This window comes from Macaca fascicularis, chromosome 6 (assembly GCF_037993035.2).
Source record: "Macaca fascicularis isolate 582-1 chromosome 6, T2T-MFA8v1.1".
NCBI lineage: Eukaryota > Metazoa > Chordata > Mammalia > Primates > Cercopithecidae > Macaca > Macaca fascicularis.
In genome coordinates, this window is record NC_088380.1 from 62163596 (window position 1) to 62451953 (window position 288358).

Consider the following 288358-nt stretch of genomic DNA (forward strand, 5'->3'; position numbering starts at 1 on the left):
GTGAAAGAAAAAACGCTAGAGTTGAGACAAATTTCTAGTTTGGAAACAAAAGCGCCACCACCATAATGAAAATTGTTCTGTACCACAGGGGACACCGGCCCAGTGCCCCCAGCTGACAGCCCTAGGACTTCACACAACCACAAGGGGTTAACCTTTGCTGAGTGCTTGCCGGTGCAGACTGAGCACTTATGCACATTCTCTCTTTTGAAAAGCTTTTTGGAGGCCAGGCGCGGTGGCTCAAGCCTGTAATCCCAGCACTTTGGGAGGCCGAGGCGGGCGGATCACAAGGTCAGGAGATCGAGACCACAGTGAAACCCCGTCTCTACTAAAAATACAAAAAATTAGCCGGGCGCGGTGGCGGGCGCCTGTAGTCCCAGCTACTCAGGAGGCTGAGGCAGGAGAATGGCGTGAACCCAGGAGGCGGAGCTTGCAGTGAGCCGAGATCGCGCCACTGCACTCCAGCCTGGGCAACAGCGTGAGACTCCGTCTCAAAAAAAAAAAAAAAAAAAGAAAAGCTTTTTGGAACAAAGATTTGTTACTTTCATGCCTACAGCACAGAATCCATGATAGAGATTATTATTTTTGGAGAAACTATTTCACCAAAATAATTATAGCTACTTCACCAGCTACTTTGTAAGCCCTGATTAACAAAAAGAAAAAATTCTTGGCTCAGAAACAAGCCAAAAGAACATAACACAGTCCTCTAAACCCAACCTTAAAGTTGTCCTTGTCTCAATTTTACACTCTTGTTTGCAAACCCAGCCTTTACATAAGACTCGGACCTCACTGGGTGTGGCTGGCATGCCCAGACAGGAGATGTAAACATCTCTGTTTGGGAATCAGCATTTGGGGCAAACTTAGAGCACTGTCACCATGTGGCTGGAGTCCTGGATCTCAGGAAGAAAGCTGAGGTTCTGAGTAAGTTGAATCAGAGAATATGAGAACAACAACAACAAAAAATGGAGACTCTGACAACTGGTTAATGCGGGGCAATTGTCAGCTTTGGAAGCCCGTTCAGGCTGGAGACAGACCCATCCTCCTAATATGACAGCCATGGGTCATGACAGAGTTAGACCTGGGTTTTCTGGGTGCCTGTTGGTACACCAGGGAAAACCAGGAGAGCCAACAGCAGCTCCACACCAACCCAGCTCAGGAGGGCGGTCCGAGCAGTGGCACAGAAAGCAGCTTGTACAGTCAGCAACCCTGAAACAAACGCTCCTCGCCAATGCAATGCCAATTGGACTCCTTAGCCAGGAGTAAATGTGATTCTTCTTGCGATTAGTTCAGAAACTTGCCTTCCAGAGATTAAAAGAAAGCAGCTTTGGAGAGCTTGGATGCAGCTGTAAAAAGAAAAATGCCTGAGCTTTGCAGAGAAAGCTGAACATGTACTTGACCCAGTTACAATCTTCCTTTCTCTTTTTTCCTGCTGGTTCAGGAGTGTATCTCTTTCCTTACTTGAAAGAAATGTTTCCTTTGCAGTGGGATTTTGATTTTAAAGTTAGGTTATGTTCACTTTAATTTTCTTTTCTTCCGTGTTTTTTCTTTTTAAAAACATTATATGAAAATTAACAGTTGCTCATTATAGAAAACATGGAAAAATACAAAAAAGAAAATTCAAATCACACCTAATTCTACCACTTGGATGATCACTGTTACTATTTTAAGTTTTCTTTATTTTTTTCAAGTCCTTTAAGTTTTCATTATGTGTGTATATGTTCATATGTGTGTGTATGCACACACACACACACGCATATATGTATTTATTGTTATTTTACAAAATTGGGATTTTCCAAAATATCATTTTGTGATCTGCTTTTTTCTACTTATTATAATGGAAACATTCTCAAGCCATTAAATATTCTTTGAAAACCCCCTTTTTTAAATGACTACATAATTGCTATTCTTTTTCAAGCTTTAACAGTCTGAGTGCAGTACATTAAATAATATATGGATATTTTCCATTTTAATATAACTTTAAGCCATTTGTGTTTGATTGTATTCATTTAATGTATTTCTCTATTGTTTTTGCAAGTTTAGACACTTTTAAGTGTAACCAATTAAACTGAAAACACTAAGCACATCAGGAAAGATTTACCGATGGTATAAGCCACTAAAGAAACATAAGCCAGCAGTTATTTCGCAAAACAGCCGTATCTATCTACAGTCAAAGTCCACCTCCTATAAATAAGAGATTGCTTGTTTCTTATGATTTTAGGTGCTACAGTAGGCTGGTTTCATTTTCTGGTGATGGCACTGTGTCTTCCCAAACGTTCAGAAACCTTTTAACCCAACAGATGGCGTTTAATATTAGACCATCTGCCATTTAGAAAAATCTAGGTAATTGACTGCATTATCAGTAGGACTTAACTTTTGAACAGGTACTATTTATTCCCAATGTCTGCTTTCAAGCTTGTTTGGAGCTCTCAGGAAACTTTCTCCCAAAGAAACGAGCTCTAATAGGTGGGCAGCTGACAAGGACCCTGAGGCATCACATGCCATGCAAGGAGTTCCATCCAACAGCGCAGTGATGACACTGGAAGAAAATGAATTCCGAACACTTTGATAGGATAAATGACTCTTTCTCACCTTTCACCCAAGCTGGCTAGCAGCAGGAATGAGGATTCCAGAGGACAATCTTGGAAAACTCAAGAAGCAGAATTAGGAAAGGAAGGTTCCAGGGAAATCTGCCTCCTCCTCTGGACGCTCTTGGTGTCCATCAGCTTGCGGACACTCTTCTCTGAGCACCTCAGGGTGGCTCTACTTGCTTCGACTTTCTGCCATCATCACCTTTTCACATGCCTCATGCTTCACACTCTACTCTGACGCACTTCCCAATCCTCTTAAGCCATCTTTTTCTTAAAGCAAGTTCAAAATATTATTTTAGGCTTTCAAAAAAGCACCTTGCTAGGAAACTGGGAAAAGAAAATTCAAAGCTCCCTCCTGAGTCAACTCATAATTCTAATATTCTACAGGGAAAGACAAGGATGACAGTAGGAAATAAGGCAGGTCTTACAGCACATAGAGGTCTAAAGAAAAACATGCGTCTGCATTTCAGAGGCACACTCCATGTCAATGACCCCTCTGAACATGGAGCCCCAGAAAAAAAGGAAAGAAGAGCCAGACCCTAAAGGCAGAGACTAGGAATTCCTCCTAAGGCCCTCACAGGTAGCAAAAGGAGAAAACCAATGGAAGAATCAACTTCCTGTCTTCTTTTCCTCCGTTTTGCTATTATAATCGCCACCGCCATCTGAATGAAAATGAAGGTACATTAAGAAGGGAATGAACATTTCCCAAGTTCTTGTCATGGATCAGGAATTGAGCTCTTGCAAAAGAGAAAATGAGACTCAGGGAGGTTAAGTAAGAAACAAGGACAAAAGTGGAGCAGTGCGAGGATGCCATTCTTCGCAGGAACAAAGCCAATAACCAATTGGAGGACAGAAGGAAGTCCCAAAGAGTGTCAGCTGCGAGAGGAGAGTAGGTAGCCCTGTTTCCTGACTGCCCGTCCCTGATCCTGAGTAAAATAAGCTTCCATTCCAAAGACTGCCCCTGCATTTGGAATGGTTGTAAGGCATGCATCTCTAAATTGGGGCTGCGATTTGATTTTCATTCAGATGTTTTGGCATCATACACACACCACCAGGGCATGTTTTAGTTTTTACCAAAACAAAAGAAGCTCAGAAGAAGTTCTTTATAATTAAGTCTTTCCAACCAGGCAGCCACTCCTTCTCCAGACTTCACTGTAAAGCTCTGAATTTGGTTCCAGGATCCCACTGAAGCCTACAGTCTAGAAACAAGTCAGGATTTAAACACGAATCCTATTATTCCCAAAAGGAATAGTGCCATGTCTTATTTTCTGTTGTTTTTATGTAAACTTAACAGGAATTTTTTTGTTCTTCTTTCAGGATCACCCAACTGTAAATTTCATAGCTTCTTTCTTTTTCCTTTAGCTGTTTATATCAGTTTTTCAAATGGTTTAAGTTTATGTACTCTAAAGCCTTCCAATAAATCTAAGTTGTAGACACTGATCTCTAGAAAAGTTATATTTTCTATGGTGATTAACTTAGAGTTGTACTGTCTTATTTTAATAAATCATTTAGCACTTGATATTCTCTTTGACAAAGAATATTCATTTAAAAAAATTCCTAAGTAGAAGAGATGGATTAGAAGTTCAGACAAGAATTGAAATCTTAATAAAGATTCCTTCATATTTAGCAGATTACATTGTATTGCTCAGTTTATAAGCTGGCATCCCAAATGTTGTAGAAACAAAAATATGAGTATTCTTGGGATAGTGTTATTTTGAAAGCATAAGAAAACCCTTGACAACTGTACACAAAAGATCCAGACTCGCAACAGTGAATTGGGAGGAGGATGCATTTCCTAACAGCAACAAAGTCAGCAAAAAAAAAAAAAAACACCTCACCTACTTATAAAGCAAAAATTATTTGGGCCTCTTCCTGTGCTCTGTTGTCCCCTCAGCATAGAATATACACAACTGCTTCATTAGCACTACCATCAACTAGAAGTTCTTTGCAGTCTAAACATATTGGACAACTTCATTGTTGAAGGGAAGCAGTGTCCATTTCCCCAGGCTATTGCAATGCCAAATCCCAGAAGCAAAGCAAAACAAGATTTTCTTCATTACTCTGATGGGATGCGAGATGTTCCTAAGGTTTAAAGTTCGACTTTTACAGGCACTTTCCTTTTGCTTTCAGAACTATTTTATACTTACATGGTAGGGTCCTTCAATTTCCACAGGCAAATTTATTTCCTAAAACAGAAGTCAAAAGTCAAAGAAGACTAAAAGACTTCAGTCCAGAGACGTCTGAAGACCTTGGATTTCATTTATATTTTCTCTGCCTTGGGTAACTATTTATGTGGCTTATGCTATTTTGGATAAAGAGGACTTGTTCTTAAAATTAGATGAATGAGAAATCATGACAAATCAATACATTTATAGAATACTGGCATGGAATATGCACTATTGCTTCACTTTCACTATTTAATCACTAATAATTAGATCTTGAAATGATAAACCTTTACCTTTCATCAGTGTTTATTTACAAGGCACAATTATTTTCAATAGCTGTAGTTTTCCTTTCTAAAGCGATTTGTTGTTGTTGTTGTTGTTTTGAGATGGAGTCTTGCTCTGTTACCAGGCTGGAGTGCAGTGGTGCAACCTCGGCTCACTGCAACCTCTGCCTCCCAGGTTCAAGCGATTCCCCTGCCTCAGCCTCCCCAGTAGCTGGGACTATAGGTGTGCACCACTATGCCCAGCTAATTGTATGCATTTTAGTAGAGACAGGGTTTCACCATGTTGGCCAGGATGGTCTTAATCTCCTGACCTCATGATCCGCCCACCTCAGCCTCCCAAAGTGCTGGGATTACAGGCGTGAGCCGCCATGCCCAGCCTCTAAAGTTTTATGTTAATATTTTATACCTGAACCTGTTCTCTTTTTTAGCACTCTGTTCCATTATTATGATTTTCCCTTATTTTCTTACTTTAAACATGTTTATTTTATAGCATTCTACATTTCATATTGCTTAAGTTTTATGGTATAAACTTTTCTGCTTTTTCTATCATTTTGTTCTATGGCATGGGGTGGGGTATATTTTGCATGTTGGGAATTGTAAAAAAGGACTTAGAGAGTGATTTTGAGACTTCATATAAAAGAAGCCCCCGTGTTTTCATCAGGCCATAGTCAGTTTCTACATTAATTTCTCAGCTTGGGATTCCACAACATACCTGTAGGGTAAATTTGAATTCCACACCCATGCATGGCACACTTGTGAAGTTTCCATTTATAATGGAAAGTATTTTTTCCATTGAAACCCAGGGTAGTCATGCATTTCCTGAGAGCTTCCCTGGGCCAGTGGGCAGTTTTCAAATTTCTCTTTTACTGAAGGAGCAGGCATTCCTGACTCTGGGTTTTGCATTTATGGAAGTAAATACAGTAGGAGAATGGTAAATAAACCATGTTATATTACACAGGGGTTAAAAAATAATAATGACTTCCAAGACATAGTTTGAAGTTGCAGCATAATACATATAGTATGATGTATACATGTATATATACGTATAAGAAGCAGTACCAAATATTTTTATAGATGCATATATACATATGTGAGAGCAGAGAAAAGGTATGGATAGATACATGCTATAGTAGTAGTACTATAGGTTGAGCTTAGAATTGGAACTCAGGTCAAGAAATGAGAAGAGGCTACAACTTTATGGATTGCATCTAATTTAGTCAATGAAAATGTAGATGTATATTAGTTATATAACTAAAAATCAATGGTTATATTTAAGTACATTTAAACAGAGATCATGTAACTGAATTCACACTAGCTTCTTTTTCACCTTATGTAATTTCTCAATCAACAGATACTAAAAAGTCATGTTAATTCATGAAAATTGTTGAGGCACAATGGGCCTCACAATGACATTCCTGATGATCTCTGTCCTTAGCCATGTGCCTGTTTATGTAATTAATGGCTATGTTTGTGGGGCTAGAAAAGTAATCTGGCATTATTATGAATCTGTAAATCCAATATGTGTGAAGACCATGACCAAGGCTAGGAGACCATACTAAGGTACATTGAGCAGGAAAGTATCTTACGGACCTGCTGCTGCCACAAAAGTGAATGCAAGAAAGACAACATTTCAGAAGCCCTCACTGTGAAAGCTACTTTACCTGCACTTTGATCTATAAAATGGACCAAATGGAAAGATCAAACAACCAAAAAAAGCCACCTTACCTCTTTCTTTGATATCTGTCACACAGGATTGCCTGTCTTTGGAGATTCTTGCTTAGTATGTGGTACACTTACACAGCGGCATGCCGGATATTCCTATTACCACTGAAATTTAATGCTTGTCTTGTTTCCCTCTTAGATTCTCTGAGTTTTTGTGTTTTTTAAAAAAAGTTAATCCAAACATATTGAGACCTACATCTCCTGGTAGAAATTTCTACAAATATAGAGTGAAGGACTTTTAGATTTAAATCATTTTAGCTATCTACCTTAGACCCTGTGGTGCTCTAGGAAGGCTTATTTTTATGGTGAAGAGGCTCAAGAAGAGACAATAAGGAGAATTAGCAGCCTAAAACAATCACCTGTCAACTGCAAGATGACCATGGAACAGCCTATACACACTGCTGATAAGTTGGCTCAGCCCCCTCCAATCCAACTCATCCTTTACATCACCAAGAATGCAGCTTTGCCAGAAGTGAAAAAGGAACAACAGCCAATATGTACCTTTAAAATGGGAAATGTCACTGTGAATAGTGCTGCAATCAACATACGTGTACATGTGTCTTTATAGTAGAATGATTTATAACCCTTTGGGTATATACCCAGTAATGGGATTGCTGGGTCAAATGGTATTTCTGGTTCTAGATCCTTGAGGTATCGCCACACTGTCTTCCACAATGGTTGAACTAATTTACACTCCCACAAATAGTGTAAAAGTGTTCCTATTTCTCTACATCCTCTCCAGCATCTGTTGTTTCCTGACTTTTTAATGATCACCATTCTAACCGGCGTGAGATAGTATCTCATTGTAGTTTTGATTTGCATTTGTCTAATGACCAGTGATGATGAGCTTTTATTTTTTTTTAATTATACTTTAAGTTCTAGGATACATGTGCACAACGTGCAGGTTTGATACATAGGTATATATGTGACATGTTGGTTTGCTGCACCCATCAACTCATCATTTACATTAGTGTATTTCTTCTAATGCTATCCCTCCCCTAGGCCCCCACCACCTGACAGGCCCTGGTGTGTGATGTTCCCCCCGCTGTGCCCAAGTGATCTCATTGTTCAATTCCCACCTATGAGTGAGAACATGCAGTGTTTGGTTTTCTGTCCTTGTGATAGTTTGCTGAGAATGATAGTTTCCAGCTTCATCCACGTTCCTGCAAAGGACATGAACTGATGATGAACTTTTTTCATATGTTTGTTGGCCACATACAAGTCTTCTTTTGAGAAGTGTCTGTTCATATCCTTCGCCCACATTTTGATGGGGTTGTTTTTTTCTTGTAAATTTATTTAAGTTCCTTGTAGATTCTGGATATTAGCCCTTTGTCCGATGGATAGATTGCAAACATTTTCTCCCATTCTGTAGGTTGTCTGTTCACTCTGATGATCATTTATTTTGCTGTACAGATGCTCTTTAGTTTAATTAGATCGCACTTGTCAATTCTGACTTTTGTTGCCATTGCTTTTGGTGTTTTAGTCATGAAGTCTTTGCCCATGCCTGTGTCCTGAATGGTATTGCCTAGGTTTCCTTCTAGGGTTTTTATGGTTTTAGGTCTTACGTTTAAGTCTTTAATCCAGACTTGGAAAATACCCAAATAAAGAAAATGTGACACATATATACCATGGAATACTATGCAGCCATAAAAAGGGATGAGTTCATGTCCTTTGCAGGGACATGGATGAAGCTGGAAACCATCACTCTCAGCAAACTAACACAGGAACAGAAAACCAAACACCGCATGTTCTCACTCGTAAGTGGGAGTTGAACAATGAGAACACATGGACACAGGGAGGGGAACGTCACACACCAGGGCCTGTCGGTGGGTAGGGTGGTAGGGGAGGGATAGCATTAGGAGAAATACCTAATGTAGGTAACAGGTTGATGGGTGCAGCAAACCATCATGGCACATGTAAACCTATGTAACAAACCTGCACTTTCTGCATATGTATGTGCAGAAAAGCTCAAAAACAGTTAAGGGCTCCACCCAGTTGGCATTTCTAAAGTTAATGTATCTTACCAAAAACAGCTCTCACATTTCCACAATTCTACAAGGTTCTGGAGTCTTTGTATTTTTCACCCAATGTCTGAGAAGTGACTTGCTGTATTTGCAAATTGAATAAAATGATGAAATCTGTGTGCAAATGTTCGTAAGTATAATTTTAAAACTTAAAGTATAACTTTAAAAAATTTAAAAACTTAAAGTATACTTAAAAAAAGAAGAAAAACAGGGAAATGTCTTTAAAATAGAGAGATCACATTCTTCCAAAAGCAAGAACCCATTCATAGATCTGGAATTAGCCAGAAAAAAAGGAGTTCTACAATGCTAAGCCAAAGGAATTGGGACAACTTGACTCTCAGGAATGTTCCTCAAACCGGCATTCTCTTCAGAGTATCAAGAGGCCTCAGGGAGATGCATGAGTCTCGTCTGTCAGACAAAATGTCATGGAGAACCACTTCTCATTTTGAATCAAATCATCTAAAAAGTAAAACAAAACAAAATAATTGTATCATAATGGCAATGAGGAAGTCAAAACACTCATGGTTATCAGTGCCTGGTCAGTGAGGTCTAGACCCATGTTGTTGAGGGAGATTCCAAAACACAGGGTTTAAAGTAGGCACTTTTTATTCAAAAAGAAGAAACACCATCAGAACTCAGGAGAGGAATTCTCCAAATGCTTACTTTAGAAATCAATTTCCCATCACTTTTTCAAAAACACATTTCCTGGTACATGAACATTTGCATACAGATTTCATCATTTTATTCAATTTGCAAATACAGCAAGTCATTTCTCAAACATTGGGTGAAAAATACAAAGACTCCAGAACCTTGTAGGATTGTGGAAATGAGAGCTGTTTTTTAGGTAAGACACATTAACTTTAGAAATGCCAACCGGGTGGAGCCCTTAGCTGTTTTTGAGCTTCCCTATAATAGCACCATTGTACATTTGTCTACTCAAAGTTTAATGAGTTTTAATATTATCCCTTCAAGCAAGGGAGTGTCTTATATCCATAGAAACATCCTTATGAATCTAAGCATAGGAGACTCATTTGCTTTCCCCTACTGGATAAAATCTTGGTTTAAAAGTTGCAGTGAAAAGTTGCATTGCATAGGGAGTTAAACCTAGAGTTATCGTTTATTCAATATAGCTTAGTTGTTTTCAGCTATGCATTAATATCTCCACCTGATGCCAGATGGGTTGGCAGTTTTCACAGGTAAGACTAAGCACAAACAAGGATTGAGAATTAGGTCCAGGATTCCATTAAGAGCACGTGTCATCATACAAGTCAAAGAGTAAGAATAACTGGGGTGTTATTGCTGCAAAGGTTTTTATAAATCTGCTGAATTTTTCCATTTGACAGGAGAGGAAATAAATGATAACAACTATAGTGACCATCAATGGAGCATTTTGCTTTAATGTATTTTCTCATTGAATTCTTAGTGCTACCTTGTGAGGGAGGTACTATCATTATCCCATTTAGAGATAAGGAAACTGAGGCTGGAACATATTAAGAAATTTCTCTGAATGTCTACTCAAATATAACCTTATCTGGGAGGTATTCCCTTTATGAAATAGCAGCACCACCCTGCCACTCCCTCTTCCTCTCATCTGGCTTTGTTTTTCTTCTTGCCACTTGTTTCTATTTGACACACATATATTCACTTTTGTATTGTTATCTCACCCTTCTAGCATATAAGCTTCATGGGGAAACTGATTTTGCTTTGCCCACTGCTATTTTCCCAGCACAGAGAGTACCTGGCATATAGTTGGTGCTCAGTAAATATTTGCTGAATAAAGAAATTATTAAAGAAACTTGCCCAAGGCCAGCTTGTAATTGGTGGACACAGTATTTGCAGCTGGACTGTTGCCCTCAAACCAGACATTTTGGTTACTTGAGGTCACTTAGCGTCTTAGTCCATTTGGGTTGCTATACAAGATACCACGGACTGGGTGACTTATAAACAACAGACATTTACTTCTTACAGTTCTGGAAGCTGGAAAGTCCATGATCAAGGCAGATCAGGTGACTAATGAGGGCCTTCCTTCTGGTTCATAGATGGTATCTTCTTGCTTCTTGATGATAGAAGGGATGAGCAGTCTCTCTGGGGCCTCTGTTATAAGCACTAGTCCCATTCATAAGGGCTCAACCCTCATGGCCTATGTACCTCCAAATTCTCCACTTACTAATACTAGCACTTTGGGGGCTAGGACTTCAACATATACATTTGGGGGAGACACAAAAACTTCAGTCCATTGCACTTAGGCTATTCATTTTCTCTTTCTAAGGAATTGGCTTATTTCACATTAAGATATTTTGCAGGAATTCCAGGCTATCCTTAATTTCTCTGGTTATTTTCCTTGCTGTGATTACATTACAAGGATACTTACTTGAAAGACACAAAAAGGATGCCTGGGGTGGGAATCGTAGATGTAGTTCTAAACCCAGCTAACTGGGTAACTAAGAACAATGCTGTTGCATTGTTCTACATCTCAGCTTCTTTATCAGTAATGTGCCAGCTCTAAGTTCTTACAGCAGATATTTCTAATATGCCAAAAAATCCCCAGTGACTCCAAAGAATGGCAGAAGCCTCCAAACCAATTTTAATTGAATTAAAAATTTTAAATAACTATTTATATCCCACATTCCACTTCATCCCCCCGACAAAAACAGACAAACAAACGAAAGAACTCTTGATAGAAAAGTCTACATGAAAATACACAAAAATACTAATAGAGGTGGTCTTTGGAACCAGGGATGATTTTTTTTCTTTTTACTCTTTTGTAGTTACCATAATACTTTTGCAATGGAAAAAAAAATACACTTTGTTTAAAAAAAATGTTTAAAAACAAAATAAAGGTATACTCCATATAACTTTTAGGGCAAATAGAGTTTTATCGAGAAAGCAACAATTCGTTTGTTCCATAATTTATTAAGTTACATTATGTGATCGGCATTATTCCTCCAAAAAAGATAATAATCTTTATTTTATAAAGTTTAAAAACAGTGGGAATCCTGAATAAAAAGTTTTGTTAGATTTTATGTCACTATAAGAATGGATTAGATTTAATGGTAACATACAAAGAAGAGATACATAGCCACCTGCTCTGACACTTTAACATGTACCTTGTCCCCATAGACATCATATAATTGCTGGGTTTCATTCCAGTTCAGGGGAGTGTATTCATGTAAGAATCAACGTAACATCATTAACATGTAAGCCATGGGTCTTGATCACATGGTAGACACTTTTCTAGTAATACAGGGTGGCAATTCTCAGTTTAGAATTCTCCTTTCCTTTTTCCCATTATATTGGTCCCCCTGGTTCTCTCACTCTCCTGGACCCTGGAGTCTCTGACGCTCATTGCTGTTTTCTTGATCAACCCATGCTCTCGGTCTTATCAGCAGCCAACTCCACTGTGCCCATCTTCTCAGATTTGTCCAAAGCAGAACAACATGCCTAATGAGAGAAGGGGTAAGAGGAAAGCAGCCAGGCTCCTCTGTAGCCCTAATTTATAGACTCATTAATAGTCTTGGGTATCACCTAGTCTTCCAAAAACAATAGGGCAGTAATTAGCTTGGCTTGGCCAGCCAGCCAGCCCATGATAAAAAGCAATGAATGGCAATAAATGGAAAGGCAAAAAAATATATATATATAGGTTTACAAGCAACACACCTTTAAACATTTTATTATCATTTAAAATGAGAAGGTTTAGACTTTCAATTACATAATTAATAGGCCAAGAAGCTACTTGTCTGGACAGAAGGCATACCAACTTCAAGCACCAGAGGAAGGTGCCCAGGAGCAAGTTGGGCACAGGAAGATGCAAATTATAAATTCTTTTACAGACAGCAACAACATCTGAAATCCTCTGAGCTTCCTCATGAATCTGCTTCCAGAGACTAGTGAGTGTTCTGTTATCCCTGAAGGAGTCACCATGACCAGCAGCCCAGAAACCTCCTAGGACAATCTCACCTTCTGTGAAAGGAAGGCTCTTTATTTCTGGACTGGGTGCTTATTACAGAAACACCCTGGTTACATTTTCAGTATATGCCAAACACACATGTCACTTTGGTTTAGCCTCATTTCTGGATTTCAATCTGGGTTTTCAGATTTCTTCTTAATGGTCTTCTTGCAATGTGATGACATGGAACTGAAGAAGCCTTGGGTATTCTAAGCCAGAAGTGAGAAAGTTGGGGTCTTCTCACCACCACTGTCTGGTTTATCTCCAAATCTGTTTCCTCATCAGCAAAAACTAGTGATACCATTGTTATTGAGAAAAGCAGTCATGATGGCATAGTCCCCATGGTTGCATTTGAGCAGATGCTGCCACTGTATTATTTTGGGTGGGGGTAGGAGCAGTGATCTGAGACCTTAATGCCAAGCCAAGGGAAAAGGAGAGAAAACAAGACAGGAAGGAGCCAAGGTGGCCCCATAAGAAAGCAACGCCTAAGAGGAGAGACCAGCAGTCCAAACTACAGTGTGGCCTAACCTCAATGCAGTCCAGTGTATATGGTGGTCTGAGTTGCTGAGTGCACAGAACATCTGGGGACCCCAAATAGATGAGGTTCAGCACGCTAATTCTAGGAGGTCTTGGGTCTAAGCAGGATCATAACCTAAAAAATAAAAGTATCTAGGAAGAATTAAGGAGCTCGCGTAGACTCCAGGTAAGCAGGAGTCTCAGGTATGCTTTAAATCTAGTTCAAAGAGGATAATAAATAATAAGGAAAGAGGAGAAAGACCACTGCTCATGCAGCCATGCTCAGGACCACAGCAATATCAGGTGCATGGAAAGGCAAGTCTAAGGCAGGAAGAAGAAACAGAATTGCTAATACCTCCAAGCCTTGACCAAGATCGGTTCAGGCACCCAATCTATTGGTGGAAATCTCCTCAATATTTTCGTAGAGCTGGAGATACTGAGACAAATCAGGGACTGGCTTGAGATGTATTGACTGGGGAAGAATCTCAGTATGCTGGCATTCAGTAACTGAAAGGCACAGTGGGAAAGAAAATGTATTGAAATATCTGTGAGAGTTATTGAACCTTGGCATCTATCCCAGCCCAAAGACCGGTGGAAAACTGCTTTTAAACACTTTTGTGTTTTCTGAAAGTGAGCACTTGTGTGAAAATCAACACTCAATCCCTCAGTATGTCTTTGCTATCAATAGGTAGAGAAGATAACTTCCTGGGGGCCAGGACTAGATATTGTCTCCTTAGGCATAAAGAATATTAGGGGCCTGGTTCTATGTGAAGGATGCCTTCCAAAGCCAGAAGAGAATACTCAAGACCAGAAATTGTAGCAAGTGGCCATCTTGACACTTTTGGGTGAAGCCAGTGGTTGCATCTGCTTCTGACCAGGAGTTTCCTAACCAGTTCCTGGATAAATGCTTAATTAACATTACTCCAACTCCATCTGAGCCTGTGGCTAAATGGTTCATGGTGTTCTGTTTTACAATGTGAGGGGAATTCAGTGCCTTGGAAACTAGGTGGCTAACCCAGACCATAGGTCAGTGGTTTTCAACTCAGTCTGCACATAGAATTATCTGGAAACTCTTTATAAAAATACCAGTGCCTCAGCAAAAGAAACTACCATCAGAGCGAACAGGCAACCTATAGAATGGGAGAGAATTTTTGCAATCTATCCATCTGACAAAGGGCTAATATCCAGAATCTACAAATAAACAAACTTACAAGAAAAAAACAACCGCATCAAAAAGTGGGCAAAGGATATGAACAAACACTTCTCAAAGAAGACATTTATGCAGCCAACAGACACGTGAAAAAATGCTCATCATCACTGGTCATCAGAGAAATGCAAATCAAAACCACAATGAGATTCCATTTCACGCCAGTTAGAATGGCAATCATTAAAAAGTCAGGAAACAACTGATGTTGGAGAGGATGTGGAGAAATAGAAATGCTTTTACACGGCTGGTGGTAGTGTAAATTAGTTCAACCATTGTGGAAGACAGTGTGGCTATTCCTCAAGGACCTAGAACTAGAATTACCATTTGACCCAACAATTCCATTACTGGGTATATACTCAAAGGATGATAAATCATGCTACTATACAGACACATGCACATGTATGTTTATTGCAGCACTATTTACCATAGCAAAGACTTGGAATCAACCCAAATGTCCATCAATGATAGACTGGATTAAGAAAATGTGGCACATGGCCAGGCACGGTGGCTCAAGCCTGTAATCCCAGCACTTTGGGAGGCCGAGACGGGCGGATCACGAGGTCAGGAGATCGAGACCATCCTGGCTAACACGGTGAAACCCCGTCTCTACTAAAAAATACAAAAAACTAGCCGGGCGAGGTGGCGGGCGCCTATAGTCCCAGCTACTCGGGAGGCTGAGGCAGGAGAATGGCGTGAACCCGGGAGGCGGAGCTTGCAGTGAGCTGAGATCCGGCCACCGCACTCCAGCCTGGGTGACAGAGCGAGACTCCGTCTCAAAAAAAAAAAAAAAAAAAGAAAATGTGGCACATTTATACCATGGAATACTAAGCAGCCATAAAAAAGGATGAGTTCATATTCTTTGTAGGGACATGGGATGCAGCTGGAAACCATCATTCTCAGCAAACTATCACAAGGACAGAAAACCAGACACTGCATATTCTCACTCATAGGTGGGAATTGAACAATGAGAACACTTGGACACAGGGCGGAGAATATCACACACTGGGGCCTGTTGGGGGGTGGGGGACTGGGGGAGGGATAGCATTAGGAGAAATACCTAATGTAAATGATGAGTTGATGGGTACAGCAAACCAACATGGCACACGTATACCTATGTAACAAACCTGCACGTTGTGCACATGTACCCTAGAACTTAAAGTATAATAATAATTATAATAATAAATACCAGTGCCAGGGCTCCACCCTTAGAGATTCTGGCTTAACTTGTCTGGAGTGGGGAATATGTCGGGGAATGTTTTTAGTGCTCCACAGGTGATTCTTCCATCCAGCTAGGTTAAAAGCAGTGCCTCTCAAACTCTAACATGCATATGAATCCCTCCAAATGTGGCATAACATGCAGATCCTGATCTAGTAGGTCTGGGTGGAGATTTTGTATTTTAAACTAGCTCCAGATGATACCCAAGTTATTCGTCTGCAGGCTGTATGTCGAGGTATTAGGGAATGGGAAAAGTGTCAGAGCTCTCGGAAGGTGAGCCCTCCCTTGCCAGGGGAGACCCCACCCACCCCAGAGCTGTGGCTCTGCCTTAGCCTTCCATCAAGTTGAGCAGATGCTTCCAGAGCTCAAAGATGGCCTTCGGAGTTAGCTATGGAAATAAGCAATAGTCCAAATAGTCCAGTAAGGCCTCACATAAATCAGGGTGACACCAATGGGAATACAAGAGTGAGTGAATAAGAGTCAAGCAATGAAGTTCTTTTTCTTTTTTTTTTAAATCAGTGTTTGTTTTGCTTTGGCTCTGTGTTTGTGGGGAAACTCCAATGAGTAGAGGCTCAGCCCTGTTTTCTAGAGTTAACAGGGGCTGTAAGTGAGGAAGAGGGAGGCTGGGGAAGGAAGGCTCCTTACACGCAGACTGGTGCAGAACACACCCCTCGCTCTAAATAAAACCTTTTCAGACCTAAAGCCTTGGCCACTTTGAGATTGGACTGCGAGGTCCTCCTGCAGTGACTGCCACTCTTGTTTTCTTTTATCTTCTTGAGATGCTGCTTTCCTCATCTCCCTGCCCTGATCAGAGATGTCCTGCAAGATGAACTCTACACTCTGTGTGGCCATCAGATCTGTGGATCTGTGTGATCCCTCAGCTTTACCTTCCAGGACCTTCTTTTCTCTCCTCCGAAGCACCGGGGTCAGCTCCTCACCAGGGCTTTCAGCCCAGCATCCCCTTGTCTGGAATAGTCTGTCGTTCACATTTCCAATTACTGAAATTCTCCCACCCTCAGCTCCAGTCTCGTCTTCTCCTTCAAGCCATTCCTGGCCCACCTGCTGCCGTTCTTCCTGGGCACTTCTAGGGCATTTCCTCATTGTCTATGGCTTCAACATGCCATGTTTCTCCCAACTTAGCACCTTTTCATGAGAATATGGTGTCTCTCCCTAATCCCATCATAAACTTCTGGTGGTAGAACTGTACCTTATACTTCCTTGTATCTCCTATACCTAGTGTGGCTCTTTGCAAATAATAGATGCTCAGTAAGATTTGTCACATATTTATCAAAGAGCTCACCACAATTAATGAACCTGAGATTACCATAGGAAAGAGAGGTTCTTAGGAGTTTGTACTCACAGACGTGACTTCCCACCAAAATGTCCCCACCCCCTCACTGCCTTAGGTCCCTCTCTACTCTGGGTGTGTTTTGCCCTTATGTGGCACCCAGAAGTCCCCGTTCTGGATTCCCTCAAGGTCCTGTGTTTTTGCCTCCAACAGCCCTCATGCCTAGACAATCCCTTGTGCTGAACGTGCATATAATTCAACACCCTAGTCTTCAGACCTGTGCAATTTTCACTCCCTGTAAGGAAGTCAAAGTCCTTCCAGAATCAGGTCTTCAGTCTGTTCCTCTGAAGAGAAAAACAATAGGGTGTGGTCAGGAGAAAAATAGAGTCGCAGCCAAACAAATGTCTCCTGGAAAAACTACTCATGCAGCTAGAACAAACAGGTATGGTCACTCCACTAGCTCCGGGCAGAACTCTGCACTGACTCAAGGCTGCAGATAGAGACATTGGAATGCTATCCAATGCCGTCCATCCAGGGACCACCATCGAACATCTCTACAGGGGAAAAACTTGTCCAAAAATAAATAAAAACGATGGAAACTTTGAATGTGATCATTAGAGTGCACCCATGGGAACCCTCCGAAAACAGAACCTTCCTGAGGGGACCTCAGGAATGTCTTAGTGTACTGGCAGCTCCTGACAAACAGCAAAAGAGAAATGAGATGCCTTTGCCACACATTTCTGTTTCTCCCCTGGGCTCCATGCACAAAGGCCCTGCTCCTTTCTCCCCCAGGACACAGCCAAAAATGCTGCCCTTGCTCACACACGACTTGTCTTAGCCAGGTTCTGTATTGGCTTTAGTCACTGAAGGCTGCTCTGATTCCTCCCCCACGCCCCCAAGGTCCTCATTTGTTTATTAAGCTAGATTTCTCCCAGGTCCCATTCCTCTGGCATTACATGGAGGGAAGAGGGTTAAATTCAGTCAAGGTTGAGGAGGGAGGAAAAGACTTTGCAATTAAATTGCTAATTAAGGAAGTACCAACCTGAAGAAGCTAATTTGCACTGACCTATTTAAAATATCTAGCAGCAGATCATGCATGAATTGAGGTACAGCCCTTTTATGCGTCAGCCAACTGGCTTTCTTTCAGAGCAGCAGCTATCAATAATTCCATGCTGAGGACCATCTGATAGGAAATCAACCACTGGCCCCTGGAATGCCAGCATTCCCCACTGCTCTGTTTTCCCAGTTGTCAGCTCTGTTTATAAATTGTCCATTTATAGCAAATCCAGCACCTGCTATGAACACCTCATCCTGCCAAGTGTTGCAGTGCATCTCAGAAAGAGCCACTATAGACTTTTTCAGTTCCTTTTAACCTTTTCTCAACCCGGGAGTTTGAATATTTGCATAGGAATTCTGAAGGAGGACTTTTTCAGTGCAGAAAAGGCTAGATCGTCTATTAAAAGTTAGCATTTTGCTCCACTTTAAAAAGAAAGAGCAAATTATCATTCTCTTGGGAGACACAATGCTCTCTTTCTGAACAAGTCTGACATTGGGACACATTTAAAACAACCTCTGAAAAATTCAGCAGGGTCAAAACGCTCCTGAGAAGACTTAAGGGGGGCTTTCTTTTGAACTTGATTATGCAGCTTTTTAGCTCACTGTCAACACTGAACAGATAATGCAGCCTGCTGCTTAAAACCATTATGTAAAATATATTAAAAGACACTTTCCCAGTGTTGGAAACCCAATATATGACCTAGTTTGAGTTTCTTCTTGCCAATCATCCATTTGCAAACTGCCTAGATTAATTCTCAAAGTTCCTCTCCCAATATGCTTCTGTTCATTTTATTCTTTGCAAAATAAAATAAAATATGGCACACGTGGAATATTCATGGAGTATGGGCTCATGGTTTCTAGAGGATTGTGAAGGTCAAACCAGATGCTATGGCAGACAGAAATTGGCTGAGTGGCCTTGGGAAGATGGCACGAGCCTTGATGCTTCAGTTTACACATTCCCACAGTAATCCTTCTCAAGAATAAGATTGTCACCCTTTTAAAGCCACAGAGGGAGACCCTGATTAAGACCACGTGGCAGAGGCAGCTGAGCTGAGCGGGCAGCATTCCTGATCCCTGGTTCTGCAGTCAGCCAAGTAGGCGGCCCCATATTTTTTGAGAGGAGTCAAGGGCTTTGCATTTCTTTAAAAAAAAAAAAAAAAAAAAAAAAGGTTAAGGTACCTGGATGAAAAAGAATTTGTGAAAGGTTTTTGTTACTAATGGTCCAGTAAAGTCAGGCCATGAGATCAGAAAAAACAGAAGTGATTTAAAAAATAGAATTAGAGGGCACAAAATGAAACACCCTTCACAGACGCTTCACTTTGGGCAGTGTGTTTTCCTCTGCTAGGGCCTGGGTCCTCAGCATTCCAGTCTGGACTGGCTTGTAGCTTTGTGATGCAATTTGTATAGATTAAGCTAATTTTAGATGACATAGGCATCAATTATTCCTTTCCGAAATATAATTGTGCTTAATCAATTACATGTTACTCCAATGCAAATCTTCCTTGCTTACTTTTTGGTCATTTGATGGCCATCTGTTTTACCAACCTGGATTCTTTCACTCATCACACAAGTCAGGCCCCATTACTTGAGATGATCTCTGAGATGCCCCGGCTGGAGAAAGGAATGTGCAAATTAAGAGACTACAAATCAGTTTGAAAACTCAATGACTCCTTCCCATAAATCTATGTCCTTAATATTAAAAATCATTTGGAGGTGCTGAAAAGAAAGAGAACTGATAGCTACAGAAAACAACAGCCCTACTCTCTTTGGGGCACAGATTAGTAGTCAAGAGGGGTTATGCAGATCTAAATCCATATTCTGCTACCAAAAATAGAAAAGAGGAAACCTTTGAAGCCAAAGAAGGCCTAAGAATAACTGTCAGCAAAGAGCTAGAGCCACATGGACAGGAAGCAACACTCAAGTGGCAGTTCTGTGCTGCCTTTTTCTTCCTCCCGAGTAGTTTTTCACATTCATCCTGTTAAAAAGATAGCTTTCAAAGGCTTCCTTCAACATGAACACGTACGCCTGCACAGCCGGCCTTTCCACAGCAGCCTGGGGGCCGGCATTGAGCATCGCTTCCACACAGTCCTTGGGTTTAGTGTTATTTCTCCCCACGGATCATTTCAATCTGTTTAAAGCTGAACAGTGAACTCTTCATAGATCACATTGCACAGAGAACCCTTGATAGGAAATGATCGACTGAGCAAACATTCATTTCCTGTTTTGCTTTTAATAATTTTATGTTTCAACCCAACCTAGCCTTCATCCCTTTTTCAATACTCAGGAAACTGCGACAAACCAATAAAGTTTATTTTATCTCATGTGCCTTAAATGACGCTATAAAAACTTGCATTTGGATATGTCCAAGTTGGGACAGGTTCTTTGGAAACAAAAGGGTGACAGACCTTTGGAATGGCCTATGGGGTGGCTAGAGAGGCACAGAGGGCAAGAAGGGTTACAGGAAAGGGACCAGTTGATGGGTGGTGATGAGGCAATTTGAAGTCCAAATAATGGAAAAGAGGAGATGAAGGATAAAGGAGATAAGAAAGACATTGAGGAAGACAGGGCAGGGCCTCTTCCAGCCCATATAGAACCTTCATACAAGTTAGAAAAAGGCATCACTTCCTCTGAGCACACACAAACCCATGCAAGAGTGCATGGCTAGATTTCAGCCTGTGCTCTTCCCTTCAGCCAGGTAATCTTCTAGAAGGCACACCCTGCGTGATACCATATGTGGGGGCCCAGGAAAAAATGTGGGTAAGAGATTGAAAGGCCCAAATGGGGAACTTTAGGAGTACTGGCAGGAGAAAAAAAAAAAAAAAGTCATGGATGCTTCTGGTAGCATACAGGAAATCCTGTTTGAATCATAGAGCTTTGCTGGTGGATGGGGGGTGGGGAAGGATAGTTAGCAAAATTGGTTTCTCCAAAGTAGCTATCCAGTTGAGCAGTTTATCTTTGTCATATTTCATAGGATGAATGTAATGCTCATTTCAAAAGAACTTTGTGTTAATCATATTAATATCCAATGAATAACTCTCAGGATTAATACAATTTATATTTATTTGTCAGGATCAAGATATGTGCCTAGATACAAACTGCTCTGACTCATTATACTCTGGGCGCAGCCCTTAACTAAGACACAAGAACATCTGAGCTTCATATGATGAACAGTTGGAGATTCTTAACTGCTTTTATCTCAAAATTCTTGCATGTTTTACTGAAACAACTGGTTAAACTTTAGCCAAAAGAAAAAAGATAATAACCCCCATCATTGAGACAGGTTGTTTTTCCAAGGTCATAGCTTCAATTGTACTATAAACCCTTACCGATCTATTCAGGTTAGGTTTATGATTCATATCACAGTTGGCAAAATTGATACGCAAACAACACATATATATTAAATTTGTGGCATGCAAATATTAAAACTATTTGGGGTCAAAACTTCCCCTGGCAAAACTAAAGGTGATGAAATACTAATTGTGTGTTAAGTACCTTTTATTGCATATTAAATTGGAAGTTCTCTGGTAATGGCTGAATAGAAAACCCCACTAAGTACTCCGTCTGAAGTTTGTTTGGGGTTTTTTGTTTGTTTAGTTTTTTTTTTTAACTAAATCTCCCTGCACTGGCTCTGCCAGTGGCTGTCGTTATTAACCATGCTCTTGCTCAGGGTGTGGGCCTTCATTCTATCACTGTTTACGTGACAATTTACAGATTTCACAGTTCCTCAACAACTGTGACATGGACCGCTTCATTAAATTCTCAGAATTGCCCTTTGAAGTAAGTATGGTTTTGTCATCACCCTATGGTAGATGAGGAAATTGAGAATTTAGACAAGTTCAGAGACTCGTCTGAGACTGTCCAAGCAGTGAGTGACAGAACGAGAACTTCATCCCAGGCCTTCTGGCTCAAATCAGTGATCTTGCTAATATAACAGCCCTCTGGTTCAAACGGAGACATCTCAGAGCCTTTTGCATCAGAGACAGGTTTATCTACTTCTGGGATGACAAGTATTCACCCTGACTGGTGAGAGGATGAGCAATGACCTATTCTGAAAACCTCGATGACTTAGCTTTTGAATATCTAGTTTTCCACTCTAAAGATTTTGGTCTATAAAACTATACTCTCTGTTGCAATTGATCCAAAGCATAACAATAATCTTAAAAATTTGATCAAGTTCATGGAATTATAAAAGCCAATAGCAACAGTATCAAAAATCATGTTTTATTTAAATGATAGATTCAGGGATTCTATGTACAGGTTTGTTACATAGGTGTATTGCATAGTTCTGGGGTTGGGCTCTGGTGAACCCAAATAGTAAACCTAGTACCAAATAGGTAGTTTTCCAGCCCTTCTCCCCTTCCTCCTTCTCCCCTTTTGGAGTCCCCAGTGTTTATTGTTTACCTCTTTATGTCCATGTGTACTCATTGTTTAGCTCCCACTTATTAGTGAGAACACATAATACTTGGTTTTCTATTTCTGCATTAATTCACTTAGGATAATGTCCTCCATTTGTACCTATGTTGCTGCAAAGGACATGATTTCACTCTTTTTATGGCTACATAGTATTCCATGGTGTATATATACCACTTTTTTTCTTTTTGAGAGGGAGTCTCACTCTGTCCAGAGCCCAGGCTGGAGTGCCGTGGCACTATCTCAGCTCACTGCAACCACAGCCTCCCGGGTTCAAGGGATTCTCCTGCCTCAGCCTCCTGAGTAGCTGGGATTATAGGAGCTCATCACCATGCCTGGCTAATTTTTGTATTTTAGAAGAGATGGGGTTTTACCATGTTGGGCAGGCTGGTCTCAAACTCCTGACCTCAGAGATCCACCCGCCTCAGCCTCCCAAAGTGCTAGGATTACAGACATGAGCCACTACACTTGGGCTATGTACCACATTTTTAAAATCCAATCCACTGCTGGTGAACACTTACATTGATTCCAAGCCTTTGATATTTTGAATAGTGCTATGATAAACATAAGAATGCAGGTGTCTTTTTGATGAAATGATTTCTTTTCCTCTGGCTAGGTACCTAGTAATGGGATTGCTGGGTTGAATTACTATTCAGTTCTATTTTCAGTTCTTTCAGAAATCTCCATACTATTTTCCATAGGAGTGGAGCTAATTTACATTCTCATCAACAGTGTGTAAGTGTTCCCTAAAAATTATGTTTTAAACAGACCAGGTTTTTTTGTGATTTTATTTTGGTTGTCTTTGGCTGATTTAGGAATGTTAGAAAGTATGATGTTCATTTTAATGTGAAAACACTTAAGTTTAAAGCAGATCTTGCAGAGTACTTATGGTCTAGGCCAGTTCTAAAGGTGCGTCTATAGTTGATCAGTTCTTACTTGTTTGAGCACCAACATCTATGTGACAGGACAGCCTAGTGTGTTGGCTCCCCTTCTAGATCAATAACTTGCACGTTAGAGGCTAAGAATAAGGTCCTTCTTCATGCAGTGCTCCGCCACATACATTTTGGAGAAATAAGACATTAACTGATTTCAGTTAATAATAGCCTCTGAGATATCTGCTTCTATAACAACCTATCTCTCTCAATCCTAATTCAGATTCCCGAATAAAAATGAAAAACTATTTTTAAAAATTAAAAATACCTTCCTATTTGTCATTGCAGATGCCTGAAACCAATTTGATTGGCTCCAGAATGTAATAGTTTCACTGGCAAAACAATTGGAGAACATTTTAAGGCTAAAGCTGGCAATGATCCATCAGAAGGCCTGTTTCCTAGAAATTCAGTCATGTGACCAAATGATGACACTAGACAGTCAAACTCATTCATCATCCAATATTTTTTTACAATAAAAACAGCAGCCCTTAGAATTTATCTAGTGGAAATGAGACATATAGTGTAACCAAGTAACTGGTGATAGTTCCAATAGTAAGCTCCTTGCTACTTATACACCTCAGTCATGTCTAGGTTACACTGTTAAACATTATCATTTTCCAATCCATTCTATGACACCAGCAATTCCACTTCTAGTTTTCTATCCTAGAAAAATGTGTGTGTGAGAGAGAGACATGCACAAAAACATTTGTGGCCATGCTGTTTATTTTTTAAACCTTAGAAACAATTAACTTCTTAAGTAGACAACCTAACTGCCCCTCATTGGAGAAATGGATTTAAATACTGTGAATCAATGTGAATCAGCATATTAAAAAAGAACACCCCTCAGAATGGGAGAATATTTGTAAATCATATATCTGATAAAGGATTACTATCCAGAATATAAAAAGAACTATTACGGCTCAACAGCAAAAATAAAAAATAAATAAATAAATAAACCAAAATAACTCCATAATTTAAAACAGGGCAAACAATTTGAATACGTATCCTCCAAAAAAGATATACATATGAGCAAGAAGCACAGAAAAAGATGCTCAACATCACTAATAATTCAGGAAATACAAATCAGATACCATTTCACACCCACTAGGTTCTGAGAGAGAAAGAACAAGAGAGAGAGAGAAGAAAACAAATGTTAGTGATGATGTAGAAAAATTAGAAATCTTGTGAATTGCTGGTAGGAATGTAAAATGGTGCCCCACTATGGAAGCCGGTATGATGTTTCCTCAAAAAGTTAAGCATATGATTGCTGTATGATTCTGCAACTCCACTCCTAGGTTTATACCCAAAAGTTGAAATCAAGGACTCGAACAGATATTTGTACACCAGCGTTCATAGCAACATTATTGATGACAGCCAAAGTGTGAAGACAACACAAATGCCCATCAATGGATGAATAGATAAACAAAATGTGGCATATGCATGCATGCTTTAGAATTTTATTCAGCCTTTAAAAGGAAGGAAATATTTTGATGCATGCTATATCACAGATAAACCTTGAAAACATTATGCTAAGTGAAATAACTGAGACACAAAAGAACAAATATTGCATTATTCCACTTGTATGGGGTACCTAGAACAGACAAATTTATCAAGAAAGTAAAATAGTGGTTACCAAGGGTTGCTGGAAGGAGGATGAAAAGCAATTGTCTAACAGCTACAGAGTTTCAGTCTGGGATGATTTTAAATACTGTGGAAATAAATAGTGGTGGCCGGGTGCAGTGGCTCGTGCCTGTAATCCTAGAACTTTGGGAAGTCGAGGTGGGTGAACCACTTGAGGTCAGGAGTTCAAGACCAGCCTGGCTAACATGGTGAAATCCCATCTCTACTAAAAGTATAAAAATTAGCTCGGCATGGTGGCAGATGCCTGTAATTCCAGCTACTAGGGAGGCTGAGGCAGGAGAATCGCTTGAATTCAGGAGGCAGAGGTTGCAATGAGCCAAGATCGGACCATTGCACTCCAGCCTGGGTGACAGAGTAAGACTCTGTTTCAAAAAAAAAAAGAAAAAAAAAATAGTGATGATGTTGCACAACAATCTCAATGTACTTGATAGTACTGAATTCTATACTCAAAGAGACTTAAAATGGTCATTTTTCTTATGTATTTTTTGCAATAAAAATATTTTTTCAATCAGTAAAGGGAAAGATAATCAGATATGGTAAAATGTTAACATTAAAATGTCTTTAAACTCAGTAGTAGGTTTACTGATGGTTTATTTTCATCAGTTTTATACTTTTCTATGTGTTTGACATTATCTCCACACACTCTTTATTAATTGTTACAAGGTTTGAAGGAAAGTTTTTCTTAAAATCATCAGACCTTCTCTGTCAGGTAGAATGGTAAGAACATGGGATAAGGTACTGAAGGCTGAAGGTTGTCTCTTTAATGAAAAGATTCATTTCTTGTGGCCTAAAACAGTGCTTCTCACATCTTGTTAAAATGAAGATTCTGATTTCGTTGGTCTGGGGAGGGGCCTGAAGTTCTCTGAAACCTAGGTGATGCAGATGCTACTGGCTCACAGATGCACTGAGTATCGAGGAGCTAAAGATCCACATATATCATCTTTCATCTGAAATTTCTTCAGTTATGTATCACTGGAGGATAAAGGGCTGAAACCAGCCTTGATTACCCTTCAATGAAAAATCTATCATTTTATAACTTGTTTGATAAACACTACAAGGCAAAATTACAAACAAGCCCTAATGATTGTTGAAAATATTTCACAATGACTACATCTCTTTTAAAAATTCTAATGGAAACTTGGGATTCAGCTGTCCATAATAATCCATAATAAATTCACAGTTTGGGACATACTAATTCCACTCCCCCAAATGAATTTTGAAATAGGAATTGCCATAGCACAAATTTCTGCTGAGGAAAAGTTACTTTATTTAATTAATTATATGGTCCTTGAACAGGATCTCCACTCCCCTCCCCTCCCCTCCCTTCGCCTCCCCTCCCCTCTTCCCCTCCTCCCTTCCCCTCCTCTCCCCCTTCTTCCTCCTCCTCCTGCTCTTTCTCCTCCTCCTCCTCCTCTTCTTTCTTTCTTTTCTTTCTTTCTTTCTCTCTCTCTCTCTCTCTCTTTCTTTCTTTCTCTTTCTCTCTCCCCCCCCACCCTCACCCCCTCCTTAATTCTAGAATAATCCGAGGTTGGGAGCTAATAATTTCATCTACTGTAATGTGACTGATTAATTACTTAAAATTGAAAAACCTCCTGGGAGAAGATTTCTTGTCAGAATTGTTTAGAATCTGTTCTGTCTGATGGGCCCCCAAAGTGCCAATCTAGTTCCCTGAATTGAAGATTTCAGGAGGTCTAACGTTCATATAATTGGCTAAATATGACTCACTTAATTGCCACAAAAGGAGAAATCTTTTGTATCACCCAGTTAGCCACCAGACCACCAGACCTCTCTTTAGAATTGAATGGTAGAGTTCTCCAAATGACTATAGTTGATTAAGAGTAAGCGGATTTCAACCATAATTATTCCACTGCTGAACTTGTTTTACTCCAATATCCACGAAAGTTTTAAACAGTATGAGGCTATTTGTAACATTCATTAATCTTTCATCAGCCTGTGATTTCAGTGGCATGAATTGTCTTTAATCCAAACTGAAATTTTATATGAAAAAAAGCTCATCATCACTGGTCATTAGACAAATGCAAATCAAAACCCCAATGAGATACCATCTCATGCCAGTTCGAATGGTGATCATTAAAAAGTCAGGAAACAACAGATGCTGGATAGGATGTGGAGAAATAGGAATGCTTTTACACTGTTTGTGGGAGTGTAAATTAGTTCAACCATTGTGGAAGACAGTGTGGCGATTCCTCAAGGATCTAGAACCAGAAATACGATTTGACCCAACAATCCCATTACTGGATATATACCCAAAGGATTATAAATCATTCTACTATAAAGACATATAGACATGTATGTTTATTGCAGCACTGTTCACAATAGCAAAGACCTGGAGCCGACCCAAATGCCCATCAATGACAGACTCAATAAAAAAAATGTGACACATATACACCATGGAATACTATGCAGCCATAAAAAAGGATGAGTTCATGTCCTTTGCAGGGACATGGATGAAGCTGGAAACAATCATTCTCAGCACACTAACACAGGAACAGAAAACCAAACACCGCATGTTCTCACTCATAAGTGGGAGATGAACAATGAGAACACACAGACACAGGGAGGGGATCATCACACACCAGGGCCTGTCGGTGGGTAGGGGCCTGGGGGAGGGATAGTATTAGGAGAAATACCTAAGGTAGATGACGGGTTGATGGGTCCAGCAAACCACCATGGTACACATATACCTATGTAACAAACCTGCATGTCCGCACATATATCCCAGAACTTAAAGTATAATAAAAAAGAAAGAAAATTTTGACATATGTCCCAGGTCAATGGTTCTTTGGAATCTGTACCCTGTTTTTCCAAACAGAATCATAGTTATAATAATACATACAACTAAACCTTATGGTACCCTAACTCTGTGCTAAGCCCTGTTCTACACATTTTAAATGGATTATCTCATAGAATCCTTACAACAGCCCTGTGAGATAGGTAGTATTATCATCTCCAACTCACAGTAAAAAAAAAAAAAAAAAATGAAGACTCAGAAAATTAAACACATCCAAAGCCACAAAGTGGCAGTTTCTGACTCTAGTGCCCTGTTCTTTGCCATGATGCTCAATTGCTAATTTTAATTATAATTGCTAATTCCAGTCATAAATGGGGTCAAACAGGGCTGCTCTTAACTGCTTGATAGAGCTACAGTAAATTAGGAAGCATGTCCTTTTCTTAGCAAGCATCCTCTTCTATAATATGTCTTTATTCACTCTCACTTGGAGTAGTCATTAGAAACATATGAGCCAGCTAGTTAATTACTGTCAAGAAAAAAGACTTTATATTTGGCAGAGAATCTGCAATATTCAAGTGGAAGAACACTAATGCCTCTATTGAATCCTTCAGTTCATTTTAGCTACTTAGGGGAGTTTATATCAGGAGGACTACAATCTAGGGCTATGCTGAGGTTTCTTTTTGAAGAATAGCTCATTGGAATGCAGGCTTGATTATAAAAAGCTAGGACTTGAATAATATCAGCACATTTTTTATTTCTAAGGCCGTTGAATTCCCTTCCAAATTACTTACATCCCTCAATGAAAATTAGGCTCCTTCTAGGCCTGATACTTCATTAACGAGTAAAAAGGCTCTATGTATGTACAAAATATTAACAGCCCAAAAGGAGCTATTTTCACATGGACTCAAGACTCATCTATCAATTTGCTGTGGCAATGTTGGGAGAGCTCATACTCTGGGTGGGTCAAAGGAGGAAGAGGCTGAAGGATATTGACCATATTGAGTCAGGAAACAGCCCAGTTTATTTCAATCCCATCTGCAGTCTTAAATTACAATTTTTACTGACAACGTCTCTATTTCAAAAAGACATTTCTCAATAAACTGTAATTCAGACACAATTTGCTTGCCAAAGGCCAGATTGCTATCTTGTACCTCTGGATTTGCATAGCACATTTCCATCAGGACCTGAAGGCACTAAAGATACATTTAACTTGAGAAAGATGATCAGAGGCTTCCTAAAGGTAAAAAAAAGTGAGCTTTTTTGATACTATAGCAAAACTCAATAGATAGTAGTTTCCTTAAGATCAGCTGCAATGTGGAATCTAAAACCATATTGACGAACTTTTTATGGTCCCATTAAAATCCATCAGTCTTATGCACTTCTAATGAATCTTTTACCCATGTTGTCCATGTAATGCTATACACACTGTCATTTGGAAAGTGTTTAGTTCACTAGTTACAAAAATCTTCCAAATGTTGATACATTAACAAAAAGTTACATTTGTTGATATATAAAAATAATGCTACCATATAAAACTTGTTAATATAACGTTGATTTCAGAAAAACCTTTAAATATTGGGAAGCTGTCGAACTCATGGTGATGGATGCGAGGTTTTTAAAATTCTAATTTTTGCTTGAAATCTTAGGGTTTAACACTAATAAAAACACTGTGAGTTGTTTTTCCTCAAGTGACAGCCTTCCTTTGTTCATTTTGGAGAAATGTCTGCCAATACCCAAATTTGAATATCTATGCTTTGTCAGTTATTCCTTCAAATAAAAGTGCTGTTCCAAAAATAAAGTTCTAATTCAAACAATTTGCTTACATCCGTTTTTTCAAGACAATATACTTTGATTGACAGCAGAAGTGCTTCATGAAGCAGACTTCCCATATCATTGCACAGAATATTTAAAAATTGCACCAACTGTGTGATAGTGAAAAATACAATGATAACTAGTACAGTTTGGCGCCCCTGCCTTGATTTGCATGAAAGCATTAGCAGCCATACTCATCATTGCTTTTGTTATCAGTAGTGCAAATGACTATACAGTTTAAAAGGTGAGTTGAGTCTTAGTATTATTAGAAACATGGTCTTTCATGTTGTAGACTTCTGGAAGTGGTCTCAGAGATTTAGAGATGGCCCGGGGTTAGTGGGTCACACTTTGAGAACCACTGGAACAGATTATAGTTCACATAAAACTGATTGCATCTAAAATGAGTTCTTTTTGAGACAATAGCTCTGTAATTCTGTAGTATGTGGTAGCCAAGCAGATGGCCTACAAGAAGGAAGACTCTTGACTAAAGATCAAATGTTATGTGTTGAAATGCCATTTTCACTTGAAAAATTGTATTGTTCCTCATGTATGTCATCACATGGTAGATGATACTAACCATCGGTGTGAGGAGAGGGGAGCTGCAGCAGGAGCTCAGGCAGATATGATTGGAAGGACCCAGGAAGTTTCCATGACAGAACTGACTTAGTTGATTGGGAGCCAGTGCCCAATCCCTATACCTGGCAGGCATTAGAAATGCCAGGAGTCACTGGGAGGAAAGAAGGGCCTGGTATCTGGCATTTTAGGTGGCCTGAGGCAAGAGGGAGCTTAAGCAGAGGTTGTTGGCATCTGTGAGTTGGGTATTTCCAATGAGGACATTGTTATGCCAGAGGCCACTGAAGGCCACTCCCTGTCTCTGTGGCTTAGTTGGCAGGACTTCTTTGTCAGCATCTTTCTCTTTCCCCCAGATCCCTTTCAGCACATACCTCCATGCCCCAGTCCCATACTGACCATGGGGTTTCAAGAGAGGCACAAAGTAGCAGCTCGTCCCTTTCCATCCCAAAATCGGACTCCCAGATCTCGAATAAACATCTCATAATTTGGCTCCAAGAATTCATGTTCATAGTATAACCTTGCAATTTTTATTTTTGGTGTGAATCACTTATTTTATATTTTTAAGAACTCTTATTATTGAGAAGTGACATCTCTCTTTCCATTGATTCTGATGAGATCTTTGTTGCTATTTTGGTAACAAGAAGCAACAGCTGAGGTAGGGGTTATACAAAGTCTTTTATGCTGTGTACAAACAATACTTAAGGGACTCTGTGAAAAAATTCTCCTGCATACACTACATGATTTTATCTGTAATGTAATATTATTAATATTTGTAAGTAATTTCACTTTATAGATGAAGAAACTGAGGCAACTAAGGTTTAGGTGACAGCTAAAATCAGTGGACAAATATAAGATTTTAATACTCTCTGCCCAATGTGTTTTTTCCTAGGCCAGCAAGTCTGGGGAATTTGAGGACCTAGGCTCATATCCTACCTTCCTATCTAACACCACCTCCAACCACAGATCCCACAAATAAAAATTAGTCTAATTTTTTTAGTCATATTGCTGATAACATCTGGGATGTTAGTTAAGGAGTGATCGTGACAGTGAATGATGAATAAATTATCAGTCAGCAACAAGAAAGAAAGAAAATAAGTGAAAGTTTACCAGGAAAGCTTTTCCATGGTGCCTTTTAGTTACAGGAGTATATTCTAAATATGCACCGTGTTCTTTTTATAAATATTAAGTATTAGTTGGCTCATCCTATCCTACACGGCAGTCTGTAGATACCACTTTTAATAAATGCCTGGAAGCAGAGCTTTTAATTTCTTCCAATTTGATTGTTGAATCTATATTAGTATTACAGAAACTGCTCTCTAATTTAATACTTATAGAAAAGAATTGCTATTTTGAATTGGTCTGTGACCTCAGTTGCCTTCTTTTCCCTGTCTTTGTTCTGTAAGAAGAGTTTCCCTTGGCTCCTGATTTACAGTACTAAATATACTCTGACAGAACCACAGCCCAAGCCCTAATGTTCTTAAGGCCTAATTCAATTAAAGGTATAAATGATATTAAGAAGCTTCTTGTAGTGCAGAGAACATTTCTGTTGGGTGAAATGTTTTATTGGAACACGAATATTTCTGCCATTGCTTACTGTCATCATTGTTACTGAACCCTCCATTTCTTGCCCAGGTGTTTACCTCATTATGTATATTTGAATTATTGATAATTGATGAGCCCCTCATCACAGCATTGTGATAATGAGGTCAAGATTTCAGATGTATGACTGACATCTCATTGGTTTCACTCCACTAATCCCCAGCCCCAGCTTACCATCTTGCATTAAGCTTTCCACAGACACAGAATCCTCAGCAAGCAGAGTTGACTTGATAAGAATCCAACGCTGCTTTGCCAACTCCCAAAACATTTACTATTGATAGAAAAATCAAAAGTATGATCTAAAGTGCATGTAATTCTTATTATGTCCTGAATTTGTACAGGGTATTTTCACTAAACTCACGCCTATAATCCCAGCACTTTGGGAGGCCAAGGCAGGCGGATCACGAGGTCAGGAGATAGAGACCATCCTGGCTAACGCGATGAAACCCTGTCTCTACTAAAAAAAAATACAAAAAAATTAGCCAGGTGTGGTGGCGGGTGCTTGTAGTCCAAGCTACTCGGGAGTCTCAGGAGAATGGCGTGAACCCGGGAGGCGGAGCTTGACGTGGGCCGAGATCGCGCCACTGCACTCCAGCCTGGGCGACAGAGTGAGATTCCACCTCAAAAAAAAAAAAAAAAAAAAAAAGAAAAGAAAGAAAGAAAGAAAGAAAGAAATTAAAGTACTACTAAAGCTATCGTAAATTATCTTAACCAACATTTATTCAGTGCCTATAATGCTCATGACATTGTGCTCACCACTGTGGGGGATATACAAATGAATATGGCCCTGTCTCTACCTCATGGAAGCCTAAAATAGAAGTGGGAAGATAATAATAATTATAATGTGTATGACATTGTTGAGCCTTATTATGTTGAAGATATTGTTACATTGTCTTATTTTCTCTAAAACATTATTATTATATTATCTCCATTTTACTAACAAAGAAACAAGCTCAAGAAGAGTAAATTATTTACCAAAAGGGACTAATTTACCAAAAGATATTTATGCTATGACTCAAATTCATGCCTTTGATTCTAAACATTTTAACACTTCACTGAATTTCTATAAAGACTTAAAATGGTAAAACAAAAAAGATAAAAATTAATATATTCAAAAGTTCTTATGCTTTCCCAGTACATTAATACAAGAAAAGTCACAGAAACATAGTAATGCACAAATCCTGTTTTTGTTTTACCTGCACCCATAGGGTGTCTCCCTCTGAAGTGTGCACCCCTTTCCAGTCATTTTGAGAATCCATAAAGGGAGGCAGTTTCATATGAGCTTGCAAATCACTCCATGGGCAATAGACCTCAGGAGGCACCTCACTGAGACTTGACGGAACATAAAGAGTTAGAACTAGACATTAAAAGAGTGGGAGTCCCACCCATTCTGACTGATAAGGTCCCTGAGTAGAAGCTCCAGGACTCTTAGCAAATTTCAGTAACCATTTTTTTTCCATTGTCTGTCTTTGATACTTAGAATAATAAGCACCTGGGACTGTGGGAGACACAGAGATTTGCCACCCAAGTACCCTTTGCTACTAAGTTCAGAAGGAGGAAAGAGGCTATACCACAGAGGAGCACCAAGACCAACCTGGCATGTACCAGCAGGATCCAGAGGAGGATGTGCAAATTGACTACTATCATGGCTCCCAAAAGTATGGAAAATGCACTGGGCATACTAAGTGTGAAGTGGACATGCCAGCATTTCCATGATAGATGTTGGACAAAGGGATTAAGAGTCTCGGGGAAGTAGGAATGCTTGAATGGATCTACTATGATATATATGACCAGAAGATAATTGTTCCATAGCAAAGCCCAGAGGACACACCATTTTTCAAGCCATAAGGAATGCACTACCAAGAATAAAATACTTGGTGGTGGCTCCCCTCTGTGGGCCAGGACTGATGGCAGGAGACACCATCATAGAACTGGGCTTATTGATAGCAAAGGGAATAATAGAACTCCAAACCATAAAGTCCAGGTTGTAGCTTTTAACTGCCAGAAGCCAGAGGTTTACAATTAATACAGGAACCAGCAAGGTTGAGTGAGAATCTAGAGTGTCTAGCTCAGAAAACAGCATCCAAAAGGTCAAAAATAATAGATAGCAGAGAAGTGTACTACAGGAAAAAAATACATTACTTTTTCTGTACAGACAGAAAAAGTCAAGACAGATGGTTAAGAGGCTAAGGGCACTCACCCCAGTAAAGAGGAACACTTCTTGCCCAGTTTCTGGACCTGAGTCAGTTTTCAGATCCAGAACCCACTCATTGAAGATGTGATGAGTCCCCAGGAGTAAGGACCATGCTACACCATTAAGAAGAAAGCGCAATACCTGGTGAGCCTCTTGAAGTTCTAGTGACAGCGTATCCCACATCTAGGGTTACTCTGCCAGCCCATATACTGGGTGATAAAAAAGGTTACAAGACTTTTGTATGGTCCAGAAAATAAAAGGACTCTACAGCATATTCAGGCTATAGTATAAGTATCCCTGCCACTTGGGCCGTATTATCTGGCAGTCACGATGGTGTTGAAAGTATCAGCGTCTCAGGCCATTTGTGCTGCTATAATAGAATAACACAGGCTTGGTAATTCATAAAGAGCAGAAGTTTATTTTCTCACAGTTCTGGTGGCTGGGAATCTAAGATCAAGGTGCCAGCAGGTTCAGTTGTCTGGTGAAGGCTGCTCTCTCCTTCCAAGACGGTGCCTTGTTGCCGCATCCACTGAAGGGGAGGAATATCATTTCCTCACATGGTAGAAGGGCAGGATGGCCAAACACCACATAAAGAAGCCTCTTTTATAAAATCTGTAATCCCATTCATGAGGGAGGAGCCTACATAATCATCCCTTAAAGGCCCTACCTCTTAATACCATCACACAAGTCATTGAGTTTCAACACCTGAATTTTGGAAGGGATATATTTAAACCATAGCCATCAGTAATGGGAAAAGATGCCATGTAGAATTTACGGCAAGTCTCAGCGGAAGAATTACACTACAGAGCACTACAGGTGTTAATCCTTCTGTCTCAGTGTCTACCTCCAGACAACCCAACCTGTGATTGGGGTACATGGAATTCTTCCAACATTGCACATGACCAGAATGCAATACAGAAAGAAATTGGGTAAAAATAAAAACTTGATAGGAAGCATACATTGGGTCTATCTACATGATGTTATTTTAAGAAGGGCAATTACCCTCACTAGCAGGCTACTCATTATCTCCCCGTGAAAAATGTTCTGAAGTATACTGTCAATATCCACTCCATGTACTTTTCACAGGAGGAAGCCACTGTTCTTTATCTTTCCAAAGTCAGGTAAGACTCAACACTCAAGTACCAGTGCCAAAGCCTGATTTTTATATTCACTGATGAAGATCATCAAGGAACCATAGAATCATAGCATGTTGGACATGGGAAAGACTTTGCAGGTCTTTGCTCTCACTGGTAGAGTTTGATGCACACAGTGGAGCCTTCAAATGCTTATCATTGTTTTCCTGCCTTCCTCTGGGACTATGGCATGGGACCTTTTCCAGAAAGGTTTCCTCCCCAATAAAAAGATTCACAAGAAAGTAACCCCTCATCTTCTGTGATCTTTTTGATGTCACATTGTCTATTCTTGATAGAACTATGGTAGCCACATGCAACCATGAAGAGAGACATCATGAACATGCTACTACACAGTAAAACAAAAGGGTCTGTGTCCTTTGTTACATCATTGAGCTATTTCTGAACTAATCTCTCAAACAACCCTGAGTCCAGAATTTTTTTATTTTTGTATAACATTCCCTTACTTTTAAGTCATTTTTGTATGGATATTCTGATTTGCAGCCAAAATCTGCTATCTTAGGGATTATCTAATCTACTATCTGTGTTTCACAGATACAGAGTAAATAACTTGCTCTACACTGATTAAGTATCAGAGCTACAACTCAAACGCTAGTGTCCTGATTCTTGCATTAAAGCACTTTCCACCAACCCTTGTAGAACATTCTAGCTGCAATCAAAAGACAGTAATAAGACCAGAAAGAGGCCTGGCAGGCTCTGAGGAGAAGTCACTTCAGGCACTCAGGGAGAGGAGGGCTCCTGCCAGTGAATACAGACCAACAGGACAGGATCCTAATCAATTGTGAGTGACTCTTCTGCCTTGTTCCTGACCTTGTGTCCCCAGAAAGCCAATTAAAAATAAGCATTGACCATGTCACTGTCCTAGATACACAAAAATAACATTACTGTACATGACCAAAAGTGAACCAGATTCTCTGAATTTTTTTCCAACTTCCAAAAATAGTTAGGACTCTCTGCCAAAGAGAGTGGGGCTTGAATTCCCATGAAAAAAAATCAGTCCACGGCATTTGCTCCAGTGTAGAAATAATTAAATACACACTGAAGAATGGAATTCTCAGTGCTCTCTCACCCCATCAGCCTGTTTTCTGAAAGTAAACAACAAAAAAAAATGTTTTCCAATAATGTGGCAACTGCAATGTGGCAACTGCAATGTAATGAAGAAAGCATTAAACTCGGAACCAGGAAAACTGGATTCTAGTCTGTAGGAAACATTTGTTATTCACTTCATATCCCAGCATCTGACCCTTTCTTTACTGGTTTGAAGAATCCCTCATCTTAAAACATAGAATCCATCTTTCATTGTATAGCCTAAATGGCCAGATACTTATTTCTCCCAGCTTCCCTTGCAGCTAGAATTTGGGCATATGGCCTAAACTCCACTGCAATGGCTAATTGTGTGTCAACCTGACTGAATGACAGGTGCCCAGATACTTAGTCAAATGTTATTCTGGATGTGTCTGTGAGGGCATTTCTGGATAAGATTAACTTTCAAATCAGTAGACAGAGTAAAGCAGATTGCCCTCCCCAGGATGAGTGGGTCTCATCCAATCCATCAAAGGCCTGAATAGAACAAAAAGATGTGGTAAGAGAGAATTCACTCTGCCTGACTTTTAACTGGGACATTAGTTTTGTCCTGTCTTCTGACTCAGACTGGAAGTTATACTATAAACTCTCTTGGTTCTCAGGCCTTCAGCTTTGGACTGAAACTATACCATCAGCTCTCCTGGGTCTCCAGCTTACCCACTGCAGATCCTGGAACTTCCTGGCCTCCATAACCATGTGGGCCAATTCTTTACTTAATATTTGTGTGTGTGTGTGTGTGTACACACATATATATATAATTCCTATTGGTTCTGTTTCTCTGGAAAACCTTATCCTCAGAAGTACTATCCTCAGATTCTGAACAGAAAGATCCAGAGAGAGTGGGCTTTGCAAAGAGGGGAGGGGAAATAGAGAGTTGATTAGATACTCCTAGTTGAGGTTTGACCTGGAATCACAGGAAACAATCCTGCCGCTTTACAGAAAAGACAAGGGGTATGAGGCTTTTGTTTTCTCTCTCAGTGCTGAGGGACTGGGCGTTACAGATCCGTAAGTAAGTTTTGACCCTTGGCCAGACAGGAAGCCCCATGAGGAGAGAATCTTCATTGGCCTGTTCATTACCATCTCCCCAGCACCTAGCTCAGTACCTGGAGCCTAGCACCTGTTCATAGCATCCTTTGGATGAATGAAGTCTGCTGTATCTGCGTACACATCAGCTATTTCTTGAAAATAGGATTGTTTTGAGATTTTTATGCTGGCCGAATCAAACCTTCCTCAGTATAGGAATACTAAAGAAACCTCAGGCTAACAGAAGGATAATAATAATTGAAAATAATAATCAAAGAGGTTTGGATTTGGGCTTAACTTTAGGCTTGACATTCATTGGAAGAAGTCACAATATTGAATATTTTCTAATGGTAAAGACTCTAGGGATTGATGCCTTGCTGGGAAAGTGACATCCTCCAGCCATGTACATTCTCATACCAAGATGAACTGAGATCGAGAGTAACAAGACCTACCTGAACCACCTCTAACCAGATACTCTCAGCAGGGGCTCAACTCTTGTTCCAGTCTTGCTTGTGACATTTTGCTGTTCCCATTAAAGAGTGAAGCATGATCCAGTCAGCAAGCAGATTCCCTTTTTACTATTTAGCTTATAACCAAATCTCTAACTCTTTAATTATTTTCTTGATGCATTTATTACAACAGAGCTTTAGTTCAAAGGTAGCAGAAACTTGAAAGTTAGATTTGTACAAAAATTTAAAAAGCAGCTTGTTTTGCCAGAATTATCTATATTTCTTCACACCAGCATGTGGGTGTGGTAGTAGAAAAGGCAGGGCATAAATAGGCCCTCAACAGTCCTTTATTAGAACAGAAACTTCTCTGGGCTGATTCTGTGTGTCCTAATAGGCTTCAGTGTATGACGGAAACAAGAGCTAACACCTGCAAATATTTATTACGTCCCAGTCATTGTCCTAAGCACTTGACCTGTATTAACTGAGAGATTCCTCACAAATTCCTACGAGGTATGTGCCATCATACCTATTTTACAGATGAGGAAAGGCAGACACAGAGAAGTAACTAACTTGCCCAAGTTCACACAGCTAGGAGGGGAGGAACCCAAATTTGAACCCAAGCACCTGGCTCCAGAGTCTGTGCTCTTAGCTGTGGTCAACGTGAACACTAACTGACAAACCCCACACTGCCTGGCATAGACTCCATGGCGCACACTGGCAACAGAGGAACCAGAGCTAAGTATCAATGGGTAAAGAAGGAGCTGAGGAACAGAGAGCAAGTTTAAGGTATTTTTTTAAAACACACACACATATGCATGTGCATGTGTCTTTATAATAGAATGATTTATGTTCCTTTGGGCATATACCCAGTAATGGGATTGCTGAGTCAAATGATATTTCTGTCTTTAGGTCTCCAAGGAATCACCACACTATCTTCAACAATGGTTGAACTAATTTACACTCCCACCAGGAATGTATAGGGGTTCCTTTTTCTCCACAACCTCACCAGCATGTCTTATTTTTTTACTTTTTAATAATATCCATTGTGACTGGTGTGAGATGGCATCTCATTGTGGTTTTGATTTGCATTTTTCTACATGCCTGTGTATGTTCACAATAGTAAAGATATGGGATCATTATTCACAATAGTAAAGATATGGGATCAACCTAAATGTCCATCAGTACTAGACTAAAGAAAATGTGGTACATTTATACCATGGAATGGACATGGATGGAGCTGGAGACCCTTATCCTTAGAAAACTAATGCAGGAATAGAAAACCAAATACTGCATGTTCTTACTTGTAAGTGGGAGCTAAATGATGAGAACACATGGACACATAGAGGGGAACAACACACACTGGGGCCCATTGGAGGTTGAAGCATGGGAAGAGGGAGAGGATCTAATGCGTACTAGGCTTAATACCTGGGTAATGAAATAATCTGCACAACAAACCCCCATGACACATGATTACCTAAGCAAAAAACCTTCACATGTACCCCAAACTTAAAAGCTTAAAACAAATTGTCTTTATTATTTCTGACTATAAAAATAATATGCTCATTGGAGAAAATATAGAAAATACTCAAAAAGTATAAAAAATAAAAATCATAAATCTTACCTGAGTTTGTCTTTTACCCCTACCCACAGGTCTCATTCATTCATTTGCTCACCTCTTCTACCACTAATTCACTATCCATTTGCCAAGTTTCATGCATGGCTCTGTGGAACAAGTAATATTGTACAGGTCACATAAACTAACCCAGCTTGATTAGTTTAAAAGAAGTAATAAAGGATATGTAATAATGTCTTATCTACAATTCAAGGCAAGGCCAGTAATTAAAAGTAATACAAAAGACGATGTTTAGGGCAGCGAAACAAATCTGTCTGATGCTGGAATTGTGGGTGCATGTCATTGTGCATTTGTCCAGACCTATAGAATGTACAACACCAAAAGTGAACCCTAAGGTAAACTATGGATTTGGGTGATAATCATGTGTCACTGTAGGTTCATCAGTTGTAACAAATGTACTACCGGTGCAGGATGCCGATGGTGGGAAAGGCTGTGCTTATGTGTGTATGCAAGTAGGACACATATGGGAAATCTCTGTACTTTCTGCTCAGTTTTGCTGTGATCCTAAGATCATTCTAAAGATAAAGTCTATTGAAACCAAAAAAAAGTTTTCTTTTTTTAAGTAATAGAAAGTTAAAATAATGCTTTGTGAGTGTTTACTGTGGTCCAGAGTTCTAGAAAATTCTACATAATTAACTCATTCAATCCTTACAACAACAGAATGAGGTGAGACTGTATTTAAGTCCCCCTTTTATAGATGAGTGAACCAATATGCAAAGAAGCTAACTAACTAACCAAAAGTCACTCAGAATATGTGGTAAAGCCCGAATCCCAACCTGAACAGTGAGCTCAAAAACCTCACTCCTAATCCTGTCTCCTCAGCCTCTGTGGAGGGTTAGGACAACTAAGGATGGAGGGATCCCTCAGGTGAGGGAAGGTGGGGTGGGAAGTGGAATCTCCAGTGGGGAGGCGGTGGGGGAGTATTTGAGGCGGATGAAGAGTGAGTAGGAGTCCTCCTCTCTCCTGTTACTGAAGCAATACAGAGCCTTGTAATAGCTTGCGTTGGAGTGTCCATGGGGGCAGAATGCTAGATTTCGGGCCACTGGGCCCTTCCCAGAAAGAATAGTAACTTCTGAAGCATGCCCCTCACTGCTAAGCACTGTAGATCCATTGTGTCTTCAAGCCAGAGTTGCAGATTTCTGTGTTCAGTTGGTCACCTCATCCCGCACCTCCCTCTTCCTTCCCCTGACAGCCCTATCTCAAATCACTTCCCAGCAATAACTTGCCCTTCTCCCTCCAGGGCTGTCCCTGCATTCCCCACACCCTCTCGGCTGGCACCTCTGCCCGGGCTGTGGTTTGGCCCTGGAGGTCTGGACAGGACAGGGACAGCCTGAGCTGAACCTCAAGGAACAGGAAAGTTCAGTGTTTGCCTGAGGCATGACGAGTCATTCAGCGGTCAGTAACTCTCCCTCCTTAGCACTCCATCCCTCTGCAGAGACTTTCTCAGGGGACATGGGGACATTTAGGCCGATTGAAAAGACTAGCCTCCATTGGCCTGCTTTCCTCCCTCACACTTCCTTCAAGGGGCTTTAGCAAGATTTATTTCTGACAGAAATGTCTTTCTGTAGACTTTTGTAAACATTCAGTTACTTCACAAGTTTGCTTAAAACTGTACCAAACTATATTTTATTCCATTTGCAAAAATGATCTGTGGTAGCCTGACTTCAAAGATGGCTGCCATCAATTGCTGCCCTCTTGTAGACACATGCCACTCTTCCATGGAGAAGGGAGGCTGCTCCTGCACATCCTTGAAGCTCAGCTGGCCGGTGACTACTCTCGACAGAAGATATGGTGGAAGTGACATTGTGCCAGCTCCAGGCCCTGGTCTGTAAGAGGACTGGCAGTTTCCACTTCTTGCCTCTTGGGTCCCTGAGAGACACAGAAGAAATCCAGCCACTGTACTGGAAAGAGGCCACGTGGAGGAACACAGAGGGATCACTCATGTGCATGAAGAAGCCATGTTGAATGTCCAGCCATCGAAGCTTCCGGATGGCTCAGCCCCAGACTCCCAAATAAGAACTACTGAGCTCAGCTTATTCAACCCACAGAACCATGAAAAACAATAATATATTATCGTTTTAAGTCACCATGTTTTGGATTTTTTTTTTTTACATAGCAATAAATAACTAAATTATGATCATTCACTTTAACCCACTAATTCTAGGAATCTAGAAAATAATCTGAAATATAATCCAATATTCATGATAAAGATATCTAATACACATCATTGTTGATTACCTTAAAAAAGAGAAAAAACATAGGGCAATAGTTAGTATATTGTACATATGATCTATTGTATAACATTTAAATAATGTAAATAATGCTTAAGGCCAGGCAGTGGCTTACGCCTGTAATCCCAGCACTTTGGGAGGCCAAGATGTGCAGATCACATGAGGTTGGGAGTTTGAGACCAGCCTGACCAACATGGAGAAACCCCGTCTCTATTAAAAATACAAAATTAGTAGGGCATGGTGGTGCATGCCTGTAATCATAGCTACTCTGGAGGCTGAGGCAGGAGAATCGCTTGAACCCGGGAGGCGAAGGTTGTGGTGAGCCAAGATCGCACCATTGCACTCCAGCCTGGGCAACAAGAGTGAAACTCCGTCTCAAATAATAATAATAATGCTTAAGAAGAGTCTTTAATATCCTAAAAGTTCTTTTGACTTTTTAAAAAGGAAGAAAAGAAAATGGGTCACCAAATTATGAATTGTAGATGATCTCTGCCACATAATATACATACAAGAAGAGATGATTGGAAGTATATCTGCTAATGTTATCAGCATTCTTAACTGGTGGTAAGATTGTTATTTTCTTCTTTATAGTTTTCTGGGCTTTTCTAAGTTTTCTAAAACAGGATTATGTTTTTAGATTTCTTATCATAAAAGTAATACATGCCCATTATTTTAAAAAATTCAGACAATTCAAAGGGGCAGAAAGGTAAAGTGATAGTCAACCCAAGCCTACCATCATAGAGATAACCACTGTCAACATTTGAATGTTAACATTCAGAATTTAACATTAATATAAATGTGCATTTTTAAATGTTAGGATACTATATTATTTTATATTCTGATTTTTGTACCTGTTTTATAATCAAAAGAAAATACATCTTAATATAGATAATTGTAACTTTTCTCAAAACATCTCATTGCCTTTTATCCCTCCTCTAAGGTTTGCAGAGATGTGTGTATAATGCATAAAAAATGCAACCACAGGAACATACACACCACACTTCAAAATGTATTACACAGTGTAACAACTGTGCCTCTAAGCAGTAATTCATATATTAGGAAAGTTGATATTTAGCAAATTAGAGAAAAAGCTTTCTGGTACTTCCTTTCCTCTTATGATAGCTGGCCTGCCGGGAAGGAATCCTTGAACCTGAGCTCCCAGTCACGGCCTGTGAGGCCTGGTAAGCATAATAGTAACAGGCAGGGCTCGGAGCCAGCCTGCCTGAGTTGGAATCCTCCTTTACTGGTTCTCTGACCTTGGGCAAATGACTGTACGCTCCCATTTCCGTATCTGAAAAACAGAGGTAATTCTACTAACAACCTCAAAAGGATGTGTACAGATTGACTTGGGCAGTCTATATGATGAGCTTAGCATATTCAGTTAATATCTAGGTGGTAATAGTGTCATTAGTCTTTCTTTCCAGAAAAGGCTGTCACATTTGATTTGGCATGAACCCCACCCAGGCAACCAGCATTTAGTCCTTGCCCATATTCTGTATACATTGTATTGAAATACTTGAATTTAGGAAAAAGAAAAAAAAATCAGCAGCCACTATACAGTATATAGTACTGTACCATAGTATAGTAAAACATCAAAATAAGTAATGTCCTACAGTCTATTAATATCCCATGATAAGTATTAACAAAGTTTGGAAATGGAAAAAAAAAAAAAGATTAGCATTTAGGTTTGTACACATTTTATCAGTCATTAGATATAATAGCAGTAAGAACAGGAGGACGAGGGAAGAAATGAAGGGCGGCTCCAATGTTTGCATGCTTTCCATATGCCAAGCAGCACGCTCAGGGCAGCTGCAGAACTGAGTCCTCCCTGTAAGCACTATTACCCGTTTTACAAATGAAGAAACTAGGGCTTAAAGAAATTAAGTAATTTGCTTAAGGACACACAAATGGTCAAATAGACCGAACCAGGATTTGAAGCCAGTGTGTTTGATTCCAAACCTCTGAGCTCAACCATAAGGATAATCTCCCTAACAATTCCATAAAGTAGGTATTACCTTCAACACCACCCAAGTTAACACCTCAGGGGGTTTCCATGTTGGAATTGTCAGTTCATTCCCTTGCACCCCACATATAATTATCTCCCTGCTCAGAAGCTGATTTCATGGCTACTCATTAAAATTACCTGGACAGGTGTTTTAATATACCAATCCTTTCCACAGAGATTCTAATGTACTAAGTCTAGTGGCCAAGGGCCCATTGGGTGTAACGAGCCAGCATGAAGCAGCACTGGCCTCCATGGCGCTGAGGCTCCCATTGCTTCCAAGGACATTCAAGTAGTTTCCCCAGCCCTTTGCCTCCCCAGGGATTCTTTGTCCATCCACCAGCACCTGCAGCTCTGGTCCTAGGTCTGCTCTTATGCTCACCATCGCTGACTCTGCTCTGTCACCAGTGACCTTAAGTCACTTTCCTGAATGATCCGCCCACCCTCCTCCCCGTCTCAAAGCTTCCTAGAAGGCTTTAGTGAAAGCATGTTCCATTCCTTTGTTTCAATGAGCTTGGGAAACCACTCCTTCAGTGATTTAAACAATAGAAAGGAAAACAAAAAAGGAAAAAAAAAGGGACCTCCAAAAATCAAACACTTATTGTTCCTAGGAACCTATCCTATCAGTGAATTTTAAGAATAAAGGAAAACTTAGATACCCCTGCCCCGCAAATTGCCTGGCAGACATTTGTGCTGGCTTTTGAAGAGTGCGTTCTGGAGGGAGGGTCATCCTGTATCTTGGAAGTCCGCTGGCCCTGAGGAACTGAGGCTTTTGTTTTCTGAAAGTTACATTACATTTGATCTGTGGAAGACTTGTATTATGTGGATCTTTTTGCTCAGAGTTCAGTTCCTTAAAAATCTCAAGCACTTTAACTGCTAGAAGGGAAAATCTCGCTGATTTGTTCACTGGTAAAACCACATTAAAATGTAGCCCCCAACTGATGTATCTAGGGTTTTTGCTTAAAATCATGTGTCAGTTATTTCTATTGACTACTCCCCCTTGTGTGTTCTATATTCACGTATGGAATACAATTCTGAAAATACTAACTTCTTTTGACCTATTTAAGTCCTCAACTTCCCATTTTGGTTGTTTGTCCCTACCTCAAATAGCTCACAGAGGCATCAATCAATGCAAAACTTTTACTACTTTTAACTGATAAACCCAGAGAAAAGGGCTGTTGTTTGGGATGAATTGACGGTTCTCTCTTCCTATCTCTGACAGTTTAACGTCAATGTGGCCACAAGGAAAACTTTAAATAGTTCAACCTTCAGCTCTGTCTCTGATGGGAACCAGGAATAAGAATGATGATCTTGTCTGAACAACCTGAAACTGATTCCAGACTCTACAGAACATTTTTGTAGTCTTACATCCCAGAAGAATCCAAGACTTTAAGCAGAATATAAGAGCTGAAACCATGGTATTACTGTTCAGGTTCCTCTTAAAAGAGCTTTGACTCAGTTCATCTGCACCTCATTATTAACTTACCTTTTGCTGCGGCAGAGACGGAGAGAGAAATGCACAAGGACCAAATCTCCTCAGAGAGGACCTCCTGAGCCAAATGGATGGGCCTTCACCTGCTGTTTATGAAAAAGCAGTCCCAAACTAATCCAGAATTATGAACAAATTGTTCCAGCAACACAAGGCTGCTTTTTTCCTAAAGTGGCCCTAAAAAGAATACATAGAAAAATACGGGTCAAACAGGACTTCAGAAAGTTACTAAATGCAGCAAAAGCACTAAAAATTAGATAACTAGTCACTTAGGGGTAACTTACTGATTTGAAAACAATGTGACTGAAATTTTTGAAATCCTCAAACTTTTTATTAGCTATTAAAAATCACCTATAACATTATGTATGAATTATAATTCATTAACATCTTCTGGAGAAGACAGAATAAGACAAATGTGATGTGCTAAGATTTACAGATAAAATAGAATAAATTGGAATCAGAATAAGCAAACCAAGAGGTAGACCAGGTCATTGCATCATTTAATTACACTTGTTTAAAACTCCTCCATGGATATAAATATATCTATCTGTACACAATATTTTCTGGGTTAGTAATATGAACAATGATTATGTTTAGTTTTTATGTTATGCTCAATTGAGCTTATTAATCATATACAAGTGACAGTTTAACATAACAAGTGTTATCTAGGCAGGGAGGGTATAAACCATTTTAATTTTTTCTATTTTTTTATATTAAAAACCTAATATGTCACTTAAAAATTACATATCACCCATTCTATTTTTCCAAAAATTAAGGAAGAGTTCAAAACCCTCTTACTGAAGTCAGAGCTAGTAGAAAAATATTATGCAAGACATTTCTAGAAATCCAGATTTTTTTCCCATTAGCATTTTTACTTCACTATCGATTAATGATGAGATTTAAATTAGTTTTGTCTATGTTTTTGTTCTAGTTGAAAAAAAATCTTGAAATTACAAAGGAAAATAAAAAGCACCTCAAGACCCACCAGAATAGGAAGTTTTCTCAATGCTAAAAAGTTGTCATGTGATCATATTTTAATTAGAACTGTGGTTAGGGGCATCCAGGCATGGTGGCTCATGCCTGTAGTTCCAGCACTTTGGGAGGAGAGGCAGAAGAATCAGGTGAGGTCAGGAGTTCGAGACCAGCCTGGCCAATATGGAAAACCCCATCTCTACTAAAAATACAAAAATTAGCTGGGTGTGGTGGCACACACCTGTAATCTCAGCTACTTGGGAGGCTGACGCAGGAGAGTCCCTTGAACCCGGGAGGCAGAGGTTGCAGTGAGCCAACATTGCGCCACTGCACTCCAGCCTGGGCAACAGCAGCAAGGCTCTGTCTCAAAAACAAAAAAAAAACCCTATAATCCAGAACTGTGGTTAGTGGGGTGGAAATCTAGTTTCATAAACTCTACTGAAGATTTTGAGTATAGTATACTGTTCCTCATAAATATGGGTACTTTTGCATTTTTTTGTTCCTCACAAAGTATTACTGTTTCATTTTTTTTTCTATTGTCTAGCCCCCAAGACCCTTGACTGAAAACCCAGTCAGCAATCTGTGCTAGGTTTGAATTCACCATTAGCACCTGGGGTAACCTCAATCCACAGAATGTAAGAAGACAAGTGAGGCAATGTTTGTGGAGTCCAGCGGCTGAACCCGCTCTGCTCCAGAAGAAATGCCCCAATTGTCTTTCCTAAGCAAAAATTGCCACGACTCCCCATAAACAATCAGTTGTCCATTGACTGTTATAAATAGACTTTAATACACAACCAGCTGTCTGAGGGAGAGTTTATAACTGTTGACCAAAGACACAGTAGGGAAGGGAAATGAGAGATTTCCACATAGCAGGAGAATGACTTGTCTGCAGTCTGCAGTGAATGAGGTTGCACACAGATCTCCCATTTAAAATATGTCAGCATGCCTTGAACTCGAGTGAAAATTATGGGGAGAGAACAATGGGCTTCATGTGGGAGTCTGTTTCAACAGATACTGTATTCTTCTCTCATGGGCACCCTTGAATTCAGGATTGTGAAATAAGTGGCGGTTACCAGCAGATGTCCTGTAAAGTGCTGGTCACAAGAGATATTTTCGATGATACAGAACAAGATGCACTAGTTTAACTGTGATAAGAACTAATCCCTTACCCATTTCTTCTCCATTTCCTGTTGTTTCCCTTTATCTTTTCCAAGGTGACTCTCCTTCTTGCACAACCTCGTTGACAACCTCTCTCTATGAAAGAGTGTTCCTGAGCATCTTATTTTAACTAGAACCAGTCCTTGGGGCGAGGTGGTATCTCAAAGATCTGATCAGGTGTGACGGAGAACAGGTCTCTGGGCAGCCAGCCATGGGCACAGGCCTCTCTGTACTGCAGCAGATCCGCCCACGGCTGCTCTGAGTTCTGACCAGCCAGCCAGAGACAGCTGGATGTGGTGGAGGGTGAAGGTGGATGCAGGCATTGTCGCAAAGCTCAGTAAGACTAAGCTGGGGAGGATAACAGGGGTGAGACACACAGATGTGGGAATAAAGACGGTGGCACAAAAGAAAGGCACAGGGGAGCAGGGATCCATCAGGAAAGATTTAGCAGAATGTTCCTTCACTCTGTAAAATAAATAGAGATGAAGAAAAAGAGAAGGTCAATTTTGATAGAAAATAGTATGTTTCGTGGCCGGGCACAGTGACTCACGCCTGTAATCCCAGCACTTTGGGAGGCTGAGGCAGGAGGATCACCTGGTCAACGTGGTAAAACTGCATCTCTACTAAAAATACAAAAATTAGCCAGACGTTGTGGCACATGCCTGTAATCCCAGCTACGCTGGAGGCTGAGGGAGCAGAATCGCTTGAATCCAGGAGGCAGAGGTTGCAGTGAGCCGAGATTGCACCACTGCACTCCAGCCTGGTGACAGAGTGAGACAAGAAAGAAAAGAAAGAAAAAGGAAAAGAAAGAAAAGGAAAGAAAAGGGCAAGAGTATGGTTAGTGCATGAACTGTGTGAAATATGATTTGGGACACTGAAAAATTTCAAATGCATTCCTAGTTTGATTCCCACACCTTAAATTTTAAAGCTATGATAAATTTTCTTGTTTTTTTGTTTTGAGACACAGTCTCGCTCTATTGCCTGGGCTGGAGTGCAATGGTGTGATCTTGGCTCACTGCAACCTCCACCTCCCGTGTTCATGCGATTCTCCTGCCTCAGCCTCCCAAGTAGCTGGGATTACAGGTGCACACCACCACACCCGGCTAATTTTTTTGTATTTTTAGTAGAGATGGGGTTTCACTATGTTGGCCAGACTGATCTTGAACTCCTGACCTCGTGATCTGCCCATCTTGGCCTCCCAAAGTGCTGGGATTATGGGCGTGAGTCACCATGCCCAGTCTAAATTTTCTTTTAAAAATTTACTTCCAAGATAAAAATAAGCCTATCATGATTGCATTTGAACTATGCAGAGTTAGCGCCCATCCTATGATCTCAGTTTACCCTTAAATTAACATAGGTGAGAAAATTCATTATTCCAGTTCAAATTAGAGAATGTCTTTTTTTTCCTTCTGGCCAAGAGACGTGTAATTTAATGTCAGGGCCTAGTTTTAAGAATTAGAAGTTCTTCTATTTTAAAGATGGAAAAATTTTAAACTGAGTAGGTAATGTTTCTCTAGAGATGTATACAGAAGCATTTGAGATTTCTCCTATTAGGAATCTGTAAATGGCTACTTTTTACCTCAATAAACCACTGTTCCTTGGTTTCCTCTTTTGTAAGACAGCACCTTCCTCATAGTAAGAGAATTAATAGAAGAATGCCTTGCACCAGGCACTCAATAGTGTAACCTATTGCAAATTAATTCACTTTAAATCTTCCCATTGCTTTTTTCTTTCTCTTCGAGGATAACTTTTATTGAAATGTAATATGCATGCAGACGTGCATGTAAGTATACAGTTTAATAAATTTTCACAAACTGAACACACCCTTGAGGCCTCTGCCCAGATTAAGAGTCAGAACATTCCCCCACACTTAAGAGCTCCTTTTATACTTGCACCCCACACCCTACACTCAGCTAACAGTAATGTTAATCTAACAACATTTGCTTTGCCATTTGTAAAACATTTATTGTGGTAAAATATATATACAACTTAGCATCTTAATCTTTTTTTTTTTTTTTTTTTTTTTTTTTTTTTTTGAGACAGAGTCGCTCTGTTGCCAGGCTGGAGTACCATGGCACAATCTTGGCTCACCGCAACCTCCGCCTCCTGGGTTCAAGCGATTCTCCTGCCTCAGCCTCCTGAGTAGCTGGGACTACAGGTGCACGCCACCACACCCAGCTAATTTTTGTATTTTTTGTAGAGACGGGGTTTCACCATGCTGGCCAGGATGGTCTCCATCTCTTGACCTCGTGATCCACCCGCCTTGGCCTCCCAGAGTGCTAGGATTACAGGCATGAGCCACTGCGCCCAGCCCATCTTAACCATTTTTAAGTGTACAGTTCAGTAGAGTACTAAGTGCAGTCCCATTGTTGTGCAACCATCACCAGCATCCGTCTCCAAAACTCTTTTCATCTCACATAACTGAGACTCAATACCCATTCAGCAATATCTCCCTATTCCTCTCTCCCTCTAGCTCCTGGCAACTACTATTTTACTTTGTCTTTATGAATCTTACCACTCTGGATTCTTTACTATAAATGGAATTGAAGTGTTCATCCCACTTTTGTGTGTGTGTGTGTTTTTGAGACGGAGTCTTGCTCTGTCACCCAGGCTGGAGTGCAGTGGCCGGATCTCAGCTCATTGCAAGCTCCGCCTCACAGGTTTACACCATTCTCCTGCCTCAGCCTCCCGAGTAGCTGGGACTACAGGCGCCCGCCACCTCGCCCGGCTAGTTTTTTTTTTTTTTTTTTTTTTGTATTTTTTAGTAGAGACGGGGTTTCCCCGTGTTAGCCAGGATGGTCTCGATCTCCTGACCTCGTGATCCGCCCGTCTCGGCCTCCCAAAGTGCTAGGATTACAGGCTTGAGCCACTGCGCCCGGCCTCATCCCACTTTTGCCCATGTTTGTTCTCTACATAAGTAGAATCATACAGCTATGTTTTCCCCTGTATCTAGCTTCTTTCCCTCAACGTGCCTGTGGGATTTATCAGTTCATTTACAGAGTTCTACTTTATTCCTCCTCATTAAATAGTACTCTCCTGTGTGAGTATGCCACAATTAATGTATTCTACTGGTGATGGGCATTTGGATAGTTTTCAATGTGGAGTTTTTACCTGTAGTGCTGCTATATTTTTTGGTAAAATATGTGGCTAGAAATGAAATTGCTAGAGCATAGGGTATGCATGTATTCAGCTTTAGTAGATATTCCCATTACTTATTAATACATTCAAGTCACCAAAGAGAAGTGATCATTAATACATGATTTATACAATCTCTTTCATGAAGGAAAGCAATTATGTATTTGGATTCACATGAGGCTCTGGACTCTGCCCAGAAGAGTAAAACTGCCTACCCACTCAACTCCTCCCACCACAAACCCCACACACCAGCTCTATTGAGCTTTCTCTGCTTAGCTGAACACCCCTCTCCTACTCTTTCCTCCCTAGGCCATTGTGGGTGCTGCTTCATTCAACCTGTACCCTCTTTCTACCTGGTTTGATGGCTGTTTGTCTCTCAGACCTCAGCCCCTTTGAGAACTGGTACCAAAGCACAAAGCATGCCTCCTCAAAATGCATGTCATCGTGAGTCCCTTCTTGTTGGAATGTAAGTCTGAAGATGAGGCGCTGGCATTCTCCCCTTGCCCAGGTCTTGTCACTTGCTACCTCTATTTCTTTATCTTTTAGAAGTTGTCTGCACATGCAGATTAAATTTATTTTGAGCCTCTATTCTGGGTTCCCACTGACATAAAACATGATGCTTAGAATATATACAAATCCAAACCACTTAGATCGGTATCAGCAACCAGGTTCGATCCACTTTCCAATAGTTGTACATAATACCATTTTACTGTTCTAGATGATGTCAAGTCTAAGGACTCACTAGTATTTAATAACACCTAATTCAAACACAGAACAAAAAAACTACCCAGTAGCACATTCCAAAGACTAAGTACAATGGTAGAAAGCACTAAACTCTGAGTTGGTCTTCCATGTTGGACAAAAAAACAATGCTCTGAATCTACATGGTTTCATTACAGAATGGGAAGAGTAATATGGACTGATGCCATAAAAGTAATTCTAGTTAGCAGTTCCATTTACACTAACAGTAACCTAGATCACCAAGAAATAATCCGAGTAGAAATTGCCATGGCTTAAATGAAATAAAAATGAGAGAACTCATTCAGATCTTTTTCTCCATTAAATGTAAAGTTATATCATGTTCGTGGGTGGGAAGATATAGATATTCAGACATCTTCCATGAGAAAAATGATTTAGTATATGGTACACATTCTCTCAGAATCCTAAGTATCCATTAAAACTATAGGAATTAATATGGATATGAAAATGAACAAAGATTAGTGGATTAGAATAGAATGTTAGAAAAAAACTTATTAGGCTTAAGGAAATTTAACATGTGATCTAAAAAATAGTGCCCAAATCAAGGTGGGGGGAAGTTCAAATAGTCAATAAAAGGTTAGAATAGTGGGCTATTAAAAAAAAAAAAAAAAAAGACTATCAGATAAGAATGTATTTGACTGCAAGTAACCAAAAAACCAAACTAACAGTGGCCTAATTAAATAGAGATACAATTTCTCATAAATTAGAAGTCTCTGCTAGTATTGGCCCACCTGCTCAATCATATTCTAAGGTGGGTTTGACAGTCTACAGCCCATGGGCCAATCACTGCACTTTTGTACAACTCAAAAATGAAGAATGGTCTTTACCTATTGGTTGGGAAAAAGAATATTTTGTGACAAGTTACATTAAGTTTAAATGTTAAGGCCCATGAATAAAGTTTTATTGGAATACAAAGATGCTCGTTTATATTTCCTCAATGGCCATTTCTATGCGTCAACACCAGAGTTGAGTAGACAGAGGTTGTATGGCCTACAAAGCCCAAGATATTTACTATCTGGCCCTTTACAGAAAAAACTTGCCAATCCCTGCCCTAAGGCACCCGTACTCTTTCCAGCTTTGTCATCTTTGTTACATTGCCCCCAGTAATGTAGTACTTTATTACTGCAAACCAGGCCCTCAACTCCGAAGCAGAAGCCTTCCTGGAAACCCTGCAGACTCCCACTTACATTTGACCGGCCAGAGATTGGCACTGTCAGGCCTAGACACAAATGGCCTGGGAGCCTCCAGCTCTCCCTGCCCAGAAGTATTAATGTATAAATAAGACCATGAACACGAGAACTACAAGAGGCAGAATGTGTATTATCTTTTTGTGGGGATGACCAAATATGAAACCTAGAACCAATAAAGTCAGAGATTGACTTATCCCTTTAATACCCCCATGTAGAAAAGAAACTTAAATATATTTGCTATATTTTGTTATATTAAGAGTTTCTATAAGACAAAAAATGCTTGATCCTTGATAAATTCAAAGAATTCAACTGGCTAATTTGATATGTTCAAATTTTCATTTTTAAAGATGTAACTTAACAATGAAATGTATCCCTTATCAAAAGGACTTGCCCTGTGTGGGGAAAATGGTCTCAAATTTTGGGGGAGACCAAATTTCATCTGACATTTTCTTAGCAATTCTACTTGCATATAAGAATCTATATTCAAAGATGATCACAGCACTGTAATAATGAGTAACTTTAAAATGCCCTCTTTGAATGTCCATCAGTAAGGGAATCAGTTGAATGGGTATAGAACTATTAAATACAAGCTAACGTCCATGGGAAAAAAAGGTGTTAGGATTTTGAAATGTCTCCACAACACCTTGTTAAGGAGCTATAGGATTGTTTTAAAGCTATGTTCATATACAAAGAAAGCAGACTGGCAGGGAACATGTCACACCTGACAGTCACTACCTTTGTTTAGGATTGGGGCTGCAAAGTCAGCTTCTCACGTTGCATACTTTGCTATTAAACTTAAAAGCACAAACCACTTGCATAGATTGGTCAGAACTTCCATTGCAGAGATATAAAGAAAGGAATCTAAAAAGACAGAAGTTAGTTCATCCTTATTTCATGAAACCTACTACACAGCCAAGACCGAGCTTGGGAAAGTCTAGAGCCAGGGATGGCTCTCTGCCTCCTTTAGGCTCAGCCCTCACCCTGACCATCATTCTACAGGCATACTCGGCAAGGCGCAGGCTAACGTGAACTATGAATGTCCACTGAGAAAGTTGCATTTTAAAATTGTAAATTTAACTGATATGCTCTTCCTCCCACTAGGACAGATAATATGTTACTAAGGTTCTGAGTGTCATCTAACTTTCAGTTTCTCTTCTGCCTCAAGAAATCTAACAAGTAGTTTTGGTATTAATGTCCGCGTTGGAGTACTTCCTTGTATCTTACTTTGGACCTACGTTTTAGAACCTAAAACTAGAAGTCACTGAGTGAGTGCTATGACTGAATATTGGTTTCAAAGTGCATTGCGTTGCTTCTTTCCTGTGATCCTTGACAATAGGATTTGAAACCCAACATCTATCTACTCATTCTGATTCAGAGGCTCAAGGGCATTAAGTAATAGATATCCAACATAAGAGACCCACAACAATGGTACTGTAGTTTTATTAAAGATAGTAGAAAAACTAGTATCATCAAGTTCCTTAAATGATAGTGAGACAAACTTTCCATGAGGCCAGAGGCCCCCTCCATCAGTCAAGCGACAACCTGCGCTCTCAAGCTCCCATCTGACACCAGGTTGTGAAGGCTTCGGGGCCCTTTACCCATGACTAGCCCATGACAGAATGCTTTCTTGCAGAGTCCTTGCTCACTTTAAAGAGGCCAGGAGTGTTAGGTGAGGAGGAACGTACATGCTGAGGTCAGTTCTGGACCAGCCCCATGCCAATTGTACAGAGAAGGACGATAGCAGCTGAAAAGCTCAGAAGAGTCCGAAGCCAGCTTAACACCGGTAACAATTTTACCCCTACCCCAAGAGCTGACATGCGTCCAATTCCAGTTCCTCTTTCCCCACCTAAATGACCCCAGAGGTGGCACTAAGCCCAGCCCAGTCACAATCTAGGACAGCAACAGTCAGACATCACAATGGGCCCAGCTTCCCAGTAGTAGGAGTGACTGAGAACAGCACTAGGGGTCCCCTGCCCACATCAAAGAGAAGCATCTAAGAGGGGTTACTGCCATAATGCCATCCTTCTTGCTGCACTTTGAGAAACAAACCAAATCCCACCTCCCTTCAAAGAGCTCTAGTTGCTACGAAAACTAATCCCACCCCCTACTAGAGTCCTGAGACTTAGATGGCCCTGAGGCCAGTAGAAGGCTTTGGGGTATCTCAAGAGCAGCCACACTTCTCCACCAAGGAAGTGTTCACATAGTGCACACTCATCTTGTGTTCGTCATCCTGGACCATCAGGGAGAAGAGTCTGACCCTGGTGGGATGGCAGGTCTGGAAGAGCCGGGGACAGGTAGGTACTCCCCTCTGCAGAAACAAATGGCAGAACGGTGAGTGCCTCATAGCCACAGCCTCATACCTAAGGGCATCGGTAGACTTGTCAGGGATAGATGGGAAGGGGGGAGGAGGAGGGCCTGGGGAGAAGCTGCTGGATCAGGGCTGTTTCAGAACAATCTTTAGGAAGCTGTTGTTTCTTATGCAAAGATAAGGGATAAGGTCACAGTGCGGGAAAGATGCTACACACTGCATCAGTGCTGGATTACATAATTGCCAAGTTCAGTGGCTTCCTTGACTCAAAAGGAGCCAGGCCTAGAGAGTTGAGCACTTAGTGCTTTCCCAATATGACCCCAGAAGAGAAAGAACAAGGTTCCATGTTTTACCTTATAGCACTCAAAGCTGGAATGACGGAGCTCACTGTTGAGGGCCAGGCAGGTCCCCTGGCAGTAAGGGAAGCTAAGAGTCTTGGGTGCAACAATACACTCGCCCCAGGCAGCTCTGTGAAGGTTCACCTTGCGATCCTGCAGATGGCAGAGCTTCTCTACAGGAAATGTATTCTGGCCATCGCCTATCTCCCAGTGATTCTGGCATGGGGTGCCCAGGATCAGCTGCTCCACATTAGGGATAAAGGGTTTCTGGACGTAAGGCAGGTGAAACAGAGATGGCTGTGTGTGGGACGAGGTCACGAACAGCAACACTACATCTCGTTTCCTTTCGATGCTGGAACACTTGTTCAGGCTGGCGTCAGCAACATCAGTGGCTGGAATCTTTGTCTCTGCCAAGAGGGTGGGCACCACCTCCATCCAATATGTGAGTAAACAGTAGATCTCCAATAATGACCCTCCCTCTGACTGGTAGGATGAAAAGATAATGGGGAAAGATCCCAACAGGAATCTTTGGAGGCCCCTTTGATGGTCCTCAAACTCTAGAACAAGCTCAGTGGCATGGGGGACAATGGGCACCCAAGCCCACAGGTTTATCAAGGAAACCCCCAAGAAGGGAACTGCCTCAAAACAGAGGAGCCAGTAGCTGTGTAGGAACTGTGAGCCTGTAGGGAAAGAAGAGGGGAAGCTCCAGGAGGCCGCTATCATGGAAAGTCCCACCTCCCTTTCGGCTTCTTACTCCCCACTACCCAGCCTTGCAGGATAGGACAAAGATTTAGCAGTCTCAGCTTGTCAAAGCCAGTGCTTAGTCCACAGCAGCCAGGAATGGGCTGAGGTTTCTCAACTCCCATCACCCTACCCCTAGAATTAAGTCAGACTGACTGCCCTAGTACTGAAAACCATTCCAGTCACCATGACCTAAGACAAGCCACTTGCCCTGTTGTATGTCCTAAAACACTGTAGTTGCCCACCAGCTGTGTACTTCACACTTTGGAGCATCCTTACACAGAGAACTTTAGGGCATCAGCCATAAAGCTTAAAGACATCCTACGTACCAGGCCTGCAGAGCTGAAACCAGGAAGCAGATTCCTCTTCTGCTAGACCAGCTGAGGAGTATTCTGTCCCCAGCTCCTTGCTCTACTCACAAGAGCCCTAAATATCTGTTGTCATTTACACCCTATTCCCCGACCAGTCCCTCAAAATGCTGCCAGGCAGCTTTTGGATCACTCCTTCCCTGGCAAAGACCAGAGCTCCAGATACTTACTTTTGAATGTGAGGGTAAAACCATGTTGCCTGGCAGAAAAGATCTCATTTATGTGGGAAGGCAGCATTGGGTTGCGACAGTCAAATGTCTCTACCGAGCTCAAACACATGCACCAAAGACCCAGAGCCAAGAGCCCAGGAATGAGCCAGGAGCTGCCACTTCTCCCACCGCCACCCTCCATCATACCTGCTCTTAGAAGCGGGGCTTCACCTTCACTGTCTTTAAATATCCATCTGGCCAGGTGTAGTCCCTATTCTAACCCCCAGAGCTTGGGGCTGATCATGCATTCAAGAGAAATTAAATTCAGATGAGAGAAACTCCCACTCCCAGAACAACTTCAATACCTACTCCTGCTTACAGAGTGAAGGTGCAAGAAGTGATAATACAGATTGTGTTTCTCAAACGCAACCTTGAAAACACAAGTACATAATTAGTGAATAGATGCACTTATATGGAAGACATGCTCTGACAGACTGTGTCGGTCCAAATGCTGGAAACAAGGACGGGTATGCACAGTTTGCAAGTTACAAACACTCCATTTAACTCACCTTTGTGTTCTTAGACTTTAGCTAACATCAGAATCACCTAGAGCATTTGTTAAGACATAGATTGCTAGGCCCCATTCCCAGAGTTTCTGATTCAGTAGGTCTTGAATGAGGTCCAAGAATTTACCACTCTAGCAAGTTGCCAGGTGATGCTGATAATGCTGGTTCTGAGACCGCTTTGAAAATCACTCATCCACATTATTTATACCATAACTAGTACATAGAAGATGCCCAATAGGTGTATTTTGATTCATTGATAATATGCTATACCTAGTGTGTTTGTGGCTCTGAAATTTTTTTAAACAGAAACAAACAAACAGCAACAACAACAAAAAAAAACTCCTTCAGAGGCCGGGCGCGGTGGCTCAAGCCTGTAATCCCAGCACTTTGGGAGGCCGAGACGGGTGGATCACGACATCAGGAGATCGAGACCATCCTGGCTAACACGGTGAAACCCCGTCTCTACTAAAAAATACAAAAAAAAAAAAAACTAGCCGGGCGAGGTGGCGGGCGCCTGTAGTCCCAGCTACTCGGGAGGCTGAGGCAGGAGAATGGCGTGAACCCGGGAGGCGGAGCTTGCAGTGAGCTGAGATCCGGCCACTGCACTCCAGCCTGGGTGACAGAGCGAGACTCCGTCTCAAAAAAAACAAAAAAAAAAAACAAAAAAAAAAAACAAAACTCCTTCAGGTTTAAAGGATGAAATTCACTAAATCTGAAAATACCAGATTCTTATGTGGGAAGTACCCACATAAGAAAAGCAATATTTGGGATTCATGCTCCCATCATTCTTTTGTTTTCTTTTCAGAGAGTACAAATCAAGATCTTCAAAAAAATAACAGACATAAGAAGCCAATATAGTCTTCTTCATGTTTCCTAACACTTAACAAATTATTATGAGCATATTATATATATAGTGTAGGAATAATCTGTCAATTAAACATACAGAGTAAGGCATCCTTCATTAACAAATTAACCTGCATTTTATAATATTTGCTTTTCTTAAAAGACCAAATCACATTGACACATACAATAAAAGTTTAGTTTCTCCACTTTGAGAGGCCAAGGTGGGCAGATCACGAGGTCAGGAGTTCAAGACCAGCCTGACCAACATGGTGAAACCCCGTCTCTGCTAAAAATACAAAAATTAGCCAGGTGTGGTGGTGTGCACCAGTAATCCCTGCTACTCAGGAGGCTGAGACAGGAGAAATGCTTGAGCCCCAGAGGCAGAGGCTGCAGTGAGCTGAGATTGCGCTACTGCACTCCCGCCTAGGCGACAGAGTGAGACTCCGTCTGAAAAAAAAAAAAAAAAAAAAGTTTAGTTTCTCTAAACTTGAGGTTCATTTATTCTCATTAAGAAATTCAATGTCCCAAATTATGTAAATAAGTATACCATAAGTAATGGTAATCAGTACAGTCCATCTTTAGAAAGCTTCTGTGTAAATTCATTAGCTAATGTTAGTGAAACAAGCTGATGAGGTAGGTGTGATTATCCTTGGATGGGGAACATCCAAGGATGGGGAAACTGAGGAAAAAGTAGATAATGACCTGCCCACAGCAGGGCTGAGTCAGCTCTCCTTGCAGAGTAGATTCTATGTTAAGACAATTCCTTTGGATTTTTGTTCCTTAAAAATGAAGAAATACAAAACAAAAGCAAAGGACAAAATAATTCAATTTAGAAAAACAAGCTTTGGTAAAAGGAAAAGGAAAAGAAATAGTTTTTTTTTTTTTTAAGTTGAGAATAGAATTCTAAAAGCTAATAATTTGTGTGCCTAAAGTTCCCATTAATTATCCCTATCTTGTCTGTGTTATTTTTCTAATCAATGAGAGGTTGATGATAACTCTCTTTTGAGCTTATATTCTTTGCTTTTTAATGAGCAGATTCTTATGGAACCCCAATTAAATATGTAGTGAGCTTATGGAATTTCTAGCAAATGTGGCTTTCCTTTTTGTTTAGACAAATTAATCTCCAAATTCTCAGCAAGAGGAAAGGAGGCAGCTCCCATCTAATCCCCAGGCCTTCTCTAAATGGCTTCAAGTGTAAATGTGTTAAGTAAAATCCTTCATGAATTTGTAAATTGCTTTAAATAAAACCCTTCAATAATAATCTTGGATGAGAAACTTGTTTTACTAATTTATAGCTAAGCAGCTGTTGTTTTGTTAGCATCTTCAGCTTCATTTACACAAGAAAATCTGAAAATGAATCATGCAGACAGGAGAGACCAGACTGCACTCTATGGTAAACGTTTTTGTATGCTTGTCTCATAGGATGTTGAAAAGTAAACACCAAAAAAGACCATTTATCAACTATCACACTGGAGAAAATGTTGGCCAATGATATGTTCAGCTTATATTGCAAGAGATTTATATTTCATGTGTCATTGCCAAGCTGCAGCTGAGTGAGTATGATGAAAATACATGCTAGCAAAATATGAGCCAACTTATCTGAGGCCCTGCAAAACCTATCAAGTGCCTCATCAGGGAAGAAGGAAGCATTGACTGCTCAAGTCATTGACTCTAGTATGCCTGTAGCCTCACCATTCAGCTCTGTCCATTTAGATGTGGTAAGAATCAGAAGCAGATGAAAAGTATATAGTTGATAATATGCTCAGTGTCTTCTTGGACTTGGGATAATATACATAAAGGTGCTTTATAAACTATAAATTGCAAGTCCTGTCTGTGGATAGGGTATCACATATTTATTTAATACACATATTTATTTAAATAATCTTTAAGTTTTTGGTTGAGGGCCCTAACAGTAGAAAAAAAATAGAATAACATTTATGTATGCTAATATACATATATATTAATGAGATGCACATATATATACATATAAGATACACAAAAATGGAGATTGAAAAAGGATATGAAAATTAAATAGGAATTCATTTTCTAGTATTTCTACTATTTTTTTACTGCTCCCAGCAGATCATCTTGGGAGACTACTCTTTAATGGATAAGTTCATTTTGAAAAGTAGGGGTGATAATTATAATTAACATTTACATAGTGTATGTAAATACTGCTAAATATTACTAATTCCAGTGCTTTACATGTATTACCTAGTTTTATCTTGGTATCAGCCTTATGCAACAGGTATAATTATTATCTCCACTTCACAGATGATGAAATTGAGGTACAGACTGATCACCTAACTTGTCCATGGCCACACAATTACCAAGTATCAGGGATAGGATTTAAACCTAGGCAGTCTAGAGCTAGACTCTAGCTCATCTAAAACCTGAAGGCCTGGCAAGGTATCATCATACTAATCAGTAAGTAATCGGGATGCCTATGCATTAGCTTCTATAATACCTGCATAATGGCATGTATCTTACCATATTGTAATCGTTGCTTTGAATACTTGTCTCCCCTGCTAGACTGAAAATTCCTTTAGAACAAGGACTGAAGTAGTTTTGTATTTACATAACAGTAAATACACACAATTGAGCACAGTGCCTGGTACGTAAAAAGTATATGGTAGGCACTTGTTGGATGGATAGTTGGATGAAAGAAAAAACGATTTTTAAAAATGGATGGATGGATAGATGGATTTATCCCAACTTACTAGATAGCCATTGGAATATGAATGTCCTTGAAATAGGGATGAAAATCTCACCTGCCAATAAAAATATTCACAGACTTGCTGGGCGCGGTGGCTCATGCCTGTAATCCCAGCACTTTGGGAGGCCAAGACAGGCGGATCATAAGGTCAGGAGATCGAGGCCATCCTGGCTAACATGGTGAAACCCCGTCTCTACTAAAAATACAAAAAAAAATTAGCTGGGCGTGGCGGCGAGTGTCTGTAGTCCCAGTTACTTGGGAGGCTGAGGCAGGAGAATGGCATGAACCCAGGAGGCTGAGCTTGCAGTGAACCGAGATTGCGCTACTACACTCCAGCCTGGGTGACAGAGCGAGACTCTGTCTCCAAAAAATAAAAATAAATTCACAGACTTTCTTCTTAATGAGATAATGCTCTGTTGCTAACCAACGTATAGAAAAAAAAATTATCTCTGATGTTATCCAAGCCTTTTCAGGGAGGAAATACTATCCCACTCATGAGCATTTCAAACCCCGCAGAAACCAAAAAAGATGAAAAAGAAAGGAATGTTGTTTATGGAAATAATATGTCTTGTCAGGAATTCGTGTTTTATCTCATAAAAAGAACAAAACAAAAAGAGAATCTGCCTTATGCTCTGGCATCAACAGGAAACCTGGTTCATTACAAATGTGGCCTGGATACCTCCAGGGGAAAAAAAAGATGAGTGAATGAATGAATGAATAATAGATTTGCCTTTTCTGAAGTGGAATCCAGGTTTTAATCCAGTCTTAATCCACTGTATGTGGTAACAGTTGCATTAATAATATGCTTTGTCACAACACAAACTACCCAGACTGTTTGACATTTATACTCAAACCAAGAGTCCATGTTTTATGCATTTTAAGTGGCACAAATCAGCACTGAGATATCGGAACTAAACCTTGAAAAGTTTCCTTCTATATTTGAAGCTGGAAAAACTTCAAGGCACTTTAATTCAAATACACATTCTATTAAAACGTGAGTATCTTGCTTGAGCCCAGGAGGTGGAGGTTGCAGTGAGCAGAGATCATGCCACTGCACTCCAGCACTCCAGCCTGGGCAATAGAGCAAAACTTTGTCTCAAAAAAAAAAAAAAAAAAAAAAAAAAAAGCGTATATCTTTCATACCAATTACTTCTGTATTTAGTGTAGCTTAAGATACAAAAGCCTCTGAATCAAAACAGTGACTGCAAGATTGCTTTTACAAATCTAATGATGTACTTAATGTAATGTGATAGGTTCCATCTAAATAATGTATAATTTTGTCTGTTTTCCATTGCTTTATATTCTTTCAAATGGAAAACAGTTCTATAGAAGTCAAATTCTGGACTTCCTTTGTTATAACTATATTTCAGCTGATTAGTGTTGTTCTTTGGGGCTTTCTTTTAGCAATCAGATACAATTACCATTGTTCTATAACATTGACTACCAAACTTGTTATTTCACTCTGAGAGCTGTGCCTGTCTTGTCTTTATTTTTCTCTCTTCAGGATAATACCCACTGTAGTGTCCATAAATCTTTACTGAAGGGATTCACTATTAAACTACCTAGCAAAGTTAGTATTCTTTAAAGATATTGTTTGTTTTAACAAGTAGATAGGAGAGCAGAGTTCTGCCATGTTAAGTGTAGTTAAGAGGACCCTCAACACAGCAGGGGATCACCTAAGAGCATCTTAGAAATGCAGAATCTCAGAACTTTCGGACTTTAATGTGCATTTGAACCAGCTGAGGATGTTAAAAAGCAGCTGATTCAGGAGGTCTGGGTTGGGGCCTGAGATTCTGCAGTTTGATGAGCTCACAGGTGATGCCTATATAGCTAGTCCTTGAGCCACCTCCTGAGTAGCAAGACCTAGGGAAAGAGCCCATTATGATATTGCACTTGCCACGTATCTAACTAAAACAAAGAGATTTAATAAGATAAGTAGTTAATAAATATTTACTTAGCACAGTCTGTGACTAATCCTTTTATGATTGAATTATTTGACTTTAGATAGATCATAAGACTTTTCTGCTTATTATCCTTTTCTGTTTAATGAAGGTAGTACTTCAATTTGTTTTCTGATAATGTTTATATTCCATCCTTGTATTCATTTTATGCATTCTATATGTCATATTACTAAAGCCAGACAACTGTCATTTGAAATAATTATTTTTAAGAGACAGAACCAAATGCATAAAGATATAATTTCCAAGTAAAAAAAAGGTGTTTTTTTAAAAAATTTAAATCTTGTTATGATTTAATGCTAGTTATATATTGTAGGAACCAAAACCAAGTAAAGAAATCACAGCAGTCTCCAATTATTATTATTATTATTATTTTTGAGACAGAGTCTCACTCTGTCGCCCAGGCTGGCGTGCAATGGCACAACTCAGCTCACCACAACCTCTGCCTCCCAGGTTCAAGCGATTCTCCTGCCTCAGCCTCCGGAATAGCTGGGACTGCAAGTGCGTGCCACCACGCCCAGCTAAATTTTGTATTTTTAGTAGAGATGGGTTTCACCATGTTGGTCAGGCTGCTCTCGAACTCCTGACCTTGTGATCTGCCCTACCTCAGCCTCCCAAAGTTCTGGGATTACAGTGTGCGCCACCGCGCCCGGCCAGCAGTCTCCAATTCTAACTCGTTAGTACAAACCTTGGAAAATCACCTAATTGATTTCCTCACCAGGCTCTTCATCTATAAAATAGGCTTAAATTTCAGTTTCCTCAAGGCATTGATGTCAAGAGATACTAACAAAACATGTTGCCTCCTCTATATAAGTGGTTATGAAAGTATGGTCCTAGGACAAGCAGCATCAGCATCCCTGGGAATTTATTGGAGAAACAAATTCTCAGACCACACCCAAGCCCAAGACCTACTGAATCAAAAACTTGGGGTGGAGCCAAGAAATCTACATTTTTTTAACAAGTCCTCAGGTGACTCTGATGTATGTTACAAAGTTAGAACCACTGCAGCCTCTATAGAGCATAGTAACGATAACCCTCAATCAGTGGAGGCAGGGGTATACTATTCTAACTGGCGATCCATATGGAACAGTAAATTAGGCTGTATTAAGTCAGGAACAATAAATTAGGGCTTACCTCACAACATTACACGTTTAAATCTATGCTGATTGAAAATATAAGTATAGATAGGGCCGGGCGCAGTGGCTCACGCCTGTAATCCCAACACTTTGGGAGACCAAGGCGGGCGGATCACTTGAGGCCAGGATTTGGAGACAAGCCTGGCCAATATGGTGGAACCCCATCTCTACTAAAAATACAAAAATTAGCCAGGCATGATGGCGGGTGCCTGTCATCCCAGCTACTCAGGATGCTGAGGCACCAGAATCGTTTGAACCTGGGAAGCAGAGATTACAGTGAGCCGAGATTGTAGCACTGCACTCCAGCCTGAGTGACAGAGCGAGACTCTGTCTCAAAAAAAAAAAAAAAGATACATAAATATAAATAATAAACTTAAAACATTTGCACTAAAATTAAGTGTCTAGGCAACAAGAGACATCACACAAAAAATTAAAAGACAAATCACATACTAAGAGAACATACATGCAATGTAAAGTTCTCAAAATCTAGTATCCCTAGCATAACTTTCTTAAAATCCTACAAATCAGCTGGAAGACAACAATTTTTTTAAAACAGGCAAAGAGTAAGAACAGATAGTTCACGTGAGAATGGTATGTGAAAAGATTCTGTTTCTCATCAGCAATCAGGGAAATGCAAATGAAAATAACATGAAACACTATTCGATACTTCAACGACAGGCAGAAAAATTAAAGTCTAATGGAGGAGTATGTATAGAAATGAGCATCCCCAATGTTAATTGTAAAATTTGGCAATATCTAGTCAAATAAATTTGCATTCCCTACAAACTAGCAATTCTAATTCTAGGAACTGAGCTAGCGTTCCTGTGGGCATCATCATAGGAAAGCTATCTGAGGATCTTCCCCAGTAGCAGCCTTTGTTTTAGGGAAAAATTAGAAATAACTCAAATGTTAATTGCTATATCAATAGATAAATTAAGTACATTTACACAGTGAAACAATATAGAATCTTAAAACATATGAGATATTACTACTTGCATCAACATAATTAAATCTCAAAATCAATGTTTCAAGATAGATATATACAAATCATAAAGCAATATTTTGCAGTGGGAGCATAATATGTAGTCAGAGCACAAAAGATGTGAACAAGAAGTATATACACCAGCCTCAGGCTGGTGATTACCACTGGGTATCAGGGAAGAGAATAGGAAAGGGAGGCCTTCATCTATATCGATTTTATTTATTCAAAAAATATTGAAGCAAGAGTGGCAAAATAGCACATATTAAAACTAGTTGGATAAATAAAATAAAATAAAATAAAACTAGTTGATATCAAACTCTCTACTACTGCCACCACTTTTTGTAATTTTATATAATTGTAAAATATTAAAAATAAAATATTGGCCAGGTGCCATGGCTCATGCCTGTAATCCCATACTTTGGAAGGCTGAGGCGGGTGGATCATGAGTTCAAGAGATCAAGACCATCCTGGCAAAAGAGTAAAACATCGTCTCTACTAAAAATACAAAACTTAGCTGGGCCTGGTGGCGTGCACCTATAGTCCCAGCTACTTGGGAGGCTGAAGCAGGAGAATCGCTTGAACCCAGGAGGCGGAGGTTGCCGTGAGCTGAGATTGTGCTAGTGCACTTCATCCTGGGTGGTAGAGCAAGACTCCATCTTAAAAAAAAAAAAAAAAAAAAAAAAAAAAAAAAATATATATATATATATATATATATATATATATATGTTTCATTTATTTCTGTGTTCCTAAAATTTTGTTTCAAGTAGTCAACTAAATGTACATTTCCTTAAGCACATATGAGAAAAGCGTTTTTTGTTTTTTTGGTTTTTTTGAGACAGAGACTCACTCTGTCACCCAGGCTGAAGTGCAGTGGCATGATCTCGGCTCACTGCAACCTCCACCTCCTGGGTTCAAGTGATTCTCATGCCTCAGCCTCCTGAGTAGCTGGGATTACAGTTGTGCACCACCACGCTTGCATGATTTTTGTATTTTTAGTAGAGACACGGTTTCACCATGTTGGCCAGGCTGGTCTCAAACTCCTGACCTCAAGTGATCCACCTGCCTTGGCCTCCCAAAGTGCTGGGATTACAGGCGTGAACCACTGCACCTGGCCGAGAAAAGCATTCTTTACAAAATAATAAAAAAAGTAGAAAACTTGATTTTTCTCAACTTTCATTATGATATGAAATATCTATAAAATTATGAAGAAAATGAAAACAAAAAATGTACCAACAAAACCTTTTAGTTGATTATGGATCAGGGTAAACACAAAAGAAGAGAATCTCCTGTATTTTTTTTGGGGGGGTGGGTGAGGGGTGTAGAAATGGATTTAAAGATTATAAAGAAACAAAAGAGGTCAGTAATTTATCCTCCAAAAATCCATGTAGAAGGCACTTCTTGAATAAAGACAGAAGTGGTTGTTCAGCTTTCAGAAACATCTGGGCCTTAATTACAATTGATTTCTTTCTGGTAGAACAAGATCTCCACATGTATACTTCTCATAGTTCCTTTCAGCCTCTGAAACATTATCTTAATTTTAGATAATACCTGCAAAAATTAGATTCAATTTGTGTATTGAGAGTTAAATAATTTTCATGTGACTTTATACATATAGCGTGTGGCTTCTCGTAGCCAGACCCTTGGGAGGTCCTAAATATTGAAAAGATTATGGAGTCCTACCACCCCACCAGTGGTAATTCAACATTTTATTATGATGCAAAATTTCCGTGCATGCTGAAATCAATAGAGTTTCTTCCAACATTTTTTTGTACAAAGTTCTGAACAAATCTGTCAAAGCTAACTTGTTTATTTTTAGGGTGGGGGTGCCCCTGCTTTGCTGGCGCCCTGAACATGTCATAATCTGTTGGGTATCTTGCACTGGCTCAGCTATCATTTAGGGAGCTAAAGCACTCTTTAAAGCAACCAATACTTTTTTTTTTTTTTTGAGACGGAGTCTTGCTGTCCCCCAGGCTGGACTGCAGTGGCTCGGTCTTGGCTCACTGTAAGCTCTACCTCCTGGGTTCACACCATTCTCCTACCTCAACCTCCTGAGTAGCTGGGACTACAGGTGCCCGCCACCATGCCCGGCTAACTTTGTATTTTTAGTAGAGACAGGGTTTCACTGTGTTGGCCAGGATGGTCTCGATCTCCTGACCTCGTGATCCGCCTGCCTCAGCCTCCCAAAGTGCTGGGATTACAGGCATGAGCCACCGTGCCCGGCCGCAACCCATAATTTTCAACCTACCAGGTGACTAGGTGACTAGGAAAGACTACTAAAGGTTGTTAAGTTTTCTCACTGGTTTCAAGACTCAGATTCTAGTCTGAAGCAGCAAACATTCAATTGAGTAATACTACATAGCTGAAGTCTACCATTGAAATGTTCATTCACACTCTTCCACTCTTTGTCACGAGACTAAAATGCAAGACATCAGTGGAATTTTTTTTTTTTCTTTTTTGAGATGGAGTCTTGCTCTGTCCCCCAGGCTAGAGTGCAGTGGCGCACTCTCGGCTCACTGCAACCTCCACCTCCCAGGTTCAAGCGATTCTCCTGCCTCAGCCTCCCAAGTAGATGGGACCACAGGCATGTGACACCATGCTCAGCTAATTTTTGTATATTTAGTAGAGATAGGGTTTCACTATGTTGACCAGGCTGGTCTTGAACTCCTGACCTCAGGTAATCCACCCACCTCAGCCTCCCAAATTTCTGGGATTACAGGCATGAGTCACAGCACCTGGCCGACATCAGTGGAATTTCGAACTGTGACCTTCTGAATATGCTACATGAACCCTTTTTGAAAAAAGAGTATACAGCCTCAGGACTGTCTTTGTTGTGTTTGATAAAATACTAAAGGAAAATTGCTGAAATACTTTTCCCAGCCAATGCTACAAATATCTTTGCAAACAAAAGTCATGTAAGAATATGAACATTTATGTTTCAGAAATAAGGTTAGTTGTACCAGTGGGTATAGCTTTAAACCAAATAATTTTAAGTCTATGCAATCTTACCAAAGGGTTATTTTTATGAACTTGTTTTAAACAAACTTGTTGCAGGCAGAAACTGTCTTTCTATGATATTCTGTGCAATACCTGCCATGGTTTGAATGTGTCTCATCCAAAATTCAAGTGTTGCCAATATAACAGTATTAAGATGTGGGGCCTTTACCATAACTTAAAAATCAAAAAATAATATGTGGTGAAAGGGAACAGCTTTACATTGCTGGTGGGAATGTAAACTAGTACAACCACTATGGAAAACAGTATGGAGATTCCTTAAAGAATTAAAAGTAGATCTACCATTTGATCCATCAATCCCACTATTGGGTATCTACCCAGAGGAAAAGAAGTCATTATACAAAAAAGATACTTGGACTCGTATGTTTATAGCAGCACAATTCGCAATTGCAAAAATGTAGAACCAGCCCAAATGTCCATTAGTCAACGAATGGATAAAGTCAACATATATGTGTATACATATATATGTATATATATACACACCACGTTTATGTGTGTGTATATGTATATGTATGTATATACACACCATGGAATACAGCCATAAAAAGGAAAGAAATAATGGCATTCACAGCAACCTGGATGGAATCAGAGACCATTTTTCTAAGTGAAGTAACTCAGGAATGGAAAACCAAACATCACACGTTCTCACTTATAAGTGGGAGCTAAGCTATGGATAGGCAAAGGCATAAGAGTGACACAATGGACTTTGGGTACTTAGTGGAGAAGGTTGGGAAGGGGGCAAGGGGTAAAAGACTACACATTGGGTACAGTGTACGCTGCTCAGGTGATGGGTGTACCAAAATCTCAGAAATCACCACTAAAGAAATTCTCCATGTAACCGAATGCCACGTATTCCCCAAAAACCTATTTTAAAAAGGGGTGGGGCCTTTAAGAGGTGATAGGTACTCCCTCAAGAATGGGATGAAGGTGCTTATAAAAGAGGCTTCGCACAGCCTTCAGCCCTCTCTTGCCTTCTGCATGGAAGGATGTGGTAAAAAGGCCCCCACCAGATGCTGGCATCTTTATCTTGAACTTCCCAGTCTCCAGAACTGTGAGAAAACACATTCCTATTCTTTATAAATTACCTAGTCTTAGGTGTGTTGTTGTAGCACCACGAATAGATTAATATAGAACCCAAGGAGGTGGCGAGATAAATATTTGGTTGTTACATTGCACATCATAACAAGTCACTTGTTTTCAAGTCAGGTAAAAAATGTTTAAAAGTATATGAGTTGGCTCATGCCTGTAATCCCAGCACTTTGCGAGGCCGAGGCGGGAGGATCACCTCAGGTCAAGAGTTCGAGACCAGCCTGACCAACATGGAGAAACCTGGTCTCTACTAAAAATACAAAATTAGCCCGGCGTGGTGGCACATGCCTATAATCCCAGCTACTTGGGAGGCTGAGGCAGAAGAATCGCTTAAACCCAGGAGGTGGAGGTTGTGGTGAGCTAAGATTGCGCCATTGCACTCCAGCCTGGGCAAGAAGAGCAAAACTCCATCTCCAAAAAAACAAACAAAAAAAAAAAACTGTATGAGTTAAAATTGCATACTCCTAAAAGGTCAATACGCTGATTTTTTAAAAAACGAATCACATTATACTAAATGAAAAATATTCGCTGAGGCCTTTTTTTAAACAGTATTTTCTTTGAGGCTCCAAGATGGTTTGATAAATCCATGAACTGTCAATCAATCAATTTATCAATCTGTGTTATCAGTCCCTGTTGCAGTAGTCCCCCCATATCCTTGAGGGATGCATTTAAGACCTCCAGTAAATGCCTGAAAGCATGGATAGTACCAAATAGTACCCTATGCAGTATATACTGCTTTTTCATATACATATATACCTATGATAAAGTTTAACTTATAAATCAGGCACAGTAAGAGGTTAACAACAATAACTAATAATAAAATAGAGCAATTATAAGAATATATCAGCGTTACTACTCTTGTGCTTTCGGCCATTATGAAGTAAAATAAAGGTGACTTGAACAAAAGAAGCACTGTAATACTGAAACAGCCAATCTGATCAATGAGACAGCTACTAAGTGACTAACGGGTGGGCCTCTACAGAGCGAAACATCCCACATAAGATAGAGCAGGACAGCTTGAGATTTCATTGTGGTACTCAGAATGGTATGCAAGTGAAAACCTGTGAATGGTTTCTGGTATTTTTCATTTAATATTTTTGGACTGCAGTTTACTGTGGATTTAAAAAAAAACACAAAGCAAAAGCGCAGATGAGAAGGAACTACTGTATATGAAAAGAATCATGACAGTTACCGAGGAGAAATATATATATATATATATTTTTTTTTTTGAGATGGAGTTTCACTCTCGTTGCCCGGGCTGGAGTGCCATGGCACGATCTCAGCTCACCGCAACTTCCACCTCCCAGGTTCAAGCGATTCTCCGGCCTCAGCCTCCCGAGTAGCTGGGATTACAGGCATGCACCACCACACCCAGCTAATTTTTTGTATTTTTAGTAGAGATGGGGTTTCTCCATGTTGATCAGGCTGGTCTCAAACTCCCGACCTCAGGCGATCCACCCGCCTCGGCCTCCCAAAATGCTGGGATTACAGGCGTGAGCCACCGTATCTGACTGAGTAGAATATTAAAAAGCATAAGGTATAGGTTTTGCCCTTAGATTTGTAATTTGGTCAGGAAGAAATGCTAAGTACATTAAAACACAAATGGCAACATACAAAAGCAACACAAAAGCAGACAGAAGAAATGGATGACCAGTGGTCAAATCAGTAATGTAAACACTAAGTAAACATAATGTGGCCAGACACGGTGGTTCAGGCCTGTAATCCCAGCACTTTGGGAGGCTAAGGCAGGCGGATCTCTTGATCTCAGGAGTTTGAGACCAGGCCGGGCAATATGATGAAATTCTGTCTCTACAAAAAATACAAAAATTAGCTGGGCACGGTGGCATGTGCTTCCCAGCTACTTGGGAGGTTAAGTGGAGAGGATCGCTTGAGCCCAGGAGGTCAAGGCTGCAGTGAGCAGAGATTGTGCCTCTACACTCCAGCCTGGGTGACAGAGTAAGACCCTGTCTCAAAAACAAAGAAACAAAAATAATAATGCTTTCAGAAGAGAAATCATTGCAGAGCAAAATTGTGTATGTGAAAGTTTCATTATTTAACCAAGAAACACTGAAAGAGGGAAACACAGCAGCCTCACAACAGTTTGGCAAGAGTGTTCCCTTGCTTCAATGTTATGGCCAAATTTGTAGGTCAAAACTATTGGGTATTTACATGTCTTTCAGATAGCAAATTAAGATCATGAATTGAGGAATGATTGGGTGAACAAGCTATGCTTGAAAAACCAAAATGCAGAGAGCACCTTGCACACCTTTCTGAGAACAGGAAATGGGAGGAAGAACAACAGAGAGAGATGAAAACCTAGAGCAGATTAAAGGGTACATCAAAGGATCAGTTTCTGGGGAGACCTAAAGTATCTATCATTTGAAATATTGACAATATGGTGCCATTGAATTCAATGTTTAAAATTTATTTCCTCGCTTTTTAAATACAGGTGTCAAGAGCTGAGCTAATCATGCACCTCAGCTCACCGCACAGTCCTCAGACAGTGGAAGAGCCCTTGTTTCTCTATGTACTCATTTACTTATTCCCTTTTATTCCCACGTGTCACTCACTTTTCCCCCTTTCCTCATAGACAGCCATTCTGCCGTGTTTAATGTGTATGGTGACATTTCCATGTGTTCTTACAAAATGCATATTATTGTTTTGCCTGTATTTTTTGTAGCGGCTTCATCAAGGTATCATTCACATACTACCTGATTCACTCACTTAAAGTGTACAGTTCAGGCCAGGCATGCCAGGTGTGAACCTGTAATCCCAGCACTTTGGGAGGCCAAGGTATGAAGATCACTTGAACCCAGGAGTTCAAGACTACCCTGGGCAAAAGAGGAAGCTGCCATCAATTAAAAAAAAAAAAAGAATTAGTCAGGTATGCTGGTGGGTGCCTGCAGTCCTAGATATTCAGGAGGCTAAGGAGGGAAGATCTTTTGACCCCTGAAGTCAAGGTTTGACCCCAGGAGGTCGAGCCACTGCACTCTAGCCTGGGTGACAGAGTGAGACCCTGTTTCCAAAATTAAATTAAATTAAATTAAAAAGTGTACAATTCAGTGGTTTTAGTCGGTTCCCAGAATTGCACAACCATCACCACAATCCATTTTACAATATTTATATCATTGCCAAAAAAAAAAAAAAAAACCCTTGTGCTCATTAAGGAGCTACTCCCCATTCCCCCCTCTGCCTAAACTCTGATAATCACTAATCTGCTTTCTGGCTCTATGGATTTGCTTATTCTGGACATTTCATATCAGTGGAATCATGTATCATGTGGTCTTTTCTGTCTGTCTCCTTTCACTTAGCAAATTTTCAAGGTTAATCCATGTTATAGCATTTATTAGTACTTCATTCCTTTTAATGGCTGAATAATATTTTATTGTATATATTTATCATATTTTACTTTATCCATTCATCAGTTAATGGACATTTGAGTTGTTTTACCTTTGGACTATTATGAACAATACTTCTATTAACATTCATATATGAGTTTTTGTGTGGGCATATGTTTTCAATTCTCATGGGCATATACCTAGGAGTGGAATTTCTGGGCCATATGGTAACTGTATATTTAATAATTTGAGTAATTGTCAAACTGTTTTCCAAAGTGGCTAGATGATTTACACCAGCAATTTCTTTACATTCTTACTGAGATGGACACTTACTATCTGTCCATTTTATTCTAGCCATCATAGTGGGTGTGGAATGGTATTGCATTGTGCTTTTGTTTTGTATTTGCCTGATAGGTAACAACGTCGGGCATTTTTCACGTGCTCATTTCCATTTGTACATCTTCTTTGGAAAAATGTCCATTTCAATCTTTTGCCCATTTATAAATCGAGTTTGTGTCTTTTTATTATTGACTTGTAAGAATTCTTCGTATATTCTAGATAGAGTGTTTTATCAAGACTGTCTTTTCAATCTCCAAATAGTGTCCTTTGAAACACCAATTATTAAAATTTTGATGAAGTCTAATTTGTCTATTTTGGTGTTGTAGCTTGTGGTTTTAGTGTCAGATATAGGTTTATTTCTGGATTCCCAATTCTATTGCTCTGTATGTCTGTTTTTATGCCAGTACTACACTGTCTCAATTACTGCTTTGAAAGATTGTTTAAGATTTGAAATCAGAAAGTGTGAGTCTTCCACTTTTTTCCTTTTTCAAGATTGTTTGGGTGCATATATTTTGATTTATAACATATTTCATTTTTTAACCACATGTCCTTCTTACAGTTGATTCAAATCAAAGTCCCTGTAATAATTATATATAAAAACTGCCTCTTCCTCTTTGTAGAGAGATTCTGGCCATTTTCTTTTTGGGATTGACATAGACCCGAAGGCCCCCTTGCTAAAGCTGACTCTTGAACAAACCCTTTCTGGGATGGTGGCAGTTCTTACTTCTTCCTCAAAGTCTGTTCTTAGACCAGGTCCCTTCTCTTGGCATTGTTTTTTTTTTATTTTTAATTTTTTTAAATCTTAGACATAGAATTTTGTTAAACCTCTTTAGAACTTCGGGACAATTGCTCTGTCTCTGATCATTCCATTTGAACTGCTCAAACTGAAACTCAGTGAATGCCTTAATAATAGACTTTTTTGGAATATATTAAAATTATATGTATGTATGGACAGGCATTGTGGCTCATGACTGTAATCTCAGCACTTTGGGAGACTGAGGCAGGCGGATCGCTTGAGGCCAGGAGTTTGAGACCAGGCCGGCAACATGGCAAAACCCCATCTCTACTAAAAATATAAAAAATTACCCAGGCATGGTGGTGCTCGCCTGCAATCCCAGCTGCTCGGGAGGCCGAGGGACGAGAATCGCTTGAACCTAGGAGATGGAGGTTGCAGTGAGCTGAGATTACGGCACTGCACTCAAGCCTGGGTGACAGAGAGAGACTCTGTCTCAAAAAAAAAAAAAAATATATATATATATATATACACACACACACACACATATACACACACACACACACTTACACACACACACACACACATAAAAACATGCACACAGAGACAAGAGCACAAATCATAATGATATAGCTATATACATATATATTTAATTTATGCAAATAATATTGTGAGAGACATAAACATATATATGTGTGCATATGTGTTTTCCACATACAACTCCTTTCATAACTGGCAAAATGTAAATTTGATTTTGATCCTCCACAGAGTGTACATTTTAATTTCAAACAAACGGTCCCTCAGCCATTTTTTGGCACTAGGCTATCTCTGTTGACTATTTTTGTGTCTTGTGGAGCACACATTCCCTGGTGCCACCACAAGGTCTGTGCCACCAACGCTAAGACTAGTGGCCAGCTGTTACCTGGTACCATTTGTGACTGTCAGCTAAAATTCTGAAAGCAAAGTAACGTGTGGTGAGTGGATTTACCCGGAATGAGAGACTCTGTTGTTTTCTAAAATTTTAAACTATCCAATATATATCTCAAGAAATTATGTTTTAAAAAATAGTAAAAACACTTTCCAAAAAGCTAAAAAAAGTTACACTTTGCTCACATAAAAATCATGGTGTTTGGAGAGGATCCCTCTGCCTATTTTGAACAGAGTAACAGTGTCCATGCAAGTCACCTGTATCTTTGGTGAATGGGAGTGGCCAAGGCTCTTCAGGTAACAGTGACAGAAAACTGACTTGACATGGCAACGGTCCAAACAAGAGATATGCTATTTATGCCCATAACAAATCACTTGCTTTATAGCACTTATGAATGTCCTTTTAGTATTTTGAAAATAAATTGAGGTATTCAGTTTTTATTAGTATAACACTGATTTTTTTTTACATGCCCACTAGATGAACATTGGCCAAATATTTAGATAATACCTGTTGGGAAAGTACTGAATTACTAGCCTGCCTGATCATCCCACACATTTCAGTCCAAGATAACCTTCCCCAAATTTTCCATCTCCCATCAGAGGAGTTGCAAAAGGGTCTGAAGAAGTTTGGATAGGGAACCGGTGTGAACACAAGCCAAGATTTTCAGAAGGTAGCCACTGTGGCATGTCGTGGAGAGCAGTTTTTCCAGGTTTATGGAAGGGCCAAGAAGAGCACATTCAAGGGGTTGTCTGATGGCAGGGCCATCATGATTTGCAAAGCACCCAATAGGTTTCACCAGTGGACAAAGAAGGACCTTTACAGATACAGACCACCTGGGAATTCTGAGTGTACAAATGCACAGATGAAGTCACTAACTTACTTGATACTTTAGAACAGTGCAAAGCACCAGTCATGAATATTGGAAAGGAAATGTTATGATACAGGGGTAATCTTGATAAATACACATTCCCAAGAACAGAGCTCCTGCTGTGTATAGAGGAGTCAGGAATAAACCCTGGGCTTCTAAGGAGTGAATTAATAACCACAGAGGGGCAGAACTGGATGAAGACTTTTAGAAATTGAAAACATGAAAACAGCAATATCACAGCTAACACTTCAGGGAAAAAATTGTTTCAATGGATGAATAGCGGCCATAAACATGTAAATGCTGATCCCTTACACAACTCAAATTACAATTTAATTCTACTGGAGGATGGGGGGTATATCTTGAGGAGGGAGGGAGGGAGGGAGGGAGGAAAGGGGACTAGATCCTCTTCTACTCTAGTGAGAAGACAACAGAGAATGACTGGAATGAAATAATAAGTGGTAACACAGTACATTAATAGATATGTAAAGATAAACATTAAAAATAAGCAGCCAAAGGAGAGCAGATGACAGCAATCATCTCTTTGGTAGGGGTATGAGGTGGGAATGTGGGAAGGGAAGCAGAAGACCACTACTTTTTATATCAAAACTTACAGAACCATTTGCGTTCTTAAACTACCTTTATTGATAAAACTTTTTAAAAGGAGAAGGAGGAAGAACAAGAGGAGAAGGGAGAGGAATTGAGACAACAAATGAGTAAACTCAATAATCCGGGAACAACTAAACTCTGGTAAAAGGATGGAATGGGGATAAATGGAATTGAAAGGAGTTTCTTAGGAAACATGGAAAAGATTTAGTGCTTGAATGTGGAGGAGAGATACTGAGATGGTTGAAGTCTCAAGCCAGTTTACTGGGAGAGTAGGATATACTTAGAGAAAAATAAACTAACATATTACACACATTGTCAATCTCATGCAATTAGTGCATCACATACTACATTGTTTTCTAATTGTGTAACTGTAGAATTTAGCACTTTATTTGTACAGGGCTATCATTTTCATGAACTACATCATAAACATCATCATTATATAGTATCCATAATTGGCGAATAGCACAGCATACCACAATGGACAGTGCAGTTCAGAGAGAGAATGTGAATGGGATTAGAAAAGAGTCATTATGAATGAAAATGATTGGGAAATAATTTCAAAGGAAAGAACATATGAGCAGGCAATAGGCCTGTTTGTTATAACAGTCAATTTATCAAATAATCAATTTGCCAAATGACAAATTTGCTAAAATTTGTCAGAAAATTCATTTGCAGCAGTGTCACCCCAAGAGACATCCACATAGCCAGGAGCAGAAAGGGACACAGATGTCTAAACTATTGGTAGCCCAAATTGATAGATATTTGAGAAGTCTAACAAATCTCCAGCTACAGTGCTACAATAAAGCTTTAAGGAAACTAAAATGTGGGGAAAGTCTCCAGTTAATGTGATAAATTGATGCCTCAGCAAATCAGTTTGTGGAATAGACTTCTGGTAAACCGGCTTGTGGCAAACTCACTGCCAGTGAATTGATTTTTGCTATGTGGGCCTGCTTCAACATCTAGAACTGAAATGTATAAACACTGATTCCATTCTGCAGCCCCAACCCAATGATTTGAATACTTTTTTACTGCAACCAGAAGTAAGGAATATACTTTACACCATAACTACACACACACGCATGCATGTACGGACACACACACAAAACAAAAGATTCACATTGTCCTTACTTCAGACAATGCACTCTGATATTTTTTATCATATTTCTTTTCTTCTTTTCTTAAAAAAAATACTGGCTTAAACCTGCAGTTTAGAAAACCTTGTAACAGCAAACCTGTTTAAACTTGATTATATAGTGGAAGGCCAATATTCCTATAGAACCAAACAAATACGTTTAACATTTTTGGAGAAAATAATGATTGTAATTCCAACTTTGTGTTCTGTAATACAATTCTCCACTGCAATGGGCTGCGCTGCTCTAAATCCTGCTGTAGGACTTGGGGAGATCTTGCAGCTCCAGATCCCTGGTATGACTGCCATGGCCCGACGAGTGGCTGGTTAAGGAACTAGGAGGGACATGCCTTGATCCTAAGATACCTCACTAATTGTCCTTTTCCTTTTCTACCAAATCTACCTGTTTCACTCTCCACTGCTAGAACTTGCTATCTGCCACCTTTAGGAGCTGCTCTTTTCCTTATTGGACTAATAAGCCAAACACCATCTTAAGCTCCTCACTTCCTCTCCTGTCCTGGAATCAAGTCACCAATCGTTTGAGGTTTCTTAAATTTTTTGCTGTATTTGCATTATCCCTTTTTCTTCTCCCTGGGACCCTGGAGGAAAAGATAGAATTGCACATGGATTCTGGTGGTGGGTTTTCAAGTGCTGTAAAGTTGATTCATCATCATTTCAAGAAAAGCCAGACCTGGGATGTACTGACTTGGCTTTCAGGTCATCTGGCTAAAACCACTATTTTATGATGTAATTTCTAATTCAGTGACATGTTAAGTATCTGAGGGGAAAATGATTTAAAAAACATATGCCAAATGCTATTGTATATCTCTTCATTTCACTATGCATTTAAACAAATTAGATACTGATTGTACTTCAAGTGTAAAATGCTGAAGGCCTATTCTGTCCTTTTGAGTTCAATTAAATTTTTAATTACTCAGTAAAAGGAGACACATGGGGAAGGAGAGGTGACATTTCACCAAGGATTTTCCCAAAATTAAGAGCTGAAGAACAATGAGATTTTCATCTGCTACTGTTCACTAATGATGAAACAATGCTTTTTTATGAGCTCATTTTGTTCCCATATTTTTTCAGTTTTGACCATCTCCATTTGTCCATCTCCAAAGGATTTGTATCAGCCTTACTGGAAACTAATAGCAAAGATTAACATCAAAGACAAAGAATAAGTAAAACCCTTGCCTGTTTTCAGGTATTCACAATTTCTGGGATTATATCCTTTGCAGCTGGAGCTTTCCATATTGGAGTCAGCCCAAAATTTAATTTAGGGAGAAAGTTTGATTAACATTCCTTCGGTTACGAGGCCTTTATAAAGCAAAGTGTTTTCTTGGCACCTTTGTTAGATTTTTTTTTTTCCTTCCTTATCCATGCAAGTATTTTTAGAGGAGGAAAGGATGGAGCCAAACTTTGAAACAGACTTACTAAGAAGGTGAATGTGAAGAACTTAGTTTGCAAAGCTGAGAAAATATAAAAGTGAAAGTATTATATCAGTATTTGAGTACCCTGAATACCTACTATGCATGTTGAATAATTCTAGTGAAATAGGTAAAAATCTGTGTTGAAACTCCAGTGCCCCATTAAAACATAATTCTGATGAGGAGAGATGGCAGTTATGGTCCCTGTTTGAGTTATTCAGGATCATTCAGAGAATTCATTTTTGCCACCAACTAACCTTCTAACCCTAGCAAACTGCTGGGAAATTTTGTGCTACTCCTCGAAATAGGACTGGTTGAAGACTGTGAGTGATTACTAAACTATCGCTATTCAAAAGACCTTCAACTGCGTGGTACCTGATAGGCACTTGATAAATATTTATTGACTGATTAAGCAGTGCCTGATTATAGTACAAAGGATATATTTATTCCTCCTGGAAGCAGCAGTGTGTAGTGACAAAATACTGAATTTAAAGTTAGAAGTCTATCCTATCAATTTGCCAGCTAAGTGATTTGGGAAAATATTTTTAAAATCTAAGGTTCTATTTTCAAGTCTGTAAAATGGGAAGAATTATGTCTACCTTGAAGAAGGGTTGTGGGAGAATTAAATGGGGTGACAGTATGCAAAATGCCTGACACACAGGGGTTCTCAGCAAATGCTAGTTGAATTGAATTCTAGATTACTCATTCTTGGGAAGGAGTTCATCTCTAATTTTAGTCTTTCCATCAATAAGTTTGATACGTTTATTTTGTTCTCTGGATTATTGAGTAGTCCTCCTCCCTTCAAAAATAATCAACTCATTTTGGGCAAAGTATAGACACAAGTAAGAATAAAAGGAATATAAAATATTGCAATAGCAATAAAAATAATTAAAATCTTTGCGATATGAATAAGCTCACAGAGCAGCCCAGACTTTTTGGTGTACATTGTCAAGGAAGGCAGTGAATCCAATAATGTTAATAACTTCCCTATGTAAGGGCAATGGCAGATTTTCACAAAGAACCCAACCCATTGTAATTTTATGCCATCCTCTTATTAAGAATGGCTTCTTGACAGTTACCTAAGCTCATATTATCATTGTTGATTAAATTAATATGAGAAGGATGACAAGTGCTGAGATACTTCCCTTCAAATAAGATGAAAACAGCATCCAAGGAATAAGGAAAAAATACAAGCGAAGAGGGCAAAAATCAGCTGAGTTAGCAGGGGCCACTCTAAACAGATGCTTAGCCTCTCAAGAGACTGACAGCTCCAGTATGTGACGGGCCAGGCAGTTTGGGAGCTGCCCCTTCCTTCTGCCAGACCAGATGATGATTAGCAACTGACACATGAATAGGAATAGCTGGGCCTGGGCCTGAAACTGCAGGGAGGGGCACAGGTCCCAGCCAACAAGCCTGCAAAACAGTTGGAGAATAGAAAAATGCAAATGTCCTAGGTCTCCTCAGCCATCAATTCAGAATCTAAGTACCAGTATATAGTCAGCTGTTTCAGGAAGATAAATAAATGTTTTTAGAAAAAGATAGCCATTTAAAAATCAGCTTAGGATCGTTCTTATATTTCAGAAGCTTTTTATTTCCAAAAACATTCCTATAGAATATCACCCCTGAACATGTTAATATTTGAAAAAAAATTAAAAACCTAAATCTTCCTGGAATTAGGTTCTACTCATTTTGCCAATATCCTACTTCTAATGGAGGCGGTGAATCATTAAGACAAAATTTTGGGAACCTCTAAGATATCAAAAGTGATTTAAAATAACATGAAAATTGTATTTCCATGGTCTTGCTTTGCCTAACCCAATGCTTTCTTTCCTTTAAATGAGTTGGCATCCCAATGTTTTCACATATACTAATGAGCTAACAACAATACTCATGGATTTTATACTAATCTATTTAGAAATAAAGAAGATAGCCTTGTGATTTTACCAGCATTTGAAGCACCTCCTCAAAGAAAAATCATTCTTAGTTTATTTTGCCTCTCTCAGACTGGGATAGGATATGACTTGCTCTGTAGTCCACAAAACAGAGTGAAGAGCTTCTATCTCAGCTTCCACAGATTACCATGTTCTACTACATTTGGCCCAGCAGATTCTCTGCCCACTAAATCATCTGAAGCAACAGATGGATCCCACAATTGCCAATAAATATTTGTGAAAGGGGAGACTTGCTGCAGAGATTTCCTGTGTTTTAGAGCTTTTGCTGCAATGACACTTTTAGTTTTTCATCTTAGAAATGATTTTTCTTTGTAATTTGAGATGGAAGTCAATGATGAGTATCATCTTAGGATGTGCAGAGCAGTACTAAACTAAAATCAAAAACCAAGATTCTCTCATCTCATGTGTTGTTTTCAGTTTGCTTCTTGAGCTTAGCACCTCACATCTTCTTGTTCTACCTTTTACTTCTGCTCTGGCGGCAGCTCACTGTGGCCCCACAGCATCTCACTCCAGCTCCACCCTGCTGCCTCTTATTTCTGCCCCAGGTGAGGGTGCCCGGTAGTAAGCCGATTACCTTCTGCACAGGCACAAAGCTTGACATGTGGAAGGGTAACACCTCCTGGCTCAGCGCTTGTCCACTGAAGACAGGAACTGATGGGTAAATGTTACCCTACCCTCTCCCATTTCTCCAGTGTATAATGTGGAGCTCCCCAGATGGGCCCAGAGGAACCGAGCCCCAACCGCCCATGACGGTGGAAATCAACTGGATAAGGTCACCCAGGCCTGGTTTTCACCTCCCTCACTCCTTTTTCCTCATCTCAGGATCTGCTTTCAAGGGATACAGATTAAACTCCTACCAATGGTGACTGTTTCTTTTTGTCCTTAGCAATACCAGACATTATCTACTTTTTAAAGTGTTTTCAGTCTGGCAGTAAACAAATCTCACTGTTTTAATTTGCATTTGTGATTATTAGTAAGTGAAAGAGAAAACATTTTTAAAAATCACAAGTAAACCGCAATAAAAAATCCGTAGTTCCTCCTAAGATAAAAACCGACACTTTGTTGCCTACTTCAGAAAGTAATGAAGGTATTACTTTCTGATTTTCACACCACAGATATGATGCCAAGGAAACAACATACCAGAAGTCTTTTCCTACTACCTTATAGCTCTTGAAATGTTAACACAGGATCAGGAAATGATTGGTGTTATTTGAATTTGGGCCTTTGTCTACATGTGACGGACTTTCATAAACTGTTAGAGATGGACTAGATGTTAAATATCACCAAATTGAGTATCCTGACTTAGAAAATGGAGACGCTAAGACCCAGTGAAGAGAAGTGATGGAGAGACTCACCATTTGTGACACAGACAGGGGTAGCCCTGGCCTGAAACTCCTGACTCTTTGATGCTTTTCTTGCTAAGTCATGCTGCCCTTTCTTCAGAAATTGATCATTTGGCTTTCCCAAAACATCCTCACTCGTGGTATTTTATAAGACCGCATTTACTATTGAAATAAGAAATGTTATAATTTCACTATAAAGGCATCACAAAGAATGATTTTTTTAAAGAAAAATATCCAGAGACATGATATCTTTGTAGGAAACATTATAATGGTGAGCTCCGGAAAGAGCTTTCTGAAGTGGCCCAAACTGCAATTTATTACTAGAATACTGGGATACCAGTTTAAAGGTGACATAAAATATGAGGTCAGCGTATCTAAAATACACAAAACAAAACTGAGAGTTGCTAATGCAAAATTAAGACCAATAAATAGGCCAGGCACAGTGGCTCATTTCTGTAATCCCAGCACTTTGGGAGGCCGAGGCAGCAGATCACTTGAGATCAGGAGTTCAAGACCAGCTTGGCCAACATGGTGAAGCCCCATCTCTACTAAAAATACAAAAATGATCTGGGTGTGGTGGCACACGCTTGTAATCCCAGCTACTTGGGGGACTGAGGCATGAGAACAGCTTGAACCCGGGAAGCAGAGATTGCAGTGAGCCAAGATCACACCACTGCGTTCCAGCCTGGGTGACAAAGCGAGACTCCATCTCAAAATAAATAAATAAATAAATAAATAAATAGTGTCAGAGATCTTAAATTTTTTAGAAGCCTATACCTACCAGCATAAGGAAGCCTGGACATCTAGATCTCACAAGACTACATTATAGAGTTAACTTTGTCTCTTTGGATACATTAGAGATTTACCTTAAGTTTTCACATGTACAGTTTTTATTTATTATAATAAAACTATTTAAAATAATGAAAGTTAAAAGTCATTGAAGGTGATTCATATATTTAGGATAAGTGATTTTTAAATGCATAATTTAAACTCCTATTATGGTTAGTTAACCTATAATAACTCTGTTGAGTTTGTTTCAGCCATATATTATTTCAGCTAGGGAAGAGCTAATATTTGCAAGGAACCTACTAAATTCTATGCATTTTAGATAATTTCAACTTTATTTATTGCTATCCCCCGTCCTACTTTGAGTTCCTCCAAAAGGGGACCTTCAGATGGGATTCCAGTTCAAATAGTTGACTCAGGAGGTGAAGGAAACACTGGCTACTACTGTGGGTGACTAGAGCCTAACCCTGCTGGAAAATAAAATCCAGAAGTCATTGTAGAACATACCTGAATTGTCCTGCCCAAAGGGCAGGAGAGGTAGTATGTTGGTCAGTTTTTAGCAGCCAGCTCTGGAAGAAGATGGGAAAGCTCTAATTTGTAGCATTTGCCGATTTCTGTAGTGTAAATGCTCCCACCGTGGCCAATTTCAAGCACCAATGCGACATCATTGAACTTAGAGTTTGGAAGAGGTATGCACTCTAGGCTCTCAAGTTGATGCAAGCCACCTCTAGCACGCCATCTGCAACTCGCATCATTGGCTAAGGACCGCTTAGGATCAGCAGCAGAGCCCACTTCCAGCCGGCCATATACTCAGCAAATTGAGTGTCACAAGCCAGACAAATACAGGTGCTGCCGTGGAAATGTGGCTTATGTGCACCAGATAGTGGTAAGGTGAGAAGAAAAGAGCGAGGCCCCAAAAGTGACTACTACATCTCTGTATTAATGATGACTAAAGTGTGTACGGCTTGCCAAAAGTCACACAGTCATGAAAGAGCTGAGATTCAAACACAGACCTGGCTGATAGCAAAGCCTTCTAGTCTGTGTCATGCTGTTCCACCTACAGAAAGCTGTACATCTCACAATGCCTTAGTGAACAAATAAACTGTATTGTGTTACTTAGGGTCAATTAGTCTTCTCTAACAAGTAGATCTAAATAGGCAATGGCTTAAGACGAAGGAACTATATTCCTGGGTGGGAACTCGAGTTATCTAGGGGACGGTCCTCCATCCAGTCATTCAGGGACCCTTTCACTGTTTCTCTGCCATCCTCTGGGCCATGGTAGTCATCTGTATTCAGCTGTGCCATTTCTTGAAATCTATGGATCATATGCCGTTGATGGCAGCTAGTCGCATGGCCATACCTAGCTACAAGGCAGGTTGGAAAACTCAGCCACTGGCTAGGCAAGTGCTTCCCCACTACAGCTGCATGGCAATCGCTGCAGAGAAGGACTCTGGTTGGCAGCTAACCTTCTCTATCACAGTTTCCCATAGAGTCTTTAGGATATTATTGTTTTCTATTTCTTTGTATAATGAATTTTAATATCTATAGTAATTCAAAGGTAAATTTTTATGTCTAGTTTATGAAGATTTTTCAAAAATAAGATTTAAAACAGCTTGGTACTTTGGGTTAAAAAATAATGCAGAGTGTATTATCCCTTTCTGCATTCAAAGGGGTATGTATTGGTGAAGAACTTCATGGTAATATTTTCACTTGAGAAGCTTAAGGCATTAGAGAATGAAAGCTGTATTGAAGCAAGAACACTGAAAGATCTCATAAATAGGTTTCTCACTAAGAAAACAGTAGCTAACCACAGAAAAACAACAAAGATATTTTACATATATTATGTTATCATAATGGATACACATTGCCGCTTTGAGGTTAAAAGAATGGGCGGTGGGACCAGAGTATCTAAGTTCAAATCTCACCTCCACTGCCTCTGAATAGTCTTGGTTAAGTTACTTAACCCCTCTGCTTCAGTTTCTTCATCTGGAAAATGGCGATGATGACAGTGCCTACCTCACAGGGTTATTGTGTAGATTAAATAAGTTAATATATAGGAAACACTTATCACTGTAATGGCACATAGTAAATGTTTAATACATGTTTATATTTAATGATAATTTTAAACACCTTTTGTTCTCCAGAAACTTCCAGGATCCTCTTCCCCAAACTTTTCAGGTTGGTTTTATGTTGCGGTGGTACACACACCTAGAGACATTTTTCTTTCGTTTTATAGGCTTCTATCCAAATACTCAATGCCTTTCGATTGTATGACCCCCAGCACCACCTTGACCACAGTCTACTTCTCCAGGTTCCACCTCCTCCCTTACACTACCACCAATCCCTTCTCCTCACAGAGGCCCTGAAGTGCACTTTCAAGACCTGAGTTTACTACCCCTCGTTTTCCTTAAACTTTCCTGAGTCTTCATTGCAAAACTTTCTGCTTCTTTTCTGCCATTCTATTTTTCTGCCTTTTAGATTCCCAGTTTCCCTGACCCCCATTCCCACCAATTGCCCCCAGTAAGAGGTTCAGAATATAGAGTTAAATTCTTACCTTTTCATAAAATGAAGGCACAATTGAGTTCGCAGATGAGGTAGGTTTATTACAAGGAAGGGGAACTCCCTGTTAGGGAGGGAGCGTTGTGATTAAAGGTCAGATCCTAAGAACTCTTAGACAGTTGGTGTTTCGTAATCATCTAAATCAACTCTTGTTCACTGAGCATCTGCTGCATGCAAGGCATCAAGATAGGGACCCTCTGGAGGTGAGATGATGAAAACGAAATGGTCTCTGCTCCAGGGTCTCATAGAAATTGGAAAATGTGCACACAGACACAAGTGGCTCCAATGCAAGGCAGGCTTTGTAAATATCCAGAGGAAAAGGGCATTGTCTTGTTTTCTCTGCTCTCAGCACCTCTTATTCCTCCCAGAAAAGGGCCTGCCCCTTAGCAGGTGCTTAGCAGTACCTCCCTCGGACCTGGGCAGGAGACTACTCCGGCCCTGTGTTTTAGAGTACATGACATGTCACAAATTTGGAAATTGAAATAGACTCAAGAACACACAGCTGCCCTGATCACTGGGATCTATCTAGTGCACAGCGGTGGCTGGGCAAACATCTGCTCCGGCGATCAAAACTAATGAGCCCCAGAGAAGCGCAGCTTCACATGCCTTGCCCCAGCGCCTTCAAATGTCAAGTTTTGTGGATGCTGATGCTGCCACTGATGTTGGAAACACCACCACTTTGGACACAGGGAAGACCTCACTGGTAGAAGTTTTCAGTAGGAGAAGAGACAAATGCGCTAACTTGTCAAATCTCTTCCCTCACATAACAGAAATGCAATGGATTCCTGAATAACATGTCACATCTTGGTTGTCTGAGAGTCCATGTTCTCGTTTCCCTTTGTGTTCCATTTCATGGATCCCTAACTACTCACAATATATGGGCAATATTAACAACATTTACATACAAACACTAAGGAATATTTTGCAGTATTAAGCATTATGTGTGACTTATATTTGTATTTATATAGATTTCACAAAACATTTAAAGTATGTTGTCCATATTTTAGGAACTATGTGGCTCTTGAATGCTAGAAGTTCAAATAGCTTTATTTTAATAAAATATTTGATAATCGGGCCGGGCGCGGTGGCTCAAGCCTGTAATCCCAGCACTTTGGGAGGCCGAGATGGGTGGATCACGAGGTCAGGAGATCGAGACCATCCTGGCTAACACGGTGAAACCCCATCTCTACTAAAAAATACAAAAAAAAAACCTAGCCGGGCGAGGTGGCGGGCGCCTGTAGTCCCAGCTACTCGGGAGGCTGAGGCAGGAGAATGGCGTGAACCTGGGAGGCGGAGCTTGCAGTGAGCTGAGATCAGGCCACTACACTCCAGCCTGGGCCACAGAGCGAGACTCCGTCTCAAAAAAAAAAAAATTTTTTTTTGATAATCAAATTTTCAAAAGTTTTAAAAGTTCAGCTTTATTTAAATATTTTTATTTAAAATTTTGATGTTTGTCAAATTTGTATTTTGAATTGATTTTTACCTTTTAATAATAATAGATCATTGGATTGTTTCAAATGACTGAACACAAATTATGTGAAATATCTTAATATAACAACATAATTAGTAATTTTGTTGAAATTAAAGATAGAAAATTAATTTCATAAAAAAATTGCAAATTACGTGTCTTTATTCCTCATCCAAACATTGTCAGCCCATTAATGGACTGCAATTAAATACAACTATCTTTGATATTTTGTCATATCAGTCATATAAAAGCCAGAACTTTACATATAATATTCAATTTTGTCTTTATAAAAGTATACTTATCAAAGTGGAACTCTAGAACATATTTTACTTACTGTTAGCTTACAGTTTAACTTGTAAATAATTAAAAATGTTGTAAGGGGCCTCCATCTGTATTCTCACCCTGACCCTGCAAACGTTAGGAAAAGGATTGGCCCAGGGGTGGTGTAGTGAGGGTTTTAGGGGTGAAGTGGATTTAAGGAAGTGTTCTCAGGAGAAGAGGAAAGACAGCACGATATATTCCTAACTAGGGGGAACAGATATTTGTGGCTGGAGCACAGGCCTCAGGATAGAATGTACTATGGTGAGAACTGAACTGTCAATGGTGGAAAGGGAGGTCATAGACTGGGAGTTCCATGAGGGTAAATGTCATACCTACTTTGATCTCTAGGGTATGCACAGTGTATAGCACATAGGAGAAAATGCACTTGATGTTTGTTTAATGAATCAAAGAATGTAGATTCCATACAGTGTGGAACCATTAAAGGGTTTGAGGAGAGAGGACAGAATCAGAACTGTAATTGAGAAAGGTAACTCCAACAGTAGTGGCTAAAATATATTTGAAAAGGTAGCTAGTAGAGGTGGAAAGACTAATTTTCTTAGTTATGTGTAACTACAGTCATGCATCACTTAATGACTGGGATACATTCGATACATTATGAGAATGCATCATTAGGTGATTTTGTCATTGTGTGAACATCATAGAGTGTATGTACACAAATCTAGATAGTATAGCCTACTACACACATAAGCTATATGGTATAGCTTATTGCTCCGAGGCTACAAACCTATATAGCATGTGACTGTACTGAAGACTGTAGGCAGTGTAACACAATGGTAGGTATTTGGGCATCCAAATATATCTAAACATAGAAAATGTACAGTAAAAATATGGCATTATAATCTTCTGGGACCACCATCATATATGTGTCCATCATTATGCAGTACATGACTATAATTTATATCTAATGCATTTCTTCTTTATTTCCTGAACATATACATGTGGATTATTTTTCTTATATGTTAATCCTGACCTAATAAAGCATTTAACAATTCATAAAACTCATTGGTGTTAGGTACTATAGTTCTAGGTCTGCACTGTCCAATATGCCAGCTACCTGCAGCCTTTGAACATTCAAAATGTGGCTACTCTGAATTAAGATGTTAGAAATGTCCTGTCAGTGTAAAACACACACCATATTTCAAAGATCTAGCACCAAAAAAGAGAAACTATCTCATTCGTAATACGTTATTCACTGATTGATTACTCATGAAAATAATTTTTTGGATATGTTACGTAAAATAAAATACATTATTGAAATTAATTTCACCTGGTTTTAAACGTGTCTACTAGAAAATTTAAAATTATATACTTGGATTGCACTATATTTTGTTAGACAGCATTCCTCTAGTGCATGACAATTTTTGAAAATTTGTATTTATTGATTTATTTTTAGAGGCAGGGTGTTGCTCTGTGGCCCAGGCTGGAGTGCAGTGGTGTGATTATGCAGTCTGGATCTCCTGGGCATAGTCCATCTTCCCATCTCAGCCTCCTGAGTATCTGGGAATATAAGCGTGTGCCACCATGCCCAGTTACTTTTTTTTTTTTAATTTTTGTAGAGATGAGGGTCTCACTATGTCACCCAGGCTGGCCTGAAACTCCAGGTCTCAAGTAATTCTACTGTCTCGGTCTTCCAAAGTGCTGGGATTTCAGGCGTGAACCACTGTGCCCAACCCCATGCCAACTTTGTATACCTCTTTATAGCAGCTTTGGCCACAAAACAATGGAAATCAATTGCAAAGTGAAGGTGCAAACGTTGCAAAAGATGCAGAAGTGAACAGAGCCAATGAAAGTGGTCCTGAACTGCTCAGGTCACATGCAAAGCCTTGTGAATGCAGGATTCAGCAGAGTTGTACCAGGAAGTTGGTAAAAGGAAGAAAAAACTGACAAGGACACTAGTCTAAAGAAAGCAATTGAGTATTACAGGAGGATCTTGGGAAAATGTATGAACCCTTCAAATATTGCTTGCAAAAATGATAGCCCTGATTAAGCCACAAAGGTCAAATGGAAAAAGAATATCTCAGTATGCATCAAAAAATAGCAACCACGATGGCCATTCAAAGAATTCAATCAGTGCAGGATTGTAAAGTGAGAAGAATTTTGCTTACTCTGAGGCAAATTAAATTTAATAAGTTATAGTTGTATTCTTAAATATAAAATTCCAATTCAAGTACTTTTCATTATTTATTACAAAAATTAATTTCTAATTTTAAGAACATGCAAATACATGCAAAATGTTTAGAAAGTTTATTAATAAAAGGGAATCATATATATCTCTTAAGTATTTTACTTTAGCTTAAAACATATAAACAACAGTGTTTTGTTTTGGTTGGTTTGGGGTTTTTTTGGTCAATATTTGGCTGTAGGGCCTTAGTCTTTAGAATGTGGGTCCACCGTTTAGAGTTCCATGTATCTTTCACATTGTCTACAATTTTCAGTTTTAGTTTCTTTAAAGCAAAGTGACTTTTGATAGATACCTGCAAAGTAAATTCTAGGCTTGAATGCTTTCTTCCCAATCTTTCACAATGGTCACACCCACAACTAATTTGACAAAGATTTTTTCAGTGCCTTGCCTCCAATACTTCCTACTAACACATGGTAAAGGAAGAACACCCTTTCAATTAAGTATGTCGTCTGATTATTTTTCTCTTAAAAAATCAGTGTGTCCATATGCAAATGCACAATGATAACCTGAATATTCACATAAGTGATTAAAATAAAAATGACTACAAGCATCAAAAACTATTGGAAAGACCGGCACTTAGGTTTCGCCATGGTGATATGTGGTGGCTGGGAAGAAGTTAGAGAATTGTTAAATTGACAGTGTTGCACTGGGTACCGCCTCACTTTGATCCCCAGTTTCAATCATTTTCTCTCAAAGCATTTCACTTCATTTTCACTGGAACTTTTTTTTTGCACACACATACTCATGTTTTATTAATTTAATAATCAATTGTGTATTATTTAATTAAATTTCACAAGGAACATTGTAATAGGTGGACTCGAGTTTGGGAACAAGTACAATGGATTCTCACGGGACCCATAACTCACCTAGTGGGAACAGAAGTATGCAGGTGCACACCAGCCACTGGCCTGAGCATTTATTGTGCTGTGTGATCTGCATGTTGTACACCACACAGTAATGGCTGGTATCTGTTACTGGATGAGTCAGCTAAATGGAGGCTGGTTAAGAGACCTTCTACTATAATGTCATTTACAGTGCCCTTGTAGGGAACCAATTATCCCACTGATGACAGGATTTTCTGACTTAGAACATCTGAAAACACCTGGGAAGTATGTTGTCTGGAAAGAGCATGCAGAAACCAAATCCTAGGCCCAGCACTCCTGCAAGTATTCCATAACAAATATTTGTAAGCTTGAAAGAACACCAGCTTTTACCCTATTCTCAAGGTTACATTATTCTTTTATGTTTATCTGAGGTACAGAACTCACAAACAGCCATGAATATGTGAATACACTCACATACTGATGGATCTGGAATTCTACCAGTCAGCCTGATAAATACCCACTAATAAAAATATGTGTAGATCGGAATATTTTGTTTATTCATTTTTGTAGAAATTAAAAACAACAAACAATATCCTCAGAGGAGAAAAATTCCTGCATGTGCACAGTAGGTGCTTACTAAATATATGATGAATCATGTACAGGCTGAAATAATTCTCCCAATGTATATTATGTCTGCTCATTCTAATATTTGTGATATTTATGCACAGTGAGGAAATGCCCAGTGTCAAAAGCGATCCTCAACGTGAATATGGTGTAGGAACTGAAGTGTGATGTAGTTTCCAGCAGCACTATGTGGAGGCAGTGATCTGTAATGCAACGGTATAAAGGTTACTGAAATTGTCATGAAATTGCATGCGTGAAATCATTGCAAGGTTTACATCCCAGTGAGGATGGAAATGAAGAGCTTTGAAATAGGAACCGGAGCTTTCAGTCTAGAAACAACCTTGGAAGAAATACAAGTCTCCTGAATGTCATTAAAGAAATCATATTAAGAGAATTCAGAGCCTACAGTACTTGATATTTGACATCCACCTCTCTGCAGTAACATAGAGCAGGATTGAACAGCACCAAAACCAGAGCTAGAGTCTTAATCACGCATAAGACTCAGAAACTTTGGTAGCAATCCCATACAGTTAAACACTCCTCAAAACTTCTATTAACATACGGCGGAGGGAGAACACCCTTTTTAGTTAAGCATGCCCTTTGGTTCTCTCTTTAAGAAATCAGTGTGTCCATATGCAGACGCATAATGACAACCTGAATATTTACGTAAAAAATTAAAGAAAAAAAATGACTCAAAGCACCAAAAACTGTGGGAAAAGGCCAACACTGAGGTTTCTCCATAGTAATATGTGGTGGCTGGAGGAAGTTAGAGAATTGGGTCTAGTTGATAGCGCTGCGCTGGGTAGCCCTCTCCCTTTGATCCCCCCCAGTTTCAACCACTGTACAGAGAGTCAAAAATCAAAGTTTTGCTGGAAACTCCTTTTTACTTTGCTACTCTGGCTAAAGCCTTCCACTTACTTTTCTCACTTACAGGTACCTGAATATGTGCGTGCAAATTTAAAAGTCTTTAGATCAAAATAGGAACAAGGAAAGTTTATCCGTTTCAGTTTAGGATTTGGTGGGTGTGACAATCCGGGAAAACCTAGGAAATAACTACTGTTTGGTTTGAATGATACATTTGAGTGCCATTAAAAGAGCATATAATTATAGCCTAACTGTAGACTTAATTTTTAACAGATTTATCTGAACTTTCAAAATTTGTACCGTTGAGTATAACGATCTAAAACTATCTTACGGGAGATGTTACAGCAGTTTTCAAAACATTGAGCTAATATGAAATCCGGACTTTTTAAAACCCCTCTGATCTAACCTGCTTACGCAGTTAACATTATATCTGGGAAAGGGGCTTTCATTTTACCTAGTCTCAAGAAGTCAATGGAATTTTTCTGTAAATAGTTCAGGCTTTTGTCTAATATGTGAAGACTGACAAGATTACCTCCGTGAGAATCCGTACTCCCCACCCCTAACTTCCCCCCTTCTTAATCATGTTTCACAAAGTAAATCTATAGACGCTCCTCCTGGGTTTTGGGAGATTCCCCATCCTAAACAAACCAGCGGGAGGAAAGGCAAGGAAGGAAGAAATATACGCAACATAGAAGCTCTCCTCAGTTGACAAAAGGTCAAAAATCATTGACGTGTAAATGTTGCTTTTTCCATCCCAAAGCACCTTCTCACGTAGAGTCCAGGAACTAGGGGCAGCCCGGCCCTGCAGGGGTGGGGACAGAGGGAACCCGGCCGGTGGCCCGACCCTGCAGGGAAGAAGGACGTGCGGCGAGAAGCATCGGATTCGGGGAGGGCCGACCTGGCCGAGGGTGACATTGCCGAGCACTTCCTGGCACAGAGCTGGTCCCCTCCCCAAACGCGCTCTATGTGGTCCTGTACGCGACTGTCTTTCCCAAAGACAGCCAAGGAAAAGCTACTAAAGATCGACCAGGACACCCCCTTCCTTTCCTCCCCACCACGGTTTCTCAAGAGGCTGTGGGGACTTGGTGCGGGTAGGGGGTAGTTGTCCCAAATCAGCAGCTTCAGGATGTAACGTATTACAGAAAACTTTGAAGTTTTGTTATTTGTAGCACAGGGATAGGAGTGGGACAATAGAGGAGTGTTTTCTTTTCAAAAGAAAACAAAAACAAAACTTTTATTTTTTGGTCCGCGGCAGCCTGCCTGCTAAACGTTGACTTGCTTTCGCTTTGCAGCAGGCGACGGTCCGGGCGCCACCTGCGCGTCGGTGGGAGGCTGGTCCGCGCCTTGGTCCCTCGACGCCCACTGCAAAGGGCAGTGCGAATGACAGACTGTAAACCCTCTGGCCTGCGTCCTTTTCAAGCACCAGAAACCCAAGTCGGAACTAATTCTTTCTTTCGGAAGCCGCAACTCCCCCCGACGAGCTCCCGCGGAGCCGGGCCGAGATTGCGGAGGAAGCGGCGCGGCGCCGCCGCCAAGGCTCCTCCTGTCGCCGGTGAGGCCGGGACTACCTGGCGGCGCGGCGCGCGCAGCGCTGAGTCCAGGGCGCCCCCGCCACCTCCCTCTCCCAGTCCACCTCGTCCGCCCGCCCTCTCGCCCGGCCGAGAGCACAGCCCACTCCCTCCCACCTGCGGCCGCCGGGCCGCCCTCCGCCCGCACCTCTGCCGCAGGCGGGACCCAGCGCGCCCGCCCGTCGGTCAGTCCAGGCCAGGCGGCCGGCGGGCCGCACTCACGCAGTTGGCGCAGGAGGCCTTACGCTGGCGGCGCAGTGCCCGCCCCCTGCGCTCTCCCCGCCCCCTCCCTCCCTCGCAGGGGCCCAGCGAATGTAGCCCGCGAGAGAAAATGGCGGCGGCGGCGGGGAATCGCGCCTCGTCGTCTGGATTCCCGGGCGCCGGGGCTGCAAGCCCTGAGGCGGGCGGCGGCGGAGGGGCCCTCAAGGCGAGCAGCGCGCCCGCGGCGGCCGCGGGACTGCTGCGGGAGGCGGGCAGCGGGGGCCGCGAGCGGGCGGACTGGCGGCGGCGGCAGCTGCGCAAAGTGCGGAGTGTGGAGCTGGACCAGCTGCCTGAGCCGCCGCTCTTCCTTGCCGCCTCACCGCCGTCCTCCTCGACTTCCCCGTCGCCGGAGCCCGCGGACGCAGCGGGGAGTGGGACCGGCTTCCAGCCTGTGGCGGTGCCGCCGCCCCACGGAGCCGCGAGCCGCGGCGGCGCCCACCCTGCCGAGCCGGTGGCCGCGCCGGACAGCGGCGCCTCGAGTCCCGCAGCGGCCGAGCCCGGGGAGAAGCGGGCGCCCGCCGCCGAGCCACCTCCTGCAGCGGCCCCCGCCGGGTGAGCAGCGCGGCCGGGGCACGGCGGGGACTTGGGAGCGGGCGGAGGGCAATGAATGAACCCTGGGCACCATGCACGGCGTCCCGGGGCTCAGCGCAGTGAGGCTACGCGCCGCTCGCCGGGACCCGCGCCCCTGAGCACCCCCCGACCCCTCCGGAGTCGGGCGGCGCCCCGGACCCAGAGCCTGGGGGACCGGACGGGGACGTGCGGAAGAGTTTGTTATTGTTTGCAGACATGTGACAGGCGTGCGAGCCTCTCTGCGGGGAACCGTTGCGAAAAGGTGTAGGGGGCCATGGCTGGCTCTGTGGGACTCCTGGAATCGGGGCTCTCCGAGGAGCCCGGGGCCGGGGCATGGCCCTGCGGCGGCGCCCCCGAACGGGTGTCCCCGGGGTAAAGGCATTGGGGGCGAGGCCCGAGCCTGCGGCGGGCGGTGGTCGGAAAAGGGGCGGGGTGGGTGGGAAGCCCGAGGTCGGGTGGGGGACTGAGAGGGCCGAAGAGAAAGTAGCAGGTCCCAGCGGCCGTGACAGGCAGAGCCCCTCGGCCCGCCCGGGACTCGAGACCCTAGGCAGGTATCGCGGGCCAGGCCCGGACGCAGGCGGCGCGCCCCCAGCGCCGGCCGCAGGGTTGGAGGAGGACGGCTTGGTAACGCCTGTCAAAGCGGTGCGGCGGGAGGCTGCACACTCGCAGGGGCTTGCAGTCTTTTAGGAAGTGCGGTTTGTCTAATTGCGGCCCCCAAGGGGCTCTGAGTGTTCCTGGGAATGCGAACTGCACTGCTAAGTCACTTGAGTGACTTCTGTTTGGAGTTTGAATTTGGCCTTTGAAGTTTGCATTTGGCGGAGTGGTGTAAGAGCCAGGACCGGATGTGTCAGCCATTCAGTTTCAAAGCAGTGGTGACTGCTCCCCGCAGCCCCTCCGGCTTGGTCCGCGGACCACGTCGCGGGTGCGGTGCTTCCTGCTCGGTGTCCCGGCGCGGGCCGCCCGCTGAATTGCAGGGGCCACAGTGCGGTGGGCTTCGGTTCAGATGCGTCTTCTGGTGCATATGAAGTACAGTATGTGTAAGGTAATTTAGACCAGCGGTTTATTGGTCTCTCCCATTTTTGGCTACTGGAAATTTTTATGTTAAAGGAAATTATTTTAAGTGTGACAGCTGCGTCCTTGTTTGCTTTTTAAAAATCTAATTAACGTATGCAAAGCACAAAGTCTTGATGGGTATTTTGAGTTGCTAGAAATGTTTTTGTGATAGTCCCTCGTTGCCCTGTAGAATTCCCTGACCTTTATTATGAGAATAAAGCGTGTCATTTTGTGAGACGAATTTGACAGTAGGAGTCCTTGGTTTGGATTAATTATCTAAAGTGCTCTGGCATTTTTTGTGCACTTGATTATTTGCTTAAAATCACGATCCATTTAATATTTAGATGTCCTCTTCCACCCCCCCAAGAACTAAAAAACATGCTCCGCACTGTGCCATGGCACTACTGAGACGAAAGGAGATTTGTGACTGGTAACAGTTTTCTGTGCACTTGTACATGTAATTTATTCTTACAAGAGTTATGAACCTCTATAGTTTTTCTGTTTCTGTGCAGATTGTATTAAAACTTAACTAGAATAATTCTTTGAAGGCAACTTTTACTTTAAATGAACTCCAGATAAACTCCCCGAATTTAAGAAAATTGTATCTAAGGAGACCTAACTTTTTGGATACAATAAATAATTTAGCAAACGTCAGCATTCTAGTCCTCTTAATGAGCTGTGAATATAGTAGAAGAGCATCCATTGTAAAAATAATGTACTGAAATTGCTTAGTGTTGTCTCGACACAAAACAAGAGGTCTAAGGTGGAGGCAGATAGAATTTAGGGACTAAGTAATCCATGCTTAGTATTTGCGTTTTATAACCGAGGTTTTTTCAAACCCTTTGCTTAAGGTGTAGGTTATAATTGCACAGTATAAGAAAATAATGGGCTAGTAAGAATAATCTTTTTTTAAAAAAATTATTTTTACTAGTCAGAATGCTGTTGTTTTATCCCAAATGTCATATGTAAAGATTTCATTTATAGTAAAATGTTGATTCCCTAACCTTATGAAATATTATAGTGAATTTTTTTTCCTTAACAATTGGGTTGAAATTCATTTGAATCTGTTGGTGTAAGACTTTGTGGGGAGACGGCTTGTATCTTATTTGTGTGTGTATATTTTGTGTTGCATGTTGGTTATGATACATGATTACTTACCGTTTAAATTAAAGCTTTAGGAAAAAACCCCTTGATTATAGCCAACTCAATAAAATATCAGTTGAACTTTATGTTTTACTTTTTTTTTTTTTGACAGTTAAGTTACATTCATACTTCCAAGAGGAAAATCTAAGATTTTGAAATATTTGAGAGTTCTGTGGTTTTTTTTTTAATTTTAGAATTTCCTTCTGATCTTTGGATGTAGAAAATACACTTTGAATTAGAAGTTATATAAATAATACTCATTTAAATAGAAGATTTTAAGTTTGTCCCTCTTTTTCAGGGTTAATAGCTGAAATCAGTGAAAGCGCCTGTAAGTGGCGCCCAAGGGTTTGGAATTTTTCCTTATATTACAGAATTTAGGGGCTTTTTCTTCCTATTTACTGTCTTTGAAGAAAAATTACAGTGTTACTCTCCATTGAACAGACTATTGTGAGTTTGGTAGATATAATTACCCCATCCTATTTTTGTAACTTAAAAAAACCAAACTATCAATTTGCTGGCCCCGTGAAAGAACAAGATATGCTGTACTTGTTAATGTTAGTTTTTGTTTAAAACTAAAGATATTTCACAGGCTGCTTTTATATCCTCATATAGCCCTCAGATTTCACTTCCTTTTTAAAGCTGTTAGGCTAAAAATATAATTTAGTGACCTTTTAGTAAAGAGGAGTTATAAGAGCGTTATTACTGAAAAATTACTCTTAAAATATTAAGTTGGTGACTTTATAAAAATAAAGGTAGTCACATAAGTTAGTATTCCATGAATTTGTAAGGTTTTAGTTAAGCATGGTCTCAATTTCATTTTAAATCAGGTAAGAAAATTAATGCATTCTTCAAAGATGAACCTTATTAAATAAAATTCTGGAAGAGAAATATCAGAGCTAGAATTGTTGCCAACTTTTATTTTCTTTTCATATCTGATTTTGGCAAGAATGACTGGTTAACCAACATTCCTTAATATATGATTTCCAATGCACTATAATAACTCCATTTTGTTAGATATGAAAAACAGGAAGTAGCCCTGTTCATTGGTATTCTTTTACGACTTCCATAGCACCTCGAGCATAATATGTTGCATGTTTTAGAAATGGCCACTGAGTTGTCAACTTGCAGATTTCAAAATGTGAGAAGAAAGGAGTGTTCTTTTGCTTTCAACAAGAGCAAAAAAAAAAAAACAAAAAAAAACTAGCTACAGCTTGCCTAGGCTGAGTCGGCTAATCAGTCCTTGACACTGCCTGTGTGCATCCCAAAGGAAGAAATGATGGAGTGGCAAGTTAGTTAATGGGGAATGGATTACCATGAGGAAAAATATGGGACATTCAGAAATGCTCTCAGGTAGAAAGCACCACTTTTGCATTTTGTACTCTAGTCATCTTCTTGGGTTGAGGGCTATCTCTTACACAGAAGGCAATGGGAAAATGTGTCATGGAAAAGTAATAGTCTCTAGAGGCTGCTTAGGAACTCCTTGTATATTACACCTTTAATCTTGGAATTCTTTGCTTCTATGAAATACGTCAAGTATGGACGTGGTTGTTTCCTTAGTCCTAGCCTCTTTTCATATCCTAAGTTAAAAGCTTAAGCAACTTAAAGATGTAAATGGTAGAGTATTAATGTGAGGAAATGTGTAAGATTAGGAGTAACCCAAAGTTGTCTTTAAGAAATTATTTAAGAACATGTTTAATCATGAAAGAAATAATCAGGGCCAGAATTAGTAGATGGTTCATTGCAAAGTGTGAGATTAGCCAGGTACTCTTTTCAGATTGCAAAAATATATTAGGATTTTATCTGTGGCTTAAAACATATTCATTGAGCATATAGATATGCCTAGATACCTTTTATATAATCACCTTTTTTGCCTTCTGTGTGTGTGTATAATATCTATTATATGTATTATATATATATTTTTATATAATCTCATTTAATCATCACTGCAATCCCGTAAGATAGTGTAATTTCTGTTTTCTGAAGGTGCAAATTCATCTGAGATGGTAAAGCCTTATGATCACACAACTAGAAGAAAGCTAGGATTCAATCCCAAGTCAGTCTGACTGCACAGTCTGTTTCTTTCCACTACTCTGCTTCTTCTATTTTCTTTTTCAAATTAACAATCAAATTAATTATTTTTAAGGAGAAATTTGTTTTGCAGGAATTCTAATAGATCATGAGCTACATCTCTACCCTCTGCTAAGTTTGCCAATAGGTATGTTTCTGTAACCTGGCCTTGTATATGTAATACAAGTAAACTGTATTTAGATCACCCTATCATGTCTGCCAGAGAGGATTAGTCATTAGTGTTGAATGTTTCTTAGATTTATTGATTTGTGCTGTATTAAATCATAAATGAAAGGAGATAAAGAAGCTGAAATTAACGTGGTTCATTCATGATAATCACACAGGAAGAGAAACTTTTAGTATTGCTATACCCTACCCCTTTGTTATTGTTTTAGACTGCATCTGTTTAACATTTATGAACTTCTGCAAGGTAGTGGTCTTGGGTGGTGGAGAAAAAGATTATGAGTGCACAAGCTGTTTCTGTCGGTAGGTTGTAGTATGAACATGTTTCACAATACTGTGTTAAGTGCTATAAGAGAGATGGGGGATACAGAGGGGATACAACATACTGGTTTCAAACTATTTCTGCCTACTCTCATAAGAGGAATATATACAAAACTGCATGTTCAGGCATGATTTTTTTTTCTTGCAAGAGAAAATTAAAAAGGAGATACGAGGAGCAAGAAATTCAACATCTGCTGATGCTAGTTCTGAAATTCAGTCTTTATTATTAGTAACAGCAACTCTACTAGTTATGAAAACAACATGGAGAAATGTAAAATAATGCTCTAGGGCGTAAGATGATCAAGGAAGGTAGCCTTTATTTACTCTATGGCATGTCATAGGTGATTTAGTTATGTTTGGTATGGAAGGGAGTTCTGTATTGTTAGTGACTGAGTCCTTTGGAATACGAGGCTGGTTTGATACAGATGTTAATTTGATCGAGATGTTGTAGAATACTACGGGGAATTGTTAAAACTCACCAAGTGTATAATTCTGCAAGTACACATCAGTCACCTGGGAATTAACTAACCCATCAGACCTCTTGAAGACTGGAAAAAGTGCCTGGAGCCACATGGTACAGCCTACACAGTACTGTAGTTAGTGCGTTAAATAAGTTTATCACCTGTAAGCATAATGATGATGGATAGATGTGTAGTGAGAAGAGAGTCAATACTGGGGTGTAGGTGGAAGTTTGCTCTTGACAGATGTTATCATTACTTTTTTTATTTTTAAATTAGAAATGGGTTCTCACTATGTTGCCTAGGCTGGAATCGAACTCCTGGGCCCAGGTGATCTTTCCACATAGCTGGAACTACAGTTGCAAGCCACTGTGTCCGGCTTTACTTTTCTTCATTGCCTAAACAATAATTTAAGTGATACGTTATCACATAATCTTCAAACTGGTCTTATGGCATTCTGAATACTAAATACCAGTTGTTAATAGACCAGGAGTTTTATCTGATTCTTTGCACCATCTCCCAGCATCTAGACTAGTGTCTGGCACCCATGAATATTAGGTGCCCAGAAATGTTAACATGAATTAATTTTCCCAAAGTGGTTAAATTAGTGTTATCTGAAGATTAAAATAATGTAGTGTGATTTTAATCATGTTCTAGCTTAAGACAAGTTTTGAAGGCAAGAACTGTTTTTTATGAGTTTTTGTACAACGTTTGGTATTTATTTATTTATTTTTGAGACAGAGTCTTGCTCTGTTACCCAGCTTGGAGTGCAGTGGCGCAATCTCTGCTCACTGCAACCTCTTCCTCCTAGGTTCAAGCAGTTCTGCCTAGCCTCTCGAGTAACTAGCTGGGATTATAGGCATGCCCCACCATGCCCAGTTAATTTTTGTATTTTTTTGTAGAGATAGTAGTTCACCATGTTGGCCAGGCTGGTCTTGAACTCCTGACCTCGAGTGATCCGCCCACCTTGGCCTCCCAAAGTGCTGGGGTTACAGGAATGAGCCACTGCGCCCAGACCATTGCTTGATGTTTGATAGCAGTAGTTGGCATTTAACAAGCAGTCATTGATAATATTGACCAATTTTATATTATGTGAGCCTTGTAATAATTAGTGTAGTTACAAAATAATAGGAGCCATGCTCAAACTGTCAAATATTGAGAAAATTGAATTCCTGGTATTTGAAAGTGTCTGGTTATTTGAGTTAATTGGTAAGCCCTCCTGATTTTCCTCTTAACTATGACACTTCTTCCGTGGCGCCCATCTTCATCCTCTTGAATGTTGATACTAGAAGATCCCCAGGGTGGTCCTAGGCCTTCTATCATTCTGTCTTGTCCATCCCCACCCCAGTCTTATTAATGCCCTTAGATCAGTTATGGACCATTTACAAATGATTGCAGAGTTTATTGTCCTAACCATGACCTCTCCTCAAGTCCAGACCTACACCTGGCTACGTGACACCTGTGCAGTCAGATGTCTAAAACCAAATTCAAGATCTTCCCTAAACCTCCTAACATGTTCCCTGCTCGTTAAATGGCAGAACCAGAACCGAGAAGTCACCCTTGACACCTCCTCCTCTCACCTCCTCAGATTCAGTCCATCCTTAGGTGCTGGCAGTTTGACCTATTATCACACCCCTAGCCAGGTGCCCATTGTCTCTCATTTCCACTAACTTAGTAGCCTCCTTGCCTGATTCTGTGTCCTTTCTCCTTTGCAGTCTGTTCCAATCTGTTCTCTGTATTAGGTGGCCAGAGTGATCATTTCAGAATGTAAATCTGATCATAACTTTCTCCCTCCAGAAAAGTAAATGTAATTTAATTTTAAGATGTTCAGATGCCTTCCATTTGGATAAAGACCAGGAAATCTTTAACGTGCCTTACCGAGTCCCTGCCTGGTCGGGCCCCTGCGTGCTTCTCCAGGCCCATCTCAGCTCACACTTGCCCTTGTTCCATGGCAGGGTTGCCTGCTTTCATTTCCTCAGACTCACTGCCTTCTGCTATAGGGCCCTCACATGCTCCCTCTGCCAGGAACACTGTTTCTCCATAAAGTCAGCTCCTCATTGTTAAGTCATTGACACTTCCTCAGGGAAGCTTTCCCTGATCCGCCCGGACGGGCTTTGTAGCAGGGTGTCCCTACTGTCAGTGTTGTGTTTGTACATTTGTTATCTCATTTAATGAATGACTACTTTCCCCAGAAGACTGAAGACTGAGTGGGCAGGGCCTGGACCTAGCACCTAGCAAGATGCCTGGCATAGGGTAGACACTGTGTAAATATTTGTTGAATAAATGAATGAGAGAGATAATGGCATGGCATGTTCAAATTAGTGGATCCACTGTTTTTCCTGTTTAGTCAGACGTAATTTAGGACATAACTAAAAAGGTGTTAAATGACAAAAGTCTAGACTATTGGTGTTTCCACATTGTAGATTTGTGGTAGACTCATTGAGAGGTATCTGGACTTGTAGACATGCCTAGTGCCTCGAGTGAAATAGGACAGCTTAATGTAGTAGAGAGCAAATAGCTATACTGCATGACAACTTTATAGGTAAGAAGAGTCTGCTATGTATATATAATTATTCTGTACTTAATAGGGAGTTAAGAGTGTGTGTGTATATATATGCATTTATATATTCACACATACATCTGTGTGAATGAATATACACATAAAGGTGTCATGCATTAATATAATTCTTATTTTTTAAGCTCTCAGGATGTCATCTAAACTCAAGATATCATTTTTAGAATTCTTGTCTTGATAACCCTACTGCATCCAAAATTCATTAATTTGATCATAATTCAACTTGGGATAAATAAAAGTTCACATTTGCATTGCAGATAGTATTTGTTAGGCAGGTACTCCACGAGATTGCAGAAGCCAAGAACCTATATAACAGAAAACATTTTAAAGTTTACTGTTGGTAAGTAAACCCAGCAGCCTCTCTTATCTAGAACGTGAGTTAGCACTAAGAAGTAAGAAAAAATGCTCAAAGCAGCCAAACGACCTGTAACAAAATATGTGCTTTGAAGCACTTTGATTTTACACTTAGAAGAGTTCCCAGGGCATTTGCTCAGGATTGATACTTATTTCAGAGGTTGTTCATGCAATCTTGTTAATGTGGTGTTCCTAACATGCAGCAATTAGAAGCAGCCAGTTAGAGGGGGTGGCAGTGTGAGTCCTGCAGGAGGCAGGTTCCCCAAGGCAGCAGTGTTGGCACACCTGACAGAGGAGAGAGGGAGAAGAGGATGTCAAAACATTGCAGTCGGGGCCACCTGGCATTGGTACAGTTAGTTCCACCTGGGTAGCCTCTACCATTTAAAAATATACTCAGTGAAGTTGGGCAGCTTGTAATATAGATTAAGGAAAGTTACTATCCAAGATAGTTATAGAAAGTGTCTTGACCTTTCAGTGGTAAGCCTCTAACTTTTCTGTAAGATGTAGTTCTCTAGCCTTGATACTGAATAAATATGTACTTTAGAATTATATAAAATTGGATGCTGCTCACCAAATGTCTTAACTATTATCTGTGTGGAAAAATCTTTTTTGTTACTGTTGACCTGAGTCATTTTATACCCTGCAGTTCCTTTAAAATGCTTAATAATCACCACTATCACTAATATACTGATCTTTTCCTTTTTTTTTTTTTTTTTTTTTGAGACAGAGTCTTAAAGATATTGTTCTTGCTCCAAGGGTATAGATTCTTCTTCTTCTCTTTTTTTTTTTTTTTTGTTTGAGATGGAGTTTCGCTCTTGTTGCCCAGGCTGGAGTGCAATGGCACGATCTCGGCTCACCACAACCTCCGCCTCCCGGATTCAGGTGATTCTCCTGCCTCAGCCTCCCGAATAGCTGGGATTACAGGCGCCTGCCACCAAGCCCAGCTAATTTTTGTATTTTTAGTAGAGACAGGGTTTCACCATGTTGGCCAGGCTGGTCTTGAACTCCCAACCTCCGGTGATCCACCCGCCTCAGCTTCCCAAAGTGCTGGGATTACAGGTGTGAGCCACTGCGCCCGGCTGGGTCTAGATTCTTAAATAACCAGATTTCAAGTTTTGTACAAAGATTGAAGGAAAGCTAGTATTTAACCAGAAAGAAAGGGTTTGTCGGGAGATTATCAACTGTATCTTTGCTGACTCACTGATACTGTGGTGTCTAAGACATCTTGGCTTTTATGACAGAATCCTGCTTACAACTTTCTCCAGGATAGTTCCTCCAGGAGGGACCCCTCTGCCAGGCACTGTGGCAGTCACATGTCCAGGCTGCATCCCTGCCCTGCTCAGCCTCTTCATCCTTGCATTCAGATCTCCATGTGATTTAGGGTGCCCATCAGGGTAAACACTGCTACTGTCTCTTTAAATGCTGTGCTCTTACTCTTCTGGCTTTCACACCTTCAGCTTCCAATCAGTCACCAGTTCTTGTTGTTACCACTCTCCTACTAGCCTGAGAATCCACCCAACTTTCTCCACTGCCATGGCTGCTAACCCAGGGTCAGGCCACTGTCAACTCACTGTCAACCTTTTCTTCACCCTCAGAATAAAGTTCAGACTCTGTAACGCAGTTCAGAAACCCCTAGCTCTCAGGCCTCTGCTCAATCTCAGCAGTCCCTCAGAACAGTCTGCTGCCGTCATTGGGCACCATGCTCATAGTTTTAGTCCCTCAACTGACCCTTCTTTTTTTTTTTTTTTTAGAAAACAATTTTTATTTAAAAATTTATTTTATAAAAAGTGTTGGCATGAATACATAGATAAGGCATTTGAAATGGCTTCTCTGGTTGGACTGTTAACCAGCTGAATTCCAGCTCTGTCCTGCAGCTGATCACCCTTTCTCGGCATGCCCAATGCTCTAACCTCTATCTAGAATACTCCTTCCAGCTCTGTGGTGAGGTTTTTTGTTTGTTTTGTTTTTATTCTCTTTGCAATAAAGAATTATTGGTATTCCACTAAAAAATAGATGTGGCTTTGTAGAAATCAGTGCTATACTGTGAATTCTGCTGAACTCTGGTTTTAACGTTCCTCGATACCTGAGGTAGATTTGCTACTTTTAAGCCTTTTTAGTGTTTTTCTCTATCATTGTACACGTAGTCAGGTCTTACTGAACGACAGTTTACAAAGAGATGTTTGTAAAGCACACAGTATTGTAAAGTGAATCAGATTTTCTTATTTTGAGGTAAAAGCTTAGAGGTGTGGTCTCAGGGAAAAAATGTTGCTGCCAACCTACATATTGCCGTCCTTGAGAACAAACCGAGGCCTTCACAGTTCAGACAACAGATATGCTTAAATACTTCAAGCAGAGAGCTTGATGACGATGTAGGCATCACAAGGTTTATGTCAGCTGCTGGACCTGCGCAGACAGGGTCCCAGCAAGCTGACAGGTTGTAGGTGAGCAAGCATGTTAGATGTGCAGGTCACTCACATCCCTTTTTGTCAGATCTGTGGATGTTCTTTCTTGAGAAAGGAAAGGTCAGAGTAGTAAGCATGCTAGAGCGAGTGTCTTCAGTCCTGCTATCACTTCTGAGAAGGAGATGTCCATGCCTCCAGGAAACACTCCCAGAGCTGTGAGCCAGGCACCAAGGTGCTGGGGACACAGCAGGAAGGACGTCTCCATCCTGTAGTCACTTGCCTGTGGAGGAGCTTACCTGATGACAAAGACAGTGCAGGCATCAAAGTCAGGGAGGCATCAGGGGGCTTTTTTGGGAAATGTGAGGTGGAGCACCAAGCCAAGTCCTGATGAATGTGGAGGAGTGAACCAGGTGAAGGGAACTTGCAAGGAGGTTTTGTGGCCTAGGGGTGGGTGGAGAACACACAGACCCAGAAATCAGCAGTCTTAGGATGGCATGGAGGACTGCAAGTATAGTTCTGGTAACTCGGTCAGAGTGGAGGCAGGGTGCAGAGACCCAGCTGGGACACAATGTCTGGCTCTGGCCAGAGAGAGAGCCACGCAGAGCTCTCTGCCTTGTATTGCCACTACTGACCAATCCTTGGATCTCAGCACTTAGGACCAAATAAAAAAGCCTTTGTAATTTGACAGGTAACCACAGAGTGTTAGGAAGTGGGTCAGGAGGCCCCAGGAAGGATTTACATCAGAGCTGGGACAAGACAGTCTGGGGTCACAAATCTGGGAGCTGTGGCTTTTGCACTTCAGTAGCGCCACATAGTTTCAGAGGTTCACAGATTGGGAAGTGTTCTCATGGCAAAATGAATTCCATCCACCGTGGTCCTGAATTTGGTTTTGGAACTACATGTTGACATTTCGGAGACCATATACTGTAGTGATTAAGAACCTGGGTCCAGCCAGGCACAGTGGCTCACGCCCGTAATCCCAACACTTTGGGAGGCCGAGGCGGGTGGATCACCTGAAGTCAGGAATTCAAGACCAGCCTGGCCAACATGATGAAACCCCATCTCTACTAAAAATACAAAAAAAGAACCTGGGCCCTAGGAATTAGACCTGTTAGCTACTTGGACCCCAGGGAAGTCACTTCTCTGAACCTTGAATTTCTTGTCTCTAAAATGGGATCGTTGGTACCATTTTAGTGGTGCTTTTCTGGATCAAGCACCATTCTTGATCCAGAAAAGTATTCAGTTAATACTAACTATAGATAGTACTCTTGCACATAACTATCTATTCTCACTACTTAAACCTTTAACTGTACAGATGAGGATGAGGTTAAGAGCCTCCCCCAAGGTTGCCGTGCTACTTACCACTAGGTCAGCAAAGGCAGTTTGTGTAGGTAATGCATCATCTTGATAACAATATATTTTCCCGTTATTTTGAAATGATTTACTAGAAAAATAGAAAATGACAACTTTCAAAATTCTGTGATATGGGATAAAGCATCTCAGGGTTCTCATCTCTGTGACCTAATGCAGGTTTATTGGTCTTGTTTTCTCATCTGTGAAAAGGTTGGTTTACATAATCTCTCAGTTCCCTTCAAGCTCTAGCAACTCTCCAAAAATTTAACTTGGAAATTACTTCTTGTGGCTAAATTTAGCTGTAATTATTGAAACAACAATTAGTTTTTTGAACTTATAAACTCTTGGAATTTTAAACCTGGGTAACAACTATAAAGAGAAATGCAAATGAAAAGCAGCAAAGGCTTAGAAAAAAGAAATCATATTTGTTAAGCAACATTAAGTGATGAGAAAATATGTTTTTAAAAAAGCTTATAACTGCTAGGAGAATATTATTTTACAAATTGGAGAAAATAAATTAGGTCAGAGTTATTAACATGTTTGTGTTTAGCAAATACTACCTTACTAAGGGGACAGTTTTGAAAATAACTTTAATTTTTTGACAACCTTGCTATTAAAAGCTATCTTTTTCTTCTCAATGTTAATTGTATAAAGAAGGGACATTCTTGGATATAACCTCTAAAAAAGCCTCTTCTTTGACTTCTTCCTATGTTTATAAAGACCTTTTTGTAAGTAATATGTATGCATCTTTTTTTAGGTTAAAAATGCATCGCTTGGTAACAATCATATTGCTTCCTAATTGTCAAAATTCACACTTAATTATATTTTGGGAGCTCTTGTCATGTAATTTGGATAAAGTTGACAGCTACTAGAAAATGCAAATGCATTTCACTGTTAATCCTATTATTTTGGGCTCAAGTTCTAAAAAATTATGACTTTCAAATAGACTTGGAATAAGACTGTTTAACTGATTTAATCATTGTAATTGCACCAACTTGAAGCGTATTCACACAAACCACCTTGCCTATTGCTGTTTTTCTTTTCTTTTCTTTTTTTTTTTTTTTTTTGAGATAGGGTCTCACTCCTTAACCCAGGCTGAAGTGCAGTGACACGATCATGACTCACTGCAGCTTCAACCGTCCCGGACTCCTTTGATCCTCCCACTTCAGCCTCCCAAGTAGCTGGGACCACAGGCGCATGCTGCCATACCCAGCTAATTTTTTGTTTGTTTGTTTTGTTTTGTTTTGTGTTTTAGGGACGGGGTTTTACCATGTTGCATAGGCCGGTCTCCAACTCCTGGGCTCAAGCAATCCACCCACCTTGGCCTCCCAGAATGCCAGGATTACAGGCGTGAGCCACCATGCCAAGCCCGCATTGCTGTTTTTTATACACAGAACTGAAACTGCTCATAATTCATTGCAGAGCACACGGACATTCAGCAGTAATTACTTTTTGTCTTGGATTCCTGGCAGTAAAGAATGCTTGACCCTTCCTGCTTCTACCCCAACCCATGCTAGTTCTTATTGTTGTGATCAGTTATTAGATATTTATTTGGGGCACTTATTCTGTGCTGCTAGCATGTGATTTCCAGATAAGGCTGTGATCAGGAATAGAGCAAAGTCTTTTGAATCTTGGTCACCTCAGCGCCATTCTCTAGCTAGTTGTGGCTGATGGTGATACCTGACTGTACATTTTGTTACTAGTAAATAAGGCAGCTAAGCTGTCATCTGCACAATGCAAACTGAAATCATCCTGCAGTTTTTTAAGTGGATAGTAGGACATTCCCTCCACTGCAAGATGATTTGCTGGGAGAGTTTTAAATAGTGCTGAAGACACACGAGAAGAAAGCCTTCCCTTTTTGGGCTCAGGTCCAAAAAAAGCAGTTTTGGCATTAAAGAGAAAAGGTTTATGCTCAAGAACTTCTTGCTTTTTCTTCTCCCTCTTACTTCTTGGACCAAGTTTTGGTGATAAGACACAAAACCGTTAGTGTCTGAAGTACCTCTGAATCCAGCAGCCTTCTAAAGAAATGTGGTCAGAGTTATATTGTGTAATATAATGTTTTCTTCTTGTTGAAGATGCCCCCAGAATACTAATAGATGTCACAGATTTTGCAGATTTTAGTTGTAAATTTAAGATTTTAAAGTCATAGATTTTAATTACTAAAAACAAATTAGTAGACATTTCTTATCTGAGTAGAAGATACTGTTGGCCATACCCTAATCCAAAATGAAATTTTTTTTCCCCAAGTTCTGTTTCCGTTTCATGTTTCACCTTCCCTCTCTCTTTCTTAAACACATACATTTACTACCTCCCCCACCCCCATACATATACAGATCTTGCTAAATTATTGCCTTTTCACTCTACATGGCCAAGTTGTTTTGGGACTTGGTGTTCCGGGATCTTCAGTAAGCCTCTTACACTGGGTTCTGTGCTATAGAAAAGTTGCTATAGTGCTGGTATACACACATTTTCCTGTAAATTTCTCAGTTCTTTATTTAAAAATAAATATTTTATAAACCATTTATTGAGCATTGATAGGGTTTGTGTTTGTAATCAAATGCTACCCATCTGCTTTATACTTTGGATTACCTGTACTGTACTTTTTTACTCCTAGTCTGACTTCCTGTCCTTACACTATTGGGTTACTTCTGCCCCAGCTATATCATTTTGTGTGTATTTAGAGCACATAAGCTAAATCTTATATTGGTTAAAGAGTTTAAAAATCTGTCACAAAATTTAGCCCAAAGACACAAAATTTTATGTTGTCATTTACTGTTTTTTTTTTTTTTTTAATACCTAATCTAGGTTTGATTTTTTTTTTTTTTTTTTTTTGGTAACGCACTATGAAAGATTGCCTACATTAAAACCATTGGTAACAGCACTTAAATGTTTTGTAAGAAGTTTCTGCGTAAGGAATATAATATATTGAAAATGTTAATTCATTCTTTCCCATATGCTTATTAGCAGTAGCCGTGTGTGTCAGGTCTTTTCAAGTACAGTATTCTTGCATTAAAATAGCCTAGAAATTTTATCATTTCTGCATTCCAGTTCTGTCTTCTATAACTTTTTTTTAACCCGTGAAAATGGGATAAAATGTTGGGTTTTTTTAGGATCATGTGTGTGAATTTGAGGTTCAGAGACTGCAGTCACTGCAGAAACCTGAAAGCCATTACTCTCGCTCCTCTGTGATTATATGTGTCCCCTGTGATTCCCACCTGCAGGATTAGGAATGGGAGGGAGAGCAGGGGGTAGAAAAGGAAAGGTGGCAGAATCCATCGCAAACCGGTGAACTCCAAAACCTAATCAGGCTTCTTTCTAGGCAGAGTCTATGAGAGAGGAAGATAGACCACAAAAAAACTAGCCCTAATTTTTTTTTAACCCATGATTTCTAATTATCTATGTGTTCATTTTGTAATTCGAGTTTAATCAGACCAACTATCAGGCAGGCATTTAGTTTGCACTTTCAAAAATTGAAATTTATGCCTTTATTAAATGATATCCAGTATCATTTACTTTTTCTTTTAGAACATTAAACGTTAATCCTTTTGAATATTCTCATGTATTTCAAGATACTTATGATTGCTTATGTAGGACTAATGCAAAAATTAAATAAGTTCCATGAGAATTCTTTTTTGACCTCACAAGAGTTAAGGAGACCTACTTTATGTGAAGGTGAGATTTTTGTAGATAATACTTTGAAAACCAAAATTACTTTGATACTAAACAGCTTATTGTGTCTGTTAAAGTAAAAAACCTAATTGAATTGCAGTTGAAATTCAAGTCTAGACATTCCTTGTGGGCATATTTGATTTCCTCTTTCCGCTTTTAGCTGTTGGAGAGGGAATTGCCAGGTGTCTTTAGTGGAAAGATATTTAACCTGCTGTCTGACTGCTTATTGTGGTAGATGAAGTGTTAGCACTGGCTCAGGCTTATGAGACTGTTCCCCATTACTGTCCTAACACTTTGGCAGGATTTTGAGTAAAGTTACTTTATTTGACCTCTTTTGAGTTTGACCTCATCTATAAATTAGAAATAATGATACCCTTCATACTTACAGAATTTGGGAAGAGCAAATGAGATGATGAATATAAAAACCTACCCTTTCAGAAGGGTAAAAATAAAATACTACGATTTATGATCATAGCATTTTAGAATTCAGAAGGACAACCTCCTGACTCTAAGCAGTAAAAGTGGCAAGGATAAGGGGTTCAGCCATTGTTGAGAGGTTTCCTGCTTCAGTACAGTGCTGGGTCTGGGACCCAACCTCAATCATCCTAGTTCATTGTCACTCTCCTACTGTACTTATCTGAAATGGCAATAATAGTTAACTTCCTCTGTGCTTGGTACACTGGATGCCTTATGTAGTTTGTCTCATTTAAGTCTTACATCATCCTTGTGAATTTTGATTCCCATTTTACATATGAGAAATCAGAGACTGTGAGAGGTGAGGTATCCTGGCAAGGTGGTAGCAGAGCTAGTGGGCGGCGAAACCTGAAACTGAACCTCAGCAGTTTGACTTCAAGCCTGCATTCTTAACTTTTATGATTATCTTTGCATTTTTTTTTTTTAAATCAAGAGATAAGTTTGTTTAATCAAAACACAGATTTTATTGTCTTGGAAAAATTATTCATTTATTTGTCTTAGCTTTTATTCATCACATAGTGTATTATGAAGTCAAAATCGTATGTAGTGATGAATTTTTAAATTATCTGTTTACGTCTTCCAAAAATACAGAAAACATTAGTGAAGCATTTTAAGGTTTTTTTGTTTTTGTTTTTTTTTGTTTTTTTTTTTTTGAGACGGAGTCTCGCTCTGTCACAAGGCTGGAGTGCAGTGGCGCTATCTCAGCCCACTGAAACCTCCACCTCCCGGGTTCAAGTGATCCTCCTGCCTCAGCCTCCCTAATAGCTGGGATTATAGGCGTCTGCCACCACACCCAAGTAAGTTTTGTATTTTTAGTAGAGACAGGGTTTCACCATGTTGGCCAGGATGGTCTTGATCTCCTGACCTCATGATCCGCCTGCCTTGGCCTCCCAAAGTGCTGGGATTACAGGTATGAGCCCCTGCGCTTTGCCATCATTTTTTTGTTTTTATATGAAGTTCTTATAACATAAGGCAAGTTATAAACACAAATACATTTAGATTTCAGTGTTTTTACCATGCCAGGGAAGAGACGAGGCTTCAGGGAAAAGTATGGTTGAACTTTGTTAATAGATACGTTTTTTGCCAGCAGAATTGGAGATATGCTTGGTGTGCACATGCATTAAAAGCCGTAATTGTTAACACTTTTGGAGTACTTCACAGAGTGCCTGCCCAGAGTGTCTCACATGCTTCACACTTGGTGCCTACGCAGCCTTGCAGAGTGGTAAGGGGAGAGTGAACGCTCATGACCTACTGCTGTCTATGCACACACTCCCTCCCCCACAGTGCCTCAGCTCACACCTGAGTATCTCTGTGCATGCTCCCAGGGAGCTTCCTGCATTGCCTCAGGCATTCTGAAATGTATGTCTTTACAACAAGACACACTTGTTAAAGCTCTTTACAAATGGGCCTTGGCGGGGGCAGGGAAAGCTGGTTTTCATTTCCAGTTATTTTAAATTTAGGCTTATTTCACACTTCAGCATTCTTTTAATTAATGTGTTTTAATTAAGAGAATTAATTATTCTTGGTAGGTAATACCCTTTTATTAATTTGAGTAAAGATGATATCTAAGGCCAGCATCTAGTGTTAAGTTATGCCTAGATGGACTTCTGTTCATTTATTCTGTTACTAGTAGTTGTTCTTCACTAGTGAAGTAAGTTAACGAATGCTTGCCTGTCACATGTGGGGCCTTTATTTTGTGTTCAGCAGGCACCTTCTTTGATAATTATAAAAGAGCTTAGTGGCTCTGAGAGAATTCAGTAATCTTCCTGATCCCTATGCCTTCCCAACAAAGGAGATTATCTTTTAGTTTATAGAAAGGTCACTCAGGTAAAACTGAAATCTCCTTCGAGGCAAAATAAATATCTTTATCCTTAACTGTGTCTCTGACATGCCATTATTTTTTCTTCAATAATAATAGTTTGCTGGCCCGTAAGTTTTTTATGTGAACTGCTTATGGATGGAAACTTAAACACTGTCACTTCAGCTTGATACGTGTTTATTGACATACTTTCCTATGTGTGCATACTGTGCTGGGAACTGAGTAAGCCCCAGGTGTAAATGCTGGAGCCAGGGAAGATAAAAAGAGAGTTTAATTTTTGTGTTCTCTAGCTAGTTATTGATTACTTGTAGCTAATTTCATAAGAAACTCTTGAAGGAAGCTGAAAGGGTAGTTGAGGTTCTACCTGGATTTGACAGGATTCTGTGTGTATGCTGAATATGAGGACAGCTTGGTGAATACTGCCTATTAATTTGCTTTTGGGCAGATCACAAGGTCAGGAGTTCGAGACCAGCCTGGCCAACATGCTGAAACCCTGCCTGTACTATACAAAAAATTAGCTGGGCATGGTGGTAGGTGCCTGTAGTCCCAGCTACTCAAGAGGCTGAGGCAGGATAATCACTTGAACCCAGGAGGTGGAGGTTGCAGCGAGTTGAGATGATGCCACTGCACTCCAGCCTGGGCAACAGAGCAAGACTCCATCTCAAAAAAAAAAAAAAGAAAAAAGATGAGAGAAATATTGTTGTGCTTTAAGGAAGCCTTTTAAATTAAAATGTGAGTTGACACCCCAGCCAGAATAAGGGTGATGGTGTCAGGCTCCTGAAAATTATTTTATTATGTGTATTTTATTTATATACAGCTTTTAAGAGAATAACTTGTATAAAATAAGATACTTAATTTTAGATACTGTGATAATAAGTCTTATAAGTAATAAGATATAAAATTAAGATATACTTAATTTTATAATTAAGGACGTGCGTTAGTGGAGTGATGGGAGTGGGACATACTTTACTGAGGGATAAAGGAGGTGCGGAAGCATAGGCTACTCTGGAGAAACCTGGAGAAGGAGGGAGATGGGAGAGAAGTAGAAGCCAGAATGTCTGCAAAGATGAAGCATTTTAGGGTTTGGTGGTTTTTTTGTTTTAAGATAAAAAGGGGGGGAATTTTACAAGTTGAGATGGCACAGAGAGGAAAAAGTTTAATTTGTGGTTAAAGTAGTGAGCATGCTTTTCTGAAACATCATCATTTCTCAAGGAGATGGCGGCTTGGAGGGGGTCAGCTGATGGTTAATAGGAAGCCAGTCTGTAATGAAAAGCTTGCTCTACCTTTGAAATAGGAAATTTGTAGATAGAAATGTTTGTGTTTTCTTTGTTTAAATTATTGTAGCTTGTAGTATAACAAAACATTCACTCAACAAATTTTGTGAAGAATTGGCTATATGCAGATACTGGGAAGATGGCAGTGATGAAACAGACACAAATGCCTGCTCTCAGAGAGATAACATTCTAACAAAAATGTGTTTATAAGTGTGCTCAGAACCCATTTCATGATTTCTACTTGGTTTGTGGACTCGACTGAGGTTGATGTGAGCGGTTCCTGTAAAGGACCATCTCTGTCCCAGGTTGTTGAGAGAATTGTTTTCTGTCCGAGCCCTCTGAGTGGCTCTTGTGTTTGTCTGCCGTCTTCCTAATAGTCGCTTTTAAATACCTCATAGAAATACTCTATCTCCAGATTTCAACTTGGTCAGTATGTGTACCTGACTAGCAGCCAGTCAAATTTTGATGTTGATGACATGGGTGTGGCAGTGCACCTGGGAAGGTAATTAAGGAGTACTTTTTTGGCAATAATGAAATGTCAGAGTGTTAAAGTGATTAGTTTTTAGAGAAATAATTTCGGACCTATTTAGAAATACCCATATAGATATTACTTATTCTCTTGCATACTGGTAGGCTTTCTTGGATAGGGAAAGTGGTAGAGATGTGATTAACACTTTGGCATTTGTGTGGTTTATCTTATCTCTGCTTCGGGTCGGGGGTGACTTGTTACTATTTATTGATGGCTAGTTGTGTGGCACTCCCTAAACAGTTTATTGAAGTTTTGTCTTGTATATGTGACTGTCATATTATGATGGCAGAGTTGTTGAGAACAGCTGCTTCAGCCTATTGTCAAACATTTTGGCCCCATCCACCCAGCACACTTCTTTTAGAGGACTGAAGAAAAGGGACCCGGGAGTGTCCGTGCAGACTGTCATCCTAGTAATGCTTACTTCAAACAGTGAACAAAATCGATTCACCTCTCAGGTCTTTTGATTTATCTTAATCCATTTGAATTTTGTATTTTAGCCACCTTTGTATCTTTAACATAAAACCATGACAGGGTACTCCTTTCAGAAATCTGGGAATAAAATTGACACTCTAGAAAATAGATGCTCCATTTTTCATGCTTATGCTGTGGTTTCAAATGTATCCTGCCAGCAGTATCCCCCTATCTTAAGCTAGGAGAATCTAGGTTTGAGGAATATGGATTCGGGAGTTCCAGGACTGCCCCCCAGACATGCCCGTTCACTGACCCCCTGAGCTAGTTCCCTTTCTTCCTCTCAGGTTGCTTCCCTAATAGGATGCAGCTCATGGCTTTTGCATCTCCCCTCCCAGCCACAAGATCTTTGAATCTCTGAGGGTTTTCTTCAAGGCATTTTATTCCTGCTAACCACAGGAAAAATCAACAGCCATTAACGAAATTATAGACATGGATAAGGCCCTAAGTTAGGTTTTCACTGAAATATAGATGAATCTAGACTCACGGTTCTTAGCTTCTTTACTTAGTTTCTTAGTCTTTTCCTGGGGTTGAAAGCTGTCGTTTTTCCCAAGAGTGGTGTGGGAGCTCTTTTCTCTTTCTGCAGTGCCCCAGGACTAACAGTGGATACTTGGCATACACAAAGACCTCAGTGAAGCTTATTTACATCTTGGAGATTTTTCTGGTGTAGAACCTCATATTGGAAAGGCATTGCTTCCTCACAGCCTGCTATGTACAAATACTGGGCATTTGGGAGTCAGCACGGCTGGATGAAAGATGAGTAAGACAAAGGCCTTGTTCTCAAGTAAAAGTCCAAGGGGAAAAGATCACTCCATTATTTTATTCAGTACATATTTATTGATTACCACCCTTGTGCCAAGCTTTCTGCTAGGGCAGGAGACATAAACTTGAGACCCATTTCTGTCCTCAAGGACCTCAAAGTCAAGAATGGGAAACAGATAAGAGGCCTTTGTAGCAGTGCTCCTTGCTGAGTGAGGACTGAGGAAGATTTCTTCACACTGAGTTTTAGGGGACATGGCCAGTCGGAGAGGCTGAAGGCAGGACCTGGGATGGTTTCTCCAAGGGGGACCCTAGAGCTTCAGTAATGAGGTGGACCCTACAGAGTACTGACACCAAGAAATATTCCTAAGGAAAACTGGATAAACTGGGGGTTTTGTTTTTATTTTTTGCTGCTTCTGTATGCTAGGCAAACTCACTTTTTATTAGCTGTCAGGCTGCTTTCATTTTTCAGTTTAAAAGTTTTCAGGTTGATAACTTTGGTCCAGTATCAGAGTGATGATGAGTCAAAGCTGTTCTTTTAAAAAGAATGTTCATATGCGTGCTAATGAAGAATAGCTGTCTTGTTTTGAAATGGAGTAATACAATTTCTGTATTACAAGTACAGTTCTTTGCCCCATTTCCATTCAAATTGTCATTTATATCTGAAATCATTAAAATTAGAAAACAGTTATGATGAATGTCTTTTGAAGCATATAGCAGGAGAAGTCATAAGTCAAAACCTGCCAGTTTAAAGTAAATGCAATTATTTGGTTCTATGAAATTGTAGCTTTTGCTATAGTGAAAAGAAATTGGCATATTTATGAACAACTCCAGGATCTCATTGAAATGAGGAAGACATCATTTAGGAAGACAGTAATGATTCAGACTATATTTAGGACAGGATGTTGGAGTTAATGTGCCTTCTCTTTTAAATGATTAGTGGGCAGATGACATCTTTGATATTAATAGTTGCCTGGGTTAACATTTATAAGGAAAGAGTGCCACCTACTGAATGAAAAGCTTTTGTTTTCTCCCATTCAATTCCAAGAATCTTGTTTCACTTTGAATTCTTAGTGGGTGGCATTTGCTGGCCAGTGATCCCATCTTCCAGTGGATTGACTCAGGTAGCTAGGATTCTTAGAGGGAGTTTATGCCCCCCAAACCAGGTGTAGAAACAAAAACCTAAGCATCAACATGATTCAGCACTTGGCAAGTCTCAAAACCTTACCATCAGGTTAATGTACTCACTGGCCAAGAAGGTTTTTTTGTTTTGTTTTGTTTTGAGCTAGGAGCAAATGGCTGAGAGGAAATGAACTATTCCAAAAAATAATTGAAGGGGATTGAAGAGCATATGACATTGGTCGAGATCTTCTGGGGAGACTTCATTTTCCTAGGGGATAATATTAGTACAGAGATTGCTTGATCACAACTTGGCCATAGGTCAGTGGAGGGATTCCTGAGGTCAAGTTGCGAATCCAAAGGCCTACTTCAGAGTAATCCATATGGTGCTCTTTTGGTAGTTCCTAACAGTAATACATTATCTCATCAGTGAAAGGTTGAGAACATGAACAGCAGCAAACACACCAGTATCAGAATTAAAGGACATCATTTGAGAATTTCACATGGTCATCATTTTTAGTATATTGGCACATTTTTGATGCTGTGGCTTGACTGCTAGACATCAGCCATCTCCAGCTTTTTCCACTTGTCGATTGGATTATGCAAGTAATGAGTGATATTTAAAGGAGGTGGACTGTATGCTAAATTGATTTATTCTTGCTTATGTGTACAGATTAATTGTATAGTCCATGAGGGGTGATATATTAATATCCTGAAGTGAAAATATATATATATAGCATCAGGTATTAGCATTTATTCCACATAAAATATTTTATGCTTTCTAAGCCAAATATGTCAAGTTTGTGTCCTGAACGCTAGATGTTATTAACCAATGCTTAGTTGCCTTTTATTTTTCCAGTTTAAAGTATAGCAGATCCTTCAATAATGTCATTTAGTTCAACATTTTGGACAATTTTGGTAAAAAGTTGATGAGGAAAAAAAAAATCTCTTCTGGCAGAGGCTACTGTCTGTATGGAGTTTGTAATTCCCCCCATCTCTGGGTGGATTTTCTCTGAGTACTCTGGTTTCCCCCTGACACGCCAAAGATGTGCTCGTTATGTTCGTTGGCATGTCTGCAAGGACCCAGACTGAGAGAATGTGGGTGTTTGTTAGTGCACCCTGCAACAGGATGACATCCTACCCAGGGCTAGTTCAAGTCTGGCACCCTGAATTGTTGGGACAGGCTCTGGCCACCTGTGACCCTGAACTGGAATAAGTGGGTAAATAATTATCTTGTTGTTAATGTTTCTTAAATGTATGTTATAGCTCACATTTTTTCAGTGTTTAGTGTTAGAAGTGTTTGGGGTCTCTAGAAGTTTGGTGATATTTTTTGTGACCAGAAATACGCCATGGGAACTGTCCCACTTGTTTACATCAATTGGCCTATGGTAAAGTTGGTTTTAAAGTCGAAGTTTCTCTTATTGTGTAACATGCCATTGACATCTACTCATGTTACTTAAATAAGGGTTTTGTTTTGTTTTGTTTTTTGTTTCTTTGAGATGGAGTCTTGCTCTGTCACCCAGGTTGGAGTGCAGTGGCCTGATCTCGGCTCACTGCAGTCTCTGCCTCCCAAGTTCAAACGATTCTCCTGCCTCAGCCTCCCAGGTAGCTGGGATTACAGGCACGTGTCACCATGCCTGGCTAATTTTTGTATTTTTAGTAGAGGCAGGGTTTCAGCATGTTGGGCAGGCTGGTCTCGAACTCCTGACTTGAGGTATTCTGCCCGCCTCGGCCTCCTAAAGTGCTGGGATTACAGGCGTGAGTCACCGCGCCTAGCCAAATAATGAGTATTAATTGGCCGAATACCAATTATTCTCTGAAAACATTATAGCTTTTAATAATACAAAAGCAAAAATATTTTAGCAATAACTGTGTTTTCAGATTTGCACTCAAAAAACTAGTATGATTTTTAATATTGTGTCCCAGCTTTTCTCCTTTTTAAAAACAGAAAACCCTAACTTGTGTAACTTGACCCAGATTAAGCATATCTGATACCATTATTCCAGATTATGAGAAAAGTCAGCTGTGTGGCTACAGAGAGCTCTGGCCTGAAGTAGTTATTAATAGAATTCACATTGGGACGTAAGAACAACTGGAACTGAAACTTGGTCTGCGAGCTGCCACATTTCATGTCTCATTTCAGGCTACTGCTTTGCATCTTTTTGACTTATAGCACTTAAATATGCAAAATTGTTAAGTTTTTTTGTTTTTTTTGTTTGTTTGATTGTTTAAGATGGAGTCTCGCTCTGTCACCAGGCTGGAGTGCATGGCGCATTCTCAGCTCACTGTAACCTCCGCCTCCTGAGTTCAAGCAATTCTCCTGCCTCAGCCTCCCGAGTAGCTGGGATTACAGGCGTGCACCACCACGTCCAGCTAATTTTTGTGTGTTTAGTAGAGACGGGTTTTGCCATGTTGGCTGGGCACGGTGTTTCACACCTGTAATCCCAGCCCTTTGGGAGGCCGAGGCAGGTGGATCATCTGAGGTCAAAATTGTTAAGCCTTTTAAGGAAGATAAATGTGTGGCTTATTCATTTAAAAAAAACTAGAGGGGTTAATATTTTTCATGTAAAACAATCTTAAAATCTTTGTGCTCTCTACTTTCTCGAATGTTCTACTTGACAGTTGTCTGAACTTTCTGAGAGCTTTGATAGAGTCTTATACATAATACCTGCCTCCCTTAGTAATAAAGTTTGAATTGCTATGATAGTGAATATTGGAGGAGTCTGAAAGTTCGTAACAGTGTGTCCCCCATACTGATATACTGCCTGAGTTAGTACAAGGAGTCTGCAGATCCACATAGCTACCACGTAGATGGTGATAATACCTTAAGAAAGGATTTTCACATTTGAAAACATGCAGAGCCACTGGATTATAGAATGACAAAGAATATTTTACTCAAAAAAATGTTGGGAAGTACTCTCCAGATTTAACAATTAAAAGGAATTTGTTGTGCTATTGAGCTTTCTATCTTCTGATGGTGTCTATCTGCCTGACAGGAATAATATTGATGTAGCAGTGGTGATAAATGAATTGTATGTTCACACTGCATGACCCTAAGCTGTCATCTTGTAGTCTGATCTGATTTCATAGGTTCTTAAGTTCCAAAAAGATTGTGAATTTCTTAAGAGCATGTCATGGCTAATGGCACAATCAGGACTTGATTATGAATTTCCAGACCCCTGAATCCTGTCATTTTCTTTAGTTCCGTGAAGCTTCCCACAGTGTGGAGTAGTAGTTGAGTGGTGCGTGTTTATTTTTAAGGAAATATTTCAAACATACAGAAAAATACAGAGGGAATATATTAGATAATAGTATAATAAACAGCCAGAAAACCTTCACCTGTATTTCATAAATGTTAATATTTTATTGTACTTGCGGCAGTGTGGTTGAATGTGTATTTTTTAAAGGAACTAATATTAAAGAAACAGTTGAAGCCTTCTTTGTTTTCTGGCTAGACCTTCTTCCCTCCCTCCCTACTAGCAGAAGCAGCCTTGTACAGCAGTCTTCATATTCTAGATGTTGCTAGTCAACATTGTTACCTTCTGAAACCAGAAAAAATAGTTTTATTTTGCTGCTGTCATCTGTTTTTCAAATAACTTGTTAAAAGAAGTTATAACAACAGCATAGTGGAGGAGGAGGAGGAGGACAGGACTTTGAAGTCGTAGAGAGCTGGTTTTGAAACTCAGAATTATCACTTACTGTGGAGAGTTAATCAAACTACTTAATCTTTCTGCAGGTTTCTTTATCTGCCCAGTGAAGATGAGGAGTCTCACCTTGTAGCTTTGGTGAGATGTAAAGCCACCGTGTGGACAATACCTAGCATAGTATTTACAACAGAGGAGGCACTGCAGAGGCTAGCTTTAATAGTAGAAGTAGTAATAGTAGTAATTCAGTTTATCGTGTGCTACCGTGCCCTCGGTGCCATTGTAAGTACTTCATATTCATTTAAAAAGTGAGGTAAGAATTAATTATATGTAAAAGACTTAGAACAGGGTATGGCAGATAGTAGGTGGATCATAAGTATTAGCTATTATTGTTATCCCCATTTTATAGGACAATAAATTATTGGGAGGAACTCTAAGAAGCTAACTTTCTTCTAAGTACTTTACATATATATTAATTTATTTAATCCTGATAGCCACTTTATGTGGTAGATACTATTATCCCTATTTTATAGTGAGGAAATTGAGGCAAAAAGAAGCACTTCTACCAAGATTGCACAGCTAGTATCAGAGCTTGTATCTCAACCCAGGCAGTCTCGCTCCAGAACTCATGCCCTTGATCACTGTGCCATACTTCTTGTGTATGTGGTATGGCTTCTTACCTTATCTGTCCAATCCTAGGAACATATCTTTCAGGTGGTATGATCTCTGTTGACTAAGAAGTCCTTCCTGGTTTTGTTGTAGATGCAATGCGTTTCCTCATGTGACCCCAGCCTGTTAAAATGGGGTCATTTTGGTAGAAGCTACCCAGATTTGATTGATTTGGGTGACTGTTGCTCCATAAGTACCTTTAACAGTCTCCTCACCTCCCACCCACCAATTCTTCCTGAAGTGTCCCCAGTGTGGGTCTTACATGTACTGAATTTGGCCAGTGACCCAGTAGCCGTCTCTGGTCAGCACTGCTTTCTGGCCATTGCCATCACCTCCTTCAGCCACATTGGCCTCGCCCCCTTGGACCTGCTTCACCCACAAGTCCTGCCAGTAACACCACCATGAGTGCTGAAGATGCACAATGTTCCCACTATGCAGAGCTCCAGGGTCTTTGCAATGAAATGAGAACCATTCCCCAGGCCCATTTATTTTATTTTGTATTCTGGGACTGACTTGTAACCATACAGAGACCTTTAGAGAAGAGAAATTATCAAGGTTTTTTGGTTGTTTTTATTTGTTTTGTTTTGTTTCTCACGGCTTTTTTGCTTTCACCCCAGCCCTAAGAGCTTGGCAGAGAATGAGTGGACTGGACCAGGGGCAAATCTTTGTGACAGACTATGGCCTCTGCTAGTGGTTGAATTGAGCCAGGCTTGAATGTCTGATGCCCCCTTCTCTTAGGGTGGGTTCATACAATGAGACTACACATCTCGCTGGCTGTCTAAATAATATTTTCTCCCCATATTCATTTTAAATTATTGGAGCCTTAATTGCGCTACAGACATGCTAAATTTTGTAATAGCTTAAGATGTATTAAGACATTAAGATTCCTGGTGTGGCCGGGCGCGGTGGCTCAAGCCTGTAATCCCAGCACTTTGGGAGGCCGAGACGGGTGGATCACGAGGTCAGGAGATCAAGACCATCCTGGCTAACACGGGGAAACCCCGTCTCTACTGAAAAATACAAAAAACTAGCCGGGGGAGGTGGTGGGCGCCTGTAGTCCCAGCTACTCGGGAGGCTGAGGCAGGAGAATGATGTGAACCCCGGAGGCGGAGCTTGCAGTGAGCTGAGATCCGGCCACTGCACTCCAGCCTGGGCGGCAGAGCGAGACTCTGTCTCAAAAAAAAAAAAAAAAAAGATTCCTGATGTTAGTTTTTTCTCTGCAATTTTTTTCTTAGAAATATTTACTTACTGGAGCCAGAGGGTCTGTAGAGATGAGCCCGTACAGGTTTTTTAGAGTAAGTTCCGAGGAACATCGCACTATCAAAGATGCTCTGCTAAAAAGGACTTCCATGCCAAGTGAATGTGAGGAATGCTGCATACCTTTTTCCCCTTGGAGATTCATGACACATGGAGGTCGTCTTAGAGGCTCTGTGCTGTCCTGTGATAAATAAAGCCAACTAACTTCTTTTTATCAAGTGTTCCCTAATTTGCAGAATCATTAGATGTTTAGTATTATAGGATATTATTTTTGCCAAAGCTGTGTCTTCTGTTTAGAACATCTTTTGGCCTTCATCAACTCTGTCTGCCAGTTCTGTTCTTTAGGATTATTCGGACATCACCTCCTCTGTGGATCTTTTCAGGACTCTCCTAGATAAAATTAAGAATGGAGATCACTCCACCTTTGCAACTATTTATGGGATGTTAAATTACAGCAGAGATGACGTTGTGTTTTCTTGCTTCTGTGAGACAGAATGATTGGAGGAACACAGACCCTGTTTTATTTATCTTTCGTTTTTTAATTTTTCTTCTCTGCTGCCTGGCCAGTGCTTATCTGTGGTAGGTGTGCCAGCATTCATTGAATGGAGTGGGTTTGCTAGCATTCAGAGCATAAAGAAGAAAAGCTGCATTTGTCAGGAAGTCATTCTTCCTCATTCTGAGCATCCCAGTTAACATGCCTTTCCACCAGCTGGAAGGAAGTAGTATAGTACTAGCTGTTCTGTAGAATTTGGAAAGAAATCCTTCTCCCAGCAAAGACTGTAAGAGGGCTTTGTGTGCTAATTCGGGGTTATCCCCTCTTCATCTCAGAGCATTAAAAACAAGGGCTTTTTTAAAATAGAAAGTATTCACTCAAAATATTACATATCTAAAACTTCTTAAAATACAGAAGCTATAAAGTTTGTTAGTGGGCTAAGAATTATAGTAAGTTGTATTATGCCATAATCTACATATACTAACAGACCACTTTCGTAAGTATATACTAGCCCTGTTGAGTTGACCACTTAGAAGTATACTCAAACTGCACTGCCACGTTTCCCCAAAGATAACGAGTAAACATAGGAGAAACGTACACTGCAGCCTTCATGTAACACTGTCTTGGGATCTTTTTGATGAAAACTCAAGTGGTGAAAGAACAGAGGTTTTCATTTCACTGTGTCATGCATTCTGTACCAGTGCCCCCAGATTAGGGCAGGATGTACTGCCTTGCTGAGAACACCCCCTTCCCCCACAGTAGTAGCATAGGAAGTTCCAGCCTGCTTCTGTAGTGTAACATCTCCCTTGGTTTATGCATCAGTTGTCTTGTAGACATTCCCAGCCCTAGATTTGTCAAGTAGCAAGGGGGGATTCCTAAAAGGAAATACACGTTTAGCCAAAAACTGTTTTGTTTTGTCTTTAAAAATATCCTTCTTTCTTACTGATCTGTGTTCAACAATTAGGGAAGAGGATACTCTCAATGTTTCATTTTTCCCCCAAGGTTTCTAAAAGTTCTTCCTCAAGTACCAAGGACACAACAAAGGAAAGAATGAACAGTGGAATTTTTAGCACAGAATATCAAAATAATACAAGCTTTTGTGGGTTTTTGTGGGAAAGGAACAAGTGGGAAATGGGACCGTATTAATCTTAAACTCCCTCTATTGGGTGCTCAGAAAATAGTTTACATGAAGCCTGATGGATGTTCTGAGTTCCTCCCCCCAGGAAGATGGGTGAAAGAGTCCTCGTGTTTAGAAGTACGGTGACAAAGCTGATTACTCTGATGAGTGATAGAAGTGTTTTAAAGCAATATCTGAGTAGTAAATATTCCTAAGACAGACAGTAACTTTACAATTCATTTGTTTTGTCTGTCTTAAATAGCAGAACAATGTTGTTTTTCTGTCGCTAACGTTTTTATATATTTTCTAAGATGATGAATCGTACAGAATCACCAAACTCGTATTTCTGTTCAGGTCTGATCATTTTTACAGTTTTCACTTGCCTATGTAAATATTACCCACACATTATAGTTCATAATTTGTGATATGTCATCAGATTTCATTGAACTTGAGTCTTAGGTCACAGCAGAACTAACTAACAACATACTGGCTTCATTCTAGTCTCATTTGTTTTCTTTTATGCCTATACACCAAGAGTGTTCGCTTGAAAACATATCTTCCTTGACCTCCTACCTTTTCTCCTCATCTGCTCTTTAAAAAATAATTGTACCAGACTCAAATTGATAGTCTTCTAAGATTTTCATTCGCTAACTCAAATTGCTAGTCTTCTAGAATTTTCATTCACTACCAAGTTAACTTGCTTACTAACTTGAATTGTCTTATCTCTTTTAGATTTATTTTAAAACCATACCAATTTTAAGAGTCATTGCATTTTCTGGATTGTCTGCATGGCTGTTTCTCCACTGTCCCCCTCTCCGAATTCTGATGTATATTTGACTTGTCAGGATTATATTTCCTCCTGGCAAGTTTTGACTTCTGTTGCAGTTTGACATTTTCTTGACCTGTCGTGCTCATGATTGTTTCCATGGCTTAACAAAGTCTACATATTTAGTTTCATTCTCGTAGAAATTTGTTGATTTCTCTGTTCATATATTAACACATTTAGAAGGAAGAACTGTTCTTTTTCCAAATTTGGACAGAATATCTCAATTCTGTTATTGAGTGATGATGTGCTCAGTAATGTGTATTGGATTGATTTATTGTGGTACATTAGTAATTTGAATGTGGTAGTTTTTAACAGAATCTGCAGCTACATTTCTGAGAGACATGAGTGTGCCAAAGAAACACTATAACCAAGCTTTTGCACTGCTGCCTTACTTTCTTTCTGGGACTAGGCAGATGTAAAGAGATGATTTAGAAAACCTTTTCTCGTTTTATCTTTTTCTTAGTGTTTTGATGATATTTACCCATATATAGACATGGCCACCTGAAAGTTTAGCCTTAGTGTTTTACCTTAAATATGTCAGTGACTTCAGAAACTGTTGAAGTACATCCATAATGTTTGTATGTTAGTTTAAAAGTAAAAAAGACTTGCCTGGGCATTGTGGCTCATGCCTATAATCCCAGCACTTCAGGAGGCCAAGGTGGGCAGATCACTTGAGGTCAGGAGTTTGAGACCAACCTGGCCAACATGGTGAAACCCCATCTCTACTAAAAATGCAAAAATTAGCTGGGCATGGTGTTGGGCGTCTGTAATCCCAGCTACTAGGGAGGCTGAGGCTGCAGAATCGCTTGAACCTGGGAGGTGGAGGCTGCAGTGAGCTGAGATCCTGCCACTGCACTCCAGCCTGGGTGACAGAGTGACACTGGGTCTCAATCAAAAAAAGTAAAAACACTTTTCCTGCAAGGCAGTTTTCTCAAATTCATATTTGAGAAGTCATATTCTTGTGACTATTTGTGGTCAAGAAAGATGCCTTTTAATCATAAAATAATCTTGAATCGAGTTTTTTAAAATGTACTTCCTGTAAGAAGACAAATGAGAATCTTTTCCTTCACTTAATAATGTATTCTCTGCTCATAATAATGCCCTGGTCTACATTTGTCAGTATTTTATGCAGACATTGTTTTATATGTTCCAGTGGTGTCTGAAATTTATAGCACACTGAGTCTGAGTAATAATTTACTTGGAAATCCCTTCAGGTTTATTCAGTATTCAGTAGAGGATCAGTTGCTTTAACTATATTCATACATTTTGAGCATATAAGAACATTTAGTATAGGAGAACTGTACAGTTAATACACATTTTTTGATTCACTTTTCTTCTCTAAAGGGAGATTTGGGCTTGTACTTTATTTCATAGACAGTTTCAAAGGTAACTGACTGCAAAAAAAATTCATACAGAGTTGCCATTTTTAAGAATGATTTGATACTGACTAGTAGTTCTCTGCCTTTTGTAAATTCCTTCTTCTTATAGTTGCCTCATGATTGTTAAACCAATCTCTTACAAATTTACTAATTTGGAAGTAATAAAACCTTTTGAATATTCTTCCTTTCCTCATTGAAGTTCTTTACCTTTTCTCTTTGAAGTTATTTGCATGTCTCTAGAGGCACTAATTTATGGTAGAAGTTGTTAAGGACTATGTTTGTCCATTAGGAATGATGGTGTAACATCTGCATGGTGTTACTTCTTAGATCTTTGTTGATTAGAAGTGATAACCAGCTACTCTGACTCTGACTCTGACTCTGAATCAGGGAGTGTTTATCAAGCCTGTGACATCTGTTGTTCTGGGTGCTTTGTTCCTAGCTGCAGGACAGGGAAAAGGCCCTGCCCTCAAAGAAGTTACCCTTTCCTTGTCTAGTTCAGCCAGTGATTGTGTGTTTATAATATGATTATCTATTAGTACATTGTCTTATTTTAATTTTGGTTAATTTTATATATATTTTATGTTTCTGTACTGTGTTCTAGTTTTCAAAATCCTATGATTGTGCTGGATAATACTTTTAATTTTAAAACTCAAATGGAGTGGTGTTTTAATGGAAACTAATCCATGATTTAGGGTAGATGGATTTATTGTGCATGACCATGTGGATATATGATAAATATGAGTCGATCAGAATCACTAAGGTGGTATTAAACTGCTTATATGTATTGTTTATAATTAGTTGTGTTATTGTCTTTGTTACTTGACTTCCATATTACTTAACTGTTGATGTGGTTAATCAGAACATGAGCTTTTTGAGGGTGAATTCTGTGCCCATATCTCTCAAAGGCCTAAATAGGAAGGTTTGCACACAATACTTAAAATAGTTTTTCCGCCGATAAAGATTTCTGATACAGATTCAACATACTTTAAAACTGATTTCAGCCGGGTGTGGTAGCTCATGCCTGTAATTCTAGCACTTTGGGAGGCCAAGGCGGGTGGATTGCTTTGAGCTCAGGAGTTCAAGACCAGCCTGGACAACATGGAGAAACCCCATCTGTACAAAAAGTACAAAACAATGAGCCAGGTGTGGTGGCTCGCGCCTGTGGTCCCAGCTACTCAGGAGGCTGACGCTGGAGGATTCCTTGAGCTGGGAAGTGGAGGTTGCAGTGAGCCAAGACTGCGCCACTGCACTCCAGCCTAGGCGTCAGAGCCAAACGCTCTCTGTCTTAAAAAGAACGAATCAATCCTGTGTTCTGCTAAAGAGAGGATATTTACCCTGTGGGGAGATGAAAGTAGTAGTGCCTGTTTCTTGTTATAAATAAATAGAAGTTGTGCCGTCTTTAGTTCTCAGGGTCAAACTTGACTGAATAGAACCTGGAATGAAATCTTGTGGGAACTAATTTTCAGAATGTGAGCCATTTTTATACATTGTTACTTCTTATGTAAACCTACCTGTGTTATAAATGTTGCATCATATAAAGATGGAAGATTCCCCCTTCCAATGGTTTATTTAATCCTCCTTGCTTAGAAGAAGGAATAGGCCAACAGTTGGCAAAGACTGTATAGTCTCTGGAAAAACTGTCTTACTGGAAAATAGAATTGTCTTAGTATTGAGATAAAAGATGGTTTGGTTTTGGTTTTGGTTTTGTTTGCAATCTAGGTCAACAGATTAAAAGTACTTGTACATATTCATTTTCCTTTTGTTCTTAGAAGACACAGACTGTGAAGTCACTCATCTGAGTGTAAGTCATAGTGTTTTTTGCATACAGACTTTATCACCTTGAACATGTAACTGAACCTCCCGTATCCTTTGTCTCATCTGTAAAATGGAGTAGTAAGAGCCGTGTCTCAAGAGAATTGACTGAGTAGCCCATGTCGCTGTTAGCCCTGTCCATGGAAAGGAATCGTCAGTCTTCCTGTTTCATTATGCTCTCCTACCCTCAGTTACTCAGGAGAATTGACTGAGTAGCCCATGTGGCTGTTAGCCCTGTCCGTGGGAAGGAACTATCAGTCTTCCTGTTTCATTATGCTCTCCTACCCTCAGTTAAGTCATTCCTGCTCCTGCCCTTTACCTGGAACCTTACACTTTAAGGGTTCCACAGTGGACTACGATTGTTTCGGAAGCTGGGTCCTCCGTTGCTCTCCTCTTTCCTCAGTAATATGGCTTATGAGTTTGGTAGCGTGTGAATTTCTTCTGCTATGAAGACTTCATGAGTAGACTTTAGTTAGCTCTGAATTGTGCCTGTCCCAAATAATCTAATGTATTTTCTAGGGTTCCTTGAAGTTCCTTGGACACTAAGAGAATCAAGATATGGAAATCTTTATTTATACTAAGGTTGAATCTCATTGACTTCCAGAAGGGCTTTCTACGAAAGATCATTAGAGTCTTAGTTGCCTCTATTGCGATGAAATGCTCTAATAATGAAGAGAATTAATATGCTTTTTAAATTATTATAATCAAATAGTCATTGTTGTAAAAACTTACAAAACTTCTTTGTATTATCATCATATAGGTATCAGCACAAGTGCTGACTTCTTGTAAAAACAAACTCAGATTGGACAGTGAACACTCATAGCAGCAGAGAGCACAGGCTCTTCAATCAAACCTGTGAGAGTTTGAATCTAGCCCTGCCCTTCACTTATAAACTGTGTTACCCTGCGCATAACCTAGCCTCCCCAAGCCTCTGATAGAAAAGACTTCACAGGGTTGCTGGAAGGGTGCAGTAAATTCATACATGTAAAGCACCTAATCCATTGTCTGGCATGTAATATAATTTTTCTGTGATGACACTCTGGCAGTTATTTCTCCATTATCACTAGTTGTTGACAAACAGTATTTCCTTCCTAAAGATGAGCCATTTAATAACTTAAAAATTACATTAGACTGGTAGGATTATTTTTGTTTATTTTTTTGGAGATGGAGTTTTGCTCTTTTTGCCCAGGCTGGAGTGCAATGGCGCAATCCCGGCTCACCACAACGTCCCCCTCCTGGGTTCAAACGATTCTCCTGCCTCAGCCTCCCGAATAGCTGGTATTACAGGCATGTGCCACCACACCCGGCTAATTTTGTATTTTTAGTAGAGATGGGGTTTCTCCATGTTGGTCAGGCTGGTCTTGAACTCCCAAACTCAGGTGATCTGTCTGCCTCGGCCTCTCAAAGTGCTGGGATTACAGGCGTGAGCCACTGCGCCCGGCCAGGATTCTTATTTTTAAGTGTTTATTAAACGTCCCCTGTGTGCCAGGCATTGTGTAGAACTAATGTTTTAGTCAGACTCTTTGATGTTGCAGGGAACAGAGATGGGTTAAAATTTATTTCATTCCAAATTAAAGAATCCACCAAGAAGTTTCCTCCATTGTACACTTGGCTCCTGGAGAACTAGTCATTCATTATCCAGGGTGGTACAAAAGTGGCTGTCGTCATCTAACAGCTTATCAAGGGACCCAGGTACAAGTGTTAGGTTGGCTTTTGTTACTTCTTCATCCCTGTCTTTCTTCTAAATTTCTCTTCTCCCTTATTTCTGTCTCAGTGTTTCTACTTACTACCTTGCTCTGTTTCCCTGTTAAACGCCACTCTTCCTGCAGTGACACTATTTGTGTGTTTTACTTTCAAACTCTCAGAAAGGGAGATCTGACTCAGGCATACAATACCATTCAGTATAGAAGGTCATTGGACCAAGGAACATTCCTGGACCAGGCAGCTATAGACGACGGGATGGATTCAGATGTTTAAAGCACCTTAAGCATTAGCTACCACCCTTAGGACTGGGCAGACCCTCTGGCTTCCCAGAAGGGGGCAGTGTGTCAGGTACCTTTTTTGGCCCATCCAGGACCCTGGGCAGTGTGATAGAACAATGAATGAGAGGTAACTTATCCTGAAAGAGCTCACAATGTGGACAAGGAAGCAGATACTTAAACATATACTTAATTTTATGATATAGTTAATATTTACCATGCAGGGAGAGAGCGGCTAACTGCCTTAGAATGGTGGTAGGAAATTCTTCATTGAAGCCATATTGAGATGGCAAAGGATATTCCTGGCAGGAAAAAGAAAAGTCTTCTGCAGAGATGGGTGCAAAATATCATAGTATATTTATGAAGTTTTTTTGTGCTATGAGAAGAGGGCCGTAGTTGGTATTTAAGGGGCTCCAGGAAGAAGGTCTAATTTATGGTACTGATGAAGATGATTAGACACAGAACTAGGAGAAAAAGTCCTCATAGAAGAGTAGAGGAGAGACCTACAAGAGAGTTAGCACAATCAACAGTGGCTGACACCACATTATAAAGGGAGGACTGACTACAGTTTCCCTGAGAAGGGACCCTGAAGCATCTTGAGTTTTAGCTGGTGAGTTTTGTAGGTCTAGGAAGAGTCTAGGACTAGAAACCTAACCTCAGGGAGTAAGCGTTCTTGAAGTTCTATGTCAGTCACAAATTCATTCTTAGGAATGTCTAGAAGCCAAAACCAAGAAACCTCATGTTTCCTAAATAAACAGGAAATGAAGATAAAGCTTGATCTGTAACAGTTCTTAAGTTTCTCATATTTTTCTAACCACAATTTTGTTTATTTTTAAGTCTTCAAAGTAGTTTCTCAAAACACATTGTTTTGCTAAAAAATCTGTTATTTTTTTTAAGGTCAGAAGTATATACGCTATTATTTAAAATAGATATGTTTCTTGGTAATGTATGGCAAAAATAACTCCCTGAAACATGCATGTTTAACCAACATGAATTGGAGATGGCTCTCATCTCCCAGTGACTTTACAGCTATCTGTTTAGATTAGCTTTGGTTAAAAAAAGGTTTTTTTCCTGCTATGGCTGTGATATATTAATTGGATGACAAATCACTACCATATACATCCATACATACACATACACACTCATCTGGTAAAAATAACCCTATATATGCCTGGTTTAATGGAAGATTATATGTTAGGATTATAACAAAAACAATACAAGTATGTAAAAAAAAAAATTTCAGAGTTTGGTTCCATTTCAGAGAGAAATTAAATAGAGTAGATATGATTTATTCCTGACAAATATAATAGGATTTACTGTATATTTCATTGATTCAAAGATCCCAGTGGTTGTAAGTTGTACCATTATTCTATATACCATGAAGGAAAAAAAAAAAACCTGCCAGTTAAATTACAGTAACATTTGATTGCAAGAGGCATTCAGATTTCAGATATTAAAATGTGAAAAAATACAAATTTTAGAATTAATGACATATAATTATTACAAAGAGACTAGGAAAAACACTTTGGTTTATATTTGCAGATTAACTTAGAAACAGTGAAAATTGTTCTGAATAACATCTAAATTGTAAATTTAGTCTTAATTAAATACAGAATTATTAAAAAAGTTAATAAGAATAGTCATTAAAATTTAAAACTAGGAAGGCTGTAGGACTGCCAGAGTTAATAGGTGATCATTCACTTAATATATGTTCATACCTATTATGAGCCAGACATGTTTAGATGTTAGGTGTATAGATGGATATAACACGTGGTCCCCTCACTCATGGAGCTTACAGTTCATAAGAGAGGAACATTTTGCAAACTGCATTAACCATGTTAAAGGAAAAATACAAGTGCTGTGAAAGAATGGAACTGGGAGTTCTTAATTGAAATTGGGAAAGTCTGAGGAGTTGAGGAAAATCTAGAGAGTGGGTAGAAATTAGGTAAAAAGTAGGCAGAAAAGAAAGCAGCCTGTCCAGAAGCCCTGAGTAGGAAAGATTGTGGGGTTATTGAGGCAGTGAAGAAGCGGGGGGGGGGGGGGGGGGGGGGGCGGGCAGGTCTGGTGACAGGAATTGAGGTGAGACCACATGGTGCAGGGCTACTTAGGTTGGGCTGAAGATTTTGGATTTTAGTCTAAGCCTGGGGGAAGCCACTAGAGGATTTTAATGGAGGAGGTAACCCTGGCTGCACTGTGAAATCTGGGTAAGATTCAAAGTTAAAGAAGCCTTGTTAGGAGCCTGTTGCTAATTCAGACCAGGTAAGAGCAGCTTGACCTGGGTGGAAGTGAGAATGGAAGACATGTTTTTTAGAAGATTATTTGCCCATATTATCAAAAATCTTCATTTGTGTACATTTTTTACCCAGCATTTCCATTTCTGGGTGTTTATTCTAAAGAAATAATTTATGCCAAACGTGGTGTAATCCCAGCACTTTGGGAGGCTGAGGTGGGTGGATCACCTGATCTCAGGAGTTCAAGACCAGCCTGACCAACATGGTGAAACCCCTGTCTCTACTAAGAACACAAAATTAGCCGGACGTGGTGGCGCATGCCTGTAATACCAGCTACTTGGAAGGGTGAGGCAGGAGAATCACTTGAACCTGGGAGGAGTAGGTTGCAGTGAGCCAGTTGCGCCATTGCACTCCAGTCTGGGCAACAAGAGCTAAACTCCATCTCAAAATAATAATAATCTCATAGCCCTTAAACGTAAATAAGGTAAAACAAAATTTAAAAAAGAATCTCAGATGTTTGTAAAAGTTCAGCTACTAGAATGCTTATCCCTATTATTTATAATAAAAGAAATTGGTCTAAAAGATTATAGTATTTTCAAACAAATGGAAAGGAAGGAGACAAATTAGACTTTAAGGAGGCCACGCCATCCAGGAAGATTTGTTTAGACAAGGAACGTCCTTTGTGTGTTTGACTGGGGGCCAGGAACAGAAACTGAAAATCCGTAACAGAGAAGAGATACTCCTGAAACAGATTTGTGGGAAGAGAGATAGCTAGGACCAGAGGAAAGACGATCGAGCACCTTGGTCCAGGAGCGCAGGAGTTTCTGGTATAAAAATGCACTGCGGTTCCACTATGAGGCTTATTTTTTGGGAACTAGCCTAGGAACCAAACCACCTCTTGCAACATTGTTACTGGAGGGGGAAAGTGCTTTTAATACTAAAGACTTGAAAGTGAATTTTTGGTATGCAGTCACCACATAAATTCAGTTGCCTACAAAGCTGAGCCTCCTGGAATAAGTACCAACTGAGCAGGATGGATTTTTTGGAAGACACTTTATCCCCTGTGTTCCTCACCCCACCTTCCTTTCTCTCCCTTCCTCTCCCTCCTTTTCCTCCTCCTCCTCCTTTCTTCTCTGCTTTCTTCCTTTCTCTCCATCCCCCCTTCCTCTTTCCTTCTTCTCCTCCCTCCCTCTCTTACATTCTTCCACACATCCCCTAACATTTATATTTTATAATCAGCATAAAAAGCAGCCAAGCACGTATAAGTAAATGAGATAATCCTCCTTTTTTCATACTTTTTGAAAATCTCATATTGCTTCTATATAACTGTGTGTGTGTGTGTGTGTGTGTGTGTGTGTGTGTGTCTGTAAGGAAATATTTTACTCTGTGGTCCTAATGCCCATTTGCAAGTTTCAAACCAAATGTTATGTATTCTTTGTATTTCTAAAAATATCTAGGCCAGTCGCTGATACAGAGGTGTTTAATATTTTGGCTTCTACTTTCCTCACAGTCTTGATGCTTCAGTGAGACCAGTTAACTGTTTCCTTTCTAGTGAATATTTATTTTTAAGTAGTTTCTTCTTTTTTTTCTTTGGCTGATTCTCTGAAGATTGTACTTCATAGTTGTGATTAGCTGGAAAATTCCTAGAGGAGTTTGAATTTGTCTTTTTAGTAAACTTGAGGTTCTTGTCTTGGGTATTTCCTTGAGTATTTCCTTTTCATATCAGTGTAGAAAAACTGTTGTCTAGCTTTATAAACTTTTCAAAATAGTTACTGAAATTAGCTTAGTATTTGTAAAGTTGTTACTAATCCCAAGGTGCAGTTGCTTTAACTGCATGCTTATGAATCAGGTTTTCAAATCTGTGCATATCGTGTATGCGTGTATGCTCATGGGGATGTGGGTATATTTTAAAATTAGTGATTTTCGTGAGCTTGATGCTTTGCCTATTAGGCTTCGTAGAGTTAATTCTCAAACGGTTCTTAGTTTAGAGATTGTTTTATTCTGGTAAATCCACACCATTTAATGGAGTAAAGATCAAATGTTTGTACTGATAATTTTTATTCTTTTTAGAGTACCCTAAGTGCTTGTCAGAAATCACTGTTCTCTGAAAATAACAATTTAATCATGTAGGCTATGAAAAATTGTTTTGGGATCATAGATGATGTAGTTAAGTTTCACTTCACTTATTAAATATTTATTGAGCTTATTTCAGATAAATGAGCATATCCACCAGATTCTGTCTGTATTGACTTAATGTATTGGAAATCCTGGGATAAAAGCGTAATAATACACCCTTCTAAATATTTGTTATATACTTGGGTGGTAGAATTGAAAACAATGCAGTCTTAGTGAATATATTTGTTAATACAGTGCTTAATGTCTTGGGATTCATTTTTTTAACTACAGTGGAACAAAGGTCTGCGTGATATATGTCAGTAGTATATAATTCAGAATCATTTCAACCTTTAAGTCATTTGGGGTTTTTAGCAGTTAGCTTTTTTATTACATGTCCATTGGAAGTATAAAATAGAACCATTTGTTCTTGGAAATTATCTTTCATATATAAATTTCTCCTTTTCTTTGTTTCTCCATCCATTTTAGTCGTGAGATGGAGAATAAAGAAACTCTCAAAGGGTTGCACAAGATGGACGATCGTCCAGAGGAACGAATGATCAGGGAGAAACTGAAGGCAACCTGTATGCCAGCGTGGAAGCACGAATGGTTGGAAAGGAGAAATAGGCGAGGGCCTGTGGTAAGTGGCTATGGGTTACCAGCTGTAAGGAAGAAAGCATAGGAGGAAATGGAAAAGTAAGCATAAATAGATCCTCTCGTAAGCTTTTCTTCTTCATTTTAAATGTAGTAGTTTTAATTACTTGATATTGCGGTCATTTGGAAGAAACCGTAATTAAAACTACGCTCATTAAACAACTTAAACTGTTCTGGGAACTTAACTGTTGTGTTTGGTGGAGAGGTAAATGCTTAAACCAAGACTACCCTCTCATGTCAGTATCTAAAATCCTTTCATTGGAGTTTTATACTGTACTTTCTAAATTTTAAAAAGAATTTTTCCAGTTTGTTTTAGATGTTTTATCTCTAAGACAGGATCCAAGGATCTTAATTTCAGAAATCTTCTAGGAAAGAAAATATTTAATTGCAGTAATTCATAAGTGTAATGATTGGGTTTTTACATGCATGCGTAAGATGTGAATTTCTCCAACTTTGTTACCATGTCAGCATGTTACCCTCATTTGACTTGAAAAAAAAAAAGTTTAATAGACCCATGGAGATTAAGATAAATTAAAAATGTATGGGGTTTGATGAAAGAAAATCTAGAGTCCTAGATTTTAAAAAGCAGGGATACTCCATCCTTTGCTATAGGTATAAGAATATATATTCTTACAAGAATACCATCATGAAATGTGTGTCTTCATTCTTACAAAGGAAGAAGTATTACAGTATCCTAGCACTTACCTGTATCAGCAAGTTTGTGTTTATTTTGTTCTTTTAAAACAGATACGGCAACTTAAAATTTATCTAAACTTTGACAAGGGTCTAAAGTACACCCCTGCCTAATGATTGTCTGCCCTGCATTCATCCCATATGCCTATTTAAGTTTAGATTTAAATTAATTAGATGTAAATAAAAGTAAAAATGTAGTTCCTCAGTCTCACCAACCACATTTCAAATGCTTAGTAACCACATGTGGCCAACGGCTACCCTTTGGGCAGTGCAGTTTTAGCACATTTCCATTGCCTCAGAAAGCTCTCTTAGATGTGTAGTACTGACTCGTGTCTGACTTAACTTCATAATCCCTGCGGCTTTCGATATCCTCATTACTGAGCTGCAGTCTGTCAGGAATATTTTCCCCGCTGGTTCTAATTCTAACGCATGGAATTCTACAGAATAAATCTAATTGTTCCTTTCCATACCAGCACTTTAAGTTACTATGGGCCCATGAGTCTTTGTCTTTACAGCTAAGTTTCTACATTTCTTCCATTTATTACTCATGTGAGGTGGTGTGGTGGGAACCCCTCACCATTTTAGCTATTTGTGCCAGAAGATAAATATGAAGAAATTAAGGATTTATCTTAGAGAAGAGAAAGTGCTGTTGAAACATCTTGTAGAAGGTTGGCATTAAAAGGGCGTATTACTACTCAGTTAATATAAAGAACTTTTAAACAAACAGAGCCATCTGAAGTTTGAATGTGCTGCTTTCTGAGCTCCTTTAGATGGAGGCGTTCAAACAGAGCCTAAATCTTTTGAGAATACCGTAGGGCATAAATCACAACTTTTTAAAAACGAGCCAGCCATTTGTTTTTTATTACGTATGAACTAAGAATATCCATTTCTCTAAGACAGAATTTTAGTGTTCACTTTCTAGCAAATACGTACCTTGTCTGTATGTAAGATATGCATGAAGAGGGAGGAGATGTGTGGAATAAGATGCATAGCACAGTCCTTAAGCTTAATTATGCCACTCTACATTTTATGGTTTACAGATTTCATATTATCCTTAAGAAGTTTACTGTTTACTTGGGAGGTCTGATTCTGTTTTTATACTTTAAGTAAGTTGTGTCAAATCATTCTTGAAACATAAAGTGTAAATATCTCCAAATGGGAAAATTAGACTTATATGTAATAAATAGAGTAGTACATGAAATATCACAAAGCAACTTGTGACTAGGTGCCAAATGTGTGGGATGGGCAGAAGAGCAATAGGGACTTAGGAAAGAGAAAGAATGTCATGCTGGTAGACTTCAGGGAAGTTTCATAAAAGGAAGAATTTTAACTGAGTCTAAAAAAATGGGTAAATTTTCCTCTTGTGAAGGTGTACTCCTGGGGTGCTGCAGGCTGGAGATGAGTATTAAATTAGGAGGAGAGTGAGTGGAAAGCACAGGAGGAGGAAGGGTCAGGCAAGTTTGGTGAACACAGCAACTGGCTATAGAACAGGAGCAGTGGGAGAAAGTCCAGAAAGGTCTGCAGTTGTACAAGGCTGTGGAGTTTGGCCTTTGGTCATGGCTAGATTAGGTCTGAAAGCTTTAATTAAAAAAAAAAAAAAAAAAAAAAGGCAGGTCTTCTAAACTGCATTTCTGCCTGAGAAATTGATCTTTAAAATTCTAACCTCTTTTGGTTTTCTGAGATATATGTCTAACCTATTGTTGTAATATAACGTAAAAAACCACACACACACAAAAGCAGGGCAAAATGATTGCATAGTCATCAAACTATTTGAAATTATGCCCAGTGTTGTTTCAAGGTTCTACATTTTGTCGAAACAAATAAAAACATACCGAGGTCTTTGATCTAGTAGTTGAATGAGTTGACTATAGAAGTTATGAGTGCTTATTTTTCACATTTGTTTAATAACCTTTGATTGTTACTTTTGAGTGTTAAATGAGTTAGGGTATATAATAACAAATAATACCATTTCTGCAGTTTTGTATGCATTACAAAATTGTAAGGGAAGAGGTTGCATTTTAACTAGTGTTAAATCCTAAATGACTGAAATTTGTGTAGGTAAAAATAGTCTTTTACATTAATAGCTTAAAGTAATAATAAAAGTTGATATGTTGTCTGGTATACTGGTATATTTCATAACAAAAGCTCATTAAGTTTATTTCCTAGTCTATGATATTTACATTTACTTACCTTTTATATTTTTAAGTAATCAAAATACTGGAATACTTTGATTCAGGTGGTAAAACCAATCCCAGTTAAAGGAGATGGATCTGAAATGAATCACTTGGCAGCTGAGTCTCCAGGAGAGGCCCAGGCGAGTATGGCTTCACCAGCTTCCAAAGGCCGACGCAGTCCTTCTCCTGGCAACTCCCCATCAGGTCGCACAGTGAAATCAGAATCTCCAGGAGTGAGGAGAAAAAGAGTTTCCCCAGTGCCTGTAAGTTAATGTTACAACGGATATGTTAGTTTTTATAATTTTTAGATTCATTTATAACAGAGAAAAGACTGGCCAGCCATCTGTTAGAACATCAGTTTTTAAAATATGATCTGCAGACCCCTGAGGATGGAGGGAGGGAGGCAGTTCCTGAGACCCTTTCTGGGGTCTATTAGGTCAAAACTAATTTTGTGATAAAACTGTGATGTTGTTTGCCTCTTTCCCTGCATTGATATTTGCAGTGGTGGGTAAAACTATTGGTGCCTTTTCCCAATTTAAGGCTACAGCTGTAGAAACTATATTCATTATTGCTATGTATCAGCCATTAAAGAAAAAAAAAATGGCAATTACACTTGATAATGCCTTTGACAAGGAAATAGAAATTAATTTTATTAAATCTTGACTCTTAGTAAATACATGCCTTTGTAATATTGTGTGTGATGAAATGGGATGCATGCATAAAGCACTTCTACATACCAAAATACAATAGTTTCTCAAGGAGAAGTATTTGTGCGGTTGTTAGAGTTGCAAGCCGAACTAGTTCTTTCATGGAACATTAAATGAGTGACCAAAAAACTATGATTATTTAGATTTGGGTATTTGGAAGATATTTTTCTTAAGATGAATTAGACTGTCACTTCAAGAAAAGCAACTTAAGGCCAGGAGCGGTGGCTATAATCCTACCTCTTTGGGAGACTGAGGTGGGCGGATCACCTGAGGTCAGGAGTTCAAGAGCAGCCTGGCCAACATGGTGAAACCTCATCTCTACTGAAAATACAAAAATTAGCCAGGCATGGTGACAGATGCCTGTAATCCCAGCTACTCGGGGGGCTGAGGCAGGAGAATCGCTTGAACCCAGGAGGCAGAGGTTGCAGTGAGCCTAGATGGCACCATTGCATTCCAGCCTGGGCGACAACAGTGAAACTCCATCTCAAAAAAAAAAAAGAAAAACAACTTAAATATTTTTTCACCAGTGTTAAAAGATGAGATGTCAAAACAAAAATTAGAATTTTAGAAAGCTGCTATCCACCACTATGAGCTTGACAGCTTCCCAGTGCTTAGACTTTTCTGATAAGATTGGTGATAGCAAATGTGATTCTTTTCATGCTATATAATGAAATATGTGAACATTTGGAAGATCTGCTTAACTTAACCAATATTTTCCACATGATCAGTGTATTATAACAACAAAATCATTCATAGGTAAAAGATACATTCAAAATGTAAAATAACACCATTTGGATTTTTAATGTGCCAGTAGGAAAAGTTTGTTGATGTGGTTTCAGATTCCACATTACAACTGCCTTTAAGAAACTGTGTTTTGAGCTTTGGTATAGTACCAGAGAATATTCATCATTATTTGAACAGGCGGCCAAGTACAGTTGCTCACACCTATAATCCTATCACTTTGGGAGGCCACGGTGGGCGGATCACTTGAGGTCAGGAATTCAAGACCAGCCTGGCCAACATGGTGAAACCCCGTCTCTACTAAAAATACAAAAATTAGCCAGGCATGGTGGCAGGCACCTGTAATCTCAGCTACTTAGAGGCTGAGGCAGAGAGAATTGCTTGAACCCGGGAGGCAGACGTTGCATTGAGCCGAGATCACACCACTGCTCTTCAGCCTGGGCCACAGAGTGAGACTCCAAAAAAAAAAAACAGCTATTAAAATACTCCTTCCTTTTACATCTGCGTATCTGTGTGAGGCCAAATTTCCTTTCATATACTTTAATCAATACATCATATCACAGCAGATTGAATGCAGAAGCAGCTATGAACATCTTAGCTGTCTTCTATATTAAGCTAAACATCAAAGAAATTTGCAAAAAGATAGGTGGTAAATTCATGTGAGAGAGAGACTTCTAGTGGTGGAAATGCATGTTAAGACTCCTGTCTCCACTAAAAACTACAAAACAGTTAGCCGGGCATGGTGGCGGCCGCCTGTAGTCCCAGCTACTTCAGAGGCTGAGGCAGGAGAATGGCATGAACCTAGGAGGTGGAGCTTGCAGTGAGCTGAGATGGCGCCACTGTACCCCAGCCTGGGTGACAGAGTGAGACTTCGTCTCAAAATAAAATAAAATAAAAAAGACTCACTTTCTAACTTTGAAGAACAAATGATTGATTGGAAAAATGGTTGAGATAGTGACCACAAGAGGAATTTGGGTTTTTGTTAAGATCTGGAGTTATTAAGGTACATCAGTTCATTAAAAAATACATTTAAAGCAAAAACATTTTATAGTAAAACCTGATGCCCAACAGTGGTTGTTGGCTATATGTTAAAACACCTTTAAATTAGTTATTAACTTTTTTAACTTAAAACTAATCAGTTATTATCTCATGAATCTGCAGATTGGGCAGGGCTCAGCAGGCTCAGCTTCTTCACTCATGCCTGTTGCTTCAGCTGGGATACTCGAACACTTGGGGGGCTGTTGGCATCTCTTCATCCTAGCATGAAGACTTTTAAAATCTCGGTCATCCCCATAAATGTTGATAAATATCTGGCTGAGAGAGACAACTATGTGGTAATTTTATAAATTATTCTATAAACATTTGAGTTCTTTGAAACATCTAATATGAACCAAAACAAAAAGCATAAAAAGTATATATCATAAGCAGGCAGAATGCTGTGTCTAGTAGTAAAAATTAAACATACAGCTTTCTGGGATCTATTGAAGGCTTTATTAATCTTCTTTAACTGGAAATTTACAAATGCTGCCGTGGAATGCCTCCCAACATACACTCTGCAGACTCTTAATAAAAACAAATTTGTGGAAGCTGACAAAAACTCTCCTATGGTGAGGGTAATATATAACACTCTCACTGTACTAATTTTCCTAGGACTTGGTCTTTACATCAATGTCCAGTGGAAATTCCAGTTTTTTTGGATAACTAATTAAATAATTAAGGGTAATAAATGTTCAAGTGATTCTCCTGCCTCAGCCTCCCAAGTAGCTGGGATTACAGGCGTGTGCCATCACACCCGGCTGATTTTTTGTATTTTTAGTAGAAACGGGTTTCACTGTGTTAGCCAGGATGATCTGAATCTCCTGATCCTCGGCCTCCCAAAGTGCTGAGATTACAGGCATGAGCCACCATGCTCGGCTGGATAATAGTTTCTTAATTAAGAAATGAGAAACATACCTAATGAAAAAAAAATGTTGTGAAGTTTCAGAGTGGCAGAATCACACCACCCCGAAGAGCCCCTTCACCAGATGGCTTCTCACCATATAGCCCTGAGGAAACAAATCGCCGTGTTAACAAAGTGATGCGGGCCAGACTGTACTTATTGCAGCAGATAGGGCCCAACTCTTTCCTGATTGGAGGAGACAGCCCAGACAATAAATACCGGGTGTTTATTGGGCCTCAGGTAGGATTTGTCACCATTTTATTTTATTAGTAGTAGTATATGGTACTACCTCAAATTTATATACTATAATGTTCTTAAGTTTGGATCACTTAATTCCCTTTAGTAGACAAAAGTAAACTTAAAATGTATTTTAGGCTAATATTTTTCTTTAATGTATTTATGAGGTTTTTACTATCTTAATATACCATAGAATAGAAATTTGATCTATTTAATAAATTCAAGGGAAATGAGAGATTAAATCATGGAAATAGTTGTAGATTTTTCTTATATACAAAGATAATGAAGAATATGAATTAATAGAAACTTTAGTATAAAAATTTGGAAATATTGTAAAGTGATGAATTTAGAAGTTCTAATGAACCACGGATGTATTAACCTATAGGTTTTCTTTTTAACTTTTCAGAACTGCAGCTGTGGACGTGGAACATTCTGTATTCATCTGCTGTTTGTAATGCTCCGGGTGTTTCAACTAGAACCTTCAGACCCAATGTTATGGAGAAAAACTTTAAAGAATTTTGAGGTAGTTTTTAATAAATGCTTAGAGTAAAATTGTCAGCATATTCTTATGATATATTCTTAAAGTTTCTCCTTCTTTAAGTTTAGGCAGTGACCTTTTGAAAGGTGTGAAGGTATGTAAGAATTAGTTGATGCTTATAAATAGTTCTCATGAGATATTTACTAAACTTTTTCTTCTAGCTTGAAAAAAACAACACTGACCTGCCGTATGAATGTTGTCCTTAGTAAACTATAATGTGTTTTTATTTTTGAAGCTCTTAAATCAACTTTAGGAAAAACATGCAAATAAAAGATAAATAGCTCAGTCTCTAGAACTCTTCATATGTATAATTATGGCACAAATATCACTGTTACTGTCTTTTTCCAATGTTAGGTTGAGAGTTTGTTCCAGAAATATCACAGTAGGCGTAGCTCAAGGATCAAAGCTCCATCTCGTAACACCATCCAGAAGTTTGTTTCACGCATGTCAAATTCTCATACATTGTCATCATCTAGTACTTCTACATCTAGTTCAGAAAACAGGTTAGTACTTTTTAAGGATTTCAAAGCATTAATCCAGTGTTACTTTTAATTTTAGGGGTAATTTTTTATATCTACTTGTTAAGTTGCTCTAAAATGATTTAATTATTGAATCTTGGCTTTCAAGTTAAAATCAAGGGTGAAGATATTAAAGGTTCTCTGGGCATGGTGGCTTGTGCCTATAATCCCAGCATGTTGGGAGACTGAGGCAGAAGGATCGCTTGAGCCCAGGAGTTCAAGACCAGCCTGGGCAACATAGGGATACCCTGTCTCTACAGAAGTAAAATAATTAGCTGGGAGTGGTGATACCTGTAGTCCCAATTATTCAAGAGGCCAAGGCAGGAGGATCGCTTGAACCCAGGAGTTCAAGGCTCCAGTGACCTATGATTGCACTACTGCACTCCAGCCTAGGTGACAGAACAAGACCCTGTTTCTTAAAAAATATGTGGGTGTGTGTATGTGTGTATATATATATATGTTGTTAAAGGTCATGTGAGTGTGTGTGTATATAGACATTTTGTGCTAAAAATTGCAGTATTCATGTGAATCTTGTTTCTGTTCTGTATATCGCTTTGTTGGTTTTAGTGTAAAAATGAGATTTTTAAAAATTACTCCACAAAGGAAGTGCTGCTTCTCTTACCAGGGCACCTTCTATGTTATTCCCGAAGTGCCCAGTTTGAGAAGCACTGTTCTGAGCGGTTAAATCCTGTCTTTATCCTGTCGATCTGTTAAGTATTGTAACCACCTCAAAGTTAATGAAGAATGAAAAGTGACAGGGCCGCAGCAAGAGTGCGGTGAAGAGGAGAGAGGTTTTCTTCGTCTGTGGAAAAAGTAAATGTTTGGATTTTCTTAATTTTGATTAAATGAAATAATTTTAGAATCCTAGAGTTTTAGGAGTTTTTGGACATTGAAGATTTTCTAGTTGGCATGGTTCAGTGACAGCGGTAAGTGAAGCCAGGAGGTTATGCAGTTCATTTGAGGAAAGGTATAGCCAGAACCTGGGTATCTTTGTTTTACCCCTCATCTCTTCTAAATAAAATGAAAAAAATTAGCTGTATTTCTCCAGCCTGCTGAACTCCTAGCCCCAAGCATTCCTCCCACCTCAGCGTCCCAAAGTGCTGGGATGACAGGTGTGAGCCACCACACCCAGCTCCTTTTTCCTTTTGAGTGACATTTCTGTAACTTTTTATTGTGGGGAAAAATAACAGATGCTTAAAACCAAGTAGCCAAAGTTAAAATAGAAAGTTTCTCTCTGAGGTTAAAAAAAAAAAAAATTATTTGGATTCACATATCCATGGGGGGGAGCCACAAAAGTTATCTTGATTACTAAGATTGTACTATGTAGATGGGTAGATTTTTGTTTCGTGTAACCACTATTTTTGTATCTAAAATCAATAAAAAGAAAATACAGAGGAAGCGTATCTGGAGATCTGATTACATACAATTTTAAATGGTATGCCACAAACAATAATAAAACAATTAGGATGAACAAATTTAAAATTCAATTGAAAATGAAGGGCATAAAGAGAATATGCACCAAAAAAGAATTCTAAGGGGCTAAGAAACACAAAAACTGTTCATTCAACCTGATAACTAAAGAAATGTTCATTTTTTAAAAAAAGATACCAGTTTTTACTGAAATAATGGAAGACTTTTTAAATGATGTCATTTAGTTATTGTAAGGATGTGCTTGATTGTATATAAAGCAGTATAGCCTTTGAAGAAAAAAAGTAATATGGCTTTTAAAAACATTTATATTCATTGATCCAGTAAATGTTCTTCTTAAGTAAAAGTTTAATCTGAGAAATGCACAAGCCTTACATATATCATATGTGACTGTTTCTCATAGTATTATGGTGAAAAATTAGAAACAATTTAAATATCCAGTAGCAATTGAATGATTAAATTAGTGTATGCCCATGTTACAAATGTCATGTAGGCATTAAAATTATGCTTTTGGAGAACATTGAATGACCTGGGAAAATGTCAATAAGTAAAACCAAATCTAGATTATAATAATATATTATGCATGAACCCAGTTTTATATAGGAAAGGTATTACAGGTATGTAAAAATCGGAAGAATAAGAACTTCACTGGTTATTTATAGGAGGGGTTATTGTAGGTAACTTTTTTTAAACTTTAAATATTTTTTTAATAGTATTTTAAATTTAAATATTTTTTAAGTATTAGTTTAAAAACTACTCAGCTCCGCCCTTATAGCCTGAAAATAGCCGAAGACGATATATAAATAAATGGGGATGGCTATGTTCAGTAAAACTGTATTTACACAAGTAGTCCACAGGCTAATTTGTTTTCCTTATAAGTTTGTTACTCCCTGCTCTACACTCATGTAATTTTGCTTCAGAAAAAACTATGCTAAAAAAAATCTGAAATGTCAAAAAAAAATGTGTACAAAGATGTTTGTAATGGTTTCTTAAAATGTAAAAATATGGAAACAGCTTATATGTCCAACATTAATGGATACTTAAAACAGGATCTTTCTAGTCAGTGGAAAATTATGGCGGCATTAAAAATTATGTGGTGGAAGCAACCCAAGTGTCCATCAATGGATGAATGGATAATGTGGGATATACACATAGTGGAATATTACTCAGCTTTACAAAGGAAGGAAGTGTGCTACAACATGGATGAACCTTTAGGACATTATGCTAAGCAAAATAAGCCAGTCACAAAAAGACAAATACTGTATAATTGCACTTACATGAGATACTTAGTCAAAACCATAGAGACAGAAAGTAGAGTGACCCTAGGTGGGAGGATTACTTGATCCCAGGAGTTAGCCTGGGAAACATAGTGTGACCCTGTCTCTACCAAAAAAAAAAAAAAGAGAGGGAGAAAAGAGAAGAAAAATTAGCCAGGCATGGGTGGCATGCGCCTGTGGTCCCAGCTACTCAGGAGGCTGAGGCAGGGGGATCTCTTGAGCCCAGGAGTTCGAGACTGCAGCGAGCTATACTTGTGCCGCTGTACTACAGTCTGGGAGACAGAGCAAGATCCTGTCTCAGAAAAAACATAGAATGGTGGTTGCCAGAGGCTGGAGGAAGGAGATCGTGAAGAATCGTGTTTAATGGGTATAGGGTTTCAGTTTTACAAGATGAATACTGGAGACACATAGTGGTGATGGTTGCACAGCATGAAGGCATTTAATACCACTGACCTGTACACTTACAAATGGTTAAGATGGTAGATTTTATGTTATGCATATGTTGCCACAACAAAAAAAAAAAGAATTATGTATATGAAGAGTTGAAGTGCAATTTTATAATAAAAATTTTTTAAATATGAAATAGTGCATATATATATATACATAAATGATCTGAACAATGCTTACAAAATATGTACTTGGAAAAAAGATGGACAGGAAATACCCCAGAATGGTATTCTTTTTGTTGTCAGAGAAGTATTTAGTAAGTTGCACTTGTGATTTGACTAAATTGTGAAACTTTATTTTCCTCTTATGAATAAGCTTAATTTTGGTGTAATTATATGAAGAGTTAGTTGACCTTGGATTATTTTTGCCATGAATATTTTTATTATAGATAGTTGTATACATCATTTCTGTAATGCTACTGTTAATTCTTCGTTACTAATGCATGCATATTCTGACAGTTTTTCCGCATCCTAAGTAGCTCTACAATTAGGAAAAGAGAGGGGGCAGGTACATCAGGAGGGAGAGACTAGTAAGTGTGCCTTCATCTCAGGAATCACCCATGATGACTTTGCTGACTTGTTTGATTAGCTTTTTTGGAAAGCTTTTTGTGCATTTGGGGAACTGGTTATTTTGCTGCTAGTTACTCAGATCTGTTTTTTCAGGGAAAAGTAATTGCCGTTTTTGCCATTACTTCTAATGGCAAAATTAGGATTCAAAAAATTAGAAGTAATGGCCAAAACCGCAATTACTTTTGCACCAACCTAATAGTTGAAGATAGTAGAAGTGCAATATTGGGCCTAGCTTAGCAGACTCTAAAATTTAGACGTTGTAAGTTTATGGCATGTTCTTCTCAGATAAAAGTGTAATGATAGATCTGCCACAAACTGATTTTGATTTGAGGCAACTTATTTAACATCCCAGAGCCTTGTCTTTATTTTATAATGGAAATACGGCTATTGATTTTTAAAAGTCATCCCTCACATCATGAAGATTTAATTTAAAACATTTATGAAATAGAGAACTAAAGTCCTCTTTCTCTAGCCTGGCTGCACACAAAATAACTACTGTTAACTATTAAATACAACTTTTAAAAATTACATAAATCAAGGAGTGAAACTCTTCTTTGCACACTCCGTACTTCGGCCGACAAACAGATGCACGCACGTTCCCCCAAACATATTTCTCTCAGCTGTCTTACTGTTTTTAAACAAAGTCATGCCATATGTTCTGGTGTGCAATTTTCGTTTACTTTTACTTTATATATAAAGAATATTTTTCCACGTCATTACCAGATTACACACTTTTTTCTTTTCATGGCTGTATAAGGTTCTGTTGGTACACCATAATTTATTTAGCCATTGCCTTAATTAATGTACATTAAGTACACCTCCAGTTGTTTGTTTACGTACTTAAAATATGTAGGGATAGCATCCTAGGAAATAGGATTTTTAGATCATGAATATATACATGTAGTATTTTAAGAAATACTAACAAAATTTCCTTCCATAGATTTTAGTTTTTACTTCTACCAGATATGAGAACCTGGTTTTCTATGCCATTATGAGGGCCAGATGTTACCAATCTATTATTCTTTATTCCAATTGCCTTTTTATTTCCTTTGTCCATTTTACTATTAGTATTTTTCTTACTGATTTTTAAAAATACTTTGTATATTAGAGATAATCAAGTATATGCAATATAATTACCCATTATGCTGCAATTTTGCCATAAATGGAATCATTCTATACATGGTAGTTTTATTTTGACCTCATTTATGGATCTCTCTGTTCCTTTTTAAAGGCTTCAAGGTGCCTGGGTTTGCCGTAATTTGTTTAACCTCCTTTTGGCATTCATTTGGTTGTTTTGATTTCTTTTTGTTATTCTAAATAATACTGCAGTGGACATTTTCATACATACATCTCTATATATTTGTCTTTTTATTTTCTTACGATACATTCCTAGAAGTCTAGGTGAAAGATTGTGTACCCTTAAAATGTGACGTGTTCCTAGATTCATTTCTAGGAAAGTTGGACCAGTTCATACTGCCACCAGAAATTTCTGAAATAGGCATTTAAATTTAGGATGTGGAATCTTTGAGCTCTAAGGTCCGCCAGCACTTAAAAGCTTGAAACTAGTACCATGTAGTATATTTTTGTACGTACTCAAACCTGTTGGTTTATTCAAAAGCTACAGTAGCAGAATTTGGGAGATACAAATGTTCTTTCTAAGATTACAGTCTGTATTGTTTTCATCACAAAGTTAACTCACACCTACAGTCTATAAGTACTCCTGTGTTAATCTGATTTTAAGTTACTGTATATTAATAGCATAAATATGTATCTCTTAGTATATAAGATGCTCTTAAACAAGAATTTCTACTGTATTTATATTCTAAGCAAGCAGAAAGTGTTTTTAGCATATCAGTTCTGCTTTATATTCTTTTATGTTTAATACTTTTTCTTCCCCTTTTCTATAGTATAAAGGATGAAGAGGAGCAGATGTGTCCTATTTGCTTATTGGGCATGCTTGATGAAGAAAGTCTTACAGTGTGTGAAGACGGCTGCAGGAACAAGCTGCACCACCACTGCATGTCAATTTGTATGTGGCTCTTTTTCTCTCTATGCTTATTCAGCACAGTTGCTCTCTGATCTAACTGTGTTATTTAAGAGTGTAACATGGCTTGAAGGGAGATTGGTGAGAGAATCAAAACAGTATATCTAAGTCCTCTGTGAAGAGTTTTCAGCAAGTGGGAATGTAGGATCTTTAGGAGATGACCTATGTGAGCAAAGAAACGCAATAAAGTGTGACATAGGTGATAATGGAAGAAGTGCATAGAATTAGAAACAGTTTCAATCTGGAAGGTATACATGAAGGGAAGGAGGTGGAAGAAGACCTGGGCAGGCATTACAGAAAGGCTAGCATCAAAGTAAGGTTTGGAAGGACTTTACCTGGTAGTCAAACAGGGCAGAACGTTTGGAAAAATAGTAATATTAACATTGGAAAAATAGTAATATTAACTATTAATGTTAATAGTAACATTATCAGAATGAATAAAATAGCATTTGCAAATCAAAATCATTTAACCTGTGTGTACTTGCTTTCAGATAAATGTTTATTTTTGAGGTTCCTTCTATATAAATCCTGTAAACTAATTATAAACAGTTATGAAATATAAATAATGTTAAGCATTTACATTTTTGTAAGATTTTGTTTCTGTAATTTTTCAGGGGCAGAAGAGTGTAGAAGAAATAGAGAACCTTTAATATGTCCCCTTTGTAGATCTAAGTGGAGGTCTCATGATTTCTACAGGTAATAATTTTGAAATAATGATATGTATATGTTTAATTTTTTTTAATTTCTCAAAGTGTGGTTTAAATCTGTTAATTTTTTTAAAGCAAGTTTTGTTATTTTTCATTTTAGCCACGAATTGTCAAGTCCTGTGGATTCCCCTTCTTCCCTCAGAGCTGCACAGCAGCAGACCGTACAGCAGCAGCCTTTGGCTGGATCACAAAGAAGGAATCAAGAGAGCAATTTTAACCTTACTCATTATGGAACTCAGCAGATCCCTCCTGCTTACAAAGATTTAGCTGAGCCATGGATTCAGGTAAGTAGTTCTTTTTCATTTCTCAAAGAAATATTTATAGATCAATTAATGTATTTGTCTCCTTCCCTCAGTTGTTTATAATTTAAAAAATACTTTTGCTTGCCTTCATCATGACCTTTATTCCTTTGGAAATTTTAATGTTACTTTTGGTATTAATACTATACTGCTTGTTATACAGCTTCAACTTCAAAACTTCCTTGTGGTTTCACTTCACGTATCTAGAAACATCTTTTCCTGAACTAACAGATATACAGGGTTATTCAAGGATAGAAGGATAGGAACCAGAACCCTTCAGTGCTAACTTCTCCCAATGTTTAATCCCCATTCCTGCCAAGAATTTTTATCATGTTTCTTATTTGCTGCCATTTAAAATTAATTTCTCCTTTCATATCCTAATGGCATACAATGGGTGCTTAATAATTGCAGAGCAGATGAATAAGAAAAAATATGTGATAGTTACCTTGAGTTCATCGTTTTGATTTGTAAGAACAGTTTTCCATCCCTTTACCATCTCTTCTGATTGAATGCTTTTTCATCCTCAGTAAGTAGGGCTTTTTTGTCAGTTGGTTTGTAATGATTTTCTTGGTTGTTGAATGCTTAGTCTATTATTTTTTAAATGTAGGATCTAAAACCAGTCAGGTCTGTACCAGACAATAATGAAGTAAAATAGTTATTTTCAGTAATCTGTTAAATTCTGTTGAATTAAATTTGTGAACAGATGTATTAACACATTGAGCTTATATATCATTAGGATTTGTTTCATTTTTCTTTTGTGACCATTACAGTCCTGCACCTTTGGAATTCTCTTAGCATATTAGCAACCCATTTATGAATCTAATAAAATCTGCAAAAATATTAAACACATATTCTTGTATCTAGTCCATTAATGAAATTTAATGAAATATTAATGAACATAGGTCCTCACCTGCCCTTTCATGACCCATCAAAGAACTCTCAAGTTGATTCTGAGCTGTTAGATTTCATTCTTTCAAGGATATGGTCTAGTTTGTTTTGCCTAAGCTTTAGGTCAGACTAGGCTCTATATTCCTAGCTTTTTATTAAGCATATTAGGTAAGACAATTAAAACATAGGTAGTGGTACACTACTTAACAGTACCAGAAGCTCACTATATTCTAGTTGGTTCATTCTCCCATAATATCCCTTTATAACAAAACACATGTAAATAAGTATGTCATGATCCATTTTTCCAAAAGTTGTGTTTATTCATCTTTAATATTTAGACATTTTTCACATGATGAATTATCTTAGGTATTAAGCTTGCTTTTAGCTAATTGGCCCATAAAGCGTGAAGGGAAAGACCCTTCACGCTTTCCTCACTGTAGGGACTCTGGCTTCTGGGGCATGGGATTGACGACGGTAACAGCATGTACTATAACTCTGTGTCTACCGTTTTCCTTTGCTTACTCGAACACAAGCCTTTTTTCTTCAGTTTGATTTGTCCACTCCGTTCGTTTTACAGTCCTACCTGTTTTGTCTAGTTTTTTAAACCTTTTTGTACAGACAAAAACTAATTAAATGTATTTTACTTACTGCTCTTGTCTGTAAGAGAAATACTCTGTATCTCTTGAAACCTTCTCCTGGTGCCTTTTTTGATCTCTTTTTTTTCTTTTCTTAATCTTGCTCCAGTTTTTCTCTTTAAACTACCTTAATATGAATACAGAGTTGAGGTTTTCCCTTTTTTTTGGCGTTTTGGTAAGCATGGGGGACAATAGAGGCATAGAATGTATGTATAGCCATCTAATGACTTAATGGAGTTTATTATTAATTTTACCTGAACTAATAAATATTAATGACTTTGGATAATTACCAGTTAAACCTGAGTATAAAATTCTTCCTTATGATGTTTAAGTGGCTGGATATATTTGAAGTTGTGAAGGATGGTGAAGATTTAAGAAATGCCCAGTTTTTATGTAGTAATCAAAAATGATGCTAAACTCAAAATACTCTGGGTCCATAAGCTTTTCTTTACATTGAATTCATTGTGTGTGTTTGATCCAGGTATTTGGAATGGAACTCGTTGGCTGCTTATTTTCTAGAAACTGGAATGTGAGAGAGATGGCCCTCAGGCGTCTTTCCCATGATGTCAGTGGGGCCCTGCTGTTGGCAAATGGGGAGAGCACTGGAAATTCCGGGGGCAGCAGTGGAAGCAGCCCGAGTGGGGGAGCTGCCAGTGGGTCTTCCCAGACGAGTATCTCAGGAGATGTGGTGGAGGCATGCTGCAACGTTCTGTCAATGGTCTGTGCTGACCCTGTCTACAAAGTGTACGTTGCTGCTTTAGTAAGTAGCTTTATTCCATAATCATATCATTATGGGTTTGGGGTTTTTTGATGGTTCGTAGTGTTTTTAAGATACAATAAAGCTACTTTACCTAATTTTGGAAAATCCAAATTTTATTTTTGTTCCATAATTCCAGGAAATTACAATTTTTCTTTTATTCTGTTTATTTGAATTTTACTGGTTTTATGATGTATGTCCAAGGTTTCTTATATGCTATTTCACTGTTTAGTTTCATTGTTTTAAAGACTTTCCAGGGGTATCCGAGGGAGAGAATACAGTTATGGTTTCTTAGTTTCTGTTTCTGGTTGGGACAGTAAAGCTCCTTCGTCATCCTCCTTTTCCGCTTATCCCTAGAGACAGACTAAACACCATGGCTTCAGACTGCTAAAGCCTAAAACAAATCAAAACAGAACAACAACAAATAGGACAAGCTAGACAAGCTTGCTAATTTTTAAAGACTTTTTTAGTATCTTGCTGTTCATATCTTTATGTTTTTCTGAGCAGATACCTTATACATGACCAAATTAAAAATGCTTTTGGGGATGGCAAAGTCATCAGTGTTACTCTGATTTTTAAAAAAAATTATCAGATATTAAGGAAGATATGTTTTTAATAAACATTTTGATTTTTAATAAAACACTGTCATGTGGAGATTCAAAAGCCTTTTCAAAGAAAAGGGTTCCATGACATAGATCATTGAATTGCTTTTTCAGTTTAACTTGTTAAAAGTTCTTTCATGAGTGGAATAGAGTGACAAGGAGGTAATTTAGGAGTATCTGTCTCTTTAGAATAGGGTTTCTCAACCTCAGTACTATTAACATTTGTTAGATAATTATTTGTTGCAGGGTGGGGGGAGAGCCAGGAATGTTGTCCTGTGTGTACTGTGGCAACATCCCTGGCCTCTACCCATTAGATACCAGGAGCAAACCCACCCCCACCCAGTCATGCCCACAGTCATGACAACCAAGAATGTCTCCAGGCATTGCCAAATGTCTCCAGGGATCAAAACTGCCCCCAATTCAGAACCACTACTTTAATTCTTATCTGGTCTGTTTTTAAAATTCATGAGTAGTCTGTAGGCTTCCCCGGAACCTCAGTCTTTTTCTAATCCATCCTCTAACGATTGGGCCTAATGAATCTTCTTGACAGGTAATACAGCATGACAGTTATGAACATGGGTTTGGAGTCACAATTGAGTGATCTCATAATTTATCATTCCAGCCACAGTGCTTGCATAATGTGCTGGTTAAAGTTGGACTAGCCTAGGCAATCTGAACACATGATCAAGATCATAGAGACAGACCTGGATTCAAATTCTGGTTCTCCCTTTTGCTAGCATGGTGACTTTACGAAGGTTACTTAACCTCTCTTAAATAAACTTCAGTTTTCTCACCCATAAAATAATGAAAATACCTCTTAGATTTGAAATTAGATTATGTAGAAACTTTCAACTGTATGCCTGGCACATTGTAAGAACGTGAATAGTTATCATTATTTCTTAAACACAAGTTTGATTATCCCCCAACTTGTTTAGAAACCTTTAGAGGTTTCTGTTTCTTCAACGACATTCCTAAAGCATATTCTGTGGAAGTTTGGCAGGGTTGTGAAAACCTGAAGAAAGAATCCTGTATTCAGTTAAGATTGGTGAACACTGGATTACACAAGGATAACTAGGTCTGTTGACTGAAAGACTTCTAGGATCCTTCAGTAAGCTAGTGTACATTGTGAACCTAAAGGATCAAAGGGTAGAATGCATTGTTTCCCAGAGTTATTTTGCTACAGCCTGTTTCTTCACGTAGCATCTGGAGGGACCAGCATACTGTAGAATAAAGACCAATTGGCCCAACATTTTGCCACTTTCTTACTATTTTCCAACACAAACCTTCAGGCATACTTGACTAAATAAAATCCTCTTTTTGCCAGTTCCTTTTCTGCAAAGCCTTTGCCGTGTTACTCTTTTTGTGCGCAGTGTAACTGCCTTACTGTCATGGTTGTTTCTTCTTAAGTTAAGACTGTTTCCCAACTAGCTTATGGGTTCTTAGAGCACAAAGATTGTATAAAGGATACCAGGCTCCATGAAGGCAGAAATGGCTTCTGCTCTTAAAGCTCACCCTTTCCCTTTCCCTTATGTCCCCTTCCTCTTGTCTCTTCCTTTTTTTCTTCTCCCTCCCTCTCCATGTATAATTTTTTTTTTTTTTTTTTTTTTTTTTTTGCTGAACCATTTGAGAGTTTTTTGCAGGCATCATGACACTTTCTCCTCAAATACTTAAATATGTGTCTCTTAAAACCAAATACATAATTCCATTTGTTCTTCCATATACAGTCAGCACATTAACATTAATCACAATACTGTTTTGTACTATAAAGTTTATACTGAAATCTCTGCTGTTGCCCAACAGTGCCCTTCATAGCTAAACTGCAGACTTTATTCAGATTTTACCAGCTTTTCTGCTGTTGTCTTTTTTCTGTCCCAGGATCCAATCCAGGATCCCACAGTGCATTTAGTCACCATGTCCCCTTAATGTCTTCTCACCCATGACAGTTCCTCACCCTTTCCTAGTTTTTAATGACCTCGACAGATACTTTCAAAGTATACTGGCCAGTTATTTTGTAGAATGTCCCTCAATTTGGGTTTCTCTGATGTTTTCTCATGATTAGATGGAAGTTACATATTTTTCACAAGAATGCCACAGAGGTGATAGGCCTTTCTCATTGCATCATGTCAGTGGGTACATATGTCCGTGGCTTTTATTATTGGTGATGCTGTCAGTTAAGGTAATATCTACCAAGTTTCCCTGCTGTAAAATTAATATTCATAGATATCTTGTGAGAGTTACTTTGAGATTATGCAAATATCCTATTTCACCTCAAAATTTTGTCCACTGATTTTAAAAACATTTGTGGATCTTGCCTATAGCAGTTATTACTACACCATTAAAAATGGTGCTCTCATGGGCACAGGGAGGGGAGCATCACACACCAGGACCTGTCAGGGGTCAGGGGCTAGGGGCGGGATAGCATTACAAGAAATACCTAATGTAGATGATGGGATGATAGATGCAGCAAACTACCATGGCATGTGTATACCTATATAACAAACCTGCACGTTCTGCACATGTGCCCCAGAACTTAAAGTATTTTTTTTTTTAAAAATGGTGTTCTAATGGTGATTTTCTGTTTTCCTCATTCCCTCTACATTAATTGGAATTATTCTATAAAGTAGAGCTTCTCCGTTTATGTACCTACTCAATTTTTAATTTATATCAGCGTAGGCTCCTGGGTATTCCTTTTGTTCTATGGGTTGCAACCCAGTACTACCATCATTTGTTTTGTTGCTCTAATGTTTCCAGCGTTGACCATTGAGAGCCCTTTCAGGTTGGCTCCTGTTCTTTTTCTTTTTAAAAATAATTTTTTTTAACTTTACGTCTTGAAATGAATTCAGACTTCTAAAAATTGCAGAGAAAAGAGTTCAGAAAATTCCTTTCTACCCCATTCATTTATTTTGTTAGTTGTTTGTATCATTACAGACGCATGGGATTCTTACTTTATTCTATGGGTTATAATCTATTCCTATCTTACTTTGTTGCTCATATTGTCTCAAATTAGGCCATTATCTCTGATGCTTTTTAAGTGTACATAAACTGACCTTCAGATTTTTTTCCTCAGAAAACACTGAGAGCCATGCTGGTATATACTCCTTGTCACAGTTTAGCGGAAAGAATCAAACTTCAGAGACTTCTCCGGCCAGTTGTAGACACCATCCTAGTCAAATGTGCAGATGCCAATAGGTAAGGCTTCATTGATGAACCACTTCAAACCCTCTTGTCTTAAAAGTGCCTCGCAGCAAGCCTCACAGCTAGTGAATATCTGATACATTTTATTAAATGACTCTTTGAACCTTGTCTTTTATTGTGAGATTTAAAATGGAAACTCAGTACTTGAAGCTCTTAAGGACTGGGGGAAAGAACTACTGGCAAGTAAAAGCCAGGCAAACAAACTGCATGGATCTCCACATTATTGTATTGTGATTTATTCTCTTAAATAACATTCATAATCTGAAGTACAGTTGGTAAGAACTGTAGTTGACATTTATATCCATAAGGTATAATCTCATGGGTTACACAGGATAGGAACCAGTAAGATCATTACACCTGTATATGCCTTATTATCAGGATAAAAAATTAACAAATCCATCTCATTATTTTCAGCGTAATGGAATTTTACTCTAAGTTTTAGTCAAAAAAATTTTAGATTTTATATATTCCTGCAATATCCTTGAAAATTGACAGGGAACAAGAATAACCCTGACTGGAAAGAAAAATATGAAGTAGAGAATTGAGGTGCAGTGACAGTAAAGATGAGTACAAGCCATGCTTTTTTCAGACCAGTAGTTCTCTTTTATTTTCCCCTTCCATAAAAGAGGAGGGAAAATTTTCATTTAATAATCACAGCTACTGTGATCAGTTATTTGGTAGTTCCTATTTCTTTCTATCCCAGCAGATCTTGGTTAGCAGCAAGTGTTGAATCTCCCTTGTGTTGCCTCTTCCATTTCACCCATTTAGAGCTCTCTCAGTACCACTTTTCTCTTCCTCTGCATGTCATAATGACTGTTTGCACAGGGTCTCAAAAATTAGATACCTACCTTTAACGAATTTCTCATCTCATGAAGTCTGTCTTTTGCCTCTGTCGTTTTCTCTATAGATTGAAAATACTGGATGTTTTCTTGTTTCTTAGAGAAAACATTGTATATCTGTAAAATATGCAAATTTAAAAATTTGCAAAATGCATAGGAAAAGTGTCATTTTTTAGTATTAGAATAGGTATATTTCCGAGACTTCAGTGTTCTCATGGTATTTGTTGTGCTGCTCGCTTTTTGAAACTTTAAAGTTAGGTTGTTTACCTGGTCACCTGAATGACTGAACATAAGAAATACTGTAGAGAGATTTTATAATACTCAGACCTCATTCTGCCTATGTAAGGAAATGGAGGGTTTTTGGATGGGAAGGTTTTGTTTTTAATTCAAGAGCTTCTTAGTAAAAGTTCAGAAATCAAAATGTCAAGGTCTTTGTTATTTCTTTTAACAAAATGTAAGACTTTTATCTAATTTGTTATTTAAATCAATACTAAGAGCCATTGTTGAAGATTCTGTGCTTAACGTAGAGGATATGTTAAATTTACAAAATTAGACCTAATAAATGAGTATTACTATTTATGGTGACATTGTTCATGTGATTTTAGTGGTGGAAAAGTAAACACTCCTGAAAACATCATTTCTCCACTTTTTCACAAGGCCTTGCATTATGCCTCTAATATTGTATAGTATTTTAGCCAAGATCCAGGATTGATGTTGCTTTTCCTTTGCTTTTTAGCCGCACAAGTCAGCTGTCCATATCAACACTGTTGGAACTGTGCAAAGGCCAAGCAGGAGAGTTGGCAGTTGGCAGAGAAATACTTAAAGCTGGTAATAACTTTTCACTTAAAATGAATATAGCATATTTTATCATGTTCCTCAGCAGCCTTGTCTAATCTCATAGTCTCTCATGAGGCAGTTTACAGGATTTTGAAGTAATTTTATAAATTGATTAGATTAGAAATGTGAATTAATCTGAGAGAGAAATTCTTGAAAATAGTTCAGAATATTTTTGTTGGCCTTATACCATTTAATCATGTCTTGTTTTAGATTTTAATATCACTATTTTTTAATCACTTATTTTTACTTTCCTTTTTGTAGGATCCATTGGTATTGGTGGTGTTGATTATGTCTTAAATTGTATTCTTGGAAACCAAACTGAATCAAACAATTGGCAAGAACTTCTTGGCCGCCTTTGTCTTATAGATAGACTGTTGTTGGAATTTCCTGCTGAATTTTATCCTCATATTGTCAGTACTGATGTTTCACAAGCTGAGCCTGTTGAAATCAGGTGATTTTTCTTCTGAAAATATATAACATGTATCTTTCTGCCCTCCCTACACCCTCCTCAAGAATGACACATTTTAGATTTATGAAAGACTCAGAAAATACAGAGCATAAATAGGTTGCTGATACCTTAATATTTGATTGACATATGAAAACCCAAAGTCTAGGATGTTTAATTTAAAATTTATAGATACTTTATGCTGAAATGGTTTTTGAAGTATACATGCTGTAAATTACTACCATTTTTTAAGTTTCCATGTGTTTTTCGGTAATTGGAACTTATTATTGTAATGAATGTTTTTTCTTTCAGGTATAAGAAGCTGCTGTCCCTCTTAACCTTTGCTTTGCAGTCCATTGATAATTCCCACTCAATGGTTGGCAAACTTTCCAGAAGGATCTACTTGAGTTCTGCAAGAATGGTTACTACAGTGCCCCATGTGTTTTCAAAACTGTTAGAAATGCTGAGTGTTTCCAGTTCCACTCACTTCACCAGGATGCGTCGCCGTTTGATGGCTATTGCAGATGAGGTGGAAATTGCTGAAGCCATCCAGTTGGGCGTAGAAGACACTTTGGATGGTCAACAGGACAGCTTTTTGCAGGCATCTGTTCCCAGTGACTATCCGGAAACCACAGAGAAGAGTTCCCCTGAGTGCACAATCCATTTAGAGAAAACTGGAAAAGGATTATGTGCTACAAAATTGAGTGCCAGTTCAGAGGACATTTCTGAGAGACTGGCCAGCATTTCAGTAGGACCTTCTAGTTCAACAACAACAGAGCAACCAAAGCCAATGGTTCAAACAAAAGGCAGGCCCCATAGTCAGTGTTTGAACTCCTCTCCTTTATCTCATCATTCCCAATTAATGTTTCCAGCCTTGTCAAGCCCTTCTTCTTCGGCCCCATCTGTACCAGCTGGCACTGCAACAGATGTCTCTAAGCATAGACTTCAGGGATTCGTTCCCTGCAAAATACCTTCTGCATCTCCTCAAACACAGCGCAAGTTTTCTCTACAATTCCACAGAAACTGTCCTGAAAACAGAGACTCAGATAAACTTTCCCCAGTCTTTACTCAGTCAAGACCCTTGCCCTCCAGTAATATACACAGGCCAAAGCCATCTCGACCTACCCCAGGTAATACAAGTAAACAGGGAGATCCCTCAAAAAATAGCATGACACTTGATCTGAACAGTAGTTCCAAATGTGATGACAACTTTGGCTGTAGCAGCAGTAGTAGTAATGCTGTTATACCCAGTGATGAGACAGTGTTCACCCCAGTAGAGGAGAAATGCAGATTAGATGTCAATACAGAGCTCAACTCCAGTATTGAGGACCTTCTTGAAGCATCTATGCCTTCAAGTGATACAACAGTCACTTTCAAGTCAGAAGTTGCTGTCCTCTCTCCTGAAAAGGCTGAAAATGATGATACCTACAAAGATGATGTGAATCATAATCAAAAGTGCAAAGAAAAGATGGAAGCTGAAGAAGAAGAAGCTTTAGCAATTGCCATGGCAATGTCAGCGTCTCAGGATGCCCTCCCCATAGTTCCTCAGCTGCAGGTTGAAAATGGAGAAGATATCATCATTATTCAACAGGATGTAAGTATAGATTCTTTAAGAGGTTAGAAAACTTCCTTGGGGCTAGGCAGTGACTCATACCTGTAATTCCAGCACTTTGGGAGGCTGAGGCCGAAGGATTGCTTGAGCACAGGAGTTCGAAACCAGCCTGGTCAACAAAGCAAGACCCTGTCTCTACAAAAAATTAGCCAGGCGTGATAGTGCACACCTGGGGTCCCAGCTACTCAGGAGGCTGTGGTGGGGAGGGTCACTTGAACCTGGAAGTTTGAGGCTGCAGTGAGCTGTGATTACACCATTGCACTCTAGCCTGAATAACAGAGCAAGACACTGTCTCACAGAGAGCTTCCTTGGACCATACGAAAATAAACCTAATTCAGAAATGCTGCTTCTAACATTTAGAAGCAGATTTTTCCACATAAAATTATTACTTATACAACAATAATGTTTGTACTGTTTAAACAGCAATAATTCTTGTCTGTGGGCATTTCTGGTTAATTCTATAATGGTGATCACTTTTGCATTTGATGTTAGTCACAAATACCTTCCATTCAGAGGTCACATTTATAGGTGGTTTGGGAAGCCAGACTGAACAAGAATAATATCTTGCCGACTAATTTCACAAAATCTTACTCCTTTAACAGTAAAAAGATTGCTTTCATTTAATATGTAGACACCAGAGACTCTACCGGGACATACCAAAGCAAAACAACCGTATAGAGAAGACACTGAATGGCTGAAAGGTCAACAGATAGGCCTTGGAGCATTTTCTTCTTGTTATCAGGCTCAAGATGTGGGAACTGGAACTTTAATGGCTGTTAAACAGGTAAATATCTAGTGAGCATATAAATGAAATGATTCAAATCACAAAATGAAGCATGTTCAGTAAAAAGAATAAAGGATATGTCCACATGTTTGTACTTTAGCTCTTTAAACTTTGAGAAACTTAGATTTCAAAGTAGATGTTTCCAAAGCACCAGAAATATCATGAATTCTGTTATTATTAAAAGTTGAGGCTGCACGTGGTGGCTCATGCCTGTAATCCCAGCACTTTGGGAGGCTAAGGTGGTTGGATCATTTGAGGTTAGGAGTTCGAGACCAGCCTGGCCAGTGTGGTGAAACCCTGCCTCTACTAAAAATACAAAAATTGGCCAGGCGTGGTGGTAGGCACCTGTAGTCCCAGCTACTCAGGAGGCTGAGACAAGAATTGCTTGAACCCAGGAGGTAGAGGTTGCAGTGAGCCGAGATCGCACCATTGTACTTCAGCCTGAGCGACAGAGCAAGACTGTCTCAAAAAAAATAAAAGTTGAAGTATGATTATCATAAGACTACAATATCAAGATGGGCCTTACAAAGGTTTTCTTGGTTTTGCTTTTTGTAGGTAGTAGAGGTGTGGTTTTCAAGTACTTTCAACAGTGTACTGGTGCAGTGCCATCTTGGAGTTTCAGTGATTTTACTTTTTATAATGAGTATACTTAGGATACGAAAATTATTAAACTTTCATTTTTAAATCATGTTGATTATTTTCCCATATTTGGACTTTTCTCATTTTTACTCTGAGACTATTGGAATATTGACTATATCCGGATATTTTTGTCATTTCTGATGTTCACTGCTGCTTACGCTAGATTCTTAGTGTTTAAAAGAGTTTGACTTGGGTTTTTTTAAAGTACATTGCATCCATGAACATAAATGCCATCTGTTGCTAATATATATGCTGGTTTGCATTTGTTCGTTTTAGATCAGATTGCTAGAGAAAATATGTAAAACTCTGTGAACATGTTTATTTGAAACAGGTGACTTATGTCAGAAACACATCATCTGAGCAAGAAGAAGTAGTAGAAGCATTAAGAGAAGAGATAAGAATGATGAGCCATCTGAATCATCCAAACATCATTAGGATGTTGGGAGCCACGTGTGAGAAGAGCAATTACAATCTCTTCATTGAATGGATGGCAGGTATGTTAATGTTTTAAATTACAAATAGTAGTACATGGATTTAACCTTCTGTGATTAAATTTAGGAAAAACCGGTTTAATTAAAATTTATTTTTATCAAATAGTTTGGGTTTCTAAAACCAAATCACCCGAATATATTAGTATGAACCACAGATACTTCATTTTGTATTTCATTTAATATAAATGAAATATTGACTATCTCTACCTTTTAAACTTTTCCAGTGTGTTTTTCAATGATTGTGTAGCATTGTTGTTTTTAATACTTGATATGTATAAGATCTGTATATTTCCAGGTATCCATGATAAACTGGACAGATGAGGAGGTGTTTTAACATAACAATATAAAAACAAAATTAACATATAACTTGAAAACTTACTACAAGTAAACTAGCACTGAAGCATAAAGTTGAACCTTGTCATCTGCTGAAATAAATGAAGACTGAGTTTTATTTTGTATTATACAATGTATACAATAAAATTAATGACCTGATGTGATGAACGGGTTAAGTGTTTGGTTTAACTTCTTAGATTTGCGTGTGTATTTAAGAGTGCATTTCTATTTACCAATCAGTTCTTAAGTGCGTTATGTGTTGTTGGTCTTAATAAAGATTTACGCTACAGTAGATAGGTTGACTACTATAAACACTTTTAAAAGCAGCTAAACTTGAGACATGTTCCAGGACAGAGCTAGTAAATGGTAGGATATGAAGCCTAACTCTGGGTCTTCTGTTCCTCCTCCCATTCATTTCACCTTTTACTAAATAATTGTTAACATTGTTTACTTTAGTCATTAATAAAGTTGTTTTGTGTTATTTTGAGAAGACAGAGAAGTGAATTGTACATTTCAGAAATAGTTTCATCCAAAATGGTTAACTTTTACAGCTTTCTGAAATCTTGACCCTCCAATAAACTGGTTCCCTGTGGGTTCCATGAAAGTATCTCCTAATTAGTAGTTTTTGAGATGATACAGGAATATGTTAGTTTTGAAATGTTTTTCTTCTATTTCATATGTGAATGTGAGTTCATGCAGTGAAAACCTTAGAAATCAAAGTGTAATAAATACTTTTAATTCCATCTTTAAGTTTATGATAATTATTTCTATTGTCTTATAGGGGGATCTGTGGCTCATTTGCTGAGTAAATATGGAGCTTTCAAAGAATCAGTAGTTATTAACTACACTGAACAATTACTTCGTGGCCTTTCGTATCTCCATGAAAACCAAATCATTCACAGAGATGTCAAAGGTAGGAATTCTTTTAATTATTATCTAGTGACAATAAAAAAAATTAATGTAATTTTAAAATTCGGGGCTAGGCGCAGTGGCTCACACCTGTAATCCCAGTACTTTGGGAGGTGAAGGCAGGTGGATCACTTGAGGTCAGGAGTTCGAGACCAGCCTGGCCAACATGGTGAAACCCCATCTCTACTAAAAATACAAAAATTAACAGGGTGAGGTGGCACATGCCTGGAATCCTGGCTATTTGGGAGGCTGAGACAGGAGAGTCGCTTGAACCCAGAAGGCAGAGGTTGCAGTGAGCCAAAATCACACCACTGCACTCCAGCCTGGGTGACAGAGCGAGACTCTGTCTCAAAGAAGGAAAAAAAAAATGAACCTTTGTTGATGGTTTCTAACTATGGGATTTTTTTCTTCTGAGTAATTCAGAATATTAGAACCGAAAGAAGTCTTAGGGGTCATTTAATCTGCCTTCCTCATTTAATAGAAAAATATATTGAATACAAGAGAGGCTGTGCCTTTTCTACAGTTTTATTGCTAGTTAATGGCAGAAAGTATACAATACATGTCTCCAGATTCCCTGTCTTGGCCTCATGATACACAGGCTCCCAGAAAGTTCCTTTACCTGGTTTTATTTAGAATAATGGGATATTGGGATATCATAAACTTCTTTTAAGAAAAATTCCTTCAAATCTTATGTGGTTCCTGTTCTTTTTTTTTTTTTTTTTTTTTTTTTTTTTGAGACAGGGTCTCTGTCGCTCAGGCTGGAGTGTAGTGTTGCAAATTTGGCACACTGCAACCTTTGTTTCCTGGACTCAAGTGATGCTCCCACCTCAGCCTCCCAAGTAGCTGGGACAACAGGTGTGCACCACCATGCCTGGCTAATTTTTTATATTTTTTGTAGGGATGGAGTTTTGCCATGTTGCCCCCAGGCTGGTCTTGAACTCCTGGGCTCAAGCGATGCGCTTGCGTCAGCCTCCCACAGTGCTGAGATTACAGGCATGATCCACCGTGCCTGGCCTCAGTTTATTTTTCTCAAGAGCAAATTTGGTTTTCTGTCATCATTCTTTTTAGCTAGTATTTGACATAATGTATTGAAGTAATTTTATAACTTTTTAAATTAAGCTCTAATTATGAATTTAGCACATATACTTTGAATTGGTCTAGATCAGTATGTTTCAACAAAATTGTCTTCAAATGTAAATTAGGCTAAAATGTGAATTTTGGAAAAAGATTTTGTTGGAAAGCGTATTAAAGGTTTTCAACACTTATTCTTTCAAGTTTCACTAAATCGCCTTTTTGATCTCCTTGTGCTTTATAATATTTGTTTTTCAGACTTTGCTTTCAAGGTTTTAGATTTTCCTTATGCTAGAGAGAGCTGTGTGCCTTTAGCAAGAATGAAGTGAAAGGAAAAGAGAGTAACTGTCTGAACCTCTGAAATGTTCATTTCTTTCTTTTGTAGTTGTCCTATTTCATTAGTATTTTTACTGGGTTTTTAATCTGTCCTTATTTTTGTTTTTTTAACGTACAAGGTCATTTGCTGTGTTTGTTGACAGGTGCCAATTTGCTAATTGACAGCACTGGTCAGAGACTAAGAATTGCAGATTTTGGAGCTGCAGCCAGGTTGGCATCAAAAGGAACTGGTGCAGGAGAGTTTCAGGGACAATTACTGGGGACAATTGCATTTATGGCACCTGAGGTGAGAAGCATCTTTGAGTGTGATGAAAGAAAATATTTTTGAGTTCTCTGTAACAGCATTATACTAAACCATCTTGCAGTGGTATCTAGTATGTACTTACCAATTAGAAGTCCATGGCCCTTAAAATACGGTTTTAATAGTATCTTTCATTGAGACCCTTCTTCCCAACCTTTCTGTCTTTGCCTTGACACGATTCAAAAAATAGGTTCTAATAGATTTGCTTAAGGGCTGTTACTAATAAAGAATTTTGGGGTAATTTATAGCAGTTGTTTTGTAGTAAACTCAAAGTGCACATAACAAATTTTTAAAAATATTCCCTCTCTATTCTAAAAGGAGATGAGCATACAGAGGCAGGTTCTGTCAGTAGTGGAAGGAATTTAAGCATTGTTCTTCTGATTCAGCCTCTTCTGTCATGTTCATAATTCTTCATGTTCATATGTAGTAATGTTTGTTGTCCTCTTGCCACTTAGTTTGCTAAGAGCAAAATTCTGTGATGTGACTCTGCTTCAGAATCTCACAATTCTCCAAAATATTTTTGTATACCTGGAAAATTAAGCTATTAATGAAATAAATTAGATTTAGGTAGTCCACATAATTGCTGTTTGTACCAGTTTTCTCCCTAAGGTAAGAAAGTAGAATCTATAACTACAAATTGGCCTTCTCTTTTTTCAAATGAGTCATATTTCCAAATTAACTCTGATTTATTTTAGGTACTAAGAGGTCAACAGTATGGAAGGAGCTGTGATGTATGGAGTGTTGGCTGTGCTATTATAGAAATGGCTTGTGCAAAACCACCATGGAATGCAGAAAAACACTCCAATCATCTTGCTTTGATATTTAAGGTAATTGTGAGATAAAAATTACTTCTTGGTGCTAAAAGGAGTACAGCAGAATTTGGCAGGAGGCAAATTTTGATGGGTTCTCCCTAACAATCTAGCATGAAGGTAAATAAATAAATTGTATATTTATTCAGAGAGGATTTGATACACAATTTTTTTTACTTTAAGATGATGTAAAAGCAATACAAATTAAGTAAAAACCATACTTTGAATTTTGATTTTTTTCTGAGCTAGCAATATGTGGTACGATATAATCTGATGATGCCAGGCAGTGGCAGCGAGTCACAGCTCCCAGTCAGCCACACAGTCACGAGAGTAAACAACCAATACTCTATAGTGGACTGTGTTGTCAGATGATTTTGCTGAACAGTAGGCTAATATAGGTATTACAAGCACATTCAAGGTGGACCAGACTAAGCTACAGTGTTTGGTGGGTTAGGTGTATTAACTGCATTTTTCAGCTTACAATATCATCAACTTAAAAGGGTTTATCATGACATAACCTCAGCGTAAGTCGAAGAGCATCTGTGTATATTTCCAGTAGTTGGTATTGTCAGTGGTGTTGTCAATGTTAGTGACATATATAGTCACTTCTTGTTATTTGAGGTAGTTATGCTCTGTTAAGTTGCTACAAATATTGAATTAGCAAATAGTAAAATACTGCTCCTAGAAGAAATTAGAAGAAATATGTACTGCATTTATATATATGTGTATCTATATCCATCCATCACTTTTAAAACGTGAAATTCCTCATGCATTTTACATAATTCAAAATTTTTAAAATCTAATTTACCATTTTCTTTTGTTTGTTTTTTTGTTTTTGTTTTTGAGACAGTCTCGCTGCAGTGCCCAGGCTGGAGTGCAATGGCACGAACTCAGCTCACTGCAACCTCTGCTTCCCAGGTTCAGGCGATTCTACTGCCTCAGCCTCCCAGGTAGCTGGGACTACAGGCACGTGCCACCATACCCAGCTAATTTTTGTATATTTAGTAGAGATGGAGTTTCACTATATTGGCCAGGCAGGTCTTGAACTCCTGACCTCAAGCCCACCTTGGCCTCCCAAAGTACTGGGATTACAAGTGTGAGCCACCACATCTGGCCTAATTTACTATTTTGTATATTTTTAAAATTCACACCCAAGTCAGTTCAGTCCTGTCTACCTTTCGTACCTTTTTATAACTCACAAATCAGTTATCTCCTTTTCCACCATAGAATAGATAATGGTTGAGATTTTTAGCTTTTCAGTAGATGTGATGGTTGAAATCATGGGCTTTGGAGTCACACTGACCTAGTTTTAAACCCTGGCTCTACCCCTTACTGGCCATGTGATCATAGGAAAATTATTTTTTGTGTCTACCCTCTATTTTCTCATATGTAAAATTGGTGCAAGAACCCCATGAAGCACGTACTTCGTGGGATTACTATGAAGATAAACAAAATAACACCTAGGCCTTAGTCAAGCACTCAGCCCACACAGTCAACTCCACCTGCCGTAACCTCCTCCAGTGCTCCCCACACTTACTATATAACCTCCTCAGTCACCTCTCTGACAATACCTGTTTTGTATTACCACCTCATTTCCTCTGTTCTTTCAGACGTCCAATGTTCCTTCTCTACGTGGTTCAGATTCTTATTCTCTTTAAGGCCCACATTTTGTGCGTCTCCTGCTTAGGCACCCGCTTTTAACTCCTTCCACAGATTCTCCTAGCATTTTAGTACATACTTGTTTCTGACACTTTGTTTCTTGTCTCCTAGTTATGTTCCTATCTTGCCTCCTTTTTCAAACTACCTCACGTCTGATTCATTTTTTTCTTTTCAGAGTCTTATACAGAAGTTGCCCAATAAATACTCATGGCTAGGATCAATTTGAAAGTTTGATGTTATTTTAAGAGTTTTGGTGAGACCCTGGAAACAATTGTAAATAATTTTCAAATTGGCACAGTTCATATTTTAACAGATTTCATGGCATTCTCCTTCCTAGGTAAAGTTTAAAGAGAATTGTACTATAACATTTTCAGTTTCCTTAACTTGAAGTAAATACTTTGAGGCCTTTGGAATCACCCCAAAGCTTTCTCAAACACTTCCATACCCTGTTTATGATAGTATGAATTGCTGTAGCATGTTTTTTTAGAGAGTGATTTGGCAATATCTGCCAGAATTTTTAATGCACTTATTCTTTGACTCAGCTGTGCCCATTGTTAGGAATTTACTCAAGATTATGTCTAGAAGTACCAAGAGTCAAGTTCAAGATTATTCAGTCTACTCAAGAAAGTAATTAAATTATCCACACTATACAGAAATTAAACAAGTGTAAAGCTGTTGATGTTGATTTACAAAGTGCTACAAGATTATATTATTAAGTGAAAAGAGCAAGGTATATAAAGTGATCCTGGCCAAGTACAGTGGCTCATGCCTGTAATCTCAGCATTTCGGGAGGCTGAGGTGGGAACAGAGCTTGAACCCAGGAGTTGGAGAGCAGATTGAGCATAGTGAGACCCCATCTCTATTAAAAAAAAAAAATTAGCTGGGCATAGTGGCACCACCTGTGCTCCCAGGTACTCAGGAGGCTGAGGTGGGAGGATCGCTTGGGCCCAGGAGGTCAAAGCTGCAGTGAGCCGTGTTCAAACCACTGCACTTCAGCCTGGGTGGCAGAGTGAGAGAGAGACCCTGTCTCTAAATTAAGTTTTCTCTTTTGTAGACATTTTAGAAAATCTTAAGTCTGTGAATGTATTGGCCTTTTTTCTCCACAAACACACACACACACACAAATCGTCAACAGTAAGTTACATTTGGGGAGAAGGAAGAGGGACTTTAATTTTTTGTTTTGTATTTTTCCTTTTTGTGGTGTGTAAGATGTGTATATATCAGCTGAGTATATTGTGATACAGGATCACAGACCTTAGAGGAATTTTCTTTATATTATTTTGCATTTTTTTAACCCAAAGCATTTATGAAATTACTGGGATAGAGAAAAGAAAGAGTTTTCTTGTGATTAGGAGTGGGTAGGTGAGTTTAAAGTAGTCAGACTGAAAACTTTTTTATAAAATCATTCTTCATAGTGTATTTGATACTAAGAATCAGAATTTGTCCAACATGGAAGGAAAAAAACAATGCAGTTGTGTTTTCTATGTATTAAATTGACTCTTCAGTTTTAGTCTTTCTTAATCTAAATAGCTCTCTCTGCTGAAGAAATAGAAAACGTGCAGTGAGAACAAACCATCTTGGAGACTATGAGGACAGCAGAATCCATTTGAGTGAATACTTCACCTGAACATTTTGATGTACTTAGCCTTGTTGATTTAAATAATAAGGAATAGGATATATTTGATCAAATCCTAAAATCCTAAAAGTTGAAAGACTGTTAGAGAAAACCTCCCATCCGGTGGATGAATCTTTATAGACTTTTTGATAACAGAAAATCCTCCCACTTCTGCTTCATTTCTCTCTGTTCAGGATGTAAATGTAAGGGTTATGAGGTCGATGCACATGTGCTTGTGTATCAGAAGTTCCAGTCGTGCAAAGCTTCAACACTCTGGCTTTTTCTCCACAGATTGCTAGTGCAACGACTGCTCCATCGATCCCTTCACATTTGTCTCCCGGCTTACGAGATGTGGCTCTTCGTTGTTTAGAACTTCAACCTCAGGACAGGCCTCCATCAAGAGAGCTACTAAAGCATCCAGTCTTTCGTACTACGTGGTAGCCAGTTATGCAGATCAACTACAATAGAAACAGGATGCTCAACAAGAGAAAAAAACTTTTGGGGAACCACATTGATATTCTACTGGCCATGATGCCACTGAACAGCTATGAACGAGGCCAGTGGGGAACCCTTACCTAAGTATGTGATTGACAAATCATGATCTTTACCTAAGCTCAGTATGCAAAAGCCCACAACTAGTGCAGAAATTGTAAACCGTGCCTTTCAAAGAACTGGCCTAGGTGAACAGGAAGACAGTGAAGTTTGCATGACTAAATTGCAGAAGCATAATTTTATTTTTTTGGGGCACTTTTTCAGCAATATTAGCGGCTGAGGGGCTCAGAATCTATTTTAATATTTGAATTATTCTTCCATTTCATATAGTGATCACAAGCGGGGGTTCTACAATTCCGTTCAGATTTTTTGTCACTGGCTATAAAATCAGTATCTGCCTCTTTTAGGTCAGAATATGCTATGAGTAGCATTACATACATATATTTTTAAAAGTTGATACTTCTTTATGACCCACAGTTGGCCTTTATTTTCTTAAACACCTGGGCAATTGTGGCTCATTGTGCATTTTACTGTTGGCCCATTCATTTCGTTTTTGGAAATTATGGTTTTGTATTTTCATTTTTATTTACATTCATTTTTGTTTATTCAGGGAAAGGTGATCTTTTTTTTCAAACCAGAAAAAAAAAAAAAAAAAAAAAAACTAGGTATGAACAAGAGTTCATTAAATATCTTGCTATTGTAAAAGTTTTTAAAATACAGACTTAATTTTGTTTTTTATATTGGAATACAATAAAGTACTACCTACATTTGAGTCAGTCACCACTTTTATTGTGCAGGTTAAATATAAACTAAAAATTAACTGTCCTCTGTGATGCAACTCACAACGAAGATCAAGATTACCTTAAAATTTATTTGAATTTTTTAAGATGTTTTGGTTGTCAAACTGTAGGAAACTTCACAACATTTAAGTCTTATTCTGTATGTAACAATCCATCATTCACCTTCACTACTGGTAATAACATATGACTGCCATTTTCCTTTTACCATGCATCATCTCTTTACAGTAGGCCTGGCAGATCATTTTTAAAAAAGATTATTCAACTACCAATCAGTAATGTTTTTTAAGAATACATTTGCTTTGAACTTGGAAAATGTGTTCAGAAAGAAAAGTGGAATTGAATTTCATTTATACACTAATTCCTTGGATTTTGCACAGTTACCTAATGGTTTTAGTCTGGAGTTAAATTCAGATGCATGGAATCCTGAAGGAAAATGGTAGCTTTTTAATCTTTTTGTGTGTGTGTGAGTCTTTTAAATCAAATACTGATTAACTATTAAATACAACTTTTGAGATTTTAGTTTTAACTCTTCAGAAGCCAGTGTGAAATAGAATTGGTTATTCTCAAAGACTCAGGATAAACTAAATAAGCTATATAGAGTACATTTAAAATGTACAACACAAATTGGAAATACAATAAGTTACAAGATAAGTTTACAGGGATATATTGCTTATAATTTTTAAAAGGCAGTTTGTTTTTTATGTGAATATGTTTCTTAGTGAAATTTTACATTCCTTTGTTTTGGAAGATTGGCGATATTTGAAGAGTTAAAAATAGTACAGAAATGTGAAGTTTGGTAGCTCTAAATGTGTTGTACTTGACTTTCTGTTTTATTTTGTGTTTTTTTTTTTTATTTTTTATTTTTTGACTACTTAGAATTTCCACAATTCTAATAAGATTGTTTCCAAGTCTCTCATGTGCAAGCTTTAAAGGATGCACTCTTGCCATTTTATGTACTGGAAGATCATTGGTCAGATGAATACTGTGTCTGACAAAAATGTAAACTGTATAAACTGAGGAACCTCAGCTAATCAGTATTACTTTGTAGATCACCATGCCCACCACATTTCAAACTCAAACTATCTGTAGATTTCAAAATCCATTGTGTTTGAGTTTGTTTGCAGTTCCCTCAGCTTGCTGGTAATTGTGGCATTTTGTTTTTTGTTTTGTTTTCAATGCAAATGTGATGTAATATTCTTATTTTCTTTGGATCAAAGCTGGACTGGAAATTGTATCGTGTAATTATTTTTGTGTTCTTAATGTTATTTGGTACTCAAGTTGTAAATAACGTCTACTACTGTTTATTCCAGTTTCTACTACCTCAGGTGTCCTATAGATTTTTCTTCTACCAAAGTTCACTTTCACAATGAAATTATATTTGCTGTGTGACTATGATTCCTAAGATTTCCAGGGCTTAAGGGCTAACTTCTATTAGCACCTTACTGTGTAAGCAAATGTTACAAAAAAAAAAAAAAAAAATCTCTGGGTTAAGAAAATTTGGCTTAAATGTATCCTTTGTTATTTTAAATATATTGAGATATTTTAATTAAAATTTTTACCCCATTGAACCGATTTTATAGTATTTGTACCTATTTTGGTGTTTTTGTCTTTATAGTAAATAAAAGTTTTTGAACAAATGTTGTTACTTTTATTTATTTTGAAATAATTTCATACTTATATAAAAGTTGCAAGAATACCACAGAGAACTTCTGTATACCCTTCACCCAAAGACCCTAGTCAGGTTTCGCCAGCTGCCCATTTATGTCCTTTATAGCAAGAGGATCCAAACCAGGATCACAAGTTGCTCTCAGTTGTCATGTTTCTTCAGTCTCATTGAATCCAGGGCCATTCTTAGTTCTTCCTTGACCTTAATGGCCTTAATTTTTTAAAGATTTCAGATTATTATTTTATAGAAGCCCCTCAAATTGAGTTTGTCTGGTGCTGCTTCTTAATTAGATTCAGAGTACACACTTTTGGCAGGAACATCACAGGTGATGCTGTGCTCCTCTCGGTGTGTCATGTCAGGATGCAGACAGGTCGTTTGCCCCGTCACTGGTGATAACTGATAGTAACACTGTATAGTTACTCTTTCCTTTTATAATTAAAATCCACCTTTATAATTGAAAGTATTTAGGGGCGATATTTGAGACTACATAAATATCACGTTTCTTGCCCAGTTTTAACTCTCTGCTCTTAAGCTTTTTTGCCTGAATATATTACTCTGATGGTTGCCAGATGGTGATCTAGTTCCTTCACTTCTTTGCAGCATTTTGCTGCAAAGAAGAGCTTTCCCTTCTCCCATTTATTTTCATGTATCATATATTTGCTCAAGTTGCAGATTTGCCCAGTGGGAATGTCTGAAAGCTAGCTTCTCTATCCTTGGCAAGCCACCATTATTCTTTAAACACTTCCATACTTTCAGCCCCATCTTACGCCAAAGTGTCTCCTTTGGCACTGGGATCAGCCATTTTCCCAGAGCTCTGATTCCTTTGATGGAGAACAGTATTTTTAAAACCAAGATCTGGGTGCTAGATAGGCTCAATTCTACTGTGTGTCACCACCGCTCATTGGCTCTCTTGGTAGAGCTAGAATATATATATGAATATATACAGTTCTGCACACACTTGTAAAATATGCATACATATACCTACATACATACACATAAAAACCATGAGCTCACACCAACCTTCCATTTGCAATCCAACGCCAACAGGGTTCACTCAAGCTTTCCCTTTTTCCAGATTTGTAACTTCCTTTTCAGGCAGTGAGAATCGTGACTCCGATTATTCCCAACATACTGACTGACTTGCTTAATTCTTCCCCTCCCCCATGTAACCAATCTCCATGCAGGATGGTTAATGTCAGAGTTCAGAAGCCATTTTGTTTCTCTACGTTGGTTTCAAGTTTCTGTATGATTTGATTTTTTTTTTTTTTTTTTTTTTTGGCGGGGGGACAGTCTCGCTGTTGCCCGGGTTGAAGTGCAGTGGCACAATAGCTCACTAAAGGCTCTGCCTCCCAGGTTCAAAGGATTCTCCTGCCTCCCGAGTAGCAGGGATTATAGGTGGACACCACCATACCTGGTTAATTTTTGTATTTTTAGTAGAGACAGGGTTTCACCATGTTGGCCAGGCTGGTCTCGAACTCTTGACCTCAGGTGAACCACCTGCCTCAGCCTCCCAAAGTATAATTTGATTTTAAATGTACATCTTTTAAATAGGTTTTGGGTATTTTTGCAAAAGGGTATATTTCTGTCACTTAAGAAAAATATTAAGTTGGAGAAAAGTTTTTGTTCCAGATGAATAGAATCAATTCTATTGCTCCTTAATTCTTTTTAAATGATATTAATAATTTTATAAAATGGGTGACAGTCTTCATGTCAGAAACCAGAAAAATGTTGGGCTATTATGCTCATATGGAAATGCCGATGATTGCGTTTATGAGCTGATGTAAGTCATTTGTTATAAAACAATGCATGAAATAACTACAGTCAGGGAAAACAGTGACTAATGAAAACTTACACAAATTGCTGTCTTTATATGTCATGACATGGTTTGGCCGTTTTAAATTATACTGTAAGCATAAATGCCAGGTTGAGCTGTGATGATAAAGGAAAGGACTGGCCTCTTGAAGTAGGTAATGACGGATTTGGTGACTACAGGACCTGAGATACAACCTAGGTTAAATCTGGTTCTGCCACTTACCTGCTACATGACCCCCATTTTGACTTTCCGAACCTCCATTTCTGCATCTATAAAATGAAAGTGACAGTGTTGTGAGAAGTAAGAGAGCCTATATAAATGGTGTAGAATGGTACCTGGCATGTAGTGAATGCACAATATGTGTTTTTATGAAAGACCCAAAGGTCACAGACTCAAAACACCCACTGGACTAGATCCCCAGCAAGGCTTGTGGCAGACCTAAGAGTTTGCGTCAAGTTCATGTCCAAGGTAGGCCACTGTTACCATGTCAGAATGAAAGCCCGGTGTTGTCAAATGCTCTAAATTTTCAAGAGAAACTGGAAATCTGGATTTTAGGTGCAATTCCCTATGTTTAAACATTAAAAACTAATTTAAATCCTTATTAAGAACTATAAAAACTATTTGGGCTAGACTACTGGCCTGTGGCTGACTACCTTTTGACCTCTGACCTGTGCCCAGACTTAGAAAACAAAAGAGGTAGAAAATTAGAGGGGAATCTCAGCTTTGGGAAATTGGATCTAAGACTTTTGTCTTTTTGTTTGTTTGTTTTTTGTTTGAGACAGAGTCTCGCTCTGTGACCTGGCTGGAGTTCAGTGGCATGATCTCCACTTACTGCAACCTCCAACTCCCTGGTTTAAGCGATTTTCCTGCCTCAGCCTCCCAAGTAGCTGGGATTACAGGCACTCGCCACCACGCCTAGCTAATTTTTTTGTATTTTTAGTAGAGACGGGGTTTCACCATGTTGGCCAGGATGGTCTCGATCACCTGACGTCATGATCTGCCCGCCTCAGCCTCCCACAGTGCTGGGGTTACAGGCGTGAGCCACCATGCCCAGCCAAGACTTTTGTCTTCTAAGATGTGAGATGAACAAAAGTGGAGATGCTGATTATAGATGCTAGAGAGCTTACCTCTGAAGAGAAAATTAATGTCTTAACTATACACACTAATGTGAAGTGCTTACCACTATAGCTCAAGTATCATGTTACAAAATATTAATATGCATATGTAGCATTCAAATATGTTGTCAATGTTAGAGTTAACTTTGTAGGTTTTATTTTGCAATAGCTAACTGTCTGCACAATCTGTTACCAAAAGAACTCCATCGATGACTGAAGCCAATCTCATTAGTTGGTATGCAACCTGACATCTCTATACCCCATGCCTCATGGCCCTCAGTTTGTAGCTTATCAGATCTGTAGAGGTAAAACCAGCCTAAGCTGATGTGGTGAGGGATAAATCCTTCGTGCCCCAAAATTCTTTTTCCCACAATGCTGAGATTCCTGTTAAGAGTTTATTTTTGAGATAACTAAGTGATAGCTTCCCTTAAAGTCAATTTGCTTAATAAGATTTCTCAACATCTATGTAGACATAGTGAGAGGATGAGGATTGTAACCAGGGTGAAATGGAGAGAAAGGATAGGAGGAGAAATAAAAAGATGGGAGAGAGTGGCATGACGATATTTGTGTGTTAGAGCACCCTTGCAGTATCTTGAAGAAAGAATCATATGGGCCAATACAAAAGGCAGGAAGAAAGAAGGCAATTGCAGTATCCAGAGCCTAGGTAAAGGTAGCATCATAGGAATGAGGAGGAAGAGACAAAGCTGAGTGATATTAAACGGCAGAATTGAAAGATTGTAGAAATGACCTTGGGGGAAGGGTATGAGGAGGATGGAGAATGACATCGAGGATGCGTCTGCTATCCAGGCTTGGTCACCTGTGTGAACGCTGGTGCCGTTACTGATACAAGGAAATGACAGGGGAGTAGACTGGAGGACAAGATGTGCTTTGGACATGTTAAATTCGAGTTGTCTGGAGGATATTCAAGTAGAAGTTTCCAGTAATACTGTATATGCACATCAGTACCTCCAGAGATACTTTGGTTGCAAATAATAAATGTGAAAGCTATTGACATATAAATGGTCACTGAAGCGATTGATAGATCATGTAGGGTTGTACTCAGCTGCATGTAAAAGTGACTGGACACATAGCCTACGAACGAGAGAGGGTAAGCAGGTCAGGGCCGGTGTATTAGGCCTAGGATGTCATCGATGTTGCCATGCTTTATCTTTCCGCTCCACTCTTCTTAGCATGAGGCTTTCATCCTCAGGCTCCAACTCTGGTCTCCAATCTACAATCAGAGAAAGAAAAAGGAAAATAAAAAGGTAGTGCCTGTGTCAGGAAGACACAAACTTTCCTAAAAATACTTCTGAGATTTTCACTCACATTTCATTTGACTAGAACTCCCCAGCTGTAAGGAAGTCGAAGAATGGGCATCAAGCAGGTAACTTTACAGCATCTACCACAATGAGTGACAAGGGAAATGGAGGAGAATACTCAGGAGAATATGTTCAGTGAGGAAAAACCAACACCAGAACCCCGATGAAGACCAAGATTTAAGGCATAGACAGAAGCAGAATAGATAAAGGAGACAAGAGCTCATCTTCAGAAACTAGAAATGCACAGGGTCAGGGAAATCAAGAGAGGAGAATGTTTTAAAGAAAGGTCAGTAATTTCAAAAGCCACAGACGTCAGGTAAGATAAGAACTTCAGTCTCACAAGGGGAATGGCAAGGACCATTCCCGTGAAGCCAACTGGAAGGAAACATGATCATATCTGGGCAAGCATGGTCATGGAGATGACGTGCATAACCTACTTTGTCCAGAAGTCTGTCTAGGAGCAAAAGTGAAGGGAACAACGTGGAAGAATTATTTGGCCAATTATGCAACATCCAGAAGAGGGCAGCAGAGTAAAACTTTTCTTTAATTTGCACTGACTGCCAGATATCTGAAAATCAAACGTTATCTCACCCCTTTCTCAGGAATAGAGCAGAAATCTCAGTGCTCCCCTTAGAATGCTGAAAAAACTCAAAACAATCACTGAGAGTTGCATTTTTCCATTCTAAAACCTAGATTCAATGCTTATCTATTGCATAACAGGGTGTTCCTAGTCCCTCTACCTCCTTCCAACAGTCTACTTAACAACAAAAGGAGAGGCTGTAGCAAGATACTTGATGCCCTTTCCTGGTCTCTTGTTCTCAGAACCACTCTGCTGACAGCTGGCAGGGTCATCTATCCATCCATCCATCCATCTATATCCATCCATGCATCTATCCATCCATGCATCCTGCCAACCACTCTTCCTCTGAGCTTTTCAAACTCTATTTCCAGCTAGTACTCTGCTACTAGAACATTCAATGACTATCTACTGCTGACTACCTCAAATGTCCATGTTTTTTAATGGTCTGAACTTACTCTGCCTAAATCTTTATTTCCTACTTACTATCCCTAATGCAAAATTTCTGTTCTACTCCTTTCATTATATTCCTGCTCTCCGAATCCACTGTGTTCCACCCCACCTCTGCACCTTCCCTCACACCAGTGGTTTTCAAACTTTTTGTTCTCAGAGCAGTCAAGAAGTGCTGCCACAGAATATTCCAGTTGATTCCCAAGACTGCCAAAACTAGCTGTGTACTACACACCTATATGTGGCATGCTGTACAGTATAGTCCTAATAGATTTGTGTATTTATTACATGTTTTTACAGTCGATGGCAGTAAAGTGGCCAGAGGAAAAGATGCCTTTTGCTAATTCATACAAAGAACTAGCAGAGACCATTTTCTCCTCCTTTTTATGCAATATTTTAGGTCCTGCAGCACAAAATTATTTTAAAATACTTTCTAATTTCATCAATATGTAACATACTACTATAATTCACAGAATTGGTATTAACTACAACATTCAATGAAATGTCACATACTTTCCTTCTCAAAATTTTGAATCACAATATGTGGTTCTAACACTCAATTTCCCAAATATTTTTGTCTTCAGACCCCATTACACTTTTAAAAATTGTCAGAAGCCCCCAAGGACCTTTTGTTCATGTGGTTAATAGCTGCTGCTATTTACTATGTCAATATTAAAATTGATAAATGCATAAAATGCATTAATTCACAAGAAATAACTATTAAAACTTATTACATGTTAAATCAGATAACATATCTTTATGAAAAATCGCTATATCTCACCCCCAAAAAAATAGGAGAGTGACATGTTTTATATTTTTTCAAATCTATATAATTTTTTTTTTTTTTTTTTTTTGAGACAGTCTTACTCTGTCACCCAGATTAGAGTGCAGTGGCGCCATCTCGGCTCACTGCAACCTCTGCCTCCCGGGTTCAAGCAATTCTCCTGCCTCAGCCTCCCGAGTAGGTGGGATTACAGGCGCCCACCACCACGCCCAGCTAATTTTTGTATTTTCAATAGAGACAGGTTTTCACCATGTTAGCCAGGCTGGTCTCGAACTCCTGACCTCAAGTGATTCACCCGTCTTGGCCTCCCAAAGTGCTGGGATTACAGGCGTGAGCCACTGTGCCTGGCCAAATCTATGTAATTTCTAACTTAATAAAAGGCAGTTGGATCCTCATATCTGCTTGTGCATTCAATCTGTTGTTTTATCACACATGTAACCTCTGGAAACTCCACTGTACCCTCAAGAAAGAATGAGAGTAAAGACAAATACATCTCAGTACAATTAAGAAAATAATTTTGACCTCATAGAGCCCAGAAAACATCCTAGGGACCTCCAGGGTCCCCAGACCACATTTGAGAATTGCTGGCTTCTATTAATCCCTTCTACTTCTCTTCTACTTACTTCTCCTTGAAGCACTCCCCAACTCCGGTAGCTCACACTGAAATTCTATGGTAATTAATATTTAATTTTTAGAAATTATATGTTTTCCCAAATAGACTGTAATCTTTTAAAGTTGTACCTAGGCATACAGTTTTCAGTGAATAAATATTTGCCAGTTATGTTACCCACATTAGGCTACATAGCTATTCAAATAGTCTACAGAATATCTGCTATCTCTAATTATCATCTCTCTTCCAGCACCGAATTTTGAAATCAAAGTTGTGCCTGCTACTTCCTCTGTCCCCCGACACCCAATACACACATACACACATACACACACACACACACACACACTACAATTTCCTTCTCTGTGTTGGATCATTCCCATCAACACACAAATATGCTATAAGATCTTTTATCTTACCAAATTATTCTCTGCCTTTAGCTCCATTTTTCTTCCTCTCTTTCCATAAAATTTACCGAAAGAGACACACACACTTGTTCCCATTCCTCGCCTCACATTAGGTTCTCAATGCACTCAAACACACTCAAACCTATCACTAAAACTGCTTTTGACCATTTTATGAGGGGTCTGCATTTATTGACAGGTGACTTCATAGTCACTGCTCAATCTATGTTCTTTGCCATCCCCTTTTTCTTCCTGGGTGATCTCATCCAGTGCTCTGGCTAAAAACTCTCACCAGCTATGGCTTTGGAGCTCCAGATGTGAGAATATTCAACTAGTTACTTGACATTTCTTGGAGGCATTTCAAAACTTCACCTTCCCATATCCAATCCATTGGCAAGTCCTGTGAGTTTCTCCAAAATAGAACCCCAATCCATCCACCCTCTCCATCTCCACAGTTACCACCCTAGTCTAAGCTACCATCGTCTCTGCCATAACTACTGTATTCGCCTCCTAACTGGCCTTACCGGTGTGGTGATTGCCACCTTTTCACCACATAATATCCAAAGTGATCTTTTTAAAACATGAATCAGATCCTATCACTCTCCTGCTTAAAACCCTCCAGTGGCTTCCCATTACAGTAAGAATCCCAACTCCTCACCAGGACTTACAGGACTTGGCCTCTTCTCTTTCTCCCTGGCTTCATCTTTCCCTTTTTCTTACTTACCCTGTTCCATAACCTTATTTTCCTTGCTTGAACATGTCAAGCTCCTCCCCACCTGTGCTTGTCCATTTGCATTGCAATAAGGAATACTTGAGGCTGAGTAATTTATAAAGAAAAGAGGTTTATTTTGCCTCACAGTTCTGCCAGCTGTATGAGAAGTGTGGTGCTGGAGCATCTGCTCCTGGTGAGGCCTCAGGAAGCTTCCAATCACAGCTGAAGGCAAAGAGGAGCTGGTGTATCACATACAGAGAGAAAGAGCATGGGAGAGAGGAGATGCCAGGCTCTTTTCAACAACCAGCTCTTGCATGAACTCACACAGCAAGAACTCACTCAATGAGGTGAGGACAGCACCAAGCCATAGGTGAGGGATCTGCCCTCATGACCCAAACACCTCCCACTAGGCCCATCTCCAACACAGAAGGTCACATTTTAACATGAGATTTGGAGGGAAAAAAACATCCAAACCATATCACTACCTCAGTGCCTTTGCATTTCCCATTGGGAGAATCTCCCCATGAATATTTTCAAGTTTGTTGCATTCTTGTCATTTAGGTCTCAGTCATTTGTGTCATCAGCCTATCAAAAATTGCTACCCCTAATCCCACATCATGTGACCCACATAAAGAGAGTGGGGTCCCAGCAGGAAACAGATAACACATGCAAAATAAGACATTTGAAAATAATTGTGTCACAGCATGGACAGAATGAAGGGAAACCACAGGGAGATTGTATAGAACCATGGAGTTGGCAATTAATAGAGTGCTGTTACCATCCATAGGCCTGAATGAAACCCAGAAACACAGAAGACTACATGGAGAGGATCTTAGGTTGGGATACAGCCAGTACACAGAGACCAGCACCTCACTCTCCTCTATTTTTGAAGTTCCCTGCCAGTGCTCTCCACTGGTCGAATCCACTTGGAAGCAGGAAGACAAGGGACCTTGTTGTTGTGCAAGCCAGTCAATCCCCCAGGGTGTGGACAGTGGCTCTGGAAAGGCTACATAAGATATCCAGCCCACTCTCTTCTCATTATCCTGCCTTATTTTCTTCACAGCATTAGTCACTGTCTGACATTATTTATGTGTTTAGTGTCTGTCTCCTGCACTAGAGCTCGGGACATAGTAGGAGTTCAATAAATTATTTAAAAATCAAGTTAATCTCATTTTGAGCTCTGGAAGTTACAATCTGTGCAGGCATACATGCCCTATTTATAGATATTTAGGACACTGATGTTAAAGATGATTTTACCAGCCAGGTGCTGTGCCTCACGCCTGTAATCTCAGCACTTTGGGAGGCCGAGGCAGAAGGACTGATTGAGCTCAGGAGTTCAAGACAAGCCTGGGCAACATAGTGAGACCCCATCTCTACAAAATTAAAAATTAAAAAATTAGCCAGGCATGGTGGTGTGTGCCTGTAATCCTGGCTACTTGGGGAGGATAAGGAGGGAGGATTGCTTGAACCCAAGAGTTGGAGGCTGCAGTGAGCTATACCTTTTTTCAAAAAAGAACATTTTTCCTACACAGTATTTTTGTAATTTATAGCATAAATGGGCTTTAAATGGAAAAACACAGCACATACATTCTTATCTTCAATTGGGTAAATTATTTGGGGAAACTGGAAACAACAGGAAGTGGGAAAAAGAGTCAGAAGAAGAGAGTAATTTTGGATAGCAGCACATCTCCATGCCCATCATGGCCAATCTTTTGCTTGCTATCTATGATATATTATAAAACTGTCAATTTGTCATTCTTCATTCATCTGTATTTAAAATGTTATGTAAATCAATAAAGACACAGATGATTTAAAAGACACTATGAACCAATGACCTACTTGATATTTATAGAACACTAAACCCAACAACTACAGAATACACATTCCTTTTACCTGAACACGGTATATTCACCAAGATAGAGTGCATGCTGGGACATAAAACAAGTCAATAAATTTAAAAGAATTGAACTCATTCATGTTTTCGGACACAACAGAATTAAACTAAACACCAGTTACAATAAGATATCTAGAAATCCCAAATATTTGGAAATTAAAAACACATTTCTAAATATTTCATGGATTAAAAACATAAATCACAAAGAAATTTTAAAAATATTTTGTACTGAATGATAATGAAAATACAACATATCAAAATTCCTGAGATTTGGCTACAGTAATGCTTGGAAGGATAGTTATAACTTTAGATGCTTCTATAGAAATGAAAGAAGGAAAGACCAAAATCAGTGACCTAATATTTTATTCTGACAAACTAGAAAAAGAAGAGAAAAATAAACCCACTGTAAGTAGAAAACATAAAATACTAAAGATAAGAATATGACTGGTCACAGTGACTTATGCCTGTAATTCCAATGATTTGGGAGGCATAGGCAGGTGGGTCACTTGAGGACCAGTTCAGGCAACATAGTGAGACCCCATCACTAAAAATAAAAAAAGAAAGAAAAAAGACAAGAACAGAGGTCAACAAAATAAAAATTAAGCAGGGAAAAGTAATAAAGCCAAAAGCTGTTTCTTTGAAGATTGACAAACCCTCAATTACACTGATGAAGAAGGGAACACAAACCACCAAAATCAGGAACGAAAATGGGCTATTACAACAGATCATACAGACATTAAAAGGCTAGTAAGACGGTATTTATAAACAACTTTATACCAAGATATTTGACAATTTAGACGAAATGAACAAATTCCATAAAAATATAACTTACCAAACAACACAAGATGAAACAGACATTATGAATAGTCCCGTATCTTTAAAATAAGTTGAATTCATTATGAAAGAAAATTACAAGCCCAGATGTTTTCACAGGCAAATGCTATCTAAAAAATTTTAAAACATACTTCAAAATAATGTGGGATGACAATAGCATATGTTAAAACCTACAGGATCTGACCAAAGAGGTACTCATAACACAGTAGTTATGTCAGAAATCCAAGGACAGATCAACATTTGACAATGTGTCATCATTCACTACATGAATAAAGGAATAAAAACTATATGGTCATCTCAATAAACAGAGAAAAGTATTTGATATTTATCATTCATTTAAAATTTAAAACAATAAAAAATTTTTGGAAAGTCAAAAATAGAACTTTAAAAAACTTCATAAAGTATACCTACCAGAAAATAACAGTAAATACTAAACTTGAAGGCAAAACCTCAAAACTAGAAGAATGCAGTAGACTTACACAAACTAATAAGGGTAGATCTTCAAGAAGTATTTTTGAGTAAATCAAAGAAGTTGTGGATCCTTATAGTATTTTAACAATACTCACAAAATACTATGTATTTTCTATAAAAACATACGCAGGTATGTAAATACATAAAAATAAAACTGGCAGAAAACACACCAGTCTGATCATTTCTGAGAAGCGCCAAGGACCAGGATTGGTGGAAGCACAAGGTATAGAGTTTGGTTAAGGGTGACTTGAGCTTTAGCTACCATGTTTCTATTTGTACAACTTAAGATGCTTCCGTCAGAAAAGAAGAAAAGATTAAAATTAGTGACCTAATAACCTACTTTAAGAAACTAGAAAAAGGTTTTCATTAATTACTTACCTAACCAAAATTTAATTTTAATACCATAAATACAAAAAACACTGTAAAAATACACAAAAACTGATTTATTTTCTTTTTTGAGACAAGTACATTGCCATAGGTAAAGATTAAAGTAGTTCTTTTGGGTTCTTTACTAAGTTTGGAGACTATAAAGAAACTTTCTTGTATGCCACTTATTAATACATCCTGGAACTGAATTGACTCCATTTATCAAGTCAGGTAAATCTAGATTATGCCAAATTATCAAACACAGAGTCTGATAGAAAAGCCTCTAGAGTTTGCTAACATTCTATACGATATGAATGAAATAGAGACACTGGTGGATACTTTTTCTCTTTATTTCTTTCAGAATAGAACAAACTAGTCCCGCAGCTACTGGCAATTGGCTTTTTTTTTTCTTTCTTTCTTTTTTGAGACGGAGTCTTGCTCTGTCACCCAGGCTGGAGTGCAGTGGCGGATCTCGGCTCACTGCCACCTCCGTCTCCCGGGTTCAAGCGATTCTCCTGCCTCACACTCCTGAGTAGCTGGGACTACAGGCACGTGCCACCAAGCCCCCGGCTAATTTTTTTTTTTTTTTTTTTTTTTAGTAAAGACGGAGTTTCGCCATGTTTGCCAGATTGGTCCTGAACTCCTGACCTCAGGTGATCCACCTGCCTCGGCCTCCCAAAATGCTGGGATTACAGGCGTAAGCCACTGCGCCCGGCCTTGGCTGAGTTTTTATTAGATCTGAGCCGTTCAATTTCAACTACTGTTTAGGATCCAACCTCGCTCTCAGGCAAAGAATAGAGGAAATGATACCAACGTATTTATCTGTCAATAAACACTTGGTGATTTGAATATGGTTAAGGGATTCCTGTAGTTTGCCCCCCTTAAAAGTGAACTTTGTCCAAACATGTTCTAAATATGTGTGTGCGTGTGTATGCATCTTGCCTTGACGAGGAGCAGTCGTAAAGGTCCTCTTAAATTTCACCTAGAGACAGACTACTTCCCACCTCATCCTCTGAGGTCAACATTAGCTTAAATACCAAAGCCAGATTAAGACGCTACAAGAAAACTACAGAACAATATCTCTCATGAACCCAGATGCAACACTTCTAGACAAAACTTTTCCAAATTGAATCCAAGACCATATTAAAAGGACAAAAGCATCTCAGTGGTTGCTTGGGGACTGGGGGAGGGGCTGGATCCCTATCTTGGTTTTGGTGTCGAAAACCTATCAAATTGTTCACTTTAAATACGTGCAGTTTATTGTATCCCAACCATACCTCAATAAAGCTGTTTTTCAGAAACATTTGCCCACGTAGTTTTGCCTTTTGGGTGAATGAAGAGAAAAACGAGTGAAAACAGGGCATCATGACATTTTGTTCTTTTACGTGTGTATATTCGCAAAACGCCCAAACTGGTAACTTTGGGAACACGGGTTCACGCAGGAGAAGGGCTGCTGTCGGGGGAGGGCTGAAACTCGAGTTCCCGAAGTCGGACTGCTCGGGGGCCACAAAGAGAGGGGGAGAGAACGTCGAGGAAGTGGCAGAGCTCAGGCGGACGGAGGATGGAACACAGAGCGCGGCCGGGACAAAGGGCAGGCCAGACCGCCGTGACAGAGAAACCAGGCGGTCCGCTCCCGGGATGCGGTCTCGGGGGCGAGTTGGCCCCTGAGGCCCGGTGACCCTTCGCTCGCAACCAGGGCTAGCGCCTGTGTGCGCCCACGGAAACACCCGACCGACTGGAGAAAGAAAAAGGGGTCAGGGGACCTCCTTCCAGCTCTACGCGCCTCTCATTCAGAGGTAGAGGTCAGGAAAGGGGAAGGACGGAGCCCCAGAGCAACAGAAGTCAGGCGGTGCCAGGGACACTGAGGGCGGAGCCAGGGGAAGGCTGCCGAGCGTGGTCCTCGCTCCTCCCAGTCCGGGACGGGCCCGAGGCCTCGATCCGCCTTCCCCGCGCCGTCCTGGTCAGGGCCCCGCGGGGCAGCCATGCCGGGACGTCTGCTGCGGGGCCTGTGGCAGCGATGGGGCCGTTACAAGTACCGCTTCGTTCCCTGGATCGCGCTGAACCTAAGCCACAACCCGAGGTGAGAGGGCGGGACGGCAGAACGAAGGGCGCCTGCCTTCAGTTCCCAGACGCCACCACGGCCGCGGGACGCGAGGCGGACTGCCTGAAGCGCACTGCCGGTCTGCTATGGGCAGGCCAGGGAGGGCAGGGACTGAGGTGGGCGGGCCGGGTGGGCGGGGACTGAGGCCGCGGAGGAGTTTAAGGACCCTGGGCCAGAAGCGGGCGGGGCCGAGGCTGGTGGAGTCAGAGGCGAGCTGGAAGCCTGAAGTGGGCGGTGGCTTCAGGTGGGCGGGGCCTATGTCCTGTTTCCCAGTGTCCGCCGCGCTGCCGGGCCCGCGAGGCAGGGCTCGCCAGCCGGAGGTGTCTCCTGTTTTGTATTGCGTTCCGCACTGTCTAGGGACCTTGTATCTGGGGAAAAAATGGAAACTTTTTTAAAAGACCGCTCTTACCGCGTGAGAGTGCGTGGCTTTTTCTCCACCAAGCCTTAATTAGGTGCTTGAATTTCCTCAGAAAAGCCAAACCAGGGTTTATTTTCATAGTTCATACAAGTACTTCACGTGGTTAAAGAAGCCCGTCCCGGCTGTGAGAATAGCGTGGAGTAGCTCGCGCGTTAAGAACGGGCAGAACGCCACTCAAAAGCAAGTCGGGATGGTGGGTTTCGGATTGGGGTGCGTCCCGCAAGCGTTATTGAGGGCTCACCAGTGATCATCTCAACACCGTGCTCACCAAAGAGGCCGACCGGGCGTCCCTGAAGTCAGTGTCCGAAAAATAGGGAAACAAAGCCCTTTCCCGAAGGTTGCATACTAGGGAAACAGGAGATCAGTTGTATCATGACTACGGAACCGTGAGGCGGGAATTACAACTTTTTTGTTCAAGTAAAAATAATGCAGTTAGTACAAAAAGATAATGATTATGGAAATAGGAGATGCAGTCATTGAAGACGTTAGTACTCCTGGAGAGAGTGTCACAAAGTATACGATGTTGAATTTGTCTTTGAATCTACAAGGCCATTTCTAAAAAGCAATTTAATGTGAGGTCATTCATTGTCATTGTGATGACATTCAGCTTGGCTGTTGGGTGTAGTACGGGAAAGAGCTGAACTTACTTTCTGCCTCTGGCTCTCCCACTTACTGGCTTTGGGACCTTGGGCAAGTTCCTTAACAACTTTGCTTTCCTTGTCTGCAAAAATGGAATAATGTAAGGACCCCACAGCGTATGGTATAGAATGGGTCTTTCATAATTACTGGCTGCTTGGGTGGGAAGTGTTGGGAGTTAGCTAACTAGAACTCCCCCAAACAATTCTTTTCTGAACTTAGTTCCCAGACCTTCACACACATGAGAATAAGCTTATAGTTCCTTAAGGCCAAGAACCCAAAAATTATGCAGATAAGTTTGGCTTTTACCAGTTGAAGGGTAGTGAATAGAAACTTTTCCCATTTTCAGGACCCTCCGGTATGTTCCAGAGGAATCCAAAGACAAAGTTATCTCAGATGAAGATGTCCTAGGAACGTTACTGAAAGTTTTCCAGGCTCTATTCTTAAATGATTTCAATAAACAATCAGAAATCTTGACTATGCTTCCAGAATCTGTTAAATCAAAATATCAAGACCTACTGGCAGTTGAACATCAAGGGGTGAAACTGCTTGAAAACAGACATCAACAGCAAAGTACCTTTAAGCCAGAAGAAATTCTTTACAAGACTCTGGGTTTCAGTGTTGCCCAAGCAACTAGCTCATTGATTTCTGCTGGAAAAGGTGTCTTCGTTACGAAAGGATTGGTACCAAAAGGCGCAGTCGTATCTATGTATCCTGGTAACAGCACGATTAATATTATACTTTGCCAAGCCTCTTATGTATTGATAAATATAAGTTCAATAAAATACCCAGCCTTGCAATCCTTAGAGTAAGGTATTAAATTGGAAACTTGAGTTTCCATAGATTTTTATAATTCTAATTCGGAAATTAACTGTTTGTAAATTGTTATATGTTAGAAAGTATCCTGGAGTATTCGTTGGGATAAATGCACTTTTTCTTTTAAGGAAAGCTTTCCTGTCAGTGTTTAAATTTAGAACATAGTATGACCCACTTTGACAAATTACTTAAAAAGCACTAGAGAAACATGTCAGTTTGGTTAGTTGATAGCTAAAAATGAAAATGGTATGGATAGGCTAACGCCTGTAATCCCAGCACTTTGGGAGGCCGAGGCGGGCAGATCGCGAGGTCAGGAGTTCGAGACCCGTCTGGCCAACATAGTGAAACCCTGTCTCTACTGAAAATACAAAAAATTAGCCGAGTGTGGTGGTGTGCACCTGTAATCCCAGCTACTTGGTAGGCTGAGGCAGGTGAATCACCTAAACCCGGGAGGCCAAGGTTGCCGAGACTGTGGCATTGCGCTCCAGCCCGGGCGACAGTGTTAGGCTCTATCTCAAAAAAAAAAAAAAATGGTACAGATCAAAACGTAAAAGATAGCGTTTAAACCCATAAATCACCGAATAAAGACCTTCCTGCCCTTTCTACACTTGAAAAGTAGGCAATTTCTTGGCACAAGATCATTTACTAGATGCTAAATAGACTACGTTATGTGTTAAACTAACATTATATTATTTGGTATAGTGGAAAGTGTGTGTGTGAATATTTGAGTCAGATAGACCCAGGTTTTTAAAAATTCATTCTCCTGTTTTCTAATTTTACATCCCCAAGCAAGGGAGTTTCAGTTTCCTGCTGTACAAATAACCTGATTTTGTAAAAACTAAATAGAATAAATTAATTAATAATAAAACAAGTTTAATAGATTAACATGCCTGGAACATAGAACACACAAGGTAAATATTTTCTCATTTCCTCTTCTGCCAGTGAAAGGAGAAACAGCCTTAATGTCAGACTCATCTATTTCCATATGTGTCTACATTATTTAATTATTAGCAAAATAAATTTCTTCAAACTCTTTAGATGTTAAATCACATTCTACTTAAAAATATATATGTTCGTGTGTGTGTGTGTGTGTGTATATGACTTTTTAAAACTGAGCCTAAAATGTGTTGTTCATATTATCATTAATCAAGATAGCCAAATTCTGTTTTGCTGTGTGGATGGCCTGGTTCTGTGCTCCATCTGCTATTGGGCGTTCACTCTTTAGAAGGGGGAAAGTAACTAAACAGAATGTGATTGTGTTCCAAAGAAGGGTTCTTACCGCAGTGTTTATGATTTTTCATGTTGCTGTAATATTTCTTTGTCTTGTTGTATAATAGGTACAGTATATCAGAAGTATGAGCCGATCTTTTTCCAGTCCATTGGAAATCCATTTATTTTTAGATGCCTGGATGGGGTACTCATTGATGGGAATGACAAAGGAATATCAAAAGTTGTGTACAGGTAAGTGATGTCCATGTTCAAATTTAATTAAATGAGACAGAACCACACTTATCACAATGATTATGACTAACAGCATTTGTGCTGTATTTATTTTTTATAAAAAGAGATGGGGTCTTGCTATGTTGTCCAGGCTGGTTTCAAACTCCTGGCCTCAAGCGACACTCTCATCTTGGCCTCCCAAAGTGTTGGGATTATAGGCTTGAGCCACCGCATCCAGCTCAGCATTTATACTTTATTTTATTTTATTTTTACTTTTTTACTTTTTTTTTTTTTTTTTTTTGAGACAGTCTCACTCTATTGCCCAGGCTGGAGTGCAATGGTGTGATCTCTGCTCACTGCAACCTCTGCCTCCCGGGTTCAAGCAATTCTTCTGCCTCAGCCTCCCAAGTAGGTATGACTACAGGCATGTGCCACCAGGCCCAGATAATTTTTGTATTTTTAGTAGAGATGGGGTTTCATCATATTGGCCAGGCTGGTCTCGAACTCCAGACCTCAAGTAATCTGCCCGCCTCGTCCTCCCAAAGTGCTGGGATTACAGGTGTGAGCCACTGCGCCTGGCCAGCATTTATACTTTAAATAAAATTCTGTTTAGATAGCTGCTGTGTAACAACTCAATTGCCCTACTGATTATACAAAAGCCTTTTTTTTTTTTGAAGAAAAAAAGCACTTGTGTAATTCTAGGGTTAATTCTGTATTTTGGAATTCTATTTTAAGATACAGATCCATTAGCTAATGCTTTCACCTGTTTCAGATCTTGCAATGGGAGGGATCGACTCGGCCCTTTAAAAATGAGTGATAGTACATGGCTAACATCAGAAATTCATAACCCTCTGGCTGTGGGACAGTATGTCAACAATTGTTCCAATGGTAAGAAGGCATCATGGGGCTGTGAGACGCGATATAGCAATGGCTAATTCTACTCCTTTATCATATGACTGAGTGCCAAGGGCAGTTGAGTGTAACATATAATAAGCTAGTCAAGTCCTTAAGCAACTATCACTTTTGGACAGACAATATCAGAGAATTAGGGGAAATAATGATATACATTATTTAGAATTGTTTACTATTTTTCTTCTGATTTTGCAGTGAATATAGGCAATTGATGACTGCCCTTTGATCATTATTATTTTAGCATTTTAAAAATAGAAATTATTATGTCAGTGCTTCAATATAGCCTTATAGATTAATGGCTAGACTAGTATCTGCTTTCTTTTGCTAAGTTTGTGAGTCGCTATATCTTCTTTAGGAGTTGACTTTCCCATAGGTAAAAGTTTGATTGATTGACTACATTTAACATGGCCTTTGTCATTAGTGAGAAATGAAGTCCAAGCCTGACTTGTTTATTAATATTTAACCTTTAACATTTCTGAGCCTCCATTTCCTGACATATAAAAAGTAAACAAGAAAACATACATATATATTATGTATGTTGGTATATATTATCTAAACATATATGTTTATTATATATGTTGTTTATGCAAAAAGTAAATAAAAAGTGTTATATATGCCTTATTTGCTTTTTGAATATTTGATATATTTATGATTTACCATATATGTATCTGCAAATATATATAATAAAATCTAACAGTGCCTGGAACATGGTAGTAATTATTTTGAGCATGTTTTGATAATTTAGAAAAACAGACATCAAGTGTCATAATTCAGTTCTGTTTTCCATGACCTTGTATAATGGCTCTTTTTCTAAAAATTCTGTGCTTGTTCCTAGACAGAGCAGCTAATGTCTGTTATCAGGAATTTGATGTGCCTGCAGTTTTCCCTGTAGAACTGAAGCAGTATCTTCCAAACATTGCCTACAGCTATGACAAACAAAGGTTCGTTTGCTAAAAGAGCATTTCATATCTTCTGCTTATGCTGTACTTAAAAAAATATAGAAGAAAAAGCTATATAGAATTTGGGGTAAGATTTTTTTTTAGTGAAAAATTATAACTTAGATTTTTATGTTCACACCTTAACCTGTTAATGTAGGCTTATTTGAAATTTAAAATTTTCATTTAACTTAGGTCAGTCTGCTTATTTTTACCCATTTTTATTCTATGGCAATACTTCATAAGTATCCACCTTAAAGTTTTTCCAGATAATTCTGTTGTTTTCCCTACCTACAAAATCTTCAAATATATTTTTACTTTATTCATTTATAATATCATGTTCTCTACCTTATAAGAAAGCATCCAAAAGAGGCCACCAAATTACACTATGATTTCTTTGCCAATTTCACTATTAGGTTCTTAATAATGAAAAAAAAGGACTATATTCAGAAGACACATATTTTAACATAGCATTTATTTTCTGTTCATTCAGTGGAAAGTCTACCGAGAATATTCAAATAGAAATTTTAAAATATAGGTAATTCTGGAGAGCTAAGAGTTCGTTCTTAACAGTGCTATAGGAAGATATAATCTTTGTATTATTTTGCTGAGTTGCTAGCAAACTTTATTTTATATAGGACCTATTAAATTGTCCTTCTAAGAGGAATAACATTGAAAACATGAACTATTCTTTATATTTAAAACTTGAGGTCAGACATGGTGACTCAAGCCTGTAATCTCAGCACTTTGGGAGGCCAAGGTGGGCAGATTGCTTGAGCACAGGAATTTGAAACCAGCCCAAACAACATGGCAAAACCCCTTCTCTACAAAAAATACAAAAATTAGCTCAGTGTGGTGGTGCACACCTGTAGTCTCAGCTACTTGGGAAGCTGAGGTGGGAGGATCCTTGACCTTGGGAGGTGTAGGTTGCAGTGAGCCGAGATGGCACCACTGCACTCCAGCCTGGGTAACAGAGCCAGATCCTGTCCCAAAACAAGAAAAAAACAAAAACAAAAAACTTGATAATTTTTGCTTCTCTGCATGTGTATGTTTGTGTGTTTAACAATTAGCTTTTCTTAGCCATATTCTCCGGGGAATGATGTTATTAGAACGTTGAATGTGTATATATAACAATATCTAGGCTGGGTACGGTGGCTCATGCCTGTAATCCCAGCACTTTGGGAAGCCGAGACGGGTGGATCACAAGGTCAGGAGTTTGAGACTAGCCTGACCAACATGGTGAAACCTTATCTCTGCTAAAAATACAAAAATTAGTCAGGCGTGGTGGGACACACCTGTAATCTCAGCTACTCAGGAGGCTGAGGTAGGAGAATCGCTTGAATCCGGGAGGCTTGAATCCGGGAGGTTGCAGTGAACCAAGATCACGCCACTGCACTCCAGCCTGGGGGACACAGTGAGACTCCATCTCAAAAAAAAACAAACAAACAATATCTTATGATGTCTAGGAAAAAGCATTTTTTAAAACTCCAACTAATTTTAAGTAATGTTTTCATTTTTCAGAATATAAGATACAAATGAACACAAGAAAAACTATAATGTCATTTTAAAATCCTTTTTGTGATACTAGTTTTGGGGGCCTAAACTTAGAAACAGTGTTTTCAGAAGAAGTAGTAAATTGTATAAACATTGATTTGTGATTTTTTAAATGATATAGATATACTCTTTAGAATACCTGCACCAGGAATAAGAACAATTTCCTCGTGGAAATCAAATGCATAAACTAAAATGTAAGAAACCTGAGTAAAGTCACATCTGTAAAAGCCATGTTGGTTATATTAAAAATATGAGCTTATATTTGTCAATGCTCTACCTTTTGTATATCTTTCTTTTTGTTTTCAGCCCACTTCGATGTGTTGTTCTTGTCGCACTTAGGGACATCAGTCAAGGAGAAGAGCTTTTTTCAAACTACTACACAATTGTCAGCTAACTGTGAATCAGAAATTATTAGGTTTTCTACTCATCTATTAATTCTAAGTGTTTATTGTTAATCACTTCTCTGAGTTATACCTGTAAAACAAATATTTTGAGACTTAATTGGAATAGGAATTTATGTTTTTGTTCATATTATATTTATGTTCCAATTTCATGATAAAAGCTACTTGCTTCATTACAATTTCAAATTTGTAATGCAATTCCAATTTTAATTGGTTTTCACCTAAATACACAATAGCTTATTAAATTAAAACCTACTCTTTGAAATTATAATTTCAATTTTTCTTTTGTTTATTTTGTAAGCTCTGTGGTGGTTTATAAAATTGTAGCCAGGCATCAGCAGTTCTTGTAGTACTGCTGATGTGTACAAACTTCTGTAAAAACTTTATTTTTACAGAATTGAGTAAAAAATATCTATTGTGTTGCCATGAGTAAATTGGTATATGTATGTATAATGTAAAGATTGCTGTAGCTGGGTAAGGGGAAAATGTGAGGTCATTATACTGTTTTCTTTACTCTTTGAACATTTTCACACCAAGGAAAAGGTGAAAAAAAAGTGCAAGATAGTGTTGGTGGGAGGAACATGTATTCCCCGTGTCTCATATCGTCATATGGAGGCTTCCACTAGTAATGTTCCTAGCCTATCTCTCCACCCACTGGAGGAAGAGTGACATCCTGATTATGTTTGGAAAATAACTTAGCACCCATGTCCTATACCCTCCTAGTTCCTTCCCTGTGGACTCTGGCTGCCAGCAGAAAAAATGTGTCCTGGCAGTTCTCTGCCTTGTGCAGACAGTAGCCTGTAGCCAGCCCAGCCAGTGACAGAGTGAGTCTAGAGGTGTGATATATTGGTAGGCCAACCTGGCTGCAGCCCTGAAGCTGCCTTCCCCAGTTTTATTAGCAATAGTTACTTTGACCTCCATCGACCTGACTCCAGCGCTCTCAGTTCCAAACTTGGATAGGAAGGAGGGTGTTCTTCACTGGGCCCCTCAGAAATTCGTAGAACCTATATAACCAGATTCTGACCACCTTCACTTCCTTACCACCAGCTTTACTCACCTCGTTTATTGCTATTTCAGTAGCCTCTCAATTGCCTTCCTTGTTTCCACTCCTGTCCCCCTTACAGAACATATCACCAAGTGTGATTCTTTTAAATGAAAGTCAGGTACTGACATACCTCTGCTCAAAACCCTCTCCCTATGAAGTCCTTCACATGCATGATCTGCTCAGGATCTCAGAGCTCCTCTCCTGTTCTCCTCTTGCTCACTCCACCCCAACCCACACCTGCCTCCTGGCCACTCTTCAAACCTGCCAGGCATATATTCCCACCCCAGGACTTTTGCACTTAGTTCTCTCTGCCTGCAAACATCTTCCCCCAGATAGCCACATAGCTTGTTCTCTCCCTTCCTGTCACCTCAGTGAGGAGCGTTGCTTCATCGCCCTATTGAAATTTACAATCCCTCACTGCCACCACCCCTGATATATTCCTCATTCTCTTTAGCACTTACCAGCAAACATACCATAGATGGAAATTATGGCCAAAATGACTTCCAGTAACACAGATGTAACTAGAGATTATCCTGCTTCCACAGGCTTTTCCGTCTCCTAAAGCCTGAAATACTATGAGCTCTCACATGGCACTTTGTTGCATTCTTGATGTATTCAGAATATGTGTGCGCTCTGAAGGCACTTCTGTGCATGTGTCCACCACAGAGCCCTATGCGCTAAGGTCCTTTGGTGTCTGAGAAGGAAGGAATGTGGTTTTAGTCAAGTAACCAAAGCAGAGGAGTCAAGGTTTTTGCTTTCCTTTTATCCCCTTCTTGTCCTTGTACAAACTTTGGATATCTGATCACTGCATCTTAAAAATGGAACTACATGAAGTTCTAGTCTGAGCAAATGAAATATGGGGACAAACTTGTGAAATAAGGCCAAGATAGGAACGTTATCTTAAAAAGATGTTTAGGAAAGATATGACTAGGGTCAATCAAACTATGAATTGTATGGATAAGAAAGACTAGTTGACCATAAATGTAGTCTATCAAGTAATATTTGATCAAATTTCAGATGTCTTCCTAAAAGACAGTTACCTAGAACAGTGTTTGAAACATGTTTCCTGAATTAAGCTAAAAGTATAATCCTTACTTTGGGATTTTTTTTTTTTTTTTTTTTTGAGATGGAGTCTCGCTCTGTTGCCCAAGCTGGAGTGCAATGGTGGGATCTCAGCTCACTGCAACCACCGCCCCCAGGGCTCAAGCAGTTCTCCTGCCTCAGCCTCCTGAATAGCTGGGATTACAGGCACGCGCTACGTCGCTCAGCTAATTTTTGTATTTTTAGTAGAGACAGGGTTTCACTATGTTGGTCAGGCTGGTCTTGAACTCGTGACCTCATGATCCGCCCGCCTCGGCCTCCCAAAGTGCTGGAATTACAGGGGGACTTTCATTATAGATGGAAAACTATTATAGAGGATTTAAGGAAAACATTTAATCTACCAACTTCACTGTATCTTATTTACTGCATCTAAAACCAATTTAACAGTGGTATAATATCTACCTATTTGCTATAGCTTAAGATTCATTAAATAACATGTCTACTTTTGGCAAATATTCACACAAACCAAGAAAAAAAGATTCCCAGATTTTTATTTCTGGAACTGTACACCAGGTATTAAAGTACAACAAATACAAAATAATGCTCAAAAAAATCAGTGTTTATGTACAAATATTAAAATCAATGCAACAAAGCAACTTCCTCTTGAACATCTGATACTGAAACTTGTTCTGATTGTCACTAATTTATCTCATACTCACAGGGTACTTATTTCAAACTGGGACAATTGGAATCACTGGTCATCTAAGAGGAATATTAATATCTACCATGTTTAACAATAAAACTAATAGTTTCCTCCATTTAGTGAAAAAATTAGGAACTTTTTTAAAAAACATAGTAACGTCAATATTTTATAAATTATTTCAATTTCCATTTGTAGACAATGTGCTTTGAAACTCTGGGCAAACAATCTCCTTGGTGGTCAGGTTTATTCGTTAGTTTACATTCAAAGTTGAAATATTCACTAGAGACTTTGGTTAAATTAAATAGTATCACTAAGCTCTATTAGATCTGATGTTCTCAAATATTTATGACCCTCAACATTTTAAAAATTAAAAAGGAAACGATTGCACAATTCTTTGACCTAATTGTACAGATTTTAGTATTTTTTAAACAATAATCTACATCCTTCAAGTAAATTCAGCAGCTGACCATGACAAGAGGAAAACTAAACATTTAAAAAGCTAGCATGAAAAAGATGAAGTACAACTAACAAATGTATTGCTATAATCACAGCACCAGTTACACTTCTAAATGAATCCACTGTCCTCTTCAGATTCCCTGTACATAAAAGATATATCAGCCAACACTGCAACTGCTCACCATGAATTTTTGGTTTGTTCATAAGAAAATAATGTGGCAAAGGAAAAAAAAAAAAAAAGAATTTATCACAGTTTGTTATAAGAATTGTGCTTAACACTTGATAATAAAGGCATTATTGTTTCTTCATGTGATTGCAAATCAGGTTGTTTTCTTGCTTCCAAATGCAATTCTTTTAATAAACAGTAACAAATTCTCTGTTAAGATGTTTAAACTGAGAGAAAAAAACAGTAAATCCAGCTTTTAAAATTCAATAAATAGCTATTTTACATGGATAAAGTCATAGTGGTACAATTTATGAATGTCACATCAAGCATGCACAAAAATGGTATTATACATGGCTGAAGTAGTCAGAAAATATTGAATTAGATCTAAAAAGATATGAAGAATTTACACTTATATACAAAAATCTTGCAAATTATTGCCTCATTTTAACAAGGAATTAAAAGTAAACATTACCAGCTAGTTAGCACTCTCTAAGAGGCTAAAATCAGATTGGCATTTAAAAATCTATTAAACTAGCTGGAATTTATTTTTCTCTCATATCATTTTCTGGATTTTGGTCAAAAATCTTTATTTAAATAACTAAAGTGTCCATTCAACTTGCTGATAATCAAAACTTTAGATAAGAAACACTGTTTCCATCTTATATCAAGACCCCAGCAATGCATAGATAAACTGAATATATTACTGCATCAGCTACTGAGAATGGGCATGTTCATTTAAGTGCAACTGGTATTAGCATTCAGTCATCTTTGTGTAAATTATTTATACAGACCAGCCACTGTAAACCCAGAGTGAAAATTAAAGTTATAACAATGGAAGATTATGGCCAGTATCTTACTAAATTATAGAAAGTGTACTGATTTTTAATAAAAGAAATAAGGTTCAAAGTTTAGCACAACAACACAGCAATAAGAAGCTAACAACTTGGATAAAAATATAAGAAAGTAACGCAGAGCCCAGGCTACCCATTATTTACTGTGTGCATACAGGAATGCTATACTTCAGATGTATAAATTAGAAATTGATTTTAAGTTATTAATTTAACTACTTTTTGTCCACTGTGCTAAACTAAATTTTATACTAATATGCTACTGCGTAAACACTTCAAAGCAATCTTCATTAAAATGCTGCAAAGAAAAACAAGAATACACATCATCCAAAACTAAGGATGTCATTGCAGTTCACAGTTTGTATAATAAATACCCTCCCTTTCGATCACTACTAAGATCACTACATCCTATCTACTCATCAGCACAACCTTGAAGCAACTTATACTTACAAATATTAGCAATGCAGCCAAACATTTAAGTTTTTTGCAAAGCAACTAGTAAAAATCAAAACTTTTAATTAAGACGGTGCAAAAAAGGTAATTCTCTATTTTAACAGTACTATAAAAGCAAAGATTACATCCTAATACTGTATTACATATTGTTTGATTCACCTTATAACTTAAAAATGCATGTTTATAGCGCAAAAATGGCCAAAGTTTAGGACAATGGCTTCTCATTCACAATATTTGGAATAAAAATAAAACTGAGTTTGAGATACATCTGAACATCTATCAGTTTTTAAAACTTAAAGTGGTAATGTACCATTCTATTTCAGATAGGAACTCACATTATTCTTGCCAACTGTTCAAGCTTAACAAAAAAACTTAAATATACTTCAAGGTTCTACTGCATTAGGTATAAAATCTAGAAGTCCCTCTAAATATTAACACTTTGAACTGCAGTGCTACAAACAAAAGGTGTCCCAAAATGTAAACCATTGAGTGGCAATATCCTAGGCTTTGTAGACTGTGCCTCCGCAAGTCGACTGCCTCAGGATAAACTAAATTATCAATGACTGGTATGATTTTTAAGGTTACAATCTTGACAATGGTGGACAAAACCCCATCTGAGTACCACATCTTCAAATGCCAAATTTGTAGCCAATAAATGAAGTTACACAGAAATTTCCTGGCAGTAACATGACCAATTCTGTGTAAGGTAGCCCTGGTCTAGAATTTTGAAACGGGATCCAAGCAAGCGTCTTCATTATTTGCACACAGTTCCTCGTGCTGGCTTCCATAAAGATGGACTTGCTGTTTTGTAAACTGAAGTGCTCTAGTTGAATAACATGAGAGAAGTTTCCATTTTTAAAAAATCCTTGCATGTTTGTGCAGTTTAAAGAAACCTACCCCTGCTTTTATTAAGAAAATAAAACCAAAAAAATGCTACATTGAGCAGGGATCGGGATCGGTACCTGTAAACATTGTTATTCCACTGCATCCATTATGGCAAAAGGAATTTACACAAAAAGAGGCCACACCATTCAGTTCAGAACATCTGTGCTGGTTTTGAGCTGGTGGCCTCTGTCTACAGGTTTTAAAATTGGGAGTGAGGGCAGTGGGAAACAGAAAAGAATAGAAAAAGAAGGGAGTGGGGAAGAGGTATTGGGAGATGAGGAAGAGAGAAGCAGAGCTTAAAGCTGCACCACAGAGTTCAATCTTAGTTCCCAACTCTGCTGATCATAGTTCATTTCCACATTTATGGATTGAAAAATGAAAATACTCTTGATAAATCAAGATATAGTTCTATACATACTGACATCACTGATGTCATAGTGAGAAAGGTTCAAACTTCCAGTGAAAGACTATGCAAACCTGATAGCTCCCCTCAAGTTTACTGGTACTGCACACGCAGTTGGGGGCTCCTCACTCAGGTCACTCAGAGTGTAGGGCCGCGTGCTGATGCAGAGCATGGGCACTGATGAAACCATTGGTCTCGCTGGCAGAGAGACTGCCAAAGTCAGCCACAGAAACAGCCATTTTGGCACTGGTGATGTGATGTGTGTGATTTTCAAAGTCCACACCCAGGTTATTTACAGAAACTTCATTCATAAAGGATTCAGGGACGGCAATGCCCATTTTCAATCTTTTTGCTGGTCTCTCTGACTCTTCACTGCACATGTTCATGGGGTTTAGCTCCGAGTGATAAAATCCAGTCTCAAATAAATTAAAACAATCACTTTCCCCATTGCTGGGCAGGGTGAGTAACTCTTCTGTTACCACAGGCACATGATTAACTTGTCCACGGGGTGTGCTGCCCAGTGGAGGAAAGCTATCATCCAAACAATTCACATCTGTGGGGTCGCAGACAGTTGCTACACTGTTGGTCAAAGCTAAAAAGGAATGGAAAATTGTTTAAGTAAGTGGTCCTATGACATGAAACAGAGGACACAATTTTGCAACAAACTGTACTAAACACAAAAAGGTCTTCATTTTACCTGTCAAGTCACTGGCAGTGAATGAGTTGAGAATGTTTAGTTGTTGATCAGGAATAGGCTCAGGCCGGTTAGAAGTTAAGGCTGAAGCATTTACCGTCCCACCCAAAGCTTCTGTTTCATCTACTAAACGATCCATATAGTCCCTGAAAAACACACCCCAGTAATTCTATGACTGTATATCACAGTTAAAAAGAAGTATTTGAAGTCAAGGCCACAGTACTTACGTAACTCCAGGGTGATGGTTATATCGTTTTTTCCCAAATCTTGTCTGTTGAGCAAAGTAATCATAACGTTCAGATTTCTTCCACATATAGTAGAATGCTACACATTCAGCAACTGTCCGAGTTCTCACCTAATGAAAAAGTTGAATTTTTAAAAAACCAACAAACTCAACCATTTTTTTAAGCAACTTTTTTTCCTGAAACTACAACTTCAATCCATGGGTCTTATTTTCCCATTATATAGTTCTGAACACTTTTAATAAATTATAAAGTTCTGAACACTTTTATTAGTGGAATGCCTTTACATTTAATAATGAGGCCATTTTCAAAAGCCCAAGGTTTTTAAAAAAAAAAAAAAATCAGAATGCATTAGTTTATAAAACAAGTGTGTATCCAAAAATTATCTTACACCTTTACTGAAAATCTTAAACACTGGCATTCTTTACTTTTCTTCACTGAGCTCTATGATTTTGACTACAGTGAGGTTCTTAACTTTGGATTAACTAACCTCTGAGGGGTCCATAAATGGATTTCACTGAAATCTATTTAAATTCACAAAATTATATTTAGGTATACTTTTCTGGGGAGAAGGAATACAGCTTCATCAGATTGAGTTCCACTATCCAAAAGAGATTAAGAACCCTTGGCAAATGGATCAACAGTCTATAGCATCTGGAATTTAAGATGACTTGCTAGCTAAAGGCAGGGCTTTCTCCCTCCAGTATGTTTGGTTTTTAGATCCAACAGATTTTGCAAATAACAATAAAATTTGAGCCTCACCAACCTGGTTCCACACCCAAACCAGGGTTCCTCTAACCACATACAGCCACAGATATGAATTCAGATGTGTGAACAAAATTTTTCATCCTTATCCAATAAACGCTTTCTCCCTTGCTTAATCAGTACCCAATAAAGAAGTTTCAGTATCTCTAACCTGACTCCTGAGCAAGTTGTGCTATAAGATTACTAATATACGAATAAGCTTTTTAAACCAAGAAATACAGTATACCTTTTAATAAACATCATTAACTGTAAGTCTTCTCAGAGAATGCAGGCTTTGTGGGGCCACAGACCTTTTCTGTCTTACTGTTGTATCTCTAGTGTCTAAAACAATGTTTGGTAAGTGAAGTGGAAGGACGTAACTGTTTACAGAATGAATGGATAGAGTAAATTTCGTAAGTCATTACAAAACTGATGGTTTTATTTTTACTTAAAAGGACAATCCAGACTTCTTTAAAAATGTCTTATCTATTCACTAAATTATACGCTTTATCTCATCTTTGAGAAACATTAGATTTTCAAACATATAGAAAGTGTGAAATTTTCAACATCAATACTAGAAGGTCTAGCTAATGCAGTAAGACAAGAAAAAAAGTATACAGGTTGGGAAGGAAGAAATAAAACTGTCTCTGTTCACAGGTGACATGACTGTCTATGTAGAAAACTCCAAAGAATCAACAAAAAATCTCCTGTAACTAACAAGCACTTATAGCAAAGTTTTAGGAGACAAGGTTAATATACAAAAGTCAATTGCTTTCCTATATAACAGTAATGACAATTGAAATTCGAAATTTAAAACACAAGATCATTTACATTAGCACCCCAAAATTAAAATACTTGGGTATAAATCTAACAAAATATATGCAAAATCTATATGAGAAAAACAACCAAACTCTGATTAAAGAAATCAAAGAAGAACTTAATGAAGAAATAGTCTATGTTCATGGATAGGAAGACACTTCATTGTTAAGACATCAGTTCTTCCCAGCTTGATCTACCGATTCAGCGCAAACCCAATCAAAATCCCAGCAAGTTATTTTGTGGGTATCAACAAACTAATTTTATATGGAGAGGCAAAATACCCAGAATAGCCAACATAATATTACAAAAAGATAAAACCAAAGTACTGACACTCCCCAACTTCAAGATTTACTATAAAGCTATAGTAATCAAGACAGTATGATATTGGCGGGGGGGGGGGGGGGGGAAGACAAACAGATTAAAGGAACAGAAGAGACAGCCCAGAAATATACCCCACAGATACAGTCAACTGATCTTTAACCAAAGAACAAAGGCAATTCCATGGAGGAAGAATGTCTTTTCCACAAACGCTAGCACAACTGGACATCCACATACAAAAAAAAAAAAAAAAAAGAAATGAATATAGACACAGGCCTTACTCCTTTCAAAATTAACTCAAAATGGATTATAGACCTAAATGTAAATGCAAAACTATAAAGCTCTTAGAAGACAACAGAAGAAAATCTAGGTGACCTTAGGTTTGGCAATGGCAATGATTTTTTAAATAGAACACTAAAAGCATGAACAATCAGATGAAATTCTAAGTTGGACTTCATTAAAATTAAAAACTTTTACTCTGCAAACACACTGGTAAGGGAATAAAAAGACAGGCCTCAAAATGGAAGAAAATATTTGCAAAACATGTATCTGATAAAGGACGAGAATCCAAAATATACAAATAACTCCTTAAACTCAACAAGAATACAAACCACCCAATTAAAATCTTGGCAAAAAATCTGAATGAACACCTGAAAAAATAACACAAATGGCAAATAAGCATAAGAAAAGATGGTCAACATCATCCTCATGAGGGAATTACAAATTAAAACAATAAAGAGATGGTATTAAAAACTACTACAGTGGTGAAATCCAAAACACTGACACCACCAAATGCTGGTGAGGATGTGGAGCAATAGAACTCATTCATTACTGCTGGAAATACTAAATGGTACAGCCACTTTGGAAGACAGTTTGGCAGTTTCATGCAAAATAAACATATTTTTACCATTCTATCCTGTAATCCTTACTCCTTCGTATTTAGCCAAATGAACTGAAAACTTACATCCACATAAAAACCTGCACATGAATATTTATAGTAGCTTTAATGATAATTGCCAAAACATGGAAGCAACCAAGATATCCTCTAGGTAAGTGAATAAATACGCTGGTACCTCCACATAATGGAATACTATTCAGTGATAAAAAAAAGAATGAGCTATCAAGCCTCAAAACAAACAAAAAACCCCATGGTGAACACTTAAATGCATATTGCTAAGTCAAAGAAGCCAATCTGAAAAGGCTGCAACTGTATAATTCCAACCATATGACATTCTGAAATGGCAACAGTAGAGACAATAAAAAGATCAATGGCTGCTAGAGGTTGTTAGGGAGGAGGGGGAAGGGACAGAGGGAAGAAAATAACATGGGATTTTTAAGTCAGTGACACTACTCTGTATGATACTGTACTGGTGGATATATATTATATATTTGCCAAAATCAATGGAATGTACAACATGAAGAGCAAAGCTTAATGGACTTTAATTAATAATAATAATAATGTATCAATATTGGCTCGTTAATTTTAACAAATGTACCACACTAATGTAAGATATTAATAATAAAAGATAAAATAATAACTATGGGGTGGAAGGGACATATGGGAACTCAATACTTTCTGGTTAGCTTTGCTGTAAACTTTGCTGTAAACCTAAAACTGCTCTAAAAACTAACGTCCATTAGTTTTGTAAAAGCATAAAATACTGATCTACCCCTGCCAAATGCTTCAGAACCCTGCCTTCCTTTAGGATGAAAAGAATAAACAAAACATATTTTAATGAGAATTATTCCAAACTATTCTAATGAACACAAATATGTATTTTGAATAGACTTTAGTTTTTAAGAACAGTTTTAGGTTCACAGCAGAACTGAGCAGAAAGTAGAGAGTTCCTATATATCCTGATGTTCTCCCACTTTCAACATCCTACACTGGAGTAGTACATCTGTTAAAAATCAATGTATCTACACTGACACATCAACACCCAAAGACCATGGTTTACATTAGGGTTTACTTTTGATGATGTACATTCTATGGGTTTTGACAAATGTGTAATAACATGTCTCTATCACTACAGTATCATCATACAGGATAAGTTTCATTGCCCTGAAAATGGTCTGTGCTCTGCCTATTCACCTCTCCCTCCTGCCTTGGCCCTGGCACCAGTGATCTTTTTATCGTTTCCAGTTTTGCCTTTTTCAGAATACCATATATTTGGAAACCTACAGTATGGAGTCTTTTCAGATTGGCTTCCTTCACTTAATAATATGCATTTAGGATTTCACATGCCTCCTTGTGGCTTGTTAGCTCAATTTTTTTAGTGCTGAATAATAGTCCAGCTCTGGAGGTGCCACAGTTTATCCTTTCACCTCAAAGGACATACAGGTTCCTTCCAAGTTTTAGCAATTGTGATGAAAGCTGCTATAGACACTTTTGTGTGGACATAAGTTTTCAACGCATTTGGGTAAATACCAAGGAACAGGATTACTAAATTATATGGTAAGAGTATGGTTGGTATTGTAAGAAACTTCCAAGCTATCTTCCAACTTGGCTGTACCACTTTGCATTCCTACAGGCAATGAATAAGAGTTCCTGTTGCTTCACATCCTTACCAGCATTTGGTGGTGTTAGAATATGTTTCTAGTTGTTTTAGCAAAAATGTTTCTTCCTTCAGCAACAGCTGTTCTCACTGCTGAAGAGAAATTATTTTGAGGCCACAAACTTCTGAATGGCTTGGTAAGAAAGGAAAGTCAAGGAGAAATGAGAGTGAGACTTCCTAAAAAATACAGTGAATCCACTTTCTATGTTAACTGTTCATGTGGAAAGATATGTGAATATACTACCAGCCATTCCATAAGCAGGCTGTGGCATCTCTGAGCAAATTAGTTATGTTAGAATGATATCTGAAATGCTAAGGGCAGGGGAACGTTAGTAAGTTGTTGCTTTTTCCCTACTTAACTGACTTATAAATTCGTTGCTTACATTCATTGTAACTAATAATTTATCTGTACTAATCTGCCTAATTTACCTTATTCTTCTGTATAAGATGAAAATCTTTTCCAAAAAGCATGAGTGCATGTTCAAAGCTTCGGCATTCTTCTTCCGTCCATGCAGTCATTCCTTCTAAAAAAAAATTTTTAAATAAAATTCGTCGGCCCCCAAATTCTCTTATGTGAATCACTGATTTATTTTCAGTTAAGTTTTCCCTGTAAAAGGTCATAAACTCTCTCTCTCTCTCTCTCTCTCTCTCACACACACACACACACACACACACACACACTCTCTCTCTCTCTCTCTCTCTCTCTCTCTCTCTCTCTCTCTGCATGCAGGAGATTTTAGAATTACCAAAAGTATGCATACTACAGATCAAGTCTAAGATACAAAAATATAAACACTGCTTTTTTCCACTACATTATAGGATGAGAATTTAACATTTTTCTATAACATGCCTGTTTTTCTGATTAAAAAAATTTTTTTTAACAATGAGCGTATTTTTAATTAGAAAAAAAAAAAACTCTATCTCCTTTATTGAGGGAAAGCAGCTCTGTTTTGGTCTTACATCGAAACCACAAGTTCTAGCCAGGTGTGGTGGCTCATGCCTGTAATTTCAGCACTTTGGGAGGCCAAGGCAGGAGGATCGCTTGAGCCCAGGAATTTGAAATCAGCATGGGCAACATGGAGAAACCCTGTCTCTACAAAAAAACAAACTAGCCAGGCGTAGTGGCGGGCACCTATAGTTCCAGCTACTTAGGAAGCTGAGGTGGGGAGGATCACCTGAGCCCAAGAGATTAAAGATATACTAGGCTGTGATCATGCCACTGCCCTCCAGCCTGGGGGACAGAGTGAGACCCTGTCTCAAAAAAGACAAAAAACAAAACCATAAATTCTTTAATTAGAGACCATAATTAAAGTATAATCAATACATATTTATTTGAAATTGGTGTGTGGAGTGCTATACTCTGGAAATATAAAGGAAATAAGAAACGGTCCATGCTCTCAAAATAATAAATCCCATTCAACTTCCCAGCAGATGTTAATGTTGATGAATTCCGTATCTACTTGGGGCAGAGACCTGGAAGGTCTTCAAAGAGTCATAGCCTAGACTTAAGATTAGTTATTACTCATCTGTATCTATGAAGTGTCTCATTTGGTATTGGAGACCAGGTCCCCAAAGCCATTAATAATAGTCTGTAACAAAGGTGAAAAATAGTTTGAACTGAGGAAGAAACCTGTATTTTGAGAGTTTTGAGAGTCTAAAATACTTTTTTTTCAAAGAAGCAGCTTTTCTAAGGGAGACATTTTAATAGACTATCTCAATTCGTAAGTTTAAATGTATTATTTTTAGTTTTCATACTTTTCCAAGTCATCTAGTAATATTACTAAGTATTATTTTCATTCTACACATATTTAATGAAAGCTATGGTGCATGCAATCCATTTATATAATGACAAAAAATACTGAAATAGAAGTTAACCATTTTCCTTGACAAAACGTAAGAACTATAAAATGTTATTACATGATTACTAAAAATATACTTCTTGAAATAAATTCAGTGGAATATATTATACATGTTTCCTTTTTAATCTTTAATCTTTTCATTTCCTGTCTGGCTAAAAAAAAAAAAAAACCTTTTTTCAATGAAATCATAAAACTATTCTTTTTAATTACTTTGGACATATTGTCATCTCTGGGGTCTGCTTTGTTCTGTAACTATTTCTTCCAGAAAGTAGAGGTGGCAGGGGGATGACTAATTTGTATTTGAACAATCTCTGATACATCTAAAAATAGAGCGCAAGAAAAGGAAAAATTATTTGCTATGGAGCTGAACCAGATCTTAAAAAAGTGTTACAGGATTGCTCTGTCCCTTAGTATACTTTGCTTATTCTGATCCCCAAATGACCATCCCTGTCATGTCCCTCTCTTAAACCCAAGTGTTTCTTACCTTGAGAGGCCTTTCCATTGCAGCAGTATCTTTCGATTGCTTCCTTTATATTGTGGTTACACTTGAGAAGTTCATATAATGCCTGGGGTGGATATTCAATAAAAAGTATTAAAAGTTCATACCTAACAGCATTTTAAAAAACAGGTATAAGGGTCTTGATAAATATTGGAGTCTTGATAAACACTGAAATCCTCTCTAATTTCAGGGCATTTGAAGGTATATCTGCCCAAGCATTTAGTCTATGTAACTATCGTGCAGATTGACTCTGGTACCATGTGAAATCATGTTCATCCTCACGCTACCTCTCAGAAATCACCTGCCTGTATCATTCTGACTTTTCTTTAAAACAAACAAACAAAAACACTAGGTCTAAGATTGAGTTTCCCCTATTTTAAATGCTTTTTTTTTCGAGTTTGGAAAAATTAGTTACAGTCTGTCCCTTGATGTCATTTCCTCCCTGTCTCTTTTAGTTTTAATATAAGGGAACAGCAGCAGGCCTGGAATAACAGGCATGGCACTTCAGACTAGGATTATAACAGTTATTTCCATCTACTATGAAACGTGCCACTTTTTAAAATTAGAATATATTCCTATTAAATCTGCTTGGAATTATGAACATAATAAACAGGAATAACAGAATTCAGTTGAAAGTTAAATAATCCACCTTCCCAAGTAACTTTTAAGGAAGTGAAGATGGTTCAATATTAGGAAAACTTTTAATATATCAATAGCCTACATTTTAAAAAGTCATCTCTAAGCTAATTACCCTGATCTGATCACTACACATTATGTGTATCAAGATATCACTGTGTACCTAAACATGTGTAATTAAATGTTAATTTTAAAAAAATCAAATCAACAGCTGCTTAAAAAGCATCTGATAAATATTCATTTCTAATTCTAAAAAGACAAAAACTACAATACTTATAAATAGATGGATATTATCTTGCTATAATAAAGACAGTAGAACCAAGGACCAGTATTATTCTTAATGTAAAAACCTTAGATGTATTACTTCCACCAAAAGCAGGCACCAAATCACTGTTATTACCAAGTATCTCAGAGTTACAGCTAATGCATTAAGATATAAAGCAGGAATAATAATGGTAAGGAAGGAACAAAAGTGTAATTTAATCATGAACCAAAAACCAAAAAACCACTCCATAAATGTATGCAATTATGATGCGTCAAACAAAAATGATATCACCCATAAATTTTTTAAAAGGCAAACTAGAAAACCTGAGAAACAACTGAGTCAGGTAGTTTCAACAGTTTGTTACATTTTAAAAAAAATTGGTATTTCTCAACATCAACAATATACAATTATAAATATTATAGAGGGCCAGGCGTGGTGGCTCACGCCTGTAATCCCAACACTTTGGGAGGCCGAGGCAGGCAGATTACGAGGTCAAGAGTCTGAGACCAGCCTGGCTACAAAAATTAGCTGGGCACGGTGGTGCATGCCTGTAATCCCAGTTATCAGGAGGGTGAGGCAGGAGAACTGCTTGAACCCGGGAGGCAGAGGTTGCAGTGAGTTGAGATTGCGCCACTGCATTCCAGCCTGGGTGACAGAGCAAGACTCCATCTCGGAAAAATAAATAAATAAATAAAATAGAGATCCCCTTTCCAATAGCATTGAATACACACACACATAAAAGATATTGAGGAATTAGTGAGATGCATGTGATATTCAAAAAAGCAAAACCATTTGAATTTCTAATGTTATAAAGGTTTTAATTCTTCTAAAATTAATATAGACTTCAAATATCAATACAAAAACTCAATGAGATTTCTTTCTGACAGCTAGTATGACTTCCCTATGTTACTTCAAAATTCAAGTTTGTGTCTGCCCACCTCTGAATACTCATTAGTCAAGGTTGGGGATTCTCAGTGATAAAGGCATATGAAAGAAGCAGAATGATGTCAGAGGGGCAAAACTTAGAGGCATTTGAAAAACTTAATAGGCAATGTTCCCATCCCCCATCCCACATGCACTCAGGACAGTATTCTGAATCTACAGGTACACAAGTGCTTAACAAATGCTCCTAAGTCAAATTTATACAGTCTTAATAGACATTACTTTTTAATCACTTCCTAAATAAAGTTGAGAACAATTCAAAGAATACACTTATAAAATCTAAAAGTCCAACCATAGAGAATGTTTAAATAAATGAATTGTAAGTATAGGATAGTACACAGTAAGTTGAAATTTAGGTGAAATTTTTTTTTTTTTAAAGTATAGGATAGACTATACAGACATCAAGAATGAAGTATTAAATAATTCTCAATGGCAAAGGAGAATAAGATTAATTAATTAAAAGGATATAAAATGGCATCTCAAGTAAGACATATGTAAAGGTATTTTTAAAAAGACCTGAAGAAAAGATACGAAACTACAGTGAAGTTATCTCTAGAACTCAAGGTTATGGTTTTTTAAACCAGTCTTTTGCAAATTATAAAACTCTATCAGAAAAGATACCTACTTCACATGTTAAAAATAACTGTATCAAATATAAGAAATCAAGAAGATACTGTAAACTGGCTGCTGTTTCCACAGAAGTTGAAGTATACCTGTTCATTGTCCCTTGTGTGTGTTCCTGCAGAAATCCTATCCATTATTTTTTCATTGCCAGTCCTTAATGAAGTCTCAACAAGGTATTCCTTAACTTTGCTCTCCAAAACCACATCAGGACACCAAAGTAACTGGTCTTCGTTTTCATATACTGATAAAGAAAATCCCATTAACACATTAAAAATCATGAACACACTCAAAGACGTACACAATTCTTTGTCTTCCTTGATAGGCTATCCAATGGGACAAGTAAAGAACTTTGAAGACACCAGTAATCTGATTATCCGTTAAGTAGGGCCTTTCACACACAAGCAAAAATTTAACTTTATTATAGGCCAAGGATTCCAGTGGCCAAAGCAAGTAGCTTTTTTGGTGGCTGGATATACTGACCAATCTGAAGGTTCTCCATGCCTAGTAAAGTCTAATATAAAACCCCATAGTGGTTATTTTATACTCTTCTAATGAAGGGGCAAACAAAACCTGTGTAAATTCTCTAACAACCTCATTGGAATTTTCTCTTGAAATCCCTAAATTGCTCTATGAAATCTCTAGGGGTTAAAAATTGCAAATAAATAAAACCCAAAATATCTGGTAATAAGGAAATAGCTAAAAAAGGTATACTTTTTCTCCCAATAAGATAACTTTTATTTAAAGGAGAAAGCAGATTAACCAAACCTCCCTAGGGAGGTTTTTGGGAAGAGGAAGAAAAAGTAAGAAAAGTAAACTTTCTACAATCTCTTAAACAGACTGATACATTAATGAACAAAATGTCATTAAAACAAGTTTGTTTTATTAATGCACTCTGCCACTTTACTCAAAGCTTCTACTTTACACAATAAAGTAATATGAACTGCCCAAGTATTTAGTCCAGTGCTTCAAGTGCAATCCATTCTTCAAGTGCATAATACTGACTATAGCTAATAAAAATAATGTACTGAGAACACACTGCATGCCAGGGACCATGATAAGTGCATTATAATCCCAACTGTAGGAAGCAGGCATTGTCAGTCCCAGGTAGCAGGAAAGTTAAAAATAAAGTGTGCCTGTGAAGCAGTAACACTTGTCTTTTGAGAGAAGTTCCTAGAACTTACTTTCTCTCTGGTCACAAGTGAAATAGGTAAAACAATTTGGGTTTATTCCCTCAAAAGATAAAGTACACCTTCCCTCCAATCTGCAGCACTGACAAAATTTCACCTCTACTATGTGTGACTTAAGGACCTACAGTTGCTGAGCATGTACTTGGCTCAAAGGGCCAAGTGTGGCATTTGGGTGGTGGGGTGAGAAGGCTGGCACATCTGAAGATTATCAGTTATGTTTTGTTTCCCCTGGGACAACTGTCTTTTAACACTTCGAAAGCAGTTTAGGAAAACAGTGTTCCTAGTGGCTGCCATGGCTAACAATCCCAGGGTAACCAGTCCTTCCCTCCTTTAAATGGAGGATGACCTGGCATGGAGGAAAGGAAAAAGGACTCAGGAAGTATTGTGTTGGGTGCTGCTTTTGCCCTTTTGACTTCACAGGGATAAATCAACTTAGGAAAAAAGTCAAACACCCACGGAAATATTCCTAATGTACTTGGTTCCCGAGTTCAACTAAGAAGGTGTAACTGTATTTTTATATCCTACCACCTTATCCCCTCCGTATTTTGAAAACCAACTACCGTTGGAATGCACCAAAAACATAAGGAAAAATTGATTACACATAATTAGGAGTATACAAGCAAAAGCAGCAGATCCTTACATTCACTTCCTGCTCTTCCAGGGCTGGGGAAGGAGAATTTCTTCCAGTCTCTTTTTCCCTCAAGAGTTTTCTTTCCAGAAGATTATATCCTTAACATTCTCATCATCTCAGGTGATGAGATCCTACCCACTTCTACTGAAGCAGGATGAAGGCCAAGGTACAGCACTGTGGGAGGCTCTCCACTATTCCAACAGGCACTGAGCGTACTGGCTAACAAGCACTATGTGTGCCTTGGGCGGGGCTGGGGGTTGGGGGAAACTGAGTCTAGTGATTAACTTTGATACATTTTTCCTAAGTCAGGCCTAAATATCCTAACTCTGCATGTTTCCCAAATCTATCTATATATTGCCAAGGCTGGTATGAAACCAGGTATTTAAATAAACATATCAAGTGGTAACCTGATCTACCAAACATTATCAAAATCAAAAGCTTTCCTTACCTTTCTCATTACCAGCGTACTCTCCAAGATAAGGGGGTATCTCTGCCTGATATTGTAAACCAATCATTATTTCCTACAGGAAAATTGAGAGGTAAAAATAACTTACTATAAAAATAGATACTGAAAAAAAGCCCCAACTCATTAATCAGTTTCTACAGGTCAAAACAACAAAATTATCATAAATCATTTCAGAAATATTTTTAAAAGCCCATTTAGTCCACTATGTTAACTCAACTTACCTTCCTCAAATCTTCAGGTGAATTACCACTGTCTGTTTCAACATCTTCAACCTCTGATTCCTTATCACCATCACATGTAGTATTTGCTTAAAAGACAAAAATGTAAAAGGTTTTTACTGCCTATTTTTGCAGAACCTGGAAGAATGCCTGTTGTATTTTTAAAAATGTTGTTAAATAAGTGAGATCAGCATAAGTATACTAAACCGCCGGCATGATTTTCACAATCGACATTGGTCAAAATGAGACACTGAAAATCCTAGTAAAGTGTATAGTATCCTGGGCGGTGCAGTGGCTCTCATGGCTATAATCCTAGCACTTTGGGAGGCTGAGGTGGGTAGATCACTTGAGGTCAGGAGTTTAAGACCAGCCTGGCCAACAGGCTCTACTAAAAATACAAAAAAATTAGCCAGGCATGGTGGCAGGCGCCTGTCATCCCAGCTACTCGGGAGGCTGAGGCAGGAGAATTGCCTGAACCTGGGAGGCAGGGGTGGCAGTGAGCCAAGATCACGCCATTGCACTCCAGCCTGGGCGACAGAGTGAGACTCCATCTCAAAAAAAAAAGTGTATAGTATCCTGATAATTATTATGGTATACTATTAAATAGTTTGGGAGGTAAAAGGAAACCACTGTGGCCACCTTAAAAAGAAAGTAGAACACTGGAGTTCTGATTATACTAATCCAGAAGGAGATACACACACAGAGTTGCATATTAGGTCCACTGAAACTGTTTTTGTACACACACGAATGCATGGATATTTGAACTTATTAACCAAACAGTTCTTCTACCATAAAAATAGCAAAAAAAAAAAAAAAAAAAAAAAAAGAGTGAAACTGCAGATTGCATCTAAGAAATTATTTTAGTCCAAAACATTTTATTTATTTTTAGAAACAGGGTCTCACTCTGTCACCCAGGCTAGAGAGCAGTAGCCTGATCATGGCTCACTGTGACCTCAAAGTCCTGAGCTTGAGTGATCCTCCTACCTCAGCCTCCCAAATAGCTGGGACTACATGTGCATGCCACTATACCCAGGTAAGTTTTATATTTTAAATTTTTTTTGTAGAGACAGGGTCTTGCTATGTTACCCAGGGTGGTCTAGAAATCCTGGCCTAAAGTGATCCTCTCGCCTCAGCCTCCCAAAGTGTTGGGATCACACCCAACCCCAAAACCTTTTAAGTATTACTGATAAACATTAAGAGGTAACACCAAGAACTAATAGGAAAAAGATTTATCATTAAAAGTGAAAATACCTTTTGAGCACTGGTAAGTATTCAAAACCAGGAGAGCAGGAGCCTTTTAATAGAAATTCAAAAAAGTCTAAAAAATTTTGTGGTGAAACTAGGAATGGTTACCATAGCAACAGATGACTCTTGAGAAGGAAAATGGCCTTGTAAAAATAAAGTCAATATTTCCATTTTTATCTTATTATTATTATTATTTTTGAGACAGAGTCTCTCTCTGTGGCCCAGGCTGGAGTGCAGTAGCATGATCTCCAGCTGGCGGCAACCTTCACCCTCAAGGTTCAAGTGATTCTCATGCCTCAGCCTCCCAAGTAGCTGGGATTACAAGTGCATGCCCCCATGCCTGGCTAATTTTTTGTATTTTTAGTAAAGAATAGGTTTCACCATGTTGGCTAAGCTGGTCTCAAACTCCTGGCCTCAAGTGATCCGCCTGCCTCGGCCTCCCAAAGTGCTGGGATTACAGGCGTGAGACACTGCACCTGGCCAAATATTTCAATTTTTAAATGACATATTAGTTCACCTCTATCCCAAAAGAAAGGTTATAATCTTGTTTAAATTACAGATGTATTTTATCTCAACCACATAAAATATTTAGAATATTCTGACATAAATTACTGAACACAATAAAATGTACTAAAGCTACAGTATCAATGTTACTATTAATCAGTAATCCACTGGGTTTCTTACATCGTAAAGGCCTAGGGAAGAAATCAGAAGTTTCATGGGAAGTCACAGATGGTGTCAGATCATCCGCAGAAGACTGAGTTTCCTCGTCATCACCTGACAACAAGTCTTTTGCTATTTCCTCCTGGAAGAATAAGAAGGCAGTGCTAGAGTTAGAAATGATTACATCTCATTAAGAAAACTATCTTTTTATAACATATAATTAAGAAGCAGTTGGAACCTTATGAAAGAAATATGAAATTCTCCTATTATTTACTTCACGTACAAAAATATTTAGTATTTGATATTATGTAATATTCAATAATATACTATTAAATGATAATTAGTACAACTATATACTTATAACAAACAATTGCCTAATTTGTGGGTATACAGAGAGCTTATCTAAAGCTGTAGGCTAATTTTTAGTGAATTTACAACAAAAATAGTCTGACTTTTAAGTGCTTAACAATTATATTCATTTTCTGTCAATAATAAAATAAAACTGAAAAAATGCCTCCAACCTCCACTCTTCATAATTTAAAAATCCAACTAATGAACAGCTCTGACTACTGACATAATTTTAAAAGAAACACGTTTGAATTAATTTTTATTTAAGTATACAGTCATCCTTGTGCCTAGCACATAGTAGCCACTCAATAAATACTTGTTGAATGACTATGGTCATTAAAGTCTGTGGTACATTAATATCACATTGACTTAAAAGTGGGAACAATGTAACTCACAGGAAGAGGTTCCAAGATGTGGATTCCTCTCCCTGCCTGAGATCTGAAAGGCAAGGAAAGGTTCCCAGGGATCTGTTAGCAGAGGCCATGGCCGTGTGAATTTTCCTCAGCAGGGACTAGGCCTCCCCACAACCAGCCTATGTTAGAGATGGATCACCGTGGTCTTGGCTGCTGCGGCCGCTGTCACTCCCAGAGCCAAGAAAACAGAACTTCTCTCCAACCACTCCACGCCTAAGCCAGCTTGGTTTGAAGGCTTCTGGGGGATTTATTAATCAAGGCTTTTATGTGTTTATAGGATCAAAAGAAGTTAAGCCAAGATCTAAGTTTAGATACAATGTGTCTACACGGGAAAGATGAAAACATTACGGGAGAATATTCAGGCATGCAAAGTACCATGAAGCTGCTATTAATACTACTCTTAACATAGTGTGATCAAAGCCAAACAATGTTTATATCAGCCACCGAAATAAGCACAATGGGTCAACAAGAAGTTTACATTTAAGAATTATTAAATAATACTTTAAATGGAAAAAAAAAAACTCTAATAAAAGCAGTCAATGGTAACAGATCCTGAATTTTTCTTTCAAATACTCACACTTACTTTGTCTAGTGTCATGTCTGGTAGTTCATCTGCCAGTTCACTTGGGGAACTATTTGCACTGGAATTTGCAACTGCTGGAATCGTAGGTTCATAGCCATAGAATGCCAGTAAGTCTTCTAGAGGCATGGTTCCTTCCTGTTCAAGCCAGGGCATAAACACAGACTTAGCAGATGTCACAATACTGAACTGCAGGTAAACTCTACTGTCCCCTTAGGTTCATAAAGCACATTATCACTACAGCAGAACAAATCAAAGGCAAGCTTCAGTTTTTCTTTTTCTGCTGTTGTCAGAAAACAGGACCAAACACCTAGACCTATAATTAATGTATAAACAAAAGCCTAACAATTAACACCTTAGTTTTTATTTTCCAGAAGCATTTTACTATTTTAAAAATTCCTCAAATATTTGCTTTAGTGCTTTTTAGCTTTCAAGTTAACATAAAGATTTGCCCTGAAAACATTTCCAATTAATCAATCAATAACTTGTAATTCACAGCTTCTTTCCATGCATTTAACAGCTGACCGCTTGCTTTATTCTTCATGTTAATTAGAAGACACCTGGTAGAAAAACTTTTGCTGAATGTTTACTAACATCAGCAATATTTATGTTCAAAGCACAATTATCCTTTTATATTCTTACTACATCCCATATTTTTATACCAGTTTTTTTAAAACAACTGTCTGAGGAAGATTATACTATTATCACCATTTTACAGGTGAGAAAACTGAGGCTTAATTCCGGGTTTGAATCCCAGTTCCCCAGTTATCTTACTGGCTTCTTTAATAAAATTACATGCCCCGGCTACAGTGCTGCCTATGTTATGAATACCTATGCCATGCCTCATAGTGACACCAAGTCACTGTTTCCCTCTCAGGAATCCATGTGAAAATAAGTGTTACGATATACTATATAACATTCAGTGCATGCAGACTGCATATACAGCCAGGCTGCACATACAACTGTGTTAGGAATGATATGCTACACCATATAGCCTAGGTGTATAGTAGGCTACATTAACTACTTTTGTCTAAGCATACTCTATGATGTTCACACAGCAATGAAACTGCCTAATGACGCCTTTCTCAGAATGTATTCCCTCGTTCAACGACACATGACTATGTTTTAACTACTAAAGTGTATAGAACTATTTATTATTCAAGGCCGGTCACAGTGGCTCACACCTGTAGTCCTAGCACTTTGGAAGGCCAAGGCAGGCAGATCACTTGAGGTCAGGAGTTCGAGACCAGCCTGGCCAACATGGTGAAACCCCATCTCTAGTAAAAATACAAAAAAGAAAAAAAAGGAACTATTTATCATTCAAATAAATAACTTCAAAACAATATACTCATGAACTAGTTAATCTGTTAAATATTTTTAAGATTTCTGTATCCATCAATTAAAAGATTTTTAAAATTTGCTTATGGTTTAGTTTTCCCTTTAAAAAAAAATAATCCATAAAGCAAACAGCATGAAAACGCTAAAGTAGAGTATGCAAAACATGCCCACAGTTGATCACAAAGATCAACTGTGACGATTCCTTACAGGGCCAGCTGGCTGCCCACAGGGCCCACAGGGGATGCACCTTTGCAGGTATGGAACTTACATAATCCATTGTGTATAACTAAAACAGATTCATGCTAAATGAACTTACACAATCAGGTATATGATAGAACACTAATTTATAAATTTGCAGTAGTAGACATACACCTTTCTAATGACCATAAATGATCATGAAAATCTTTTTTAGCTTGGGATTTAAATCGACCAAAACTCCTTTGGGAGCATGGAGTCAGCATAAATTGAGTTGGATTGTCAGAACAGGGTGAAGTTCACTTACACCACAGGGAAACTTCCATGAATTATTTTTCTTCCAAACCAAAGAATCCCTTGAAGGTAACAAGACTCAGATTTAGAGTCTCTCTACAGTCCTATCTTGCTCCTTGCAGAGTCCACGTAGCCCATTCCCTTTGGCTCATATTGGTTCTAATTTAAGAGGTGCCTGGGTTGCAGCCTTTGCCAAGCACCTGTCAGTAGTATTTCTCCAGAACCTCACAGTTTCAGTCTTTCTTCCTGAAATGGGGAGTGGCAATTTTCACCTCTCATGCACTGATGGTCCACCTTCCCATCATTTACTCAGTTCTAAGTACTTGGCTGAGGGCTACTAGCTACTGGCTACTGGACATAAAAATTAAATTTACTGAAGAATCCCTGCTCACAAGGAATTCAGTCTTAGTGGGGGAAACTGATGAGTTAGCCATTATAACACAATGTGATGACTTCAATATTCAATTGTGAGTATAGAGAAGGGCAGATCTACATCCCAAGAATACTCGTATGGAGTATGGAGGTATGCACAGAGGGTGAAGACTGAGCTAAGTCTTGTAAGATGACAAGGCTTCTGACAATACACAAATATAGGGCTGCCAAGTTTGATGAGTGTAACAAACAGAGCACTGAGATACAGAGTAACACTCGGGGCCCGCTTTCAGAGGGTAGCAGGGAGAGACAGTCAGCAATCTTCAGCAGAGGCCTGAAGTCTGAGAAGGCCAGTCCCGTGAAGAGTATTCCAGGCACAAAAAATGACACATGTGAGGCCTGAAGGGCTGAAGGTGGTTTCCTACTAAGCCAAGTGGCCAAAGTTTGGTAAGCAGAATGAAGAATGGTTCAAGAGAATGGAAAGAGAGGCAGGGACAGATCACAAAGGGCCTCAGGGCCAAGGAAAGGAACCTGGACTTCATTCCCAGGGCAATGAGGAGCCATCGGAGACTCATAAAAAGGGAGTACCATGGCATTATTTCTTCTTAAAATACTGAACACCTGCATGAAGAAAAGTTGAGAAGGGTGGAGAGATACAGGAGAAGCAGGGAAACCACTTAAAAAGCCTCGTGCTAGGTGAGGGTAGTGATACACAAGAGGAGAGAAGTGAAGAGAAGAGACATATTCTGAGTTAGAACCAAATGGGTCACTCGACGTGGGAGGGAAAGGGAAGGAGGACTCCCCAGTTTTCTATTTGATCAATTGCCTAGATGGTGGTAACTTCTGCCAAGATAGAGAATACTAAAGGAATAAAAGGTTTTTGAAGGAAACAAAACAAAACAAAACAAAAACAAGAGTTCTGCAAAGGACACGGTTAAGTTTAAGAGGACCATGAAACATCCAAGTAGAAAAGTCAGGTTGGCCAGGAGCCTGGAGCTCAGAGAACCAGGCTGGGCTAAAGATATAAATCTGGCATTCATTAGCATCTAGATGATATTTAAAACCACAGAAGTTGATGAGCTCACCCACGGAGAGGGTAGAGAGAAAAGAGGAGGGGATCTATGCTTATCAGAAGAACTTTCAAATATGTTACACTATGGGCAATGGGTATGTCTGAAAATTCTTAAACACGATTCGTATTTTGGAAATAATGTTCGAAGGGAAGTAGAATGAGAGCCTGAACTAAGAAGGGGGATTATTTGAGTGAAATTTAGGGAAAGATCCATTTCTTGAGTTACTTGATAGAAAGAATGAAAGCAACATAGGAGTTCAAATGGATTGCCAGATTTCTGGCCTGGGAAGTTAGGTAACTATAGCACCACTGAGACAGAAACACAAGATAAATTTAAGGATGGGACAGTAATGATCAGTTTAAGGTGAAAGCTAAAGCAGTGGTTTGAGTGAGATCACCCAGAAAAGGCACACAGAGTGAGAAGACAATAGCCAAAACCCCAGAGAATGTTAATGAAAATGCGGGCAAAGAAAGAAAAGATCATAAAATAAGGAGGGAGAAGTCAGACAATAGAACCAGGAAAAAGTAGGATTCCATAAATTAAGGCAGAAACAAGTATGGATAATCAGGAATGGTCACTTGGGTCAAATTCCAAAAAGAAATTAAGCAAGAAAAAGACAAGAAATCTTAGTATCTGGCAATCAGGAATTATTGGTGACCTGGGCCAGGCGCAGTGGCTGCTGCCTGTAATCCCAGCACTTTGGGAGGCCAAGGTAGGACAGCTTGAGCCCAGGAGTTGGAGACCAGCCTGGGCATAGAAAGACCCCTTCTCCATAAAAAACTTTTTTTTTTAATTAGCCAGGGTGGTGGGGTGCACCTGTAATCCCTAGGCTTTGGAAGGCTGAGGTGGGAAAATTGCTTAAGCCCAGGGGGTCAAGGTTGCAGTGAGCTATGATCATATCACTGCACTCTAGCCTGGGTGACAGAGTGAGACCATCTCTACATAAGTAATTATTGGTGGCCTTATGGCACGGTGGAAGCAGCCAAGCTAAGGACTGAACGGGAGGGGAAGAAAGTACATATGTGACTTGAGATTTGGCTACAAAAGGGGAGTGACTGAGGGCAACACAAGATCAAAAGAGAATTTCTTCCAAATGTGGGATCTACATGAGTAGGATTCTTATGTGGAAATTAAAAAAAAAGGGTAAAAGAATAAATTGAGGGCAGGAAGGATAGAATCTAGAGGTTAGCCTGGGATATCACAGATACTTCACAGGACAGGAGGGAAAGAATAATATGAAAGTTTGTATATGTGAGGGAGACAGGAGGTTCCCAGCACTCACTCAAGAAAACCCCCACTTTTCTATAAAGACACAGGCATGACCATCTGTTGAGGGAGAAGGTGACCATCTTCATAGAAACCTCATTAATAAGTTCAAGTGATGACAGTGGTGGCCAGAGGGTTGATGCTAAAACACAAATCATTTGTACCAAAACTTTTAAAGCAAAACTGGAAAAGGTGACTCTAGTCTCTGAAGCACTTCACAAATGAGCTTTCTATGAGAGCCTATTAATAAAGCACTTAAGTCCTTTAAAACATAAAAACAATTTTTTCAAAATTGAATTAGTAAGTCTCAAAGTCTGTAAGGATCTGTGGTAGCTAAATCAGCTTAGAAGTGTGATCCAACACCTTATCCCAGGTATAAGGATTTTTCTCTTCCTTTTCTTGGGTATTTTGTTGAACCTATTTACATTTTAAGGAACACAGTAGAATGTAGTCACACTTATAAATGAACTGTTCTATAAGTCAAAGGATTTATATCAGGAAGAGTACCATATTTAGGGCAGAAGACCCACTAATTGCTAACCATTATATTGGACAAATCACCTAATCCCTCTCACCTCCATTTCCTCACATACCATCATTTCCTTGATACTATGATACACTCCCTCACGTATCAGAATCAGGATGTAGCCTGATACTAAAGTGCAAACTTCATATACAAGTGTTCCTCCCCCTATCCCTACACTGTTTAGAAATTAACAGTAGGCTGGGCGCGGTGGCTCACGCCTGTAATCCCAGCACTTTGGGAGGCCAAGGTGGGCAGATCACAAGGTCAGCAGATCGAGACCATCCTGGCTAACATGGTGAAACCCTGTCTCTACTAAAAACAAAACAAAAAAAATTAGCTAGCTGTGGTGGTGGGCACCTATAGTCCCAGCTACTTGGGAGACTGAGGCAGGAGAATGGCGTGAACCCAGGAGGCAGAGCTTGCAGTGAGCCAAGATTGTGCCACTGCACTCCAGCCTGGGCAACAGAGCAAGACTCCGTCTCAAAAAAAGAAAAAAAAAAAAGAAAAGAAATCAACACTACGTCCTACAATCAACAAGGTCTCTGAAAATAATGCCAACATTCATCTGACACAACTGATGGCATTGCTGGATGGACCAAATGAGACTGACTGAGATGCATTTCATGTTAATAACTAACGCCTGTCTGTTACCTTAAGGCACAGGCTGCTAAACAATACACATATAATTTGCTTAAATGTCTTGTGATCTTTTTTTTCCCAGACAGGGTCTCAGTCTGTCACATACTCTGGAATACAGTGGCACAATCATAGCTCACTGCAACCTTGAACTCCTGGGATGATCAAGTGATCCTCCCACCTCAGCCTCCCAAGAAGCTGGGGCTACAGGTATGCACCACCATGCCCAGCTAATTTTTAAATTTTTTGGTAGAAATGGGGTCTCACTATGTGGCCCAGGCTGGTCTCAAGACTCCTGGGCTCAAGCGATCGTTCCACTTTAGCCTCCCAAAGTGCTGAGATTACATGTGTGAGCCACCGCCCCCAGCCTAAATGCTTTTTCTTTTTTTCTTTTAACAAAAAAGAAAAAACCTATACTAAATTCTAAGTGGTAGAAAAAATGATTTTTTACTTTCTCATTTGTGCTTTTCTGAATTTTTGAATTTTTCTCACAGTGAACACCACGGGGATAATTATATATTAATAAAAGCAGAAATAAGTACTCTTTAAAGAGTTCTACCAGCCAGGTGCAGTGGCTCACGCTATAATCCCAGTACTTTGGGAGGCCAAGGCGGGTGGATTGCCTGAGGTCAGGAGTTCAAGACCAGCCTGGTCAACATGGCAAAACCCCATCTCTACCAAAAATACAAAAAGTAGCCAGGTGTGATGGTGGATGCCTGTAATCCCAACTACTCGGGAGGCCGAGGCAGGAGAATCACTTGAACCCAGGTGGCACAGGCTGTAGTGAGCCAAGACTGTGCCACTGCGCTCCAGCCTGCGCAATGGAGCAAGTTGGCTTCTCAAAAAAAAAAAAAAAAAAAGTTCTACCTATAAATCTAGGACTATTGAAAGCTCTCAGAAGGCAGTAATATGAATACATTAAAATATATAAAGATATTACATAAATCCTATTTTAGTATGTTTAATAACTAAAATCTAGCCACATATTCTATACTCAAAGAGCTACTAAAAGAAAATTACTTTTGTACTTACCTTATTTTCCATAACACATGATGTAATAAAAATTTGTGAACACTAAAATATGGGCCATATTACAGTCAACACACAACTGAGTTTATTTACTATGAACATAAAAACTTATAATTCTTGCAAATGAACATTAACATCAATCCCCTAAGACTATTAATACGCACCAATACCTAAATCACTATTCCACTAATCTTTCCACTAATAAAAGATTAATACACTATTTCAAGTTATATAGAAATAATTAAAACATAATTTGAAATTCCTTCTAAAAACTTGATCCTTACTCTTTATATTTGTGTCTCTACTGTTTTTTTAATTCATTTTCATGTTTCTTTAAACATCAAAAAAAATAATAGAGACCACATGTATACAGTTGCACTTTACTACAGATAAAAACCACAGATCAGAGCAAGTGGGAGGGCAGTTAAGTCACTCTTCTGTTTCCCTGTGTATTAACGTGAAGAAGGAAATAAAATAATACTCCACTCCTGCCTCACAAAGCTACTAAGCGGAGGAGACAATATATATATAAGAATGTGCTTGCCCTTTTTAAGAAAAAGAGGTGTAGGATAACTCAGGGGATAAGTATCATTTCTGAAATCTTTTGTTATTCTGGCTGATTAGAAATTTTCAAATATGGTTAAGTAAGCATAAATCCTACACGTTTTCAAGGTAACCCCTATAGGGACCTCTCTATATACAGTCCTGGTATAAATGCATGTTAAAAATACAGTTCATTTGAATTTATATTGTCTTGGGGCTTAAAAAATTGTAAATTACACTCACTCTTGCCAATCTTTTAAAAGATGACTTTTAAAGGAGCAGGGGATGGGATATTACCAATTTATATTTGAAAATACAGTAAACCTTTTTCAATTTTCTTAAAATATTCCACTAGATTATGAGTTATTTGAAGGAAAAGACTTCTCTCTGTATCTACTATAGTACTTAGCCAAATTCAAGTTTGACCCTTAGCAGAACAGTATGATATAATGGGAAGAGGGCTAGATTAGGATTCAGAACTAATCTTAGGGCCTATAGTTTTCCGTATCTCAATTTTCTCATCTGTAAAATGCCTATGTGTACCTACTTCACTGTGCTGATATAAGCTTAAAAATTAGGTTAAGAGATACAAAATAATTTTGAAAAATTAAATGAAAACACTTATTAGGCTATCCCCCAAAATAAAAGTGAAAACAAAAAAAAGGATTATGATCCTATTTTTATTTCAGGTAGATTATTTTAAAAATTACAACAGAATTTCAAACTCTTTATAAATGTGTATTAAAGTAAATCTTATACCTTTTCTAAGTCTTCAATTTCAGAACTGAAGTTTTTACCCTCATCCATCATTTCCTCTTCTTCAAGAGTTCTTTCATCATCATAGTCATGGACCAACATCTCAGCAGTGGGGTCAAAATCATGATCTTCAGAAGACAAAGACCCAACTGGAATAAAACAAACTGAATCACTTTACACATTTACAAGGCTATTAACAAAATAAAATAAAAATTTGTGTTCTTCTGCCAGTTCCTTTTAATGTTTACATGAGGGTTTTACTAAATGAATTTACTATATACTTTATAGGTTATAAATTAAGACCCTATGATTCTGAAAATATGTCTAAACCAGCAAAATAACAAGGCAAAGTTATTCACAAACACTTTTATAAGGGGTCTAGTCCACAAGAAAACATCTTATAACAACAAAGTGATTTAAGCAGCATGGTCTTAAAGAAACATTCTAATAGAAAAAGGAGTCAAACTTGCTTATCAGTTCATTTAATACAGCTGTCTAAACGCAAAGCAAAATGTCAGAAGAATTAAATTTCCAGAACGGAAGATTTCACAAGAATCTACTATACACTAAGACTCACACTTCAGGATAATATAAATTTTACTCAAATTCTAACCCTCAAATAAACACAAAAACACAACAAAAATCTGTTTTATAAAACAAATACAAGTTTCTGTGAAGCAGCTATATAGCCATTCAGCTTTTAAAAGCATTGTATCACTTTATATGTCTCTAACAGTACTTCAAGTTCCCTAGCATTAATCAGACAAGCATTAAACTGTAAGACTTTGCTTTACTTTGGATTATTAACAAAGTTCTTAGGATTATGTGTAGGGAATACAGAAAATCACATCTGAAGGTTTTGGAAGATGTATCCATTGCAAGTTGTTTTGGATAATTCATACTTGTTTATAAAACTGTAATATCTTTTAATAGCAAATATGAAATCTACAGGAAACTCCAAAAACCAAGAGAAGAAATGACTAAAATCCACAATCCCAAAGAAATGAAATCAAATTTATAAGAAAACAGGACTTTCTCCACTTGTTTTACTCTAGTATCCAATACAATTAGGCCAGTAACCCTCAGAGAAAGGAAGGAAAGTATCACAAACTGAGGTTGGGGGAAAGAAGAAGTGGATGGAAGCATACTCAACATAAAAAGTTTAATCTGTTCTCAGTCAAGCTACTGAATATTTTAAAATTTCAAACATTTCAGGACAGTGTGAGATCATTACCAAAACACGGAACTAGGCCAAAGATTGTTCACTACGGAAAAACCACACACATAATTCATTATTTTTGATTCTGGGTTCAGAGAACTCTAATTAGTTTTAAAAATACGATTTTTACAGGACTTAATTTTTTGGCAGGTTTACATTATGTTATCTTCCTTAACGTTGAAAAATATCTGCTCATTTAAAAACCTGTTGATTTACATGTGGTTTAATTTAAAAAGAAATACGGGCCAGGGCGGTGGCTCATGCATGTAATCCCAGCACTTTGGGAAGCCAAGGTGGGGGGATCACCTGAGGTTAGGAGTTCCAGACCAGCCTGGCCAACACAGCAAAACCCTGTCTCTACTAAAAATACAAAAAAATTAGCTCGGCATGGTGGTGGGCACCTGTAATACCAGCTACTTGGGAGGCTGAGGCAGGAGAATCGCTTGAACCTGGGAGGTCGAGGCTGTAGTGAGCCAAAATCACACCATTGCACTCCAGCCTGAGCAACGGAGCAAGACTCCATCTCAAAAAACAAAAAACAAACAAAAAGACATACGAATATTAATTAATTAGCTCACATCCACCATTACAAATTTTCTTTTTTTGAGGAATTCCTGGCAAGTTCCATGGTATGCCAAAGAGGCAGAAATGAAATAGATGCTGACTTTTCCACCTCTTTGGTAGCAGAGCTCCTCTGGGCTCTTCTGTTACTCCTGTATCACTTGGCACAACAGGCTTCCCCTTTAACATGGAAGGTATTCAATAAGGGCCAAAAATCGAAGGACCTGAGGGTCTACTCCCAGCTTTGTCCTTGGCTTTTTGGGACCTGAAGCAAGTCATTTAAACTTTCTAGGTCTAGCTCCTGTCTTCCATTTGCAAAATACATGGGGATGACTGAAAGGACCTCAAAAATCCCTTCCAACTCTTAAAATTCTCTTTTTAAAAAACTGGTTAATTGGCCGGGCGTGGTGGCTCAAGCCTGTAATCCCAGCACTTTGGGAGGCCGAGACGGGCGGATTACGAGGTCAGGAGATCAAGACTATCCTGGCTAACACGGTGAAACCCCGTCTCTACTAAAAAATACAAAAAAAAAAACTAGCCAGGTGAGGTGGGGGGCGCCTGAAGCCCCAGCTACTCGGGAGGCTGAGGCAGGAGAATGGCATGAACCTGGGAGGCGGAGCTTGCAGTGAGCTGAGATCCGGCCACTGCACTCCAGCCTGGGCGACAGAGCGAGACTCCGTCTCAAAAAAAAAAAAACTGGTTAATTAATCTCAGTACTCTGGGAGGCTGAGGCGGGCGGATCACTTGAGGTCAGGAGTTCAAGATCAGCCTGGCCAGCATAGTGAAACCCCATCTCTACTAAAAATACAGAAAAATTAGCCGGGTGTGGTGGCACATCCCTGTAGTACCAGCTACCCGGGAGGCTGAGGCAGTAGAATGGCTTGAACCTAGAAGGCGGAGGTTACAGTCAAATTGCGCCAATGCACTCCAGCCTGGCTGATGTCTCAGAAAAAAAAAAAAAAAAAACCAACAACAACAAAACAGGCTAGTTGATTAAAAACAGGTTACACTATCTTTTGGCTTTTTACTTAGATTGAAACTTCTTAAAAGAAGTCAGTGATGCCAAACGGAAAAAATCCATTAATCCAGCTGCTTGACATCGTGTATATATTTTCCTAAAATCAGTTATAACAAAAAAGTTCATCTCAAAATTAACAAAAATTTTTAGAATAAATTTTAAAGATGTAGCCTTTACATCTTTAAAATGACAGTCAAGTGAGGCTCTGAAGGTCGAGTAGATACAAAAAGTAATACTGTAAGGAAACAGACTGTTCACTCTACGGAAACAAGTTGTAATGGAAGATTTAGGAGCTCATCTGTGCTCCACCACTAACTAAAGTTATTTAAAAGTCTCCTCAAGTGTAAAATAATGGAGTTGGACCAGTCCAGAGGTGCTTTTGCTGTAGACTATGAGAGGGAGGAGAGCGAGGAGGTAAACAGAAAGGGGATGAGAAACTGAAACAAAGATATCCTTACATGATTAGCACATGAGGAAAGGTCCTTATCATGGACCTGCTTCAGGAATTCTACAAACCCCAGATTGTGTGTAATTATGCATATGTGCAGAGTTCTGGGACGCATCCCTTGCTTTCACTAGATCCTCACAGGGGTTTCTGACCTCAAGAAAGTTAAGAAACACCGTACTAGATGATCTAAGATTGTCTCAGCTCAGAAGTTGAAATCATCATTTTTCTGTGACGAACTTGGAAGTTCTTTTTTTATTTTAAGGTAGCTTTACCTCTCAACTTCCAATTTTAACACAATTCATAGACATTTAATTATGAAAAAGAAACAAAGTAAGAGGAGATGAGGAGTTACGGTTAGTAAAGTAGTCCCAGAGTTCTGACAAATTAAGTCTCTCGAAAAAGCCGAAATTAAAATCTAAATTGCTAAAGTTGGTGTCAAGTTAATTTGGGATTAACTGTTTCAGGCTCGGAGAAAAAATAAGATATGTAATAATTAAAGCCATATTACTTAAAAGAACGCTTGTCGTAGCAGCTTTGTAACAGTTACCTTTCCAACATGCAAGAGAAAACAACAAAGAACAGTATAACTGTTCCTTCCCCAAACTTAACTACTAAATGCACATTGAAACTCTTAAAAATCAATGAACAAAAACCTTCAAGATACATTTCTGTGGGGAATCATTTAGCAACAGATCTTTGAGCCCACATTACCCACTAGGAACCACTGAAGAGGTAAGAAAATAGGACAAACCTGGGCTCGAACTTCCAAAAGAAGCCTAGGAGAGAGAGAAGAAAACGTGAGATTAGATCCCGCAGCCGGGGAAAGAGGCAGCGCCGGCAACAGGGCGCAGAGGAGGCGGAGTCGAGCGCTCCACCGCAGCTGCCAAAAGTGCAAGACGTAGCTTCGCTCCAATCTTTCCCGGCCCCTTTCGGGCCCCCTCTTGGCTGCCTCGCCTTCCTCCCCGAGTCCCCAGTGTACAAACTCACAGACCCGGGACTAAGCCCGGAGTCTGAGAGGCAACTCCAAGTCGCTTCTTGGAGCTCAGCAAGTTAAAAAGCGGAGAAGCAAAACCCAGAGCAGTCGGCTCGCACCATCAGTCCCCCATCCCTGGCATCTCCGGAGTCCCCCAAATCCCGCCCGGCTCTCCGAAGCCCCAAACAACTCGAAACGTAACACCCTTTTCTGGAAGGAACTCGCGTTCTGAGCACCCAGTCTGCCCCTGGGGCCCGGGAGCCCCAACTCCGAGGCCGATCTCTTCCCCTGGAGCACAGGCCAGCTCGAATCGGACACTCGCCCCCAAACCAAAGCGCGAGCCCCCCATCCTCTCTCCCGAGTCCAGAGATGCAGCTCCTCTCAGTTTCAGGGATGCTGGCTCCTTCCAGAGTGTTCAGTCCCTCCCTGGACCGCCAGCGCGCCTCCAGCCCCGGCGAGCTCCAGCCTAGGGGCTCCTGCCACAACGCCCCCTCCCCCCAGCTCACCAGTCCCGGGGGACATGGCCGGGGCAGCTTCGCTTGCCCAGCCTTCTTTCCTCCAGCCCAGAGTAAACTGGGGCTATCAAGCCTCTCTCCTGGAGAGGGCGTTGAGGGTCTCGGTCTGCCCTTTAACCCCAGGGGCGCCCGCACCTCCCGGGCTACGGGGCGGGGAGTCCCGCTCTTCAGCGAAGCCCGGTGGCCGCGCATCCCGCTCTTCTCCGCGCCCCCAGCAAAGTAAAGCGTGCGGCTCCTTCGCGCCGCAGCCCGGGCCCGGTGGGCCGGGGGCACAGCGCACGACTCCCGCAGGGCAGTGGCGCAGCCCGCTCCCCTCTTTGCGATCCGGCCGCGGAGGGGGGGCTCGGCCGGTTTACACCCACCCGGGCCCCGGGAAGAGGCGCGGAGGCGCCGGCGGCCCGCGTCAGCGGCCGGGGACACGGCACTGCCCCGTCCCTGGGGCAGGGCTCGCTGCCGCCGGCCGCCACCTCCGTCCGGCTCCGTCGCCCGGCCCGACCGGGGCCGGAGCCGCCGCGGCCTAGTCCCGGAGGGAGACCGCTCCCGCGCCCGCTCCCGCCCCCCGGCCGGCCCCGCCGCGGCCAGTCGCCGCCCCGCGACCCCCGCGTTGCCACGCCGCCCTTCATGGGGCCGCGGAAAGAGCCCCGGATCCCCCAGGCTGGCTCGGGGGCCGCGGGGAGCCGCCGGGCGCCCGTTCCAGCCCGGCTGCTCCTGCCCGGTTTCCCTGCTCACCTCCGCCATATTGGTACCTTTAGGGCGAACGAGCAGCGCCGAGCCCAGTCCCCGGATGGGGCGCCTGAGCCAATCGCAGCCGCCGCCGCCGCCGCCGCCGCCGCCGCCGCGGTCCGCCCGGCACCCGCCCGGCGGCGGAGGCGGCACGGCCCCTTATAGGGCAGGGCGGCCCGCGACGCCCCCGGCCCGCTCGCACGCCCACACTGCCTGGCGCCCCTCGCCACCCGCGTGCCCGCCGCAGCCGGCCAGACGCGCACCCGCGCTTACGGTCCTTCTCCCGGCTGGAGTAAAGTTCCTGCGGAATTGGAGGCAAGTGGGGGACGGACGGACGCACGGGCGCGGGACAGACCCACGTCCAGCCAGTGGAGGCCCAAGAGCCGGCGGGCGCGTTTGGGGACCGACCCACAGACACCGCGGCGCGGGAGGGCGTGCGGGCAGGAAATTTGGACTGGCAGGAGATGTGCAGGGGAACTCGACAGACTCAACTTCCCTAAGAGGAGGAGGTGATCGATGAAATAGACGTGGGAGGAAGTCTGGGAAATGGGAGAAGAGGCTGGTGGATGGCAGAGTCAGTCCACAATGAGAGGACAACAGTCAGGCACTTTGCCATTTCCACGAAGAGACCTGCAGGAATGGGAGATGGAGACCGGTGTACACTGGCTTACGGAGTGGACAATGGAAGTAGACATTTGCCAAACAGGTTATTGACAGCACAGAAGAAAAGACAAAAGATCGACAGGGCAGAGAAATGATGCTGAACATACTTGTACAGTTCAAGAAGATGCCCAAAAAATATAAACTGTCCTGTTACGAAAAAAAATTAGACCAGTTCTAGGAATTGTTCATCACCAGTGTGTCTTAGGGGATGACCCAGAGATACTTGATACATCTGTTGAAGGACGGGAACAGCATATGAAAGGCCCTGAACTGAGTCTCAAAAATTCTACCCCCCACTTCCCTCACCTCTCCAAAAAGGCCAAACATTTGGGTAGGATCATAAAAGGAAACTAGTCCCCTGTGCAAGTGGATGGGTGAAAGACGGAGCATAAGGCTTAACAGGAATACCTGCTCCTACATGTGCCTTATGACCATTTGCTCTTCATTGGGGGAGATTACTCTCTGGAAGGGCCACATCCACACTGAAAGCCTTTGAGCCAAGTACACAAAAATATACGCTAACGGCTGATTGGAGAGTTAGGTCCTGCAAGAAGTTAAAGTAAGGTATGGAGTTGCCCTAGCAATTTCAGAGGACACATTGTCCTGAAGTGGGAGGCCAGTTTTATCTGTGGAAAAGAAAGTCGGCTGTAAGGTACAGGATAAGTGAGATGCAAACTCAATCAGGAATTATAGCAGGACCCTACAGGAATTTGGAGAGAGTGATCTCAGACACCAGAGCTCTTCCAGCTTTTTTCTAAAACATACATAATATTAAATGATAAAGACAAGTTTTTTAGAAGCCAGAACTTTTCATACTTTATACTTTTAATCCAAACATGAAAGGTCTTGATTTTAACCTGGGGTCCCTCCAATTCCCTTATTGCTGGAGCGCCTACTGTGGATGAGGCAGGAGACTGGAGGTAGGGAGAGGGTTATTTTCAAATTTTTTGCCAAGGCATCTCAAAATCAAGCTTATACCACGGGTAAAAGTTATTTATTTATGGAAATTTTAGGGAAAATCACTGCAACTATTTCTAAACATCATAAAGACATGGAAAATTACACTTTCCCTGCTGTGAAAGATATCTTTCGACCTTTTGTCCAGTCAAATAACTCAAAAACAGCTGAACTTTGAAACCAGACCTTGGCACACATTGTATGTATTCTCCTCAATGAGGCGTTCAGAGTTTTCAAAGTAAAAAAAAAAAAAAAAAAATGGCTTGAAATTAAGTACAAGTGAATAACTTTAGAAATGAGGCCGTGAGCACACCCTGTGGACAGAGCCATGAAACAGTGTTCTGAGCAGCTGGACCACAGTCTGAGCCACGTCAAGAAATTGTCTCCAACAACCTGCCTCATACATTACATTGGGAAAAACATTTTCTTCCCAGCAAACTTGGCTAATCCAAACTATAAATGTAGTCTTAGATTATATGTTTTGCCGTAATTGAAATATACACAGATTTATTCACTGCCATAAATCTAGTAGTGTTTCTGTAGACTCTCTTTATATTCAATTGTAAAGATTTTGTATAGGCATTTGTAATTTCGATGCTTATGTGCTCCCTATTGTAGTACATAGTGTAGGGAGTCTGAGTCCATGGTATTAAATAAGGATTCAGACAAAGATAAATGAAGCTACATTAATTAGCAGTTAAAGGAAGCAGAACTACTTTCCCCCACCTGATCACTAGAGAAAGTTTACCACCCAGTCTTACATAACACATTCTTTTATGATAAAGTGTGTAAAGTCTACGGTATGTAGATGGAGCTCTCATTTTTTCTGATTGACAAGACTTTCAGGAGTCAGTACAGATTAAAAATCCTTTTGTCCCAAGGAGTTGAAATTAAAATACTATTGCTTTTTACTTTTATTATCCTGTCACTATGCAACAGAGGGCATTATATAGAAAGTACTAGATGCTGGGCACTGTGGAACCACCATAAAAATGTCCTTGTCCCCCAAAAGCTTACAAGCTAAGTAATTTCTACAGGTGGTAAATGGATACGTGAGCCAGGAAAACTAAAAACCATAGTAACCTCCTAAGGAGAACCAAAATGTCATAGATCCTCCAACCATCTTTAGAAAGGAAATCAGAAAGGTTTATTTATAAACATGTAATTTGAGAGGCTTCCAGTAAATTCATACAATAAAATAAACAAGTATAAATATAAAAAATGAGGACCAACGAAACTAGACTAGGAGGTTACCACCACAGAAAAAATAAGAATAAGGATATGCAAGTTATGAGGTGTGACACAATACAATAGTTAAGCCATAAATGTAGAGCTTTCTGGCAGCCAAAGCGAAAAAGGTGAATGTAATCAGTTGCTTGCTTCTCATTGGAGAAGCATACAAATGTAGAAAAAATATACAAATTCTTCGATGAAAACAAACTTTTTTCAGAACACTTTAAAAGAAATGTCTTGTCTGCACTACATAGATACAGTAATGCAGAGGGAAACAGCCTCCACCAGGTCCCCAAATGCACCAGCAGCTTTTACAACATTGTTTCTTTTGGTAACTGTGTATGAAAGTTGAGGGCACAATAAGAATGCATGACTTACTGAAAGCAGTTAATGTGGCCACAGTAATGCAACATAGATATTTAGGCTTCTGCAGATTCCATCTAACCCACTGGAAAATAATAAACTATCCAAAGTTAATGTCTCAAACTCAAATGCCCATAGTAGTCAGGAAGGCATAATGAATGAGTGAAGCAGGCTAGTGTAGACAAATGCTGAAGTAATAGCAGATTTGGAGACATGTGTCCTACTTAAACAGGGAAGCCACTATGTACTATGTGAGCCAGTTTCAGTTGATTGGCCCAATGTTTCCAGTTTCAATTTTCCAAGAACAGCTGGAAAACTGAATTTTTATGTGAAATCTCCTGGTTGTAAAATTTTGTCAACTAATTTTCAAAAAATTTAAACACAGTGTAGATCGAATAGATCATATTAAGTAAATCCTGGTTAACCTGGGAGCTTCCAGTTTGCAAACTCTGATCTAGAACATCATCTTAGCATTACTTCTCAGCATAGCTTATAAGACTGTAATGCCAACAGTTAGACCCAGCATCAGACCAAACTACTTGCATTTTTCTGAATTTATCCACTTCTCCTGTGTGATATTCAATTAAATATTTTTTGTTGGAATGAATGGCCACTCTCTGAGAAAGCTAATTGATCATAATAAGTTTTGCCTAAACAAAGATTGTTAACAAAAGAAAGATGATCTGCATGGTAACTTTAAAAAAAGGGAGAGTTCTCACAGTTCAAAAGAGATTTCAGTTCATTTCTAAGAAGGGAACTTGGTCCATAGACATGAACATTTATCCAGCCCATGAGTCAGGGCCATTCTTAAAATGAGATGGATCCATCAGGCTGACATACCTGTGCAAGCATACCCGATTGGAACTTCCAATTCAATGGCTTTAAAGGCAGGAACATCCTCAAAAGAATTTGTAATAACTGTATCCTTTCTCATGTTTTCTAATTGACTTCTAATTTTGTCATTATAAATTTAAATAGCTGCAAAGGATATACTTACCTTTTGTAATGATGGTCGTTTAAAAATAAAGCCATTATATAACACTTAAAATGTATGCAATGGAATCTAAATACCATAACAATTTGATAATTCATTATTCTTTTAAAAAGACATAAACATGTTTCTTTAATGGTATGAAATTTTACATGATTCCTTTTTCTCCTTGAACTCATATTCCCATTCTACTTTCTCCAAAGAAGTGTAATATGCTTTATGCTTAGAAGTCTTTTGTTGATACCCTACAATCTTTATCTGCAACAAAAATATCCTTGTAAATTGATAGTAAAGAGAAATACTTTTCCTCCAGTTTGAATTACCAGTACGATTACTACTCATTTGCATTTGATCTAAACAATATACATGTATTTAACAAGTGTTGAGTAAAGCTTTTTGAACAAAAATTGCATTGGAAATCAATCTATTGATAAGATGAATAGAATCTTTAAAAAATTAATTCATGTACCCATGGATGAATATTACTTACTGCTAGAATGAGAGTCTAACATCAATTTTATTCTTAGTCTTTATTTGTATAGAAGTAAGATTTGAGAAACCATATTCATACACAAGTAGATAGGAATGGAAGGGTTTTGTTACTAAACCATTGCCCAGTTTTGATCTCCTTAGTAATACATCATGTTATGATCTTCTATCAAACATTATTTTTAATGATCTATACACTGGTGTTTTCAATGTGTTCCTTCAACTTTGCTGGAAGCTAAGAGTTAAAAGCTCCCTGACTTGAAAAAGGATTGTTTACAAAGCTCTTATAGCTCATCACTATAATTCACTTCAATTTTGATGAAGGTTACAAAAAAAGCCTTTGCCAAGACTTATCAAATGACTATTAATTGTACTGTTTCACGTAGAGGCAATTGTTTAACTCAACAGGCTCAGAAAAGGGAAGGAAAATGGGAGTACTCTTAATTTTAAGACTCTCTTACATATACAGTTTTGTTAAATAAAATGTTTATATCTTATCACATGTTTTAAATACATTTTTGTCAAAGCCTTGGACCGGAGACCTAAATATTTCACTTGTGGAAAATGTCTGCCACATAACCTGACAAGCAAACTCTGTCCCCTTTGTCAAACCAAACTGCCAAGTCTGACTTGAAAAGTCTGATTTCACTTTTCAGTTCTAAGAAGGATATTAATTCTTATTTTGAGGCATATTTGAAACCACCGAGAAATAAATTACAAAACATGGATTATAAGATAGATTACTAAAAGCATGCAATTCAAGATTAAAGTGATGTCAGATCTAATTGAATTAATTTTTTCATTTTATAAGTTATAAAAAGAGTAATCAATACATAGTTCATCACTTAGCTTGTTATAATACAATGTAGCGTGTAGCTACAAGTAATGTTATGCATATTGCAAAGAATATGATAAAAGGCACGGTATTTCTTTGGTAAACAAATGTTACAGACTGACTATTTATGTTCTCCCCAAATTCATATGTAGAAGCCCTAACCCCTAGTGTGGCCATATTTGGAGATGAGGCCTCTAAGGAAGTAATTAAGATCTCCATGCTACTTTCTTGGACTTGCTGCTCTCATTATATTCAAACTTTGGCCACTTTCTTGGCCCCTGCTTCCTGGGTTGTCTTTGTTTTCTGGCTCTCAGCTCCCTCCGAAGTGGTAGCTGGTACTTTTGGGTCTTAACTGTGCAAGCTTTCAGCAGCTTGAACTTGCCTTTGCCAGATGTTCTCTGACCTTGCCCACTGCTTCTCGAGTACTGCAGACAACACCTGCCATCAACTCTGAAGTTTGGACAGGCTTTCCAGGATGCCAGGGGCCAGAGCAGAGCAGGAAAAGGGTGACCTTGATCCAATAGGATTAGTGTCCTTTTAAGAAGGGACACTAGAGAGCTTGCTCTCTCATAGGCGCACGTTCTCCCTCCTCTCTTTCTCTGCGTACATGCATCAAGGAAAACCTGTGTGAGGACACAGTGAGAAGGCAACCGTCTGCAAGCCAGGAAAAGAACCCTCACCAGAAACTGACTCTGCCGGACCTTGATCATGGACTTCTCGCCTCCGGAACTATGAGAAAATAAATGTCTGTTGTTTAATTTTTAACTCAGTTTATAATTTTTTTTTACAGAAGCCCGTGCAGACTAAGAAATGTGTGCACTTAGTATTTGCTTTTGAATCTGGTATTGCTGAACATCTGATATTTGCTTTGGAATAAAAGAGAATTATGAGTAAAAATTCAGAAATACTTCATTAATTGTATTTATGTTCAAACTTTTCTTATATACATGTATTGGATGATAGTAAAAGGAATATGCTGCTGCTAAAGATAATCAGTCCAGGAGTTGGCCTATCATTTTATTTTTATAAGAAGTGGAAAAATATTAATATTATAAGAGAAATCATGTGAGAATATTTATTTGTGGCTTCTATCCAGTGTTCATGGAAATGTGAAAGTCTCTGAAAACATTTCAAAACTATGGCCGACAGATGAGTGTGAAGACTAGTTGAAAATACTTGCTTAGATTTCAGTAATGATTAGTATTTCTTACCGATGCTGGATTCTTCACTTTGTTCTTTCCAAACCCTTCTTCAAGAGCAATGCATTATTTGACAAAGGCCAAGAGGAAGTCATTAAATGAAAAGTGCTATCCTTTTTACCACCTTTGTGGCACAGTATAATATATCTGATGTTGCAAAATCTCAACAAGAACTAAAATACCCCATTCCTCACACCATGCTTAACCTTTGACTAAAATACATGTAAGACAGGGAGATTTAACATGTATTAAATATGGCCTAAAACCTTACTATATTTCCTTGATTTCAGTGTATTTCAAAACAGCTTCTGTAAGGATTTCTTCTTGTGTCTCATTAACTCTAATGGTAAAAAAAAGTTTACTTCTCTGAGATTGACCAAAAAGCTTGAGCCAAACAACCATAAAAACTGACGATTACTTCATAGTTCTGTGTTGTACTGTATTAGAATGGAAGCTAGAGAGAATTTGGGAAAAGCTTCACTTGAAAATACAAGAATTTAGCACAAAGAAACTGGGGGCAACAAATGCAGGTTACTGGGTTTGAGCTGGGGTATAAAGGGCAAGGATAAACAGGGATTTCTCTCGATGAAACATTATTAGTACAACTGTTAGCAAAACTAGACTTATTTTATGGCTGTTTAAATTATCTGGAATAAAGAATGCACAACTTAGGGGATGCCAGTGCCTCTGTTCTCCATTCCATTCAAAGAATATGCTCCAGGTTTAGCTTGAGATGGGAGACTTGAATCTTTTGTACTCTTGTTTGGCTTCTCCTAGTGTGAACATCTTGCTGCGTTGAGTGTAACTCTGGTGTTTAAAGATACACAATTTTTTTTTTTTTTTTGGTACAGCATGGTCTGTAAATACAAGCCAACTTCATCATCTGGTGTTCAACTAAAGAAACACCCAATACTGAAGGAAAATTGGCTGCATCGGACCTTTTGGGAAGCTGTATATTCACTTTCAATGTGGCACTTTTCTAAGGCATTTTTTAAAGTTTCATTTAAAAAAATTATTCTTATGAAATATTTCAGGAATAGCAAAAGTATACCATTTTTTCTCCTTTGTTCTTCATTTAATTTGCACAGACTGAACATAAATACAATATAATTCCATGTTATAAGTATTTATTGAGTACCTATTAAATGCATATTATTTCCTATCTCCCAATTAGCTTGCAAGGTGAATGTTATTCTCTCCATTTTACAGATGAGGAAACTAAGGCTCAAAGAAATTAAAATGTACCCAGCTTAAAAATGATAGAGCTGAATTTGGACCCAAGTTTGCTTAAATTTAAAGCCTGGACTCTTTTCTTAATATCAAGATGCTAATAAGTAAAACAGGAATCTTTATAAAACAAAAAGATGGCATTTAAGTGAAATCTTGATTATGAATGAGAAAAAGCAATCTCATTTGGGGGAAAAATGTGCTAAACTAAAGATCCTAACTTTTGGAATAAACTGGGAAACTGGATTTTTAAAAATGTGTATCAGATCAACTTTATTGCAACAATAATTTAGGAAAAATAATCAGAGTTACACAGTACTTGAAAGATGGTAAGCAGAGAGAGCTATCTCAGTCCCTCCTTCCATACAATTGACTCAGCACAGTGCTTGGCAAATGTTTGTTGAATGAATGCATCAGGATCTAGTTCAACAGCAATCACTTTCTTGGAGAGAAATAGCCCAAGGTATAGACGATGAGGACAGGCAGTGCTTCCTAATGCATCCTTAGGGAGACTGTTATACAGGAGCAGTCATCCACTTATTAATCCATTTAGAAATCATTTCTCTCCTTGGCCTTTTGTTGGGTTAGCTCTGCCCATGTGATACACGTACCAGGAAGCCTAGCTATGGACACTAGTTCTCTAGCTTCAGTGGGCAGTCAGCCCTGCTGCTCACCTCTTCTGACTTGCTCTCATCCCCTTCTCCCTCCTCCACCTCTGATGCCTAACTCCGCTTCATGTTGCGTCACAGAGCAGTGCACCATGGTGCCCCCTTACTTGTCTGACTCACTAGGACATGCTTCTTAGGCTTTCACTCTCAGCGTTTTCTCTGGGACATGATTGGGTCACTTCTAACATCTCCACTCACCCCTAGCTACAGGTTTTGCTTGGTCCACACAAGATCCATGTTGGCCACCTCAGCTCTACCTGGCCTTTCCATCTGGGATAGAAAGGTACATATTCTGCTCACTATGCTAGGATCTGTATGGGAATATTTTATGCAGCTGTGCTGCAAGGCAGCTCTCCTCACTCACCAGCTTCCATGACAGCTTTAGAAATAACGAAACCCCAACATCTGTATGTTCATACAAATAAACCCACTCCACCACCGGGTGGATTTCTCCCCAAAATTATGATGTCAAAGTTGTATAAGAACAGGCCAATCCTTTGGAAGAACCTCTCTATGTAGAAAGAAGGAATTTCAAGAACTGTTTATCTCAGAAACATCCTTTGTGCTGTACTAGTTTTCTTGGACTACCATAACAAAATACCACACTGGGTGGCAAGAACAGCAAAAATTTGTTTTCTCACAGTTTTGGAGGGTAGAAGTCCAAGATGAAGGTGTCAGCAGGGCTGGATTCCTCTGAGGACTCTCTCCTTGGCTTGCAGGTGGCTGCCCTCTTACTGCCTCTTCACATGGTCTTTTCCTCTGTATCTGCATCTTTCATGTCTCTTTGCGTGCCTGAATTTCCTCTTCTGATAGACATCAGTCAGATTGGACTAGGACCCATCTCAATTTTAACCTCATTTAACGTAATCACGTATTTAAACACCCTGCCTCCAAATAAATAAAGTGACATTCTGAGGTACCAGGGGTTTGGACTTCAACATACGAATATGGGGGGACAGAATTCCAGCCATAACATGTGCCCCCTCAGATTCCTTCCACTCAAACTGCCTCCCAGACTCACAGCCTCCACCATGGATGATAGCTCTGTCCAGGCAGCTGTGTCCTAGAGTCTGGCTTCTCCTGCCTCTTCTGTACTCACACAGCGCGCCAGCCTGCCAAGCGTAGTACCAGGCTTCCTGAGTGACTGTCTGAAGGGGTTGGATGCTATGACAGAAATGTGAAGACATTAACACTCTCTGAGGCAAACTTTGATGATGGGGAAATGGGAGACCAAAGGGTGCAGGTGGTTAAATTCCTTGGATTGATGACTCTGAGGCACTTTGTCTCCACACAGTCTGTCCTGGGATAGTGTAGGGGAGCAGATGTACCTGCTGAGAGATCAGATGTCACCTGTGGCTTTGTGGTGAAGCAATGACCAGCGTGGGTAAGCATCACCTTGCATGGTTTCCCATCTTCCCTTGTTTAACTTCCCTTTTCCCTTGCGCTTGCTGCCGTGACTTTGTACCTCCCAAGTGATCCCAGAAACAACATCATCACCCAGTCCTTGCTTCACGCTCTGCTTTCTAGGGAACCCAGGCTAGAACATTGGCATAACTGCTAGCTGGAAAATAAAATTTTTAAAAAATGAAAACACCTTGTTCATTAGAGACAAACACTGGCAAGCAATTTTGGGGCTGATTCTGAGCTATCACTTTATCAATGACAAATTCCTGCATTATGTATAATCAGATCAGAGGAATCATCACCACTCTGTGAAATATAGGACTAGACAATGTATCAGTCAGTTCCAACTAGAAAAACAGAAATCAGCCTAAGAATTTAAAACAAAGGAAATTAATCCATGAATTGCTTACACAGGTCATGAAAGAGCTGAGATGCCAAACAGAGGACTGTGAAGCAATCCAGAGATTTGCAAGAGCAGAAAGTTGCTACCGCCCCTAAGCTGGAGAGACAAAAGGAGGAATCAATGTTACCAGCAGCCAGAGCCACTGGGTGAAGTTGTAACCAACCATCTAATGCCTGACTAGTTAGAGCTGAAGATATAGCTATGCTAGAGATGCAACTCGAGACACAGAGAGAGGGAGAAATAGTCTGACTTCTGTCTTCTTCCCTCCAGTTTCTTGCCAGCACCTCCCATTGCCTGAATGCAGGAAGAAGCTGGTTGATCTAGGAGCCTGGGAAATGCAGCCTACAGGAGTTGCCACCTCTGTCACTCAGAGCACTTCAGGGGAAGGATATGGAATGGCATAGCATAGGCTGAAGATTGGTCCAAAAAACAAGATAGGCTAACTAAACAAGATAGGCTAACTTGGAGAAATTGTTAGATAGTCAATAACTTTATGGGCCGAGGAAGTGTACAATGGGAGAAAAAATAGCACAGTTACAGCATAGCGGGTATCAGGATAAAACAGACCTGAGTTCAAATGGAAGATTTCCCTATTTATTGGCCATGTGACCTTAGATGAGTCATTTAATTTATCTGAACCTCAGTTTCCTTTCCTTAATCTGTGTTGTAAAGATTATATGAGATTACTTATGTAAAGTGCTTAGCATATTAGCTGACATCTAATAAGTAATCAATGAAAGACAACTCTTAAAGTAACAAATTAGAGACCAATATCTAGTTGGGTTAGTCTGTGATATGGTTTGACTCTGTGTCCCCACCCAAATCTTATCTCGAATTATAATCCCTACTTATTGAGAGAGGGAGGGAGATGATTGGATCACAGGGCAATTTCCCCCATGCTGTTCTTGTGATAGTGAGTTCTCATGAGATCTGATGGTTTTATAAGCATCTGGCATTTCCCCTGCTTGAACTTCTTTCTCCTGCAGCCATGTGAAGAAGGTCCTTGCTTCCCCTTTCACCATGATTGTCAGTTTCCTGAGGCCTTATTGGCCATGTGGAACTGTGAGTCAATTAAACCTCTTTTCTTTATAAATTACCCAGTCTTATGTATTTCTTTATAGTAGTGTGAAAATTGACTAATACAGTCTGGTTCTTCAAAAAGGAAAGATTTGGATGAAGTAGTGTATTTGGAAGATGATTCCATTGCAAGGGAGTGGGAAACTGAAACACAGAAGGGAGAAAGCCAACAAATGGTGTATTAATAAGAGCTTACCACTGTGGGCAACAAGGGTTCAGTCCCACAGAGGACCCTCTTAGGAAATGATGTGTAATGCTTTTGAATTGTAAAGTTTTTAAAAGGGGTGACGTAGCTGGAGTTTTAGCTACCAATTCCCATCCACAGTAAAAGCTACTCCTGGCATTAACTCCTGGGCACTTTCAGCCTGCCCTTCATGAGGGCTGAGCCTACTGTCTCAGCCAGAGAACACCCTTAGATAATAAGATGCAAGAACCAGGTGTATACAGGTGCCATCCACAGGGGACCTGGGCAAACTGAGGAATATAGATTAATTATTGCTAGTAGCTACTGCTGCTGTATAGCTGAAAAAGATCTGGGATCACAGTGGGCTATGATTCCACCTAAAATCAGCACAGTTGTACTTCCGTGTTTCCCCAGACCAATACTTTTGAAACTTTTCTAACCAATATCCACAGTTAGAAACATATTTTTACATTGTGACACAGTACACATATACATTTATATAGTGCACATTTATACCAAAAGTTTTCTAAAATAATACTTATTCTTTTGAAATAACATGCACCCTAATATCTTTCTATGCCACTATATTTTTTAAAACGAAGATTGAAATTTCCAAAACTGATTTCAAGACCGTCTAAAAGTCCTCAGTGTATTGTCCTAGCTACTGCAAGTGTGTACTGCTGCAGTGATAAGGAGCTTGAGCAAGACTGTAAATAAACGATGTCATTGTGCCCTAAAGTCATTAAGTACTAAACTAATTTCAGCTGACTTTTTTTTTTTTTTTTTTAATAGCACGACATTCTCAATGAAGGAAGCAGTATGTTGATTGATAGTTTAGCACTAGGTCTTTATCTCATCAGAGACTGGAAACAGTTAACAAACACATACTTTGAGTAGCACTGCCCTAGACTGTACTTGAATGGGGTTTTTAAAATGGGCTTAAGACTAAAAATGAATTTTTCTAAAGCTTGCCCTTCTCTGTCGTTAAAAGATACCTACCCCTCCACAAGTCTTATTTAGTATTTCTTGGGGTCTCATAGGGATATCTCTGATGAAGTTGCCAAACCATATTTACAGAAGGTTCCTACGTCTCCTTAGCTTCAAAGGCTAGAATGAAAGACGAAGACCACTGCCCCCACTCTGCTCATCCCTGCGAGGAGGACCACTTGGCCCTTACTCCTGTGCTCCCTGCCTTTCCAGTCCCAACGCTGCCAGCATATTGGGAAATAAGGTGCAGGTGCCACTTCTGTGGACTAACAAAAGAAGGGAAACTGGGTCCTACGCTGCAACTGTGGGCCCCCATCCCAGGTCACAGAGGAGTTCTGTGACGCCTCTATCTTCTAGGGCAACAGTCCTCAAACTGGAGTACCTTAGTATGCTCAACCCAGGACAATTTTGCTCCCCCAGGTGACATTGGCAATGTCTGAAGACATTTTTGTTGTCACAACTTGAGTGGAGGAATGCTACTGGCTTCTGGTAAACAGAGGTAAGGGATGTTGCTAAATATCCTTCAATGCACAGAGCAGCCCTCACAACAAAGAAATATTTGACCCAAAAGGTCAGTAGTGCCAAGGTTGAGAAAACCTGCCCTAGGGGTACACATAGGCTTCCCAGGGGCAAGTGGGCACTGGTCACTTTAAGCTGATTGGTTAACATATCTTCCATTTCCATTTGCACCATCTCCTAAATTTGGTTTACTACACTCTGCAAGTTCTACTTTCCCACCTCCTTTCCACAGTGACCTCTCTTCCAAACCCCAAATATACTATCTGGGTATAAAAATCTTGCAGGGCAGCCAGGCGCGGTGGCTCACGCCTATAATCCCCGCACTTTGGAAGGCCGAGGCAGGCAGATTACAAGGTCAGGAGATTGAGACCATCTTGGTCAACATGGTGAAACACCGTCTCTACTAAAACACAAAAAATTAGGCATGGCGGTGCATGCCTGTAACTCCAGCTACTTGAGAGGCTGAGGCAGGGGAATCACTTGAACCCGGGAGGCGGTGGTTGCAGTAAGCTGAGATCATGCCACTGCTGCACTCCAGCCTGGCAACAGAGCAAAACTCCACCTAAAAAGAAAATCTTGCATGGCAAGCCAGGTGTGGTGGTGCATGCCTGTAGTCCCAGCTACTCAGGAGTCTGAGGCAGGAGGATCATTTGAGCCCAGGGGTTCTAGGTTACCATGAGCTCTGATTGTGCCATTGTTTTCTAGTCTGGTGACAGAGTGGAATCTTGTATCTTAGAAAAAAAAAAGATTGATGACAGACATTTCTATAAGCTAAATTGGATAAATCTTCAGGGCAAGGTATAATATATAAAATATGACAGGGATTACATCCTTTGCAACTGTTTATATTTATAATAGAAATCTTTACGTGTTAACTTTTTTTTTTTTTTTTTTTTTTGAGACAGAGTCTGGCTCTGTTGCCCACGCTGTAATGCAGTGGTGCAGTCTCGGCTCACTGCAACCTCTGCCTCCTGGGTTCAAACAATTCTCATGCTTCAGCCTCCCAAGTAGCTGGGATTACAGGTGCCTGCCACGATGCCCAGCTAATTTTTGTATTTTTAGTAGAGATAGGGTTTTGCCATGTTGGCCAGGCTGGCTTCAAACTCCTGACCTCAAGTGATCTGCCCACCTCGGCCTCCCAAAGTGTTGGGATTACAGGCGTGAGCCACCACACTCAGCCCTACATGTTAACATAAAAGTGTGAGAGATGGAAATACAAGCCAGAATAGTGGTTATCTGTGGGAAGGAGAGAGCAGATATCAACAAGAAGGGAGCATGAAGGAACCTCTCAAGCTGCTGGAAGTGTTCTATACCCTGATCTTGGTGGTGGTAACATACATGTATAAATATATGAAAGTTCACTAAGCCTTACACTTAAGATTTGTGTACTTTACATAAGTTATATTTCAACTGTTTTAAAGGGAGAGCATTTTTCAAAATTATTTTGGGAGAATAATCAAGCAAAAATATTTGAAGACCACTGTTCTAGGAGACTGAGAGGACTAAGTCTTCCTGGTCTTATGTCCTTGCTTTCCAGCAGCCATGGTTTAAAACCTGTCTCTCCAGTCCTCTATCCTCAGGGCTTCCTCTTCCCAGGATGGCTTCCCAGGATGGCTCACTTTCCTCCCAGTCATTCCACCAAAGTCACTCTGTGCTGGAGATTGAATGTTTGTATTCCCCCAAAATTTGTATTTGGAAACTTAATCCCCAAGGTGATAGATAGTTTTAGGAGGCAAAGTTGTTAGGAGATGATTGGCTTCTAAGGATAGATCCCTCATGAATAGGATTTGTGCTCTTAGAAAAGAGACCCCTGGCCAGGCATGGTGGCTCATGACTGAAATCCCAGCACTTTGGGAGGCCAAGGTAGCAGAATTGCTTGAGGCCAGGAGTTCGAGACCAGCCTGGTCAACACAGTAAGAACCCATCTCTATTATAAAGAAAAGAAAAGAGACCGTAGAAAATCCCCTTGTCCCTTTTACCATGTGAGGACACAGGGAGAAGATGGCCAACTATGAACCAGGAAGAGGGTCCTCACCAAACACTGGATCTGCCAGCGGCTTGATCTTGGACTTCCCAGACTGTAGAACTGTAAGAAATAAATGTTTGTTTTTAAAGCTACCCAATTCATGGTCTTTTTGTTATAGTCGCCCAAACAAGGACACTCTGATCAACATGCCACTTACATCTTGGACCACTTCCCTGGGCATTTTCCCCTACCATCTGCCTTAACTGAAATTTGCCTCTTCTCCTTGATGCCCTAGGGCACCATCCTTTCAGACTGCACAAGCCTCAGGGTCAGGAGGAAGGGTCTGTGTCTTGCTCCTTTGATACTAAGTCAGGATGCTTCATCTGCTAAGAATCCTAGCATTCTCTCATCCTACCTCGACTCCTGGTCACTATCACTTAATGACTGCCTGACCAGTGCCCTTCGTCAATGAGAACCTTAATACCTGGATTACACACAGCCTTCTCTACTCTAAGCTCTGTTATTTGGTTGAAGTAATACTTAAAGAAAAAAATATTTTAATTTTCATCAAGTTCAATGTGTCAGTGCTTTTTCTTTTAAGGTTTCTTTTTGTAGCCTATGCATAATAATTTTTTCTTAATCCAATTTTTCAAAGATTTTTATCCTACATGTTTGTGATGGTTAATTTTAGGTGTCAAGTTGACTGGATTAAGGGATGCCCAGATAGCTAGTAAGGCATTATTTCTGGGTGTGTCTGCGAGGGTGTTTCTGGAAGAGATTGTCATTTGAATCAGTGGACTGAATAAGGAAGATCACCTTCACCCAATATGAGGATGGGCAGGCATTATTCAATTGGTTGAGGGCAAATATAGAACAAAAGGGCAGAGGAAAAAATGAATTCACTCTCTCTTCTGAAGCTAGGATATCCCGGGCTTCTGTTCTTGGACATCAGAACTCCAGATTCTCTGGCCTTTGGACTTAGTGACTTGTATCAAGCAGCCCCCAGGTTCTCAGACCTTTGGCCTAAAACCAAGAGTTACATCATTGCTTCTCACAGGTTCTTAAGCCTTCAGACTGGGACTAAACCACCTGCTTCCCTAGTTCTCCAGCTTGTAGATGGTCTATCATGGGACTTCTCAGCTTCCGTAATCATATGAGCCCATTCTCATAATAAATTGCCTCTTATATCTGTATCTATTTCTCTCCTATTTGTTCTGTTTCTCTGAAGAACCCTGGCTAATACAATCTTTTTTAAGATATGCTATAGTTTTGGCCAGGGATGGTGGCTCACACCTGTAGTCCTAGCGCATTGAGAGGCTGAGGCAGGAGGGTTGCTTGAGCCCAAGAATTCGAGATCAGCCTTGGTAACATAATGAGATTCCCATCTCTACAATACATAAATAAATAAAATAAATTTTAAAAGATACGTTACAGTTTTAACTTTACCATTTAGGCCTATGATCTATTTGAATTATTAATAGCTTTTATGCCTAGTATTAGTTAAGGGTCAAGTTTCATTTTTTCCATATAAACATACAGTTGTTCCAGCAGTGTTTGTTGAAAAACTTTCTCCATTAAAATAACTTGTTGCTATTGGCAAAAACAATATATATATTTTATTATCATATTTTTAATTTTATATTATATGCATCTATTTGGGGAATCCTTATTTTGTTTCATGGCTCTATATGTCTGTCCATACAATTCCACATTGTCTTGATGACTATAGATTTATAATAAACCTTGAGATCAAGTGGCATAAACCCTTCAACTTTGTTCTTTTTCTAAATTATTTTGGCTTTTTAACATCTTCGTTATTTCCATATGAATTTTAGGTGAATCAGCTCATCAGTTTCTATAAAATGCTTTTGGATATTTTGATTCAGACTGTGCTGAATCTACAGATCCTTCTTTGTTCTGATCTTCCTGGGGAAACATTCCATCTTTCACATTGTGGTAGTTTTGAAATGCATGCATAATTTCTCTAATACTCCTCCCTCAAAAAGTGGAGCCTAATTCCCCTCTTCTTGAATGCAGGCTGTAGTTAGTAACTTGCTTCTTAATGAATATACTCTAGTGGAAATGATCGTATATGACTTCCAAAGACTAGGTGATAAAAGGCACTGTGGCTTCCTCCTTGTTTTTTCTTTCTTTTGGATCACTTATTCTGGGGGAAGCCATGTGCCAAGCCATGAGGACCCTCAAGAAACGTTATGAAAAGATCCACATGGTAAGGATAAGAGGCTTCCTACAAATAACAATTAAGGAACTGAGGCCTTCTTCCAACAGCTATGTGAATGAGCAATCTCGGAAGTAACTCTTCCAGTCCCACTCATGCCTTCAGATGACTGTGGCCCTAGCTGACATTTTGATTGCAACCTCTTAAGAGAACTTCAGCCAGACTCACCCAGTTAAGTGGCTCTCAAATTCCTAATTCCCAGAAATTGTGAGATGATGAGTGCTTATTGTTTAAGCTGCTAAATTTTGGGGTAATGTGTTACATAGCAATTGATAACCAATGCAACTATTAAGTATCATATCTCCTGTAGAAGCCCTTGTCATATTAAGAATACTCCCTTCTGTTACTAGTTTTCTGAGAGTATTCATCATTAATGAGTGCTGAATTTTGTCAAGTACCTCTTCTAACTATATTGAGATGATCATATCCTTTTTCACATGTATTCTGGTCATATAGTGAATCATAATTATTGATTTTCAATGTTAAACCAAGCTTTCATTCCTGGGGTAAACTTTATCCTTGTGATATATCCACACAATGAGATAATATTGAGTAATAAAAAGGAAAAAAAACTGATACATGCAACAACATGGATGAATTTCAAACACAGTCTGGTTCCATTTATATTAAATTCTTGAAATGACAAAACTAATCTAGTAACAAAAGTATATTAGTGACTGCCTGGGCCCAGACAATAGGTAGGGATTGACAGCAAAAGGTAGAAGAAAAGGGTAATAGATATGTTTTATATCTTGATTATGGTGGTAGTTACACAAATGCATAACTCATTAATCAGTACCCTTAAAACAAGGGCACTTAAATGTATATGAATTACATTTAGCAAGAGAATTCATGTTTTGAGGCCAGGTGTGATGACTCACGCCTGTAATTCCAACACTTTGGGAGGCCAAGGTAGGTGGATCACTTGAAGTTAGGAGTTTGAGACCAGTCTGGCCAACATAGTGAAACCCCATCTCTACTAAAAATAGAAAACTTAGCCAGGCATAGTAATGGGTGCCTGTAATCCCAACTACTTGTAATCCCACCCAGTAGTGGGTGCCTGTAATCTCTGGCTGACGCCAGAGAATCGCTTGGGCCTGGGAAGAGGAGCTTACAGTGAGCCGAGATTGTGTCACTGCACTCTGGGCGACAGAGCAAGACTCCATGCCAAAAAAAAAAAAAAAGAATTTATGTTTTGAGGCCAGATGTGGTGGCTCATGCCTGTAATCCCAGCACTTTGGGAGGCTGAGGTGGGTGGATCACTTGAGGTTAAGTGTTTGAGACCAGCTTGGTCAACATAACGAAACTCTGTTTCTACTAAAAATCCAAAAATAACCGGGCATGGTGGCACACACCTGCAATCCCAACTACTCGGAAGGCTGAGGCAGGAGAATTACTTGAACCCAGGAGGCACAGGTTGCAGTGAGCTGCGATCATGCCACTGCACTCCAGTGCGGGCAACAGAGACAGACCCTGTCTAAAAATAAAAATAAAAAGAATTTATGCTTTGAAAGTTTATACTTAAACTCTGTAAAACTAAATATTGAAAATTAGTCGTCTAGTAATGTCTGTTGAAATAAAAATGCTAAAACAATAGGTCTAGGGTATCTTTAAATAGTTATCTGAGTTCCAACTAAAGCTAGCAATTTGGTTAATGACCACAGTAAGGGGAAAAACACTGGCCTAGTTAATGGATTTAATCTATTCCCAAGTTTAAATGATTGTTAAGTAAAGGCTCTGCCATGCATATAATCATTACTTAGGAAAACATCCTCACTGAGCCTGCTTTCCTGGGGTGAAATTCAAATACACTTGAGAAATCCAAACTCAAGTCAATTTTCCAAAGGAATAAACCTCTACTTAAATGATCCCAGCCTCCCCAGCCTCAAAATGGAGGGTTAAAAAGAAACATAATCCATAACTTTTCTGGTATTTTTTTTCCTCTGCGATGACAGCATTTCTTCTTCAACCATGATAATCTTCAAATCTGTCTCACCCTGAACTAGGAACCTTCAGCCTGAAACACATAGAAATGGTACAACTGCCAACAGTTGTTACTAAATAAACCAGCCATAAAAATGATGTCGTTGATAACAGAAGCAATTAACATTATCAACTGTAAATTACTGTCAGTAAAAACAGAGATTTATTCGTTATTACCATGCCCAATGCTGACCCTTCTTTCTCTTATTTTTGCATTTGCAGAAAATGAAAAGATTTAAGGAAATGAAAGCTTATCTCTAAATTGGTAATTGCCGTGGTTGTGCTGTCATTCTTGTCGCTGTCAGGTTGGAATTCCAGAATTGCTGCTGTCCCTAGGTCAGACCGTCCTGGATTCCTCAGCTTGTCATTCTAGCAACTAGAGCAGAAGAAAAAGAAAAGGGCTCTATTAATCAGAGTTCTCCATAAAAATAGAACCAAGAGGAGATACATAGATAGATAGATAATAGAGATAAAGATGAGATTTATTATGGGAATTGGCTTATGCAATTATGGAGGTCAAGAAGTACCATGATCTGCTGTCTGGGAGCTGGAGATACAGAAAAACCAGTGATGCAACTCAGTCCAAGTACAAAGACCTGAGAACCAGGAGCTACAATGTTTGCAGGCAGTAGAAGATAGATGTTCCAGCTGCAGAAGAGAGAGAGAATTCACCCTTTCTCTGCCTTTTTGTTCCATTTGGCCCTCAGTGTATTGGATGATGGCTGTCCATGTTGGAAAGGGTGAGCCTTTACTCAGTCTACAGACTCAAATGCCAGTCTCTTCTGGAAACTCCTTATAGACACACCCAAAAATAATGTTTTACCTCCTAACTGGGCATCCCTTCTGTCAAGCTGATATATAAAATTAACTACCACAAGGGCTAAGGTAGCTGTCAGCTACATTCAGCTTTCCCCTTTTTCTATTCTTTTATTTTGGGGGTAGAATCTGAGAACCCCATTATCTGCAACCCCTATTTTCTAGTGGAGGAAGCCAAGGGCTAATTCTGCTAGTGTGGTGAAAGATGCCTTTCACAGGGAATCCCAAAGAGCGCTGAAGCCAAGGAAGATGCCAAGTGCCTGCAGGTCGGCTGAGGTCAGCGAGTTCAGGAGGAGCTGGGAGCTAATGGCAAAAACTGAAGGATCCTAATCAAAAGGACAGATGATAGCAAGAGTAGGTGAAGATATGGAATAATTGGAACCCTGATGCACTGCTGGTGGGAATGCAAAATGATCCAGCTGCTTTGGAAAACAGTCTGATAGTTTCTCAAAAGGTTAAAAGTAGAGTTAGTATACAACCCGGCAATTCCACTCCTAGCTATACACCCAAGAGAAATGAAAACATATGTCTACACAAAAACATATATACAAATTTCATAGCAGCATTATTCATAGTCACCAAAAAGTGGTAACAACCCAAATGTCCATCAACTAAAGAATGGATGAACAAAATACGGATCTGTGACTCACACTTGTAATCCCAACACTTTGGAAAGAAGGATTGCTTGAATACAGGAGTTTGTGACCAGCCTTGGCAATATAGTGAGACCCCGTTTCTTAAAAAAAAAGATTAAAAAATTAGCTAAGTGTGGTGGCACACACCTGTGGTCCCAGCTACTAAAGAGGCTGAGGTGGGAGTATTGCTTGAGTCTGGGAGGTTGAGAGGTTGAGGCTACTGGGAGCCATGATCACATCACTACACTCCAGCCTGGGTAACAGTGAGACCTTGTCTTTAAGAAAGAGAAAAAGATACATCGCTACAATGGAATATTCGACCCTAAAAAGAACACATATTACAAGATAGATAAATCTTAAAAACATTAGGCTACATGAAAGAAGCCTGTCACAAAGAACCACTTATTGTATGATTCCATTTCTATGAAATGTCCAGAATAGGCAAATCTATAGAAACAAAAAGTAGATTAGTGATTGCCTGGTGCTGGGAGTGGGGGAGGCATGAAGGGACTAGAGGTTGATGGATAAGGAGTACAGTGTTTCTTTTGAGGGTGATGAAAATATTCTGAAATTGTGGCTACACAATTATAGGAAAAGCTATTGAATCGCACACTTTAAATGTGTGAATTGTATGGCATGTGAATTATATTTCAATAAAGCCATTACAAAAACAAACAATAGAACTAGGGGACCAGGGCAGGAATGGAGAACCCAGACATTAACTGGAAGGCAGAAGTTGAGAGAGAGAGCAGGCGGGCAGGCAGCTTGAGGCAGTTCCTAGGTCAGACCCTCCTGACCTAGGTATAAATATTCACTTATTTATACATCCTTATGTAGGGCATGGATCTTTTCTTTGGGAATGATCCGCTGACTGTACTTCACACTTTGTCTCTTACTTAATTTAGATTAATAGTACATTGGTGACAATTTTCAGTTTGTGATTATTTTTTGTTTTGTGCTGCTGCTGTGGCTGGGTCTGCGCTGCTTCAAAGTGAGGCACTGATAGGGCCAGCTGAACTTAAACCACCAGGGAGAGCGTAGACACTTCTGTGCAAAAAGCTGCTGTTTTTACAACAGAAGACTGCTTTTATAGTTGCTGCTATTAAAGAATTCCAGAGAGGCTGCTTCTGTGTCATGACTATGGGGGAAGCATGAGGTGAGCACTATGTTGATTTGTTTATTTAGACCCTCAGAGTCATTAGATTGAGTTACTCAGGCTCAGTTCAAGTCCTTTTTTCGTATATTCCTTTATTTAGTCCTTTTTACCCCCATATTCCACCTTAGCAACCATTCTAATGAGCACAGTGGGAGTCTTTTTGTTTACATGTGTAGGCTTGAATATTGAGTGTTACCATTTTGTATGCATGTATATGTATCTCACATTTTGGAAATATTATTATATTGGATATCCCATTCTGTTTCTTCCTTTTTCACTCAATACTTTGTTTTAAAGACCCATCTGTGCTGTTAGGTATACATCTACTTCTTTGCTTCTAACTGCTCACTGGTGGTGTCTACTGCACATTACCTATCCACAGTCTCTGTGATTGGCATACATGTTGCCTTCCTGTCCCTGTAACTCCAAATAACATGTGGAACCCATGAGACTATGCCTCATAGACCTCCAACTGCAGTAGTGTAATTAACCTAAGGCTCAGCTCTGAGCTCTGAAAGCTAGCTCTGGGTTTTACCTGAGGCCATGCTTCCTGTGGACTGCTCCTAGCCAGTGACTGAGCACAGCAGGGTGACTAAGACAGGCTCATTCCTGGGAGACAGGGACTCTTCCCATGGCTGATTAGGGCTTGAGGACTTCCTGGTGGATTTGGAGAACCTTCCACCAGGTTCTTAGGATGCTTCCACCAACCTTCCTTCCCTCTCCTTCATTTGCGGTCAGATTTCATTGTGGTATGAGTTCTCCTATCCCTCCCTATTTTCTCTCACAGGTATTCCCTCTAAGAAAATTTTTGTATGTTTAATTGGTTTAATCTGCTTATTGCCATCTGTTTCTTAGACGACCCATGCTGACCCTAATCCTATACCAAACATCCTTGTACATATCCCCTAAGGAGGATGTATAAAGGTTTCTTGGAGTTGTACACCTAGGAGGGAAATTGCTGGGTCATAGGGTGGGGCCAGGTTGCCCCTGGAGTGGCTGCTCACACCTGGATTCTCACCAGCAGTGCATGGGTTCCTGCATCTTTGCATCTGTGCCTATTCATGGCATTATGCTGCTAACCTATGCCCGCCTAAGAGCCGTAGAGTGGTATCTCTTTGTTGTTTCAAATTCCTTTTCTTTGAATACTAAAATTATTAATCACTTCTTATACATATTAGTCTTTAGGGATTCTTTTTCTGTCAAAGGAATTGCCTACTATGCACTTTAGTCATTTTTGTGTTTGCATTCCTTTCTTTTTCGTTTCAGTTTTAGGAATTCTTTGTATATTCTAGATACAAGAGCCACAGTAGCTACCACATGGCCAAACTGAGAAAACAGGATGTGGGGGAATATCTTCAATTCTTCTTTTTCAACTTTGTATGATCTCTGGTTGTTTTTAGACGTTGCAGTCATCTCCTAATTTGCCATCTAATAACTTTGTTCATGATGGCTTTGAACAGCCATTTTTAATTTTAGCGTGATCAAGAGCATCATTGCGGAGTTGGGGGAGGGGGTTGTCTGTGCATCACATTGTAGTCCAGAGCTTGAACCACAGCCAGGCACACAGACTTCATTCCTGGCCTACCCTGTCCTAGATGTTACCTAGTTAAGTCACTTCTCTGTTTTTTTTCACTTTGACTTTCCCCATCCCTAACTATTAGAATGACCTGACAAATGTTACTAAAACAAACACTATAAATAATATTGAGTCTTTTAATGATGACTATCCCAAGTATTACTTCTTGATATAGGTGATTTTCATGGTGTAGGACAAAGTGACCTTAAATCCTTGTAAAGATGCCCTGACAGCTCCAGCCTACTTATCATTTTCAAATTCAACCAGAGCAATACCATGCTTCGCAGGTACCAAACGTACTTTCTTGAAACCAGGGAACTGATTAAATAGCACAGATAACATCATCTCATGAGTCTCTGCTGGTAAATTAACTTAAAAATAAAACAGAATTCAGAGGGTAGTAAGAACCTGAGGACTTGGTGTTGAATTTCCTTGGGTATCAGCTTAATTCAGTGTTTCCTGACCAGGCTTTCTGTTTGCAGTTGTTGCTGTCTGTTCCACAGTTTGGGCTTTTTTCTTTTCTTTTGTCAGCAAAAGTGCCACACATTTTAGAAATAATATCAGAATCTGTTTTTGCATACTGGATTTGCATTGGTTTGTCACACAATGGAAATCCTTGTAACTGTCTCAAGGCATTTGTGGATGAGCCCAGTGTCTCCCACTCATCTTCATGGTCTTTAGAGCCACAATATTTACCACATGGCCAAACTGAGAAAACAGGGCACATGGGAATGTCTTCAATCCTTCTTCTTTAATTTTGTCATTCATATTGTTGATATACATTAAGCGATTTGGTCTGATATCCATGTTTTGAATTCAATTGTTCAAATAGCCTGAGGCCTGCACCATTTCCAGTAAGCACCCAGCAAGTTCCCTGTCTTTCAACTTTTCATCTCAAAGACAAGGACAATACGAGAGAATCCTACTCATCTAAAGCAACTGGGAAGACAGGTAGTTGGCTGATAAAAATAATCATTAAATACCATACATATGTTAAACATTTTCTTTCAACTTAAAACATACAAAAATATTCACTTATTTATACATCCTTATGTAGGGCATAGATCTTTTCTTTGCGAATGATCCGCTCACTGTACTTCACACTTTGCCTCTTACTTAATTTAGATTAATAGTACATTGGTGACAATTTTCAGTTTGTGATTCTTTATTTTTTAATTTTTAATTTTTTTAGAGATGAAGTTGCTCAGGCTGGTTTTAAACTCCCAGGCTCAAGCGATCCTCCTGCTTCTGCCTCCCGAGTAGCTGGAACTACTACAATAGGCATTCACCACCATGTCTGTCCTGTTTGGTATTCATTAAAGTGTAACAAAGCTGCGTAGGATGGTGCATGCCTGTAGTTCCAGTTACTCAGGAGGCTGAGGTGGGAGGATTGCTTGAACCCAGGAGGTTGAGGCTGCAGTAAGCTATGATCATGTCACTGCACTCCAGCCTGGGTGACAGAGTGAGACCCTGTCTCTAAAAATAATGATAAAGTGTAACAAGACCGTACATCTTCTAGATTTTTATAATTTTTTCTGCCTTTTTACAGTTGCTCTTATTCAGATTTCATTGAACAGAAAGTTGTTTTAAATTATATCTTTCCAAAGCATTGCACTTAATTTTCTCAGGAACAACTCTTCACACGTATGTTTAATAAGTTTATGTACTCTTTAATTAAATTGTACAACTCTAAGAAGCACAATAGGCTCAAAGCGTTTGGGAACAAATACAATTCTCATAAGCATATGACTCAACATACTCAACTTGTGTTATGTTGAGCAGAAGCACCCAGGCAAACCAGAGCGCTTGGCTGCAAGTGGTCCACATGCCGTTGGAGTTGGTCGCTAGGGTTGTGGAGGAAATGGAGCGCCCTGGAGAATCTGGTGAAATGTTTAAGTAGGGCCTGCTAAGAGTTTCCATCATCAGTCTTTTGGCTGCTTGTGTCAAACTCTGTGCCTGGCACCTAGTAAATGCTCAGTAATTGTTAATCATTATTAACACTAGACCAGTGATTCCTAACATTGGGTCATCTGTCCTTTCCTGTGCCCCCACACCTTGGGGACATTTGGCAATCCCTGGAGACATTTTTGGTTGTCACAACTGGAGAGGTGGAAGTAGTATCTAGTGGGTAGAGGCCTATTCTAAACATCCACCAGTACTCAGGACAGTCTCCTCATCAAAATGTCACTAGTGCCCAGGTGGAAAACCCTGCACTAGTCTAAGTGCTTCTGAACATGAACCTTATACGTGCCTATTCATAATTGCATCTCTTGCACCTAATTCATCTCATGGTTCGTAATAAAACCTCAATAAGTCTGTGTTGATGCATGCTGTGGCACATCCTCAGAGCAAGGCCTGGAACTTCAAAGGGATGCAAACAGAACCCTTCTCAGAAAATTGATCCAGACCACTGTGTGCCTAAGCCTGGCTCCCATGTGTTACAGCTGGTCAACTGCAATTGCCTGGATTCTGATCTGTTTATAATGTTCTTGCCTGTCATATTTACCCACTCAGAATTTTTTAATTCTTTTGGTAACTGATCTCTGGCTTGGTCCCTGAACTTTGCTCCCACCCTGCAATTCCCCTGGACCCACTGCTCTGCACAGCCTGGCCCTCCACCCATCCACTAGTGTTCAGCTCCTCACTTTCCTGCCTGGCACCCAAGGGCTTGCTTCAGTTTTTGCCCCTGGCACAGAGGCGATTAGACAAAGGGACAGCACGAGGGTTAAAGCTGGTTAGAGAGAGACCCCAAATGAAAAGAACAAAAGAAGCGTAGCCCAAAGAAGCAGAACTGGCTTCTCACCCTTGTTCTACTGTTTATCAGCAGTGTCTTAGGTAAAATCCCATGCTTGTCTTTTCTTAACCTCTGTTTTCTCATCCATAAAATGAAAACAATAACGCTTTTCAACCTATTCCACAAACTGGTTTGTAATAAAATGATAATATAACGGTGATTTTCAGGAAGGTTTACAAATAAATAAATATCTTTGGTGATGAAGAAAAGTGTCGAAGAAAGCAACTTTATATATCTTTAACACTATTGTACTCTAACAGCCATATCTGACATTAGCATAATGCTTTAAGTTCATAAAAGGCTTTATCTTTTGATCTTCACAACCTTATAAGGCAGGCAGAGAAATGCTATTCCTATGTCCCAGATGGGAAAACTGCACCCCACAAAGGTCAGGGTTTTGCATGGTTTAAATAGCTAGTACATTTTAGGGAGACAGGGACCACGACCCAACCCTGTGCTCTTTTCTCTATGATATCCTGCTACTAAGTAGGTCCTTTGAAGACACATAAAAATGATTTAAATAATAATACGGAATAATCACATTATAAGGAAGTTTGGCATAAAGGGGAGCTGCAGAGCATATGCTCTAAGGATACTTTAACAGTCACGTTCTAGAAGGTAAAATTGGGAAATAGTAAAACTAGACAACATTTTGTCTTTTGCTTTTAAAAACATTTCACTTGGAGAGAATTTGCACCCTAGCCTGAGCGACAGAGCAAGACTCCGTTTCAAAAAAAAAAAAAAAAAAGAGTGGAGATAGCGGAACAGGAAAAGTTCCCTTGTTCCACTCGCAGGGCGTGCGAACGGGGGTGTGGCTCACTTCTTCAGTGCTCCACTGCTCAAACCTCTAGGGGAGCAGACAGACGGGGAGTCTGTGGGGCTCCGATCTCACGGCAGTGTCTAGGGGGGTATGTTTACCGCTCCTGAAGCCCCAGTGGGCATGTGTTACAGGGTACACTTTTAGTTTTGCTGTCTATAGGTGGCTTGTGTTAACCAGCTCAATTAGACCCTCCATCTTGTCACAAGGACAGAGGGCTTTCTGTATCCTGGGTTCTTGCCTTGGTGTACCGGAAGAATTGGATCACACCTGGGCTTGGAGAATGGGTGCAAAGTTTTATTGAGTGGAAGTAGCTCTCTCAGCAGATGGGGGAACCGGAAGGGAGGTGGTTTTCCTCTGGAATCCAGCCGCTCAGCAGCCCGGGCTGTCCTCTGACTGTCCGGCCAAACTCCGAGTTGTTCTGCTGGTTGATGGCCTGCAGACCTCTGTCGGTGTGCTCTTTCACTAGGGTGCTCCCCTTGATGTCCTGACCTCCTCCTGCCGTCCAGCTGCTTGTGTCTTCTTCTGCTGATGTGTTGCTCTTGCCATCCAGCGCTTCTCTCTCTGCCTTGCTAGGGTCTCAGGTTTTTATTGGTCCAGGGTGGAGGTGTGGCGAGCCAGGGTGGTCTTGGAAAATTTAACATTTGGGTGCAAAGGCAGAAGTGCCTGTCCTCATCTATGTCCGTGGGGGTAGAGCCCGAGCCAGGGACCATGCCCTCCTCTACCCAGCACTTACCTTCCCTGGTTCTGTATCATTTAAAGGGACCATGCTCTTCCCTTCCCAGCTCTCCCGTATCAATAGTTGTGGGTCTGGTCCCTGGGAGCGAAACTGGCAAGGCAAAGGGAGGCTCCTGTTCTAATAGGATATGGGGACACCTTCCAGGTTAATGGGAATAGGCTCAAAGACCAAAACCCAGATGCAAGAAATGGGGCATGGGAAAGAAGACTGAGACTTCAGAAACAAAGTAGTCTTTGCTTAAGGATCTCTATGAGGGTCGGCTGTAGCTGAGCTGGAACTGAAAGACTGTTCTGTGGGAAGAGGAACATAAAGAACCAGGTTCCAGACAGGACAAAAAAGGCAGTGGACTAACAATGGTCAGTGTGTTGGTCAGTGTACTGTGGGATCCTTGAATGTTTCTGTGGCCCCAGCGTGATCACAGTGCCAGGCATGCTGTAATCCTTGGGCTCTGGAACATTCTCTTCCCGTGTGCTGCTCCTGGAGTAGCCTCATAGGTGGTATCACAGAGTTACTATTAGAGAGGTAAAGAAAATTTGGAAAACTCTCTGGGTTGAGATTCTAAATATTTACAGTATTCTCAGCAAAGGCATGCTGTAATCCTTGGGCTCTGGAACATTCTCTTCCCATGTGCTGCTCCTGGAGTAGCCTCATAGGTGGTATCACAGAGTTACTATTAGAGAGGTAAAGAAAATTTGGAAAACTCTCTGGGTTGAGATTCTAAATATTTACAGTATTCTCAGCAACTGATCTTTAGTCAACTTCTTTTGCTCCCCGGTATCACCTGGCACCTGTCACCTACCCACAGAGGTCTTTCCAGGCAGCCAGCCCTGACCTCCTATGCTGGTGAAGTCTCCTTGAACACAGCCTATCAGGGACATCAAAGTGGGAGGGAGGACGGGAGGAAAAGAATATGGAAGAGAAGGAATCAGCTCTAATAGAGGTCTCAGTTGGAAAGACACAAATGTAGTTTAGACATTTGTCCCCACCCAAATCTCATGTTGAGTTGTAATCCCCAATGCTGGAAGTTGGGCCTGGTGAAAGGTGTTTGCATCATGGAGGTGGATCTCCCATGGCTTGGTGCTGCCTTCACGATGGTGAGTTCTTGGAAGATACAGTCATTTAAAAGTGTGTGGAACTCCCCTCCCAACACACTCTCTCTTTCTTGCTCCTGCTTGTGCCATGCAAAGTGCCTGCTCCTGCTTCACCTTTTGCCATGAATGAAAGTTCCCTGAGGCCTACCCAGAAGCAGATGCTGTTATGCTTCCTGTACAGCCTGCAGAACCATGAGCCAAATAAACCTCTTTTCTTATAAATCATCCAGTCTCAGATATTTCTTTATAGTAATGCAAGAACAATATAACACAGACACTGAAAATGAAGTGGCATAGAGAGAAAACACAGGAGGCTGTCCAATGCATTTTGTGCTAGGATTGAGTCACTGTTGTGTATAAATCTTTTCAGCATCAGTCTACAAAGGAATGAATAAGTAAATGAATGTCTGAATGAACAAATCAGTGAATGATCAAAGAATCAATGGACTGAAAGACGAATCAACAATGAGAATAGTAAAATGACAATGTACCATCATCAGTTCACAGGTATAATGAGTGTCTGCCTGTGTGTGCATGAAAGAGGAAGAGCCAAAGGATTGATGGGTGTAATAGGGATACAGAGTGTTACTCTGGCTCTTAGAGAGGAATTAGTGACAAACTAAAGAGGAGTCACAAGCCCCAAAGTGCCTCAGAAGCCCTCATTCCTAGAACGGCAACAGACTTGTGTAGCAGCTGCACCCTCACAGCTGACAGCTGTCATGTTTAACTCTCCCCTTCCCCGTCCAACCACAGGGTATGGAGTACGAAGGTCCCAAGTCAAAGGATGTTTCACTCAACCAGCCTTTCTCTGAGAAGCCTCAATGTTTACTCTCTGACACTACAAAAGGGTCACTTACAGAGTATATAACTAATGTATTAATGCAGATGAAATCCTGTGACTCTGAAAGAGTAGGGACCCAGAATTAGCTAAAATAATACTTCATATGCACTGTATGGTGGAGTTGCAAAACTGTGGCTATATAGAATTAGGTGACCTCCAGCTTGATTTCATCTAGCCAGTAGATACAGTCTGGCTCTGTGTCTCCACCCAGATCTCACTTTGAATTGTAATAATCCCGACGTGTCAAGGGTGGGACGAGGTAGAGGTAATTAGATCATGGGGATGGTTTCCCCCACGCTGTTCTCGTGGTAGTGAGTGACTCTTACAAGATTTGATGGTTTTATAAGCATCTGGCATTTCTCCTGCTTGCGCTCATTCTCTCTCCTCTCGCCCTGTGAAGAGATGCCTTCCACCATGATTGTAAGTTTACTGAGGCTTCCCCAGCCATGTGGAACTGTGAGTCAATTCAACCTCTTTTCTTTATAAGTTACCCAGTCTTGGGTAATTCTTCATAGCAGCATCACAAGGGACTAATCCACCAATCTATGGGAGGAAAATGTTTCCCAATGCCCTGTTGTGACTGACCTCTTCTGAGTGAATATCAAGTTCTCAAGTGATGGAGGGAAGCAAATACCAGGATCACATAGGGAGCTTTGTAGAATTTCATGCTCCAGGCATTCCAGTGCTAGAGTGGCTGGCATAAAATTATAAATTAATCGGTAAAAATAATTGTTTTCTACAAAGAGCAAAACACCAATTTTAGGACATTGGTCACACAATCTGATTGAAAGGAAAAAAAAAACCATGCTAGAATCACACTGTTAGGGGTATGGGCCATGAATCTGTCCCATTGGGTTTCTGCCATCCCCATTCTGAAAAGCCCTACAGCCTACTAAGCCTTGTCTTACAATCCTAAGCTTACAAAGTATACTAGACGTGCATGGTTTATCATAGATGTATCGTTTCCTTAGCAGGAGAAAAGGAACCAACATTGAGGGCCAGCTCAGTGCCAGGTGCTTCAAAGATTCTGAGAAAGATGTTCATTGATCAGGAAGGATTGAGGTGAGATTCTGTTTTGAAACATACAATCCCAATGATGAAGACTCTCAGGACCATTAGAACATCTTTTCGTGCAGTAACAGCAAAGTGTCATGAACACAGCTACCAATTTTTAGGGGAAAAGCTGCCTGTTACTATTGTCAAGATCCAATAAATAATTCAACATGGAAATAGTGACATCGTTTTCATTGGGCAAAGTCCAAAATAAAAACCTTGCAGTTAAGTTCTTTTTAATACATCACACTCCTGGCTGGGCGCTGTGGCTCAAGCCTGTAATCCCAGCACTTTGGGAGGCCGAGACGGGCGGATCACGAGGTCAGGAGATAGAGACCATCCGGCTAACATGGTGAAACCCCGTCTCTGCTAAAAAATATAAAAAACTAGCCAGGCGAGGTGGCAGGCACCTGTAGTCCCAGCTACTTGGGAGGCTGAGGCAGGAGAATGGCATAAACCCGGGAGGCGGAGCTTGCAGTGAGCTGCGATCCAGCCACTGCACTCCAGCCTGGGCGACTTGGTCTCAAAAAAAAAAAAAAAAAAAATCATCACACTCCAAAGATACATAAATAAATCGATTTGGCTTTCAGCTGTTAGAAAGTAGATTGCTGTTTTAAATGACCAAACAAATTACGTATTTTTCCTACCAAGAGTAATACTTTCTATGTGGCCACTAAGAGACCTCCTAGAGAAGATATTGATGAGGCATAATCATCTTCTCACACTTTATTTTGGTAGTTACACAACTGGAACTGATGTGGAGGGAGTGCAACTTTATCAAACAAATGACCCAGTCATTTTGTTACCCTTTTGATAGTACAAGCACTTTATGAAACTGGACCCCATGAAGTACTTAAATGACCTGTCTTCAGACTCTATCCCTCCATCCAAATGGTTTAAACTAAAATCATTACCATATAAAATATTTTGAAAATATTTATCTGTAATCCTGATAAAAAGTGTTTAGAGCAGCACGTTCTTAGCCATGGTATTTCCAAAAGTATCTCTTGCAGATGCCAATAAATCAGTTCATAACCTGTATTACCTGTGCCTTCAACCATCTGCACTGTTCTTCATCTTAGAAGCCAGCTGTTGAAAGGCATTAATCACAGGTTATTCACCATCCAAAGAGGACCGTTTGACAATGGCATACACAGTCATTCATGACTTGGGCTGATCTAATCACACTCAATACCACATACATTGCCGATAGAAGATAAGGGTCTCGGCAACTGTGTGTGGCCTGCACGGTTGCACAATGTCAGTGAGGCCAAAAGGTGCTACCATGAGAGTAGAGAGTTGTTTTCCAAATGAAAAAATGTAAACTACTGCCTTGTTTGCCCTGAGATAGCTGATATATGAAATCTACCAGTCTACTAAGATTTTAAAACCTTCAAAGAGCAAAACTTGCGGTCTGCATTCTATGAGTTCATCATAAATAAATAAAATCGTACCTGATCCTTCATATTCTTATCTAATTCTGGTGTTAGTTGAAATAACCAAATATTTAGGAGGCTTTTTTTTTTTTAAACCAAATAATTACTCACTCAAACCTGAAAATAAAAGACCTCTTTACCAGAATGATTTCTACAGAATGTTAAGTGCAACACTTAGGTTAATCCGTATCTCAGTGTGTAACCACATCCTGCCCTGAAGACCTCAGACACGGAAAAGTGTGGAAGAACAGCAATGGGCCTGTCTGCCCCAGGATGGGCTTACATCTCCCTGTCTAAGGAATTTCAGTTGTAACAAACTTTGGAAGAAACTTTTATTTCAAGAGATTGTGATTCTAGTTATGAGGCCCAACGTTTTATTCTTCAACTGCCTGTCATATAATGACAAATGTTGGCAAGTCCTTCTTCAGGCTCACTCACAATCTATGAAATTGAAAGATGGCTGTGGTTTTGGTCAAGGCCAGTGGAACCAGGCAACCCTGCACCAGTTATAAGAATAAAATGTCAGGCCGGGTGTGGTGGCTCACACCTGTAATCCCAGCACTTTGGGAGGTTGAGGTGGGCATATCATGAAGTCAAGAGATCGAGACCATACTGGTCAACATGGTGAAACACCGTCTCTGCTAAAAATACAAAAATTAGCTGGGTGTGGTGGTGCACGCCTGTAGTCCCAGCTACTCGGGAGGCTGAGACAGGAGAATCGCTTGAACCCAGGAGGCGGAGGTTGCAGCGAGCTGAGATCGCACCACTGCACTCCAGCCTGGCGACAAAGTGAGACTCCATCTCAAAAAATAAAAAAGAAAAAAAAAGAATAAAATGTCAAATTAGTTATTCCACTTCAATAAATTTATCTTAAGAGCATAAAGATGGAAGCAAAGACTAATATATAGGGAAATTCATAGAAGTATTTATTGTGTGGGAAAAAATTGAGAAAAATCTTAATATTCAATAACAGTGCATTAGATAGATGGAAGTATATCCTGTTTAAATGATAATACAGGTGAAAAAATGTTTACATTAAATGTTAAATAAGGGCCAGGCACAGTGGCTCATGTCTGCAATCCCAGCAGTTTGGAAGACTGAGGTGGGAGGATCACTTGAAGCCAGGAGTTTGAGATTAGCCTGGGTAAAACAGCAAAACCACATCTCTACAAAAAACAAAAATAAAAAATTAGTCAGGCATGATGGCATGTGCTTTGTAGTCCTAGCTACTCAGGAGGCTGAGACAGGAGGATCACTTGAGTCCAGGAGTTCAAGGATACAGTGAGCTATGATGACTCCACTGCACTCCAGCCCGGGCAACAGAGGGAGACTCTGTCTAAAAATAAATAAATAAATACATGTTTAGTAATGGAAAAAGTTATAAAACGCCAAAAGCAGATGAGCTCATTTTAATCTAGAAAATGTATCTAGATAGACATAGTCCAAAAGAATATATTGTATAATTATGGCTTACTTTAATTTTTTCCTTGTTTTTAATTTTTCTAGAATAAATATATAAAGACTTACTTGTATAACTTTATTTTCAAAAGCATGTTTTATTTTTTAAAAATTAAAATGTCAGAGACCAAAAATACAACTTGCCCGATGTTCACAGTGGATATTGGGAGTTCCTCCTTCTTACTTGAAAAATCAGGACAAGCTAACTGATGAAAGAAAAATCCTACATCTCAGTGACTAGTCCCAATTGGAGGTTGGTTTTCACAAATGCAAGGATCTATTTTAGCTGTTCCTAGTCAGGCATTCTCTTGGGCAGCTCTTCTCTGAGCAGTGACCCAGGATCCAAGCCTCTTACAATCCAGTGGCTTCGCTGAATCTAGTGCATTAGGTCAGCAGGTGAGGGAAAAGGATTTAGAGGATTGCATCGGAGGTTTCCTTAGACAAGCCTGGAAATAACTTACAATACTTCTGCCTGATTCCTTTGGCTGAAACTCAGTCATATGACCATATCTAAGTGACAGGAAGACTGATAAATATTTAGTTATGTGTCTACGAGGAAAAAGGAAATAACTTGGTAAACAACTAGCCAATTGTAGCCATACTAGCGTAACCACACTTCCACATGGTGATTCTACTTAGTACAGGAGAGTAGGGGTAAGCATCCTTCTGAGAACTAGAAAATGAGGAAATGAAACTTAGTCTAGCTGAAACTAATGCAGATATATGGAATTCATCTAATCCCCACCTACTGGAGCAGTGAACAGGGGAGAATTAAATGGACATTGCAAAAGAAGGCATTTCCACGCATGCCTTATATTGCAGGACTCACTTTTCTCAACCATCAACTCATGATGAACTTGCCAGAATGGAATGGCTTCATGCTATCCATGACGGCCCCCAACAGACTGGCTGAACGCACATGGCTGACAGCACCCAGGCTGAACTGGGGTGACTCAGATCTCATCATCAGATACATGATTATACAAACAGATCAAAGTTGTGGGACAATCAAACATTCGTGTAGTCAAATATATTAACTTGAAACCTAATAGTGTGAGGCATCCTAACTGAAGAAAGAGTGCATTAACGGAAAGAGATGATCTTCAGAGAGTTTAGTTAAAAAAAAAAGTTAAGAGTAAGAATGTGTTACTCTATTCATCACCAGTCAGGGAAAGACATTAAATCATGATTTTAGCTAATATTCATTGAACTTGATGACTCTCAGGCTTCTAAACATGTCACATGCATTGTATCACTTAATTTCATAACAACTCAATAAAATAGGTTGTATGCAAATAGATGAGGTTCATCTCAACAGATGAGGAAACTGATGGTCAGGCAGTGTAACTGAACTGCTTAAATTTTTAGTTTGTAAGTGGCAGAGTCAGAAGAGAACGGAAGTGTCGGATACCAGAACCTAAGAGTAGGTGGACTCATTGCAACATGTGCAACATGAAAATTGTGGTCACCCGATAAATGGCTGGATAGAGTGATTCATCAGGTTCTACCCTGGCCTGGGTGAAATATTTTCCCTATCCTAAACTTGACTGGTATCCTCTGGGGGAGTTTATAAAAAATACAGTTCCAAAGCTCCATCCCAGGCCCTAGTAAATGAAAATCTCTGAGTGAGGCCCAAGGGTCCCTCTTCTTAACAAGCACCTGTGGTGATACTGATATGCAATGATGTTTGGGAATTAATACTCCAGACATTTCTTCCATTAGCTCTGATAACACACACGCTTGGAAGATTCTACTCAAAAAATTTAGTTGTGTTGACAATGGAATGGGGTCCCCTAGATGATGTACATAAAATTCCACTCACAGGAAAATGTGTGCTCTTTTGTGAATGAATATATTAACCTTTAGTTTTGTATAGTAGTCTTTTGGAAACTTGGTCAGCAAAAGTAGATCCTCCCAAATGTGTTCATCTCATTTTGTGGTTTGGGTAGAGTGACCAACCCTCCTTGTTTGCCCAGGGTTCTCCTAGTTTTTCCACTAGAAGTCCCACATTCTAAGAGATTCCTCTGATCATACTGACATGGTTGGTAGGGTTATCAACTCATCCCAGCTTGTCTGAAACTGATGTTCCCGTGTCCTGGCAATCCTCTGAGACCCAGGCAAACTGGGGCAGTTCATCACCCTAATTGGTCACCAGTCACTGCCTCCCTATGAGACTCTTATCTATGTAATCTGCTGGCCTCAGAAAAATTCTCTATTTTATCTTTTACTAAACTATATTGTCCCAAGACTCAGTGATATCCAGAGTTTTTGGGAAGTAAGAATTGTGTTTCTAATAAGGCCTTGTAAATATTAAAACATACAGCTTACAGGCCACTGTGGAAATTTATTTAGAGAAAAGAAAATGTCAGGATTTTCTCAAATATGGAATGCTTTGAAATTTCCTTTTATCCTTTCCTAAATAGGGCTGAAAAAGTAAACCAGAGGTGTGTTACTATGTAGTTCCGAATATTGATAGGAAGGGATCCAAAGGTCACACTTTTGGAAATGTGATCATAGAAATTCCAGGGTCCCTGGAGCCTGCAAAAAACACTTTGGCATCACCAAGCAATCCTAGTCAAAGAAGGTCCCCATGCCTCCTTCTTTGGCCTGATACCTCCCTGACTTGCAGCTCAGTCTTTAGTCCCCATCTCTCAGACCGATTACATTTCAAGCGAGTGACTCAAGTAAGTTTGCCTAATAGATTTCCATTTTGTTTCTGAGACCTTTTCTTCTTGCAAGAATTGGTTAGTGTTGGGTCAGTCATTTATATATTAACACATCTGAATATTCATAAACAAGGGCTGCTTTAGTGTTCTCAAACTGAGCTTCATGAATAATTCATATGTTTGACAGCAACTATGTTATTCAATTTATTTAAAGACTACAATCAATATAGCATGCTGCTCCAAAACATAGCAACCAGTCCTTTAACTGTAGTGTGCTTTAAAAATTTTTTCCCAGTTATTTCACCATCACATTGAACCACAAATATATGGTAATTACTAATAATTCTACCTCCATTTTGCATGTCACCACAATCAACATATTGATTGCTTTTTGATTATAATAAATGGTTGGTTAAATTGAGGGTTTGCGATTAAGAACGTTAAACTCTGATATTTATTTAATTCAGCTGCACCAATTTAGGCTCTGCATGGTAATTTCATAAAAAGCTATTGAGAATCAGAGTGGTTATTTGAATCAAGTTATAAAGAGAGCCCAGTTTCCCCAGGAGAATCTGGCATTTAAGTAAATTACACCAACCAGGGGTTTGGTTTTGCCTCTTGGAGCATACAAAAATCTCCAGCATTATGTTCATTTTCAAATGTAAATAGAGTGGAGAAAAACTTAGGAAATTATTCTGTTAACTTTCTATTTTAGGATTTAAAGAAATAAGTTTCAGAGAAAGACTAAATAAAGCCTATTTACACGAAACTTTGCCCTACACATAAGCAAGGGTCTAAACTGGCTGGGTAAAGACACAAATGGGAATTACGGGGGTGAGGGAGGCAGAAGAGTCACTTTGGTAAATAATTTGAGAGATTATCTAGATTTTGGCTTAGAGCCAGGAAACCCATTTCCAAGGAATGAGAAATCTACCATATTTAAAGTCCCTCAGGAGGAGACAATCTTGTTTTTTTGTGTAAACCCAGTTTTGTGATTAACAAAGATTAGACCAAACTAGAATGATAGCTGTTAGGAAATCCTCACTAACATCACCCAGGCAGCACTTTCATCTCATTTCCTCTTATTCTCTCTGAATGGCCATCTCTCAACACCTTTCTCCTTTATTCATTTAAGGAATAGAGTGTACATTCCACTCCCTTAACCAGGGACATGATGCAGTTATTCAGAAGCAGCTTTTGTATTTTCTTGACTAAGTCATAAATGTTTCATATGGTAACGTTTCTGAAATCATGATGCATGATAAACATACTGTTTCCTTTCTCACCCCCTGAAAGTTGTTATGAGTTGGATGAACTCACAATTCACATCGTCTTAGAATGCTGAAACTATGATACTATCATTGCTCAAGGACTCATTACACTAGAATTCTTTTAGACATATAATCTACCTGAGCTTGGACTTCTTACGGAAACCCAAGGCCCTCCTATTCATGAAGCCACTATGGGGATACTTCTTCCAGAAACCCTGCTATGAGTGCATCCTGGTTTACTTCCTGTCAACAATGGACACCAGTCAAGATGAACCTGCTTTGCCACCTCTTTTCTCCCAGACTCTCTTCTCTACTATGTTGTTCTTCCTTTTTCCTGCCTCAACCCACTGCTTTTCCTTTTTCTCCCGGGTGCTCCCAGGAAACCCTGTTTCCCATACACAAACTCTGCCGAATTTTCCACATCACAAAATGTTTCCTGCATCTCCTCACCTAAAGAGAAACCCGGACATTCCGAAGGAAATTTCTTGTCCTGCAGCCCTCTGACCACTTGGTTCTTGCTCTCCCACACTCTACGTGTCCTCAGGTAAGAGATTAGCTTGACAGCATGTTCCCTCAACAATTCTTCCCATCTTGAGTACATCCTTTTTTTCCTTTAAGACCCATACCGTAATCTGGCTTTGCTGCCCTTCTTTCTTCCTTCTTCTCACTTGTGGACCTCCTCATTACTGCTCATCATTTCCCGTAAACCCTGGCTCCTTGTCCACCATCTCCGTCTTTCCCCGGATCTATTATGACTGACAGTTTCTTCGGTGTCGGTATGAAAGACCCATCCAGCACTTCTGCACCTTATTTCTTTACCTGTTCAACTCCAAATGCCATCACAGTCACCTACTCCAGTTGTCACACCTGAGACCTCACCACCACCTAAAATGATTCCACCTCTAAAATCTTCAAACATTCCACTAATGATCAAAATCTCCTATCCTTGTATTTCCCTTCCTCTAAAATTTCCATTGGCTGTTCTTGACTTTCTTTTTTCTTCATCCTCTCTGTTTCCTTTTCTAACTAATCTAGACCTCATAGCCCATTACTTCTACCATTTTCTCTACAGTTTCCTTCACTGCCTTCCCCTATGGTCCTTGCATCACACCTGCCCAGCAACACTCCAAGCCTGGAGAACCTGCCTTCTGTGCCCCATACATATAGTCTAATGGGGGGGAAAAATCTATGCAAACACATGTAGTCAGGCCACTCTGAACTCATGGACTCCAACCAGGTCCTTGGTGGCTGCCTGATAATCCTTCTGTTGTCCGGGTAGCTCACTTCTCACTCTCTACAGAAACTATTTTAAACTTCTGTCTTCTTTTTTTAACCTATATCCTACCACTGCTCACTCTCCTCTCACTTGAGACTTAACCTCAAGGAAAATAGAAGCCATCATATGGAAACTCCCTCGACTTTCTGGTACCCAATGCACAAGTTTACTTGTGTCTGTAGCTCTTCTTTCTTCTTCTCCACATTGCCAAGATGGGAAAGGGGTCCTGCCCCTTAGTCTATTCTTTCTGTCTCATAGTGGTCTCATCTCGTTCCACCATCTCTCAACATTGCTCTTCACTCTTGCCCTTACACTACCTCCTTCCTGGAAGCATTCAGAAAGGCCCCTAGGATATCCTATCTTATAAAAAGAAATGTATAGAATTCATTAAAGAAAAATTCTCAAATCCAAATCCACCCTATCTTATTTTCTCCTTTTCTTAGACAAGACCCTTCAAAGGCATGTCTGCCCTCAGTATCTCCACTTCCTCATCTACACTGTATTCCTTGCCTACTTCAATCTACATTTCTAACTCCACTGAAGACACTGTCACTGAGATCTCCCACCCACACTGTTAAATCTTTTGAGTCCTTATTTGACCACTGTGACTATATGAACCATATCAGCCTCTTTGAAGTTCTTTTTTTTTTTTTTTTTTTTTTTGAGATGGAGTCTCACTCTGTCACCCAGGGTGGAGTGTAGGGGGCCGATCTTGGCTCACTGCAGCTTCCACCTCCTGGGTTCAAGTGATTCTCCTGCCTCAGCCTCCTGAGTAGCTGGGACTATAGGCACACACCACCACATCCAGCTAATTTTTTTTTTCTATTTTTAGTAGAGATGGGGTTTCCTCATGTTGACCAGGCTGGTCTCGAACTCCTGACCTCAGGTGATCTGCCTGCCTTGGCCTCCCAAAATGCTAGGATTACAGGCATGAGCCACCGTGCCCGGCCTGAAGTTCCCTTTCCAGGACTTCTGTGAGGTCATGTTCTCTTGCGTTCCATCCTACTTCTTTGGCCACTTCATCTCCATCTTTTTCTGGAAACCTCTTTTGCTGCCTATCTTGGGAAGGTAGGTGATTCTCAGGGTTCTGTCTGGCCTTCTTTTCTTCTCTACTGAATGATCTCTACCATGTCTATGCCTTCAATTATCAGCCACATTGTGTCAGTTCTGGCTTCCCAAGAAGCATCCATCAAGATGCACGAGAGATATATTGGGGAAAGCATCCATGAAAGATAAAGGTGAGGGAGCAGAATTAGGTTGGGAAAACATTCAGATCATAATGTTATTCTGACACAGGTGAAAGAAGAGGGGGAACAGAGGAGGTCTGGGTAAGAATCGTCTCAGATTTCCGGGTAGTTCTAAGAAAGTTCCAGTCAGGCCCATCTGGAATCCTGGAGCCCAAGTTGCCTGTTAAGTCGTCCTGTACCAGCCAGGTAGTGTTACCTTGGTGTGAACATGGTGCTGGATCCAAAGGGACTGGCTGTGCTTCTCAAAGCAGGTTCTCTTGAAGGAGGTATGAGCAGTACATTTCATGGCTACCACACATATCAATAAATTTTGACCTTGACAGGGCAACAGAATCCCTATGGAGCTCTTTAAAAACCTACGTTTCTAGATCCTGCCCCCTGAAAACTTTGAGATTCAGTTGGTTTGGGATGAAATCGGAGGACATCTTCATTTCCAAAAAAAAAAAAAAAAAAAAAAAGCCCCAGAGGCAATTCTGATTCTTGACCAAGTGTGCTAACAATGATCTTCATGCTGATAACTGAAATTGTTCTACTCAGTCTAGGTCTCCATCCTGAGGTCCAGACCCATATAACCAACTGCCCACCGGGCATTTCCATTTGAATGTCCCAGAATTAAAGTCAATGCAGTCTGTTCCAAGCTTGGGTCTCCTCCTGCATGCTCTATTTCAGTAAATGTCAATTTCACCTTTCTACATAGAAACCAAAAACCACCGTGTTGTAACTGACTTATTCCTCATGGCCAGTTCACCACCAAGTCCTGTTGGTTGATTCTGCCTTCTTGATATTTTCTGAATCTCTCCCCTTAACCCAGTGCCGCTATGTTAGTTCAAGTTATTCTTGCCTCCATTTTTTTCTCCTTTAGTTCATTCTTCACACCATAGCCAGACTTCCAAACCACAAGTCCGATAATGTCCCTACATTAGCTCCTCATGGTTCTCAAAATAAAAGTCCAAAATTCTTTACATATTACACAAGGCTTCACACATTTGGAACCCTGTTTATCTGCCGTGTCTCATCTCTTGCCATCATCCTACCTCCTGCAGAGTTACTGGCAATTCTGGAAGAGCTCCAGGCCTTTGCACCAGCTGTATCCTCTCTCTGGAATATACTGCTCCAGTTCCTCTCCTTGCTAGTCCCCAGTCTCTCAAAGATCCATCTGAATGTGTTTCCTTTGCAAGCCTTCCTTGAGGTCAATGTCTCTTTTCACCTCCACCAAGACTGGGTTAGTTGCTCTGGCACTACCACAGCATCCTATCATTACAGGTTTCACAATGATGAATGTGATCCTTGAAGCCATGGATGTGCCTTCTTCACTGTAATATCCCCAGCACTTAGTGCAGTGCATAGCACAATGTAGGCACTTGTGTAAATACTTGTATATAAATGAATGAACCAATAAGTGAGCGAGGGAGTGATGTTTTGGCCTCTGTACTAGGCATTGGAGCTCTAAACTGTGTACCAGGAGGGCTATGAGCAGCAGAACGAACACAGGCTTTGAATCCCTGCATAGCCACTTTCTGCATAATGCTGGGCAAGTACTTAATCTCTTTTGCCTTCAGTTTTTTTCATCTGTAAACTGAAAAATATCCTTCTGGTTTGTTGTAACGATTAAAGGAATCATTATTTAAAACATGGTGCCTGTCATATGAAAGGTACACTCTAAAATTTTAGTTTCTTGACTCTCTTCACTTTGGCATTATCTCAGTTTAACTCTTCATCTAATCGAATCCAATAAGCCTTCTTCATTCTTCCCCCCTTAGAGCTGTTTCCTTCCTGTACATTACACCATCTTCCCACAACTCATCTACATAGCCACCCTCTTTTTTTCTTTGATGTCTTCCAACAGACGATTCCTGTACCTCATTGCTGAAGCAGACACCACTAATGGTTTTTGCAGAAACTGTGGCGTCAGACACTGCATCAGATCCATAAGTTACTGCACATCCATGCTAGCAAAGGATAGGGCTTGAATTCCCAGGCGGGAAATGAGAAATATAATTGCTGAAGTGGATACCATTAATGGTTTTTGCAGAAATTGTGCTGTCAAATCCTTAATCACATGGACACTTGAACTCCCAACAGCAAACAGGATAATAAATTCTGGTGTACCAGAAGTTCTTAGACAGATCTTCTGCATTAAAACATAATCTCATGTAAGTATTTGATGGGGACAAAGCAAAAGCTAGATAACAAATCCTTCTCACCCAAATGTTCTTAAGAAACTGACTTAGGACCCCAGTCCTACATAGATTAATTAACCCACTATTTAAATCTAGTATTTGCTGAGTGCCTTCTATGTATCAGACACTCTGAATGGTCTATGGATAAGTACAGTTTGGAACAGAAAGCAATTTAACACAATAACTAATAGCATGGGCTCTAGATTCTGTCCATCCAAACCCAAATCTAGACTGCATCGTTAATTACTTGGGTGACCTTGATCATTAACTGTTCAGTACTTCATTCTTCTTGTCTATAAATTGGAGACAATAGTACCTTTCTGACAAGGTTGTAAGGAATAAGTGAATTAACACACATTAGGTGTTACTGAGAACAAAGCCTGCTACTGTACACACTTAAAAATGTTAAGTACTATTATTGTGAGACACAGAGTCAGGGCATCCAGCCCAGGCTTGGAAACCAAGACGGGCTCCCTGGAGGAAACAATGTCAACACTTGAGACTGAAAAGATGAATATAGGTGAAAGAAAAAGTGTTTTAGATAGAAGGAAGCACATGTACAAAGCTCCACAGTACAGTAACTATGAGCCAAGATGAAAAACTGTTAGGTTGGGAGTGGCTGAGTTCCTTTGTGTGTATGTGAGTTTGTGTGTGTGTGTGCATGTCGTGTGTGTTGGAAGTAGGAGGGCCGCAGAGAGATGAAAAGTGTCTCCATTTGCCCCTTGTAGTTATACTCTCCTCCACCATGCCCTTTGCAAGCCTAAGCTGGCTTGAATGCACTACTTCAGTGGTTCCTTTTGAGAGGTGACAACGTGCTAGCAGCCCTCACTCTCGGCGCCTCCTCGGCCTCAGCCATCCACTCTGGTGGCGCTTGAGGAGCCCTTCAGCCCTTCACTGCACTGTGGGAGCCACTCTCTGGGCTGGCCCAGGCCGGAGCCGGCTCCCTCTGCTTGCTGGGAGGTGCGGAGGGAGGCGTGGGCGGGAACCGGGGCCAGCGCCAGTTTCCGGTGGGCGTGGGCGTGGGCGGGTCGGGCTCCGTACTCCGAGCGGCTGCCAGGGCAGTGAGGGGCTTAGCACCCGGGCCAGCAGCTGCAAAGGGTGCGCTGGGTCCCCCAGCAGTGTGGGCCCTCAGGCGCTGTGCTGGAATTCTCGCTGGGCCTCAGAAGCTTCCCTGCAGGGCAGGGCTCTGGACCTGCAGCCCGCCATGCCAGAGCCTCCCCTCTACTGTGGGCTCCTCCGCAGGCCGAGCCTTCCAGAAGAACAAGGCACCCTGCTCCACAGTGCCCGGTCTCATCAACTGCCCAAGGGCCGAGGAGTGTGGGCAAACGGAGCCGGATTGGCAGGCAGCTCCGCCTGTGGCACCAGTGCAGGATCCCCTAGGTGAAGCCAGCTGGGCTCCTGACTCTAGTGGGGACTTGGAGAACCTTTATGTCTAGCTAAGGGGTTGTAAATACGCCAGTCAACACTATGTCTAGCTCAGGTTTGTAAACGCACCAATCAGCACCCTGTGTCTAGCTCAAGATTTGTAAATACACCAATCAGTACTCTGTATCTAGCTAATCTAGTGGGGACTTGGAGAACTTTTCTGTCTAGCACTCTGTGTCTAGCTAAAGGATTGTAAACGCACAGATCAGCACTCTGTGTCTAGCTCAGGGATTGTAAATGCACCAATCAGCTCTCTGTAAAATAGACCAATCAGTTCTCTGTAAAATGGACCAATCAGCAGGATGTGGGTGGGGTCAGATAAGGGAATAAAAGCCGGCTGCTGGAGCCAACAAGTGGCTACCGCTTCTGGGCCGGTTTCTTAGTTTGGAAGCTTTGTTGTTTTTGCTCTTTACAGCAAATTTTGCTGCTGCTCACTCTTTGGGTCTGTGCAGCCTTTATGAGCTGTAACACTCACTGCGAAGGTCCGCAGCTTCTCTCCTGAAGGTAGTGAGACCACGAACCCACCAGGAAGAATGAACAACTCCAGATGTGCCGCCTTTAAGAGCTGTAACACTCACAGCGAAGGTCTGCAACTTCACTCCTGAAGTCTGCGAGACTACGAAGGCACCAGAAAGAAGAAACTGCAGACACATCTGAGCATCTGAATGAACAAACTCTGGACTACCACCTTTAAGAACTGTAACGTTCACCACGAGGGTCCACACCTTCGTTCTTGAAGTCAGACCAAGAACCCACCAATTCCGGACACAGTTTGTTTACTGGCTTCTAGTTGTATTTGGCCTGTGAGGAGGCCTGAAAGGCCATGAGAGGGAAGGAGGGGAGTGAGATATGACTCGTCTAGTTCCCTTCCTGTAGGGTAGTAGCCCTTCTCACCCAACGGTCTTCCCCAGGCATGGTGAGGAAACCATCCCAGCCCAGGAAATTCCTGGGGAAGGAAGGGCCAGCCTGACATGCTTTGGATCTCTGGATCTTTCTACCACCCACTGAATGTTTCTATCCCTATGCCAAGTGTCAGCCCTGAGGAATAAAGAGGAGAAAGGTCTCTATTTTTCTTTTCGTAGACCCTCTTTCCCCTTAAAATCTGCTAAGACCAAAAAGTATGAAGTTCAACTTTTCACTTTCTCAGTGATGTGCTCACTGTTGATGGTTTGCTAGAGCAGAAGGCTTTATGGCTTAACCATCTGATAGGAGTGGCGTTCACTCTGCATAATGACATAAACCTCTATGTTCTGAATGCCTCATGAGTGGCTCTGGCAATGGTATCCATGGGATGACTTCACCCCAGGGATTACTTAGAACGAATACTTTGGTTTAACGTGGTCATGCTATTTTACCTGTGATGTGAAGACTAGCCATAATGTATATAGTGTGTACTACCCAATTCCTGGCATGTGGTAAGCAATTACCATATGGTACCTGTTACTACTTTATAAACCAGAGATGGTGCAGTGATGTATTATTCCTTCTTAGGCAAAGATTGTGAAGCGCTTTCTCTACTGCCCCCACCCTGCAAAGCCTACTTGCAGAGCCTTTCTTATTTCATGTTTGCGTTTTATGGGTTTTAACCCTGCAGCTGGGATTCTTCTGTGTTGAGCCGCAATGTAATAGAAAAAGTTGTCTTTGTTATCACGTGCCAGGCTAATCTGTCAGCTGTTCTGGTTCCCAGCACTCCTCCGCTCTGCCCTTGGGAAGTACATCTCTCAGAAGAAATGAGTCAGCCACTATAGCTGTCCCTGATTCCAGCCTCAGCAAAGCTCTCACCTGTGTTACTTCCTCGGACCACTAGCAAATTAAAAATTGCCGGTTATGAGGGCTACTGACAATACCAAGCTTAGCCTCTAGGGGCACTCTGATCTCTCTAGTCTCACTGGAGCTGAAGTGGGTCTGATAGAGATCATAAAAAATGGGCTCTTGACTGGACGTGATGGTGCACGCCTGTAATTCCAGCACTTTGGGAGACCAAGGTGGGCAGATCATGAGGTCAGGAGTTCGAGACCAGCCTGACCAATATGGTGAAACCCTGTCCCTACTAAAAATACAAATAAAAATACAAAATTAGCAGGGCGTGGTGGCACACACCTGTAATCCCAGCTACTCAGGAGGCAGAGGCAGGAGAATTGCTTGAACCTCAGAGGCAGAGGTTGCAGGGAGCCGAGATTGCACCATTGCACTCCAGCCTGAGCAACAGAGCGAGACTCCATTAAAAAAAAAAAAAAAAAAAGGGCTCTTTTGTCAGGGTGCCGGGGCTTACACCTGTAATCCTAGAAGTTTGGGAGGCTGAGGCAGGTGGATCACCTGAGGTCAGGAGTTCGAGACCAGCCTGGTCAACATGGTGAAACCCAGTGTGTACTAAAAATACAAAAATTAACCTGGTGTGGTAGCATGCACCTGTAATCCCATCTACCCAGGAGGCTGAGGCAGGAGAATCGCTGGAACCTGGGAGAAAGCGGTTGCAATGAGCCGAGATCGTGCCACTGCACTCCATCTTGGGCAACAGAGCAAGACTCTGTCTCTAAAAAATAAAAAATAAAAGGCTCTTTTACACAAAATAAGCTATTGATCCTAGTTTAACTAGAAGACCTCCAGACTGGTTTTGTTTGTACAACTTCCAGGGTTCATAGGAACTATGTCTTTCTCTGATGCTGTTTCACTCGATGGTAGACCAAAGTACATGAACTCTGAGCTTAGGACAGTTTGGGGGTGGCACTATATAAGATAGGGTGGTTTTCTAAATCTTTTCCAGAATCCTATAATCCTTTCTTTCTATAGTCTCCCCGTCTGGCACTGAGAAGCACCATACACCTACTGCATGGCAGCCCTGGTCTCTTTCTAGAGCAGGAGTGTATTCTACCTGGTCTTGAGACTTTTCACTTTTATCCCCTGGACAGAATGAGGCCTTCTAGACACTGGAAATCCTGCCTTAGTTCGTGAGCTAGTTATTTTAATTCTGTTATTTTTGCCTGACCTAAATCATTAGTTGATTGTTAGAGCTGGTTCTGGAGCTAATTCAACTCACCATCTTTTCTTTCTTTCTCTCTCTCTCTCCCTCCCTCCCTCCCTCCCTCCCTCCCTCCCTCCCTCCCTCCCTTCCTCCCTCCCTCCCTTCCTTCCTTCCTTTCCTTTCCTTTCCTTCCTTCCTTTCTTTTTTCTTTCTTTCTTCTTTCTTTTTTTTTTGAGATGGAGTCTCACTCTGTCACCGAGTCTGGAGGGCAGTGGCACGATATTGGCTCACTGCAACCCCCACCTCCCAGGTTCAAGCGATTCTCCCACCTCAGCCTCGTGAGTAGCTGGAATTACAGAGGTGCACCACCACACCCAGCTAATTTTTGTATTTTTAGTAGAGCCGGGGTTTTACTATGTTGGCCAGGCTGGTCTCGAATTCCTGGCCTCGAGTGATCTGCCCACCTCAGCCTCCCAAAGTGCTGGGATAACAGGCATGAACCACCGTGCCTGGCCAGCATCTTTCAAAGTATGGTCTGGGGACCAAAGACATTAGAACCACTTGGGATATTTATTAAAAACAACCACATCCCTCACCCCAACACACACTCACTCACCTAGATGTTGGATACAAATTTTTAGCAAATCAAATTCAACCACCTATTGAAAGAATAGTACACCAAGACCAAGTGGGAGTTATTCCAGGTATGCAAAGGAGGTTCAACATTTGAAAATCAAACCATGTAATCCATCATATCAATATGCTAAAAAATAAAAAGTATATGATTGTATGAATTGATAAAGAATAAAAGTTTTTTAACTTTTATGTTGCCCAGGCTGGTCTTGAACTCCTGGTCTCAAGCAATTCTTCTACCTTAGCCACCTAAAATATTGGGATTATAGGTGTGAGCCACTGCACCTAGCCAAGTAAAAAAAAATTGATAAAATTCAACAACCATTCATAAAAACTCTCTTTTATTCATTTATTAAAACTCTCAATGTACTAGGAACAGAGAGGAACTTCCCCAACTTCACAAAGAGCTCCTACAAAAAACCTACAACTAACATTACACTAAGTGATGAAAGACTGAGTGCTTTCCCCCTACGACTGGGAACAAGGCAAAGATGTCTGCTCTCATCCCTCTCATTCAATGTAGTACTGAAAGTTCCAGTCAGTGTGGTAAGACAAGAAAAGGAAATAAAAGGTAACCACATTATAAAGAAATAAAACTGTTTCTATTTGCATGATTATCTACATAGAAAATATCCCCCCCAAAATTTTTTAAGACCTCTTAGAATTGACAGGTGAGTTTATCAAAGTCTCAGGCTACAAGAAAAACATACACAAATTAATACTAGCAACAAAAAAAAATTCCACATGGACACTAAAAGAAAAAATACAATATCATTTAGAATTACTAAAAAACCCATGACATTCTTAGGTATAAGTCTAACAAAACATGCACAGAGTTTGTATGCTGAAAACTATAAAGTACTGATGGAAGAATTTAAAGAAGATTTAGATAAATGGAGAGGTATACCTATGTTCATGAATTGAAAAACTCAACATAGTGAATATGTCAGTTCTGCTGAAATGCAATTCTATTCAACATCTCAGCAAGATTTTTGTAACTATAGATTATTCTAAAATGTATATAAGAAAGCAAAGCAGCTACAATAGTTAAAAGTTTTTTTAAAAGGAGAGAGAAATCAGTCTACTCAATTTCAAGACTTATTATACAGCAATAGTAATCAAGACTGTGTTGTATTAGTGAAAGAATAGACACATCAGTCAATGGAACAGAATAGAAAACTCAGAAACAGACCCACACAAGTATGTCCAACCAATTTTGACAAAGGTGCAAGAGCAATTCAATGGAGGAAAGATAGTCTGTTCAACAAATGGTGCTGGAGCAATTGACATCCATAGACCAAAAAAAAAAAATCAACCTCAAACCTCACACCTTATGTAAAAATTAACTCAAGGTGCGTCATAAACTTACACATAAAATATAGGATTATAAAACTTTTTTTTTTTTTTTGAGACAGAGTCTTGCTCTGTTGCCCAGGCTGGAGTGCAATGATACAATCTTGACTCACTGCAGCTTCCACATCCCGGGTTCAAGAGATTCTTGTGCCTCAGCCTCCTAAGCAGCTGGGCACCCACCACCACTCCAGGTTAATTTTTTGTATTTTTAGTAGAAACGGGGTTTTGTCATGTAGCCAGGCTGGTCTTGAACTGCTGACCTAAGGTGATTCAGCCACCTTGGCCTCCCAAAGTGCTGGGGATACAGGTGTCAGGAACTACACCTGGCCAGAATTATAAAACTTTTTTTTTTTTTTTTTTTTTTTAAGGAGAAAATATGCAGGATCTTAGGCTAGGTAAAGAGTTCTTAGGCTTGCCAACCAAAAACATAACCCATTAAAAAAAAAAAAAAAAAAGGATAACTTGAACCTTATTGAAATTTAAAATTTTTGCTCTGGGAAAGGTTTAGTTAGGTGGATAAAAAGATAAACTACAGACTAGCAGAGAAGATTTGCTAACCTAACAAACAACTAGTATTTAGAATATATAAAGAACATTCAAAACTTAACAGTAAAAAATAAACAATACAATCAGAAAATTAGCAAAAGACATATAGAGACATTTTACTGAGGAAGATACACAGAAGGCAAATGAGCACATGAAAAGATGTTCAGCAATTAGTAAAATTCAAATTAAAACCGTAAGACATCACTATGTAATATCAGTATGACTAAAATTCAAAACACTGACATTACCAAATGCTGTCAAAGACATGGAGAAACCCAAAGACTTATACATTACTGATGGGAAGGCAAATTGGTACAACCACTCTGGAAAGTAGTTTGAAAGTTCCTTTCAAAACTAAATGTGCACCTACTATACCACCTAGCAATTTCACTCCTAGGTAGTTATCTTGGAGAAATGACAAATTATGTTCAGCCAAAACCTTTTTTCATAATAGTCTCAAACTAGAAACAACCCAGATGTCCGTTGAAGGGTGAATGGTTAAACAAACTGTGGTACATTCAGACCATGTGACAGACACCACCAGGCAATAAAATGGGACAAACTGCTGATATGCATAACTTGAATGAATCTCCAGAGAATTATGTCGGCTGAAAAAAAAATCCAAAATGGTTATAGAATGTATGATTCCATGTATACAACATGTTTGAAATGACAAATTAGAGAAACAAAACTGCGGTAGCCAGGAGCTAAGGACTGGGGTATGAGGTTAGGGAAGTAAGTACGGCTACTGTAGGGGGCAAGGGAAACTTTCCCTTCACCCTCTGAAGCTTCACTGAAAATTCCACTCACAAAAGGCAGATTAATGGGAAAAAAGGCATACAAATATTATTAATGTATATAAACAGAGAGAACCACAGAGTGATTGTCCACCCCCATCAATGAGGTTCAGAAGTTTATATCCACCCTGGTGAAACAGGTGATGGGAATGGGGAGAAGAATAATTCTGTTAAGGGAATTACTAGGGAGAATGACTGGATCAGGGAATAGAGATCAACTTGTACATTATCCTGTGAAAGGGTGTGTTCAGGTGTGATTACATTTTTGGTCTTACAGAGAGGGAAAGAGAAAACAATTGTTCTGTTTGGTGGATCTGGATCTTAGGCAGATAAAGGAACTTTGTCCTGTGCTTTGGGAGGGAAAGTTGGAGGATGAGGGGAAGGTCAGTGAGATCTTGAGGCTTCTTCACTTCACCATGTCAAAGTATCATATGTTGGGGTATCAGTTTCTGAGCCCCAACACTACAAAAGACTACATGAGAGATCCTTGTGGTGATGGAAATGTTCTGTTCTGTACCTCGATTGTGTCGATGTCAACATCCTGCTTGTGATATTGTACTATAGTTTTGCAAGATGTTACCATTAAGGGGAACTAAGTAAAAGGAATATGAGATCTCTCTGCATTGCTCCTTAAAGCTGCATGTTAATCTATCACTATTTCTAAATAAAAAGTTTAAATACGTAATGAAAAATGAAAATGTTAATTAGTATTCAACAATTGTTCAATATTACCATCGTTTACCAATATTGAATGTCAGTCAGTTTGGATTTATTAGGTCGGTGAAAAATGAAAATGTTAATTAGTATTCAACAATGGTTCAATAGTGTCATCATTTACCAATATTGAACATCAGTTAGTTTGGATTTATTAGGTTGGAGCAAAAATTTAGTATTTGCTGTTAAAAGTAATAGCAAAAACCGCAACTGCTTTTCACCAACCTAATACTTGCTATGTCCCTATTAACTCACTTTGCTAATTTAAAAAAATGCCAAGCTCCCTGCCTCCAACATACTCAACACACACATGTACACACAGACTTAGATTTTAGATAATCCTAGTCTGCAGGTCTGGTATGGTATCTGGAAATCTGTATTTCTAGCAATCATCCCAGACAGTTCTGAAGCACATTAAACACTGCTTTAGGTGAAATTTGGCTTCTTTCCCCATCATTCTAAATTAACATGCCAACGCTATCTGTAAGTGACCATGTGGTGTCAATGGCAGGATGGAGCAGCAGCCCTTGAACTGTGCTATTGAAGCATCTTCCAAGGAAGTTTGGCTCCTCCTGTTTCACAGGACGCACTTCCTTTTGGAGCAGAGCACAGCCTCCTACTCTCTGTGTGTCAAACACCTTCAGCTTTCCTCACCTCTCCGGGCTATGGCAGGTGACTCCTTTAGTTCACGTGGAGGAAAAACACATGACATTCAGTCTTTGGGTCAAAATGAGGACTTTTTGAAAAGGACAAATGAGCTAACTTTAAAATAAAACTCATACCTCTACATTTCCTGATCCTGCAAATGTGAAAGTGAGAAGGGGCCGCATGCTGTGTCTCACGCATGTAATCGTCGCACGCCCTAATCCTAACTTTGAGAGGCCAAGGAAGGAGGATCACTTGAGCCCAGAAGTTCAAGACCAGCCTGGGGTAACATAGTGAGACCATTGTCTCTATAATTACTTTTTTAAAAGGAAAAGAATTAGAGGAAATCCCCAGTCAAAACAAACAATCAAAACAAAGGCTTTGGACCCCATGTACTACACATTCCTGTCTTGGGGTGAAGGTTTACATTCAGGCTAAGTGTTACCACTTTCTTCTAATATCTATTTAAGCCAAACAGGGATTTTTGAAAGACACACAAGTTACCTCTGATACCAAACAGGAAGAATGAAAACCTTTAGCGGACAGCTGCTAGCTTTCCAAAATGTCTTAGCAGGCTCATAGTGCCAGCTTTGCTGATATCTGATGAACTGAATTCAAGAGACAAAGCTGGGGGCTGTAAGAATCAAGACTTTAGAAAACCAAAGCATTTGAAGGAAAGAGGAATTTTGATTGACTGAGCAAATATTCTACACCAAATAAATCTGTGTCAAAGTAGGAAAAAAAAGACCAGCCGTGGTGGCTTATGCCTGTAATCTATCTCAACACTTTGGAGGCTGAGGCAGGAAGATCACTTGAGCCCAGGAGTTTGAGATCACCTGGGCAACAGAGTAAGACTCTGTCTCTACAAACAAATAAACAACAACAAAATTAGCTGGGGGTGGTGGTATGCCTGTAGTCACAGCTACTCGGGAGGCTAATATAGGAGGATTGCTTGAGCCCAGGAGGTCAAGGCTGCAGTGAGCCATGACTGATCACACCACTGCACTCCAGCCTGGGTGACAGAGCCAGATCCTGAGAAAAAAATCCAGGAGGGAAACGATGCAATGAGGGAGGAACGTTGAGTGACTAAGACTAATCTCATGTTTACCTCCTGGAACTTGAAGACCTCTTCAGCGTATTTCACAGCCAGGGGAAGATTCGCTGTCAAGCAATTAGGTTTTCTCCCAGAAGACAAAGGGATCATCTGTAAGTTTTCTTCTGTCTGGTGGAGGCAGGTAGAGGGGAATAAGCAGGCACTGAACATTACTGAAAATTCCATTTGGTTTTTGTACTGGTTAGAGGACTTGGCTACAAACAACAGAAAAAGAATTAGGGTAATTATGCAGAATAGGAATTTATCATCAGGTGGAATTGGAGACTATTGCTCTAAGTGAAGTAGCTCACGCATGGAAAACCAAACATCATATGTTCTCACTTATATGTGGGAGCTAAGCTGTGAGGACACAAAGGCATAAGAATGATACAGTGGACTTTGTGGACTAGGGGAAAGGGTGGGGGGTGGCAAGGGATAAAAGACTACACATTGGGTACAGTGTACACTGCTCAGGCAATGGGTGCACCAAAATCTCGGCAATCACCACTGAAGAACTTATTCATGGCCAGGCACAGTGGCTCAAGCCTGTAATCTCAGCACTTTGGGAGGCCAAGGCGGGTGGACCACTTAGGTCAGGAGTTCGAGAGTAGCCTGGCCAACATGGTGAAACCCTGTCTCTACTAAAAATACAAAAATTAGCTGGGTGTGGTGGCACGTGCCTGTGATTCCAGCTACTCGGGAGGTTGAGGCAGGAGAATCACTTGAACCTAGGAGGCGAGGTTGCAGTGAGCTGAGATCATGCCACTGCACTCCAGCCTGGGCAACAGAGCAAGACTCTATCTCAAAATAAATAAATAAATAAAAATAAACAATTTTTTTAAAAAATTGTTTTAAAGGAATTTATCATCAGGAAAGCTGAAGAACTTAGCTCAGATAGGGAATGTGAAGCAAGGGAGGTTGAGCAGCTGAGCCGACTGCCAAGGTCATACTGGCCTGACAGGGGGCCATTGTTGCTGCCACTGCCACCATAGCTGTGAACAGAACATTGGCAAGGCCTCTGCTGGTCCTGGGCCCTAATGGTCACCACTGCTGTCACCATCACTAGGGGAGCTGCCTCCTCTGGGAACAGGGTGAATCAGGATGAAAAATCAGGATCCCCGGGAGATCGAATAATGAATAAGAACCTCCAGGAGTATAGTCTCTACATTTGTATTTTAAAATAAATTCCCTAAAATGATTTTAAAGAAGGGGGGGTCTTTCCCAAATCAGGGGGGATTTGGGAAACAATGACTTAAATGCAGAGTATTCATCTTGTGGTTGTTCTGCTCAAAGCCTTCCTGTTGGTTTCTAGTTCAAAATTATTTGATGGCATATAATTACTTATGGAAAACTAAGTTGAGGTTTCTTAGACTGGCATTCAGTGCCCTCCATGCCCTGGCTCTAGCCCATGCTTCCAGGTGTATGTCCTCCTTTCTCCTCTGTGTACCCAATGCTCCAGTCACACAGAACCGCCCTGGTCTTTCTGAGGCAGTGTTCCTCATTCACACTCCCATCTTTACCTGCTGGTGTACTCTTTATTTTCAGGCCACCCCCACCAACAGCTTTCCTTAACTATCTCTCAACTTTCTCTGAACTCTTTGTAACACTTCACCTTTCTTTTGGAATGTCAGATTATGACTCATGACATAGGCTTTTTGCATATATGTTATTTATGGTAATAGGTGATAAGAACCTTTGCACCCCTAGGGTATATAGAATAGCACCTGACTCATAGTAGATATTCGATTAAATGTATAAACAAATGCCATCTTGGGAAACTTCGCAGTCAGGTTTTTCAGGTGCGTTAGCCTTCTCGAATGTTCCCATTGGGAGCAGCTTTATTTTTACAGCAGTTTTTCTTATTTCATTTTAAGTCATGAACAAGGAGACTTGCTATTACCATCAGTTTTATTTGGGTATCCTTGAACAGTAGTCTGCTTTTCAAAATTATAGACCATGATTCTTTAAAAGGAATGGGTGATTACACTAACTCCCCTCAATTACAAATGTTACCTATCCTATCACTGTATTGAGTACCAATAAAACTATGGCTTCTAGAGTCAGCTCACACCCTTGCCTTCAAAAGTTAAATTTAATAGTATCTCTTAACTTAGAGCAAATACTATTTTTTATTTTTTGAGATGGATTTTTCACTCACGTTGCCCAGGCTGGAGTGCAATGACACGATCTCAGCTCACCGCAACCTCCACCTCCCAGGTTCAAGTGATGCTCCTGCCTCAGCCTCCCGAGTAACTGGGATTCAGGCATGCGCCACCACGACCAGCTAATTTTTGTATTTTTAGTAGAGGCAGGGTTTCTCCAAGTTGATCAGGCTGGTCTTGAACTCCTGATCTCAGGTCATCCGCCCTCCTAGGCCTCCCAAAGTGTTGGGATTACAGGTGTGGCCACCACACCCGGCCCGGTACCTATTTTTAAGAGGCTAACTACAGAGAAAAAGTTATCTTTCTACCCCTCCATAGGTAAAAGCTTGAAGGTCAAAAGTGACATGTTGACACAGTGGTGTATGGTTAGAAGAAAGGAGGAATAAATTTTTAATTTTTTTTTTTTTTTTGAGATGGAGTTTTGCTCTTGTTGCCTGGGCTAGAGTGCAATGGCACAATCTTGACTCACTGCAGCCTCCACCTCCCAGGTTCAAGCGATTCTCCTGCCTCAGCCTCCCAAGTAGCTGGGATTACAGGCATATGCCACCACACCCAGCTAATTTTTTGTGTTTAGTGGAGACAGGGTTTCACCATTTTGGTCAGGCTGGTTTCAAACTCCTGATCTCAGGTGATCCACCCACCTCGGCCTCCCAAAGTGCTGGGATTACAGGCATGAGCCACCACTCCTGGCCATAAATTTTGAATTTCTTTTCTGTGGTCACCTTGTATCAGAGAGTTACTACTGTAAAATTACAGTGGTGTTTGTTTTCATTTCCCTCTGTCACTTGGATGTTTCCTCTACTTTTGTATAAAAGTTACAAAACCAGGGCAGGCATGGTGGCTCATGCCTGTGAGCCTCCCACTTTGGGAGGCCGAGGTGGGCAGATTACCTGAGGTCAGGAGTTTGAGACTAGCCTGGTCAACATGGTAAAACCATGTCTCTACTGAAAATATAAAAATTAGCTGGGCATGGTGGTGCACTCTTGTAATCCCAACTATTTGGGAGGCTGAAGTGGGAGGATCACTTGAACCTGGGAGGTGGAGGTTGCAGTGAGCTGAGATCCCATCACCGCACTCCAGCCTGGGCGACACAGTGAGACTCCATCTCAAAATAAAAATAAATAAATAATTAAAAAAGAAGTTATAAAACCGAGCCAAACCAAAATGAAAAGAGAAAAAGAAAACAAAAAGCCAAAAAAGTAATTCTTTGCTTTCTCGTGGCAGCCATGACACTCTGGTAAGAGCTGCATGTATGAAGAGGTTAAAAAACTGTGTGATGGGGCTTTCTTTATGAAACCGTGGGGCTGTCAGTGAGTTTGGAGGGTCTGTACAGAATTTCATCCACACACAGCAATAGATTGTGTAAGAAGGTTCAGTGTAGGATTGGTTTGTGGCTCTTAATTTATTCAACAAATATTTACTATGTATCTGCTACTGCAGGCCTTGGGATGAGTAAGACAGACATGGTTTATCTCCTCGTGAAATTTATTGTTAAATAAAGGAGATGGACAATTAACAAATGATTGTGCCAATGATTGTTTTGCTGTGGTGACAGTAATTGCTATGAAGTCAATGTATACAGTGTGATCTGAAATTATGTAACGGGTCCCCACCCCAACTCATTTCTTGGCCTCCAGACCTTTAGCATTTACTGCTACTGTTAGTTGCCAATTTGTGTAGCTCTTCTCTTTACTCATCATGTCAGCCTTGTCTGTTGCAGCCCATCCTCTTCTCTAGAGCTCTGGCAAATGATTAGAGCTGTGGGTCATTTTCATGCATCCAGAATTTGGAAGAATCTATAGTCCTTTTCTGCATAGCATCCTATCCAGGACATAGCTCATTAGAAGAATCATAGTCATGGATAATCTCAGAGAAGATTCTATTGATTCCTATCATTCCAAGAGTGACTCTGCATTGTCCACACAATGTAGTGTGAGAAACCTCCATTAAATGACAGTCATCCATGGCCCATTTCCTCCAACAGCCCTCTGTTTCAGTGGCACCGGAAGTGCCACTGCAGAGATTGTATCTCAAGTGAAACCCTAGTAGTCATATTTGTGTTCTGCTGCACTCTCAGGGGTGGGGAGCATTATCACTGCACAGACATATATGACAGGTCAGTATCTACTATCCTGATGAAGTAATACAATGATCACAAACTGAGAAAGGTCTTGATTTTTACATCTTTTTTTTGTTTTTTTACAATTTCATTTTAGGTCATGAATGGGGAGACCTGCTGTGAACATGGGCTTTAGGATTGTGGACATCATTGGATGGAGAGGCAGAACTGGGAGCGAGGGAGTCGACAGAGTTGTGCCCTATCTATTCATTCATAACATTTCAACATTTGCTCACCATTTCTATGTACCTTGTCTGGGTTCCATGCTAAAGAGGACTCAAGAGGAGAGTGATACAGGCAAGAGGTTGAATTGAGCTGATATAAAAAGATCACCTTCAAACAATAATATTGCTGGGGAAAACAAAATAATTTTAAACATGGCCAGGCTTGAAAGCAAGCAAGGGAAATCCCCAGATGCCAGAGGCACAAAACAGGAGTTGAAGCTGAATCTCTCAAAACAATATCAATATAGGTCCCAGAGGCTGAAGACCAGAATATTAGTTTTCTCATGTGGATGGGAGGTGAGGCTTGGGGCTTCCAAAAAAAAGCCAGGGTGGCCAGGCGTGGTGGCTGATACCTGTAATCCCAGCACTTTGGGAGGCCGAGGCAGGCGGATCATGAGGTCAAGAAATGGAGATCATCGTGGTCAAAATGGTGAAACCCTGTCTCTACTAAAAATACAAAAATTAGCCAGGTGTGATGGCATGTACCTGTAGTCCCAGCTACTCAGGAGGCTGAGGCAGGGGAATTGCTTGAACCCGGGAGACGGAGATTGCAGTGAGCTGAGATCGCAGTGAGCGCCATTGCACTCCAGCCTGGCCACAGAGCGAGACTCCATCTAAAAAAAAAAAAAAAAAAAAAAAAAAAAGCCAGGGCTTTTAGGGCTGCTCCACCCACAATAATGAAATGGAACAACACCGACCACTATCTAGAGAAGTGTCAGCGAAGCTACTTATCTACCAGGGGAAAATGGCATGGTCAGAAATCGGAACCCCAAATCTGTGCCATAAGATTTTGGGACCAGGCGCAGTGGCTCATGCCTGTAATCCCAGCACTTTGTAAGGCTGGGGTGGGCGAATTGCTTGAGCCCAGGAGTTCGAGGCCAGCCTGGGCAATGTGGTGAAACCAACCTCTGTACAAAAAATAGGAAAGTTAGCTGGGCATGGTGGCACATGCCTGTAGTCCCAACTACTTGGGAAGCTGAGGTGGGAGGATCACCTGAGCCCAGAAATTCAAGGCTGCAGTGAGCCGTGATTATGTCACTGTACTCCAGCCTGGACCTCAGAGTGAGAAACTGTCTCAAAAAAAAAAAAAAAAAAAAAAAATTGTGGGCTACAAATTTATACTTCCCTGTGGAAGAAGAAATGCCAAACCAAAAGATTAACCTAGAAACTCTCCCAAAAGCAATGAAACTCGTAGGGCTCCAGAAAAAGCATCACAAAACTATCTTGTAGACATGTCTCCCATGTGGAGGGTCCCCTAGGCCATGCCCAGGTTCAACGATTAACAGGAGGACTCACAGGACCAGAATATACTTCTCCCAGCTGTGACTTATTACAGGGAAAGGATACAAAACATAAGCAAAGATGCATGGGTGAAGTTCCAGAGGAACCAGGTACAAGTTTCCAAGAGTACCCTGCCAATGGAGTCACACAAGACACACTTAATTCTCCCAGCAAGGGTCTGTGACAACACATGTGAAATGTGTCTAGTTGCGAAGCTCATTAGAGACTCAGTGCCTAGGGTTTTTTATTGGGGGCTTGGTCGTGAAGGTACTTAGGTATCCTCTGCCTAACTCATAACAAAATCCATGAATCACAGAAGGAAAGTGGCCTCCTTCCTCGTTTCTGATGTTCTTGGCAGTTTTGAGGATGACTGATCAGTAGTTTCATAGACTGTCCCTCCACTGGTATTTGATATTTTTCTTAAATAGACTGGAGTTATGTGCTTTGGGAGGAAGACCACGCAGAGGTAAAGCGCCATTCTCATCACATTGTGTCAAGGGTACATGCTATTGACACGACTTATCACTGACATCCTCAATATCTGTGACGGCCTGGCTGAGACAGTGTCTGTGAGGATTCATCACTGTAAAGTTCCTCTGTTAGCAAGAGGGACCGTATCACTATACACAACCCACACTTAAGGAGTGAGGAGTTGTGCTCTACCTCCTTAAAGATGAGGAGGTTTGTCAGTTTGTAACTCTGACATGACTGTCACTGAGTTATGCTCCCTGAAAATCTCTCATGCCCTTTTTGTGGAAATGTGCAGAATACAGTTAACACTGCAGGCCTGAGACTGCTGTCCTTAGAAACGCCTGCTTGCAAGGTAGGGCCCTTGGCTGGAGTTTGGGAACTTAGATTTCAGAAGGGCTCCCACTGTGCTCAGAACTGATAAGAATGATGGTTAAATTGTTTGTAAAAACAATGTGGATTTTTTTTTTCTTTTTTAATTTTTTTTATTTTTAATGAAATGATGCCTGGGTCTCATTTTGTCACCCAGGCTAGAGCGCAATGTCATGATCATAGTTCACTGTAACCTTGAACTCCTGGGCTCCACTGATCTTCCCATGTCAGTCTCCCGAGTAGCTAGGACCAGAGGAGCATGGAACGATGACCAGCTAATTTTTTTTTTTGAGACAAAAACGTTTTGTTTTTATTTATTTATTTATTTATTTATTTAGGTAACAGCTTTATTGAGATATGATTCATATACCATACAATTCACCCATTTAAATTGTACAATTCAATGGTTTTTAGTATATTCACAGTGTTTTCCAATAATCACAATCAATGAACATTTCCATCATTCCAGAAAGAAACCCCGTGCCCATCAGAGTCAATCCCTGTTTCCCTTCCCTCAACCTCTGGAAATCACCAATCTCCTTTCTGACTCTGTGGATTTGCCCATTCTGTTCATTTCACACAAATGGAATCATACAATATGTGACCTCCAAAATAAAAATAACTAAGGAAAAGTCTAGCCAACATAATGAGACCCTGCCTCTACAAAAAATTTAAAAAGTAGTCCGGGTGCAGTGGTTCACACTTGTAATCCTAATACTTTGGGAGGCTGAGGCAGGTAGATCACTTGAGGTCAGGAGTTGGAAACCAGACTGGCCAACATGGCGAAACCCCTTCTGTACTAAAAATACAAAAATCAGTAGGGCATGATATCACGTGTCTGTAGTCCCAGCTACTCAGGAGGCTGAGGTGGGAGGATCACTTGATCCCGGGAGTCTGAGGTTGCAGTAAGCCGAAATTGTGCCACTGCACTCCAGTCTGGGTGACAGAGTGAAACTTTGTCTCAAAAAAAAAAAAAATTAGCTGGTCATCGGTCCATGCTCCTCTGGTCCTAGCTACTTGGGAGGCTGACACGGGAAGATCACTTGAGCCCAGGAGTTCAAGGTTACAGTGAACTATGATCATGACATTGCTCTCTAGCCTGGGTGACAAAATGAGACCCAGGCACCATTTCATTAAAAAAAAAAAAATTAAAGAAAAAAAAAATCCACGTTGTTTTTACAAACATCATTCTTATCAGTTCTGAGCATAGTGGGAGCCTTTCTGAAATCTAAGTTCCCAAACTCCAGCCAAGGGCCCTACCTTGCAAGCAGGCGTTTCTAAGGACAGCAGTCTCAGGCCTGCAGTGTTAACTGTATTCTGCACATTTCCACAAAAAGGGCATGAGAGATTTTCAGGGAGCATAACTCAGTGACAGTCATGTCAGAGTTACAAACTGACAAACCTCCTCATCTTTAAGGAGGTAGAGCACAACTCCTCACTCCTTAAGCGTGGGTTGTGTATAGTGATACGGTCCCTCTTGCTAACAGAGGAACTTTACAGTGATGAATCCTCACAGACACTGTCTCAGCCAGGCCGTCACAGATATTGAGGATGTCAGTGATAAGTCGTGTCAATAGCATGTACCCTTGACACAATGTGATGAGAATGGCGCTTTACCTCTGCGTGGTCTTCCTCCCAAAGCACATAACTCCAGTCTATTTAAGAAAAATATCAAATACCAGTGGAGGGACAGTCTATGAAACTACTGATCAGTCATCCTCAAAACTGCCAAGAACATCAGAAACGAGGAAGGAGGCCAGTTGTAGTGGCTTACACCTATAGCCCAGCACTTTAGGAGGCCAAGGTGGGAGGATCACTTGGAGGTCAGGAGTTTGAGATGAGACTGGGCAGCATAGTGAGACCCCATCTCTACAAAAAAAAATTAAAAATAAGGAAAGTTTGAGAAACTGTCACAGCCAAGAGGAGGCTAAGGAGACATGACAACTAAATGTGATGTGGGATCTTGGATGGGACCCTGGAGCAGAAAAAGGACATTAGGCAAAAACTAGGAAAATCTGAATAAGGTATGGACTTTAGTTAATTATAATGGATCAATATTGGCTCCTCCATTGTGACAAATGTACCATCCTAATGGAAGCGGTTCATAATCAGGGAAACTGAATGTGAAGTATAGGGGAATTCTGTACTATCTCTGTAATTTTTCTGTAAATATAAACTTTTTTTAAAAAAATAAAGCTTATTATATTTATATTATATTATACTTTTATTATAATATTTTATATTACATTATAAATATTTGTAATACTTTTGTATTATATTACAAATCTCGTGAGGAAATGGGCCTCCATGAAGTAGCAGCAGTAATTTAAACAAATGTGAGTTTTTTAATATCCTGAAGAACTAGTGTTAATACAATTAGAGTAAATGTTTTTCTCTTTTTCTCTTTCTGGCTATCATCAGCCTGTGGCATTTCACCAGCCTCCCGTTTTGGAAGAATCACTGATTCTGTGGTAGAAATTAATCACTGATATGCTGGAGGCCATGGACATTAGACGATCCCCAGAGGAGACAAGGAGGAGCTGTCTTCTCTTTGCCATACTCGGGAAAGCCAGGCTGCCTGCTGTGCGCAGGTAACTCCTTGTAGCCCAAAGGCTTCGATGGGAGCCACTGGGCGTCTCTGGGCGGCGTGTTACAAACATCCACTCTTCCCCTCTGTCCTGCTGATTCTTGCCAGTGACTGGTTCAGGAACCCATGTTCCAGATTCATATCAATCAGCCCATGGCAGCCCCCAGGTGAATGCTGAAGGGGAGGTACTTAACCTAAAATGCGCACCATCAGAGTGGAGAGAAGGACTCATACTCCTGGTTAGCAGCCATCTTGCATCCATAAGGGTATCCATCCTAAGAATAAAGCTGACATTTAAAAAGTGAAGGTAGGATCAAAAGGACCTCAGAAAAATGGAACCAAAGCCCTGATTGTATCTTCACCTGAACTCTGCCCCACAGGGAGGGGTTTTCTTTTGAATTAGGTTTTCCATTATTTTCAAAGTCATCCAGAGGCATATTTTTTCTCCTTCTATCCCTTGAAACTTTGGATGTGGATAGATGCTGTCAGCTTAATCAATCAGATGTCACTACGCAGCATTTCTGGGTCTCAAATTAGTGACACAAAGATGCAGAGACAGTTCAGAAGAAAGTCATGGAAGCAGGGAGGACAGTCTGGCAGTGGCAACAGAGGTGACAAATGCCCAGTGAGGTGGTTCCAACTGCACATCTCCACGCCACCTAGTCTCTTGGGTCCTGGACATTTCTTCTCTAGTTATACAGCCTTTCCACCAATTCTAGTAGGTATATTCATCCTTCTAGCAAATTCCTTCTCTGCTTAAGTTACCCAAAATTGATTTATGTTGCTTACAACCAAGATTCTTGGCCTATGTAAGAACAATCTGAAAGAGACTTTGAAATAATACATGGCCTCTGTAACCTCAAGATTTTAGCACTTGATGGGGGAAACAGACACATAGGGGTCTGACTGCACATCCTATGAAAAGTGCTATAATAGACGCACCTTCAAAAGACTCTTGGGAACCCTATGGAGGGAGACTTTTTCCTCTTAGAGTGAGCGTGGGCAGTCAGGACAGGCTTCACAAGGCAGTAACATGAACTGAGGCCTTAAAAGGCCATAAAATGTCATTAGACAAAGAGATGAGGAAAGGGAAAAGCATAAACAAATGTATGCTAGGTGGGAGCTGAGGCTGAGGATAAAGTAATTTAGGGTGTGAGCATAATTGGATACAAAGTTACAGAGAAAATATGGAGACTGTCTGAG

At 39.7% G+C, this 288358-nt stretch overlaps 4 protein-coding genes, 1 long non-coding RNA gene, 1 other non-coding gene and 1 pseudogene across 14 annotated transcripts; 3 read left to right on the forward strand and 4 right to left on the reverse strand.

Annotated features, from left to right (window-relative positions):
* Positions 1–53621: 53621 nt before the first annotated feature.
* On the reverse strand, positions 53622–56316 carry LOC135971102 (uncharacterized). Its single transcript, XM_065545968.2, has 3 exons — positions 56123–56316; positions 54859–55523; positions 53622–54505 (listed from the first exon to the last, which is right to left on the reverse strand). The coding sequence occupies exons 1-3, from the start codon at positions 56304–56306 to the stop codon at positions 54359–54361; spliced, it is 996 nt and encodes a 331-aa protein (XP_065402040.1). The 5' UTR covers positions 56307–56316; the 3' UTR covers positions 53622–54358.
* A 35603-nt stretch (positions 56317–91919) lies between these two features.
* On the reverse strand, positions 91920–92524 carry LOC123573962 (uncharacterized). Its single transcript, XR_006698715.2, has 2 exons — positions 92435–92524; positions 91920–92080 (listed from the first exon to the last, which is right to left on the reverse strand). It is a non-coding gene; the product is annotated as an uncharacterized lncRNA (long non-coding RNA).
* Positions 92525–92593: 69 nt separating this feature from the next.
* Positions 92594–169314, forward strand: MAP3K1 (mitogen-activated protein kinase kinase kinase 1). 4 transcript variants are annotated; one of them, XM_045393727.2, is made up of 20 exons: positions 92594–93099; positions 133146–133296; positions 136240–136440; positions 139604–139804; positions 140208–140324; positions 140694–140842; positions 146486–146607; positions 147237–147318; positions 147430–147613; positions 149633–149911; positions 153578–153699; positions 155281–155372; positions 155643–155832; positions 156139–157420; positions 158070–158222; positions 159193–159355; positions 160467–160598; positions 162145–162287; positions 162998–163129; positions 166677–169314. In XM_045393727.2, exons 1-20 carry the CDS (start codon positions 92618–92620, stop codon positions 166824–166826), a joined length of 4527 nt encoding a protein of 1508 aa, XP_045249662.2. In that variant the 5' UTR covers positions 92594–92617; the 3' UTR covers positions 166827–169314. The 4 variants fall into 4 exon arrangements, 3 of the variants coding, with proteins under 3 accessions (XP_045249662.2, XP_045249663.2, XP_015307007.1); XM_045393728.2 differs by lacking the exon at positions 92594–93099 and adding an exon at positions 93349–93489; XM_015451521.3 differs by lacking the exon at positions 92594–93099 and adding an exon at positions 93975–94159.
* LOC123574311 (small nucleolar RNA U13) lies at positions 133690–133798 on the forward strand. The gene has a single exon (XR_006699190.2). It is a non-coding gene; the product is annotated as a small nucleolar RNA U13 (small nucleolar RNA).
* Positions 169315–182600: 13286 nt separating the features above from the next.
* On the forward strand, positions 182601–190173 carry SETD9 (SET domain containing 9). Of its 3 annotated transcripts, none has more exons than XM_005556932.3 (6): positions 182601–182769; positions 184194–184561; positions 185998–186121; positions 186873–186988; positions 187848–187953; positions 189808–190173. In XM_005556932.3, the coding sequence occupies exons 1-6, from the start codon at positions 182672–182674 to the stop codon at positions 189893–189895; spliced, it is 900 nt and encodes a 299-aa protein (XP_005556989.1). In that variant the 5' UTR covers positions 182601–182671; the 3' UTR covers positions 189896–190173. The 3 variants fall into 3 exon arrangements, with proteins under 3 accessions (XP_005556989.1, XP_073849563.1, XP_065402354.1); XM_065546282.1 differs by lacking the exon at positions 182601–182769 and adding an exon at positions 183062–183401; XM_073993462.1 differs by lacking the exons at positions 186873–186988; positions 187848–187953.
* Positions 190174–192522: 2349 nt separating this feature from the next.
* Positions 192523–225467, reverse strand: MIER3 (MIER family member 3). Of its 4 annotated transcripts, none has more exons than XM_005556931.5 (13): positions 225342–225467; positions 223876–223900; positions 219882–220027; positions 211854–211988; positions 210531–210651; positions 208605–208690; positions 208366–208438; positions 206189–206340; positions 203618–203699; positions 201704–201795; positions 196824–196951; positions 196600–196742; positions 192523–196494 (listed from the first exon to the last, which is right to left on the reverse strand). In XM_005556931.5, exons 1-13 carry the CDS (start codon positions 225348–225350, stop codon positions 196037–196039), a joined length of 1650 nt encoding a protein of 549 aa, XP_005556988.1. In that variant the 5' UTR covers positions 225351–225467; the 3' UTR covers positions 192523–196036. The 4 variants fall into 4 exon arrangements, with proteins under 4 accessions (XP_005556988.1, XP_005556987.1, XP_065402353.1 ...); XM_005556930.5 differs by having other exon boundaries at positions 201704–201798; XM_065546281.2 differs by having other exon boundaries at positions 211848–211988.
* A 23597-nt stretch (positions 225468–249064) lies between these two features.
* Positions 249065–249712, reverse strand: LOC107129959 (U2 small nuclear ribonucleoprotein B'' pseudogene; annotated as a pseudogene).
* Positions 249713–288358: the final 38646 nt, after the last annotated feature.

Excerpts from the sequence above, each read along its gene's own strand:
- MIER3 (XM_065546279.2), bottom strand. Across the intron at positions 206,341-208,365 it reads GTACGCTGGTAATGAGAAAG|TATATGAAAACGAAGACCAG; the intron begins GTAAGGAAAGCT and ends TTTCTTTATCAG. Across the intron at positions 201,799-203,617 it reads CAATGGAAAGGCCTCTCAAG|AAGGAATGACTGCATGGACG; the intron begins GTAAGAAACACT and ends ATTTTTTTTTAG.
- LOC135971102 (XM_065545968.2), bottom strand. The coding sequence starts at position 56,306 with ATGATGGAGGGTGGCGGTGGGAGAAGTGGCAGCTCCTGGCTCATTCCT. Across the intron at positions 55,524-56,122 it reads TTTTACCCTCACATTCAAAA|GCTCACAGTTCCTACACAGC; the intron begins GTAAGTATCTGG and ends CTTTCCCTACAG. Across the intron at positions 54,506-54,858 it reads CCAGCTTTGAGTGCTATAAG|AGGGGAGTACCTACCTGTCC; the intron begins GTAAAACATGGA and ends TTGTTTCTGCAG.
- MAP3K1 (XM_045393727.2), top strand. The coding sequence starts at position 92,618 with ATGGCGGCGGCGGCGGGGAATCGCGCCTCGTCGTCTGGATTCCCGGGC. Across the intron at positions 133,297-136,239 it reads GAAATAGGCGAGGGCCTGTG|GTGGTAAAACCAATCCCAGT; the intron begins GTAAGTGGCTAT and ends ACTTTGATTCAG. Across the intron at positions 147,614-149,632 it reads TAGCTGAGCCATGGATTCAG|GTATTTGGAATGGAACTCGT; the intron begins GTAAGTAGTTCT and ends TGTTTGATCCAG.
- SETD9 (XM_005556932.3), top strand. The coding sequence starts at position 182,672 with ATGCCGGGACGTCTGCTGCGGGGCCTGTGGCAGCGATGGGGCCGTTAC. Across the intron at positions 182,770-184,193 it reads AACCTAAGCCACAACCCGAG|GACCCTCCGGTATGTTCCAG; the intron begins GTGAGAGGGCGG and ends TCCCATTTTCAG. Across the intron at positions 186,122-186,872 it reads ATATCAAAAGTTGTGTACAG|ATCTTGCAATGGGAGGGATC; the intron begins GTAAGTGATGTC and ends CACCTGTTTCAG.